General features: G+C 47.8%; 3 protein-coding genes and 2 long non-coding RNA genes across 6 annotated transcripts; 3 read left to right on the forward strand and 2 right to left on the reverse strand.

The window, feature by feature from the left end:
• Positions 1-4,968: 4,968 nt before the first annotated feature.
• Positions 4,969-73,479, reverse strand: LOC140216193 (uncharacterized). Of its 2 annotated transcripts, none has more exons than XR_011892880.1 (3): positions 73,245-73,479; positions 6,324-6,492; positions 4,969-5,357 (listed from the first exon to the last, which is right to left on the reverse strand). It is a non-coding gene; the product is annotated as an uncharacterized lncRNA (long non-coding RNA). The 2 variants fall into 2 exon arrangements; XR_011892879.1 differs by lacking the exon at positions 73,245-73,479 and adding an exon at positions 7,039-7,816.
• LOC126540823 (uncharacterized) lies at positions 67,579-199,021 on the forward strand. The gene is made up of 9 exons (XM_055075970.2): positions 67,579-67,831; positions 108,431-108,596; positions 115,767-115,918; positions 139,573-139,828; positions 169,838-170,013; positions 174,734-174,825; positions 180,518-180,676; positions 183,275-183,344; positions 198,706-199,021. Exons 1-9 carry the CDS (start codon positions 67,825-67,827, stop codon positions 198,771-198,773), a joined length of 1,146 nt encoding a protein of 381 aa, XP_054931945.2. The 5' UTR covers positions 67,579-67,824; the 3' UTR covers positions 198,774-199,021.
• LOC140216156 (uncharacterized) lies at positions 101,827-103,538 on the forward strand. Its single transcript, XM_072286552.1, has 2 exons — positions 101,827-101,868; positions 101,925-103,538. The coding sequence occupies exons 1-2, from the start codon at positions 101,827-101,829 to the stop codon at positions 103,536-103,538; spliced, it is 1,656 nt and encodes a 551-aa protein (XP_072142653.1).
• Positions 199,022-228,620: 29,599 nt separating the features above from the next.
• Positions 228,621-230,248, forward strand: LOC126540822 (uncharacterized). Its single transcript, XM_050187654.2, has 2 exons — positions 228,621-228,795; positions 229,598-230,248. Exons 1-2 carry the CDS (start codon positions 228,706-228,708, stop codon positions 230,150-230,152), a joined length of 645 nt encoding a protein of 214 aa, XP_050043611.2. The 5' UTR covers positions 228,621-228,705; the 3' UTR covers positions 230,153-230,248.
• Positions 230,249-275,818: 45,570 nt separating this feature from the next.
• On the reverse strand, positions 275,819-280,477 carry LOC126519727 (uncharacterized). The gene is made up of 3 exons (XR_011892615.1): positions 280,089-280,477; positions 278,895-278,996; positions 275,819-275,907 (listed from the first exon to the last, which is right to left on the reverse strand). It is a non-coding gene; the product is annotated as an uncharacterized lncRNA (long non-coding RNA).
• Positions 280,478-288,358: the final 7,881 nt, after the last annotated feature.

The following is a 288,358-nucleotide window of genomic DNA, read 5'->3' on the forward strand; positions in this document are numbered from 1 at the left end:
AGCCTTATAAAACTTAGATCTCACTGCTTCTCCAGATTATAAGCACATGACATTTCGCTGGCGTAGCGAATCCTGTAACACAAAGGTGCTTGAGGTCTCTCTCACCCAATTACGTTGCAGCATTCCCTCCCTGAATTTCTGCTTACACATGTTGGGTTTGATTTCCTCCGCCCTCAGTTCGTTTTGTAATGAGGAGGAGACGACATATCACTTTCTTCTATCTTGTCGCCGCTTTACTACGGGAAGGAAAAGATTGTTGGAAATACCTTTTCGAAGAATTGGCCTGTACTTGTCAGAACCTGCTGTTCTTTCGTTCGGGGGGTCCACTTTGGGATTCAACCACGGGGATGCTTGCTTCGCTGTCCGGACATTCTTTACAGAATACAAACAAATGCCCTGCTAAATTGTATTTTCTTGGTACTTTTAAATTACTTATTACTCATTCCGTATGACTTTCCTGATTTTATTTTAGCAGGTAATTCTATGCTATTCAATGCTAATTCCATAGATATTCGGAAATTTATGCCCCATTTTATTTTGGAATTATCCACTCATTTCTTGCTCAAACCCCGATCGTGAATAGGAGCCACACGAGTGATAGGCAACAACAAGAACAACCCTTGCGCACCAAAGGTGACGAGTTTGAAGCGTTTCTTTGCACACTTAACTTTCGTGTCAACATCATAAGGGTCAAAGAAGCCTGGTACCAAAATAGATATGAAGCATTACAGTTGCCAAACTATAACGCGTATGTGCGAAATCGCCCTGATAAACGAGGCGGGGGTGTTATGTAAGCGACAGAAAAAAGTCATAAATGCTGTCTTCTCACTGATTTCACTCTACCTCATGATGACTGCGAAATACTCTCCCTAGAAAGTGGTAGAAATATCTTCTCTGTTATCCACCGGCCTTCTAAAAGCAACTTTTCCAATGTCCTTGCTTTCTCGACGAATATCTGCAATGGATCACAGAAAACAACCTGCATCTCGTCTTAGGTGGTGACATTACCATTGATTTTCTTTCATGTTCTACTAACAAACTAGCGATTGAGTCCATATTTCAATGAAATGGCTTCATTTCCGTCAGAAATGAGCCCACATGATTACAGGCAGCGACGGCAATAGATGTCTTTTTACCAATTTCCCAGCAGATTGTCTTAATTCTGGAGAAATCAATGTCCATATATGTGACCGTCTTCCAATATACCTGATTGTTGCATTAGTAAACTTCAAAAATAATGCACATATCCTACAATCGTGTACCGGCGCATTAATGACACCTTGAAATTATTTTCTGGCAAGACTTGCAAATGTTGACTGGAATGTTGCGCACAACAAAAATAATCCAGATGATGCTTAAAATTCTTTTATTGCCATATTTAAATCTGTATATGAACAAAGCCTTTCTCTTATAACACTCAAAAAGCCCCGCAAAGCTCCAAAACCATGTATAACTGCAGAATGCCATAGAATGATTAAATATAAAACAGACCTTTAAAACCACTTTACCCAAACCAGGGCACCGGATGATCTTGTAAAATTTAAAACGTGCCGCAACCAAGTAACGTCGTTTCTTCGTCACTAGAACAAACAAGAATATATGGAAAAACTGTTCAGTCAAGACTTATTAAAAAGGACCGATATTGTGTAGTAGAATATCAACCAAATATTAAATCGAGGTACAACTGCTAATGGTGTGCTTGAACTTTTAGTGAATAATGAACCTGTGAGTGCGAAAATGCTGGCAGACAATTTCAATAATTACTTCGCGTCTCTCGTTGAGGAAAATTACGATCCCATCAATGTGAAATGTCTTGACTTACGGATTCTTTCGTGCATTCGTGTCACCAAGCGATGTGAATGAAATCAAAAATTGCCTCCTCAACTTGGTCAACGTCTCCATGCCTACATCTGTGACTTCCTGAGGGGAAGGCAAACCTCGCTACGAGTCGGCTCCCTGCAGTCGGAACCAGTCGAACTGGGTGGCACGAGCACCCCGCACCGCTCGGTGATATCCCCTGCCTTCTTCAACCTGGCAATGATAGGACTGTCCAGGCAACAGACGCGAATCGAGAACCTCCAACATACCATCTATGCAGATGACATGACCATGTGGGTGGCAAAGGCAGCGAAGTACAAATCGAGCACACTTTACAAAATGAGATCCGAACCGCTGAGGAGTACCTCAAAGCAACAGGCATGTGGTGCTCGCCGAGCAAGTATGAGCTGCTGCTATATAGACCCAAGAGACGAGGGCCCAAACCGAAGGGATGGGACACAGGCCCAAACCGAAGGGATGGGACACAGGCGCCGGCCCATGCGTACGCCTGTACACCGCTGAAGGCAACACGCTTCAGATGGTCGTACACGTCAATATCAATGCAGGGGTGCCTAAAAGTGCCATTATCGGTCCGTTATAGCTCCATCTTTACAGGAACAATTCTATAAAAAATTTAGCATTGACATTTGCTACACAGGTAACATTTTTCTGAATGCAGTTATTAACAATGAATTCTCTTCTCTATGAGTGCCACATATAAAAAAACCTTCATAATTGAGGCACTGCCAACTTACTCATCATTAACACGTAGAAAACTAAAGCTAAAGCCAGAAATACCGTATTAAAAGAAACCGCAAATCAAATTGTCCGATAATACAAGTATCCCACATGTAAGTGAGATAAAGTGTGAGTGACATTTACCGAACCTCTTACCACAGAATTCACAAGTCAGCCATAAAAATAGCAACCTTTCCAAAGCCTGCATGCTAATGAAGGTTACTCCAGCTCAGGTAATCAGGCTACTTGTTTACAACTTCCTTTTTCCAGCCACCTTGGATGCACTCATCTTGCATGGGGCACCACTGCAGCTTAACCTTAAGGCAGCTTTTGCAAAAGAAAATGGTTTGCATCATAGCCAGCATTCTTTCTGGCTAATAGTAATCCCTTGCTCCAAGAGTTTAGGATGATTTTTTTTTAATACTTACCTGTATCTGTGGTTCGCCTGACGTAAAAGGCTCAGAGAGAAATGGTGCACTACTACAGAACATTTCTAAACTAACCAAAATCCACACACATGCCACTTTTGTCGGTCTCCAGCTTGGCGCATTCTCTTTAGCAGAATCAACTATGGATGCCGAAAATTACAGTCCCAGTTACCGTCCATGACAAATATTTTGATAGCACTTAGCATTAGTCCTGACGCTGTCATACCTAAATCACAGAAAGAACACTTCATTCAAAGTATACTTTAACATAGTGCACAGTTGACTGGCTTTATTACAGCTTCCATTTTGTTTTCGCTCTCACCTCTTACGTCTCATATTCTTCACACTTTAAAGAAGTGTTCATTTGCAAATTTTTATTCTGCAATACCCAATTGCAAAGTCATTGCCGTATTAAATTATCTTTTTATGCTTGCTATATACGTATACAGAGCAGACTTTTTTCTCACTAGTTTCTACTTTATGATATTGTATTTCCATTATTTTTATGTGATTTACACGTGGCATATATTCTATTAAACTTGGCTTTAAGTTTACAGTACCCTCTGTTAGCGCCTGATAGTTGTGTTCCATATGTTGCGACAGATGCCTGGAAATGGGGCGTGGTACCCGTCAAGCCCACATAATTGCTGAATTTCTCGCTCCCTCCTCTTAAGATGCAAAGCAACGACAGATTTCAGAACACTTCCTTTAAAAAAAGAACTGCTGAAGTGTTGGAAAGCACTGAGCGCCGTGGTCTCCCTCATGTGCTGACACCATATTCAGACGAATAATTTTTCAGGAAAACGTTACATTACGTTTCTTCAGCTAGCAACCAACTATAGTCTGCAGAACCAATGCAGATACATTCTTGCACACAACACGTCAGGCTAAACTGGTGTTTTTTAGTGTTATTTTGTATTTGTTCCGTTACCATCTCAATTGTATCTTCGTTCAGGAATGTAAGGCAAAATTGACTGCACTGATCACCTTAACCGAGCAACATTATGTAATGGTACTGTCTGGTAATTTTCCTCTGTTCAAGGTTATCTGGTGGTGCACGTGACAGAGTTGGAGCAGTGCCGTATACCTATTCAGTTCACAATACAAATTTTAGCTGTGTATTCGTCCCTTTGTGCAACAAACTGTTTTATACAACGGTTCTTTTACAATTGTAATTGCCACTTGCCGAATACTTTATTTTAAATATTTTCCATTTCATTTACAGCTGCCTGGAGTGATGGAGGGACAAAGCTGCTGCTCGATTATTATGCCAAGTATGCGCCATTTGTGGGGCCAATGAAGAAGTTCAAATGCAAGAGGGCAGTATTTGAGCGAATTGCCCGCGATATTTTTGCTTTACTCAATGTTGTGCGAACTGGTATTCAGTGCGAGTCGTTTTAAGACCATTGCGAAGCGCAAACGCAATGAGGATCGCAATAATCGCACATCTGGCCATTCACGCTGTAATGTTGCATTTGAGGAAGAGTTTGCATCGATTCGAGCTATAGATGACAGCCTAGAACCAGAAGTTCTTCGGGGAGTTAAGAAAGTGATGTACAAGAGGCTGCCTTCTGCTGCACATGCCACTGCAAAGGACCCAAATCTTGAATCGTCAATACCATCAAACTCGGGTGAACATAGCCACGGCTCCGTCAACACAGCACCTCCAGAGCAGGTGGGAAATGGCAGGCTGGATTGTGATGGTACTACACCCAAAGGAAGACCTGAGCGCCCAAGAAATCAACGGCCAAGTACTGACCGCATGAAGCACATGAAGATGTTTTTTGATTAGATGTACAAAATAAATGAACAGCGCGAAGCTCCAAAGGAAGAAAGAGAAAGAAAGCGTGAGGAAGCACGTGCACGGCGACATTAAGAAATCCTCCAAGCACATGCAGATTACATGGAGGCACTGCGGGAGATCGCCAAGGAAGGGAGAGTGAGCGCAACCCAATAACTCTTGAGGCAGTGGTCACACTGTAAATAATGTTTGCAACATATATTTATTTTAACTCCGAAGCGGTGGGACATTTCTTTACGCGATTTGCATTTTTTTATTGCAGAAGGAAGTCTGCCATAAATTTGCTTTGTACAACAAAATTGTAACAACTGCTTTTGTTAATAAAAAAGAAAACGTGCTACTGCAATGTCTTGTTTTCAATGAGAAGAAGTGCTTACACATTCTTCTCACGCCATCACAAAAGAAGGAGCAAACTTATAAACGCTTTGCCAGGTTGCTCCGCTTCAGTTCCCCAAGGTGCCGCAGGGCTGACTCTCTCTGTGTCGGGGCACACTGGCTTGCTTCCCTGAGTTCTTCCTCTTGGAGAATGTGATGCTGAGCGATGTCTTGTTGTCTTTCCTGCAGGTCGTCATCTGTTAGAATGTCATCGACATTTAAATCCCCAACGTCTAGGCAAATATTGTGCAGTGTGCCGCAAGCAATGATGAATTGCGTTATCTTGTCCACAGTTGGGAATTCAATGTACCGCAGTTGGCGGAACCTCTGTTTGAGACGCCCAAATGCATTTTCGATAATGACTCGCAGTGAAGAGTGACGGTGGTTGTATACAATCTGCGCATCTGTCATGTCGCCATAATCTCTGTGTGGTGTAAGAAGGTGTTCCCTTATTGAGTAGGCAGCATCTCCAAGAATGTGGTACCGGTTGGTTTGGCAGATTGTTGGTAGGTCCTCATTCACTGTTGGCAGCCTAAGGACTCTGGCATCGTGGATCTTGCTGGGGGTGCCTGTAAAAATGTCTTCAAATCTCCCATTCCTATCGCATATGCCTTGCATGGTGATTGAAACTTGGTCATGTCTGTTTGTGTATGTTGATCTGAGTTTGTTGTTGGGGCATCTGATTGGAATGTATGTCCCATCAATACACACAAGCACGTTGGGAAATCCAGCAACCTGAGGAAAGGTATGTTTACTATGAAGTGCCCACAGCTGCTCAATAACACATGCAGAACTTTACAAGTGTTATCCACATACAAAATATGTTAAAAACAGTGAATGAACAAAGCAACATATAAGGTGCAGTAACCATAGAAAATGCTTTTCTGCTTTCCCATCCACCGAATTTATTCAGTGCTAAAGCACTATTTCCAAATATGCGAGCCAGATGCAATGAACCTAGATCAATGATGAAATTCGCAACTAGCACCTGTACTGCTCATTTTGACTAACCACATTGGCCTGAACACGTTCTCTATTTCATTGTATGATTGCGAATGCAAGTGGTCAGGAAAGTAGCTAGTGCTCGGTACGTATGCAATGGTAACCGTATCCATCACTTTTTAGGTTTGCTTTGAACGCATGCATCAAGAAAGTAACCTCACCTTTTGAAATTCTTTTGCAACAGCTTCCTTGTTGCTTGAAAAGTAGATCACCTCTGGTGCTATGCTGTACATGAAGTTGAGAACCCTATTTATAATCACTAGTTGCGTTGATTCAGCTGTGTCAAAAAGTACGGACACCTTCCTCATGGAAGCCTTGTTGGCCGCGTGCCTGGTAACATAAAAGCAATAAGCAGGTCATGAGCAATGAACTGCACTACCCCATGACGAAATGCTATAACATGTTTCGCATTGTGCCTCCATCGCAGTGCGTTCGTCATCTCTTCACGTCAGATCGCATACTTTCAAACTTGGAGTAGCTTACATATAAACATGGCCATATATGTGCTAAAATACGCATGGCCGGTAGCAAGAATTCTGTCACAGGGGCGTTATGCATACTGGAATATTATGCGGCTAGAGCACGCGTTTCATTTCCTGACCGTTAACAGTGCCCGCCAGAAACAAGGTGTGTATTATTAGGCCGGAAAATGCAGACGTATTACCCTTAAAGCGTTCACCACTGTTTTGATATTTGCTTCATTCATTGGCAGACGCTCATATTTTCTTCTTACAGCATGCGCACCGCGCGGCTACGCAGCGGTGACACATCATGCAGTTAAGTCATTGCGCACATGCTTTTCCAATCCGTGTTTCATTCCGCATCCAAAGCCACGCTTGAAACAAAGTAAAACCTTACGCATTACGGTTTCCTTACCAAAGGAAGGAAAGCAAGTGCTCCTCGGCCGTTTCGGCTGGTGAGCCACCGTGCCGTTGGTTCGAGGGGTAGAAGCTGGATTCGGAGAAATGCTCAATTAAGGCGTAGCACGATTTCCTGGGGAGCCGCAAATTCTTGCGAAACTGATGGGGAAAAAAACGTATTCAGTTTACTTACAACACATAGTTCGCTGTAACGACCCAGCTCTTTCTCTGAGTACGTCCGAACAACGTTCTTCACGTAGCCTGTGACTTTCGGTGTTCTGTTAGGCACGTCGAAGAGCTGGGCAAATTCCTGCTCACAAGTACGGTTGAAGTCGTCGTCATCGCTCTCAGAGCTCTCGCTGCTTGATTCCACGTTTGCCAGCAAAGGTGAGGGCATCAACGCGCCGCTCAAACGGATTTTTCGTAGCATTTTAAGCGAAATAACACAGGCACCAGAGGACACGGGAATACCAGACGACGACGCCGCGACGGCATGTTGTGATCACGTGACCGGAAACGCTCTCAATCTCGACGACTGCTCCGACGACAGGGCTCGGAGCGCCTCAGAGCGCTCGAAGACGGAGGAGAGTGATCGAAAAGAACCAGCCGAACGCAACCCGAGCACCCTCTTTCAACCAGCCGAACACAACGCTGCTCGCGAGAGCGCCCTAGAGCGCTCCGAAACGACCAGTCGAAGATGGCATAACTCTCTCACTGCCCTCTCCACAGGTTCTAGTGGCTTTCGCTGTATTCGGCCGCGTTGCCTTCTCTGCCGCATTCCTGAGTGCGACGCCGCTTTCGCTTAACACGCACTCTGGTGCTAGTTTTAGAGTGCGTAAGGTCATTGTGAACGTTCGCCTTGCTTAACTCATGTACGCATTCTTCTAGTTTAGTTGAAGTGCGTGCTCGCTCGTCTTCTCTGCGGTTCTCTCTGTGTTTGTGTATCTGTTGCCTTGCAACGTTGTGCTGTTGGCTAACACCCGAGCCGCTCTCTGAGAACGCCTGCTGTGGGAAGGTGGTGGGCAGACGCAGTTTGGCTAAAAAGAGAGCGACAGGGGTTCTCGCGCACTGGTTCTGGTGAGCGCCATAAATCGCGCAGAGCGCCGCTGCCGGCAACTGGAGAAGGGAGTTTTCGGGGAGCGTTTGGGCCCGCCTAGGCGGCTCGGGCGGCTCGGGTACTTCTAGTGGCGCACACCGCCACTATGAGTTATGGAGCCCCAAGACATGGACACATGGCTGTGGGTGAGGATGTGCGCGGCTGATTGGGCAGTATGGCCTGAGAGTTGAGACACAACGGTCCTACCCCATAAATTGCCCGGTCGGAGCAACAGACTGACACGAGGCCTTTGCTCAGCCGCATTCGTTAATGTGAATTTGCTTTCCTTGTGTACTAAATACTCAGTATATCCGCTAATGTCCGTCTGTAAATAAATTTAGCTTAGATTATTGACATCGATGATATTGAGCCCCGGAATACCGAACTACGAGAACAGCGAAGCGGCTTAGGAAAAGCCGACAACGAATTAAAACACCACGAAAGAAGAACCAGGCGGAGGAAGCGAGAAGAAAAACTTATTGAGTGCCTTTTCTTTGTTCCCGTTTGGGCTCCCCAGCCTGACCCTTTTCTTGAATTTCTGTCGGGCCAATCCGAAAGATATCCTCCTCCGACCTAACTACGTCTGCGGAGCAAGCTGTTTCATCCCCCTTTTTTAACTTTGTGCGTCGCCGTAGCTTTGCTGCTGAGCTGGTTCACGTGGTCTGGACCTCGTCAAAGCCATGACCAGGGCTTGAGCAAACGTAAGCCCACTTTTATTCTGTAGCGACTCTGAGCTGTTCATGAAAAGGTAAGGATAGCCTTCCGGTAGCCCATTGGAGAGTGCTGCCACTGTCTCGATATCACCGAAAGGTCCCTCAATCTGTACGTAAGCCACCGGTAGGAACGCTGAGTGTTCGCCGACGGCCAGCCTTATGAACGTGGTTTGGGACGCGCAGTCTTCACTTATCACATACTTCGGGTGGACGAAGTCCATGGTGGCCGCGGAATCCGTGAGTATCCCACGCTCTTTGTGTATTACCATTAGATCTCTCATGTATGGGTTTAGAAGATCGATGTTACCCGGCCGATTGCATATGCAAGTGAATACTGGCACAATACTGGCATACAGGCAGTTTCGGGCGAAGTGACCGTTTCATTAGACGTATAACATGCCAGTTTAATTCGCGATTCAAACTCCTCCGAATGATTTGACAATTCCTTTCTAACCCCTTCAGGTACTTTCCCTAAGCCTTCGTGCATGCTGAACAGCGACTAGTGTCGTCTTGTTCTTTTGTGTATGTGTGTGCTTTGCTGCCTTCGAGGGTAACATTTTGGCCGTGGGGAAGGCTTTAGATAGTAGGGGGCGCTACTTCTCTGTGGCCTGAAATCACGGCCTGCCACATACTCATGGGACAGCTGACCTGCACTCATTGCAGACACACCTTCCGGCGTGACCTTAACACCAAGGCACACGTTATCCGTCAGAGTCTCGTAAAACTACTCTAAGCAGATTAAATGTGACACTTTACTGACATTATCCGCCCCTGCTCCTTCCAGTGCCCAATCTGAAAAATCATCATTAAGGCTACAGGCCAACGCAGCAAAGCTTTCATTATGCTTCTTTCATTCCTGTCGAAATTGCCTCCCAAATTGATCTTTGGAAAGCCTGTATTTTGCGAGCAAGCTCGATCTGTTTACAAGTACAATTTCTACAGTGTAATGACAGGTGGCCGCATACGACAGTCTTCCCAAATGACACAGAAAAGTCTTAGTTTAGATGAAGGTGTAATTTACTTTCTCTCCTTGAACTGCGGGAAAAGGCATATCGGCCAGTAAGGTAGGTGTGTGAATGACAGACTTAGGGAGCACAAGAATCTGGTTTGAAAGATTGTCGTATCGGGCCACCTGTCATTACGCTGTAGCAATTGTACTTGTAAACCGGTCTCTGTGGAGTCTACAGTGAGTAAGAAAGACAAGGACAAGCTGACCCGTGAAGTGACCGAAGCATATGAAATCCATTTTGATAAGCATAATTGTGCAAGCACACCTTGAGTGGCGCTCTCAATACAAGGGACTTCAATATCTGGATGACGCTTCGTAGAGGGCTGAGGATGGTACGATGAGAGTCCGACTTCTATTTATTTACGGTGTTTAACTTTCTTAGTCTTCCGATTGGCTGATTCAGCCTATATATGCGTTGCTTCTTCCAATAAAGCATCCTTTGAAGTTTAGCGCTGTATCCTGTTGTTGTTCTCTCTGTCGCCATCTGTGTGCACTATTAATGCATTAAAGGGATCCTGAAACGATTTTGGCGATTTTCTACAAACGTACGGAATCATTAGAGTAGGTCCTTCTGATCCTTAATTTACGCATCTAAGTGTTCCGCGTAAAGGGTGTAATTTATTATAAGGTTTTAAAAATGTACGTCGCTGCCGATGGCAGCGCACTGCTCGGCGGAATTTTCAGCCACCTCTACGCATATGACGCAAATCACCCAATTGACCACATGTGGGTGAGCTATCTAATTGGCTGCCCAGGACGCGTCATCGATAACTTTTCCACCATTAAGGTGAACAAATGATGTTCACAATAGTTGGAATGTCAGTTAATTTGTTTCTATAAAAAGAAAGTAACAGAAAGAGAATGCACGAGAACAATTTCTCACTACACTTAAGCACTAGCGACACACAGCAAGCGTAGTCTGCTTCTGTTACAGCGTGCTCCATTTTGACGAGAGCTCCGCGGTCAGAGTCTGTCTGAGTCTTCTCGCGAGCACTATGATTCGACTTTGTTGCGTTGTGGACTGCAAACGTAGCAACAGGCAATATGTCAAGCTGCGACATCGTGTCGCAGCAGAGGAGCGGACTGACTGCAGCGCATCAAAACGCTGCTATCCTATCGCCGCCAGGATATGCGCGTTTGCGGCCGTCAATTTACAGCGGAAGATTACTAACGCAATAGCGTTTCGCGAGTCCGGTAATAGGGGAAACGCGAGCGCAAGGGGACTGCGCCTGGGCGTGTCCCTTTGCGTTTTTTTACGGGATGAGCAGAAGCGCAAATCTGAATGGTCTGCGCGGTGCCGACCTTTCCAGGTGGTACAGAGCTCAACCACACAAAGTAGCAGCAACAAAATGTATTCTTTGCCGCTGGTGTATTTTTCTTCGCAGGAGTGTAATCGATAACACCCTGTTTTTGTAAACGTTTAAAATGTTTTACACTTGGTTAGAGCAATATTAGCTCTTTGTTTGGTTGGTTAACCTCTGTGCCAAGAGGTCGCTGCACCTTGGAGACCGATCAGGCAGCTTACGTACGTGTACGCTAAAGTTCCCTCATCAGCTTGAGTTTATGACTCCACCGTTCCGTTGAAACGCCCGGCTAGCCTGTGGTTACCGGAATACCAGACACGTTCCGCGCTGCAACAGAATGCTCGCAACGCACAAAGCTTCGATAGCTCTTGCTTGGGGTCGACTGCCAAGCAGCTGGCGGGGAGTTTGGAGAGGCTTCGCGCGCTCGCTCCTAGAGAACCAGAAGTCGACGACAGGACGTGCCATCATGACACAGAGCCAGTGACGGCGGAGCTTAGCCTCAATCCCTCGGCGAACGAGTTGACAGGAAAATGCGTGACTAAGGAGGAGGGTAACTTGTAATCGTCCGTAGCTCTATTAATATGAGACGTTTCACACAGTTTGTGCTGCAAATGATGAACTTTAGCTGTAACCTACGCGTCTACAAAATTTGTCCGAACCGTTCCAGGGGCCTTTTAAGGTAACTGAGCTGTTAGAAGAATACACGAAGTATATGTTCAACACCAGGAATAAATCACGGTGGAAGTAGCAATGCAAGTCGCGCTAAAAAGACTAGGAGCCGTGCATATATTAACAAGCATAGAAGTCCATTCGGTCATCGCCCACTCTAATTACACTAGGGTAAAAATAATTTCTTATGTCGTCAGTGACATCACCGAATAAAAGAATCAAACCCTTCTGTCTTCAACGGTGCATGTGACTGATTTTTATCACTTTGGCTGTTCGACGATCGTCAAGTTTCTCTTTGAGGGTAACACTCTATCTGAACACTTCGAGGTACGCTATTTGGGACAGTCGATGCATTTGTATGTGCCCCGAACACCACAAATCCAAAACTGCCTTAAGTCATGATCTCAGCGCTGTATGAACGGGCTAGATGGCGTGACTCCCGTGTGCAGTCTTACGACTCGGCCGTGAGTAAGAACCATTTAAGTGTGACGCATGATACATGCATTGAATATTTGGAACCGGCATATCACCTGCTGGCCGCCCATCTACAACTGCAGCATGGATTTCTACAAGCTGTGGCCACTTTATTTCGTATGGCGTGGTGCATGGTTGCTGAAGTAAAGGCCTCGCCCATCTGAGGTCGCATCGAATAGAATAACCTGTCGAAAAGTTCATGTTTGGGCGCAGCAATTTCTGGAAGGCGATGGAGATCGTCCCTTTCAGCACACAAACGACGCAGAAGAGTCTGAGCTACATCGGTGTTTGAGGGAAAGGTGGCATAATGCGCCCTTCCCTCCAATACCGTGGACAGCAGTGGTCGTGTGAAGCGCTCCTGACGTCAGTCGCTCGTTGGGTTTCGAATACAGTTCCGCCTAAAGTCATCACCGCGTAGAAAAGTTACTACGTACCGGCGACAAGTCAATGACCTTCATGCCAGAAAAGACAGGAATTTGACCAGTATCTGTACGGTCAATCGAACGATAGTTGAAGTATTTTACGTGAACGGTGGCCAAATAGAGGGAAGTGTCTTCTCTTTTCGCCAGGAACCTCAACCGCCCAAGGTTACCTGGCCAGATCCACTGTTATGTCGGGGCTACATAAAAAGCCCGCAATGTATCTTTTACTCTCACACTCTCTTGTCATCGCAATCCTTCACCATGTTCTAAATAAATTTCGTAGGCTTTTACAATGATTCTTCGTTATTGCGGCTCGGTCACTTGGTGTTCTGATACCATGGCACGTTTAGCTTGGACCACTGTCATTTGCGTAACGTCGGAAGGAAAGCCACGAGGAACGAGCACCTGGCGCCGCAACAATAGGCATCCATCACATATCATGATGCAGAATGAAATATGTGAAGCACTCAAATTGTGATGGTCGAGGCCGAACTATGAGGCTTTTCTCCAACAGAAAAAAATAGGTAAAATAGTAAAGCGGATGAGCATGACCAATATGTCACACTGACAGGCGGAAGTGACAGTACATCACTTGAGGAGGTGGTCGCGCCGTCAAGGTGAGCAAGTTGTTGGTCCGAACGATATCTCCCTGTCTTTAACTTGGACAGGTTCCGCAGGAGGCGGTTGAATCAGCATCGGTGCGTCCTTCCCCAAGACAGTGATGCGTCAAGCGAGCAACACAGGCGTGGACGCGAATGCATTGCTACGCTTGTCGCCGCATACACCTGCCTCGGATTGTCATCACGGACCAAGACAATCCATCGAGACATCCGCATCGGACCTTCTCTTTAAAGCCATGGTGCGAGAAATCTTCACCCTGCAGCTGTTACTCTCGCGATTAGAACGCTAACGACGTGCGCTGCTGCAAATAGCGCATTCTAGAGCCAGACGCCGGGCTACGCTGCAGTAGCCTCAACCCCTGCGCGCGAAGATGCATGTACTGTGAAATGACAACGTACGCGTTGCGCAAAAACAGTGCTGTGCAGCTCTCATGATGAACTTCATCAGACCACCCTCATCCGTCTTAACACACCAACTCGCGTTTTCCCATAAATCCCTTCCCCAGCGTGAAGTGACCGGCCAGAGACAGGTCACTCCACCTGAGGTCTCCACCTTTCCCACAATGCAGTTTCTCTCTCTCCATCTCGACACCACAGCTCAGCTAACCATGTCTTCGGAAGACATTTGTTTTTTCAAATGGGCTTAGGCAATTTGAATTACATAGATTTTTGAAGCGTTTCATAGTGTTCATTTTTAGTTTTTGTGCTAACTTAAGATACCCCTCACTACATAGTTACTATCGGCGGATGTTAACACCTTCCCTTCTAACCACTCACAACATGTCACTTTTAATGCCACAGAATTTTCCATGATGTTTGCTTGATTCGTTGTTTCCCATGGCTTATATTTTTGTTGTTCTGTTATTTCTCATCTCAATGAACGATCTACCACATGAAACACTACTAAAGCGTTTCTCAATTCAGAAGATTGGAAACCTTACGACGTCATTGTTATCTTGTCAAGTTATTTGTGTGTGTGTTTTCTTTAGCGACCTTTGATCTACCCTTTGATTTAGCCTTTGATCTATGGTACACTGTCTTTTTATCAAAAGTAATATTTTTCACGGTAATGCTGTCGTTTGGTGCAATGTATTTTGTTCACTATCATAATATGTTAATATTTATTTCTGTGTTGCTCACTGCTGTATCGCCTGTCTTGGGGAACTGTGACCTCGTGAGGCTCTACCGTGTTTTGTCGCAGTTCCCTCTTTCATCTTTGAAGGAAAATAAACCTCAGCCTCAACCTCAATTAAAAGTTTAGAAGGCCATCTATGCTATAACAAAGCATATTGACTATGCCACAGTTGGTGCCTTGTGATCAGAGTGACAAATGAATTATAATTTCTCACAGACCATTGTTAGTTTACTCAATGATCGCACAGCTCCCTTCGCTTTGCATTATTCCTTCAATACTTCACCTATAAACGGATTACCGAACCCTGAATATCTATGTAGATGCCGCGCTCACAAGCAATTCATCGTTGTCTCACCATATTCACACGGTGGCTCTCGATGTACTAAGGAATTGGTAATTTGAAGCAATCAAGTTCAAGTCCTCAAAAAGCTATTAAACTGTATCGACTATATTTACGTCAGACTCTATGTACTATACATAGCTTTTCTGCCCCTACTTCAACATGCGTCGGTTGACTACTGTCTCTGGTACCACCTGTTTAGCATCACAGATCTCGAGGCAATGCAGAAGTCTCAAAGCTTTATATCCAGCGCATGGGACATATACTGTTCAGCGTCCTTTGCCTTCCATTCTTCAATACAGCATCACACTCTTCCCGTCGATAAATCAATTCTTTCTTAATTAGGCACAAGATCATTCGCTCTTCGCGTGGGCTTTCGGTTAATTAAATTGCTAAGAAGTTTCGTATGCGGTTCTGATAAACCTAGCCACAAACTTTTTTATGCGGACGTTAAAGAGTTCAAATACACAAGATCAATGTACTATGGACCGTTAGGAAATTTTTACTTGACGACATCCGTTCTCTTTCGCCAAATGAATTTTTCAGCTCACTATATGGCAACCTACTTCGTGACATTCTCTTTCTTGTGCGTAAATTTTGACTTTCTTCTTGGGTACATCAACCTTCGTCTTTGGCCGTACGTGCAAAAACAATTCAATTTATTAATTTATTTAAAGATACCTTACAGGCCTCAAAGGGAGGCATAGGGTAGGGGGGGGGGTCAATACACCGAAAATAGATAGAATACATGACATCTAAAAACCGTATCAGTTTACAAACTACAACCACAAGTGGAACCGAGATTAAAAAGAATTATGTACTTCACGATTCACTAGGAAAAAACGAAAACATGATATAATAACAAGGAATAAATCACACAGATTGTTTTCAGTGAAGTCGTGTAATTAACAAGACCCGTGTGTTAAACAGTATTAATGACTAAAAAGACATTAAAGTTATAACGCGACCTCTGTTGGATCCGGAGGACAATCCCAATTGCTGTCTCCCATATATTGTACCTTGCCATTGAGTGCGGGAGTTGGCCGAAGTTGAGGGGGACTTTGACATGAAGAACTGGAGGTTTATTTACATTATTTACAGTGAGAGTACAGAGAAATTAACAGTCATAAAATCATTACTGGCCAGCAGCGACTCGGACGCTGCGGCCCGTGGCAAGAAGCCCGAAAGAGATGAATGAAGGAATGCTCTTCTGATGCTTCCGGTCTCCGGCTTTTAACCCCTTCGGTGTCTCGAGGTCACGTCCTGTTCGGCCAATCATCGAGCCCGCTCAGGTGTGGTCATTTTCGGCCGATTGGCGAGCTCGCTCAGGTGGCGTCATTTTCGGCCAATGGTAGGCGCCCGTGCGAATGTAAGTCACACCCGGCGCAGAGGGTCGCTCCATTGTCTGCACCTGTCCGAGGGATTACTTGTCTACGGTATTGCCTTCCTGGTCTGCGACTGCCGTCACAAAGGCGGCTGGGGGGGGGGGGGTTGCTCCCAGGGCTGCACGGTGCATTACAGTCGTCGTTGCCTCGCGGCTTGCAAGCGCTCAGCGAGGGCAGGTGGTTTCTTCTCGAGCGACATTTCATAGCCGCAAAGCATCTTTGCTCGGGACCCAGGTTACCTGGAACCGTGCCACGCTTCCGCTACATTTTCGGGAAGAGTCAAGCAGTGGGACAACAGCTGCACATAAAGGCGCACGAGATGGGGGACCACCAATTTGTTTGGACGTGCTGCGCATCGGGAACGTGGTAGATGTGCTTCTGCGCTCCTTAATTAGGTGTGACGCGATTCGATGTGGTCTGGTGAACTCGATGGAGGCTCAGGAAAAGGTCCCGTATCTAACAGCTCCTCCTCGCCCCGGAAGTTCGAAATGGCCGGTGAAATCGATTCGCCGGCCATGAGGAATGCTGAAATAACATGCAGGGTACTGGTGACGAGCATCGTGTGACGAACTTCGGCATCCTGGGCCCTGGAGAACGTACGTCAAACAAACGAAACAACATAGCGCTGCACCGCGTGCAAGCGCAGGCTCTTCACCCCTGACTCGCCAGGCTTTTACTAGGTCAAACTGGACCCTGATCTTTTCTTTTCCCAATTTCGATAAAACAGTTCTAACCACCTTTCTAAACTGCTATCCATATCGCCCCGAAGGCCGACAAGGCCAGAGTGATATTGTTGTTGCAAAACAAAAGGTCGTTGTCGTTGCAAACAAATAGTGAAAACAGCCGAACATAACTTAAGTAGCCTAACTTCACGAAGAGCCTGTTCTTACCTTATCGCAGTGGCGTACTTATCGCACGTATTGGTGCCACTGAACAGTCTGGTCAACTCCACAAGTACGTAATCACAAGCGCGTTAGCTTTGTGGTCAGTATTCAGAACGCGTACTTGCGTCGTAGGCAAACGTTTCATTACGCTTACTCACGTTTCTTCCTTTAGTCCCTACAGGACACGTAACCTAAACAAGAACTTAATTTGCACAACTCACGCACTCCACAGAACCCTTTAAAAAATGCGTCTTCTAATAACTGGTTCCGTGCACGCTAAATAGAGATGTCAGAACGCGGCTGTCCTCAACACGCCGAGCGACCCAGTCATAAACATTCTGCTTCCTTCTGTCCGCACAGGGCACGCGCTAATGGAAACTAAGAACGCTTCTCCGTGCAAATTATGCACTTACTGAAACCCTACGCGCTTAACCTTAGAAATTTCGAAAACACTTTTAAAAATAAAGAAGGTTAACTAATATTCACGCGCGTTACCATAGGGCTCTCACCGATAACCTTGGCGCTTCAGTTTACTCACAAAAAAAAGCCAATCTACTCATTAACTCCTCGCGAAACTAAAGGTTTACATAAAACGCCTGTTTCAAATCTCGGAGCTTCTCAAAGCAAAACATAAACAAAGCTCATACTTTTCATCTTGAAAGAAATTTTATTCTTAAATCGCTAAAATTTTCAAGTGCTCAAAAATAAATCAGAACAAGTTTCACTTCTACGGAAGCTCTCTTGGTCTCCCGTTCCAAACGTTTTATGGCGGACTCATACTTTTGAGCCGTACTCGAGGTGCTCGCGGTTCGAAAGCTATTCTGGCTACCCAGGAACAACAAAATGGCTGACACACTATCAGCTCCTTCAAGACATTGCAGCCTCCTGCTAATTTGCGTCCTGGCGTCACGCTTTCAGCACGAACTCGACTTACCGCGTCGCGACTCCCTATCACCTCGTCTCGTCCTGCCACCCTGCACTTCTTCGCACTACATACTCCACTCCGAAAAGAACGACGGAACGACGAGGAACCTACCTGCCCCGTGCCCTTTGTCCACGTACGCGCAGAACCTGCTTTTCGGTCTCTTTTTGACTGGTGGCTGAAACGTTCTTGATGCGCACATGTCGTCAACGACGACCGTACCTTTCTTTTCTTCGCGCCCTGCCTTCTTGCGTCTGTCGCCGTCTTTGGCTTCACTACCTTATTCACCGCATGCCGATCTTTAAGACGCTTCTTTCTACGGCGCTTTTTCCTCGAACTCTCTTTCATGCTGCCATCTCCCGCCTCCAGCTGGCCGGTACACATATCGTCGGCCTGGATCACTCTCCTATACACATAGTCTGAGTGATTTTCCTTTAAATCAACTCTCCCTTTGCCTCGACTGGCGGACAGCTCAACCGACTCTGGAACAATGCAGCAGGCTTTACTCAAGCTATGCAACTCGCGCTCTTGCGAACTGCACTCTACTGCACTGCCCAGCTCACGCTGTGCATCGGCACTCAGCTCGTCGGTTGCTATCGCTGGCTCACGCGCGCAGTCAGAATGATTCATAACTAAATCACCCTTCTCTCGCCTACCTATACTGGCGGATAGTTGCACCGATCCCTGAACCATGCAGTTGTCATCCCTTGAGCTACGCGGCTCGCAATCCTGCGCACTGCCCTCAACTGCATCGTCCAGCTGGCACTTCCCTTCAGCACGCAGATCTGACTCGACATGGGTGCTCGCGTCTGTCGGGTCAGCAGTATTCTGAATTTCGTTAACAACCGTGTTAACATTACCTGCGACGCACACGCGCGGTGACTGTGCCAATTCATTCACAGCTGGCCTAGCTGTCTCTACAGTGCTCTGTTGGCACAGCACCTTGTCACTCTCACTACGCCCTTTAACGGCCTCTGTTGCCACTAAGGCATTGTTAGTAGCTAGCCTTTTCCCTTCACCTATGAAGGTGCCGCTAATCTCACAGGCAATACCTCTTTCGTCGGCTTTGGGCGAAAATCCGCTAGATACTTCCTGATTCTTTTGCTCTGTACTACCTACAGAATTTTGAGACAGCCCTTGTCTTCGTGCCTTTAGCTGCTGAAAATATTGAATCCGTTTTTCCAATGCTGCCTTCTCTTTCTCGTAGTTTTGCTCACACTCACGCTTACGTTCTTGATACTCACGCTCACGTTCTTGACGCTCACGCTCCCGTGATTCTTGTATCACCTCCCAAGCAATCTTAATGCTTTCATCATCATTGCCACTATCTTTAATTGACTTTGTGATAGCTGGCTTTTTCATCTGCTCGTCTGCCTCAACTCCCAAATCGTCGCACACCAGCAACAAATCTGACTGCGTCAACCTCCTAAGATCGACGGCAGCTGCCCCGACTGGTGGTTAGAACAGTTTTCCTTAATTTGTGCAAGCACACAATATGCAACAAATTCCCGATTCCTAGAACTATAAAAATAAACACGCAAAATTTGAAGTCTGGCGAATCAAAAGGAAAAAACCACACGCTCACTTACGGTTGCACCACCCTGCCATCTGGTTCATTGGTCCGCTGTTCTCGGCTCCTCAGGACTCTCTGGGTCAAACGCTCGCTCTTCTTCGCTGTTCCCAGTTCCTCGGGACTCCTTTGGACGAAGGCTCTTTCTTCTTCGCTGTCCCGGGTTCCTCAGGATTTCTCTGGACGAAGGTTCATCCCTAGCGCTGCCACCAGTTGTTGGATCTGGAGGACAATCCCAATTGCTGTCTCCTAGATATTGGACCTTGCCGTTGAGTCCGGGAGTTGGCCGAAGTTGAGGAGCACTTTGAGATGAAAAACTGGAGGTTTATTTACATTATTCACAGTGAGAGTACAAAGAAATTAACAACCATAAAGTCATTACTGGCCGGCAGCAACTCGGACGCTGCGGCCCGAGGCAAGAAGCTCGAAAGAGATGAATGAAGGAATGCTCTTCTGCTGCTCCCGGTCTGCGGCTTTTAACGCCTAAGGTGTCTCGAGGTCACGTCCTGTTCGGCCAAACGTCGAGCCCGCTCAGGTGACATTTTCGGCCAATCGGCGAGCCCGCTCAGGTGGCGTCATTTTCGGCCAATGGTAGGCGCCGTTGCGAATGTAAGTCACACCCGGCGCAGAGGGTCGCTCCATTGTCTCCACCTGTCCGAGGGGTTACTTGTCTCCGGTATTGCCTTCCTGGTCTGCAACTGCCATCACAAAGGCGGGTAGGGGGGTTGCTCCCAGGGCTTCCCGGTGCATTGTCGTCGTTGCCTCGCGGCTTGCAAGCGCTCAGCGGGGCAGGCGATTTGTTCTCGAGCGACCTTACATAGCCGCAAAGCATCTTTGCTCGGGACCCAGGTTACCTGGAACCGTGCCAGGCTTCCGCTACACTTTCGGGAACAGCCAAGCAGTGGGACAATAGCTCCACATAAAGGCGCACGAGATGGGGGATGCGAACTTGTTTGGACGTGCTGCGCATCGGGAACCTGGTAGATGTGCTTCTGCGCTCCTTAATTAGGTGTGACGCAATTCGATGTGGTCTGGTGAACTCGAAGGAGGCTCAGGAAAAGGTCCCGTATCTAACACCTTCTATCGGAACGGTAAACATAGTGACATAACGGTAATAATCCGAGAATAAGCTGTAAAAGATAATGCAAGTACAAGAAAGAATTGTAAGCACTGAAACATTTATTTAGTCATGTATTCAGTCAAGGCATCGTGGAGTGAATCGTAGTTGGACTGGCATGCGATGCTGCCCGGGGGCGAATTCCAAATTCTAATAGCACGACGAAGAGCAGAGTAATGGAATGCTTTTGTAAAACCGTAGAGGCGGGCATAGCTGAAATGATTATGAAGCCTATGTGACGTGGAGTAGGGTCGTTTCAAGCATGCCGGTGTTCGACTGGAGTGAAGAAATTTGTGGAACAGTGATAAAAGGGCAATGTCTCGGCTAGTGCTGAAGGATTGTAATGAAAGCTTAACTATTATTTGTGTCACACTAGACTGGTAGCTTTTTTCACTTATGATGACGCGGCTTGCTCTGTTATGGATCCGTTGGTGAGGGGACCAAATGGGAGATGTATACTCGAGCTTGGGACGAAAGCTATCTTGCGAACATTTGAAGGAAAATTTCTTAAGTTACGTCGCAAGTACCCCAACGATTGGGAGGCGTCAGCTGAAATGGACGTGATATGCTCTGTCCAAGAAAGATTTCATGTGAATAGAACTCCTAGATACTTATATTGTGTAGCTGTTGTAAAAGTGTAATTATTTATATGGTAGGGATACGGTGAAGTTGCCGACTTCCGGGTAAACGACATTACGTTGCATTTTGTGGTATTTAAAGTCATTCGCCATTTATTGCACCAGCTAATAATTTGTTGAAGGTCTTGCAGAAGAACGAGATGATCATCTGAATTTTTAATTGGGCGATAAATAATGCAGTCGTCTGGGAATATCCTTATGGTGGAGGACAAATTTTCAGGTAGGTTGTTAATAAAGGTGAGAAAAAGCAAGGGACCGAGGACGCTCCCCTGTGGTACACCAGAAGAAACTTCCGTTACAAAGGAAGAGTAGTTATTTGCAATAGTAAACTTCTGACGATTAGACTGAAATTTTCGGAGCCATGACAAGGTAAGACAGTCCAATTGAAGTGCGGAGAGTTTTGATATTAGGCGACAATGTGCGACACGGTCTAATGCTTTCGAAAAATCAAGAAACAAGCAATCAATTTGTAAGTTATAATTTAAGTTAGTGTGTAGGTCTGTTGTAAATTCAAATAACTGTGTCTCGCACGAGAGGCCCTTCCTAAAGTCTTGCTGATTATGAAAAAGGAATTTGCCAGTCTCAAGATGTCTAAATCTGCGAAGCGATAATATGTTCAAGCAACTTGCAGGGAATGCATGTCAAGGAAATGGGACGATAATTCTCACAGGAGTTCCTGTTGCCATGTTTAAATACAGGTATACTTTTCACCATCTTCCAATCTGCGGGAAGGTGGCCAGTCGCAAGTGACTGTCTGAATATGTGAAAGAGAATTTTCCTTGATATTTCTACCGTATTCTTTAAAATCTTTGAGTTTATACCATCTGTGCCACACGAAGAAGACATCTTAAGGTTATTTATGAGAGAAGAGAGGCCCTGCAAGGTGACTTCAATAGGTTCCATGTATTGGTAGCTTAATTCTGAAACAAAAGGTACATTTGAAGTGTTCTCCTGTGTATATACAGAGCTGAAGAATGAATTAAACACCTCCGAACATTCGCTGTCTGGAATAGGAATATTACTGCTGTTTTGTAATGACAATTCATCGGATTCGTAGTTAGGCTTCATTATTTTCCAAAACGTGGCAGGATTGTTCTTAAGCTGCTTAGGAAGATCATTAGAAAAATATTTATCTTTAGCTTCACCTAAAGCTGAGGAGTACGATTTAAGGTACGTTTTGTAATTCTGCCACGCTGCTGATGGGCGGTCTCGCTTAGCGATATTATACAAGCGTTTTTTCCTGTTCCTCATGCGCTCAATCTTTTTAGTAAACCAAGGGTGGAACTTATCGTTCGTTATACTAACGAGTGGAACATATTTGTCTTCTAATGCCCACAGTGTATTTTTAAACAGCCAGTTTTCTTCAACGGATCTATCGTAAAATGATGGCCACGATGTGTGTTCGAAGGAAGTATTAAAATCTGAGATTATTGTTTTATAATTGCCCTTATCGTAATCACGAATTTGCTTTCTCGTTTTTCCCGTAACCGGTGGCGTTGTGTTTATTGCTATTTGGAGCAAATGGTGGTCGCTGGAACCATCCAAGTATTCTATGTGATCTATTGTTTCAGGTGCAGTACTAAGAATGAGATCTAGAACATTGGCACCACGTGTGCGTTTCGTGACAGCTTGAAAGAGATTGAAACCTAATGGCAAGCTGATGAATTCGGACGATATATGACAAGGAGATGATAAATTCGTCCAATCGATTAGCGGATAAAGGAAATCCCCAAGAAGATAAATTAAAGCAACCGGGAAGAGTAACATGGTTTGTTTATTTTGACGCACAGAGCATTGATGAAATAATGGTTAGAATCTGGTGCACGGTAACCTATTAGTATCCTAGAAGATGAGATCGTGCAGGCCACCCAAACAATCTCGAGATTAGAATTAGTGTTGACCAAAAATGACGTCATGGTTTTCTTTACACCAATCAAGACACCGCCCCCTCTTTTGAGAGAGCGGTCACACCTATATATGTTGTACAAGTTTGAAGATGAAAATATTTCATCATTCTTTATTGCAGAATGCAGCCATGTCTCCGTGAAAGCGATAATGTCGGATTTACTGTCTTCCAAGAAGGAACAGATGAGATCGCGCTTTGATAATACGCTTCGTATGTTCGCATACGATAGTGATAGCGTGGGTGAAGTCGGGGTTAGTTTTATGTTGAATTCCAATGGCGGAGTCGGAGCAGCCGACGGACTCCGCGAGCGAGCACTCTACTCTGGCGCAGAGCAACGCCTCCAGATCCGCGAGTGGAACACAACCTGCGCCGCCGGAGCAGGCGGACGCGGAAGTTCTATCACCGAGTTACCCAGGATGCCTTGCGTGTTGTCATTTGCTTCCGCTGTTTGCTCCCAGCACCGCCGCACCGGTCATTTGTCTCTTCAGCGCCGTTCACCTGTTGTTTTTTTAAAGTGCGGAATGGATATCTCGCCAAGCATGCAGCAGCTTTTGCTTCCTCGCGAGTCGTGACCGGTGGCGCCTCCCAGCAGACAAACGTGGTAAAGGAAATACGTCACGCAGAGTTCCGGTCCACTCCGCCGATTTCGGCGGAGCATGTTTTTCTGCTCCACGGACTGACTCCCGCTCTGAATCCCCTCCGACTCTCTCAAAGGAATACCTTACTCCCGCCCTTACTCTGCCATTGGAACAAACTTGCTCCGAAACGAGCAGAAAAACATGCTCTGACTCCGCCATTGGAATTCAACATTAGTACTTGGTGACTCTGTGCACGTGCTCCCAACCGTAGCCATCTATTCAGTGGGACAACTGCACTTGCAGAACCATCGTAGATATAAATTCTTCAATCAATACGCAGCTTGTCCACTGAAAGCTTGAAAGCTTTATTCTGGGTTTTCGCAAATTCAATTAGCTTCTGTCTAGCACGTCGAGTTTCTGGTGAAAAATCTTCGCGAATGGAATATGACGTTCCCTTCAGTTTGTATGCCGAAGAGAGAATGCGATCTTTGTCCTTAATGACGGTCAGCTTAGGGTATGCTGGGTCTCCGTTTGTCCTCGCTATATCTTCCCAACCGATGCACCCGCTCAGATTGTTGTTCATTTATTTTGATGCCAAGCTTATCCGCACAGAAGTCGATTATTTTCTGCTCTGACTTTTTCCAGTCTTCTCAAGCGTTATCTTCCAAACCGAAGAAAAGCAGAACGCCACAGCCTCTTCTGGGGGTCGTTACAGCGTGCCTTAATAACCGCCACCTGCTCAGAAACAATGCGTACAGCGTCGGAATCTGCCCCAGCTTTAAATGTGTAATTTAACTCCATTGCTTTTTGCAAAGACACAATCTTGTCACTTAAAATTTTAATTTTGTTGTCAGCTTCCACTTGCTTCTCCCTGGCAGACTTCAGATCAGCTATCAGGGAAGCTTGACCCTGTTCAAGCCGGTGGATATCATCTATAGCCTGGGCAAAGGAATCTGCTTCACCTTCCCTGACCTTCACCTTCACCTTCACCTGACCCTGTTCAAGCCAGGAATTGTTTCAAATGCCAACGTTTCGGCCGCAGTTCACATAGTTGCCGAGGTCGCCAATGTTGTGCGAAATGCAATGCTCATGAACACGCCTCTGAATCTTGCGAGAACTCTCTCCAGTGTGTAAAACTGTGCATGCGCACGCCGCATTCTCGCGGCCGTTCCCATACTTGAAGAAAGAAAGGGAAACAGTAACAATTAATGTAAACGAAAATATAACTTTCAAGGAGGCACGCAGGCGGATATCATGCTTGCTCACGAACAGTTTTGCTGATGTGGTTCACCAGGGGGCAGCGACGCAACGGCTTCCGGCGACTGTCCGGCCCACGCGCAGTGATCCGTCAGTAACGCCGTCCACCCACATGGCGGCTGCAGCTAGCGCTTCTCCGCCGCCCCAGCAGACGCGGCCATCAACTGCTGGGCTGGTGCCCTCAAAATTCTGGTCTCCCGGAGGCGATGGAAGCAAGAAGCCTGACGGTGCCGCCAGCGCCTAAGGAGCTACGAGACTCTTGCGATCGCTCGAAAAAAGACAAATCTCGCGTCATGGCGCCTGGAAAGGGCCCGTGAGCTAATCTCTGTCTCTTAACAAACAGTCCAAGATACTTTTGTCATACTGGAGATACAAATGCTACAATGCAATGACAGAGGACTTCTTCATAAGCTCGACCATATTATAAAATTCTACACAAACATAATCCAAAGTTACTGTGTGTTCAAGAGACACATCTGAAATTTACAAATACTAACTTCCTTCGTAATCACACCGTCTTCCGCAAAGGACGTAACGATGCTAACGCCTCCGGCGGTGTAGCCATAGTTGATGACAAGTCTGTAGCTTGTCGACACATTCGGGACATTTTTTAAAATAAATTGGTCACTGTATATTCTATTTATATGCCTCCGAAACATCATAGCGAAAAAGCAGACTTTCATAATCTCATTGATCAGCTTCCCGAGCCTTACATAGCCGTGGGAGAGTTTGCTCACAACACGATGGGGGGAGACTCGATGCGAGGCGAGAGGTCAATTCATTCAAAACTTCCGTGTAAACACTGGGGCGTACGTCTTCAATAAGAAGCAACCACAATATTACAATTTTCATCATATTTCATACTCATCAGTAGACTTGTAAATTGGCTCTGGTTCGCTGTTTTGCGACTTGGAATGTAATCAAAAACGCAATCTGAAGTTACCACCTTCCATTAACTTCAAACTTCGGAACCCAGCATGACTCCCCTCCGCATGTCCCTAGGCGGAAACTAGACTTCTGTGGAGGAGAGGCTCGAACATTCAAAAACTTTAGCGTGTACCGTGTTTCGGGAGTTGGAGCCGTTTATGTAAAACTCAATCATCTACATTTGAATATAAACCTTTTCTCATCTCTTAAACGTCGCTCGGAACCTTTCTTTTTCCTGGCACCTGGCACGGCACCATCCATGGAACCTTCGTGGCCGCAAAGGACCCCCGACTTCAGCACAGCGCATAACACAGGCTTGCGAAAACGATAGCGAGGTATAGATGGCTTCGCGGTGATGCACTTTCCCTTTCTACTATTGCAGTCCCTTTTCAACCGGTCTGGCCCAACGAGGCGCGCTCGTGCCCGGCGTTCCGTCTCGATTGGTACGATTGCATGGAAAAGGCCGCATGCGGCGAGAAAATCTCACAATATCCTACTAAAGCCTAAGTATTCTTTGCCACCGGAAAGTGCATGGGTAGACGCGCATAAGCTAGGAAAAGCAAGTTAGCAAAACTAAGCGAAACCGAAGTCACAGCTGAGCCAATCAATGCTTACACATTAGTAGACAATTCTCAGAAGTTCTGTAGCTTTTACATATCAAGGCACCTGCAATCATAGGCTCGTCCTTTCTTTCCGTGGGTGCTAGGTTCGGCCTGTCGAACCTGAAATCGGGATCGCCTTTTCGACCGTCTTTAACTTCGTGAGCCCGACGCGTCACAAGTTCCTTGGCTAGTTCCGCAGCTCTGGCTACCGTGCTAACTACTGGCTTATCTTGAACCCATTACCTCACGTTATAAAGCTGCTCAAGTGCAAAGCAGTGAACACCCTTCGCGTGATTACCATACGTTTCCTTGAGCCATTCCTCCATGTTTGACATAATCGTATATGCAAATGCTGTATAGGAGTCATTCCTAGCATTTTCATTTTCGCGGAACGTCCGCTGGAACGCTTCCGCTCACAACCTATATTTCCTCAGTAAACTGTACTTTCCCTTATCGTAATCGTCAGCTTTCGCTCTGGTTAAGCCAGCGATTACGTCTGTTGCTTCAGCCGGTAACACTGTGAGCAGACGCTGTGGCCACGATTCGCAGGGGAACCCTTCCTTCTCGCACTTCCGCTGGAAGTTCACCCAGAAAAAAACCTATGTTCCCTCCGGCCTCATAGGGCCATATTAGCTGTGTCATCTTTAGGGATACGCCCTCTCCTGCACTGTTTCCTTCGGCCCTTTGTCCTGCTGCTCGAGATCATTCCATTTCAAGCTCGAGTCGCTTCAAGTGCATGTTCCTATTTCTCACGCTCTTTGTATTCGTTACGTTCCGATTGTTCAAGCTCTTCTACTTGACCTTTGCAGTCTCCCTCTCTCTTATCATCTCCAGGCATTCCGTAAGCTCATCATCCTCTGTCTCTAGAGCAAGAAAAGCCTCAATCAACTGTAATTTTCAGAGTGCGTCAGTGACATCCAGCTGGAACAGCTTCGCCAGCTCCAACAATTCCAGTTTACGCAACGACTTCAAATTCATGGCTGTTCTCAGTGTTGCTCTCTCCACTGTACATAACTATCTTGCCGCTACCTAACTAGGGGACAACAGCTCGCATTACCCGTTCTGTTCTAACACTTCAACAAAACCTGCCCAAATTCAGCAGACAAATTCCCACGCTCACCACCTTGCAGCCAAGAACCCGGCGTAGACCATCGCAAATGCTGCATTCAGTTATGACATGTTATACAAGGCTCGTAGGTCCATGTCCAACTGCTGCTTACCAGTTGTTAAGGGGAAGGGGTTTTCAGAATCTTCAACAGCGTGTGCTTGGAGTTCGAACCAGGTTGACCATCGGAGAGGTTTCCCCAGGGAACAGGAGGTGACGTAAAAACAAATAACAGTAGTTTAATACATCGTTACGACGGGCTCCACAAAGAAATATCAAAACGTTCAGCGTGCGTCCACCTGCACGCGAGGGCACAGAAAATGCGACGACTCGTAGCGGCTCGATAGGTTTCTTACATCTTCCGCGATCCGGGCATTCCGCTCCTCCACTGCATCCACTGAAGAGGGCCTCGTCAGGACACGCCGGGGAACCCAGACAGAGTGGCGCACGCGGGGAGTCTGTCCCCTGGTGGAGACGGTTTGAACGTCCGACGGACGAGAGTCAGATTTGCACATTCTGTGCATACTCCTCTGGCACACACACTGACGAGCGTGAGGGTTCGCGACGCAATGTCTCATGCGTTTGGCATTCGTTCCATTCATTGCCACGCAAAGCGAACTGTAACAATGACGAGGAACGACGTTCTGCGTGGCGTCCATCTTTAGATGCAGTCGCTGGTTTGGGGTCGGTGTAGGACTTGTGGTACGAAGTCACCGAGAAAAAGGATGTGTGCTTTCGCGAAACCGATTTGCGGGGAGCGACGGGGGCAGGGGGACCGTCGTTCTTTCATTCGTATGTTCCCTCGATCGCTCGTTCGTTCGGGCTATGAGCTTACATTGAAATTATCATCGATGATTTTTATGCAATGTTGTTTTATTGATTACTTGCGCACAGTTTCATGGATGATTGCTTTCATGTGACTGGACTTTTTGTATGCGAACGATAAACTTTGCCTTGTCATTTCGCGCATCTCACTCTGCTTAGTGCCATCAAAAATAACGTACATACCTTTTAAATGAGCTGTTCGGTTCACACGGCTCGCACTGCCTCACGCTATCTTGAAAACAGTGTACACCCTGCTAAAGGATACTTTTCAATGCTTGAAAATTGCCAACTGGCATTACATCTCATAACATCGTGCGTCAATTTATGCCAACAGTGCAGTGAAAGCAGATTCCCGTTCCACAAATACGTGTGCAATGTACATATAATGTTATGATTTTGCTTTTCAAATCTGGTTTTCCTGTAACCTTAGACAGATCCTCCTAAATACCTTTGTTCGTGTTGGTTATCTGATGCGCTTAAATGGTCGTCTACACGGGAAGCAGCGCGATCGAAAAGAATATGTGGAAGTTAGTTTGGAAAGAAGCCACGCACCTGTTTACATACTCACAAGGTCCAAAAGAAAACAATCTTCCAGAACACAGTAGCAAATCTGCAAATGCACTGCAGGTTCGATGACATCAAAGGAGCAAAACACTTATTAAAAGCACATACGTATACGCGATTATTTATGCCCATATAGAGAAATTGTAGCTTCGCTATAAGGGCGAAGCAATGAATGCGATAGCAACATGCTAGAATCGTGCACTAAGCGTAAAGTTCGTAGCTGTAGTGGCAGCGTGAATTCAAGTAAACGTAAGCAGTCTCAGTAAATAACAATGAGCTCTTGCGCTATGGGTCCCCTGTTTGAATCCTGCCACCGGACAATTTCATTTTCGTTTAACAATTAAATACATCCTCTTAGCAACTTTACCACCACTTTTCAGCATCGGGTATATCCCGCACTTAGTGCAAAGCCGGGCCAATAAAGTTTGAGCTCTGTTATTGCTTCGTACTTGTGATGTTTAAGTCTGAGATGATGTAAAATAAAAGGCACAGGCTATGAGTGGTTTCGAAGTTAGAAAAGACAACAAAAATGTTTGCCGCAACTACAGCATTTTCTTCCGGGACTATAGAAATTTATGTTGCACCACGGAAGTTCCTAACGTTCTGGTAGTTGCAACATACATTTCTGACGTTACGACAGAAATTATGACACCGCAAAACAAACATTCTGTCTCGACGACCAACAGCTCTGAATTCACAACAGCAATATTCTATCGCGATAGCAAGAGCTCTGAAGTCGTAACAAAACTTTCTATTGTGATCACAATTCTGACGTCGCAACAGAAACATCCTGTCGCGACAACATGAGTTCTGGAGAGGTATTCTGTAAGAGTGAACATGTCCATTTCGTCTGCTGCTGAAGTGCTGATTGGCTGTGTTGCCTGACTGCTGCAGACCCGCAGCGCAGACCAGCCAATCAGAACTTCAACAGCAGACGAAATGAACATGTCCACTAGGTGGACTGTTACAGAATACCTCCCGTGAAGTCGCAACAAAAACTTTCCATCGCGACAAGGATTCTGACGTCCCATTAGGAGCTCTGTCGTGACAACAGACGCTTTCTGTCGCGGTGTTAGAAATTTTTCCACTTTTCTCTCAGCTACATACGTTCTGAATGCAACGTTTTGCGCACAAGACGAGAGCAGAGCGGAGACAAAGATACTTGAGTGCTGACTTACAACAGTGTTTTATTTTGCGGAAAGGGACCAACATATACAGCAAAATCTGTGACATGTAATGTGTGCGCCGCTCGCAGAAAATTGCTGTCTTTAGGCAAGAAAGATAGCTCCTTCCTATAAAGGGCGACAGACGGTTTCGACAAACAGATGTCACCACACCTGTCAATCAATTCCGCTTCGAGGATTTGGCGAGATAACTGGTTACTACTTTTACTCACAGTCGAGCAACCACTATATACCGCTTTACACGTGTCCCTTTCTGTGGCGCTTGCCTGATTACGCATGCAATTTTTACAACGTGCATCCAAAAGCCAGCCTCTCATTTCTATCACATTGCAGCGATGGTCCCGAAGCCTGTCGTTAAGGCATTGACCGCTCTGAGCAGCATACCTATATCCACAGTTCAAAGGCAGATTGTAAATTATTCCTTCCGCACAGTCAACGAACTTTGTTTCGTGTCTCTTTTGGCATGCAAGCACTTTGAGGGCACACGCACTGCTCAATCCTGCACAAAGATTGCAGTTTATCGGGAGCGCAAAAAAACACTTTTACATTTGCCCGCTAGCCAGTCATTTTCAGTCGACCGATCCCAACTAGCGCCTGCGAATTTCTTAATTCCATCACCCCACCTAGTCTTCGGCCATCCTCGAGTGCGCTTCCCTTCTCTTGGCACCCATTCTGTAACCCTAATGGTCCACGTGTTATCTAACCCACACATTACATTACTTCCCCAGCTCCATTACTTTCTCATAATGTCATATAGAATATGGGCTATCCCCGTTTGCTCTCTGATCCACACCGCTCTCTTCCTCTCTTTACGCGCCTAACATTCTTCGTTCTATCAATCTTTGTGCGGTCCTTAACTTATTCTCGAGGTTCTTTGTCAATCTCAAAGTTTTTGCCTCATTTGTTAGCACCGGTAGAATCCACTGATTGTACATTTTACTTATTAATGATAACGGTAAGCCTCTAATGAAGATCTGACAATGTCTGACTATGCGGTGCAACCCATTTTTATCCTTCTACAAATTTCCTTCTCATGATCAGAGTCCCCAATGAGTCATCAACCTAGGTAAACGTATTCCTTCACAGACTACACGTGTACTGGCTGTCCTGAATTCCTGTTCCTTCGCCAGGCTATTGAGCATTACCTTTGTTCCCTGCATATTAATCTTCGACCCCACTCTTACACTCTCCATGTAAAAGTCCCCAATCATTTGCTGTAACTCGTCCCCAGTGTTGCTTAATAGGACATTAAAGGAGAAGAAAGGGGGTTGACCGAGGGGCCCGATTTTTATTAATCATATCATGAGAAGCCAACAAACACTGACACCCACAACCTTCGCATTTCGCGAAATGCGAAGGTTGTAGGTTGGTTCCCACCTGCGGCAAGTTGTTTTTTCATCCACTGTGATCCACTCGTCCACTCGTCGAGGGAATTCACTGGCCAATCACAAACGCCTAACCGTTCACACTCATTCCCGGCCCCAGCGTCGCACCTTGTTGCAGTACTCCAACTTTTTTGCCGAACCCCCACCCTTATGCCGGCTCTCTTGTCTGCTACGTTGTACAATACGAGACAACGACGTGGAAAACTGAAACCGCCGTTGACCTCGTTTCCCCGAGAGTCCTTGACAAAGACCCTGTCATCAAATAATCACCTCTTTGTGACAGTCCATCTGTTAGGATCGGCCTTGAAGGTAGTCTGAGGGCAAAGTTGTTCTCTTGAAGTGAGCAGTCATTTCTAGGCATTCGAAAAGCCGAAGATCTGGAATACGACTGCCTGTCCGAAAGGCTCAGGTGACGCTGATTCATTTGCCTTCAGTGAACGATGAGGCCTGATCAGCATCCGTGACAGCTGCACGCCTGTCCGTGAAGCATCCTTTGCTCCGACGGATAACCAGGCACAACAGCGCGCGTTCCTTGACCACGCAAGCCTCGTCTCCGTTCTCACTTCGCATTGGTAGGCCTAATCAAAACGCGCCAAGCGTCTCAACGCGCTTGCTTGCGCGCGACGTGTTCCTAACTCGTAGTACGCGCAGCAGCGTTTATTGGACATTGGGCCAAATCAAAATCTCAAGTTGGCCCACCCCCGAATTTACGTTGGTCAACTCTCAAATTTCAATTTGGCCCACCGGAAAATTTAACTTGGCCCGCCCACAGACTGGAAGTTGGGCCACTCCTAAATTTAATTTGACCCACCTCAAAATTTGAGTTGGCCAAACCTAAAATTGTAAGTTGGCCCATCCACCAATTTAGGCTGGCCAACCCCCAAATTTCAGTTGGCGCAGCTCCAAATTTCAAGTTGACCCATCTCTACTTTAAGTTTCTTCATGCATTTTCAAGGAGGCCTATGTATGGCCATGGGTATTCCGATTTTAGTGGAACGAGCATCGAGTGACACTTGTTTCTTGTGCAGGACTTCCGGTTAACCTCCTGTGACGACCGGGGACGAAATTCAATATAAATAACAAAAGAGAAATAATTGTAGATAGATATGATATGATATAGATGGATATATATATATATATATATATATATATATATATATATATATATATATATATATATATATATATATATGATCTTATAGATATGATATCACAGCATAAGTTCACCGACTAGTTGACTTAGTGGCTGGAACAATTACGATTATTCCAAATGACTGAAAGCCCATAATGACAAGCACATAATCCTGCACATTAGAGACCTACGCCGCGTGCACGGCTTTGGAGATTCCTAGGAACTAGTAAGTAGAAAGCGGAAGCAATGAGGTCACTCATTATGTCACATACAAGAAGGTGACATGATATTAACCGGCTAATTAATGCAAGACAGTTGCATGGCGTCGACTTAACGTATTCCTAGCAGAGTGGATGTGACGTCACTCCCTCCTCTTTCGCTTCTCCTCTCCCGGCGCTCACCTGCTCGTTCGCTTGCTCGCAAAAGCTGCGCGCAAGCGCTCCTTACGTGCTCTGACGTCAGCACCGGAGAGGGCGCGTAAGGTGCGCTTCGTGCGCCCCTCGCTAGAGGGCTACGCCATGCCAGATTGGCGCGCGCTGCGCTTCCTCCTCGCTCTACCTCGCTCCTCGCCCTCACATCGTGCCAGGGGAAGGGCATTCGCTCCCTTAACCTAAAGAACACCAACGCCGAGGTGCGTGTGCCACTAAGAGACACCTAAGTCAAAGATTAGGGTCACCTACAAATTTTTTTTTTTTTTTGCATAAAAGCTACCAGTAATCCACATTTACACGATAATAACGCTATCATGCCCTTGCAAATTACGTATTTCCGTATCGATACAGGTCATTGCACATTTAGTTTGAGAGGGCTGGGGAGCCTGTCAAAGAATGCTCACGCATTAATACTACCGTGTTGCACGGGTCCCCTGAAGTCAAGTCAGAGCAGCAAAAGAAATTGGAAACGTGGAAACCCTTTCTTTGGCACAACGGTCACAAACTAGGGCACATTGCTGCGCAATGTAACAAGGCAAAGGTAATGTTGCTATCGGTTGGTAGCAATGACGAGAACATCAAGCTCCTCGAACCATACATGCACGACCTTGCGTTAAACGTGAAACCATGTCGCGTACTGAGCGACTTAGTGACTACTATGAATGCGGTTCACATCTCTTATGTGAAACCTGAGATGTTCACGGGTGAATGCACCTGGATCAAACAAGCTGTAGACGCTCACAGTGCATGTCTTCCGGTCGCAAAGGTTTCTTAAAGGTCCTTCCGGCACACTTGAGATAGAAGCGCCCGTACCGCCTACACTTCCTCCGCAGTGCCCTTGAATGTTCTCAAATAGGCCGGATCATATTCTGCGCGAGAAAAGGCTAATGTTCCGGGAGGCTAACATGCTGGAACTAACGAGACTGAAAGCTCGTGTGTTAGCTGCAAAAGCACTCGCGCAAACGGCACTAACTCAGGTGGATGGCTGTTCGGAACCTGAGAAAATGGAGATCGGGAATGCCTACGCGTTTGAACTCGTGTGTGTTTGACGTCGTGTGTGTGCGAGGGGAGTTTGGGCGGACTGTGCAAGTCCGACTCTCCTCTTTAGGGCGCTCAACCGCTCTCCGCTAAGGGGCGGACTCCCCACGCACCACTCCGTGTGGGTTGCCCCGACGTGTCCTGAGAAGACCCTCTGCAGTGGAAGCAGCGTAGAAGGAGAATACCCGGATTGTGGAGGGTATAAGAAAGCCAGCGACTCACAGCGGTTCGTCGCTTTTTCTCTACCCTCGCTTGCAGGTGCACGCAGGCTGAACGTCTTGCATCTTTTTGAGCGCAAGGCTCAGCCGTAACGATCTATTAAACTTTAGTTATTTATTTTTACGTCACCTCGTCTTCCTTCCTGCCCGGAATAGAATAAGATGTTTTTCAGGACTCCGCTCACTTTCTAAGCCCAAAGGTGCAGCGACAAGCCCCACAAAGAGCTGCTACAGGTCCGTCCACGCTGCTTGGAAGGGTACGGCGGCGAGAGCTCACGTCATGCAACCGACCCAATAACCGCGGTGGCGGCGCGCAGAAGACTAATGCGATACAATTTTTTTTTTCCAATGACCGAACTGCGCATTGAGGCGTGCGTCTACTTGTGGTACAAAAAATCCCTCACGTGACCTGATCCTAGGTGCCTAGGGACAGCATCGTTTAGGGATTTTTGAGAAGGCGCGATGCTGGCGCCGAGCGACGCGTTGGCGTGTTCGTCCTCGGCGTGATCGTTCTCTGGACCGCGCGTTGTTCAACATTGCTCATGTGATTGTACGTGCGTTGCTTGTGTGTTGGTTGCAGGTTCTGTGTTACTTAGCGGAAAGCCGTGAGTAGTGGCGGTGCGGCAGTGCGGATTTGGCCTCGGTGAGCTCTGGCAGTAAAGAATCTGCGTTGTGTGACCTGTGCTTTCTTGAGAACCCGGCGGTGGTGACAATTGAAATATCGAAGTGGCCTAGCGCCTCGGCAGCAAAGTTCTGCGAACCGCGATGTGGCGTCGCCGTGTCTGACTTTGCTTAACGGACATCGAGGGATGTGCTGCTCGCTGCAAGTCATGTAAATGGAACTGCGTCGACCGCCCACTGTTCAGCGCTGAATGTGTGTTTGGTGTTCTGTGTTTGAAACGAGTGGTTCAGCCTTGCAGCGGAGAGCAGAGTGGCTTAGGGGCTCCGTTTGCGCGTTCACAGACATGTGCTCCCGTATTTGGTCACATTAGCGGCTGTCACGGGATTGTGGTGCGCTAGCTCCTTGCCTGGAATTAAGTTTACGACGCTAACACACAGCATGTTCACGTTGTTCCGCGCTATATGTCATTTGCATGACGGCCGAGTTGAAAACGAGACTTGTCTGTGTTCTTTGCGTTTTGTGTGTTGTAAATTACTTTCTATTGTGGAAGTTCTGGGAGTCTTATTACGCAAGGAGTGCGAACGTAAACATAAACACATGTGTCTCTGAAATTTTGAATTACCCATAATACCTTTTACGACTGATAAGTGGGCTACACGGCCTGTGTGAATCAGCTAGCGTATGTTGCGACGCTCTTCCGTGTGGTAGACTGGTGCGTGGTGCGCGCTTATTTCTGTACTGTTGTAAAAACCATTTGTTTATTCACTCAATACAAATGTACGGCTTCTTCGCCGCAGTACATCTTAGTTAGGCGGTGAAGCATACTAAATGTGGGAGGAGGCCGCTATCAGCCAGCATAGTATGTCCACTTAGGCGACCTGAGACGCGGCGGGTGCGCGAGTGTATAATTAAAGAACTCTTATTATGTCCAGTAACAGTGGCCCCTTTTCACTTTTAGTATGCTTCACCGCAGTACACTGCTTAGGCTTCACCGCGAAATATTAGTGTTTTGCGAGAAAGATAATCGTAAAAAGCCTGATTATGCAACGTCTCTTTTGTAGCTTGCTACACCGCAATACAGGGGTGTTAATAAGCATCGTGCAGTAAAGCATACTAACAGTGGAAAGGGCGCATAGGTTTACACTGTGCTCATTATTTTCGATTGTGACATAATTTGCAAGTGCATCTGTGCTCGTGGTAAGCTTCATTGACAATTCTTTGTACATTACAAATTCATATTGCAGGAAAGCTTACTAAAGCTCATTCGCCATTATGGTACATGTTATTCGCCTTCAATGCAGGAGCACAATGCGGATTCTTGCCCCTGCTTTTGGCTGGACTGCACATGCTCTTCGAGAATGGATTCATTTTATTGATTCATTCTTTGATTAAGCGGGAGACCTAGCAATGGGTAGCCCAAATATAGATTTGAGAAAACCAAAACGAATTCAGCAGTAAGAAGCTAAAGGGTTGTTTTGGCGTAGACCAATGGCCAAGTCCGGATATGAAAGAGGAGGAAGAAAAGCCGAGTCTTTCCACTTCAACACTGGGAGGCACAACTGCTACAAATAATTACCACTCTTACTTATTTGACTTTTTTAAGGAGAATACCGACTTGCATTGGCAAGTGTTTACTTCAACAAACACTGCATGAAGTAAGCTTCCTGCGCATATTTCACCAGCTACTGCATCATTGTTTCACATTATGAGAGAAACTGCAATTTTTCTTTTGCTACAACTTGCCCAATTTTGTGTTTTGCAGTAGGACGTTAGCAGTGCTATTAAGGCACTTAAATACTCATGAATAGTAGTGGAGAAAAAAAATAAAAGTAAGAAAGCAGTGGCTTTTGTGCGTACACTATGCATACACCTGGTGCTCTTATGGTCATTTTTGCCCTATCCGCTAAACCATTCTAAACAAGAAAAGTTTATACACTATTATTTTATACACAGACCACAACTAAACCACAGGTATCCTTGGTAAGCAAAGTATATTTATTCGGTGACATTTTCTGCAGCCCTGCTATTGGGCTTTCCTTCCTTCCTTTTCAGCTGTGCAGGTTCATTAAGAAGTGATGAGACAGTTTGACAATTTTAATCGTTGAAAGACTTAGCGAAACCTTTTTCAGTTTGTTTTTTCTTGTTTTCAGACTCTGCACATTGTATTTTAAGGCGTGTTTTCTGTGTTTGTTGCTTTTTCTTTATGGGTAGGGCATGTCAACATTTTTTACACCATGTCAAGTATGTGGTGCCATAGATTGTTCTTAGATGGAGTCTTGCCCTTTCATTCTGTACAATATGATGTGGTTTCTTGTGTCCAAGGCTGTTTTACATTTGAGTGTGAATGTAGCATTTTGCTGTTTTGCCTCTGTCACCCAAGCGTGAAAGATTGCTACCCACTGCTGGTGGCATTTGCAAAATATGGCCACCATAAATATAATAAATAGAAGTTAATTCAAGAATAGTGTCTTTGCATGGTGGTGCAGCCATAAATTGTGGCTATAAGGTACCTGCGGTGCAGGTAGCACTGCTTGTGCAGAATATAGTGCAACTCTACTACTTTCAAACATCATTGTTATCTGCATTTGTATAGCTCCAGTTCTTGTGAACAACACACACCTGGTGGAAGAGTAGCTTGCACCTGCAGTTGGGGCCAATAAATAGCCAAATTTCTGCCTGTTTTCATGTTATTAGCATATTAGTAAAGGCAGTCGTTATTATAGTGACCTGTTTGCCCAGTGTAGAAGCTGCTGCAGGGTGTCAGGATCTTGTACACATCTTCAGCTTTGCAGGGGACACAGCATCTGGCACATAGTTTGTCACAGGCCATGTCTTTGGGGCAAGTTGAGTTGACCTACTTGCAGAGGGAGAACCAAGCTTGTTGGATATGATGTAAACCGCCTGTAAACTGAGTGCCCTTCTTTCATTTTGTGTGACGTATGTGGTTACAGCGACCCTTGTTTTATGCACTTCTTGTCCGGCAGCAGTCTTTGCATTTGAAACACTCGGCATAGCTTTCAGCAAATTGGACAGGAATAACACTGAAAAACCAGCAGATGTTAATCATTGCACTTATCATGCGAAGCTTCGTAAAGTATGATGAGGGCGTAAATAAATGAGGGTGTTCCTCAAGGCCTTGTAGCATATGTCACGAGTTCGGAGCAACATGATGTATAGCACTTTTTTGATCGCATGCTATAGGTTTAGCAGGTGTGGCCATGGTTGAAGTGCAGTGCAAGGTCAAGAAAACAGATATCTATGAGCAGCACCCTGGTTAAGGAGACTCTGGGAAAACTGGTGGGAAGCCTGTTGAAAATATGGTTGACCCACTTGCTGGCTCCATCAGGCAAAGTATGGTAAAGAGAAGAAGTCATCAGCACATCAGAAGGTTTTTACATATAAACACTGTGCTAAGGACATAACATGCCAACAAATCTTAGAGAGCAGGCTGTGCACGACCAAATACATATGCCTTCTCTTCAGGCATTGCTTATTGCAATGCTTATCGTAACTAACCAGGATGGAGTGGACAACAAAGAACAGCAGCTCCATTAATTTGGTTTCACTGGTATCAACAGTGTTTTGTAAGTGTACATTACCATACTCCCCAATGACTTCTTGGGTGACAACAGCAAGGACCAGCTTGGGGCAAGGGGTAATAGACGTCTTTACAAGCTAAGAATGCATGCATGGAGAGCACATTGTGTCCAAAAAGTAGGGACTTCACAGGGGCACTCGAGAAGGAACAGATTATTAACAGTGGGCAAAGACAAGCTACTAAACACCCAACCCCCTTGCCATGTAATGACCTCTGAAACAATCCCTCTTAAAGAGGAAATCATCTTTGTGTATCCGTAAAGAGGGCAGATGGGCAAAGCCCGTTCAGTAATGCTGCGAGCATCAAAAGCCTATTTTGCACATCCTGAATGTTTCCTTCTTAAGACTTTGCTGGGTGCAAGCATTCTACTGTCCAAAAGCTGTCATTGAGAGCACTGTTGGTTTGGTGGCAATAAAGTTCAGAAGCAATTGCAACAAACCTCCTTTCCTAGTCGCACTGGATGCTCACGGTGCTAATGAAGCAGCACCACGAGGCAAGCAAGGTGAACGGATGCGTCCAAGCCCTTGTTCCTTTATCGCACTGTTCTGTTAGTAACAACGATGAGACTTGAACCAGCAAGCTCATGTTCGGCACTCGCGTAGTTAGCGCGGAGGATCCATCCAAAGCACAAAAACAAAACTCAAGGGAAAGGATAAAGCACCATTTAGCACTTAGTATTGCTGCAGCCCGCCCCCTTCTTTTATTTTGTCTGGTCGTGCTACATCCTGTTACTATAGATAGGCATGAACTTAGGTGATGTCCCCAATCAGTGTCCAATTTTTATATATACACAATGTGCTGGTTCAAAGAGGCTCGAAACACTGCAATGGAAGCTTCAAGTAGAAAAGGTGCCTGGAAGGAAAAAAAGATGTGCTGCAACCATCTCGGCAACATCTTGTCCCCTTAATAAAAATTGTGCTTCCATATCAACTTGAGCCCTCCAGTTTACAGTAAAGTACCAGTGCACTTATGAACAACTAATCAATTCTCAAAGAGCATGTGCAGTCGAGCCAAATCATGGGCATGAAACCACATTGTGCTGCTCCATTGCAGGTGAATAATGTTACAAAATGGTGAATGTGCTTTAGTAAGCTTCCCTGCAATATGAATTTGTAATGTACAAAGGATTGTCAATGAAGCTTACCACAAGCACAGATGCACTTGCAAATTATGTCACAATTGAAAATAATGAGCACAGTGTAAACCTATGTGTCCTTTTCACCCTTAGTATGCTTTACTGCACGATGCTGCAAGAAGACAGGGGTTATTTACACCCCTGCATTGCGGTGTAGCAAGCTACAAAAGAAACGTTGCAAAATCAGGCTTTTTACGATTCTTTTTCTCGCAAAACATTAATATTTCGTGGTAAAGCGTACTAAAAGTGAAAAGGGGCCACTGTCACTGGACATAATAAGAGTTCTTTAAATATACACTCGCGCACCCGCCGCCTCTCAGGTCGCCTAAGTGGACATACTACGCTGGCTGATAGCGGCCCCCTCCCACTTTTAGTATACTTCACCGCCTAACTAAAATGTACTGCGGCAAAGAAGCCGTACATTTGTACTGAGTGAATAAACAAATGGCTTTCACAACAGTACAGAAATAAACGCGCACCATGCACCAATCTACCACACGGAAGAGCGTCGCAACATACGGTAGCTGATTCACACAGGCCGTGTAGCCCACTTATCAGTCGTAAAAGGTATTATGGGTAATTCAAATTTCAGACACACATGTGTTTATGTTTACGTTCGCACTCCTTGCGTAATAAGACTCCCAGAGCTTCCACAATAGAAAGTAATTTACAACACACAAAACGCAAAGAACACAGACAAGTCTCGTTTTCAACTCGGCCGTCATGCAAATGACATATAGCGCGGAACAACGTGAACATGCTGTGTGTTAGCGTCGTAAACTTCATACCAGGCAAGGAGCTAGCCCACCACAATCCCGCGACAGCCGCTAATGAGACCAAGACGGGAGCACACGTCTGTGAAAGCGCAAACGGAGCCCCTAAGCCACTCAGCTCCTCCGCTGCACGGCTGCACCACTCGTTTCAAGCACAGCACACCAAACACACATTCAGCGCTGAACAGTGGGCGGTCGACGCAGTTGCATTTACATGACTTGCACCGAGCAGCACATCCATCGATGTCCGTTAAGCAAAGTCGGACACGGCGACGCCACATCGCGGTTCGCAGAACTTTGCTGCCGAGGCACTAGGCCACTTCGATATTTCAATTGTCACCACCGCCAGGTTCTCAAGAAAGGACGGCTCACACAACGCAGACTCTGTACTGCCAGAGCTCACCGAGGCCAAAGACGCACTGCCGCACCGCCACTACTCACGGCTTTCCGCCAAGTAACACAGAACCTACAACCAGCACACAAGCAACGCACGTACAATCACATGAGCAATTTTGAACAACGCGCGGTCGAGAGAACGATCACGCCGAGGTCGAACACGCCAAGGCGTCGCTCGGCGCCAGCATCGCGCCTTCTCAAAAATCCCTAAACGATGCTGTCCCTAGGCACCTAGGATCAGGTCACGTGAGGGATTTTTGTGCGACAAATAGACGCACGCATACTGCGGGCCGTTAGCGGTTGTCAGACGCTGGAGGCGAAATCAAAACTGTCAAAACCGAAACTGCAAGCTCCCACAACAGTACACAAATAAGAAGACGAGTGCTTGACGCTGCGCTGGTGTAGTTTCCCACGGACATGATACGCCACTTAATATCGTAGAACCTTGACAGTTCCTTTCCATATTAGTCTTGTTAGCGCCCTTTCATCATTGTGCGCTATGCCGTCTAATAGAATATGTTCATTTCCACAAACTCACAGTTGTCGCAACAGGCATAGAGTTTCCTACAATATCCGAAATCCCGGGTATCAAACACGCATTGTATGCGGATGATATCACTGTCTGGTGGAACTCGGGGAGTGACGCCGAGATCGAGGAGCGTCTTCAAGCAGCAGCGGGCACGGTGGACCAGTACGCCAGGGAAAGAGGCCTCCAGTGTGCGCCGGAAAAGTCCGAGTTGCTCATCCTGAAGAACCCGAGGACACCCCTGGCACAGAACATCACGGTGTATATAGACAACCACTCAGTACCGATACCCACGGAGATCAAGATCCTAGGGCTGTATATCCCGCAGGGGCGACAGAATACCACCACTATGAAGAAGCTTACAACATCCACCGAGCAAATCCTCCGGATGATGCATCGTATCAGAAATAAGCACCATGGCATGAAGGAAAGGGACGCCATCCGCTTAGTGCAGACTTTCGTGATTTCTCGGATAATGTACGGGACGGCATTCCTTAACCTCTCCAAGTCGGAAATTGAAAAGTTGGAGACACTGATCCGGAAGGCCTACAAGACGGCACTTGGGCTACCAAACTCCACGCCAACGGCAAAGCTCATGGCTCTAGGAGTGCATAATACCCTCAAAGAGATGTGGGAGGCACAATACCTCTCACAACTCAATAGGCTCGCACTCACAAAACCAGGTAGAGATCTGCTCGAAAAGATCCATATTAATCTGCCCTATACGATAGACCAAAGGGAAGAGGTACCACGTGATGTGAGGAGACGCATCAACGTGTACCCCATTCTGCGGAACATGCATCCCGCATATAACATCGAAAGGAGAAAAGCAAGAGGGGAAGCCCTGCAGAAGAAATGGGACGAGCAACCTAACACCATCTATGTGGACGCCGCAGGGCCAACGAATGGAGTGATGACTATTGTGGTCTCAACGCCTTCAGGATTGATGGTGAATGGCGCCTCGATGAAAACATCCAACCCCACTCACGCAGAGGAAGCAGCTATTTTTTTTATTTATTTATTCAATACTGCCGGCCGCCTTTTGGTAGCCAGGGCAGGAGTGGGTACATGACGCTTTCCATATTACTGGTCCATCAAGAAAACAACAGTAACAATTACGACAGAGAACCACATAGGCACACAGAAGATTACTGCGAAGCAAAGCAAACAAAACAAGATGCAAACGCGTTACATTCAACTCCAAAAAAAGAAAAAGAAAAGAAAACGAGCTCACAAAGGTTATTGGCTAGAACTGACTGCTGAAAAAAATGCATCGGGTGATGATAAGGTGGCCACATCGTAGGGCAACTTGTTCCAGTCTGCTATCGTTCTTGGAAAGAACGACAGCTTGTATGTGTGGGTTCTGCACTAAGGCATTATAATTGTTTTGTCGTGTTTGTGTCGAGTCTGTCGGGTTCTGTTGTACTGCATGTAAGTGTGGAAGTCTAATTTGGTATGATTATTAATGATTGCAAACAGCATCTTCAGACGGTGAATTTTTCGACGAGATTCCAAGGTAGGAAGACCGGAGCGGCTAAGATCAGATATCGATACCTGTCTTCCGTAGGCGTGGTGTATAAATCGCAGTGCCTTTCTCTGAACCCCCTCGATACTTTCTACATTCGTTTTAGTGTGCGGATCCCAGATCACGTCAGCATATTCCAGTAGGGGACGCACGAGCGAAGTATAAGCTACAAGTTTCGTTTTAGTGGTTGCATGTTTTAACCGGTGTCTTATTAGCCATAGTCTTTTGGATGCCACTGAAACCATGTTTTTAATGTGGGGGCTCCAACTGAGGTTCGAGCTGATCGTTACGCCAAGATACTTAAATTGCTCTACTGGTTCTAGAGGAGCGCTATTAATTTTGTACGAATACTTCAGTGGATCTTTCTTTATAGCATCTAACCCCAACGCCGATGTGCTCAGTGACTCCCAGAACGCCTGTCGCAACATCAATAATGGATTAATTCACAGGTCAGGGTTGTCATTGCTGACTAAGCATCCACCTAGCCAAGCCTCAGTCATCTGGTTTCCCGGTCACCTGGAACTACCAGGAGGAAACGAAGCCGCTCACAGGCATGCCCGAGCTCTTCTATACCGGGCGCCTCCCCCTGATGACCGTGAAGAGTGCTGGGACCCAACTGCTTTAGCAGCGTATGCTGACAATCTCGCACCATACAGAACAGCCAGGAAGGAGTACCCAACACCACATAAATCCCTCAATAAGTTGGAAGAGAACACTCTTAGGAGACTACAAACTAATACATACCCAACGCCAGCTAAGTTACACCAGTGGTACCCTACACTATACTCCCCGCAATGCCCACACTGTGGAGAGGTAGCTAACCTATACCACATGGTGTGGGCTTGCCAATTTATTCCCATAGTTGACCCCATTCCAAATCCCTCAAAAGAGCAGTGGGAGGCTATTCTGCTCAGCGATGATCCTGACCGTCAGCACTGGCTGGTGGGGAGGGCCAGCGCAGCAGCAGTAACCAGTGGGCTACCGGAATAGGCGGCCCACCCTCGCGTTCTACGAATATCCTGCAAATAAAGATGTTTTCAATCAATCAATTCCTACAATATATTAGAGGGAACGCTGGCGCTGCCGTCGTTGTCCTACCATAGTAATGATGGGAAGTACACGGATTTCTCTGATCTTTGTGCTTGTGGATTCAGACGCTCTTTTGGCTTTGTATATTGGCGGCGAGAAGTTACGGCGTCGCCATCTATCGGAAGCGCCTCGCTGGCGTAGTATGAGGGATCACGCGGCGCGCTCCTCATAGGTTTTGCTGTCAGCACTCACTGAAAACACCACGCAGGAGCTCTCCCGGAAATTTCTATAAGTACTTTCGAAACGAGAGAAGTTTTTTACTGTCTAAATAATAATCTTGGGCAAATTGAAAGCACAGAATCGTTTACAGACGCTATCTCTTTACCGAATACGTACAGGGAACGCCACTGTGCGCGGTCGCCGCGAATTAGTTTCCCGAACCGGCTTCTTGCGTGAAAGGTAGGCAAACGCCGAGACCAAACTATGTGAAATACGTTCTTATAGTGTTTGTATATCTAAATGGAGCGTAACAGAATGAAGCCTCAATGCAGCGATCGCACAGCTTCGCAGCGACCGACTGCGCATCTGCATGCTTGTCCGCGCACTGTTTCGCTTTCGCCGCGTGCGCGTTTTCGCACCGTGCCATGAGCTTTAGGCCGCAGAATATGAGCATTTGACAGTATACAAGCAACCAATGTTGTGTGGGCGCTATCAGAGCTGTTCAAAAATAATTTCACTGTGGAGACTTCGACGCCTACGGGGACTGATGTGCCGGACGTCGCGACGATTCCATCTTCTTTTTTTTTCTAAATTCTTGGACGTTTCAATATTATTTCTCGAATTGCGTCGCACTATATGTTTATCGGTGTTCTCAGCGTGCGATTTCCCGCTGCTTCTTTTTTTGTAATCCAGTGCATTGATTCATAACACAAACATGACCATATGCCATGCTTTTCTTTTTATGTGCTTCTTACCGCTCCCTATCCACTCCAGTGAACTTGCCAGTATCTATAGCATCGACAAATTCATAGACCAAACCGTCATGACATTAGTCGGGCAGCGGACTCGGGCGAGCGTCTCAGTGCGCGTTTTTCGAACATTGCAGACCCGGCGCCGAAGCAGAAATCTTCCTCGCGTCTGTGCTTGCTGCATACCCGAGTTGTAGCCGGTGACTGTTTGCCGGTTTTATGTTTCGCGAGCCAAGCTTCACGCAGCTTCTTGTCCTGCGGCTACGTATGAATAAGGCTGACACCGGGCTCCGTTGCGTACGTCCGGCACTGCGGCACCGAGCAGTAGCCTACCATGTTGCGCACCTTCAGAGGCAGCCACTACCTATTCTAGTGCTTTCAATCGTTGTAAAAGTGACACTCGAAGCGGGAAAATCTCGCCAATGAATGAGGACCGCAGTGTACGAGGGAACTTAAACTTTCCTTTTGGCTCCCGAAGCAGCCGACGCGGCCGCTATGTCCACGTGATCCCTAATAGCACGTCACGCCGACGGTGGCGCCAGCTTTTGCAGTGGTGCAGCTCGAGGCCAATATCGGTATATATATCTTATTGTCCTAAATTTCGGAGCAATCTATACTCTTTGAAGTGCAGCAGGCGCCGCGAACAAGAGCGATCGTTACTAACTGCAACGATTGAGCTTGTCTAGGTGGCCAAATCAAAACGCGCCAAGCGTCTGAAGGCACTGGCATGCCCGCGATAAACTCGTAAGAGCGTATCACACCGCTCCTCGATACACGCGTCCGTGGCTTCACTCTGCATCTGGACACGAACGCGTTCGGACGCAAGATGTCGAGCTCTGCAAGCGCGGTTTCTGCGGCCGCGTGTGGCCGTTGTAAGAGGTCTTCTGTCGCCCCCAACGGGCTATCGGTGTGTATTACCAACTTTGCCATTAGGCGAAACTATGAAGGAGCGTTTGTTCTTACACTGTGACGTTGCCGGGAGACCATACCGCTTCGAACATTTCCGTGACCCGCTGCAAGACCTCGGTGCACTGAAAGACGTGACCCGTGTAGGGCCCTTCCAAATGGCACATGTGTGGCTCATCAAGCTACGAACTCCAATAGCGATAGAAGTGTTGGTTAAAGCGGGTGACTTGAACGTAAAAGGTCACCTTTGCGCCGTCATTGACCCTGTACAGCAAGACATCACACTCAAAGTGCACTGGGTTCCATTCCACGTTACCGGTGTAGCATTAAAGAGGGCTTTTCACCACTATGGCGACAGTGGATTACGACAAGTGGATTGGAAGGTGAGGGGCTTCGAGCAAGCGCAGTCCACCAAGCGTATTGTGCGGACGACGCTCCTAGAGAACTTAACACCGGACGCTCTGCCCCATTTGTTCAAGCTCTTTCATTGCTCGGTGCTAGTCGTCATTCCCGGGAGAGCTCCAATTTGCCTTCGGTGTCGACGCAAAGGAAGGAAACGCCGAAACGATGAGGAAACGGCGGTGGGCAATGTTGAAGGCCTGTAGCCGTAGTGGATGGTGGCACGGTCGACCAAAGCCACCTAGAAAAAAAAGGAAGGCCTCCGCACGCCGGTGTGACGTCACGCTAGTCGGATGAGCCGGACAGTCGACGCCGTCGGCGTCTCCGCGCCTAGGTTCGTTGCGCTTGCAGGGTGTCTCTTTGCGCGTCGCGGATACTATGGCATGGGAAAATTAGTGCTGTCCTTAAAGTGCCAGCACCTTATAAATGCATATGCTTCGGTTCGAAAGCAAGACACGTATAGCTGACGCAAAAAATAAGGGGGAGCCGCTGGTTCACCGCAGTCAACACCACCATAGAAAGCAACATTATTTCATATCTTCCTTAGATTACTTGCCTGGCGACATTTCTTTTTTGCGTGTATCGCAACACGACCTGCCTTATTGTGCTTGTGATGTTTGGTCGGGACTAAGACAAGCAAACTGCATGCAGCTTAGTCACTTTAACCTTAGACGGAAAGAAAGAAAGAGGAAAACTGCATATTGAAGACACAGAATATACTTTATTCACAAATGATAAGAACTGCATTCAGAAACAAACATTTTAAATCTTCCATATACAATTATCATTCTCACTCTTGCATTGCGTAAAACAGTCCTCGCTGGACACACGAATATCGAGGTTAATTTTATTGTTAAAATTTTATTATTATAGGGTCACGCACAACTAATTCTCAAATAGAATAAGCTTCCGTCTTTGTTGTACCATTTCTTGTGGTTATTTTATTTCCACCTGCCTTGTTTGCAGGCCTTATTGGTCTTCATAAAATACTGAGATAATGGTGAAAAGTAAGTAAAAAACGAGAGGCCTACTCTCAGCCCTAAAGGAAAACATGCAATTAATGGATTGCGGTAGCATGGAGAGTTCGAATCATAAACAGGTAGCACAATGCACTCAGATAACATTTGAATTGGCCAAAATGCAGGGTTTAAATTTTGATAATGTAGGCAAATAAGTCCTAGCTACGCCACAGGTTTCTTTTTACAAGGGTTCTGTCAACACAAACATACGTAGATGTTTAACAAAACAGAGCTTCATGAATAAAAAATAAATAATGAGAAACATCTCAGGCCTTCAAGGTCTGCAATTTTCGGTCGTTCTAGGCGTTGCGTAATTTGTCGTTTTCTGTGCGGCACAAGTTGTTCAGCAGTGTATTCGCTGCAGCACTTACAACATGCCCCATTACTTCTGTGCAGGATGACCGAAATCGCACACATCGACATCCTCAAAGTCATGAAGGGTAGCGAACACAAGGCCGACAAGAGTATCTTTCTGCCTAGGAAGGCTGAAAAATCGTACGGCATATTCTGGTGTCCTGAGCTTGAACAATATAATTTCAGTAAAGAGTACAGCATTAACTACAACTGCTCGTGGAAACTTCAGGCCACCCCTTGTCATCTTCGTGATTAATGCATTCTCAGGGTCATCTAGATCGACGTCTTGCATCACAAGGCTTTCACTGCAAGATGCGCATGTCAGCTTTTTTAGAGCTGCATAGGCACAATAGCCGGCAACATAGGTTAGTGCCGGTAGCCTTGACGTTTTTTTCTCAATGTCGGAGTCGGTCACAGTGACTTCAAACTGGCCGTTTCCTGAATGTACACTTGTCTCCAATGTGTTCGCGCTCGGTGGTAGTAGAATGTCCAAATCTGGCAGGTCCAGAACCTTCTGCAAACGCAATTTGTTTTCAGATTCATATATCTGCCTTATAGACACGTGGTAATTGGCACCAGACAATTGCCGGTACTTTCCAAAGCGATCCTCTAAGCTATGAGTCTGAAATTTGCCCAAAAGAACATACTCGAAATGAAGCTCTTTGAGACAGTATATGGCAAGTTCGTGCAAGGCATGGGTAGTGTGGCTGAAAGCTATGTGCGTTTCACGTGTCAAGCGGCCATTGTCATGTTCGAGGCTTCTCCAGTGATCAATCTATTGAACTATTCTCTCTAAGAATTCTAGTTGAGGACATGACGATGAAACTATTGGACCTTGCAATTGATCTCGCAACCGCTGTCCTTTTCTTGGCGTCTTGACGTTAACAATGTTCCACCAAGTCAAAATGGTGTCGACATATTGAGAGGTTTCCTTTGCATGCTGGAACGTTGCAACACTGAGAGCAGCAACAGTAGATGAGTTAAAAATCTTCAAGGCCAGTTTAACGTTCTGCCGTTCCATGTTTGAGGGGTTCAGTGCCTTCAAAGTGAGCGTTGGTGCTAGCTTCAGGAGCTCATGCTTTTCAGCTTCGTGCAGCTGGCATAATACCTTGAAAGATGCTGTAAGTATCTTTGGTTCAGCCTCATCACTCTTCGGTTCAGGAAAGTACATGCATTTGCCAATGTTTCTTTGATTCAGCCAGTTATTTCTTATACACTTTAGTATGTGAACTGGGTCCACCACAAAAAACAGGGGTCGTGATGGCTCAGCAGGATGCTGGTAAACAATGCTGACACTTGCCGGCTTAGCGAAGTAGGACATGGCTTTTCTGTTGATGGAGTTATTGTCCGAGATCACTGCGATTATTCTAAAACCAGATGCCTCTAGATCAAGAACAATCTTCCGAAGGAAGTCGTGCAGCGCCTTAGCATCGATTTGTGCCACAGGAAGGATGTGTACAACATCCTTGTTTGAAGAAAGCAGGCTCTGTATCATAAATACGTGGGCAGTTTTTGCTGCAGTCGATGAATTTACCGCAGCACCAGTAACAAACCCAGCCTTGTAATCAAAAAATGATTGAGGGTGATTGAAGACGTTACAGTCTTTTCATGCTCTTTATATGTGCTTACAATACGCTTTGCATAGGAAAGAAAGCTACATTCTTGTTGCTCCGTTTCAGGGCGTACATCGTACGATGAACACAGTCTTCTGATCTTATCAGGATGTGGCATCTTAAGCTTCATCGAACTTCTCAGGAATCTATATGCATGAGGTGAAATTGCGAACAAAAGGCAAGCAAAAACCAATAAATCGGGGGGATATCGGCCAGCATCATTCAAAACAAGATCAACTTGACTCTTCAAGAATTTAAGCACTTCCAAGTGCCATTCTTGCAACTCGCATGCGAAATGTTTTCCACTTACTTCCTCTAGCAATGTCGAAACCAATGTCAGTAGATGACGGGCCTTTTCAGAACGCTCAGTGCTGATATCCTTACGTGTCTGTTCGATCATGTGTAACACACTTTTCAAATCTCTCAAGTCGCACAGCTTTTCAGGAACTAAAACATCACCACACTTCCTCACACCCGTTTCACCAAAAAATACTTCGACGCGCAGGTCTGTGGACTCGATCACCGAACTACGGACTGCAGGAGCAGATTGAAGTGACAAGTCCAAAAAGAAAACCTTGGAGCCCTTGTTCAAAACTGTCCAGAAGTCCGAACACTGAAAGCTTGGCAAGGCCTTCAGCAAGTCCGCAAAGCTACCAACCAGATTTTTGGCGTCCTCTTCTGCTTGGGTTTGCTGAAAAAGCATTATTGCTTTTTGCAAATATGTGGCTTCCAAGCGCGCTCTTTTGGCAGCCGGCGCTTCTCGAACGCACACTTGCGGACGCGATAAATAGGCAGGGCAATTGGGAAACAAGCTCGGCACTGCAGTTTTCTTCAGACGGATGTTTTTCATGGCAACTTCGACCACTTTTCCTGTCTTGACGTCCGTGTAAGATGTCGTCTTCAAGTAATCCGATGGCAAGAAATGCTTTTCACAGAGCTGAAATAAAAAAACAAGCCGTTACAGGTATGAAGCTCGACGAAAACGTTGAATTTACAAACGCGTTGACAGGTGCAGAGGCCCATCTATTGTGCACGCGTGCACGAATGCATTGCGCACTATGCTGACGAAACCTATTCGTCTGGAAACCCAGAATAACAATAGAGAGAAGAAATACTTACCACTGTGTACTTCGTTGGCGAGAAGTCCTTCCGAGGAACTGCTCTCGTCCATGCTTCCCGAGTGGCTCGGTCAGATGGGAACTTGTGCACTCGGACACTTTGTCCTCCGTCATAATTGGACTTGCAGTTTGGTGCGCAACAACAGCCAGGCATCGTTGCGCTTCCGTGTACGACGAACCACGCACAATCGAAGAAACGCAATCGCGTTTACGGTGCAGCATGCCCCACCAAAGCCACCAAGCAAATGCTCCACGCGTTGCCGCTCTAGCGTTGCAGCCACAGAGAAAATTTGTTTTCAGAACGCGCGCCGCGTTCTAGAAACGCAGCGCTCCCCCATCCACCGCTACCATCCGACTCTCGTGACGTATTGACAGGGGAGAGGAGGTGATGCGAAGGCCTTACATTTTTTTCTAGGTGGCTTTGCCTCAGTCCAGAGCCTCGCCTGCGGCATTCTTCAGTGCAGCACTGATAAACGCCGCAAGGTACCGTTGGTCGTCGGCGCTGGCTGCTTCTGTCAGCCACCAGGCATGGGGTTTAGGGGAAAGATTTGTGGGGGTAGGAAGGGAAGGTGGGGGTGGTCCACAGGACCAGAGGATATGGGATGTGTTCGGGTGTTCGCCACAGTATCGGCAGGGTGGGGGATCTTCAGGTAAGAGGCCGCGGAGGAGGTGCATTCGCGCTGGTGTAGGGAGTGTTTCAGTGTGGGTCTGACGAATCAGTACACCCTGTTCACGGGTGAGCACTTTGCTGAGCTTGGGGAACTTGCGTCTTGCCTCTTTATATGGCCGCAGAAGCAGGGGAGCCCACCTTTTTGTCTGGGCTGGTCGCGGAATGCAGGGTGCCTGGTTCAAAGTCTCGCAGGCGAGCTGATTAGCTCTTTCATTTCCTGGCAGCCCGTCATGACCAGGTATCCAGATGATTTCCAGAGGACCCTGAAGGTGCTCTTGAATAAATGTCAAATTGTGGGCCGGGAGATCGTTGTGCAACAATTCCCTGCAAGCCGCCAGGGAGTCGGTAAATATGATTCTTGGGTAGGCTGAGTTACTAAGGGGCATGTGTTTGATCGCGGTTGCGATCGCTGTCAGTTCCGCTAAGGTCGGATCTGTCTCTGGGAGTAACTCAGTATGTACAGTTTGGAGGTTGTTATTCACGAGTGCTACAGCGGAGCCCCGTGCACCAACGCTAGCATCAGCGTAGAAGTATGTGCCGTCAGGGTGTCTTGCCGTGTACCTCCTGAAGTAGGCAACTCACTGTCGTCGCCTCTCCTTGCCTCGTTCTGGATTCATGTGGCGTGGCAGTGGAGCTATGGTTAGAAGTTCGCTTTGTTTCGGGGGTAGTGGGCACGTGTTCAGAAGGGGTGCAGCTTCTGGATGATGACCGATGCTGTGGAGGATGTGCGTACCTTGACACGTGCGCTGGAAACGCAGTTCTTGGCGACGACGATAAATGCTGACTAGTTCCGCCACCGTGTTATGGCAACCGATGTCAAGGAGGAGCTTAGTGCTGGCACTAAACGGGATGCCGATGGCGAGACGGCGGCAGCGTCAGCTACGACGCCTAACGCCAAGATATAGTCCGGCCGTATAGAAAGAAATATAAGAGGGGACACTCGGCGAAAACTGGCAACAGGCAATGCGTCACGCTAAAGTATTAATAACGACCGTTTGCGAGATTAACAGAAATTGTTTCATTTGTTTATTCTTTCCCGGCAAAAGCAACAATATCTGCGTTTAAATTAAAACTTTGCGGCTTACTTCCGTTCCTCAGCGGCAGGCGAATCGGCAAATCACGGGCCAGGTGAATGCGTCATTCGTCAGGCACACCGCCGTAGCGAGGGAGACCGGCCGCGCATCTGAGCGTTGGCCAGTTCGGTCACCCGTCTGCCTGTTTTTCTATTCTTGAATTTAGCCTGGTTTGGTGCGTTCCCGGGACGCGCCGGGTAGATGCGGAAGCGTTCGGACGCATGTCACCTCGGCTCCGTCATTTTTCGACAGGAGCCACGGACCAATTCGTCGAACCCTGCTAATTTTGCATCCAACGGACGCAGCAAGTTGCCCGGCACACAGGGACATCACTTTCATCCAGGTGGGCCAAATTTTTCGCCAATTTAGAGCGGACTTTCACTCGTGCTTGGCGGCGCCGCCGCTAAGCCTAACGGCTGCACCGGCACCCGGCGTCGAAGCCGCCGCTCTCCGTACCAACATGGCGAACTCCCCACCTCAACGCGGCTACGACCCGGAGGCCATGGCCTGGTCGACTATTCCTCAAGCCAAGGAACCCAATTTGGCAACATCGGACCAGCTCCGGAACGAAAATCTCCTGCGTCTCGTTGAGAGCCGCTCTCAGCGCCGGAACGCCAAAATGACGGCAGACGCCACAACGACAACCGGCAAGTCGACCTCACCTCAGCACGGTCCCGTCTCGCGTGTGGCCAAGGACCGCCAACTTAAATCAACATGGAGGCCCAAACCTCTCCCCAAGTTCCAACCCGACGATTTCGTCGTGATCATCAAGCCCCGAGCCGCTGTGGCCATCGGGAGTGCCTTCCAATATGGTGAGCTGGGCCTGGCCTTGCGTGCCTACCTCGGCGCGCAAATGGCGGGGGAACTCAACTTCGTCTTTTCCCGCGAGCAAAATATACTCATTGCGAGCACCAAGAACGCCTACGTGGCGGACCGCCTGCTTGGTGATTTCGTGATAAAATCGGCTCAGGGAGACGTGCCACTGCGGGGCCATCTCAAGCAAAATGGCGAAGAAATTTGCTACGGCGTCATCACTGTGGCAAATCAAGAAACAGGGGAAACTCTGAAAGACGGTATCCAGTGGAGGCATGGCACCATCTTAGAAATTCGAAAATTTGGAACCTCCAATAAGGCTCGCCTGACTTTTGCCGGAAAAGTGAGGCCCCGGACAGTGAACTACAACTCGGAGATTGTCCAAGTGCAGCCCTACCTACGCACTATCCCTGCCTGTGGTGTGTGTGGCACCGTGGGCCATAGAGCAGACTCATGCCCAAATCCAATGCAAGACAAGTGCGGCCTGTGTGGACTGCAGGCTCCTTTCGTGGAAGGGTTGCGGGCCCCTCATGAGTGCAATCCGAAATGTGCTGTTTGTGGTGGCGGCCATGCCACAAACTCCAGAGACTGTACCGCGAAGTACCGCCTCGACACCAAGATGGCCGCCCAAAAGGGCGGAAAACCTGGCGCGACGAGGAAGAAGCCACGTCAGCAGCATCGCGCCACCGGCGGTGACTCAGCTCCCCGCGGTGACGTCACCAACTCCAGGAAGGAAGCGCCCCCAAGCGGGCGTGACGCTAAGGGCGACCAAGCGCCACCACCGCCCCCACACGGCGGATCGGGGAAGCAAGCCCACTACCAAGGCGAGACCGGTGCCTGGGCAACTGCGGTCAAAAAGGGAAAGCAGGTGAGCGGCTCGGGTAGGGTTGCCTCCTCCTCCCAACCACGTTCTCCTTCCCCTAGCTCGGCGACCGACGCCGAGCTTCACAACTTGGTAGCATCTCTCCGGGTCCAAAACGAGATGCTGCTTGCCAAAATTGAAGCCTTAGAAGCTAAAACCGCTGCTCCCCCCCAATCCCCACCCCTCGCAGAAGCCATGGAGAGCGACGCGGCGGCGCCGGTAACGTCGGACGCCTTTGTGGCCAATCTTGAAGCCCGTCTTAACGCCAAATTCGAGAGCCTTATCGGGACGGCAATGGAACGCATCATTGCCAAGGTCATGGAGGCCCTTCCTACCATGATTGCCCAACATGTCGCGAATCTCCCCCGCACGTCTCGCCGGGCCGGTCCTCTTAAAGATGTATCCGGCCGGCCCTCCAAATCGTCGCGTCGAGCAATTGATCTGGAAGATGATGAGGACAGTTGCCCCCTATCAGGAGCTGAATTTCAGCCCCTGGTTCCTGGCTCCGGGACACCTACCTTCCCTTCTCTAACCCCTAAATCCGAAGATGGCGGGACAACCTCGGTGTAGGCGTTCCCCCTTATCTAAATTGGCATATCCTGTCACTGTAACTCAATGGAACTGCCGAGGACTACGGTCTCGTACTAAGCGGGCCAACCTTCGGCTTTTCCTTTCAACTTTTGAGCATATGCCCGCCGTGGTGGCCCTTCAAGAGCCAGGAAGGGGCGCCACCTTAACAAACTATACGACGTTTCAGCAGGACCCCTCGTCTTGTATATGCGTTCATAAAAATTATACCGCAAATATGGTCGACTTAGACCTCCACCTTGACTTTTCCCATGTAATGGTGACTCTCCTCCCCCTCCGCAAACAGGACTCACCAATGCACATTCTAAATGTCTACTGCACACCCAAATTGCCGAATGTGTCATTCTCCGACCTTTTTAGCCGTGCGCTAAGAGTTGCGGGTCGGGACCCCCTCTTGATTGTTGGCGATTTCAACGCCCCCAGTCGAGTCTGGGGGTACCGGCGTGAAGAGAAACGGGGACGCAAGTTGGCGGAGCTTGCGTCAACGTTGGGCCTCACTCTTCACACGGACCCCGTCCACCCAACCCGTATAGGCAATTCCGTGACACGGGATACGTGTCCGGATTTGACCTTTACCCGCAACATTCAGTATGCAGACTGGGTCAACACAGAGGAAACCCTCGGTAGCGACCACTGCATCCTAAACACTACAATTCGGACCAAGCCATTAGCAAAACCCACAACACAGGCCCGACTCCCAGATTGGTCCAAGTTTAGGCAAAATTACAACACAGCGACATCTATACTCGAGCAAGGCTACCAGTCATGGTCCCAACAATTGGTTTCTAGCCTTCGCTCCACCGAAACCAAAATTCAGCTTTCCGAGGCGGTATCGGACGTGGATAACCACCTCCTCCACCTCTGGGAAGCGCGGCATTGCCTCGTTCGCCGGTGGCGCCGACAAAAGCATAACCGCAAGCTTAAGGCTTGCAGACGCCAACTTCGACTCGCAGACGCCAACTGGGTGGATCGTTGCAACACGGTGGCGCGGCAGATGTCCAGCAGGAATACCTGGCGGCTCTTCCGCGCCCTTATCGACCCAACGCAGACACGCACAGAAACTCATAAACATCTACAACGTGCCATACACAGTTTTCACGGCAACACAACTCAGCTAGCGCACAAGTTACGGGACCAATACTTGTGCACTACCCAGGACCCCTGCGGATCGGCGTACTCTTATGCAGGTTCGGAGAACGCTGAGCTGGATCAGCCGTTCCAGCTCCACGATTTGCGGGCAGCCCTGGCGAAAATGAAACGTGGCACAGCCCCGGGTCGGGACAAAATTACAGTCAAATTACTCGCTAACTTACCCGACCCGGCCTACCAGTCATTATCGGATTACATAAATTCAATCTGGCTCGGGGACGCGCCACTCCCCAACGATTGGAAAACCGCTCTGGTCACTTTCATTCCCAAACCTGGCAAGGCCATCAACACGGACAACCTTCGCCCCATCTCTCTCACCTCGTGTGTGGGCAAGCTAATGGAGACGATGGTACGTGACAGGTTGTCCGAGTTCATGGAAAATCAACACATCTTCGCAGACTCCATGTTCGGATTTCGCCCGCACAGGTCCGCACAGGATATTCTGCTACAACTCAATCGGGACATCCTTGACCCGGTCGAATGCCCCCACAACGATAAGGTCGTACTCGCCTTAGACTTGAAGGGGGCCTTCGACAACGTTACTCACGAGGTAATACTCACCCATCTTTCACAAACCGGCTGCGGACGCAACGCGTTCAGATACATTCGGCAATTTTTGACAGATCGTGACTCCTACATTAAAATCCAGGACACTGAACACGGTCCCTTCCGACTTGGAACCAGAGGAACACCACAGGGTGCAGTGCTGTCTCCTCTCCTATTCAATCTGGCTATGATGCACCTGCCGGCCCAATTGGGTGCTGTCGCTGGTGTGCAGCATGCGCTGTATGCCGACGACATCACCCTGTGGGCCACGCAGGGCTCACTCGGAGACATTGAGGCCAACCTGCAACAAGCGGCGACCATAGTGGACCGTTATGCTCGCCACTGTGGCCTGCAATGCTCCCCTCAAAAGTCTGAATTTGTACACATACGCCCCTCACCAAAGTGTACAGCCAAAATTGAGCTCTTTCTGGAGACAGGACCAATTCCTGAACACACAGAAGTCCGGGTACTGGGGCTTTTCATTGATCAACATAGACGGTCAAACACTACCCTGGCCCAGCTCCGTAAGGTGGGGGACCAGGTGGGCCGCATGGTCCGCCGGGTTTCCAACAAACGCGGGGGGTTGCGGTGCAAAGACGCCTTGCGGCTGGCGCATGCATTCGTGACCAGTCGAATATTATATTCGACTCCTTACCTCCACCTTCGGAAGCAAGACGAGGATGTACTCGAAGTCATCCTCCGCAAAATTATTAAGCGAGCCCTCGATCTCCCCGTGAACACCTCCAACCAGCGACTCCTGGGTCTAGGCATGGTGAACACGTTCCGGGAGCTCCGAGAGGCTCACTTAACTAACCAATACACACGCCTCTCTAAGACACTGTCGGGTCGCCGCCTCCTTGCCCGACTCCACATCCAACACACCACCCTTATGGAAGAGCGTGTGCGACTCCCTTTCGAGTGGAGATGCGCCCTCCACGTACGCCCTCTTCCTAATAACATGACACGTGAGGACCATAATGGTCGGCGCCTGGCGCGGGCGGAAGCCCTGGGCCGCCATTATGGGTCGAAACCCGGCACTTATTACGTGGACGCCTCTGGCCCTCACCATGGGGGATGGTACACGGCCGCAGTCGTCCACCAGTCCAAAACAGTTAACGGGCTTACATTTCGCGCCCGCGACATAACTCATGCGGAGGAGGTCGCCATTTCACTGGCTGCTACCCACTCTGATTCCAAAACAATTATCTCCGACTCGCGAGGGGCCTGTCGGAACGTCGAGCAAGGCTGGGCTCCATACTTAGCCTACCGACTACTTCAAAGTTGCACCTACACCGGGAACCCCGCTCACCGGAACATAGTATGGGCTCCTGCTCATATGGGTCTCGAGGGGAATGAGGCAGCCGATGCCGCCGCCCGCGCGCTCTCTCTCCGGGCTTCCTTTCTCGACCCCCTAGATCAGGATCTCGAATTCAATCCCGCGTATTCTTTTAAAGACATTGTCCTGCATTATCAATCTGGCCATAGCCTTTACCCTCGCCCGAGTAAAGGGCTATCTAAAACGGAGGAGCGGCTTCTACTCCGTCTCTATACGAACACTCTGCTGTGCCCGGCAGCACTCAAACATTTTGATAGTTCTTTCACGGGCAGTTGTCCGCACTGTGCGGAGAAGTCTTCGGACATCTACCACATGGTGTGGGCCTGCCCATCTAACCCAGCTATTGCCCCTCACCCCAACCCCACTCGGGAGGACTGGGAGGCGACCCTACTCGGCTGCTATGACCTGCAGGCCCAAAGGGCCTTGGTCGAGCGCGCCCGGGCAGCGGCCGACGCCACTGGGGTCCCGTACTAGGGATTCCACCCAGTATTTTAAGGGCCGGGCCCTTAAGGACCGGTCCATGTGCGTGCCTCCATGTGGTTCTCGTCTGAGAGCAATAAATGTTTTTCACCACCACCACCACTGCACTATTGGACTACGGCAAGGTGAGAAATTTTGACAGTCTGCGACGCATTTCAAGCAATTAACTAACGGAACAGTACCTATGCTGGACTTCTGACGCAATTACCAAAAACAGTGCGGCCGTCGTGGCGCAGTTAATTAGAATTAATTAATCGTACTAGGAGATCTTTGAGACGCTTTCTATGAGCCCCAATATTAACATATTTCGGTAGTTTTTGGGAACGGTAGTCTCACAAGGTGCTGTGACGCAGTTTCGCGTGTACTGAATCTTACTGCGACAAGTTTTGGCGCTTTCTCCGACCACCAACATGATTGTGACTAATTTCGTCACTTTTTCGGATACTTTTCAAGCGCAGTCGGCACGCCTGGAGCTGTGACGCGGTTAGCGAAAAGCAGCTCGGCCGTGGTGCGCACTTAAGTTTCGCGCTTTAATGCATTGACAAGACAAGTTCGTCGCGCTTTCTCTGACGCCCAACATTACTAACTAATTTCGTTACTTTTTGGGGTACTTGCAAACCCAGTCGCCGCGCCTGGCCTTGTGACGCAGTTAGCCAAACGCCGCTCTGCTGTGTGATGCGGTTGTTTCGCGTGTACTAAATCTTACTGCGACAAGTTTGTGACAATTTTTATGGTTCCGCAAACACTTCAACCTTCTCTCGGTGCTCACGCTTGTCGAAAACGCAAGAGCGATTGCTAAGAGTGATAACACGGGAGTGTGTTGCTTGCGCCGGCAGAACGTTCCAGAGATAACGCCAAGGAGCTCAAACGCCGCGAACTATACTCCGTTTCATAAATCAGCTTCAACGCTGTGGAGGCTAGAGATACTTTTTGCACTGGCTGCTTTCGTACTTAGAAACAGTTCGGTGTATTTTGGCGTATTTCTGTGAAAATCTTCTTTATATAAGGTCAGTTCTGAATGAAAATAAGAATTTACCCTTAGAAGCAGGCAAACCATGCACTCATTCGGCTGCTGACACGTCGTTTCATATCAATTTTCGTTGTTTTTATTTGTATCCAGGTCGCGGAAGCTTCACATGCATGCTCGTACGAGCAAACGCCGCTGGCGCCCAGCGAAGCATAGGCGCAACGCGCGGAGTGATAAAATTTGGAGAGCGCACTACTTCCGTAGCTTCCACAGCGTTGTACCTTATGTATGAAACGGAGTCTAGCAGCTCGAAAATTCTGTCTTCTGAAGGGCGCGCCCACGCATTTGTCATGAGTGCGAGTAGAAGAAACTCTGCGAGCGTCCAGCATGGTCTGGTTGAGAGTCTGTGTTGTGGCCACCTCTATGTATTCGTAGCGTACTATCGCGTCGGTTGTAGCCAAGTTCTGGAACGCGCAGTGGCCCGTGTATTCAAGATAGAAAAGTGCAGGAAATAAGGTCCGGTAAGAGGGGAATGCTTGGAAGTAGAACATTTCCGTGGTATGTACGGTATTGTTTGGGATGAGTCGGGTATTTTCTACGCTGTGTGTGTAAAAGCGAACTGCTTTTGTTTGTAATGCCGCCCATTCACCACTTTCGCACGCTTCGCCTCTATACGCATTATTCTTGCATGTTATTACCAAAATAACACTTGCTTGTAATTTAATTATTTCAGCTGACGTCGTCTGGTGGAGCTTCCTACGGGAACTTCTGCTGCTTCGTTTTCCAGCGCTCGTTCCGTTCGGACGTGTTTTTCCGATGGCACCGGATTTTTCCCCGTTTACTAGTTTTTTCCTCGCTACTGGAACTCTGTTGTCTATGGACCGCTTTGGCGGTTCATAATTACTAATGGCGCCTATCTACAAGGTCCGTCGGCATCTACACCCTCCTGCTGCGTCGTCCAGCTCGAGTTCTTGTGCGGCTTCGCGAGTGCGAGTGCCTCCGCGGCACTCGCCGCGTCGGCTCGGAGCATCGAAGCTGTTGTCCGCTGCGTCGTGGGAGCGGAACATTACCGCTGCAACTGCCATCCAAGTCAGGAGCGTCTCCATCGTGGGGACAAGTGCAACGTGCGAAGGCGGTACCCTGAGGATGGATACCACCAACATGGAGCAGAACAGCCCTGCTGTCATGGCGCACACCTCGGCCAAGAGAACGAAGGAAGGTACTGGCCTTCGATCGGATGAAAATGTAGCTGCTGGAGCCCCCAAAGAACCTCGCTCATCACAAGGCCTGCCCGCACGACTGACACGTACGTCTCCGGAGTCGCCAACGACATCGTGGTACAAAGTGGTTATCAAGCCTCGTGCTAGATATGACATGTCTACTCTGCACAACCGTATCCTTCAAGCGGCCATGGACGCCTACCTCGAGACTTCCCGATTTCAAGGTTTCGCTCTACACAAACCTACTTATGCGGTCTCAGTATGGGTGTCTGCTATAGCACTCTTTTATAAACTCGAAGAACTGCAACAAATACAAGTCTCCGAAGAATGTGTCTTTCCAGTCCAGGCGTACCTCGCCAGGGGTACCGATTTAAGACGCTACGTGGTTAATGGCGTTGACCTTCACGAAGAACCCGAGAGGCTCCTGCAGGAACTATCGTGTCCCACACACAAGGTCGTGGCTGCTCGCTACCTAGGCAGCGGTCGTACGTGCCTAATCACGCTTCAACGTCCTAATTCCCCACCTGAACGTATTCTGTATTACGGCTGCGTATTGCGCCAGCGTCCGTTCAAGCCTTCCGTTGTGTACTGCTAATCTTGCTTTAGACAAGGACACTTTGAAATCATCCTGCCCCTACCCACCCAAGGACGACACTATGGAGCCCGAACCGTCATCATCGTTTCCATGCAGCCTATGCCAAACAAAAGATCATGACATCACTTCCACGACGTGTCCTACGAAGTTGAAGGCCACTAAGAAGGCTCGACAACGCCATTCTCTACAGCCAGCAAGGACCCCTCGAGATCCATCAATCAAACAAGTCCCTGTGTACAACCGTTACGCCGTTCTGGCCACGCTGGAAGAGGACGCTAGCCAGGTGACAATAGCAAGTACAGCGACAAGTGATGCTGCCATTCCTCCATATAGCGCAGCTGTTAGGTCGTCGACTTCAAGACCACAACGGGCATCACAATCGATAGAAGACACGCCGCTTCCTTTGGCAAACGAAGAGTTCGAGATCGACGCTCGCATGGCCACCCTTGAAAAGGAAATCCAGCGTCTCAAGGAACGCCGTATAGTGCTCCGGCGTCGTCATGACGGAGCGCGGTCGTCGCATTCGTCGTCGACGTCTAGTCCTGCTCATATGGCTCACCCGGCATCTGTGTCGAAACCTCTTTCACCGCAAGAACTCTTGCGCTTCGTTGCGCAACAGCTCCAGCTTCTCACCTCGGTTGTAATGGCCAATCTTAATCTACGATGGCTGCTACTTCTTCAAGTGTGCCACAAGGCATCTTACAGTGGAACTGTCGCGGCATCGCGGGGAAGGTCGGAGAGCTGCGTCAGCGTCTCAGATATGGGAAGCTACGTGTTTGGGCTCTACTGCTTCAAGAATCCAACGGCCTGCCACCCAGTTCAGGATTTGTGGCATACTCATCGCCTTTAATGTTAGATCGTAGGAGTGCTACGCCCGATGTCGCTCCAGGAAAGGCTACAGGTTATGTAAGATGCACTCTTCATGAGACCCGCGTTGATCTTTCACGATGAAGTACTTCATGGCAAGAAGTCATGGCCGTATTGGTTCGTCTCCAACGCACGGACGTTATCATTGTTTCGTACTATTCCCGACTCTACAGCGGTCGTGCGGCTCGGTTGTGTCTCGACTGGTTGGCGCACCTACGACAGAAACATCCTGGTTGCCACATTATGGTAGCAGGAGATTTTAACGCGCCCCACATCACATGGGGATACGCTATTTCCAGTGCGCGTGGTACGTCTGTGCTGGACACATTTATGGACGCCCAATTCACTCTGCTTAATAATGTGTCACTGCCTACTCGTCGGCGTGACCACCCTCGCTCGCCGCCACAATCACCGGACTTACCTTGGTGGCTAGGAAGGACGACCGTCTCGTCGTCATGTGAACCCGACTGCTGGGGTAGCGAACATCATCCGATTCACCTTGGCTTATCCTCAGGTGGAACACGCCGCCTCCGCCGACTATGTCGAGTGGTGGACTGGGTTCGATACAGGGCGGTTTCAGAAAGTACTGTATCCAACTCCATGCTGGACCCGTCCCATTGTCTTAAGGCGGCGTTAGTTGAGGTAACACGTACGTCGTGGGTTGATGAATCGCGAACTGCTCTTGATTTGCAACTTTTGCGTCCCTGGGTGTCGCGCCGCCAAGAAGAACTAGCATCAGAGCGTGACCCTGCATCAATTACCCTTCGGTTAGAGGCCCAACGCCTTAGTGCAGTAGCTCGGCGCCATGAACACCTCTTAGAACGTGGCCGCTGGATGGTCTGGTGCTCTTCTCTCGGACCTTCGTCGTCCAGTGCCTCTGTTAGGCGCACCTTCCGAGTAATGGAACGTGGTCGGCGCCTTCCAGAACCCGCAGCCTGCGCCCTGTTAGCATCGGGCCAGACACCAGCAGTATTCGCAGAAACTGTCGCCCGCACCTTTTTTCCGGCTTTGGACACAGCACCGCCTCCTTTCGTTGTTGAAAACTGACTTCACGCGGACGCAGGCACGCTGCCTACGCTCTCTGACATCGAGGGTATACAAGCTGTCTTCACTATGGCGGAATTTTTAGCGGCAATAGACCTGTCGAAGGCATGCAAGGCACCACGACCGGATGGCATACAGTATGAACTTTATAAAACACGGAAGGCAAGGTTCTCGAAGTGCTGTTGGGGGCCATAAACGAAGCTTGGGCTACAGGAGTCATCCCCGGTTCTTGGCGGCATGCAGAAATGGTTCCAATTCCCAAAGCCGGAAAACCCCACAATAATATCGCTCATATGCGCCCAATAGCACTAACCTCAACGTTAGGCAAGCAGATGGAGCGTATGCTCGCGACACGTATTGCATGGTGGCTCAAGCGGTACTCGTGGTATCATGCTGGCGAAATCGGTTTCCGTGCTCATCTAGGCGCAGAGGATGACCTTGCGTACCTATCTTATATGGTTCTCATCGGAGGCCGCTTCCGAAGAATTCGCACCATTCTGGCAATGGATGTTCGTAGAGCGTATGACCATGTGAGTCACGAAGCAATTGTCGGAATTCGCCATTGGCTTCAGTTCCCTAGCCATGTCTGCACATGCGTCGAAGCCTTCCTGCGCGATCGCACCTTCTCCATTCCATTCGCGTGGCTTCCCAAGCAGCGGGTCAGTTCGTCGCACATCGGGGTGTCCCACAAGGATCTGTGCTCGCACCAGTCCTTTTCAGCATTGCTCTCCTTCCACTAGCTTGGAAGCTAGCGACGATACATAACGCACAGTACATATTGTACGCAGATGACATCACGGTCTGGTCAGTTGAACCAAGAACAAGCGCTCCAAGAGGCCCTAAACGTGACGCACAACTGGTGCGCTCAGACAGGGCTTGAAATTTCCAAGGACAAGACGACCTACAGTCGCGATCTTTTTGACGGTGAACACGGGAGCGCGCGGCTTTCCGTACTGCAAGCGCAGTTTAGCGGCGACACCGAGAAGTAGTGCGCATGCGCAGTGCGTCTGGCGTGTGAGAATTCTACCTTCGCGCGCATTGCGTTACGCAAGCACGCGCGTGTCGTCTGCTACACGCGCACCGCGACAAGGGAGCCCTGCACTGCAAGAGCGGCAACAATGTTGAAGTTGAAAGTACATTCCACACGATGCATGAATAAACTTGAAACTGTTATCTTTTGCCGACGTTCCTATACTTGTAGGCGTAACAGTGACCACCCCTGTGTTCGAGGAAGGTATGTATTTGATCCCATTACCACGTTTATCAGAGCAGCTGCCTAACCTCAGCATGTCCCGTGTTCCTGAAGACGAGAGGTCGAAAATAGTAAAACTTTCGCTGAAGGAAAATTTTCAGCGCTTCATCGGCGCACTGGTGCACAAGCCCGTGAAGACTATCAATAGGATCATCCAAGCATTCAGGAAGGAAGGCCGCATTTCTGACTCCCCACATAGGCGTCGGGAAATGGTAGCGACAGATGAAGGAGACGCGCTTATGGTAGCTTCAGTAGTGGAGAATCCCTTTCAGTCCGCGAGGGAAGTGCGGGAGCTGCTCGATGTGGCCGCTTCAGTTCTTACCCTACGGCGACCGCTCAGGTGCGCTGGATTGCGAAGTTATGCGGCTGCATAAAAGCCCGTTCTCAGCGCTTCTAACAAGGTGTCACGACTGCAATTTGCCGAAGCTCACGCCTTGTGGACTTCCGATGACTGGGGCCGAGTAATCTTCTCGGAGGAGTCGACTTTTTCAATACGTCAAAACCACTGCGCGCGGCTGTGGCGCTCAAGAGGGACACGGTAAGAAAATTTTCTCTACGGATTTGATTTTGTGTGAAGAACTAAATTTAATATACTTTCGATGCTGTTACGAGCCAGCCAATCTGCAGGGAGTCGCGGCGAGCGGACGCACCTGCGTGAACGTGTGGGGCGCGCTGTCAAGACTTGCTGTCGGGCTTCTACACCGCATCGAGCGCCCTCTTACTTCGCAGCGCTACTGCAGCGAAATCTTGGACAACGTGCTCCTTCCTTAGGCCCACGCCGCTTTACCAGATGCCGATTTTGTGTTTCAGCATGACCTTGCGCCGGTGCACACTGCGCAAATTGTGAAAGAGCACCTAGAAACTAGTAGGGTCCATCTGGTCTCCTGGCCGGCCAAGGGCGCCTACATGAACATGTGCGAAAATGTATGGGGCCGCATAAAAGCAGCCATGGTGCGGCACCCTATTGATTTGGCAACTGAGGACGAGCTGTGGGAAGCTGTTTGCCAAGAGTGGGAGCATCTTAGAGCAAGTAACTTTGCGCCTGCCCTGTGCTCTTCCCTACCGTGTAGAATGACAGCAGTTTTTGCTGCAAACGGGAATATGACAAAATAGTAAAGAAAATGAAACAGCAATTAATTCAAGTTTACAGCTATTACTTTTCTAAGTCTTTCATTATCTTGTGAAAAATGCACAAAATGAAAGTTCAGACGTTTGCGTATTTAGCTTGTTTTCTGCATTGTGTGACTAAAGAAACCCGGGAGAAAAGAAATAAAAAAATTAGTTCACGATTCCCAGGTATTTAGCGTAACGCTAACAATCAGGAACAAACCATTTACATTGGAAACATCTCGATTATGCTTACAGTGATAATTCGGTTACTGCCGAGGAAACAAAAAACAGCTAGCAGACGACAAGCGAGCGCTCCGACGACGTGGTGCGCGCGAAGGAAAGCTACTCTCGCCGCGCATGCGCACAGAGATTGTAAGGCGCCGCTTAACTGCGGTGGTAGTATCGAAGCCACGCGCTTCCGTGTTCACGCTCAAAAAGATTGCGACTGTACAGTACATGTGAGTAGCGAACAAGTATGGGTGCCGTCTACTGGCACTCCGGCCTCTCAGTTAACTCTGGATCAGCAAACCACTACACGAGGCTTCAACTCTCCGCATAGTCGGCCTTGAAATGGATTCCTTCGGATCTGGGGGACCATGGGTCAAGAATTCAAAGCAACAGGCCGCAGAAACGATACAGTTGATACGTCGGATTGCGAAGAAATCTGGCGGAGCGAGCACCAACATGGCTCGCCTTCTTGTTCGTTCTGTATTGCAACCAGGACTCGTCTACAGAGCCCAGTTTCATCATCTCACGAAGGCAAAATGGGCTCGCCTTGAGGCCAATAATAAAGAAGCCATGCGTGCCATAACGGGACTACCACGTCTCACTCAGCTGCCAGCCCTACAGGCCGAGTCCCAACTCAACACTATCGAGGAACTCGTACACCAACGTCGATGCGTGCGCGCCCTAAAGCGATCAAATTTCTGCTCGGCCGCTTCACTGGCCCGGTACATGGGACACGAAATAGACAATCCAGCATCTCCGAGACCCGATGTAGCTCCGTGGAAAGGGGTACAGTTAAGTGACAATAAGCGTCTTGGTCGTCTGTATAGCCCGGTTCATCGTCAGGCGAATGTCCAAGTTTCCCGCTTTCGTCGCGCCGATGATAATCAAGATGATGCGACTCTTGTAGCATACACTGATGCCAGTGTTAATGGCACCATGATTCACACAGCCCTCGTGTGTCCATTGATACCAGAGGCAGGCCAGACGTGCTCGTATGTTGCCCATCCCGCTCCACCGGCCTACCTTGCCGAGATTGCTGCCATACGAGACGGCTTGGCCGCGTTGCTACCTGCTGTTCAAGCTGCTCGATACTCTCAACTCATTCGCACAGACTCTACTCAAGCCATCCACGACATACGTAGGGTATCTCGGTCCACTCTATTCTCAGATAACATTCACCGTCTTGCTGCCACTACGAACATCCTCATACGCGTCCAGTGGGTGCCTCGAGCAGCCCTGCCGGGTCTCCTTGAAGCAGATACGGCTACCCACCCACAGATTATAACATACCCACTTCCACATTTTCCAGAAGACGCCTGTGGACGACTGATCCGGGCAAAGGAAAACCTCCGACGTACCACACGAGCTCTCATACCTCCGTGTGGGTGAGACCTCCCTAGTGGATTAACCCGCCGAGAGGAGGTTACCTTAAGGAGATTACGTGTCGGGGTCGCGCTCACCCCGTCTGTGACCGCTCTCTGGCCACAACAGTACCATGGCCCTTACGGCTCATCGTACCCATTTTGTAACACAGAAATCCAAAATGTTACAGTGACACACCTAGTATGGACGTGCCCAGGACTTCATCTAAGCCGTCTCCGCCACCTCCGGGTAACAGGCCGTCCGCCTGGCCGCCCACCCGACCTTGAACGCTGGATTCATGGACCACATCATCATTCACTCCTAGATTTTTTGCACGAGTCGAATCTGTTCGTGTACTTTTAACATCCGTTGTATTATGCCTTAGGGCAAGCTTCCGAATTAAAAAAAAAAAACAGCTACCGCTGCTTACCTGGTGCCACAACGCTGGATGAATGCACGAAAAGCCCGCAACGAGCATATTTATATAATAAAATAAACATTTCCTCATTCCAGAAGGCGTCTTGCGTCTTTATGAAATTGCACGTTGGACATATTCGATGGAGGCTTGTAAAGATCATTGCCGATCAATTTAATAAAACTATATCGCGGTTGAGCTGTAGAAGCAACAAACAAAAAAAGACAGCGCAGCCAGCGTCCGGGAGCGCTGTCTCTGCGTCCGGGAGCGCAACATCACCGCCGCGGTGAACAGCTGTTTCCACAGCGCATGCGCGTCTTACATATTGGGGGCGAGCTCCAACCATGGAAAAGCTGTCGCCACCGTCGGCCTGACGTGCCATGATGAATCATGTCATTATTAATGTGCATACAACTGCCGCGTCGGCTGCTTTGGAAGCGCCGAAGCGAGCTGAAAGCGAAAGTTTAATATCCCACCTGCGCTGCGGTTCTGATTAAGTGATGAGGCCTTCCCGCCTTGGGGGGGGGGGGGGGGGGGGGGGCATTTGTAGTCACTATAATAGGTAGTGGCTGCCTTTGGAGGCGTGCTGCATGGTAAGCTACTGCTCAGTGCCGCAGTGCCGGACGTACGCAACGGAGCCCAGTGTCCCCTTTATTCACACGTAGCCGCAGGACAAGAAGCTGCGTGAAGCTTGGCTTACCAAACTTGGGACCGGCAAACAGCCATCAGCTACAACTCGGGAATGCAGCAACGACAGACGCGAGGGATATTTCTGCTACGGCGCCGGGACTGCGATGTTCGGTGAGTAGCAGAAAACGTGCACTAGGAGATTCGCCCGCGCCCGCTGTCCGCCTATTGTCACGACCGTTTGGTTTATGAACTTGTTGATGCTAGACACTGGCAAGTTTACTGCAATGGAAAGGGAGTGGTATGAAGCACATTAAACAAAGGCATGGCATACGGTCATGTTTGTGTTATGAATTACCGCACTCGATTGCGAAAAAGCAGCAGCGCGAAATCGCCAGCTTAGTGCATACAGTGCGACGCAACTTTAGAAATAATATTGAAACGTCCGAGAATATACAACAAAAAAGATATTGAATCGTCGCGACGGCACATCACAGTCGCCGTAGGCGTCGCAGTAACATGTTAAAACGAAATTGTTTCTGAACAGCTCTGATAACATCCACGCAACAATGGTTGCTTGTGGACTGTCAAATGCACATGTTCTGCGGCCTAAAGCTCACAGCACGGTGCGAAAATGCTCTCAGTGAAAGCGAAACATTGTGCGCGGACATGCGTGCAGACGCGCAGTCGGTCGCCGCGAGCCCGTGCGATCGCTGCATGCATTGAGGCTTCGCTCGGTTATGCGTAGTTCGGTTATGCAGACCGCCCACTTTAAGAACATATTTCACATAGTTTGCCCTCATCGATTGCCGACCTTTCGCGCAAACCGGTTCGGGAGACTCCATCGCGGCGACCGCGCGCAGTGGCTTTCACTGTACATATTCGGTAAACAGATGGCGTCTGCAAACGATTCTGTGCTTTCAGTTTGCCCAAGATTATTATTTCGACAGTAATAAAGTTCCCTTGTTTTGAGAGTACTTACAGAAATGTACAGGAGGGCTGCCGCGTGGTGTTTTTATTAAGCGCCGTAAGCCAAACCTATGAGGAGCGCGCCGCGTGATCCCTCATACTACTCAAGGGTGGCGCTTCCGACAGATGGCGACTCCGTAAGTCCTCGCCCCCAATACCCGCGCCGTTCGGGTAGCGCGTGCGCTTTTTCTGTTCGTGCGCCTAAAACGAAAACTTTTTCGGCATGACGTTAAGTTGTCCTGACAGCCAGAACATCGCACTCGTATTGCTAGTAAGTCGGCTACGTCAGAAACGGAAGCGGACCATGTACATACGAGAGCTATCCGACAAGCGCCCTCAACTCGCTGGCTGCCACCAGCAAATACAAAGAGCTGCGCCAAGTGGACCCTGAGTACCACTTTATTTCAGGTAAGGGATAATGCTGTTCCTTTTATATCTAACTATGCATTATTCGCAATAGGCTTTTCTTCGTGACCTGTGTTTATGTTAAAAAGCGCCATTATTAAAACAAGGGAATGCTAAAATATTCGTGTTAGCCGGTTTGCAGATCACTCAGTTGCGTTCTGCTCCCGGTCGTGGTGGCCGCATTTCGGTGGAGGCGAATTAAAAGAAAAGGAAACGCACGTGTGCCTGCGTTTTAATGCAGGTATTATAATTTAAGTGGTGGAAATTAATGCGGCGCCCTCCACTACGGCTACGTTTATATTCCGCAGTGGAAGTTTGTGGACGATAAATGTAATCAAGCATCGTCTCACACAGAACACTCTTGTTTTCGCAGAATGACAAAGGCGAAGTTCGATCACCTGTTGAGCCTCGTGCACGAGAGAATGCTTCATGCACCTAACCACAGGAGACCGATACGCCCTGCCGAAAGGCTGGCAATGACGTTAAAGTGAGTTCATTCTTCTGACGCCCCATTAGCATAGCAATTCTGATCTGGCATTTTCTTTATTGCGCACTGTTCCCTTTTATTGCAGTTTTATAAATATTAGTGTTTAACGCGCGGAAATGGGTATTTTAAGTTGACATTCGATAAATATTGCATCACATGTCATGTGAACTTATTTTAATATTGATGATTTTCCAGGTTTCTGGCAACAGGTGCCTCAACGCAAGACATCGCAATGAACTACTGCATGCACGCAACAACAGCTGCTGGGATTTTACAAGAAACGCTCCCGGCGATATGGGACTGTCTATGACCGCTCGTCCTTTAGCCCCGAGCAGCTGCTGACTGGGATGAAATTCACAAAGGATATAGCTCAATGTGGAATTTTCCAGATGTAGTCGGAAGCATAGACGGCAAGCATATTGCGATTCAGTGCCCACACAAGAGCGGCTCAGATTATTATAACTATAAAGGTTTCTATTCTATCATTCTGCATGCCGTGGCTGATGCCGACTACCGGTTTACTCTTGTCGAGGTCGGCGCCCAAGGAAGGATTTCAGATGGTGCTTTCTTTAGCGAAAGCTCCATTAGAGAGATTTTTGAGCGTGGAGGTATGGAGCTGCCCACAACAGCAGTCAATGGGTGGCCTCTTTTGTGGTAGGCGACGTAGCACTACCGTTGCGCACATATTTAATGCGTCCGTACCAAGGAAGGCAGTTCGACGACAGCAAAAAAATATTAAGTTATCGTCTAGCAAGGGCTAGAAAATGTGTGAAGAACGCATTTGGAATTCTCGTTTCGAGGTGGAGGGCTTTTCTAGGCACTGTCAGGGGACAGCCCGAGCTGCTCACTGACAGGGTGAAGGCAGAAGTGTGCCTGCACAACTTCTTAACGGTCGATTCGGCGTACTGACCTGCAGGCTATGGTGACGCTGTGTGTGGCGGGGAAATACAGGATGGGTATTTTTAGGCATGCGATAACACAGGTTGGAGCAATTGCAGTGTCTAGCAGTAATCGATCTGCTCCTGCAGCCATGGCACTCAGAGACGAAATTTCCAAATACTTCTTGTCTACAGCAGGCTTCGTGCCATGGCATGTTAACGTAATAGGGCGCAGCTGAGTAACCCCGCAAACTTTCAAGATTTTGTACAGCGCTTTTATAAAGTGCATCTTACGAATTTTAATTTTCATGAAATTGACTTCTGCACGTGCACTGATTCTCTTGCCTCTTGTTGGTATAAATGTCGCACTAGGCTGTCAGCAGTTAGAATAATAGTATGTGACAGTGTTAAATTGTATTTGTACTGTGTGCTTTTTGTCATTTTTCCTTCTTCAGTTTCAGCACTGCTTAATCACTATAATAATTTGGCTGATATTATGTTCCTTTGTTTTAGTACACACTGCTGCTGTGTAAACATTTGTACGATGTAACTCTGCATTCTTCTGTAACACCAGCTGCTTGGTTTAGTTCCGAAAATACATAAAGCATCTTCACAATAAATAAGCTTTCAAGTCTGTAAGCATCATCTTTATTGATTTTTAGATGTTACAACATTGGAATGAGACTGACGGCGTGCGCAGCACATGACAAGGTTTAGTTGCCACGTATAGCACTATCGCAGGACTGGTAGCTAGTTTCCCAACAGGTTGGTAATCATAAAGCAATGGCTAATAAAACAAAGTGCGAGCGCAAACGTAATCTAAATTGTGCTCACGCTCCACAACACCTTTAACACAAATGAACAAAGCAACCAGACTAGTGGCCTCTTCACTCCAAGGCCGAAAGAGCAACATACTGTCCGCATTGAAGAAAAAGATCAGGCGTGCAGACGCAGACACAAGAGAAAACGACAGGTTAATCGCCGTGTAAAGACATCTACGGCGTTCTGTCGTTTTATCTTCTCTTCTGTACGTGTCTGCATGCCTTACCTTTTGCTACGATACATCTCTACTAACTTGCTCAACGGTAACGTTAACGAACCGTTAACGTTACCGAGCATCTTAGGTCCAATGCCCGGCCCTTCAAAACAGCGACGGGTTTTGGATTTATTGTTCAAACACCTATCAGAAATTAGTCTAATAGGAAAGCTTTAAAAATTGCACCCTTTATACACGAAAGCCTAAATTTACCCGCCATGTCACCTGTAAATATTAGTATGGGGTCCACTCGGACATTTCATATTTATTTTTATCCTCTTTTTCCCCCATTCTCTTCTGGAATCTTTCAATCCCATTCCCCATCCCTATACACAGTAGCCTGCCAGCGGTTATATACGCGCCGGCAAAATTCTCTGTTTTTCTAATAAAGAGCCCCCTCTCTCTCTCTCTCTCTCTCTCTCTAAGCATACTGTTATCTTTCAAATCCAACATGACACTGCACTGTTGCATATAACAAATAGAAAACGCTAGCAAACTGCGCACATGAGTATATAAACAATCTCCATCATGTTCCTTCCGTAGAACATATGTGAAAATGAAATCTATTAAAACCGTGGCTAGAATAACTTTGTCATTTCAAGACACAAAGAGTCATATACCTATTGCACTCTTTGGAACAGAACATGAGGCTGCATGCAGCCTTATATAGAAAGATGCAAGGGAACGAATATACACTTACGTATATGGAAAATGAATCTAAATCGCGTTAGTTCACTTCAAAGTATATGTAAATGAAATGTATAAAAAGACACATGTTTGTCACTTCAAGGCACAATGAGAAACGCAATGGATTGCAGTCATTCAAATACAGCATGAGGTTGCAGCGAAATGCAAAGTAGAAACTACACCTGCAGATACGAGTGTGTAAATTTAATGTGAATTACCCTAGCAGGTACACATCAGTACAAATATATTTAAATATTGTTAAAAAGTTTATTGCGGTGCCGTGACCAATGTTGCCTACTGAGCCTGGCGGGCCAACGAAGATTATGCCCGAGGGGGCGTCACATGCTTGTTAGAACCGAAGTTATCGGCAAGTAAACAGCATAAGAAACATCTGAATGTCTAAACGTCACATATCAACACAATTTCATTGCTCTAAAGGTCTTATCCAGAGAGAATAAAATTAAAACTTACTTCAGCCACACACGGCGCCTAGATGAAACTATGCAACTGCTCATCAACAGCCGTCAAACTTTGACGCGTTGTAGCGCAAGCAACAAAACAGCGCGTAACAATGTTCTAATGAACACTGGAATTCAGCTCTCATTATCACCTCAGCCGTCTATATTATGTCGAAAGACACGTACAGAGATGTCCGTCGCGCTTCAGCAGTGTTTTGGGCGACCGAACCAGCTATATACCTTGTCCAAAACTCTGGCCCAGAACCCGCAGATATGCTACCAACAGGGTTCGGTGTTTTCTGCATCGGAAAGCTGGAACCCCCCTCCTCGACACACCGACACATACAAAAAAAGAAAACATATTGAAAGACGAAGTCGAGGGTGCCTTGGTTTGAAATGCGCGACCATTCATCACACAAAAAGTAAACTCCGAATATGGGATCATTGGAAAAAATGACAGCCGGTAAACAACTAATTTTTGTAAGTAAAAAAACAAAACATGTTCCGGTGAATCTTGTCGAAAATAACCACCGAAAACGTTTCAGTCTAGTTATAAGGCTGCGAAAGCGGTGAGGAACTCTTGATCGTACGCAACGTCCGCGCAGCGAAGGAGAAACGCGCCTGAAGTACATACTGCAACTAAATATGAATACGAAATGCAGCTTACCTGTGGCGAGACCAGACTGCTTTCTTATAGCTTCCCACGCGTTGTTCTTCCTCTCTGTGTCGCGGTAGTCCACGCGTTTCACATCGTATACAGATGGACGGTTGCGAACCGCTTCGAGCCGGCGCTCAAGTGCATCCCCACTTGCGCTGTCATCACACACTGATGTTGAAAAAAACCACAGCCGCACTTTCAGTACGAGCACCTCACGCCGTCATTTCGCCTTCTGCCCGCTGCCGCTGCCGCTACAGCGCGCAGTGCATTCTGGTCTAGCGGCAGCCGCGTGCAATAGAACATGCTCTATCTCCGCGCCGGCGGCGTTGAGCTCGCCAAACGCAGCTGGGCACGCCGGCGACGCCGTGACGCCGGACTGTAGACTACGCGCTTTCCACCGACGTTGCTTAACCGCGCCGAGCGTGGCCGCGCGCGCGCTTTGCGCCGCATTGTATGTTGCCCTGTAATGTTGGAAGAATATTTAGATATCTTGGCGATTCAAGAGACTGAAATAGAGAGTGAGACTGACGGTACGGTTGTACCGTTTAGTGGCAGCTATATTGTATGCGTTAGCCATGCTGTTGGAACAAAGATCAGTTGCTGTATGTTTATTAAGAATGGTTTGGGTATAGTCGAAGAAACCGTTCGTGCCCTGCATTTTTGGTTATTACAACATGAAAGTCCGAATATTATGTGTGTACGCACTAACGAAAGTGAATGACCGGCTAAGTGTCTTACAAGAAATATCGCAGTATTTTAAAACAGACAGATGTTTGATAGTGTTAGGAGATTTCAATTGCGTTTTGAGCTCGGATGATCGTTTGAGTGATGGATACCGGGCTGAGGAGAGCGTTGTCTTTCTGAGGGGGCCATTGGAAGAGCTCTGTTGGAGGACATTGTACATTACGTGAATGGAGGCAATAATTCGCATTATACTCATTTTCAAGCCAATAGCCATGCAGGGTTAGACAGAGCTTATCTTTCGCAAGAAATCGCCACACTGTGTTATGATTACAAGGTGCTCAACATAGCATAAGCGACCATTGTTTAGTAGCCTTCACAATAGGGAAAAGGTATAACCGAAAAACCTGGAATGAAATGGCAAACATGGAAATTAAATGCGAAACTCTTAAAGGACGATCAATTTCTAGAAAGTGCACGAACACAAATTGCTAAAGCAAATAATGACTGTCACAAAGGAAGGGGTGAGTGATGGAAGAGATTTAAAGAAGTCGTAAAAATGAACACCATAGAGCGCTCGGTAGAAATGTGTCTTAAAGAGCGCCAAGAAGAAAGACCTTCATAGAATGCTTAAGGAATTGCGACTGCAGGAAACTTTATGGAAGAAGTGAGGGAAACAAAGAATAATATTGAGGCTATAGACACGGAAAAATACCGTGGTGCACTTGTTCGCGCATGAACGAAAAAGATCTTGGCGGATGAGATGCCAACAAAGTGGGCTTCGGGAACTGAGAAAAAGTATGCGAGGAGAAACGAAGTAGTTGAGATTGAATACAAAGGCAAAAAATCTAGAGATGCTGAAGAAATCAATTATGCCTTTAGGGAATATAGCAGAGAGCGCCTCAAGTGTAGAATACCCAACAAGCCTTCGTATGAAAGCCATTTTCTGACCACTTTAGTTAGGTTAGACGCTGAAGGAACAGAAAGATTATCAGCAGATATCACTGCAAAGGCCATTGAAAAGGCCATTAAAGACCTTAACCCTAGAAAATCGCCAGGACCTGACGGCTTAACAGCAGCTTTTTAGAAATTCCTCTGCACGCTGTTAGCCACCGTATTAGAACGTGTTTTTAAGGAGGGATATCAAGAACGCCGTCTACCGCCGTCTTTTAAAAGCGCTGATGCAGTCTTAATACCAAAAAGCGATGAGGCGAATAAACTTAACAAAGTCACAGGCTACAAGCCGATTAACAGGACACACGTAGATCATAAACCTAAATTTGAAATATTCGCGCGGAGACTACAAGGGGTTATTGGTGCTTTAGTCGGACCGCATCACACCTGCGGGATAAGAGGGAGGTCTATAATTACTAATATTCATGTGGCTCGCAGCATTCTTGAAACTTCTGATGCAGGTTTTAGGAAAGTCGCTATGTTACAAATTGATCTAGAAAAGCCTTTCTTTCTTCCCTTCTCTCTCTCTCTCTCTGATCTAGAAAAGGCATTCGACAAAGTGTGTTATAATCTCCAGTTTTCAATTCTTGGTTATGTCGGAGTCGGATCAAAGATAACAGAAGGAGTTAAAATGGCATAAAATAGATAGAAAATGGCATTGTGCATACAGCACAATGCATATGATCAGGCACATAGCATTTTATTGCACTTTCTTAATTCATGCATATTTTTAACTGCAGAAAAGCTTGTGCACTGGAATATTATACTAGTGCATACTTAATAAGCACGATTTTATACTACAATAATAATCAATCAATCAAATGTTTATTATAGTGCCCAGAACAGCACCATTACCAAGGGCACAAGTACGAAGGCTCTCTAGCCTTCGTACTGGTGTCCTTAAAAAGCAATATATGACACAAAATGTACAGAAAACATGAATGTGGTAGATAAACCAATGCGAGACAGAGAAACAAACGCGGAACAAGAAAAAGAGGAAGGGTAAAAGGGAGTTAATCATACATTATTATCTACAAATACACAAAACACAGGAAATTAACTCTGAAGTATGTCATTACAGGCACAATTCTTAATACATTTTTCTTTGGAATCAAGTCATTTATAGCACAGTCTTTAATGCAACAAGGCCAGACAAAGCATTCGGAATGCTGTCTGGTAAACTGTTGCGGGATGAACACTTGCTTATGATCAAGAAGCTTTGGGGAATGTATATTGCTATGGACTGCCTTATACAGAAACAAAAGGTCTGATTAATTAAGTCTTGAGTCTAGAGCTGCAAGTTGAGCTGGTGCTTCAAGATAGATATCAATTTATTCTGGGCGCTTTCAGTGAGGTCTAAATTAGATTTGCACGTTGCACCCCAATCTACAGAGGCATGCTCTAGTAGTGAAAGGCAGACAACAGAATACAATTTCAGAAACAGAACAGGTAAGTGGAAATCACGCAATATACGACATACAATTCCAAGAGCGTGAATGGTACGATGTGTGATTATTTCTGTGAAGAGAAGCTTGGCATTTTGTAGAAGTGCCCACCAAGATCTCTCATTTCATCGACCCTGGAAAGTGGAGCATACCGAAGGGCGCATGAAGATTGCACATGGTGTGTTAACCGGATACACCTTAATGCCATAGTATTGGAAGCATTTAAGAGCAACTTATTTTTTCTGCACAACTTGGAGAGTGAAAAACTATCTGTTTGGAGGTGGATGCAGTTGTGAACACTGTTGACAGTCTGAAATAGCTTTAAGTTATCGGCACAGAATGCCATGCTGTTCGTTTATTAAAGTGTTCTTAGCACTAACAGAAAGCAAACAATGCAATACCGATTCAAATAGTTTTGACGCACTGCATAGGATAGATATAGGCCGGCAGTTAGTAAGTGCATGTCAATCACCCTATTTGTGCATGGGCAGTGTTCATGCTACCTTCTGAGTGTAGAAAGCGTACCAGACTTTAGGGAACTATTGAAGGTGCTTGTGAGAACAGGGAACACGTATGCTTCGATACATCTTAACCCTTTCAGACACCACTTTATCCCGTTGATTGTAAACTTGCTTTCGCCACATCTCTTGCATCTTCAGAATCATAGAATGTGTACCGCTGCAGAAAAGATTAAGAATTTTCAAACGTTTAGTGAGTTATGTCAAGTTAACAGAGTTTCGACTCCATGCGCAAACTCGCTACAAGAACATCAAATATGAGAACATGAAATGTTTTATGTTTTGAGAAGCTTGAAAAGCACGTATCCAGCCACTTGAAAATTATGCCTGGTGCATGACATTGTGAAAAACAATGAAAGAAGTGAACCCGCTGCATAAGACTTACTGAACCAGAGTAAATACACCCAATTGTCTACCTTCCCACTCATTTTGCCAAAACGTTCTCCACGTAATTCAATATTGCAGCGCCGTTCCAACAATGCTTTCGCTGGAGATGCACTATCTTGCAGTACACAACTGTGTAGACAGTGTCTGAAAGGGTTAAGCACTGTGGAATGAATACCATCAGCGCCACAGGAAAGCGAAGGTTTGAGGCGCTTCATACGCTTGAAAACAAGGTCTTCATTGACTGATAGCGTACACACCGTGCCAGACTGAGAAGGAAGGTTATTCGAAGCATCTTTTACACCATATACAGTAGATAAATGTTCTGCAAAGCTATCAGCAGTGTTCGAGATATCACCACCATTTTCATCAAAAAGGCATGCATCATTGGCGCTCTCTATAAAAGAGTGAGAGCGCGCGAAGCTCCAGAAATCTTTTTAATTACGTGTCACGCTGGCTTCAACGCATTCAACGTGGTCGTGGTGATTATTATTATTATTATTATTATTATTATTATTATTATTGTTATTATTATTATTATTATTATTTTATTACCTTAGCGGTAACGTGGCACTCTAGACAGCTCGCAAAACTTAAAGAAATGCTGATGCCTGTACGCTAGAGCGTCGGAAAACCAGCCATCTAGAGCAGGAATTTGCAGGGTGCAGTAGACATCCCTTCCTCCACGTGCACGCGCACACACGCAGGCACTTGCTCAGTTGCAGAGCACTGCACACGCGCACACAACCGACGGGTGCACAACACGCAGGAGCGCCAATTCGGTCGCGTCGCAAGGAAGGGGAGTACGAATGGCTGGGGGGCGCGGGGGGGAGGGGGGAGATCGTATATAAGCATGGGCTTGCGCTTTCGGTCTGTACAGGCGTTATGAGGCTCAGGCTGTGCTGACCGCTTGTTGAGACGGACTGAAGAAGATCAATGCTATCCAGGGAGCCGTCAACCACCCTGCATAATCTGCGAATACGCATTAGGAACTTCGTTTTGAGCTGATCTTTTCCCTGACTACAGTTTATAATATCGCAGGGAGAAACATTTTAGTGGAAGCTGAAGAGATATGGGCAGTTTAAGCATACCGACTGCACAAAGCACTGATGACACTTTTTCACCTTCGCCGCATTGCACTCGCACCATCTGCTCTCCCCATAAACAAAAAGAAAGAGTTCAAAAGTCAATTACGGTTTTATTGATTCGGTATGTGCTGCTTCTCAAGCAGGCATCGAAGCTATCCTGGTATACGCGGCTGCATGCATAGGTCTTGCATGATGCAGCTCCTCCTATGCACTGCACACCGTGCACATATTGCAAACAGATCAATTCTTTTTGCAGTGCTCAAGTATAAGGGCACACTGACTCAAACATGACTATGTTGTGTCATGTTTCCTTCAGCGCGTAAACGTTCTTGAGTGCTACACAAGCGATTTATTCTCAATAGCCTATGCACTTGAAGAAAGTGAGTCAGGAGCACTGTGAACTTGTACTGAACTGGATTCACATGCCGAATAGAATAGCACACTGTTCAATAAAACAGACGGCATGGCTGATGACGTACGGACTTCCCATCGTTCGGCTGCTAGCCTCTTTCGCCTTCGAAAGTTATCTTTGCCGCTGGAAACAGCGCAGAGCTCGCCCGTGAAACTTGAGTCACCTGAGACGACACGAAACACGCCGCGGTTCACCACCCAAAGTTGCACGCGGTCCTTTCACCACATCACACACCACACGAAGTCAGGAGTGCCAGGTTTTAAATCGTTGCAGCGCCAAACGGAACTGAAAATTCCTTTACTTCAATAAAGTTATTCAGCTGGAGTCGTTCACTCGTCAGTTACCAGCTCGATGGACGCGCTATAGGACTACGCGTGACCTAAACAACATCGGCGGTAGGCGAGTGCTGATTATTCAGACTGCGGAAATCTGGAGCTTGTTTCCATTCGTTTCGAGCACGACAAATACATATACGCCAAGCACAGACGTTCCGGCAATCGTGAATTGGTTGGGTGTTTCAGCAGACAATCGCACTGAGACCGGCGGAACCCAGTGGCAGGTTGGATTTGTCGGCGTCGTTCGAAGACGGTTTGGATCAACGCCACACTGCGACAACCCACGGTCGTCGGTCGTGTCCCGTTTGGCCTGCTATCTCGACACTGTCTTTCAGGAACACTGTCGCGTGTGTCGTGTGTCTAAAAACTCGAACGATCGTTGGTCTCGGCATCCTCGCATTAGCTGCCATCATAGGCATAGCAGCCGGAGGCGTCGCAGCCTCCGATTGGTTGACGCCACCGACGCATCGTAGTCTGTGATTGGCGCACGCTGGCGAAGCGTCGCCGCGCAGTCGGCGAACTTCTAGCATCGGCAGTAGACAAAATCTCTGCGCGTCACCACGCTTCGCCCTGTTCCCGACCGACGCTCTGGACGCTTTTCACGCATTGGCGCGTGCCGAAGCTTGCCGACGTGTTCCAGTGGTTGGGCCTTTACTCCATCACCAAGCACGTGTAGCTCTGTTTTTACGGCATCATTTCCAAAAGTTCTTGCGGTTGCATGTTCGTTGTAGACGCGTATGCAACTACCACTATATAAGAACTTTCCGGCCTCTGTAAAGTTTACGGGCCCCTTGAAGGATATACGTTCCCGATGGTGGAATCGAACTTCGGTCTCTGAGCACACGAGTTTGGTGTTCTAACTATTAGGCTACAACTACACGTATACTCACACGCGGCTGCCATTGCTTTCTCGCGAGATGTAATAGATGTAATATGTCAGACACGAGCGCATTGCCCCGTGAAGATCCACGATTTTCATGTCCTGTGACATGAAGGTCGTGCCTTCATGTCAGCGCCACGCCCAGTAAAAAGCTGCCACATTTGTGTAAGCTTAAAACCATTAAAATTATTTCGAACACAACTGTCATTGCAGAGGTTGCACATTGGGGATAGGAGTTATGATAAGCGGAAGGTACAACGTAGTCTCCGATGGTCGAGGATTGAGGCACTTCACTGATGAAGCGAAAAATGCAGACAGGTAGAAATCGCAAGAGTTGCGATGGAGGTGATGCGGCTCGCTGTATCTTGAGAAACATCCTGGAAGTGATTTCACGAACGCAAGATTAAAAAGAAACGAAGAACCATTCACTGAGCTGCCAATTATTAGTGGCACGAGCATCGAGTGACACTGTTGTTTCTTGAGCAGCACTTGAGGTTCCCCTCCTGAGACGACCGGGGTGGAAATTCAATATAAATAAGCAAAAATCGAAAACAAATTAAAACAGTACAAAATTCATCGGTTTGATGATAGATATGACATCAGAGTATAAGTTTAGTTAAAAGCTGAGCTACTAAAGTGTATGGAATAGTTCTAATTAATCTTAAATCACTGAGACGACCGGGAACGAAATTCAGATCAGAAGATTAGAAAAAATACTACAGTACAAAATTCACGGTTTCATTATATGTATGATATCAGAGCATAAGTTCACATGGTAGTTGAGTTGAAGGGCATGGAATAATTAGAATTAATTAGAAATCACTGATTACCGCACACTAAAGCACAGAATCATAGACTTTAGAGACCCGCCACGTGAGCACGACTTTGGCGAAATTACTGGAACACCGGAAGTAGGAAGCGGAAGTAATGGCGTCCCTAATAAAGTCACACACAAGAATGTGCCGTGATATTCAGCTGGGTAATAGATAGAAAACGGTTGCCTCTGAGTTCGGTTCTTTCATTGCGTTCCCCTAAATTCACCTAAAGAACACCAACGCCGAAGTGGGAGTGCCACTACGAGACACCTGAGTCAAATATTAGAGTCGCCTACCAATTTTTTTCTCATATTTGTGCTGAAACATCGAGTAAGTTCATAATAACCTTTCATATCCTCCAGAATCAACCAAATACTGCAGGCCGCTCAAAAAAAAGTATTGTGGCAGAATATTCTCCTATTCCAGAAATATTAAAAAATACTGTTTTTGAGGCAAAGTATTTGCGCCTCTGCTCCGGCAACAAGTTTGCAGTCATCGAGTGCCCCTGATTTACTATGAGTGTACAATGCTCACTTGGATGATTCCCTGAAAGATGTTCAGCCGCCTAAATATACAATTTTCTTTGGAACTCCCGGGTAGGCAAATCACGGCGATATATACAGCGTCAGCACTGCGGTTTCACGATAAAACTACAGACTCAAATTTTCTGGTACAGAGCATTTTCTGGTACAGCAATTTTAGCATGTACTGCAATTCGCGTTAAGTGAAAGATGATCAAATCTACAGCGCGATAACGGACTGAAACATAAAGTATGATTAGAGCTTAAGCTCAGTATAACGTGAGCATGAAAGATAATTGAACAATTTTCTCTAAGAGATGTGTACCCTAATCAATTTTCAAGATGTCGCTCCTAAATCAGAATAGTAAGTAAATAAAACATATCGCTACAACTTATCCTTTTAAATGTACAAAGAATCAAGTGCAAAAGACCTGTGGGAGAAACGTCATAGCGGGAATGACGTGGAAATGTCAGTTCTGGAGGCTAGTCACATTTACACGTGGCCTTAGTCGTTCGTTATTTGCCAATTTTTAGTGGCACGAGCATCGAGTGACACTGTTGTTTCTTGAGCAGCACTTGAGGTTCCCCTCCTGAGACGACCGGGGTGGAAATTCAATATAAATAAGCAAAAATCGAAAACAAATTAAAACAGTACAAAATTCATCGGTTTGATGATAGATATGACATCAGAGTATAAGTTTAGTTAAAAGCTGAGCTACTAAAGTGTATGGAATAGTTCTAATTAATCTTAAATCACTGAGACGACCGGGAACGAAATTCAGATCAGAAGATTAGAAAAAATACTACAGTACAAAATTCACGGTTTCATTATATGTATGATATCAGAGCATAAGTTCACATGCTAGTTGAGTTGAAGGGCATGGAATAATTAGAACTAATTAGAAATCACTGATTACCGCACACTAAAGCACAGAATCATAGACTTTAGAGACCCGCCACGTGAGCACGACTTTGGCGAAATTACTGGAACACCGGAAGTAGGAAGCGGAAGTAATGGCGTCCCTAATAAAGTCACACACAAGAATGTGCCGTGATATTCAGCTGGGTAATAGATAGAAAACGGTTGCCTCTGAGTTCGGTTCTTTCATTGCGTTCCCCTAAATTCACCTAAAGAACACCAACGCCGAAGTGGGAGTGCCACTACGAGACACCTGAGTCAAATATTAGAGTCGCCTACCAATTTTTTTCTCATATTTGTGCTGAAACATCGAGTAAGTTCATAATAACCTTTCATATTGTCACGTGGTCGTGACGTCAAAGAACACAGTAGCAATACTGTGGAACACAAAACTAACTTTTATTGGGCGAACCTGTGCCCACAAAAGAGGCTACACTTATAGCACAACGATAGCGGCGAACACGGTCGGCGATCGTCGGAAATCTGATCAGCGGGTCAAGCGCGTCGGCTTTTATACAGAATCGTCGAATGTTCCAGACTAATCGTTGGGACCCGCGTGCCTTCCACAAAGTTCTACAACATTCGAGTCATGCGATGAAATCAGATAACACAAGGTTCGGCGACAACAGACAGCCGGGTAGAAGCATCGATAACCTTCCAGAAACGTCGGATACATGCAGGCGCGTCCCTCGCTGTGCGATTACAGTTGTTATGCGGCGAAACGTGGTCGGCCGATAAAGATAAGCATACGTGTCAATACCCCCCTCTTAAAAAGCATCGACCCGATGCTGCAAACAAACGAAGTTAATAAACAAAAGCACTCGTAGCAAAGAAAAGAACAAAAATAACGAAGTTCGTCAGCGTCCGTAAAAGGGTTTAAGGCGCACCACGTGGACCACTTCAGATCGTGCGCGGCGCCGCTGTGAATGCGAAATGCCGTCTGGCACGACCTCATAGTCCAGAGCGCCAATACGTCGGATGACCTTGTAGGGTCCGAAATAGCGTCGGAGTAGTTTCTCACTGAGTCCTCGTCGGCGTATCGGGGTCCAGACCCAAACACGGTCGCCAGGCTGGTACTCGACGAAGCGTCGTCGAAGGTTGTAGTGTCGGCTGTCGGTCCTCTGCTGGCTCTTGATTCGCAGGCGGGCGAGCTGTCGGGCTTCTTCGGCGCGCTGGAGATAGCTAGCGACGTCAAGATTTTCCTCGTCAGTGACGTGCGGCAGCATGGCGTCGAGCGTCGTCGTCGGATTCCTGCCGTAAACCAGCTTAAACGGCGTGATCTGTGTTGTTTCTTGCACCGCCGTGTTGTAAGCGAATGTTACGTACGGCAGGACTGCATCCCAGGTCTTGTGTTCGACGTCGACGTACATTGCTAGCATGTCGGCGAGGGTCTTGTTCAGGCGTTCCGTGAGACCATTCGTCTGCGGGTGGTAGGCAGTTGTCCTCCTGTGGCTTGTCTGGCTGTATTGCAGAATGGCTTGGGTGAGCTCTGCTGTAAAAGCCGTTCCTCTGTCGGTGATGAGGACTTCTGGGGCACCATGTCGCAGCAGGATGTGCTCGACGAAAAATTTCGCCACTTCGGCTGCGCTGCCTTTTGGTAGAGCTTTAGTTTCAGCGAAGCGGGTGAGGTAGTCCGTCGCCACGACGATCCACTTATTCCCGGATGTTGACGTCGGAAACGGCCCCAACAAATCCATCCCAATCTGCTGGAATGGTCGACGAGGAGGTTCGATCGGCTGTAGTAACCCTGCTGGCCTTGTCGGTGGTGTCTTGCGCCGCTGACAGTCTCGGCATGTCTTGACGTAACGGGCGACGTCGGCGGTCAGACGCGGCCAGTAATACCTTTCCTGTATCCTCGACAGCGTCCGGGAGAATCCAAGGTGCCCAGCGGTTGGATCGTCGTGTAGGGCGTGCAGTACTTCTGGACGCAGCGCTGACGGTACAACAAGAAGGTAGCTGGCGCGGACTGGTGAGAAGTTCTTCTTCACGAGCAGGTTGTTTTGTAGCGTGAACGAAGACAACCCGCGCTTAAATGCCCTAGGGACAACGTCGGTGTTCCCTTCCAAGTACTCGACGAGGCCTTTTAGCTCCGGGTCTGCTCGCTGCTGTTTAGTGAAGTCTTCCGCGCTTATTATTCCAAGGAAGGCGTCGTCGTCCTCGTCGTCTTGCGGCGGGGGATCGATGGGGGCGCGTGATAAGCAGTCGGCGTCAGAGTGTTTTCTTCCGGACTTGTATATTACGGTGACGTCATATTCTTGCAATCTGAGGCTCCACCGCGCCAGCCGTCCTGAAGGGTCCTTTAAGTTAGCTAGCCAACACAACGCGTGATGGTCGCTGACGACTTTGAATGGCCTGCCATAGAGGTAAGGGCGGAATTTTGCTGTAGCCCAAATGATGGCGAGGCATTCCTTTTCAGTCGTAGAATAATTGCCTTCCGCTTTTGACAGCGACCGGCTAGCATAAGATATCACCCGTTCAAGTCCGTCTTTCCTCTGGACTAGGACGGCACCGAGGCCTAGGCTACTGGCGTCAGTGTGGATTTCAGTATCGGCGTCCTCGTCGAAGTGTGCAAGTACCGGCGGCGACTGCATGCGTCGTTTGAGTTCTTGAAATGCGTCGGCCTGCGGCGTTTCCCACTTGAACTCGACATCACATTTCGTTAGATGTGTTAGCGGCTCCGCGATGCGTGAAAAGTCCTTGACAAAGCGCCTATAGTAGGCACACATGCCAAGGAATCTGCGCACTGCCTTCTTGTCGATTGGCTGCGGGAACTTTGCGATGGCAGCTGTCTTCTGCGGGTCGGGGCGTACTCCCGATTTGCTGATGACGTGGCCTAGGAATAGAAGCTCATCGTAAGCGAAGCGACACTTTTCCGGCTTCAGGGTGAGCCCTGATGACTTGATGGCCTCTAATACTGTCGCAAGCCGCTTAAGGTGATCGTCGAAATTTCCGGCGAAGACGACGACGTCATCCAAGTAAACAAGACAGGTCTGCCACTTCAATCCCGCTAAAACCGTGTCCATCACGCGCTGGAACGTTGCAGGCGCCGAGCACAGTCCAAATGGCATAACCTTGAATTCATAGAGGCCGTCTGGCGTGATGAAGGCGGTCTTTTCGCGATCCCTTTCGTCGACTTCTATTTGCCAGTAGCCAGACTTGAGGTCCATCGATGAGAAGTATTTAGCATTGCAGAGCCGATCCAATGCGTCGTCTATCCGTGGGAGGGGGTATACGTCTTTCTTCGTGATTTTGTTCAGTCGACGATAATCGACGCAGAAACGTAGGGTTCCGTCCTTTTTCTTCACTAAAACAACTGGAGACGCCCACGGGCTTTTCGACGGCTGGATGATGTCGTCGCGCAGCATTTCGTCGACTTGTTGTCTTATAGCTTCGCGTTCTCGCGTCGAAACTCGGTAAGGGCTCTGGCGTAGTGGTCGAGCGCACTCTTCGATTATTATGCGATGCTTTGCGACTGGTGTTTGTCGAATCCTCGATGACGTCGAAAAGCAGTCTTTGTATCGTCTAAGCAGACTTCTGAGCTGTTGCTGCTTAATCACGGGGAGACTTGGATTTATGTCGAAGTCTGGCTCGGGAACTACGGTCGTCGGGGTAGATGCAACAGAATCCGAGAGGACAAAGGCATCGCTGGTTTCCTGAATTTCCTCGATGTATGCGATCGTCGTGCCCTTGTTGATGTGCTTGAACTCCTGGCTGAAGTTTGTCAGCAACACTTTCGTGTTTCCTCCGTGCAGTCGAGCGATCCCTCTTGCGACGCAAATTTCACGGTCGAGCAATAAACGTTGGTCGCCTTCGATGACGCCTTCTACGTCAGCGGGTGTTTCGGTGCCGACCAAAATAAAAATGCTGGAGCGAGGCGGGATGCTCACTTGATCTTCGAGCACACTCAAGGCGCGGTGACTACGACAGCTCTCCGGCGGTATCGCTTGATCTTCCGACAGCGTTATTGACTTCGACTTCAGGTCGATGATTGCGCCGTGTTGGTTCAGGAAGTCCATGCCGAGAATGACGTCTCGTGAACACTGTTGCAGGATAACGAAGGTGGCAGGGTAAGTCCGGTCATGAATGGTAATTCTTGCCGTGCAGATACCACTCGGCGTGATTAGGTGTCCTCCAGCGGTCCGAATTAACGGGCCTCCCCATGCAGTCTTAACTTTCTTCAATTGGGCTGCGATGGGTCCACTCATGACAGAGTAATCGGCTCCGGTGTCTACTAAGGCGGTGACTGCGTGGCCGTCGAGAAGCACGTCGAGGTCGGTGGTTCTTTGTCTTGCGTTGCAGTTACGCCTCGGCGTCGGATCACGGCTGCGTCGCGTTGACCTGTGGTTGGTACGTGGCGTCGTTAGGTGGTCTTTCGTCAGCGTGTTCTTTCCTGCCAGACTTCGTCGGGACGGCGGTGTGTCGTCGTTGTTATGTCGTCGAGATAGGCTTTTCGGGGTCTTCGTCGGCGGCGGAGGATCTTCGTCAGTTCGACGAACAGCAACCGCACCTCCATCGGTTGCTGCTTTTAGTTTTCCGGATATGGGCTGACGGACCGGCCCCGGGCTGGGCCAGTGTATGGTCGGCGCTGTGGCGACAAGTAGCGGCCTGGTGACGGCGAACGGGACGGTCGTCGAGGGCTCCACTGAGTAGCGGCGAGGTAGTCGGCGATGTCACGAGGGCGTTCACCTTCCCTCGGGCGCTGTGCGTTGACGGCGAAGCCTCGCAATCCCAGCTCGCGGTATGGGCATCGGCGGTAAACATGGCCGGCTTCGCCGCAGTGGTAGCAGAGCGGGCGGTGGTCGGGGGCGCGCCAAATGTCCGTCTTCCTCGCGTAGGTGCGCTGGGCGACGGGTGGTCGTACTGGCGGCGGCGGCGGACGACGGAATTGGGGCGTTGCAGGGCCCTGGCGCGGTCGCGGAGGGGGACCTTGACGGCGTGCGACGGCGGCGTAAGTCATCGCTTCTGGCTGAGGCTGCGGTACTTGTGGTTGCACCTCAGGAACTCCAAGCGATCGGTGCACCTCTTCTTTCACGATGTCGGCGATCGAGGCCACTTGAGGCTGCGACGATGGCAAGACCTTGCGCAGTTCTTCGCGCACAATGGCCCTGATGGTCTCGCACAGATCGTCCGTGGCCAGTGATTGAATTCCGGCGTAGCTTGTTGGCTTGGTGCGGCGGTCGAATTGCCGGTTCCGCAATTCCAGTGTCTTCTCGATGCTCGTCGCCTCACGAAGAAACTCGTCGACGGTCTTCGGTGGGCTTCTTACCATTCCGGCGAAAAGTTCCTCCTTTACGCCTCGCATCAAGAAACGCACTTTTTTCTCTTCGGACATTTCCGGGTCGGCGTGCCGGAAAAGGCGGGTCATCTCTTCTGTGAAGATGGCGATGGTCTCATTGGGTAGTTGGCCTCGGGTTTCCAGTAGAACTTCAGCCCTTTCTTTTCGGACAACGCTCGTGAACGTCCTCAGGAAGTTACTGCGGAATAGGTCCCATGTTGCTAGGGTGGACTCCCGGTTTTCGAACCAAGTCCTCGCGGCATCTTCCAAGGAGAAGTACACGTGTCGTAGCTTATCCTCAGAGGTCCAGTTATTGAAGGTCGAGATCCTTTCGAAGGTTTCGAGCCAGGTTTCAGGATCCTCTGACGTAGCTCCACGGAAGGTAGGGGGCTCCCTGGGTTGTTGAAGTACGATGGGTGACACTGGGGCAGCCATCGTGGTTGTCTTGGCCACAATCTTCTTGGGCTTCTCAGGTAGAAGTCCGTGCTCCGGGGGCAGCTGTTGTAGACGACGGCTTGCTCGCTGGTCCAGGACTACGTTGGTGCTCTCTTTGCGGTCCGGGCTTGGATCACGGCTTGTCGGGGGCGTCCGGTACATGGACGACCAGCACCTCCACCAGATGTCACGTGGTCGTGACGTCAAAGAACACAGTAGCAATACTGTGGAACACAAAACTAACTTTTATTGGGCGAACCTGTGCCCACAAAAGAGGCTACACTTATAGCACAACGATAGCGGCGAACACGGTCGGCGATCGTCGGAAATCTGATCAGCGGGTCAAGCGCGTCGGCTTTTATACAGAATCGTCGAATGTTCCAGACTAATCGTTGGGACCCGCGTGCCTTCCACAAAGTTCTACAACATTCGAGTCATGCGATGAAATCAGATAACACAAGGTTCGGCGACAACAGACAGCCGGGTAGAAGCATCGATAACCTTCCAGAAACGTCGGATACATGCAGGCGCGTCCCTCGCTGTGCGATTACAGTTGTTATGCGGCGAAACGTGGTCGGCCGATAAAGATAAGCATACGTGTCAATATCCTCCAGAATCAACCAAATACTGCAGGCTGCTCAAAAAAAAGTATTGTGGCAGAATATTCTCCTATTCCAGAAATATTAAAAAATACTGTTTTTGAGGCAAAGTATTTGCGCCTCTGCTCCAGCAACAAGTTTGCAGTCATCGAGTGCCCCTGATTTACTATGAGTGTACAATGCTCACTTGGATGATTCCCTGAAAGATGTTCAGCCGCCTAAATATACAATTTTCTTTGGAACTCCCGGGTAGGCAAATCACGGCGATATATACAGCGTCAGCACTGCGGTTTCACGATAAAACTACAGACTCAAATTTTCTGGTACAGAGCATTTTCTGGTACAGCAATTTTAGCATGTACTGCAATTCGCGTTAAGTGAAAGATGATCAAATCTACAGCGCGATAACGGACTGAAACATAAAGTATGATTAGAGCTTAAGCTCAGTATAACGTGAGCATGAAAGATAATTGAACAATTTTCTCTAAGAGATGTGTACCCTAATCAATTTTCAAGATGTCGCTCCTAAATCAGAATAGTAAGTAAATAAAACATATCGCTACAACTTATCCTTTTAAATGTACAAAGAATCAAGTGCAAAAGACCTGTGGGAGAAACGTCATAGCGGGAATGACGTGGAAATGTCAGTTCTGGAGGCTAGTCACATTTACACGTGGCCTTAGTCGTTCGTTATTTGTATCAGGAACGTATTCGCGTGTAAAGGTAAGCCATCTGAAAGAAGAAAAGAATACCGCCTTGCCCATACCGCCTTTAAAGAGCTGAGCGAGCCAAACATTTTCTAGCGCACTCTTCCGCTTATAGAAGCGCCAGTATATCCTCCCCCAAGTAGAGAACACTGTAACGTGTGCTTTTTAATCAGTAGCTTATAGCTTCCCTAAATGAATCTGGCGCTTTTGCAGTTATCTGCTCTTGGTGTTCTCGCACTTACTTCTCCATCGTCGCCGCTTAGAGGTGAGTTGCAACTTCCCACTTGCTTATTACTTCAGAAAGCGTGCACGTACGAGGGTGAATCAGAAGGTCTTTTCCCCTCATTTTTAGCCAAATTACTGCTCTAAATGCTAACTCAGCATATGCATTCCGAGCGGTGGATCTTTCGTGTACCGGCGCCACATTATCGGCTGGTAGCTCCGCGGCACGGCACTGCTGTTAGTTGTTGAAGATGGCAGTTGTGCTTCACACGTCCACGGCGTACGAGTGCCGGAGTCTGATCCTGTTTTTTAATGGAGCAAGGGACGAACGCCCATCGAAATCCACGGGGAAACGCAGTTCACGTATGGGGCAAGGTGTCTCGCTTTGGGCAGTGTCAGTGGGGGTGTTCTGAGTTCACAAAAGGTCGCGAAGGCTTGCATGAAGATGTACATCTGATGTACATCTGAAGATGTACGAGGGCATCTCAAATTTACTGCTGCAATTGGACAAATATCTGTACCTGTGTGGGGACTATGTGGAAAAATAGTATAATGTACGTGGAACAAACAGCACGTATGCTTATAATTACCTGTATGCAGCTTATTTTGGCTAATAAAAAAATAGGAGCCAAGGCATTCTGATTCGCCCTTCTATTTCAGGAAACTATAGCGTCAAGCCTAAGCTCAAGTATACCTTGTGAACACTGCTCTGCGATTCTATTGCAGTATTATAGGATGTGTAGCAAACGCTAGTGTTAAATGTAACACTTGAAACTTTTGTAAGCCATGCTTGGTAAACGGTAAATTGTACCACATAAAATAAAGTTCGGCAGAGACACTTAGAACTGCTTAAATGCTGGAATGCGAACGCATTGCAGCCCTTTTGGGGAAATTTTTTCGCTTAGGTGTTCAACCATATGTCATCGTGCACGTTCTAAACTTGCACGGCTTTCCTTTTTGGGTTCCCTTGTTTCATCTTATGCAGCTTGCTTACGTGGGCGACAACGTTTCACAGATGCCGCTGAGGCAGACGCTTCGGAGTGCATTCCAGTAGATATAGCAGCGATAAAATCCGAACAGCAGGTCATACGTCGGAGGCAGCGATGTGACGTCTGCAATCACGCACGCACTAGGTACAACTTTAGTCAACCATAACCGTGGAGCCCCCGTTGCGTCGAGGAAGCGTGCTCCTCTCGCACCCGGGAGGCCCGGTCTCGATTCCCACCGAGACCGAAATCTACCAAGTTTTCTTTCCAATTCCATTAAGTGACTTTGTTTACAGAAGCCTACCGGACAAATCTGACGTCAATCCGAGCATTACTGACGTGATTTTACTCGTCGAGCCGTGGGCCATTTTTGGTACCATCTTTCGGTCACGCGTACGGAGGCACATAACGCTTTCGCATTAAAATATACAGCATTCACGGTAAAACTGGTGATGTTTTATATTCTAAGAGCTGTTACCATGCACAAGTCAGCATATTCTTGGTTTGTAGCGCGAAGCGACCCCGAATAATATATATATAAATAAATAAATATATATATATATATATATATATATGTGTGTGTGTGTGTGTGGAGCGCATTGCATTATAGAGAAACTTTTCTAAGGTTCAATGAACGTGCAGATCGGCAGCCCTTGAACCGCAAAGGTTCATCGACTCATACTTACAATAGCTCATTTAGCATAGCTGAACTTGAGGTATCTCTCTCGCATGAAACAATGAGGAACCTATATCCCGAAGCACTCAAAACACTCCCCTCTCTTTTCATGCTATGTGAGCGGCTGGGTATATTGCGTCCTCGTGGGTAGAAGGCGTAGTTATCCCTGTAATTAAACAAGGCGTAGATCCGTCCTTAGCCAGCTCTACAGGCCAGTAGCACTGACAAACAGTCTGCGCAAACTGTATGAAAAAATGACAAGCGAGCGCTTAATCTATTTCCTAGAAAATAGCAACATAATAGGTCCCTTCCCGGATGGGTTCCGAGAAGGCAGGTCGACAATAGACCACCTTGTTCGCATCGAGGCAAAGATCAGAGATGCGTCTATATATAAGGAGCTTTTAGTTTGGGTATTTCTAGATCTATAGAAAGCATACGACATGACATAGCGCTTCGGGATCCTGCGAGATATTTCCGCGATGGGGATCTGTGGAAATATGCTGAACACAGTAGAAAGGCTACTTGTCCAACCGCACGTTTCGTGTAAGAGTGGGCAGTGCTTTATATAGAACATTCACCCAGGAGAATGGCGTGCCGCAAGGGGTATGCTTAGCTGCACACTCTTTATTGTAAAAATGAGCTCCCTGTATGTAGTCATTCCACGCACCATGTTTTAGCGTATGTCAGTGATCTGTAGATTGGTTTCAAATGATGTAACATTGCTATCTGCGAACGACAGGTGCAGCTTGCATGGAAAAATCTTCTAAATAAGTGGATGTAAATGGGTTTAAAATACACGCCCATAAAAATACGTCCTGGTGTTAACAGCGCAAAACGTAGATGAGAGACAAGACGAGAAGACGATACCAAGCTTTTCTTGGCGACACCAAGAAAAGTACGCGTTTGCCCTTTTCAAACAAAAGAGTCGATCAATCGAGAGGAACTATCTGTCAGCAGTGAAGACATATTTCTGTGAATAAGTCTAGGCTAAGCTTACCTTCACCCCCAACTTAAATATCTCAAGTCAAAATGTCTGAAGGCGATGAACATTTCAAAAGTTCTGTCACGCACAACATTAAATAGTAACCGTAAATGTCTCCTGAACTTGTACAGGAGTCTTGTCCGCTCTCACCTTGACTATGGTGCTATAATCTATCATTCTGCAATGCGAAGCGCGCTAAAAATCCTAGACCCTGTGCACCACCTAGGGATCCGCCTGGCGACAGGTGCTTTCAGGAAAAGCCCTGTAGAAAGCCTCTGTGCAGAATCAAACAAGTGGTCACTTCGTCTACGGAGGTCATATTCCAGCTTCACATATTATGTGAAAGTAAACTCGAATCCTGAACACCCTTGTTACACAACTGTAAACAATCTGTCCTGTGCCATACATTTTAATAGCCGGCTCACAACGAGGGAGCCCTTCTCACTCCGTGTAAGGAATCTCAGTGAAGAAATGTGTGTTCCGCTTCTGGAGCACCATCTATTGCTTCCAGCGAAGATGTCATCACCGTGGCAGTGGCAGCTCGTAGAATGTGATATGTCATTTGTTGAAGTCAGCGTGCTCCTGAGATGCACATTCGATTGCACTTCCTTGAACTTCGGTCGAAGTACTGTTTCCCATAGTTTTACACCGATGCATCTAAGCCTCAAGCCGGGTTTCTTACGCAGCAGCCGGTTCGTCCTATTCGGACTCTGGCATTCTGCATGCGCAAACCAAAATCTTTACGGTTGAAGCCTATGCACTATTAACGGCTGTGAAACACATCGAACAAATAAAAGCAGAAAAGTCAATTATATATACCGACTCTCTAAGCGTTGTAAAGGCTTTAGTATAGTTAAAAAAAAGCACGAAAATCCTGTAATTATTAATCTTTATACACTCTTGTGCGCTGTTTATGCACGCCATCAATGTGTCATAATATGCCGGGTGCCCGGGCGCAGAGACATCGAGGGTAACGTGTTCGCTGACAAAATCGCCACCATCCACAGCAACAAAAGATTTAAACTCTTCCATAGCTGTCCCCACCATAGATTTGAACGCTTTCATTCGGAAAAAATTAAGAGACTATTGGCAACGCATGTGGGACGCCCAAACTTCGAATAAACTTTGTTTAATTAAGACACAAGCACCTCCCCATCAATAATCAAATCACAAGAAACCGATGCCGTGTTCTGTCGACTTGGAATAGGGCACGCATATGGTACACACAACTTCTTGCTCACTGGTAATGAGCCTCCTACATGAACCTCCTCCTGCAAGATGTGGCAAAAGACTGACGGTCATCCACGTTCTTGTGCAGTGTTTGGAAACAGAAATCGAGATGAAAAACCACTTTCCTTCAGCATATCGACAGCATATCCCATTATTTCGAGCACAGTTTCTTGGCACGAACCTATTATTCGACACCAAATCTGTTTAAAAATTTTAAATAGCATTACATTGCACATTATCAGACCAAAAGTTCTGTAGTACGGCCTCTTACCAGAAGCTGCTGCTTCGTTTCCAGGCGCTTGCATTCAAGGGCCCTGTTGAGGCACCAGTGCTACGTCCACCTACACGCTCTATATATTACATCATCCCTGCGTGACAGAACATTTACTGTCATAGTTCACATCTCTCGTCATTGTCATTGTTTTATACTTCTATTTTTTTACGCAATTTACAGCGACTGATTTTAGGCATATTTACAGTCGTGCCACATCCGCCATTCAAAATACATTTCTCTATTTCATAACGAATTCAGTGAAAACCCATCACCACATGTATGGCGTTCTTTGGCCATATCTTGCCCTTGCGCCATAAAACCTCATACGCCATGAAGACACGCATAAGATGTTGGTTACAGGCGTCATTGAACCATCTTCCAGTGGGTCGCCATCTCTCGTTGTACATTTCAAGGACTGCAGCTGCAGCTTTTGCGTGTACTATCGACAACTGAAAAAAATTCAGCACCCATTCCACTCCGTCGAGGTGGATGACTGGCGAAGCCGTAAAGGTGGTATATCTGAATGTACTACACAGATATATATATATATATTTGCGCCTCGTGGTCGTTGGTACCTTGGTATCGGTGTAGCACTGTAGCCCGAACCGTTAGAGCATAAACGATGACAGCCTATTGCCATCTCTCACGTAAAAAGCCTAATGTGCGCGTGTCTGCTGCGGCGGACCGCCAGTGAATCTATAAGAAGAGAAAGAATAGTGGCATTTGGCGCGAGCTCGCAGGACGCGGCACATAGGCCAACAGCCAATCACGAAGGCACGCGAGTTCTGGAAGAGAGAAGATAAGAAGAGAAGAAAGAGAAAGTTGTTTTTTTTTTTTTTTTTTTTGTCGAAGAGAACCCCTGTGTGCCGCGTGGGAGAAGCGAGGCTGTCGGGCTGCGGGTTCGAATCTCAAGACGTCAGGATCGCCGGGCAGAGAAACGAAGCTGGCGGGCTGAGGACCCGAGTTTCAAGACTTCAGCGACGGCCCCGCCTCAGTCGTACCTCCAGCCTATAGTGTACGCGGATCCTGGTGACAAGGTGCGGAACGCAAGAACTTTCTACCATTCCCCTCTTGTGTGGCCTTGGCCAAGCTGCAGCTGATCCTAAACAAGCAAACTGCGACTGATGCTCACGCGACCGACGCTCTGCAGCTGGACCGCGCCGCATGTCAAGTAATTGTGACCGGTCACGGACCTTACTGTTGTAAATAGTTGCTAGTTATGGGAGAACATTTAAGTTGCATCAACGTTTTTGCTAGTTATGGCATCCCGTTTAGTTGGTTTGTCTGTGGTATGCTTTGTTTTAATTACATACATGTTTCGTTAAAAATCGACTTCGTTGTTTCTCCTCCACACTGTGGATTTGTCTCAGTGGTGGCCAGAACAATTCGAATTGTAGAAGTGTGAATACACTACTGGGCAAGCAACCCCGCATTTACCTAAGCAAACCAAAATCATAACACCATCTGGCCGGGGCAAGTCCACGTAGAAGTCACGAAAGACGATGACTGGAGTTTGATCGTCATTGGCCAGACCTACCAGCCACCCAAAGTGGTCGATCATAAAGTGATATACGTCACGTTTGGAAGAGGCAGGTTGAACGTACATGGTGGCAACAACGATCCCGTCGGTGGTCTTAACAGTACACCCGTCGGCAGAAAACACCGCGCTGTCTAGTTCTCGAGTAGGGGACGGCACGTCGTACGGCCCTACGCCAGTGGCTACGTCGTTCCCCACGTATATGGCAACTCCACCAGCTCGCCAGTCGCCTCGATGGGCCCACGCGATGCCGGTGTAGCCGTCGACTTCAACAAAGGAAACGGACTACGTCAGAAGGAGATACCCATAACAGTAGGGCGTCGTTGACCACGTCCTTCACATGCAAACGCGGCCAGCTGACGCTCAGAGCCGCCAGCGAAAAGGTATATTGCAGGTCGGCGAGTCTAGGCGCATACGCTTCGGTGACGGTGGGAATGTGGTGGTATTCTTACAGTTGGCGTTGTTAAAAGGAAGCTGAAACACTTTTCGGAAAAAATGAGTTCTCTGCGGCATTCTACAGTTTTGAGTCCCCTGAACACGAATATCTCGTTCAAAAAGGGCGGAAACAAGCGCAAGCGGCTGTTTTTTCATGAAAACGCGCACCAGCGCCTCAGGGTATCGCGCGAACGCCGCTGTTGCCCGTGATTGGTCGGAGCCGCTGTGACGTCAATGGCGGCAGTCGCCGGTTGGCGCCGCCGCATGCCGCCGTTTCAGAGCGTAGCACGCTGTTCTGTTCTGGCTTCATAGCTGAGTTATAAGCATTATGGAACGTTCTCGCTGTCTCGGACAGCTTGTATTTTCGCCGTACATGTTCGAACCGACAGCCGATACGGAAAACGATGGCGGCAACGGCGGCAACGACGATGTTGAGTGTGCCAAAAGCGAGAGCGATGTGTGCACCTTCTCGCGCGTTGGAAATCTTAGCTGTTACGTCTGCCTTTTTTTTTTTTTTTTCATGTAGCTGCACGTTCCAACGACGGGAGAAAAAATGCGCTAAAGTGTCACTGGGAACTTGCTGCTGGAAGAATGCCGAAGCACTAACTTCTCATTAGATTGTAAACACGGGTACAATTCCGCGATGTCACGCACCTTGCCGCTGCTTGTCTAAAGTCCCGTGGTTTTCTGAGCGTTGATACACGATCGCGAACATAAGTGCCGCATTTCAAAGCGCGCACATGCAGTGCTGCGAGGTACAGTCATGGAAGTTGCTTATCATACACATCCAGATCGAGATGGTCAGGGGGATTATATGCGCAATTTTCAGAATATGGTTCGACGACTTTGCGATTGTGGCTCGATCAAGAATCGGTATGCGCGCTCCATGCTAGTGTTGACATAAATATATTAGGCAGTTTTAGCACCGCCGTGTGGTAAACATGATAACTGCAACCGTACGTCGAATGTCACTAGGCAAGCCTATACTCCATTTCATACCTCAGGTGCAACTCTGTGGAAGCTACGCACGAAGTCCGGTTACCAAAATTTATTACTGCGCGCGTTTCCGTCTATGGTTCGCAGCGTGCCAGCGGCGTTTGCTCGCGCGAGCATGCACATGAAGCTGCCGCGACGGGCTGCAATTAAAGAATGCCGAAAAGAAAATTGATTTAAAAGAACGTGTTAGCAGCCGTATAAGTACACGGATTGTTTCTATGGGTAAATTCCCTTTTTTTCATTCAGAACTGAGCTTATATATGAAAAGCTTTCTCAAAAATCGGGTCAAGAAACACCGAACTTTTTCTAAGTGCGAACGCAGCCACTGCAAGAAGTATCTCAAGCCTCCACAGCGTTGCACCTGATGTATGAAACGGAGTATAGCAACGCTAGCAACAACGCGTTTCCGCATTTGTCGTAAGGCTATCCGGCCATCGCGGAAATGGTCCGAGCACAGCACAGTTGATTTCGTCGGCACGAACTTATCTATCCTCACCGCAATGCGCTGCAAGCTTCTTGTCCTTCGGGAACCTGTGAAACACCACATCATCTCGCCCGCGTGTGTTCGCGCAGCCGAATGCTGCACAGAACGAGGGCATGTTGGGCGCCCTTGGCTGTAGGCACTCATGCAGCACAGAAGGAAAGAACAGTTTACGAAAATCGCAAAACAAACGTGAGCGGCGGCGGCGGCAAATCTCTCGTAGCGTCGTTCAGTAAAGCGCAGGACGGAAAGAGGCATGCCAGCGCATGCCAGCACGCCGGTCCGGCAGCTCCGTCCCCGCCAGTGACGTCACTCTCGCCGGTTCTCTCCTCTGGCAAACACCTCACCCGGCGCTCCGGGAAGCGATGGGGGCGTGTCCGCGGGGGTGATTTAAAAAGCGATTTCCGCCCCTTATATTAACAAAATGAAGAAAAAAATTTCGGAACCGTAAATTATTAGGTCTGTTCTTCCCAATCCCAGCAATTCATGGAAATTGAAAACCATTTCAGCTTCCCTTTAAGAACTGCCTGCTGAGGTGCAAGTTTTGCCAGCCAGGTGCGAGAGCGGCGTCGACTTTTCCTGGACAGCCACCGTCACCCTCTAGCCAAACGGCGTCACTAAGTATACTGTGTGCGCCGGACAATGCGCTGCGTCCGCCACTCTGCGTCGCGGGATTGCCGAGATGAGTTCGATGAACCAGGCTTTATGACTGAACACGCCACTGCCGAGCTGGTCTGCCACGAGCGGGGAAGTTCCCGAGGGAGCGTATTTGGCGGCAACGTCCCACGCGCATTTCAAGACGCAAGACAATGGAGAACCGGCGGCCACGTTGCGGGGGTCAGCTCGGGGAAGAAGATGCGCCTTTCCTGACGTAAGCCCCCGAGTTCTGCGAAGACCGTCTGACCTCGGTAGGAACCGTGAACCTGTGCGGAAGTGTGTGTGTGTAGGCCCTCCCGCAGAGAGGCGGCTCGTCTACGATGCCTGGTCGAACGTTTCCCTCACCTAGAGGTCGAGGGAGGACCGAGTATTTATAAACCGCTATTGTGCGGCTGCTCAGTGTACTTTCTCTCGCAGTCATGCTAGACTGATAAACTGCAACGTCCTTATGTAGATACTGTAAATAAACCCATATTCCTCCTTCTCGATGAGAAGCAGTCCTTCCCTTCAACAACGTCCTCAGCATGGATAAGTTGGATGACGGCATGGGCGAGCTACCATCTAATTCATGCCCGACTCCAATCATGACAACGGGTTACGAGCGGTGGGATTGACCTCCCAATCCTTACAAGCGTTTAACCCCCCGTGCAAAAAGGATGATCGAACGACCATGCCTAATCGAAACGGAGGATGGATCCCTACTTTGCTAAGGGCGTCTCGAGTGGTTGCCGGTCTGGCGGGCGCCCCGAAGTGATTTCGGGCCCCTTTGTGTGTGTGCGTGACCGGAGGGAGGGCCGCCTACCGCGCACTGTGTGACACTAGGGGAGACTCCTTTCCGCGAACCAGACTGGACCCACCTGTTGCCGCCAGCGGAGGGAAGCACGTGCAAGGTCGCCTAGGAGAGAGGGAGCAGGCGCCCATCATCGACGAGACTCAGTACATGTCACGTGACGTTGACGTCAGCAAAATCCCGCCTACGATTTTAGCGGGCTGCTTAAGCGGGCCCGCAATGTATTTTTTTTATTATTCTTCTCTTCTTTTTTATCCTACACTAAACATGGAATAAACAGTGCAAGTTTTGCACTACAAATCGTGTAGCGCCTACCTGGTCGCTATGGTCTACACGCCTGCAGCCCGCCGACAACGCCACGCTACCCAGTAGTAACGCCGGTCGAGGTTCGAGTAACCGGCGTCGCAACATTATCTAGTCACCGAAACTCGTCCAGCAGATCGCTGTCTAGGTTCCCTCGGGCGTGGTGGAACGTGTGATCTGGCTTGGCGTTGGTGAAGTATAGCCAGTTGACGTCCGCGCACCTACTGCGGCCAATGTAAACCAGCTTCTGCTGGTGCTTACGGCCGTACTCGTACACCAAGTCCGAGTAGGCAACCCTTTGCGGCTTGTGAACAGTAACGTCACTGGCCTGAACCACGAGAAACTGCTTGCGCCGACAGGCAAGCCCCGTCCGTCTGTCCAGAGTGACGGTGACGGTAGGCAACTCTACGGGCACGTCCTTCTCGTAAAGGCGAGTCGATGGCGCGACGCCGACGGTCGCGTTTCCGCCGCTGCTCTAGGCGTCATTCCTCGTAAATTCGTCGTTTCTCGGGCGTACGAAGCACTTGTGGCCCTTCCATTCTACGCTGAAATGATGAGAGGCCACAGAGCCAGATGTGAAAGGAGACGACGACAACGAACACGCGAGCAGTGGCACGAGCGCGCTCGCGTGGTTGTGCCGGGTTGGGGGAGGGGCGGGGCAACGAGCCAGTTCGCGGGTTGTTCGCAGGTGACGAATTTGCCCTAGGCATATACAGCTTCGCTGTAAAACTGCGGCAGAATCCATCTCACGATGACTGTACAGATAATGCGCGGGCATCGAATTAATATTGCGACACAACATATTGCCACTGTGGAAACGAGGTATGCACGAGACGTGTACTGCAGCGGGCCCTTCATTCGTGCTTCCCCAAGAGCACTCGGTGCCGTCTAGCGCCGCCACCGCGAAGGCTGCGGATAGCCTCCGAAATGCATGGCCTGAGAAACGAGTCATGTAGCAACCGGGCTCCTCTTTCGCGCTTCAGTCTGGACATGCTGCGCCATCTAGTGGCACTGCCGCGAAGTCCATGCGTGACCACCTTGATATTAGAACTGTGGCGCGCCGATCGCTGCGAACGCTGAGAATTGTTCCCTCACTTGGCGCACACTTAGTGGCGCATACTCAGAAACCCCAGCAAGCGACAGCTCCATTGAAAAGCGGCACATACCTACTGGATTAATGGTGCAGCTTGCTAAAGCGCTGGCGTGAAAGGCATTCGTTGAGAAGCAGCACTTACCCAGTACATTTTTGGTTGCTGTCCTTGAGGAGCCCGTGTGACTTTGGTTTTATTCCACTCACTGTCGGGGAAATTTAAGGGATCGTATTCGTCATTGTAGAACGGCACATTCCTAGTGGCACATAGCTTGTTACCCAAGCTGGCATCAAGGACATTCATTGAAGAGCGGCACACGCCTGCTGGCACATACCCAGTAATCCTAATTTGTTTCAGAGTTTCATTGGAGACTAGCACAGACCGAGTGGCACATATCCATTACTCCAAATCCGCGTCAAAAAGTTTCTTCGAGCAGTGCTACCTACCCACCCCCGTGTCTACACTGCCGATTGTTGGCGTGGAAGGGGTTCGTTGAAGAGCGGCACGTATGTACACATTGGCACATACTCAGTGGTCCAAGTTTTTCCGGTGGTTGGTTTCGAACCCGGTTGCCTGAGCACAGCTGCCCTGTGTGTTACCCATTCCACTACTGACTACCGAGTGTCCCAGGAAGACGGGCCGGAAAGCGGTCATACACAAACATGCATTGAAGAATACACAGATACATAGATACGAACATATTGTTACACACGAGGTGTTTAATGCAGACCCAGATGAATATGGTTGATAGGAGCGGTCTCGCGGCAGCTTGGCTAACGTCGTTGTCTTCTTTCTTTCATCTGGTTGTCTGCGTGGCAGGCGTGGTTCATGACAGCTTGTGACATTTCCCCGCTGGCAGACGAAGCCCGCCGGGCGAGTCAATCATCTCGTGGGTTGTAACGCCTCAGACGCGCGACGTGTGTCACTTCAGCCTTGGCCGAGCGTCGTCCACTGCTCGTGAGACGCGCAATGCGGTAGTTTACTTCGCTGAGGCGCTCCAGAATAACGTAAGGGCCGACGTAGTGGGCGAAAAACTTCTGGCACAAGCCACGCTTCCGCAACGGCGTCCAGAGCCACACAATGTCACCAGGATCGAAGTAAACGTGGCGGTGACGCCCCTCATAGAGTATCTTGGACGGGTCCTGCGATGCTAGGTTGCGTAGCCTAGCGAGGCGTCGCGCTTCTTCTGCTCGACATAGGATCTCATCAATTGATTCGTTGTCATGAGCGAAGTAGGAAAATATGGTGTCGAGCGTGTAGCGTGGCGGACGAGCATACAGAAGGAAAAATGGTGAGTAACCAGTGGTCTCGTGTCTCGCGGTATTGAAGGCATAGGTAATGAAAGGAAAGGTACTGTCCCAATTCTTGTTTGCTGAATCGACGTACATGGACAGCATGTTGGCAAGTGTTCTGTTTGTGCGCTCGACCAGACCATTAGTTTGTGGATGGTAGGGCGTAAAATGGCGGAAGCTACATGAACACAGACGAAGGGTTTCTTCAACCACGTCCGCGGTAAACTGTCGCCCACGATCGCTGATCACTATGCCAGGAGGTCCATGTCGGAGTACAACGTTAGCCAGCAAGAAGATAGAAACTTCTGTAGCTGTGGCCGATGGCAATGCGGCGGTCTCACAATAGCGGGTAAGGTGATCTACGCAAACGATAACCCAACGATTACCCTTGGAGGATCGCGGGAAAGGGCCCACAAGATCTATACCAACTTGCTCAAAGGGGACGCTAGAAGGGGGAATAGGTTGAAGCAGGCCATGTGGCGCTTGTGGCGGACGCTTGTAGCGCTGGCATTGAGAACAGCTGGCGACAGTCACCATTTTAAGTTTATGACATAGCGTTAGGTGTGTTGCAGAGAAGCCAACTTTACAGGGGCGTTTTGCGGTGAAGCCCAACTTACAGGGGCACTAGGCAGGGAAGCTAGCTTTACAGGGGCTTTTTTTCATTTCAGACCATGTCTGATGCAAAGAGGAGACATGAGGAGGACCACGACGAGGTACCTCTACATTTTCTTTTGGAAGTGTTTTTTGGTGACGATGCGTATATCTCCAGGGACCAGCTGCAGACGTTGTTGATGCAAGCGACCAAAATTATTCCCGCCAGTTTAATGAGACCGTGGCGGAGTTTGCGGCAATTAATCGAGGCGTGGACGAGCTTTCAGGAGCAGATGCTGGGGAACCAGGAACATCACGACGAGGAGCTGCAAAAGATATACAATCCCCTCCGGTGTGGGCACTGCAGCTACAAGACATTCCTAAACGCCGAAGAATTGTGCATGACGTCTTTCCCGCCCGAAACGATGGAGAAGCTGAGAACATTTGTGGTGAGATTATTAGACGGTTCGAACTTGGAGCAACCCAATATGCAGTCGCCACCGTCGCTACTCACACACGAGACACTAGCCTCCCCCACGTGCATGTCATCCACGACTGCTCCTGGAGCAATGGCAGCTGCAGATGTGTGGCATTCGCTGGCTTTGTGCGAAGACCAAACCGCTCGTCTGTTTGGTCTACAAACGCCACAGCCTGGGACTTCTTCCATCTCATCAAGTATCTGTATAGCGACCCCAGAGTTTTGGAATACTTTAAGGTGGGAGGAAGCGACTGGGGTCGTGACTGTAGAACTCAAGTTGTGGGACAACTCGAAAATTCAGGACACGAGTCCTCAAGAGTTTTGGAAATACTGCACCCGCAATTTGCGTGTGCAGCTTCATGCCACGTCGAGTCCGGAAGTTCACCAAGCCATTCAGACGATTATTCGTTACGCACACGAGAGGGTGGGCAAACAAAGTCCCGAAAACGTGCAAAGAGACAAGCGGAGGAATCCATCTATGACTGGCTCAGGGAAAACCCCGTATCGCCGCTAACGAATATTGTGCGAACTCCCAAGTGGCTTGCAGACCCCACCTTTCGGTTTATCCGACTGGACGACAAGCACTTGCAGAGGCCCATTCAAGTTTTTAACGACGAGATGTGCAGTTACACTACCCTCGACTTTATCGAGCTGTACCAACACACACAGCCCCTGTTTGACGCTCCACACGGCGACTTGGATGCTCACTATATGAGTGTGCAAGACTCGTTTGATGCTGTCTTGGAACTGCTAAACTTTCAGTTTGACGACAACCAGCTCGAACTGTCTGACTTTGTAAACAACCTCTATATGCTTGTCGAGAAGCTGGTGCCCAAGAAGAATTGTATGGAAGTGGTGTCTCCCCCGAGTGCTGGCAAGAACTTTTTTTTTGACGCTGTGCTTTCTTTTTATATAAACAGGGGCACTATACGCAACTTTAACCGCTTTTCAAACTTTCCGCTACAAGGCACTGTAGGCCGCCGCATACTGGTGTGGAACGAGCCAAACTGTGAGTCTTCTGCATTTGACACGGTCAAGGAAATCTTTGGCGGCGACGTGGACTCTGTGGCAGTCAAGTACTCACCCGACCAGACCATCTCGAGAATGCCTGTCATTGTCCTCTCTAACAATGAAGTCTTTCCTGCTGACGATGCCTTTAACCACCGCATGTTTCGCTACAAGTGGAAGGCCTGCCCATTGCTCAAGCGTCATGCAAAGAAGGTGCACCCCATGTCCCTGGTGCTGTTGTATGACAAGTTTGTACTCGATGCTGATTATATGATTGCCCGTCAAGAAATAAACCTTTCATCCTGAGTACTTGGTCAATGCTTTGCATTTTTCGTCTACAACTGCAACGGTTAGGTTAGGTTAGGTTAGGTTAGGTTAGGTTAGGTTAGGTTGGGTTAGGTTAGGTTAGGTTAGGTTAGGTTAGGTTAGGTTAGGTCTTAGGCCAGTAAAAACGTTCTTGAGCCCGGTAGAGTGTACGTGTGGAGCCAAGATGACCGGAAGTTGGGTCATCGTGCATGGCGTGTAATACTTGGTGGCCAAGGTTCTTGGAGACAACTAAAAGGTAGCGTGGTCGAGTAGCTCTTATACAGCGCGCCACCATCACGTAGGCTAAAGCGACTGCCTGCAGGTGACTCCTGTGCTGCCGCGAAGAGCGGTTGTAAGCTCTCGTCCTTGTGCTGCTCGGATATGACGGTACCCATATCCGGAAATTCCGGGGACACAAAAGCGATGTTATTCATCAAGATTGTCCGCATCACATTGAGTTGTTTGAAATGGCATCCCAGAGAGACAATCAGCGTCAGCATGTCGCCGGCCACTTTTGTAGCAAATAACGAAATCGTATTCCTGTAGACGGAGGGCCCAGCGCGCTAGTCGTCCTGAGGGATCCCGCAGATTCACAAGCCAGCATAGTAAATCATGATCTGTTATCACAGTGAAGGGGTGCCCATAGAGATACGAACGAAACCTTTGCACGGCGAAGATGACCGCCAGACACTCTTGTTCGGTGACTGTGTAGTTGCGCTCGGAGCGGCTCAAGGACCGGCTAGCGTAAGAGATCACGTGCTCACGGTCGCCAACATGCTGAACTAGCACAGCACCGATGCCTACGCCGCTGGCATCGGTGTGAATCTCAGTTGGTGATGAGGGATCAAAGTGGCGAAGAATTGGTTGGGATGTCAACAGGAACTTGAGCTGGCGAAACGATGAGTCGCAATCTGCAGTCCACTCAAAGCGAACGCCTTTTTGGAGAAGGCGTGTAAGGGGATGAGCCATGTCAGCAAACCGGGGAATGAATCGGCGAAAATAGGAGCACAAGACCAAGAAACTTCTGTACCCAACTCTGCTTGACAGAGTTGGGTACTCTAAATGCTTCTACGGCCGCAGTCTTTTGTGGATCTGGTCGGATGCCTTCTTTAGTGACCAGATGGCCTAGCACAAGAGTTTGTCGTTGCCCAAAACGGCATTTTTTTTTAGCACAAGACCCGCTTTCTCCAAGCAGTTCAAGACCAAATCCAAACGTTTGTTTTGCTCACTAAACGTTCTTCCGAAGATCACAACGTCGTCTAAGTAGCACATGCAAACTTCCCATTTTAAGCCGCGTAATATCGTGTCCATGAACCTTTCGAACGTTGCGGGTGCGTTACACAACCCGAAAGGCATCATGTTAAACTCGAATAGTCCGTCGGGTGTTACAAATGCTGTCTTTTCTCTGTCGTCCTTGTGTATAGGAATTTGCCAGTAACCTGACCGTAAATCGATTGAGGAAAAGTAAGATGCCACAAAGAGACAGTCGATGGCGTCGTCAATTCGTGGGAGCGGATATACATCTTTCTTAGTAACGGCGTTTAGGCGACGGTAATCAACACAGAACCGCCACGTGCCGTCTTTCTTCTTCACCAATATCACGGGGCTGCCCAAGGACTAGATGATTCTCGAATGACGCCTTTGCATAGCATTTCTTGGACCTGATCGCCGATTATCTTGCGTTCTGACGGGGATACACGATAGGGGTTTTGTCGGATTGGCTGGGCGGCTCCTGTGTTGATGCGGTGACGAGTTCTGGACGCAGGAATTGATGGCGGGTGATCGTGCTGCGCAAAGTCGAATACCGAGGTATGTTTCGTAAGCAGGGCCATCAAAACTCGACGCTCGTGATCGCTGAGTGACTTATCAATCATGGAAAGTATCTTCGAGCTCCCGGGGATCGAGACACTGGTTGCTCCTCCATCGGGGAGCTCTGTAAGTACTGCCACCAATACGGGCGAGTCTTCCTTAAACGTGGCAATCTTTAGGCCTTGAGGTAGCACTGCCGCTTCAGTGGAACAGTTTAGCGCCCACAGCCCCGGTCACTTAGACCAAGCAGTGCGGAACTAACACGTTTTTCTTGAGGCAGTTCCGATGTACAGGTTCCACTGCAGCATCGAACGAGATAGGAGCCGGAGATGAACAGGCGACGGCAACACGCATCGCGGATAAGGCGGGCACAACTGTATCCTCAGACACGCACAACACACTCTCCGGGCAAGCTTCACCTTCAAAGACCACAGGTGAAACACTAGTGTCGACACTGAGTTCTCCCGTCCGGCAGTCAACATTCGCACCACACAATTGCAAAAAGTCAATCCCCAGAATCACGTCATGCGAGGAGCGAGGAAGAACAGTAAACTCTGCATTAAAAGCTTTCCCACCCAAAGACACATTCACGTACACACACCAATCGGGTATAATGATTCACCACTGACTCCACGGAAACTTGTGCACTGGTCCCAACGAAACATAACCTTGCGTCCCAGAAAGTCTTTAAACCCCACACTCATGACCGAGACACTTGCTCCCGTGTCGACTAAAGCCATTGTAGAGACCCCATCAATCAGTACATGAACCTTATTCTTTAGCGTGAAAATAGTTGGAGGCAGTTGAGTCGGCAGCACACATTTTCCAGCGACCTCACCTCCATCGGCCGCGCTGGCTAGTTTCCCGGCGGGGGCGACACGAAACGGCGCCGAGGTGATGGTGACGTGAATCGCGGCCGAGGGGATGGTGATCGGGAGGCTCGGAAGGCTGGTGGTGGCGTCAGAGTACGGTCGGAGGCAGGGGAGCGGTAGCGGTTCCGGGTTCTTTCTTCTCCAAAGTAGGTCTCCTGGGCGGTGCATCGGTCCTCTCGAAAGTTGCTTCCTGAAGTGGAGTCTCCCAGCCACTGAGTGCGCAGTGTACGACCGCTAGACCGCATAGTCGGCGCTGACGATCCGTAGTTTGATGCTCGGCGTCGGCTACAGTACCTAGCTATATGGCCAGGCATGCCGCAGCAGTAACACGCTGGCGAAGGGCGAACTTCAGAATTCGGATTGAAGTATTCTGCCGAAGACATCGGTTGAGAGTAATGAGGCTCTTCCCCTTGAAAGTCGTAGGTAGCGGCGAGTCTACGTGGACGAAAGTTGCGTGGGCGTGGATCAAAGAGATCAAAGAGATGCGTGGGATGTACGTAAAGAGATAACCCCTTGACAGTGCGTGAAGTACCGTAAGAATGCTAACGCATTAATAAGATCACGCGCGAGGATGCCTAACCCTATCGGCGCATTTTGATGATGCCTTGGAAACATCATACCCTAGCCAAGTTGTTATAGCTAGCATAGCTATCCTACCTTATAGCCAGTACCGAGACGTCATATAGCTAGCGCAGAGGAGGCGCCTTTAGAGTCGGGGGTGATGCTACGAAGCAACGAAGAATGGCGCCAAAGACATAGATAATCCTCAACAAAGACGATTTGACGGCACGACCTGGGATCATTACTGGCGGCTGTTTTGCTTTGTGTATTCTTGTTTGATTTTTACTTGTGATTCTTTCATTATTTATGCAACGTGACAGTCTAAACCTAACCCTGAGGTCTTTCTTCGCGTTCGAAATATGACAATTCCCGCTTGCGCACTAATGACAGATGGCCGGCTGGTACGCGTGTCGTACTCTTTACCTTTGGCGAACCGCAAGGCTGTGATGATTCCCTTTGTTAGTTGATGAATGCGATTGCAATACATAGTCGTTCCTCGATATAGTGCTAAGCAACGATGCCTGGGACCATGTCGTTATATGCGCCAAAGATCACTGTTGTATAGCTCCCTTCTGTATTAGAACAATCTTGTATTAGCACATTAAACTGCTTGTCCAACGATGGGGGTGAACATCTATAAAATTGGGGAATCCTGCCACTTACCAAAATAAATATACTGCACCTCCCATTAATGACTATTACGCAGGCACGTATTTTATAACAACCTGTGATCTCGCTTGGCTCACACTCTCTACCAATCTGTTGCCCACAGCCTATACCACTATCAGACGATTCCAGCTGGTTACATTATTGATATTATCTTTTATTTTTTGCGCCTACGCAATTCACCGTTTTTCAGTGTGCTGTGTCTTACGCCTATTGACAACTCAGCTAACGAACATCTGTGTATGTACATCTATATAACGCAAGCACGTGTTACCTTGCTTTTTGCAGCTTAACAACCTTTCTGTACAAAGCGTTGAGTTCCTTTTCTTCGGTAACATGAAAATGTTATGCTGTCTCTTGCTTTTTTTTCATATCCCAGAACCGCACTTAGGCAATGACTTCTCAGATGTTGTACCAGTCATCCAGCAGACACAACCTGGCTTAGTCATTAAAACACTGAAATGTTGTAATGTAGTCACGCTTTCTAACAGAGAAGATTGCTGCAACGCAATACCCATCAAAGCGCGTTTTCCTACTGTCGTCGCTTGTCCCTATTTGATGATACTTTATTGTCTCCAAACCATATTGCTCAAAAAACAACAGCAATAATCCACGCATGCCACGTGTGTCAGCGAGCCTCACACCTGCAGCTTGTCATCTTTCGAAGCCCATTGCAGAAGGTGGTAGGGTTTCTATTACGCAGGCAAATGTTTTTATGGCTTATTAGTTGGGATAAACAATCTTATAAACCATTTTTTAATAAAACGTAATTGCGAGCGGGGCCATACATTACGGGTAATCGTTGCTTCATGTGTGTATTTTTTCTCCATGCAGGACTATTTATATTCCTGCTCTGACCTTTCTTCACCCCTACCCCAACTACGGCAAACTGAATTCCCGTTGTGAACCTCGTCGCTCCTGGTGTTATCTATGCTTGTAGGGACTTTGCTCCAAGCTAAAGCAGCCATTTCCTCTTTTTTACAGACGAATGTGCCGCAAGCGATGCAAATTGCGATAACGAGACTATAATCACTGTGGATGATCTCAGGCGATGTGGTGTGCCCAAGCTAAACAAGACGGTGCGCGACTACTACGAGAGTGGTGCTGACCAAGAGCAGACACTGCGAGAAAACGTAGAAGCCTTCAAGAGGTCTGTTTCAAAGCACTTGTGTTAGCCGATTATTGAATGTTACTTACCACAAATATTACCATGCAGTATCCGCATTGCGCCTTTCATTACGAGATAAACACTTTGATAAGGCCCGTAATTGCACTGACAGTCAATTTCTTCCGAAAATGCCACGTATCAGCCTATCGCACATTATCGGCCACGCTTTCCGGGTTATTTATAGCATCTTGGGAACTGTCTTACAATATGCTTTTGTTTGTGCCCGTTTAGCAGCTACGACTTATAATTTGCTTGGTTTTGTTCTCGCAGTTTGGTAGCAACTATTGTATGGTATGCTCCCCGCAAGTCAATATACAGGGTGTCCCAGCTAACTTTCATCATCATCATCATCAGCCTAGTTACGCCCACTGCAGGGCAAAGGCCTCTCCCATACTTCTCCAACTACCCCGGTCATGTACTAATTGTGGCCATGTTGTCCCTGCAAACGTCTTAATGTCATCCGCCCACCTAACTTTCTGCCATCCCCTACTACGCTTCCCTTCCCTTGGAATCCAGTCCGTAACACTTAATGACCATCGGTTGTCTTCCCTCCTCATTACATGTCCGGCCCATGCCCATTTCTTTTTCTTGATTTCAACTAAGATGTCATTTACCCGCGTTTGTTCCCTCACCCAATCTGCTCTTTTCTTATCCCTTAACGTTACACCTATCATTCTTCTTTCCATGGCTGGTTGCGTCGTCCTCAATTTCAGCAGAACCCTTTACGTAAGCCTCCAGGTTTCTGCCCCGTAGGTGAGTACCGGTAAGACACAGCTGTTATACACTTTCCTCTTGAGGGATAGTGGCAACCTGCTGTTCATGATTTCAGAATGCCTGCCAAACGTACCCCAGCCCATTCTTATTCTTCTGGTTATTTCAGTCTCATGATCCGGATCCGTGGTCACTACCTGCCCTAAGTAGATGTATTCCCTTACCACTTCCAGTGCCTCGCTGCCTATCGTAAACTGCTGTTCTCTTCCGAGACTATTAAACATTACTTTAGTTTTCTGTAGATTAATTTTCAGACCCACCCTTCTGCTTTGCCTCTCCAGGTCAGTGAGCATGCATTGCAATTGGTCTCCTGAGTTACTAAGCAAGGCAATATCATCAGCGAATCGCAAGCTGCTAAGGTATTCTCCATCAACTTTTATCCCCAATTCTTCCCACTCCAGGTCTCTGAATACCTCCTGTAAACATGATGTGAATAGCATTGGAGATATCGTATCTCCCTGTCTGACGCCTTTCTTTATTGGGATTTTGTTGCTTTCTTTGTGGAGGATTACGGTGGCTGTGGAACCGCTATAGATAGCTTCCAGTATCTTTACATATGGCTCATCTACACTCTGATTCCGTAGTGCCTTCATGACTGCTGAGGTTTCGACTGAATCAAATGCTTTTTCGTAATCAATGAAGGCTATATATAAGGGTTGGTTATATTCCGCACATTTCTCTATCACCTGATTGATAGTGTGAATATGGTCAATTGTTGAGTAGCCTTTACGGAATCCTGCCTGGTCCTTTGGTTGACAGAAGTCTAAGGTATTCCTTATTCTATTTGCGATTACCTTAGTAAATACTTTGTAGGCGACGGACAGTAAGCTGATCGGTCTATAATTTTTCAAGTCTTTGGCGTCCCCTTTCTTATTGATTAGGATTATGTTAGCGTTCTTCCAAGATTCCGGTACGTTCGAGGTCATGAGGCATTGTGTATATAGGGCGGCCAACCTTTCTATGACAGTGTTCCCACCATCCTTCAACAAATCTGCTGTTACCTGATCCTCCCCAGCTGCCTTCCCCCTTTGCATAGCTCCCAAGGCGTTCTTTACCTCCTCCGGTGTTACTTGTGGGATTTCAAGTTCCTCTAGACTATTCTCTCTCACCTTATCGTCGTGGGTGTTACTGGTACTGTATAAATCTCTATAAAACTCTTCAGCCACTTGAACTATCTCATCCATATTAGTAACGATATTGCCGGCTTTGTCTCTTAACGCACACATCTGATTCTTGCCTATTCCTAGTTTCTTCTTTACTGCTTTTAGGCTTCCTCCGTTCCTGAGAGGCTGTTCAATTCTATCCATATTATAGTTCCTTATGTCCGCTGTCTTACGCTTGTTGATTAACTTAGAAAGTTCTGCCAGTTCTATTCTAGCTGTAGGGTTAGAGGCTTTCATACATTGGCGTTTCTTGATCAGATATTTCGTCTCCTGCGATAGCTTACTGGTTTCCTGTTTAACGGCGTTACCACCGACTTCTATTGCGCACTCCTTAATGATGCCCATAAGATTGTCGTTCAACTTTAGCCAGAGTTTCAATATATGCGGATGCCACGTAGCTGGACAGAACCAAGGTAATGTTGTTCGTAGTTGCTTGGGGATACTAAATTTTTTGGGGTACCTCCTAGTTAGATAACTAGTCTAAATGAGTTATTCAACCTAGATATTATAAATACATTGAAAGTCCGAACGAGAAAATTCTAGGGCGACATGAAATACTCCTGATACAGCTCGCTGTTGCTCCATACGTGCCACATAAAAGTGTTTTTCCGAGCATCAAATGAGCCCGCAAATCCACGGCGAGTTGCCGCGCAACTGGCCACTCGAGGCTCTTTGCGTGTTCCCGCGGCCTTTTTTCTAGCATGCGGCAGTGGGCTGATCAATGAGGTCAGGGGAAAACCTTTCATGCAGACGAGGCCCCTGATAGCGCAATCAACCTCAAGGCAGCCGGAAGTCTGCTAGCATAGGGCACTTTTAGGGAGCACATTTCTTGCATGTCGTACTCGGCTTGCTCGGACTATAAAGGACGCCATATGGATGGGCATCGGATCCAAGGACAGTTCTAGATCGAGGTTCGTGAGCACCTGGCAGAAGTGTTGGAGGGTTCTGCCTACACAGGAGTACCACCTGGAGGGGAGCCTGGCCAGGATTGCTATATTATTAGAGACGCTGCAGGACTTTGTCGTTTGGGCATATATGGCATCGTAACGTTCGAGAAAGCCATCCACATACTGAAGTGCTCGCCACCACCCGAGGACGCCCCCTTTGACCAGCCGCTCTGCCTGTTCGAGGTGAAAACTGCGGCCGCTGCATGGACGGAGCGAGACAAGATTTTCCATTTCTCCGATTACTTTAAAGGTGAGGCCTTCCGATGCTACCTTACCCAGGTTTTTGACACTGACCCATCTTGGGTGAGCTTCAATACATGCTTTACGCAACGCTTTATAAGCGCCGTAGGGGATCCTTTCCATCAATTCACTCAAAGTCGGCTAAAATTGGGCCATAGCCTGAAAGACTACTACAATGAAAAACATGTATCTGGTATGCCTCACCGGCCTTAAGGATGCACTCCTCTTTTCAGGGCACATCGATGGGCTTCCCGCCGATATGAAGATGGCTCTTGCTGGGCTTAACCAGTCTACACCAGCGACCTGGATCTCAGTGGCGCTGGTGCAACGAGGTAATCACAGCGCGTCCTACCAGATCAACGCAGCAAGCGGCAGTGCCCATCCACGTCCACTTAATGCGCCCATACAAGCACGCGCGTCCGAATGCAGATATTGCACAATGGATGGCTTACCCCGACAAAGGCACACGCGCAATGAATGTTCACGCAGTCATTAGCGTCTACACTGTCAGCACTACTCTTGATACGGGAGCGAATATTACCTGTATCAGCGAAGCAGTGCTCGCGGCTCTTCACCTAAATATAATAAGAGATTCATGCATCAATGTTCAACAAGTTACATCATCAATCAAAACTTTGAGCCACGTCAATCTAAAGATACACATCGAAACAATCACAAGAGAAATTCAGGCACTTGTTCAGCAACCTACATCTTGGCTTAGACAGTGCCTGTCTGTTTAACTTGTCTCCGGATCTTGATACGCTAACTCTACGCCAAGAGAATGACATCTTACACCTTCGCCCACAACACCATTCCACGGCTACCTTCTTTGCAGGAAGCTGAAGTTTGTGATTTGCTGCATCTAAATGTGACTCAGAGGTTAACATTGAAGCAGCCTGTCCACAAGTGCGAGGCCATTTTTTTTCCAAATCAGACTGACATGGGGTGCATCACTAGCGAAACGCATCATATTCGTCTCACCATCAATGTTCCCATCCTCAGCGCTCCCTATCGATGCTCAGAAGCTGATAGCATCGAAATGGACAGGCAAATCAATGACCTTCTCACAACAGGCGTAGTACGACTGTCTACGTCACAGTACGCTGCGCCGGCGCTTCTGGCAGAGCAAAAAGGGGAAGGAGGCGCGCCTTTCTGCACAATTACCACACACTAAACGCAGTGACGGTGCCAGACTATGAACCGATTCCTCGCATCGACGACGTTCTTGACTCTCTCGGAAAATATACGCACTTCTCGACGTTAGACATCACGTAAGGTTACTGAGGAGGCACGTGAGGATACATCCAGAAGTCATTCCGAGAACGACCTTTGATACACATACCGGTCACTACGAACGGGTTGTCATGTCTATTGGTCCCCGGAACGCTCCAGCTACTTTCGAACGGGTTGTCAAATCCATCTTGACAAAACCACTTGACGGACGTCACTAACTACTTTGATGACATTGTTGTGTATTCTGACACGTTTCCCTACAATCCGAAGCATCTAGATGCGTTTCGAAACGCTTTTAGAAGCGAATGCCTTACGCTGAAGTTGAAGATATGTCAGTTTGCACAAACTTCCATTGGGTACTTGGGACACAGGGTTTCAAATGGCACAGCCACTCCGAAACAAAGAAACGTGGAGGCAATCCTGCGGTTTCGCACGCCATCACGCCCTCAAGAGTGACGTTGTTTTCTCGGCAGCGTCAATGTCCACCGTCGGTGCATCGTCCGCTTGCGTGAAATTGCTCCCTCACTGACACGCGTACTTAACGAAGACACCACCTGCAACTGGGAGCCTGACTGCCAACCGGCTTTCAGTCAGCTTAAGAAATGTGCAAAGGAAAACTCTATTCTTGCCATCTGTGATGCCGCTAAACCTTGCCTGCTTTACTGCGATGCGTTCAACAAAGGTATTGGCGCCGTCTTGAAGCAGGCTGATGATGAAGGTCAAGAGCGTCCAGTTGCATAGCATTCACGCAAGCTGCTGAAACATAATATCAGTTACGCCATCACAGAAGATGAATATTTAGAATTTATTGATGCCGTCGATAAATGGCATTGTCTTCATGGAAAACCTTTCACTGGGATCACCGATCACGCGGCATTGCAGTGGCTTAAAAACATTAAAAACCCTCGAGGCCATCTATTCCGATGGTCCGTGAAGCTCTCCATGTACCACGCAAGCATCAAGCGCGAGAAGGGCATTAACAACATCGGAGCCGATTCACTGTCTAGAAACCGTATTATTCAGCTGATATTTACTGAAAAACTGCGACAGCAGCCCCACGATAAACTGCATTACAAGCATACCATTGAGAAGGCAATGACCACAGTGAGGCGCAGAGGGATACGAAAAGTCTACATTCCTTTTGCTTTCCGGTCTTCTCTTCTTTGGAAGGCTCATGATGCTTTCGGTTATGTCGGAATTGGGAAGACATTGCGACTTCTTTCTCCAAAATATTATTGGCCTGAAATCGTCATTGATGTTTCCGAATACGTTCGACACTACGATACTTGCCAGCGCTCCAAGAAGACGAAAACCAAAGGTTTTGGTTCCTTGGAATGGTTAACAACAGCGGAAAAACCATTGAACACCATGGGAGGTTTTGCCAACTACGGCTCCTCCAAAAGATTCATTCACTTGGCCGTTCACGGCGCCACCGATTCTGTGTGGGCTTTTGCATAGTCACGAAATTTGCGATGCCTACCTTCCCAGCCTAAAGAGTTGCTTCATTGTTGGAAAGCCTCGGAAGTTCCTCTCTGACACAATAACATTCATCAGCTTTGTACGAGCTCAGAACGACCACAGTCCAATGGCTTGAATCAGCGGACTAATCAGTCCATAGGCACTCGCCTCCACTGCAAGTTCAACGACGAGCCCCCAAAACCACGGACGCGTCGCCGCTTTTACTTTGTCGGAGGTCACGGGCTGCCTTCCCTATTTCTTTATGTACGGCGCACCACCTTAACTCTGACGTTGCGGAGAACCTGCAGGAAGGTGGTGAAACGCGGCGCGCTATTCCCTGACATATTGCCAGAAAAACGACCTAATGTATGGCAAGAAATTTCTTCCGTCAGAACTTCAAGTGGGGGAATGCGTTCTATACGAGACACCGTGGCACCCCAGCAGCTGTAAGCTCAGCGCAATAATCGAAGGAATGTATACCAGCATACGCAATATCTCTGCAGTAAACTACCAGATCGACCGCACCGTGTCCCTCTCGGTCACCAGACTGACATCGTTCATGTGGGGAGATTTAGACTATGCACCCGCCCCTGCACCTACGATTCTCTTGGGGAGAGGGGGAAGCGTGCGACGAACCGCTCGAGGACAGTGGGGTGGGTGCGATAGTGGTGTAAGTGGAAGACGAGGTTCCCAATAAACATAGAGCTTCGCACAAATGCGAAGTATCTTGCATTATATATATATATATATATATGTGTGTGTGTGTGTGTATATGTGTGTGTGTGTGTGTGTGCGTGTGTGCGTGTGTGTGTGCGTGTGTGTGTGTGTGTGTGTGTGTGTGTGTGTGTGTGTGTGTGTGTGTGTGTGTGTGTGTGTGTGTGTGTGTGTGTGTGTGTGTGTGTGTGTGTGTGTGTGTGTGTGTGTGTGTGTGTGTGTGTGTGTAATCAGCGGCTTCATCAGCGGCTTCTGCAAGTGATATTTTCATACGATACAGGACCTCGGCCTATGTCGTGATTAGTCGACTAGGAGGAATCTCTTCCAAGTTTAGTATCCTAAATAGAATGGCATTTGATGATCTCTGCGTCGCGCTGTTTGATCCCCAGTTTTCAAAAGTGCAGTAAGACGAGCCCCGAACTTAATTTTTTCTTAATGTACAGGGTTGCTTTATAACGTGTAAAGCTTCGCACAGAATTCCTACCGTAGCGCAGCCAACATGATCGAAATTTGAACCCGTTATCTAATATTGAGGCGTATAGGGAATGTATTGTTGTCAACAGGGCCACTGACCATCCTTCAACAAGCGATTTCCATATGCCCATTTCTTTCCTCTGCGCTAATAGGTGGCGGATGCTGTACCGCGTCCTTGTGGACGTGACCAAAAGGCAGCTGAACACAACTCTCCTGGGAAAATCGGTGAGCATGCCCTTCGGCATCGCGCCATCGGCCATGCAAAAGATGGCACACCCTGACGGGGAGAACGGCACTGCTGAGGGTGAGTAAGCTGGAATATGCCCATTTTTACTAGCGCAGCACGCAGCAGGGTCACCAAAATAATGTTTTTTTTAAATATGATTTCATAAAGTGGCCTCGCCTACCTCTTATCTAAAATCGAAATTGAAAGAACAAAGAGCAAAAATAAACCTAGAATGCAGCCTATAAGAAAACGAACACCTGAAAGCGTTCTGCCGCACAAGTCCTGGAAGGATACGGCTAGTATTTTTGCCAGCAAGAATGGTCGACGAACTCTGCCTTCCGTGCTTGCGTCGCAGCATCGTGTTTTCGGCACCCAAGAAGAGAGTGGCGCCCATGCTCGTCTGCGGTCCGCGAGCGCACTGTGAAACTGTTTCCGCACTACACCATAAACAAAATGTGTGGCGTATTCTATGACCAGACGCTTAAGATGCAGTAACATAACATAATTTTGTTGAAACACAACTTTTTCATCCGCCCAAAGGACCGCGAAGCCGCACAAGAAAAACGCATTCTTCAATGAGCCTCTAGAGTCCGTGAAACAGTACGTTTATCAAGGACAGTTATTCACAAGAACACTGATTGCCTCTGCCAAAACGAACTCCCAAGTGGTGACCCTGGACATCTATGTTTTTTTCCGAACACTAGCAATGGACGAGGCTACTCCTACTCCTGCTGACAGAGACTACCCCTCGATTACGTGTACTGTCATCGCGCCAGAGCTTCAGCTTCCCAGCTTTTGGCCCAAGAATTCTAGAGGCCCATTTTCAACTCGGGCGCATCAATTCGCAGACTGCGAAATACCTGCATGTCCTCGCCGCGCTACCCTCCGACTTCGCCGATGCCATAGACGACTTGCTAGTGGGTACGCCTTCAGCCACAGCATGCGACGACCTGAACCGCACGGTGCTGTACTGCCTCGAGTCATCGCAGCCGAGTAGGCTCCAACAACTCCTCTTCGACGAACTCGGCGTCGAACGGCCGTCACAACTCCTGCACCGGTTGCGCCAGTTACTGGGTGAGCACTCCGAAAGCGACAGCCAGCTTCCAATTTCGCGCGAGCTGTTCCTGCAACGCCTCCCACAGTAGGCACGCATGGTACTGGCGGGCTCCCATGAGACGAGTCTCGATCGGCTAGCTGCACTGGATGACCGCATATGCGACTGCTCGTCTGCGGCACAGCTATCTATCGCTGTTGGAAGAGCTGCAGAGCCCGGCAACGAACTCTCCACCTGGAGGAAACAGTCGACCGCCTTACCAGTGCATTGGAGAATCGGACGACGGGTGGAATGAACGACGGGTGGTGACACTGGCGACTAACTTCGGCTCAACCATTCGCCTTCACAGTCTCGCAACACACCTAGAGACTTGCCGAGGCAGTTCTGCTGGTACCACCGTCGATTTCGCGAGCAAGCCCTGTTCGTGGAAGGGAAACGCACCGGCCAGTCACTAACGGCGGTATGCGACAACGGCCCTCGGGCAAGCCGCCTACTCTTCGTAGTCGACCGCATCATCGTACCTGTTTCATCATCGACAACGGAGCCGAGCTGCCTATCATTCCCGCCACGGACGCAGATCGCGGATGTGGCAAGTCCCCACCGACGCTCCATGCAGTGAACAACACAGACATCGCGTCGTGTGGGCGCCGGTCAATAACGCTAGGCATCGGCCTCCGGCGCTTGCACAGATGACTGTTTGTCATCGCCTACGCCAGCTTTGCCATACTGGGAGCGCATTTCCTCAGCCATTTCAACGAAAATGTGAGCCTTCGCGACCGGCGCCTAAAGAATAACGTCACACCCATTGATGTACTTGGCCTGCAGTCAAACCTCACCTCATCTCGCATCCGTACGTTTCTGCCGGTCTTGCCGCACGCGCAACTCACGAAGCCTCGAAACGATGCGCTGCCCGTGAGACACAAGGTGACGCACCATATCATCACCACAGGGCTACCTGTCACCCGCCGGCCATGGAGACTCGCTTCACAGAGGTTGGAAGTCGCCCGCCGTGAGGACGAACGCATGCTTCAGCTCGGCGTTATTCGTCCATCCTCCAGCAATTGATCGTCACCTCTCCATTTCCTATGGGCTGTCCAGAGGGCCCACGATGCGGCGTTCGGGCAAGGCCTGACTGTCCTTACGTGGGAGCGGCCCGCAGCGCGCTGAGTCGCGTACCTCCGGACCTTATTAAAGTTTTGCATCCATCCATCCACCCATCTCCATTTCCTTCCAAAGCAGGACAGTAGCGAATGGCGGCCTTGTGGTGATTACCGAACTGCGAATATCGTTACTACTCCGAATCAATATCCGCTTCCCCACACACATGACTTCAGCGTTCATCTCGCAGGAACCAAAATATTGACACGTGTACTTCTTTATCTTTATCGGGCGGCCACATCTCACCACCTAACAAATGTTATCGCACAGCCCAGGATGCGCCTAGATGTAAAAGAAGCTTCTGGAATGTTATCGATGATTCCATCCGCTGTCTTTCTCCGCAACTTGTGTAATCTGATTGCATGTATGCGCGACGCAAATAGTCTAGAACATTGTGGAATACACGCGGGTCCCAGCGGTTACTCTGGAACATTCGACGACTGATCTATTAAAGCCGACGCGCTTGACCCGCGGATCAGCTTTCCGACGATCGCCGACTGTGTTCGCCGCTATCGTTGTGCTTTAATGTAGCCTGTCTTTGTGGGCACAGGTTCGCCCAATAAAAGGTATTTTTGTCTTTCACAGTATAGCTACTGTGTTCTTTAATGTCACTACCACGTGACATCTGGTGAGATGATTTTTCACTCATGTACCGGATGCCCCCGACAAGCCGTGATCCAAGCCCGTACCGCAAAAAGAGCACCAACGTAGTCCCGGACCATCGAGCAAGCCGTCGTCTACAACGGCTGCCCCTGGAGCACGGGCTTCTACCTGAGAAGACCAAAAAGGTTGTGAGCAAGACAACCACAATGGCAGCCCCAGTGTCACCCGTCGTACTTCAACAACCCAGAGAGCCCCCTAGCTTCCGTGGAGCTACGTCGGAGGATCCGAAAACCTGGCTCAAAACCTTCGAAAGGATCTCGACCTTTAACAACTGGACATCTGAGGATAAGCTACGACATGTGTACTTCTCCTTGGAAGATGCCGCGAGGACTTGGTTCGAGAACCGGGACTCCACCCTTGCAACAAGGGACCTGTTCCACAGTAACTTCCTGAGGACGTTCACTAGCGTTGTCCGAAAAGAAAGGGCCGAAGTTCTGCTGGAAACTCGAGGCCAACTACCCATTGAGACCATCGCCATCTTCACAGAAGAAATGACCCGTCTTTTCCGGCACGCCGAACCGGAAATGTCCGAAGAGAAAAAAGTACGTTTCTTGATGCGAGGTGTAAAGCAAGAACTTTTCGCCGGACTAATCCGAAACCCACCGAAGACCGTAGCTGAGTTCCTGACAGAGGCTACGACGATTGAGAAAACTTTAGAAATGCGCACTAGGCAATATAACCGCCAACTGCTCACGCCTCAGTGCGCCATCCAAGCGTTGGGCGCAGTTGATCTCCAAGAGACCATCGGGGCCATTGTGCGCGAACAACCGCGCAAGGTCTTGCCTTCGTCGCAGCCTCAAGTTGCTTCGATCGCTGACATTGTGAAAGATGAGGTTCAGCGATCGCTGGGAGTTCCTGAGGTGCAACCTCAATTACTTCATCCCCAGCCAGAAGCGATGACGTGCGCCGCCGTGGCACACCGTCAAGGTCACCCTCCGCGACCGCGCCAGGGCCCGGTAACGCCGCAATTCCGTCGTGCGCCGCCGCCGCCAGCACGGCCACCCGTCACCCAGCGCACCTACGTGAGGAAGACGGACATTTGGCGCGCCCCCGACCACCGTCCGCTCTGCTACCACTGCGGCGAAGACGGCCATGTGTACCGCCGAAGCCGATACCGCGACCGGAGATTCCGAGGCTTCGCCGTCAACGCACCGCGCCCGAGGGAAGGTGAACGCCCTCGTGACATCGCCGACTACCTCGCCGCTACTCAGTGGAGCCCTCGACGACCGTCCCGTTCGCCGTCACCAGGCCGCTACCTGTCACCGCAGCGCCGTCCATACACTGACCCAGCCCGGGGCCGGTCAGCGAGCCCATATCCGGAAAACTAAAAACAAGGCAGCACACACATGCACGAACAGGCGCGCACACGCACGCATGCATATCTAAACTCACGTGCACGTACAAGCACTCACGCATGTCAACAGGTACACACACACGTACGTCTACGCATACACACACATGCGCCACTCCCGAACACGCACGTATGCACGCAAACAATCGCACACATGCATATGCCCACGAAGCGAGTCGAAAATATGCTTAATAAAGGTGTTCGGCAAGCAGTAACAGCTGTACACCACCGGGCCGTGACATTACAATTACTGGTAAGTGCAGCGGGAGAGGAATTTCCGAAGGCGTTGGACGTTTGTGCGCATGCGCGTATAAGAGCAGCTGCGAGAGAGAGAAGGTTGGGCTTCTGCTCCTTCAATATTTGACTCTGCCTAGGCACTACGGAGAAGTTTCTTTGCTCGTGTTCTATGGGTTTGTCCCGAGGCGTGCCGGCATTGCGGAGTAGAGTCGAATTTGCTTACGGTGGGACGCTGGCTGCCGGTGTGGTGAAACAGGTGAAGCAATGGGAACTGAAGCCCCCGTTGCGGCCCCCTCGGTTTCTTGCACAGCATCAAAAAAAAAGAAAAAGAACCGGAAAGCTCGTGTTCCTGCATAGCCTTCGACGCCAGAATTTCCCGGTAAAAATAGCGGTTGCATAAGCTGCAGTTGCCGGGAAGGGTGAGAAGCACTCAGGGATCTTTGAATGCTATCGCGTTCCACTCTCAAACGCGAAACTTAAGCGTCCTGCAAATTTGTTTAAAGCGACGCTTTCTTTTCGAACCTTTTCGGGATTTCCTGACCATGGCTGCTAGGGGATGCGCTTGTCTTGCGAATATCCCCTGCAAAAGAAATGAATCACCTGCCCGACGTTGCGATCGAGCATCGGTCCCCCAGCACAGCAAGCAGCGTGATGCTGTAACCATCAGGCCACAATCGCTTCTTCATTCATTTCTTGTATAAAGTCAGAGTCGCACGTATACTTGTGTCGTGCCATCGCCAACTAGATTTTTGAGATTACGGCCGTGCGTGTGTCATCGCGTAGCACGTGTGCGCAAGACCACATGCGCCCAAGCGCCAGTTTCATTTGGGTCAAGACGCAGGAATGAAATGGTTCAATGCGTTGCATTCAATTAATCATTGAAATTAAAATTAAATTGTAGGGTTTCACATGCCAAAACCACTTTCTAATTATGAGGCACGTCGTAGTGTAGAGCTCCGGAAATTTTGACCACCTCGGATTTCTTAACGTGCACCTAAATCGAAGCACAAGGGTGCTTGCGCATTCATCGAAATGCGGCCGCCGTGACCGGGATTTGATCCCGCGACCTCGTGCTCAGCAGCCCAACACCATAGCCACTGAGCTACCACGTCGGGTTCAATTAATCGTTTCGCGGAAGCGTTGCTTCACATAGATTCGAAGATGTGCCTTGGATCTGCTTATATTGTTTACCAGAAAGTTTCGCAATAAAACTGTTAGAAAGCCTGGCGCTGCGATCGGTCGTAGTAGCTTGGTAATCATGATTCATGCATTTATTTGTCTTATTTTCATCCTTGTTGCTCCAGAGGTTCTTATGGCTTTATTCGCTGAGATGTATCAACCTTTACTTGGTACATTTTGAAGCACTACTAATTTTTTAAACGCAGGACGCAAAATGGACTCCTCGCATATGCATAACAATTGCGAACTCTTGCTTTTATAACGCAGTACTTTGTCGAAAATGATCACTTTGCGGAGTCACAAAGCCGTTTGGAGCGAGAAGGATGAAGTTTTGGCAAATCCATGTACAATAACCATCATCCCTACACGAGACGTTCATTTGATGGATCGCCAGCCGTTTGTGTGCACGTGCGACTAAGAGCAGGCGCGAGAGAGCAAATGTGGGGACTTTTGCTTTTTGAATATATGATTATGGCTAGGCACTACGGAGGAGGTTTCTTAGGCCGTATTGTTTATGCGTTTTTCCCTTAGACATGCCGGCATTGCGGAGTGCAGTCGAGTTTGTTTACGCTCCGCCGCTGGCTGCCCGCGCGGTGAGGCGACGAGAAACAAGTGAATCTCGCACTGTTAATGTTATGTCGCACAAGGCAGCGTCTTATCGCCGCTTCTCTTCAACAATGTACTTGCTGGACTTCCAAGCCAATTGCCTCAAGAATGTCACTTTCCAATAGACATAGCAATCTATGCTGATGACATCGCACTGTAGTTCAGAAGTCCTTCGCACCAGGTTTCACGTCTTCGAGGAATCTTGCAGCGAGCTCTGAATGTCACATAAGAGTACATGGAAGAAGTTGGTCCGTCGATTTCACCCGCTAAGTAAGCCGCACTTGCGTATCTTAGACAACGCGCTCGTCGAATCACGAGCCGGTTGTACCTCGGAGGTACACCCATAGATTGGGCACAGCAACACCGCTACCTGGGCGTAATTATCGATAATCGCCTATCATGGCGCTCAGCCGGCACCTCTGTGCGGCAAAAATCGCAGTCCCCTTTCAGATATGTGGCCGACACCTGTGACGAGATGACAGCAGTACACGTACATCGATCATCTGTATTTTCTGGCCTGATGTATGCCTCGCCACTGTTGAACGTGCCGCCTAGTTTGATGTCTCAATTGGAACGGGGTAATCGTGTTGCATTCCGAGTCATTCTTGGCTTACCTCGTGAGCACGGTCTCTTCCATTACTGAAGCGTGCCAGCTGCCCCTGAGGCTGCAAGCAGACCAGATAGCGTTGTATCACGTAGAGCGTCTGCACCGAGCATCAGATCGACAAACATTTATGAACCAGCTGATTCAACGACCGTACTCACGCATGAAGAAAATGGCGGCATTGTTAGTGGCCATTGCTAGCAATTCAGAAGCTACTACCTCACTGACAACTCCGAAGGAACGCAGCAAGAAATGCCCCTTCTCTATTAATCTCTCGATTCCCCAGATACGCAAAATGTCTGACCAGCCTGTTTCGGCACTATTCCAGTTGGCACAGCTGCACTTATTTGAAAAATATGGAGACCATCTTAATTAAGCAGCGACGCTCAAGGCGCTGCAGCACCTTCCTTCTGCCCTTCGACTGGCATAAGAATGGCGTTTCGAATACCTCATCCATTCTAATCAACAACTGCAGAGCTCGCAGTGATTGATGTTGCTCTGAAGTACGTACAGGAAGACAAAAAGCACATCGAAGGTCGTCATACTTACAGATTGTCGTGCTGCCCTTAGCCGGCTGTTGAGAGAGTATGCCAATAGCCCAATTCTACGCAGTATTTACTACAGCCCGCCGACAAAATGACTTCTCGTGGGGTGTCCCTCACTGCGCAGTGGATACCTTCGCGCGTGGGTAACTTTCACGCAGAAAACCTATTTGGCCTCCCGTTTATAGACATTGCTTTCGGTGTTGCTAGTACTTTCTTTTGTCAGTGTCCCTGTGATCTATTTATTTCCTATTTTCTTTCACTATTTCTTTGTTTTCTATTTTTTCTTCGCCTCTTTTCATTCCCTTCTCCCAAAAGAGTAAGCAGGCGTCGGGCCCCTCTCGGTGGCAGTTATCAGCTTGCTCCCTCCATGTTTCCTTTGTCTGCTTGCATGTTTCCATATCTAAAAATAATAATAATTGGCCCGGCCTTGGATCGTCTTTGAAACTTTGATGTCCTTCTTTGAACCCTTTGTTCCAACGCTTCACAGTGGCCAATGAATTGCACTGTTCAACGTAAACGCCAGCCATACGGTGACTAATTTCTTATTGGGAAACACGTTCAGTTGTCAAAGACCTCACGACAACACTCTGTTCAACTTTTACAGCATCCCTTATGTCACGCAACCACGTTGAACCCAATGTATGAAAGCATTAAAGAAGATTTATCCTCATACCTGCGTGTCACTTTCGTAAATGAGAGATGCCTGTGTGCTACGCGCATGCCTCGTAGATGGTGAACCGAACCATTATTGCGCGGGGTGGATTGGCTCGCTTTCACTTGACTCGCCCTCGTAAATTAGAAATGTGAAGATACATAGGAATATACAAATGCGAAGATACACCTTGATAAAGGGCAATGAAGTGGCACAAAGTTCGCTGCACGTATACACAAAACCTCGCAACAAAATATTTTAATATACGTAGAAGTCTCCAATACATCTACGTATCTAAGAAAAAGTCGAAATATATAACGCGTCAAACAATGCAAATAAACATGTTGCGCAATCACATATTCGCAAGTCACAGAAACCTAAGCCCCCTCCCCCTCTCCACCCCCCCTCCACCCCCACACACAGACACACACACCTGCCTCCGCACCCCTGATATTTCGCGCGCGACAGAAGGCGGTGCCCTTTCTCCGAGCTTTTCTCCCTTGCGCACACAAGACTAAGCCACCATTGTAGACTCAACCATGCCACTACCCCTCCCCCCCCCCTACGCTTTCACTCACACATACTGCATCCGGCGTACGGTCACCATGTTATCGCCCTTGGACTTTATACGCAACATGAGGGCGACACCGACGGCAGGACTGCGCCTGGACATTCCATATAATTGCTATCGCAATAATATATTAAGAGTATCCGGCAACTGAAGCCTCCCGTGGCCCATTACATTCCGCAAAAAAAAGTAACAAAATGGAACTTTCACCATACAACAATACCCTGCGCCGTAACAATGCCCTTTCTTGCGCGGCGGGGGCACCGAAATGACAAAAAAAAACGCAAGATAATGCACGTCGCCCACAATCGAATGCCTACTTTGAGTACCGAAGGAATCTCGAAGAAAACGTGAGACGCTTGGCCATACGCACACTGCTCAGGATCCTACACCGGCGAGACAAGACTTTCCGGAGAGGTTACGCTCAAGCGAACTCGTCACAATCCGTCGAGTCCCCACTGCGATGGCGGTGAGCGACCATTGTTCCTTTTTCTAGTCTGCTAGCCAGCAAGCGGCCAAAACTCTGCTAGGCGAAAATCCACTTAGCCAGCGAAAAACGAACGCACACCGAAGTGTGCCGCGCGGTTGTCTGGGCAACACGAGAAAAACGCATGCGCTCTGGCTGGCTCTGGCAGCCCGTGGGTAGCGGGAACAAGAAAATTCAAGAGACTCTATGTGTGCTCGCGAATAAAAGTCAAAGTAGCAAAATAAAAAAGAACGTAGTTACCTTCTATGCTGGCATTAGTGTCTTGACATGGATGCTTTGGCGGAGGTGGAAAAAAAATGTTGATATTCTTTTCTGTGACATGACGGCACAAATGAACCACCACAACGCTCCGTCTCATCGTACTTCGCTGCGTGCTTTCTCAACTTGTCTGATAGTGCGTTGATTTGGATTGTCTCGTTGTATGGTCCAATGAACAAATTAAGAAATGTCAGTACACCTTCGGCGTCAAATGTTTATAAGAACATTAGACCCACAATGTCTCGAAGCTGAAAATGTAAACCACGACTTTAAATATGTCAATGCACCTTTCGCGTCAAAAGTTTATGGAAACTTAAGATCCATAAAGTTTCAGAATTGAAATCCATGCGCTCCATAGATTCCGCGGGCCTCCACCAGATGCGGCGACAAGCCCGCTCGCCATCAAAACGCTCTTGAAACTTTGTGCTGGGATGTGCCGATCCCGAAGATAGTGAAATGCAGGGCCGACCCGCGGCGCGGCTGAAAGCAGGCGTTAAGCACTCCCCTTACCTGCACCGATCCCGAAGATAGTGCAATACCTGGTCGACCCGCGGCGGAGCTGAAAGCAGGCGTTAAGCGCTCCCCTTACCTGCACCAATCCCGAAGATAGTGCAATACTGGGCCGACCCACTGTTTAGGTTACGCAGGCGTTAAGCACTCCCCTTACCTGCACCGATCGCGAAGATAGTGCAGTGCCAGGCCGACCCGCGGCAGACCTGAAAGCAGGCGTTAAGCACACCCCATACGTGGTACGATCTCGAAGATAGTGCAATACAGGGTCGACCCGCGCGCGGCGGAAAGGACGCAGGCGTTTCCACGTCTCAGTAATTTCTCTCGTCGTATTCGAGTGCTGATTGCCGTGTTATAGTTTGTTAACGAAGCTTTCCCTCAAGTCTAAATATTTTAAGGCAGTTTGTCGTGTGCGTATCATGGCCACGCACGCTTATATCGCCTTCCGTTTCTCTACCACGGTTGCGCTTTAAAACCACGACGCTGCAAGTTTGCTTCAGAGACTATCCTTTCCTTCCCACTTCTCCGCCCTTAAACTGGCTCTCTCAACTACTACACGCAGAGACAAAGCAACAGCGCGCGCATTAGATCCCATAGATGAGATGAATATTTACAATTATTATTAGGGTTATAATTATATTCGAGTGCTGATTGCCGTGCTATCGTTTGCTAACGAAATTTTCCCTCGAGTCTAAATATTTTAAGGCAGTTTGTCGTGTGCGTATCATGGCCACGCACGCTTATATCGCCTTCCGTTTCTCTACCACGGTTGCGCTTTAAAACCACGACGCTGCAAGTTTGCTTCAGAGACTATCCTTTCCTTCCCACTTCTCCGCCCTTAAACTGGCTCTCTCAACTACTACACGCAGAGACAAAGCAACAGCGCGCGCATTAGATCCCATAGATGAGATGAATATTTACAATTATTATTAGGGTTATAATTATATTCGAGTGCTGATTGCCGTGCTATCGTTTGCTAGCGAAGCTTTCCCTCAAGTCTAAATATTTTAAGGCAGTTTGTCGTGTGCGTATCATGGCCACGCACGCTTATATCGCCTTCCGTTTCTCTACCACGGGATGCGCTTTAAAACCACGGCGCTGTAATTTTGCTTCAGAGACTTTCCTTCCCTCCCTTCTTCTCCGCCCTTAAACTGGCTCTCTTAACTACTACACACAGAACAAAGCAACAGCGCGCGCATTAGATCCCATAGATGAGATGAATATTTACAATAAGTATTAGGGTTATAATTATATTCGAGTGCTGATTGCTGTGCTATCGTTTGTTACCGAAGCTTTCCCTCAAGTCTAAATATTTTAAGGTAGTTTGTCGTGTGCGTATCATGGCTACGCACGCTTATATCGCATTCCGTTTCTCTACCACGGGTGCGCTTTAAAACCACGGCGCTGCAGTTTTTGCTTTTCTTTTCTTTCTTCTTCTCCGCCCTTAAACTGGCTCTCTTAACTATACTACACGCAGAGACAAAGCAACAGCGCGCGCATGCGATCCCATAGATGAGATGAATACATATATATATATATATATATATATGTATTCATCAAAAAAAGGAAACGGCCCAGAGGGCTATACTACGAGAGCTATGACTGATAGTTTTCTATATATATATATATATATATATATATATATATATAGAAAACTATCAGTCATAGCTCTCGTAGTATAGCCCTCTGGGCCGTTTCCTTTTTTTTTTTCGAAAGTAGTCCTATTAGGGTTATTATAATTACACGAAGGTATTTCGCCCTCATCAGCAGCAGTCCTTGGTATAGTTATTCTGGCGGCTAGCTTCCCACGCTATACGTGCCGCCATCGCACCTGGTTCAGCTTTTCCTAGACGCTAGAGTTATGCTTTGTGCGCGCAACCTTGAGCGATCGGAAAGCGCGTTTCCCCCTCTTGGCCGGCGGAGAGGGGAGGCTTCGTTCCGGCCGCGAAGCTCTCCACATCTCTGTAAGGTGCCTTGTGGATGTCTCGTGCTGACGATGCCCTCTCGGTGAGCGCATATTCCCCCCCCTCATCTTTTAAGAGGTTCAGTACATACAAGCATTTGTCTCGCAAACCAGATTTTTTTTCAAGGGAATTTTCCACGTCTCAGTAATTTCTCTCGTAATATTCGAGTGCTGATTGCCGTGTTATAGTTTGTTAACGAAGCTTCACCTCAAGTCTAAATATTTTAAGGCAGTTTTCCTAGCCTCTAAAGCCGCTCGAGTTCGCTCTTCTCCTCGAGCGGCCATTTTTCCTAGAAAGTATGCCTTCCAACTATCGCGGACAACATGAGTCTCTTTCCACGTAAGTGTGAGGCTCGGAGCAGGAGCTGTGGCGCTTGAAAGTAGCCTGGGGCCTGACGAACCAACCGACTGAGCTATCTCTCCGGGCAACATCGAAGGGGCACGAGTTCAAGTCACCTGTTATGTTCCTTTTTTTTTTCGCCCCTTTTTCTTTTTTCTTTCTTTCTTTTAATGTCTTTTCCTTTATTTTATCACTGTACTAGAACCCTCCTAAAAAAAAGAAAGATATATATCTTCAAATATGTATGGCCTCACACTCACATGTGCAGGTCATAAATACCAGGTTCTGTAGCCGAGTGCCATCCATGCGGTATAACCGAGCTCAGATTGGTCCACCTTGACTGACCAAATAGGGCACCACTGTAGGTTAAAATGAGGCGTACGGGACCCGCCGTGGTTGCTCAGTGGTTATGGTGTTAGACTGCTGAGCACGAGGTCGCGGGATCGGACCCCGACCACGGCGGCCGCATTTCGATGGGGGCGAAATGCGAAAACACCCGTGTACTTAGAATTAGGTGCACGTTAAAGAACCCCAGGTGGTCGAAATTTTCGGAGTCCTCCACTACGGCGTGCATAATCAGAAAGTGGTTTTGTCACGTACAACCCCATAAATTAATTTTTAATTTAACTCCTACGGGGACGGTAGAGTATCCGTCTCCAGTGCAAGAGGACCGTGATTCAAATCCCGGTGCCGCGCTATTCTCCACCGGAAAATACAAAAAAAAAACCGTGTGTTGAGAAAATTGCACAAACAGGCCTGGAGTGCGGCCTGATCCCGGTGACCAGAACCGGTAACGCACTCTCTCACCAGAGCAGGATTGGCCACCCTGGTGCAGTACTTGGCCACAACCTCCTATATGAATACAACAATCGAACCCCGGCCCTCAGTCCCCAGCAGCCGCGAAGCAACTGACCACGGCGGCGGTCAGATCTGTGACGCTGCAGAGGGTGCTAAGAATACCTGGCTCCGGACAGGCCGCCATTGGAATCTGAACCTGGCAACGTTTAACGTTAGAACGCTATCTAGTGAGGCGAGTCTAGCAGTGTTATTGGAGGAATTAGAGGGTAGTAAATGGGATATAATAGGGCTCAGTGAGGTTAGGAGGACAAAAGAAGCATATACAGTGCTAAAAAGCGGGCATGTACTGTGTTACCGGGGCTTAGCGGAGAGACGAGAACTAGGAGTCGGATTCCTGATTAATAAGGAAATAGCTGGTAACATACAGGAATTCTATAGCATTAACGAGAGGGTGGCATGTCTTGTTGTGAAACTTAATAAGAGGTACAAAATGAAGGTTGTACAGGTCTACGCTCCTACATCTAGTCATGATGACCAGGAAGTCGAAAGCTTTTATGAAGACGTAGAATCGGCGATGAGTAAAGTCAAAACAAAATACACTATACTGATGGGCGACTTCAATGCCAGGGTAGGCAAGAAGCAGGCTGGAGACAAGTCAGTGGGGAAATATGGCATAGGCTCTAGGAATAGCAGAGGAGAATTATTAGTAGAGTTTGCAGAACAGAATAATATGCGGATAATGAATACCTTTTTCCGCAAGCGGGTTAGCCGAAAGTGGACGTGCAGGAGCCCGAATGGTGAGACTAGAAATGAAATCGACTTCATACTCTGCGCGAACCCTGGCATCATTCAAGATGTAGACGTGCTCGGCAAGGTACGCTGCAGTGACCACAGGATGTTAAGAACTCGAATTAGCCTAGACTTGAGGAGGGAACGAAAGAAACTGGTACACAAGAAGCCAATCAATGAGTTAGCGGTAAGAGGGAAACTAGAGGAATTCCGGATCAAACTACAGAACAGGTATTCGGCTTTAACTCAGGAAGAGGACCTTAGTGTTGAAGCAATGAACGACAACCTCATGGGCATCATTAAGGAGTGCGCAATAGAAGTCGGTGGTAACGCCGTTAGACAGGAAACCAGTAAGCTATCGCAGGAGACGAAAGATCTGATCAAGAAACGCCAATGTATGAAAGCCTCTAATCCTACAGCTAGAATAGAACTGGCAGAACTTTCTAAGTTAATCAACAAGCGTAAGACAGCGGACATCAGGAACTATAATATGGATAGAATTGAACAGGCTCTCAGGAACGGAGGAAGCCTAAAAACAGTGAAGGAGAAACTAGGAATAGGCAAGAATCAGATGTGTGCGTTAAGAGACAAAGCCGGCAATATCGTTACTAATATGGATGAGATAGTTCAAGTGGCTGAGGAGTTCTATAGAGATTTATACAGTACCAGTGACACCCACGACGATAGTGGAAGAGAGAATAGCCTAGAGGAATTAGAAATCCCACAGGTAACGCCAGAAGAAGTAAAGAAAGCCTTAGGAGCTATGCAAAGGGGGAAGGCAGCTGGGGAGGATCAGGTAACAGCAGATTTGTTGAAGGATGGTGGTCAGATTGTTCTAGAGAAACTGGCCACCCTGTATACGCAATGCCTCATAACCTCGAGCGTACCGGAATCTTGGAAGAACGCTAACATAATCCTAATCCATAAGAAAGGGGACGCCAAAGACTTGAAAAATTATAGACCGATCAGCTTACTGTCCGTTGCCTACAAAGTATTTACTAAGGTAATCGCAAATAGAATCAGGAACACCTTAGACTTCTGTCAACCAAAGGACCAGGCAGGATTCCGTAAAGGCTACTCAACAATAGACCATATTCACACTATCAATCAAGTGATAGAGAAATGTGCAGAATATAACCACCCTTATATATAGCTTTCATTGATTACGAGAAAGCGTTTGATTCAGTCGAAACCTCAGCAGTCATGGAGGCATTACGGAATCAGGGTGTAGATGAGCCATATGTAAAAATACTGGAAGATATCTATAGCGGCTCCACAGCCACCGTATTCCTCCACAAAGAAAGCAACAAAATCCCTATAAAGAAAGGCGTCAGACAGAGAGATACGATATCTCCAATGCTATTCACAGCATGTTTAGAGGAGGTATTCAGAGGCCTGGAGTGGGAAGAATTGGGGATAAAAGTTGATGGAGAATACCTTAGCAACTTGCGATTCGCTGATGATATTGCCTTGCTTAGTAACTCAGGAGACCAATTGCAATGCATGCTCACTGACCTGGAGAGGCAAAGCAGAAGGGTGGGTCTGAAAATTAATCTGCAGAAAACTAAAGTACTGTTTAACAGTCTCGGAAGAGAACAGCAGTTTACGATAGGTAGCGAAACACTGGAAGTGGTAAGGGAATACATCTACTTAGGGCAGGTAGTGACCACGGATCCGGATCATGAGACTGAAATAGCCAGAAGAATAAGAATGGGTTGGGGTGCGTTTGGCAGGCATTCTCAAATCATGAACAGTAGGTTGCCACTATCCCTCAAAAGGAAAGTGTACAACAGCTGTGTGTTACCAGTACTCACATATGGGGCAGAAACCTGGAGGCTTACGAAAAGGGTTCTGTTGAAATTGAGGACGACGCAACGAGCTATGGAAAGAAGAATGATGGGTGTAACGCTAAGGGATAAGAAAAGAGCAGATTGGGTGAGGCAACAAACGCGGGTAAACGACATCTTAGTTGAAATCAAGAAAAAGAAATGGGCATGGGCCGGACATGTAATGAGGAGGGAAGATAACCGATGGTCACTAAGAGCTACGGACTGGATTTCAAGGGAAGGGAAGCGTAGCAGGGGGCGGCAGAAAGTTAGGTGGGCAGATGACATTAAGACGTTTGCAGGGACAACATGGCCACAATTAGTACATGACCGGGGTAGTTGGAGAAGTATGGGAGAGGCCTTTGCCCTGCAGTGGGCGTAACTAGGCTGATGATGATGATGATACGTCGGCCGATCCCGAAGATAGTGCAATGCCAGGCCGACCGACGGCGGAGGTGAAAGCAGGTGTTAAGCACTTCCCTTACGTGGGCCGACCTCGGAAATAGTGCGAATGCGCGCCGACCAACGACGGAGGTGACGCAACCGTTCAGCAATCCCCATACGTGGGCCAATCACGAAGCTAGTACAATGCCGGGCCGACCCGCGGCGGAGGTGAATGCAGGCGTTAAGCACTCCCCATACGTGTGTCGATCCCGAAGATAGTGCGATATCGGGCCTACCAGCCGTGGAGGTGACGCAAGCGTTAAGCAATCCCCATACGTGGGCCGATCAGGAAGTTGTGCAATGCCGGGCCGACCCGCGGCGGAGGTGAAGCAAGCGTTAAACACTCCCCATACGTAGGCCGATCCTGAGGATAGTGCAATGTTGGGCCGACCCGCGGCGGAGGTGAAAGCAGGCGTTAAGCACTCCCCATACGTAGGCCGATCCCGAAGATAGTGCGATAGTGGGCCGACCAATAGTGGAGGTGACGCAAGCGTTAAGCAATCCCCATACGTGCCCCCATCACGAAGATAGTGGAATGCCGCCCCGACCCGCGGCGGAGGTGAAGCAAGCGTTAAGCACTCCCCATACGTGGGCCGATACCGAGTATAGTGCAATACAGGGTCGACCCGCTGTGGAGGTGAAGCAGGCATTATGTACTCCCCTTACCTGCACCGATCCCGAAGACAGTGCAATACCGGGCCGACCCGAGGCGGAGCTGAAAGCAGGCGTTAAGCACTCCCCATACGTGGGACGATCCCGAAGATGGTGCAATACCGACTCGACCCGCTGTGGAGGTGAAGGAGGCGTTAAGCACTCCCTATACGTGGGCCGATCCCGAAGATAGTACGATAGCGGGCCGATCAACGGCGGAGGAGACGCAAGCGTTAAGCAATCCCCACACGTGGGCCGATCACGAAAATAGTGCAATGCCGGGTCGCGTATTTCCAACTGCTTATAGGTACAGCGGGGCGTGGCATTTGCGGAGAGGACGGACGTTTGCGCGCATGCGCGAGTAAGAGCGGGTGCGAGAGAGGAAATCTGGGGAGTTTTGCTCCTTGAAAATACGACTGCCTAGGTACTACGAAGGAGTTTCTTGGCGCGCCTTGTACGCGCTTGTCCCTAGGCGTGCCAGGGGGTGTTCGCATAAAAACTTGGCTATCCGCGATAGTGGACAGCCGATCTTATACTCCCCTGGCACGCTTCGGCCTCTGCGAGCCCCAACTCACGGACCAATCCCGCTTCTAGCTATTGATCCCCCCGCTACCACTTGGGTTCCCCGGAGATCCTGCGCCCCCTGCTTTAATATAATCTCAGGGGCTCTCCTGAGGCCTCCGTTTGCCGGTTACATGTGCCCTCCTGGAGCAGTGCTTGTAAAAAATCCGATCTATAGTCGCGACGAAAAAAGCGACCCGCGACTTATACAACACCAGTCAGAACATTGTCCCTTCAGACACAGCGATCACCAAGCGGCGTCTGGCGCCCACTGCCTCACCGCGCGGCCAGCCAGCGGCGGAGTGTATAAACCAACCCGACCGCACTCCGCAATGCGGGCATGTCTGGGGGACAAAAGAATAAAACGCGCTCTAAGAAACCTCCTCCATAGTGCCTAAGCTGAGTCATATATTCAAGGAGCAAAAGCCCCCAGATTTTCTCTCTCGCGCCCGCTCTTACTCGCGCCTGCGAAAGAAACGTCGAGCTCCGTCAAAAGTGCCACGCCCCGCTGTACATACTAGCAATCCTAAAAACGCTGCCGGGCCGACCGACGGCGGAGGTGAAAGCAGCCGTTAAGCACTCCCCTTACGTGGGCCGATCCCGAAGATGGTGATATAGCGGGCCGACCAACGGCGGAGGTGACGCAAGCGTTCAGCAATCCCCATACGTGGGCCCATCACGAAGTTGGTACAATGCCGGGCCGACCCGCGACGGAGGTGAATGCAGGCGTTAAGCACTCCCCATACGTGGGTCGATCCCGAAGATAGTGGGATAGCGGGCCGACCAACGGCAGAGGTGACGCAAACGTTAAGCAATCCCCGTAAGTGGGCCGATCACGAAGTTGTGCAATGCCGGGCCGAATCGCGGTAGAGGTGAAGCAAGTGTTAAGCACTCCCCATACGTGGGCCGATCCCGAGGATAGTGCGATAGCGGGACGACCAACGGTGGAGGTGACGCAGGCGTTAAGTACTCCCAAGACGTGCGCCCATCACGAAGATAGTGGAATGCCGCCCCGACCCGCGGCGAAGGTGAAGCAAGCGTTAAGCACTCCCCATACGTGGGCCGATCGCAAGGATAGTGCAATACAGGGTTGACCCGCTGTGGAGGTGAAGCAGGCATTATGTACTCCCCTTACCTGTACCGATCCCGAAGGCAGTGCAATACCGGGCCGACCCGTGGCGGAGGTGAAAGCAGGCGTTAAGCACTCTCCACAGGTGGGCCGATCTCGCAGATAGTGCTATAGCGGGCAGACCAATGGTGGAGGTGACGCAAGCGTTAAGCAATCCTCATACGTGGGCCGATCACGAAGATAGTGCAATGCCGGGCCGAATCGCGGTGGAGGTGAAGCAAGCGTTAAGCACTCCCCATATGTGGGCCGATCCCGAGGATAGTACGATAGCGGGACGACCAACGGTGGAGGTGACGCAGGCGTTAAGCACTCCCAAGACGTGCGCCGTACCAGAAGATAGTGCAATGCCGGGCCGACCCGCGGGGGAGGTGAAAGCAGGCGTTAAGCACTCTCCATACGTGGGCCCATCCCGAAGACAATGCAATGCCGGGCCGACCCGCGGCGGAGGTGAAAGCAGGCATTAAGCGCTCTGCATACGTGGGTCGATCCCGAACATAGCGCGATAGCGGCCCGACCAACGGCGGAAGTGGAGTTTGCCAATAAGGGGCCCACAGACACAGCTTCGCTGAGTATCATTCTTCACAGAGTGGAACGGCGCTGAATTTTTTGTAGGAGAGTCTATGTTCTTTACAATGCCCAGCTAAATGAATAACGCACCGATTCTTGACGTTATTGCTGTGCTGACCTGCTCAGTTATTAATTATCTGCTTTGTTTGGGCTATACATACTTTACCGCGGCGTAGGGGTATCAAGTGAACCACTTTGCTCCTGCATTCTGTGAACCTAGTTTGATTATTGGCACTGTACCATAGCGGATAGTTCTAGATCCTGTGACTGCACAACCTATATAGCCAACAAGAGTCTGCGAAAAGGAAATTCGCGTTAGCTTAGTTGTAACGGGTTTCATGTGTTCTTAGGCACGTTGATGGTATTCTTGAATAGAGTGCATCTATATGTTTTCATGACAAATTCAACCATATCTTAAGCACTTTTACTAACTAGCCAATAAAAAAACACACTACATTTCACGATATAGTCTATTTCCTCGGAGGCGCATGGGTATTGGGCATGTCACCCCAAATTCAAGTCAGGCGAGCTGTCCTATGACATCACTCACGCACTCATTGACTAAAATGTTCATCTAATCCCATGCGTAAAGGTTGGATGAATGAAGTCATGCCAGCCCGAGATTAATAGAAGTTTATGCGAACAGACGACGTGGTTAAGGGAAGCGGGGTATCCTCACTGCGTAAACACACCATATTGTGAATACATGCTGCAGAAAGTAAATGAAACCAGCCGCAGCTTAATGCACAGGAGTAAATACCTGTTCTACATTATCAGCCTATTTTATGTCCACTGCAAGACGGAGGATTCTCCCTGCGATGTCCAACTAACCTGTCCTGCACCAACCGATTCCAACTAGCGCCTGAGAATGTCTTAATTTCAACACCCCACCTTCTGCCGGCCTCAACTGTAGTTTCCTTCTCTTGGCACCCACTCTGTATCAATAATAGTCCACCGGTTATCTAGCCTACGCATTAGATGGCCTTCCCAGCTCCATTTATTTCTCTTAATGTCAATTGGAATGTCGTCTATCCCTGTTTGCTCTCTTATCCACACCGCTCTCTCCCGGTCTCTTAACGATGTACCTAACATTTTTCGTTCCATTGCTCTTTGCGCAGTCCTTATCTTGTTCTCCAGCTCCTTTGACCGCCTCCAAGTTCCTGCCCCATGTGTTAGCACCGATTGAATGTACTCATTGTACACCTGTCTTTTTTATGATATTGGTAAACTTCCAGTCAAGATGTGACAATATCTGCCGAATGCGCTGCAACCGATTTTTATTCTGCAAATTTCCTTCTCATGATCAGGGTCCCCTGTGAGTAATTGACGAAGGTAAATATACTCTTTCACATGCTCTAGAGCCTGATTGGCCATGCTGAACTCTTGTTTCCTTGCCCGGCTATTGATGATTATCTTTGTCTTCAGCATAATAATCATCAGCCCCACTCTTACACACTCTCTCTTAAGGTCCTCAATTATTTGTTGTAGCTCGTCCCTACTGTTTCTGAACGGGACAGTGTCATTTGCAAATCGAAGGTTGGAGAGATATTCGCCGTTGGCCCTCACTGATAAGCCTTCCCATCTTAATTCCTGGTGTACTTCTTCCAAGCACGCAATGAATAGCATTGGAGAGATTGTGTCTCCTTGACTTACCCCTCTTCTTAAAGGTATCTTCCTACTTTTCTTCTGAAGAATTAGGAAAGCTGTGAAATCTCTGTAGATATTTTCAAAGATATGTACGTAAGCGTCCTGTGCTCCTTGATTACGGAATGCCTTTATGGCGTCTGGAATCTCTAATGAATCAAATGCCTTTTCGTAATCTATGAAAGTCATATAGAGAGGCTGGTTGTATCCTGCGGATTTCTCGATTAACTTATTGATGATATGGGCGTGATCCATTGTAGAGTATTCCTTCCTGAAACCAACCTGTTGCCTTGCTTGACTGAAGTCCAATGCTGCCCTTATTCTATTCCTAATATTCTAAATATTCTTGGGGAATATTTTTATATGATACTGAAAGTAAGCTAATTGGCCCATAATTTTTCCATTTTTTACGTCTCTCTTTTTGTGGATCATTACACTCTAAAAACAGTTGCACCCTTATGGGTGTATATTTGCCACATAACAATAATCGTCGTCTGTCTTGACCGCATTTCCTTTGTTTAACGCGGCGAGCCAGGTACTTTCCAGTAACGAACGGCATGCGCGTTATCAGCATCACATAGCATTCGCGACAGGAAAGTAACGAGAGCAGCGATTTCAAGAAAGGAAATGCGGGCAAGACAGATGAAGATTACTGTTGTGCGGCAAATATACACTCCAAAGGGTGTAAACTTTTCTTAAAGCGCATAATATTCGAATTTTTCCTATTCTCAGGGGCTCTTGAAGTCCTAAGACAGTTCGTATAAAGGGCAGCCAGTTGTTGATGCATTATGTCTCCTCCATCTTTGATTAAATCGACTGTTATTCCATCTTCCCCTGCCGCTTTACCCCGTTTCCTGTTTTGCAAGGGCCTTTTAAGTTTATCGCTAATTAAAGAAGGAAGCTCTGTAACCTGTTCATTACTGCGAACGGAGGTATCGTGGCTGTTCTAGGTACTATACAGGTCAGTATAGAATTCTTCCGCTGCTTTTACTATATCTTTGAGATCGCTGATGAAATTACCCTACTTATTTTTCACTGCATACATCTTGGTTTGTCCTATGTCAAGTTTCACTCTCGCCGAGTTCATAGTGCGTTCATTTTCTACTGCTTCCTCAGTCTTTCTCACGTTTTAATTTCGAGTATCCCGTACCTTCTCGTTGTAGATCAGATTTGACAGTCCCACGAATTCGGTCTGTTTTGATTTGGACACTTTCATTCTTTGTTGTTTCTTTATTATATACTTTGTTACCTGGGAAAGCTTAAGTATTGGTGGCCTTGGTGCCTTACCTCCCACTTCAATTGCTGCTTCTGAAGCCAGCCTAGTTACGGTTTCATTCATTACCTGTATATCATCTTCATGTCTGTGTTCTAAGGCTTTATATTTTTTGCAAGTAGCATCCTTAATTGGTCTCCTTTTACCTTTACTGCCTCTAGGTTGGCCTGTTTCTTCTTGACCACTTTTACTTTTTCTCTCTTCCAATTGAGGTGAATCCTAGCCCTCACTTACCTATGATCATTGCGCTTTACCATACCTAACACTTCTACATTCCGCACTATGCTGGGATCGGTCGAAAGTATGAAGTAAATTTCATTTGTGGTTTCACCACTAGGCTTTCACCACGCCCGATTTTTGCTCCTACGCTTCCTGAATAAAGTGCTCATTATTCGCCGCTTATTAATTTCTGCGGCTTTTACCAGCATCTCTGCTCTAGTGATACTAGAATCGACGCCGTAGTTGCCAATTGCTTGTTCACCAGCTGGCTGTTTCCCAACTTTTTCATTAAAGTCGCCCATCCCTACGGTATACTGAGTTTGTGCTATTGTCATCCCTAATTCAACATCTTCATGAAAGTGATCTATTTCATCATCACCATGAATGGAGGTAGGAGCGTAGGCTTGTACTACTTTTATTCTAACATCTTATTAAGCTTTATTACGACTACTGCTATCCTCTCACTAATGCTTTAGAATTCGTCAATGTTTCCCGCTATCTCCATATAGATTATGAATCCCACTCTGTACTGCTTCTTATCTGGAAGTTCTCTATAGATGAGCACGTGGGCATTTGTCAGCACTGTATATGCCTCATCACTTCTTTTAACCTCACTAAGACCAATGATATCCCAAAGAATGCCTGTTAGGTTTAGCTTCACTCGAGAGAGTACGGGTGTTAAACGTTGCCTGGGTCAGTATCCATTGGCGGCCTCTCCAGGTCCTGAGATTCTTAGCAACCTCTGCTGCGTTACAGGATTGACCACCGCCTTGGCAAGGTACTCTGCAGCTGCTGGGGACTGAGGTCAGACATCTGGTACTTGTGATTCATTATTTTTCTCAACTTTGATTCGTCTGGTGGAGCAACAGATTACACAAATAACAGATGTTGCCTCGAATAATTCTCGAAGCCACGTGTCACTACGAGCTACGTCACAGCAGTACGATGTCCATAGGCGCACTTGTGCGATATGCGTCGAATATCCGGCTGGGAGCGCGGCGCCCGCGAGGTGAAGGGCAAACTGCGTTCGGTTTGAAAGTTCAGCTCTCTTCGCCGGTACGTAGTTATGTAATACTTAGAAAACACGATCGTTACCGCGCATAGTAGCACGGTGCTTGTCAGCTCAAAATGGCCAGACCTGGTAAGGGGCGCTATAAGAACGTAGCCAACCAACATGATTCCCATTTGGTTTTCCCCGCCCTTTGTAAGCTAGCCCACTGGAAGAATCCTTTGAAAAATTATAATGTGCTGGAAATTAAATGATATGGTGTTTAAGTAATTAATCACTTCAACAGGCAGTTCTTTTCGATAAACCTTTCCTTCAAAATGTGTCGGTTGTGAAGTCGCCACAACGCATGGATGCGAATTTCTTTTTTGATCTCACTTTCTTTACAACAAGCTACCGTATTTGCGTTCAATAACAATTACGTTACACCCTGGGTTGCCTATTATATCAGCTTCTTCAAGTCCAGTCGCCGAACTCCCCGGCCATGGCCCCACGATAGCACAGAGTGTCATTTTAAACAGCCAATTATACCACAGGAACAACTGCCTTACTAGCACATTTACATTCGAGCGCAAACATGTGGAGATTGATGTTATCAGTTTTCTCGATTAACAATTACTGTCTCACGTAATGTGTTGTATCAAACGCAGCCTCCCAAGCAGCCGGTACTGTGATGATCTTGAGCACCCTGAGCTCCACATCCCTAGAACAAGTCAGATCAGCCGCGCCAAACGCCACGCTCTGGTTGCAGCTTTACGTCTTCAAGAACCGGACCGTCACGAAGGAACTCTTACGGCGAGCCGAGTGCGCGAACTTCACGGCAGTCGTGTTAACGGTGGACGCCCCTACATGGGGACAAAGGATCGTAGACGTCCGCAACGCCTTTACGATACCCGAGGGGATCACGTAAGTTTACGCATAATTTCTCCGATTAAAACACTGCGAATGGTGTTCTATTCGGTGTTATTATCCGTTCGTTTCAGTCTCCTATGCATAAACAAAACTAAAGAAACATTTGCAAGATTGTTTAGGCATGAATGAATACTGACGCCTATAATAAAACTGGTTCGCAAGATTCCTCCTTATGGCGCCACAGGCACTGGCAGCCGTGGTTTCGCAGGTGTACTGACACGCAGACAACGACAACTGAAGACACCCGAGCGATATTTACTTACAACCAGCATGCGAGAAGTGCCACGATCCCTTAACAGTGATGCACGTTTTAACCACGTGTACACAGATTAGAACGGAGAGACGGAAACCTTTGCACAAGTTAAATCAAGTAAACATACTTTTATACCCCCCTTTAATCTTAGGAGACGATACACTAGTGTCATTGACTGACTTGGTTTAGTATTTTTAGAAATAACAGCCTTTTTTTACTTAAATTGTACAGCAATGCAGCTTTTGTCGCTTTTAGAACAAATTTTCCAACACCTTCCGGCTGACGCAGCATAGCCTAAGTCGCTTTCGGGCCATTAAATATATTTTAACTAACAATAGCCTAGCGGCTATAGTATATCGTCACACAAATAATGCAAACGAAAAGGCAACATCCCCATGGCGCATCATCATCATCATCATCATCAGCCTGGTTACGCCCACTGCAGGGCAAAGACCTCTCCCATACTTCAACAACCACGGTCATGTACTAATTGTGGCCATGTCGTACCTGCAAACTTCTTAATCTCATCCGCCCACCTAACTTTCTGCTGCCCCCTGCTACGCTTCCCTTCCCTTGGAATCCAGTCCGTTACCCTTAATGACCATCGGTTATCATCCCTCTTCATTACACGTCCTGCCCATGCCCATTTCTTTTTCTTGATTTCAACTAAGATGTAATTAACTCGCGTTTGTTCCCTCACCCAATCTGCTCTTTTTTTATCCCTTAACGTCACACCCATCATTCTTCTATCCGTAGGTCGTTGCGTCGTCCTCAATTTAAGTAGAACCCTTTTCGTAAGCCTCCAGGTTTCTGCCCCGTAGGTGAGTATGGGTAAGACACAGCTATTATACACTTTTTTCTTGAGGGATAATGGCAACCTGCTGTTCATGATCTGAGAATGCCTGCCAAACGCACCCCAGCCCATTCTTATTCTTCTGATTATTTCCGTCTCATGATCCGGATCCGCCGTCACTACCTGCCCTAAGTAGATGTATTCCCTTACCACTTCCAGTGCCTCGCTACCTATTGTAAATTGCTGTTCTCTACCGAGACTGTTAAACATTACTTCAGTTTTGTGCAGATTGATTTTTAGACCCACCCTTCTGCTTTCCCTCTCTAGGTCAGTGAGCATGCATTGCAATTGGTCCCCTGATTTACTAAGCAAGGCAATATCATCAGCGAATCGCAAGTTACTACGGTATTCTCCATTAACTCTTATCCCCAATTCTTCCCAATCCAGGTCTCTGAATATCTCCTGCAAACACGCTGTGAATAGCATCGGAGAGATTGTATCTCCCTGCCTGACGCCTTTCTTTATTGGGATTTTGTTGCTTTCTTTATGAAGGACTACGGTGGCTGTGGAGCCGCTATAGATATCTTTCAGTATTTTCACATACGGCTCGTCTACACGCTGATTTCGTAATGCCTTCATGACTGCTGAGGTTTCGACAGAATCAAACGCTTTTTCGTAATCAGTGAGAGCTGTATATATGGGTTGGTTATATTTCGTACATTTCTCTATCACCTGATTGATAGTGTGAATATGGTCTATTTTTGAGTAGCCTTTACGGAATCCTGCCTGGTCCTTTGCTTGACAGAAGTCTAAGGCGTTCCTGATTCTATTTGCGATTACCTTAGTAAAAAGTTTGTAGGCAACTGACTGTAAGCTGATCGGTCTATAATTTTTCAAGTCTTTGGCGTCCCCTTTCCTATGGATTAGGATTATGATAGCGTTCCTCCAGGATTCCGGTACGCTCGAGGTGATGAGGCATTGCGTATACAGGGTGGCCAGTTTCTCTAGAACAATCTGCCCACCATCCTTCAACAAATCTGCTGTTACCTGATCCTCCCCAGCTGCTTTCCCCCTTTGCATAGCTCCCAAGGCTTTCTTTACTTCTTCCGACGTTACCTGTGGGATGGCGCATAGCTTACTACAAATGAACGGAACTATTTAGGCAAGCGCTTCCTTATTACTGCGGCACAAGTTAAATTCTATACAATTTTCGTTGTTAAATCTGGCGTAATTTACTACGCAAGCACCATCATATATCAGCAAATGAGGATGTGAACACAAGTACAATGCCAGACGTGCATGAGTTTAGCGACAGTAGGGCCGTAGGCTTTAAATTACGGAGTTCTACATACGGAAACCTGATCTCATTATAAGGCACACCGTGTGGGGGATCGCGGAATAACTTTTACCATCTGGGTTTCTTTAACGTCCACCTAAATCTAAGCACACGGGTGCTATCGCATTTCGTCCCCATCCAATGCGGCCGCCGTGGCCGCGGTTTGATACCCCGACCTCTTGCTTAGTAGCGCAATACCAAAGCCACTAAGCAACCACGGCGAGTGTGCTGTAAGCTTTCACCTACGGGATGACCATTTTTAATGTTTCTCGGAATTTTCAAAAATTGCTTATGGCTATAGCATACATAATCCTTGTCCTTGAGCTGGATTATTCTCAAAGGCCGACATTACTACCACAAGAAATCAAAACACATATTTTACTAGTTCGCGAGAATTCACTAATTACCCTCTTAATTAATCTACGGCACATTGCAATTTACGAATTGTAGCAGGTTAGTGTGCAAGACATACGAAACGAACCTACAGGAAAGCACCAGTTGCGAGATATCAGTTCCCTAAGTGTTAGACGAAATATATGGGCGATCTAGTTACTTCTATGCTTCAATACACAAAATAGCGTTTTTTTTTATAAAACGAAGTGGAACAGCAGTGCATCCTTACCGCGATGGCGCATATCTGCAAATTCGTGTTCTGTAAATTCATTTCGAGTAGATACGCCTTACAAACTCATCAGCCAGAATTACTATATTGCAGTATATGGTACAATGTAATGAATAATTAGTAAATTTTAGGTATTCAGTTTTTAGTAATTAGTTTAATTAGGTAATTACGAAATTTTAGGTAAAAGTCGAGTGTTGCCCTTATTCTATTGGAAATTATCTTGGTGAATACTTTATGTAATACTGGGAGTAAGCTAATGGCCCTATATTTTATTCTATTCTTTGATGTCTCCCTTTTTGCGGATTAGTATACTGTTAGCATTCGTTCAGTTCTCTGTGACCCTTGAAGTCTACAGACAGCTTGTATAGAGAGCCGCCAGTTTTTCAAGCAATATGTCACCTCCATCTTTGATTAAATCGACTATAATTCCATCTTCTGCCTCTTTTCCCCATTTCATGTTTTTCATGGCCCTTCTAACCTCATCGCTAGTTATAGAACGAGTCTCTGCAACCTGTTCATTAGTGCTTCGAATGGAAGTATCGTAGCTCCTCTGGGTGCTTCGCAGGTCGGTATAGAATTCTTCCGCTGCTTTTACTATACCTTCGTGATTGCTGATGATATTACCCTGCTTATCTTTCAGTGCATACATCTTGGTTTGTTCTATGCCAAGTATTCTTCTCAATGATCTCATGGTGCGTCTATTTTTTACTGCTTTGTCAGCCTTTCTCATGTCATAATTTCGAATGTTCCTTATTTTCTCCTTGATCAGTTTTGACAGTTCCGCGAATTCTATCTATTGAATTGGACACTTTCATTCCTTGTCGTTTTTCTATTAGGCCCTTTGTTACATGGGAGAGCTTACTTATTGGTTGTCTTAGTGCCTTACCTCCCACATCAAATGCTGCTTCTGAAGCAAGCCTTGTTAGGGTTTCATTTATTACTTCTATGTCATCGTCATCTCTCAGTTGTAAGGCCGCATATTTGTTTGCAAGTAGCAACCTAAATTGTTCTGATTTTAACCTTAGTGCGTCTAGGTTGGCCTGTTTCTTCCTAACTAATTTCACACTTTCTCTCTTCAAATTGAGGTGAATCCTAAATTTCACTAACCTATGATCACTGCACTTTACCTAATACTTCAAAATCGTTCCCTATGCTGATATCGGCAGCAAGCATGAAATCTATTTCATTTCTTGTTTCACAATTAAGGCTTCTACGGGTCCACTTTCTGTTGCTACGCTTCCTGAAGAAGATGTTCGTTATTCGCAGCTTATTCCTTTCCACGAATTCCACCAGCATCTCTCCTTTGGCTTTCATAGACTCGACGCCGCTTTTGCCAATTGCTTGTTCACCAGCCTGCCTTTTCCCCACTTTTGCACTGAAGTTGCCCATCGCTACAGTATACTGAGTTTGCACTTTTCTCATTGCTAATTCAGCATCTTGATAAAACTGATCTACTTCACCATCATCATGCCTGGATATTGGAGCGTAGAATTGTAGTACCTCAACTATATACCTCTTAGTAAATTTGATTAGTACTGCTATCCTCTAATTAATACTCTGGAATTTGTTAATGTTACCCTCTCCTTCCTTATGGATTGGGAATCCTACGCCGTATTGCTTCTTGTCCGGGAGACCTCTATAGCAGAAAACGTGGCCGTTGGTCAGCACTGTAAAAGCCTCACCAGTTCTTCTAATCTCACTAAGACCAATGATATCCCAAACAATTTCCGGTGCAGAGATTCTCAGCACCCTGTGCTGCGGTAAAGTTCCGACCGCCGCCTTGGTCAGGTGCTCCGCAGCTGCTTTGACTTATCGAATGAGTCATTTTGGCAGGCCTGGCCGATTGCTGCACCAGAGAGGCTAATTCCTGTTCTGATGAGGAAGTGTATGTTGTTGAAGCTCAGTGGCTCTTCCTAATTTGGTTGTATCTAGTTTTGTATAGCCCCACTGGCTCTCGGCATCTTTTGCCATTGTCAGCCACACTCTAAGGCTGGAGATGTAGTGCACCAGAGGAGGTGAAATTTGGGCTTACCATCCTGAGTTTAAAAACAAAACTTTTGGTTATCTGAGGATTCGAGCTTTTGACTATGGCTCGAACTTCTGACTATGGCCTTTTTTTGAAAAAAAGCGGCGGGGGAGGGGGGGTGGGCGAGTTCTCACTAGAACTTTAGTGCAAGGTATGTCGGTAGTGAAAGTCTAAGGCTATTTCGTAAATGCCCCATGCCTGAAAACAAGCTTGAATTATCCGCGATAGACGGGTTTTGTCTAGCTGCACGTGTTCCGATCCAACCGGGACGGTGGCGCACTTCAGAGAACTGCGGATAACCGGCAGCCACGTGGCGTGGGGTCAGCTCAAGGGAGTTCTCGAGGGGAGGTAATTGGCGGAACCTCCCCATGCGCTTTTCGAGTCACCAGACAATGTGCTACCTGGACGCGCCACCCGCGTCGGCTCCATGTTCGACGAAGCAGGCTTTGTGCGCAACACGACAACGCCGCGCTGTTCTGCAAAGGTCGTCGGCCCTCGAGATAGCACTGAAACCTGTGCGGCACTGAAACCTGTGCAACACGTGTATGTGAGCCCGCCTCCTCCAAAAGGGCGGGTCATCTACAATGACGTCGAACTATGACTTCGAGCGGAGTACGGAGTACCCTCTAGCAGCGATTGTCGGCTGCTAGAGGGTGCTCGTTGTCGTACTCGTTGTCGTGGTAGAAATGTACTCGTGAGCTGTGTGCTCGTAAGCTGTTTGCTGTATGCTCGTCTTGCGGGCGCCATTTGGGAGTCACGCTAGACTATCGATGTATCTCATGTTCAACTGTAAATAACATGTAAATAAATCCTGCTCGCCTAGTCCTGTCGCCCCAAGGTCCTCCCTACAACTACGACCGTTCCAATCCCGACAACTGAATGGCAGCGGTGAGATCGGCCTACGGCTCCTAGATCGGCCTACGACTCGGAGACAGCAACGGCAGCTGACGGACGTTGGCACATGGTGACCGACCGGTATCCTGATCAAGTTGGAGGCGACTTGGGATTGAGCACCTCTTGCAACTGACTGGGTACGGCGGAGAAGCACTGGTGATATGGTGCTGCTTCAGTGGGTAAGCGTTTGGTTTTGGCTGTAAGATTTACAAGGCTTCAATTTCGCTGTGTTTGTTGATTTGATTCACTGGGGGATCTTTTACTTGTATCTTGATTTGCGTGGGTATCGCAGCAAGTATTGTGTGACAACAGAGCCAAAGCTTAAAGTAGCGACCATGGTCCTGATGTGTTTGACGAGAGCTGACCTGTTGTGGTTGTGTGAGGAGATCGACGTGGACGTAGAGGAGGACTTGAAGGAATCAGAGATTCGTAAAGCCATTCTAGAAAGTAACAATGATTTGAAATTCATCGAACAAATGGGTAACCGAATTCTAGGCAAAAAACGGGAACAGGAAGCAATTAGGCAAGAACAGGAAGAATTTAAGCAAGAACAGGAAAAAGCTAGGCAGACTGAAAAGAATTTCTCAGGAAGAAGGCCTAACAGAAGTAACGAGGCAGTACATTGATGCATCGAACGGAGAGATTCAAGGTTTAGAGCAGGCAATCGAACTAAGTCAACAGCGGCTGGGGAAATCTGTAGGCTGGACGCAGCGAAAGTGGGAGGAAGTAGACAGCAGATTTCAGTCGAAAGCCAAGAGGAGTAGTACCTGTGAAATTAGCAGCACGTTCATAAGTGAACGCGAAGTGTTAGCAGTTAACCATGCCTTAGTGGCAACAGAGGCCGTTAAAGGCCAGAGTGAGAGCGACGAGGTGCTGTGCCAACAGAGAACTGTAGAGACAGCTAGGCCAGCTCCGAACAAATTGGCACAGTCACCGCGCGTGTGCGTCGCATCTCATGGTAGCGAGGCCGTTAGCGAGGTACAGAATACTGCGGACTTGACAGACGCGGGCACCCATGTCGAGTCAGATCTGCGTGCCGAAGTGAAGTGCCAGCTGGACGATGCAGTTGAGGGTAATTGTCAGGATTGCGAGCTGCGTAGCTCAAGAGAACAACTGCATTGTTCAGGGATCGGTGCGGCTCTCCGCCAGTCTAGGTAGCCAAGAGAGGTATGCTTTAGTTAAGGATCATTCAGACTGTGCGGGTAAGAGACCGATCCGGGCCGACGAGCTGTGTAACGGCCAGCACGAGGCGCGAGATGACGGCATGAAAGAGGGTTCGAGGAGAAAGCGCCGCAGAAAGAAGCGCCGAAAAGATCGGAATGCGGTGGCTAATGTAGCGAAGCCAAAGGCGGCGACAGGCGTGAAAAGGCAGGGCGCGGAGAAAAGAAAGGTGCGTTCGTCATTGACGACGTGTGCGCATCAAGCACTTTCGAGCGACCGGTCGAAAAGAGACCGAGAAGCATGTTCTGCACGGACGCAGACAAAGGGCACGGGACAGTTAAATTCCTCGTCGTTCCGTGGTTCTTTTCGAAGCCCAGCGTGTAGTACAAAGAAGCGCAAGGTGGCAAGACGAAACCAGGTGGGGAGTAGCGACGCGGTCAATCGAGGTCGTGATGAAAGCGGGGCGCCAGGACGCAAGTTGGCAGGGGACTGTAACGTCTTGGGGGAGCTGATAGTGACTCAGCCCTTTTGTTGTTCCTCGGTAGCCAGAGTAGCTTTCGGACCGCGACCACCTCGGGTACGGCTCATAAGCATGAGTCAGTCCTAAGCGTTTGGAACGGCAGGCCAAGAGAGCTTCCGTAGAAGTAAAAAGTGCTGTTTTGTTTTATTTTTTAGCACTTGAAAATTTTCGCGGTTTGAGTTTGTTTCTTTCAATAAGTAAGGTATGAGCTTTCTTTATGTTTTCGTTCGAGAAGCTCCGAGAGTTCACAGACGCGTTTTAAGTAAACCTGTAGTCTCGCGAGATGTTCAATAATGAGTACATATGCTTTCTTTTTTTGTGTGTGCGAGTAACCTGAGTAAAGGTTCTCGTTGAGAGGCCTATGGTAACGCGCGTGTGTCTTAGTTAACGTTCTTTTTTATGTATTTTTTATTTTCTAAGGTTAAGCGCGTAGATTTTCAGTTAGTGCATCATTTGCACTGAGAAGAGCTCTTAGGTCCATTAGCGCGTGTCCTGTGCGGACGGAAGGAAGCAGAAGGTTAATGACTGGGTTGCTCGTGTGTGTTAAGGGCAGCTGTGTTCTGACTTCACTAGTAAGTGTGCGTGGAACTAGTCATTAGAAGACACATTTGTTCGAAGGTTCCTCTGTGTTGCGTAAGTTACGCAAGTTTGGTTGATCGTTTAAGGAACGTGTCCTGTATGGACTAAAGGAACACATGCGAGTAAGCGTGATGAAAACTTTGTGTATGACGCAAGCACGTGTTCGGAATAGGGACCACAAAGCAAGCGCGATTGTATTTACGTACCTGTGGAGTTGGCCAGACTGTTCAATGGCAACAGTATGTGAGATAAGTAGACCACTGCGATAAGGTAAGAACAGGCTGTTCGTGAAGTTAGGCTGCTTAAGTTATGGTCGGGTATTGGTAGTTGAGAGCCTTCGGTTCAGTTCTGCGTAAACCTTTACTCTTGTGCAGCGCGACGGTCGGGTTTGGCCGAACTCAAAAGGAACGTGAACGCTCGCTTTGGCGGCACGAAATTTTGGGGCAAAATTTGGGGATTCCCAGTTGAGCAGCTTGCATGGAAATATTGATAGGAAGCCTGGTGGGTTAACAGCTAATTCCGGGCGTTTGAACGCTCAGCCATATTGTGTTGCCGGGTCGACTCTTCTGTGCCAGTTGTGAGATGGTTGAGGGCATTCCAAGTGCGCAGGGGTTGCAGAGACCAAAGCCATCGTCTTGCTCGCCAGCCATTCTCTTCCTGCCCAGCGGTTGCCAGCACTGGCCAGGCGAGATTTTCCGGGCCATGGAGGAGCTGTTAAGATCGGCCTGCAGCTATTTCGGCCAGCTGCACGTGTTCCGATCCAACCGGGACGGTGGCGCACTTCAGAGAACTGCGGATAACCGGCAGCCACGTGGCGTGGGGTCATCTCAAGGGAGTTCTCGAGGGGAGGTAATTGGCGGAACCTCTCCATGCGCTTTTCGAGACACCAGACAATGTGCTACCTGGACGCGCCACCCGGGTCGGCTCCGTGTTCGACGAAGCAGGCTTTGTGCGCAACACGACAACGCCGCGCTGTTCTGCAAAGGTCGTCGGCCCTCGAGATAGCACTGAAACCTGTGCGGCACTGAAACCTGTGCAACATGTGTATGTGAGCCCACCTCCTCCAAAAGGGCGGGTCATCTACAATGACGTCGAACTATGACGTCGAGCGGAGTACTTATAAGCAGCGATTGTCGGCTGCTAGAGGGTGCTCGTTGTCGGGCTCGCTGTCGTGCTAGAAATGTACTCGTGAGCTGTGTGTTCGTAAGCTGTTTGCTGTATGCTCGTCTTGCGGGCGCCATTTGGGAGTCACGCTAGACTTTCGATGTATCTCATGTTCAACTGTAAATACCATGTAAATAAATCCTGCTCTCCTAAGTCCCGACGAAGAGTCAAGCTCCTTCCTACAGCTACGACTGCCAAATCTTACATCTGAATGGCAGCGGTGAGATCGGCCTACAGCTCGTAGATCGTCCGACAACTCTAACAAATGGTGGCAGCGGCGAGATCGTCCGACGAATCTTACACCCGCAGTATCAAAAGTTTTCTCTCAGTTCAGTCAAAATGAAACTGAGTCCAGCGTGTAAAAGTCGTTGGTGTTCCTTCTTGACCAACAACTTTGTGAATGTGTCTGATGCAGGAAGCAGAGTGGGGTGCTTGGAACTTTCCCGGAGGTTGTTGAACTGAAGACCACCTCCCAAGAGAAGAATCCCTGATTTGTCGTGATATGGTCTGAACCGCTGGAGTCTTGTGTCCAGTCTGTTGACATCCGGTCCAAATACTTTATCTTGTGTTCGACGTATCCAATAAATTTCGTCCTCTTGTACTTCAGTTGCGCCTAAAGGTCCCTTCTTGCTGGTGTCTGTGTACCTGTAATTTCTAGCAAATCATTGTATCCACACGGTTATACGTATCAGATGGTTATAAGAGCTGTAGTCGTTGATGTTTACAATTGTAAGCACTGGTCCAGCAGCTGCTTTCAAACACGTAGTTTCCTCTCCTAGGCCGACTGTATCCTGAATTGCTGCTACTGTACAGGTAGTTTCTTCTATTTCGACTGTATCCTCGGTGTAGCAAGGCTCGTCCATTGTCGTCTCAGTGTAGAGAAAGTTTGGTCCTTTCCACCAAATTGAACTTTGTAAGTGTTGCTCCGCAGTGGATCCTCTTGACAGTAAATCGGCTGGATTTTGATCAGTCGGACATTGTCTCCACATGTTCAAATCAGTTAGGGAGGGTATCTCTGTAACTCGGTTTGCTACGAACTGTTCCCAACGTTTCGCTGAACCGCGCAGCCAATGAATCACGATAATAGAATCTGTCCACGTAACTGTTTCAATGCCCTCTAGATTTAGGGCACGTTTCACTGTTGCAGCTAGTCGAGCTGCAACTAGGGCTCACATCTGTTCTAATGGTGGCACAGTTATCTTTTGTATAGGCGCGACTCTTGACTTGGCTAGCAGTAGCTGAACTGTTGTGGCTCCCTTGAAGTCTCGTATCTGAAGGTAAAGCACGGCGCCGTACGCAACTGGGCTAGCGTCACTAAAAGCGTGTATTGTAACCTGCGCAGTCTTTCCCAGGAGGGTTTCACCAAAATATATCTTAACTTCTGGCTTATTAAAAGTTCTGACGCCTGTATTTCTCTAACCAGAGTGTTTGTATAAATAACTTGACTACCAGCACGAACGTCGCTAAGAATCCAAAGGTATCGTACATGAGTGAGGCGAAGCTTAAGATCTGTTTCTTCGTAACCCTTTGTTCGCTCAATGATTCAAGGTTAGCGATGGCTTTAAAATGCCTTTGTCGGTATCCCAAACGAGGCCATGAATCTTCTTTTCTTTTTCTACATCGAACTGTACCTTTAAGTCTCTACTATTGTAAAAGTTTCGTAAGTGTCCATCATTTGTCGTTCGCTTTGTTAGATGCATTCCTGCCTCTTTCAAGATACTGAAACAATCGCTAACGACTTGCTGCGCTTCTTCTTTGTTCTGTGCCCCGATAACCAAGTCACCTACGCAGAAATTATGTTTCAATAGTTTGGCAGTAGAAGGGTATTTGTCTTTTACCAGTTGGAAGTGGTGTCGCAGAGGAGGAGTAGATTTTAATGAAGAGAAAGGAGGAGAGGTCGGCCTGGAGAGCGTGTCTCTAGCCTGCTACTCCTCACTGGAGAATGCGGAAGTGGGAAATACAGGGAAAGGTAGGTGGCGGGTGATTATGATATGGTACAATGAGATACTATATACACGTTGTGCAATATGCGGATGCGCACTGGAGACGCAATACACCAAGAGTAATCTTGTCCATACAAAAAGTAATCTTGCCACAAAAAGTTATTGCGCAAACACATTTCGCACTGACTACACGTCTCACAGCTTCTAGAGGTGATCGTCTAAACCAGTCTCGCTTATAAGTTCAAAAGTGCTTTTATGGCACGTTGGGCACAGTCAACACTCCTCCACGCGCCCAAAAGCTTTTCTTCTGAAAAGGGGCGGGAGTCCAAGCTGTCATTTGAGTTTTCTTCGTTCGGCCGCATATTGAGGGCACACGCAAAGTACGTGAGCTATTGTCTCGAGAGTGTGACAAACGCTACATTCAGGGTCCCGTGCTTGTTCAATCTTGTGAAGGTATCGGTGGGTGTATGCCACACCCAGCCGTAATCGATGAATGAGTGTTTCCTGGCTTCTCCGCAACCGAAGTGGAAGCCGGAATTGTAATCCAGCGTCAAGTTTATATAGGCGCTCTTGTCGATGTTCGGGTTTGTCCCAATGTCGCGCCGTAGAAGTTTTAATGGTGGTATGGAGCAAGGTGTTAATGTCATACCGGGAAAACTGAATTTTTATAATGGTTCCGTCAGTGTGCGCCTTTTTTGCTTCCGCGTCAGCCTGTTCGTTTCCAGCTATTCCACAATGACCAGGAATCCACTGCAGCACGATGGTGTGCCCGGAATGAGACGCCTCAGCAAGTAGAGACATGATGTCATAAACCAGAGGACTATATGCGGTTCTGTCATTGATACAATCGCTGATGAGTTGCAGTGCTGGTTTTGAATCACAGAACAGTGTCCACTTCTCGAGACTCTGTTGCAGTATGCAGCGAACTGCTTCTCGAATTCCGGTCAACTCAGCTGCTGTAGACGACGTCTTGTATCCTATCTTGAACCGTTGTGCGATCCCCATTCCTGGCACCGTGTAGGCCGCCGCGGAAGAGGTCTGTGTCACGGAACCATCTGTAAAAACATGTTCGTAATGTACATACATGTAAGCAATGTATGATAGCGCGAAATGCTTGAGACCAGCAAGCGGCATTTTCGACTTCTGCGTTATTCCAGAGATTGAGAGTCTCACCGTTGGCTTTGCCATCGTCCAGAGTGGAACTTTGGGTATGTCATACGATTCGCAGTCCGACGGCAATAAGTCTTGCTGCGACAACACGGCTTTTGAGTAAGCGGACACAGTCCGTACGCTTGTGATGTTCGCGAGTGGATGATTCCTGTGTCTAGTCAGTAGCCTTAGATGCACTCGCAATGGCTCATGTTGCAGATAAACTCGAGCTGGGCACGCAGGTGCCTCTGCAATAGTGCCACAAGTAGACGCACATCGTGGTAGACCTAGGCAAATTCTCAGTGCGCGAGCCTGAGCACTTTCAAGCGTGCGTACAGCAGTTGTACTAAGCCGAGAAAGTACAGGCGCACTGTAGCGGAAGTAGCCAACAAAAAGTGCCTGGTAGAGCTGCAGAAGAGATGACTTGGATGGCCCCCATGATTTTCCAGACATATGTCGAATGATCTGAGTAAAGCTGTCCAGCTTTCTTCTTAAGCCAGAGAGGTGCTTCGACCAAGATAAGTCACGGTCGATGGTGACTCCGAGAAACTTGTAGTGGGTTACTGAAGGTATAATCTTCCCATTAATCATGACGGGGTAGCAGGCCATTGACTTCCGTGTAAATGCCATGGTTACACTTTTTTCCGGTGAGAGCTGCAGTCCGCGACTGCTTAGGTACGTCGACGTTATTGACACCGCGCGCTACACCTTCGTTTGCACTTGCAAGCGCGTTAAGCTCGTGGTCCATATACAGATGTCGTCTGCGTACACGGAGACCGAGAGTGTGCTTGCGTGTTCTTTGACCAGTCCAATGAGAACGATATTAAATAAAGTTGGGCTCAATACACCTCATTGAGGCACTCCACGATAGACGGGGTTGTTCATTGTTTCACCGTCTGGAGTTGTCATGAATATTGTTCTCCCTTGAAGATAGCTGGCTATCCACTGATGCATACGTCGCCCAACGCCACATTCTTCTAGGGCATTTAAAATTGCATCATGTAGAACGTTGTCGAAAGCACCCTTGATATCTAGAAAGACAGCAGCCGTTAATCGACGGCGACGTTTCTGATGTTGAACAGTTGTTACTAGGTCAATGACGCTGTCGATTGACGACCTACCCTTTCGGAAACCTGTCATTGCGTCTGGATATATATTACGCGTCTCCAAAAACCACTCCAGGCGCGTCAAAACCATGCGTTCCATGGTTTTACCTATGCAACTGGAAAGCGCCACAGGTCTGTAGGAAAGCACAGCATGGGGTGTCTTGCCTGGTTTCAATAATGCCACGATTTTGCTTGCCTTCCAGTGTGCAGGCACAGTTCCGGAGGACCAGCAGAGATTGTATAAAGCCAGAAGCTTTTCAGTTGCTCGAGGGCCTAGATGGCGCAAGGTAGAATAGGTGATGCCATCAGGACCAGGCGCACTTCAGTGTCTTGAAGAGGAAATTGCTGCACGTAGCTCTTGCAGCGTGAATGGAAGGTCGAGACGATCGTCCATTGTAGGAGGAGCACACCTGAGCACTGAAGCTACCGATGTTGTAGATCCAGAAAGGTGTATACAGAAATCTTCCTCGATTTCCTTCTCATTGCGCGTCTGGATGATAGCCAAAGCTCGGAAGGGACGTAGCTGTTGTGGAGAAGATAGTAGTGCTCGTACAACATGCCATATTGTGGACAACGGTTTTCTTGAGTCCAGGCTGGTGCAAAAGGACCTCCAACGTTGTCTGTCGAGCTTGTCTAAGTATCTTTGAATTTTCTTTTGCACACGGCGTGAAGTCCTCAAGTCGGATATCAATTTAGTTCGCCTGTATTTCCTCTCAGCGCGACGACGAACAGCCTGCAGCTCTTCATATATAACGTCAACGGATGTTCTTGAATTTGATGTTTGGATGATGCATGTTGTTGCGTGCATTGCTGCTGTAATGCGCTCTTCAATCTCTTTCGATGAAACTATAGAGTTGCAGGATTCTTCTAGCTTGTTCTGAAAGGCATCCCAGTTGCAGCAAGGAGAAAGGGACTGCTGCAGGCGCCAAAACGAACCCGTGTCATGCGCAATTCTTCAATATTGGAAGATCATTCTTCAAACCAGAAATAACGGAACGCGTCTTGGTCTTATTCAGCCAGCGATATTTGATGAAACGCTTTTTCGATGTCGGCGGAAATTCCAATCTTGAAGCAGCGAAGCTTCAGCAGTAAGTCGATGATGTTGGGGTTCGAATTCGGCCCTACCCACAAGACGTCGTTGAGTGAAGGTGAGTCCGAAGCACGAGAAGAGGCGTCGAAGACGACCGGCACTTTAGTCGTAGTTCTGTCGAGTCGCACTACTGCTCGGTGTAGCATATAGTACGTGATATGTTCACTCGTACTGTCCATTGTGATCTTCTCAGCGAAGTCTTTGTTATAGTAGCTCCTAATGGCAGTGTCATATTCCTTCTGAAACTCTGGTTCTCGATGTAGCGTTCTCTGCAAGGACTTCAGCCGCTTTAACGCGACATCCCGGTTATTTTTAAGCTGGGAACAATTGCTGCGCCACAGAAGTTCAATTTCATAGCGACCATTGTTTCTAATAGTTGATTCCACAAAGTTCTTCAGGACGTGTTCGTCATCTTTCGAAAGTCTCTCTTCGTTAGTCAGTCCCAGATGTGCTACTTCCTCGACCATCCCTTAAAAGTGCGTCCCATGTTTGCGCGTATGAATCTCCTTCGACAATCACCGCTCTTTCTTGCTATTTATCACTGGAACAAGCTGCCAAAAGAAATTGCTTCTATACATGATCATGACTCATTTGTAAGTAATTTGAAGCGCAGTTTTACGCATGTTGAGTAAAAACAGAATTTTGTGCCTTTGACGCATTGTAAGTGCATCTACATGCTTTGTACCGAGTACTTTTTTTATCGTGTATGCATTTCTTTCTTTCCTTTTTTCATATTTTCTTGTTATATTCGGTTATCTTTACCACGGTGTTCTATATTGCCTTTCCCCCATAATTGTATTTCAAATATCCTGTTGTTAACCCCCTTCCCCCTATGTAATGCGCGTAAGGGCCTTTAGGGTATCTGAATAAAAACAAAGTTGCTGGGAAAAAATTGGCTTCCGTTAGGCATATATTGAAGTTCCTTACGGTTTCCGGCTTGTAGAACTTAGGTGGGCTTCTGGTATCTCCATGAAGTGTCCATCCTATGATAGTTTCGATGGTGGTCAAGGAGTCGTCCAGTCGAATTCTTCCGCTGACTAGCTGCCCGTAATAGTCTGCACCTATAAGGAGGCTTATTCCAGACTCAGGCGAGACCTGAACCGCGTTGACGTCAGCCAAACGTAAGTTCTTGTTTTTCAACTTTGCAAGTACATTTGTCTCTGTCAATGCTGATAAGTCATTGCATATTTCGGGAACTTCTATAGCCTCTACTTCAAGTCAGTTTGAGTCGTACAGGCTATGCAGCGTGACTCGTACTCTCCGATAATATTTCCGTGGTATTGAAACGTTTCCAAATCCTCAGATGGTGAGCTGCTCTTCGGCTAACACAGTGGCTTTCAGCTTCCTAGACAATTCTTCCGTGATGAAGATGCGCAGACTGCCACCATCAATCAACATTCTTACAAAGCATTTGCTTCCAGTGCCCAGAGCCCAAACTTGGGCGGTCTGCAGAAGAACTCTGTACTTTAGCGAGTTCGTTGACGAGCTGGAAACAGTTGTCTGCGTTTCTGTATTCTTCTGCTTCCATTTTGGGTCACACATCGTGGTGATATGTCGCCCCTTGCTTCTCGTACAGCTTAGTCTCTTCCAGCTTCGGCATTCCTTAGCTTTGTGAAATCTTCTAGCGCAGCGGAAACAGCATCCTTATTTGCGTATTTTATCTTTTTTCTCGTCTATTGTTCCGTTGCGCAGACATCCACCGGGTTATCTTTGTCTCCGCAGAATATGCAACTCTCTGGAGTCAGTTTCACGGTTAGCACAGATGCAGAACCTTGGAAATGCTCATTAGATTGTCGTTTTGCGGTTGAGGCCTCTTCTCTCTTGTCAGAAGTCATCATTATAGTCTCTTCCCGGCTTCTTACTTCAAGGCTCAAGAAGTCTAGAAGAACAGACATATCATTTAGCCTGTCACTAGCAACGCCTGTATTTGTCGAAGACAAGATGCGCCGAGTATAACGGAGTACCATTTCTTGCGGAAGATTTTGTATTATAGCAGTTTTCAGAAGCACTCCATATTCTTTTTCATCGACGCCAAGGTTGTGCAGGGATCTCACGCGCGTCTGCACTTCTTCATGCAACCTTTGAAGCCCTTCGAAATCTTCGCAAGAACGAACTTTACGTAGGTTTAGAAGACGACGCATGTGGTCGTTAACAATCAGTGACTTCAGACCGAATCTCTCTTTGAGAAGTCCTATAGCTCTGCTATAACTCTTGTTAGGTGTCGACAGGCCGCTGATGACACGTTCCGCTTTACCCATCAAGTAGCTCCGAAGATACTTCAATTTGTCTACGTCTGTGATATATCGGTTCTGGTGAACAGTAGACTCAAACTGATCCCAAAATTCTGGCCATTTAATGGGGTCACCATGAAACTTCGGCACATCGAGCTTCGGTAGCTTAACGTGTGCGCGTGCTTGATGAGAGTCATCGTGAGATGCGTGCGTAGTCGTTGTTTGCTGATCGGATACAATGCGTTCAGCGCGGGATTTCGTGAGGACGATAGACGACAGATTCTTGATACTGTCTGACGCTTTGGAGCTTATCCTCAAGGTTATCATCGGTAACATGCTCTTCTACTTGGTTATCAAGGTCCGTAAGCATAGTTTCCTTTATCTTGAATATGTTAAGAAGGTCGGTCAGCTCACCAGATGGAGTTGGTTCCGTCTGCATAAGAGTTGTCATGTAGTTGATGATCCTGGTGACCGCCGCTCGAACGGTAGCCCGCTTCCGTCGTAGTTTTTCCATGTCATCACGTCGGGAATCGGAGGCCTCGTGATGACGTGGATCGTTCTTCGACTCTGTCGCAGCGTCGTTGCGTTGATCGCGTCGGTCGGTCGTCCTCTTCAAGTAGCTCGCTTCATCGTCAGGGGTCTTCAAAGGTAGGTCTGATATCCTGGTCACGGCACCATATGTTGAAAACCAAGAAGCGCAGGCGAAGTAGAGAACGTCTGTATTCGACGCTTGCAACAACTAAAAAAAAAAATATGCAGGCGCGCGTTCGGCTCCACTCTCACTTCTAACTTCGGCTTCTTCTTTTTCGGAGCATATTTAACATATACATATACCGAAAAATATACCGAAAATTTTGCTCACGGGCAAATCCTGAGTGGCGAGACGGGCCGTCAGAACAATATGCTTCTGAGCCGCGCGTAAACCAGGCCACCTTAGAAGCGTCCTTTCTATAAGCTTGGACAGCTACATCAAACGCGTCTGCGATCAGTTGTGTATCGTTTGTACAAGTCGCGCGGGAAAGCAATTGGCGTCCCTCTTGCCACCGCCCTTGCAGTACTTACAATACAGCAGTTGCGAATACACGCTCGTGATCTACGGGAGCACAAACAGAAACACCTGAAGACTAATATAAGTGCAAATGTAGAAGAAGGAAATTGGACGCCAACTACGGCCTTTTTGACGTGATGAAAATCTCTACGGGAACTTTACAACTGCTGTCGCTACGTTATCTTTCCTTTTTTGTTTGCGTAGTACTGCAAACCTTCTCGTCACTTTTATCTCTTCCTTCTGAGCTACAATTTTCTTTGTTTTTGCCTCGCCTAAGCAAGCACGTGTGGCAGCGCGCTTCGGAAGTTGCGGCGGATAAATTCTTATACCTTTATTATGTTATAAGGTGAACAGCGCTAACATGTCTTCATGCATCAAGTTCCATGAATACATTTGCGAGATAGGTATAAGCAAACTCTTTGTACATAGGCTTACTATGGAGAAATCTTTTTAATGACCAACGCCGTCTTGGCTTGTATATCCGGTGGATGAATACGAAGACAGATGTTAGTAATTTGCCCAATTTATATTATTCATCACTATCATCACCATCGGCCTATTTTATGTCCACTGCAGGACGAAGGCCTCTCCCTGCAATCTCCAATTACCGCTGTCCTGCACCAGTCGATTCCAACTAGTGCCCGCGAATTTCCTAATTTTATCGCCTCACTTAGTCATCTGCCGTACTCGACTGCAGTTCCCTTCTCTTGGGGCCCATTCGGTAACCCTAATGGTCCATCGGTTATTTACCCTACGCATTACATGATTTGCTAGCCCCATTTTTTTCTCTTAATGTCAATTAGAATATCGGCTATCGACGTTTGCTCTCTGATCCAAACGGCTCTCTTTCCGTCTCTTAACATTAACCCTACCATTCTTTGTTCCATCGCTCTTTGCGCGGTCGTTAACATGTTCTCAAGCTTCTTTTTCAGTCTCCAAGTTTCTGCCCCACATGTCAGTACCGGTAAAATGCGCTGATTGTACACCTTTCTTTTCAATGATATTGGAAAGTTCCAGTCGGCAGCGGAAAATGCCTGCCGTATGCGCACCAACCCATTCTTATTCTACCGTAACTTTCCTTCTTAGGATCAGGATTCCCCGTGACTAATTCACCTACGTAGACGTACTTCTTCACAGACTCTACAAGCTGACTGGCGATCCTGACTAAACTGCGTGCCCGCGCGGGCCTAATCTACAAAGCGATCTGCGATGTTCGCAGAGTGCGCATAGAGCCGGTAGCTTGGTATGCGCTCTGCTTTCGACGTTTAGTTCGCGTTGAAGCGACAGATACGCGGAGGTCAATTGGCTCGCGACTACTGCCGTGATTCCTAACTCCAGCGTTTTTGCAGACAGTTTCCGCTGTCATCGAGCGAGATGTGTTCATATTGACCTGTGCTTGCGTGACACCGTGCTGGTTAATTTAGTTAAAACACGTTCACGGGCTAGTAGGTATGAATTCATGATAGAAACTGCAAGCCCGACTGAACAACGACGTAGAAAGAAAGAGACACACTAAGACAGCGCTCTCTCTGTGTGTCTGTTTCTTTCTTCGTCCCCATTGAGTCACCCTTACACATTCTATCAATTTTACCTTAATTAGTAAGCGACTGTTTACAAATCTATACGGCTGATAAAACTACTGTCTTTCGTACAGCTATCTACTAATTTGCTATTGCAATCGGCGCTTCGCCTTTCTGGCGGAACTGCGAGTTCTTTATATATGCTCACTTTTAAATGAAACAAGTCTTAATCCTTTGAAACAAACACACTGTGGTATACAGTGCGTTGTTTTAGATCAGTTTTATTTTTCATTTTTTTGTTCTTTTCGGGTCTTCTTATTAGCAACCCGTCGCGAGGAGCCTCGTGTTCATGCTTGGGCAAGCGAGCGCTGTTGCTACGCAGCGAAGCACGGACGGAACGCACAAAGTGAAAACGTTTCGTGACCAAACTTTTTGCGTAGCTTCTACAGCGTTGACAGCTATGTACGGAACGGAAAGGTGTGTTACTCTCTGTGTTACCACACGGTATCAGTAACTCAAGCCACGGCCGCTTAGTAAAAAAAGAACAAAATTGGCAGTGGCTTAGCTCGGCTATGACAGGATAAACGTAGAGAAATCTAAGGCATAGCATGGTTAGCCTTGGTTAATCTTGATTGCAAGTCCAGGGTAGTCTGGTTGTCTAGCTGTGTTGTGGCGTTTAGCCAGTCGTTCGGCGCGCTGTTCCTCTGTTTCCTCTTCATCTTGTTCCGATGTCGATTCCAGGCCTCCTCCTGCTTATCAGAATCCGCCTCTTTCATTTTCCTGTGCTGCCCTCTACCGCACGCCACTGAAAACATTCTGGAAGGATCCCGGGGCTTTCGCCGGTAGATTTGTTTACATGCCCACATTGAGTGCGCGTCGGTTGTGCGTTTCGTGGATCACGAATCATTATTAATGACTTCTTCGGGACAGCATGTCGTTCGTGAAGCCATGTGGCACTCAATGACTACTGGGTGAGCTGGCCTGAGTGCGCTGTTCTGCAAACAGTGCGGCCGATAAAGGCACGCTGAGTTCCGTTTGGCGGCACGGCTGCCTTGGAATTTGTCACTGATTTCTGCACTTGGACATCACTTTTTGTATTCTTTTTACACATTATTTAGACGTTTCGCATATTCAAAAAGCCTTCGAGCGCAGCCTTCTGTGTCGGATTTATTAAAGCGGTGCACTTGTTTACATCAACATCTACAGTCGCAGGTCGTTGTTATCGTCAAATATTGTGGAAAAGGTCCATCCCTGATATGATATAGTGTCGAAATGTAGCAAAACAGGCATATCTGCGCATATGTGCCGTGTTGTTACACCCTGAGACGAGTAAATGTGAGCGGCCGAACCACTTAAGCAATGACAACTGTGATCCAGACACATATATTACGGGCTGTTAATTAACTAATTCTCGCTTTTCCTTAACCCCATCATACTTACAGTTTTAGCGTACCATAGAGCATTATTAGACAAAACTGTGCTCGCATAAGTGCTCATTTGTAGGTCATGTTGTTCTCTCACTAAAACGCGAGGATGCCATCGCTCACACGGCGTTAATATAAATGAGCGAGGCGGTTGTTTATGCTGCTGTATACCGAATACATTGTCTCTTGTTTGCTGCAGAGGCAAACAGTGCATCCCTGAAATTGAGAAATGTGTCGGCAAAGCAACACGTACAGGCCCACCCATATGCGTAGCGAATGCTGCCGACAGCCTACCGGTACGGTGACGTACCGATGTTGGCACAGCGCTGTGTTGCCGCTTACCGCTTATTGTGTACGCCCCGTGCGAAGTGAAGTGTAGCTGAATTCAAAGCGCTAAGGCCAGAATTGAACTATAAAAGCAGTTTCGTTCGACCTAACTGGTTACATTTCAGGTCAGGTCCGCTGGTAGCGAGTGCACGAACTCGACGGCGCCAGGTTAACCTTCGCTGACGGCGGCCGCGTTTCGATGGGGGCAAAATGTGAAAACACCCGTGTACTTAGATTTAGATGCACGTTAAACAACCCCAGCTGGTCTAAATTTCCGGAGTCCTCCACTAAGGCGTGCCTCATAATCATAAAGTGGTTTTGGCACGTAAAAACCTATATTTTAATTTAATTAACCTGAACAGGATCGACATTGGCTCAAACTTCGTGGGCACGGCTTGAGAGGGTTAAAGCTTGTGCATTTCAACTTGGTAGGCGTGCTTGACTCATTTTGAGCGCGATTAATTATATATACAAGCGAAGACACTGTCGTTATTGTGTTGTCAGTTCGACGGCCGATCGCGCGGGGTTCGGTCGAACGATGGTCCGCACGCCGGTTTTGCCGGTGCCTTCGACAAGAAAGCCTGTCGCAGTACAACTCGCGCTCGTCGGTTGTGTCCTACTCGACCTGGTATGATGAAAAGGTTTCAGTGACGCACAATAGTCGGTCAATCATTGGAGTGAGCGTGTTGTCGGTCTCGTAGCGACCTAGTGTTGCCGCGCCTTACGAGTACGTGCAGTCAGGAACACTCTGCCACCACCAGCAAGTGAGGACCGACGCTGCAAAAAGACTTCGTCAGCAACATTGTGTACTTAAGTGCCTCCCAAGTGTAACGCATGAGTTTTTTGTTAAATTAGCGAGCCATTCATGAAAGGCGCCAACTACCTGGCTCACGGTGCAGTCCGGACAACTCGGACGATGCCCTGGCCGCTTTCTCTTCTAACGTGGAGTTGCGGTCTTACGCTACGCACGTTTTCGGCACCGCGCCGACGTCGAGCTACCAGCAGAGTTTCAACGCGGTACACGGCACGAGTGTTTGCAGCAGCGCGCGTCCGAGAGTAAAACATCTTTATTAATAATACTTGAATGGCGAGAGCAGTGTCGGAGGAACCATCAGTCCAGGGTCCCTAAGATGATTCCGGCGATGTTTCGAGCCCGTTGTATCACAGCTCGGAGGACCTCGGGAGGTCCGTCGCGGAAAGCATCGTCCCACAGCTCTTTGTTGCGTAGGGGGTAAAGGAGAGTTGGCAAGGGATGAAAGAGGTTTGCAGTGCACTCAATCGTGACGTGGAAGATTGTGGGCGAGCTGCCACAGCCAGGGCAACGATCTGCATAACAGTGTGAGTAGAATTTATTGAGAGAGACGAGATTTGGAAAAGTTGCGGTTTGTAACTGGCGTAATGCCACTGCTTCCTCCCGCGAGAAGGACGGCGGTGGTGCGGCGTGGGTGCGGCGTGGGTGCGGCGTGGGTGCGGCGTGGGTGCGAAGAATGCGTGTATAATGACGGAGTATGTCTTTGTAACGGAGCAAGGGATCCCCCCACTCTGAACTAGTCGCCTCACCACGCCGAGTCGCCCGGAGGAAAATTTCTCGGGCAACCGCATTTGCGCGTTCGTTACCCGGCAGCGAGGTATGACCAGGGGTCCAGAGTAAGTGGATGCGGGGAGATGTGGTTGGTGTATATTGTGGGATCTGTTTGAGAATTTGGTGCGCCGCTCTCGGGATGCCATGTCCTGATAGGAACGCCCGGCATGCCTGTTGCGAGTCCGTCAATATATACACTTGCTCAGGAACACGGATGGCGTATCGAATTGCCAGAGCAACACCGAGAATTTCTCCGTAAGTGGCATTTGTTCCGCGCATTGCAGCAGAGTCTCTCAGTGATTCGGTGCCATTCAAAACTACCGAGGTATGGCCCTCTTGAGTGCGTGATGTGTCCGTGTATAAAGTATGTGTTTCCGGGATGTTTGCAAGCATGCGGCCAATGTATTGTACACGGGCTTTGCGCCCCCCTTTGTCATGCTTGGGGTGCATACTACGTGGCAATGGATGAATACTTAGTGCTTGGCGTATCGCTGACGACAAGATCATTGGACGGGTTTCAGACTCAAGGGGTGGGACAGAGTATCCTAGCCGTCTGAGAAGATGGCGGCCAGTGGGAGTGAGTAGGAGGCGCTGGCGATGGCTGACCCAATGTGCTTCTAGGAGCTCGCCTAGTGTGTTATGTGTCCCTAAGTTAAGGAGACGGCGTGTGGAAGTATAATTCGGGAGGCCATGGGCCAGCTTCGTCGCTTTGCGAATCATTGCGTTTATGCGAAGTTGTTGCGCTTGGGTCAACCGCTGATATGGGAGATGGTATGTAAGGCGGCTGATCACGCATGCCTCCACCAAGCGCAGCAGGTCCTCTTCTCGAAGGCCCGAACGCCTGTTGGAGACCCTCCGGTTCATGGCCAGAATTTGCTCAATCTGTCTGGATAGAAGGGAAACAGTGTAGTTTGACCTGCCATCCGCTTGGACGTGTAGGCCGAGGATACGAGCACGATTAACCTGTGGTATCGGTGTGCCATCCACGTGCACAGTGATAGGGGGAGTAGAGGAACGGCTCCGGGGACGAATGATTATGAGCTGCGACTTTTCCGGAGCACATCTTAAGCCGCATTTTCTCGCGTACTCGGAAACTGTATCGACTGCTTGCTGCAGTCGGTGCTAGATGGCTCCGTCGGAACCCCGTGTCGACCAGATAGTAATGTCGTCTGCATAAATAGCGTGGGCGACATCAGGGATCTGGTCGAGTAGCCAGGGCAGTAGCCCTGCGAGCGCGATATTGAATAGAGTAGGGGAAAGAACTGAGCCCTGGGGTGTCCCACGTCCTACAAGGCGAATCGTACCGGATCGATGCGGTCCCATTCCTACGGTGGCTGTGCGATCTCGAAGAAATGCGCGGATATAGTTGTACATACGAATTCCACAGTGTGAATGTGCAACATTGCGAAGGATGAGGTCATGTTCAACATTATCGAATGCCCCTTTTAGGTCTAAGGCGATGAGTGCTCTCGTTTTGGCGGACGACGGAGGTCCTATGACTTCCTCCCGCAACTGTAAAAGCACATCTTTGGCAGACAGATGAGCCCGATATCCGAATTGACAGAAAAGAATGATTTTTCTTCAAGGAAGGGCTGCAGACGCCGCAAGAGTACATGCTCCATGAGCTTACCAATGCAGGATGTTAGGGAGATGGGTCGTAAGTTTTCAACCTTAACAGACTTGCCCGGTTTGGGCATAAGTGTGATGTCGGCGTGTCGCCATGCTTGGGGAAGCATGCCCTTGTGCCAGCAATCATTGAAGATATGGGTGAGGTGGTTAATATCCGCGTCACTGAGGTTACGAAGGGTGGCGAAACGGATGTGGTCGGCTCCCGGTGCCGTGTTGCGGCGTAGGTCTTGTAGGTCCACCCGCACCTCGTCAGATGTGATGTCTGCATCGAGCAATTCGTTCGTCTCGCCTACATAAGGATAGTCAGGGTACTGCGGCGGCGGGCCTGTGGGTATGAAATGCTTCTCTAGCTCTCTCAGGAGTGTCGAGGCATCGTCCCTGTAATCGTGCATTAGGATGTGCAGCTGTTGAAATGTTTTTCCCTTTGTTGTGGTGGGATCTGCGAGTGAGCGAAGAATCGACCACGTTTTTGCTGTGCTCAATGTGCCTGAGAGGCGATCGCAAAATCTTCGCCAGTTATTCCTCGTAAGGATCTCTGCATACTCCTGAGATTCCCGTGTAATCTGATCTATACGTTTCCTAAGTTTTCGGTTGAGGCGTTGTCGTTTCCATCGTCGTGTCAACCCTCTGCGGGCGTTCCAAAGATGAAGTAAATGCGGGTCTATGTCTGGTGTCTCGGTTGTGGTGCGCAGTGTGCTCGTGGTGGCCTCTAGATCTTGTGCGAGAGACTCAAGCCAGCGTTCGTACCCTTGGCGCTCAGGTGGGTCCTGGCGACGTTCCCTGAACTTCGCCCAATCCGTTATACGCACATTTCGTTCGGGCATGCGCGCACCCCGTAATGACAAGGTGGTCGCGACAATGTAGTGGTCACTGCCAAGGTGCTCCTCTAAAGGCCCGTGCGCAACGACTGGGCCAGTATTGCGCACGAAGGTAAGGTCAGGGCAGGTGTCACGAGATACGCTGTTGCCTATCCGAGTGGGGTGCTCTGGGTCGGTAAGCAGTGTATATCTCATGTTACAGATGGCATTCCATAAGCGGGTCCCTTTAGCCTGCGATTTAACGTAACCCCATGCAGTATGCTCCGGAGCGTTAAAGTCGCCGGCCACCACATAAACCCGTCCAAACCTGCCAAATTCTGTTAGTAGGGGCTGAAAACAGTGCGTTCGCGAACGGCGGGAACTGTATGCATTGAGTATAAACAGACTCTCGCTGCGTTTACCTTTCGTAATTATTTCCGATATTTGGTGAGGAATGTCAATGTTAGTGGTATGCATGCGACATGTAACATGTTTCGAAACTAAGGCTCCCACGAGAGGAGAGACACCCGAGAGCGTGCTGTAGCCGGATAAAGAAGGAGTGCAATTGACTTCCTGTAAGAGGATAACATCGGGATGGTTCGTGGATGTGGCGATATACTGCTGTAGGGAACGTCGTTTATGGCGGAATCCCCTATAATTTCACTGCCAGACAACTAGTTGCTCTGCGTTACGCGGCGCCATCATCATCGCGAGAGGAAGCAGGCGGTCGTGCATAGGGATGCGGGCGCTGGGTGCCCACATTTGAAGGTTGCGGCCGAGAGCCTTGGTCAGAAAGCGCGCTTTCGTTGTTACCGCTAAGCTCAGGAACTTACATGCGTGCGAAAGTGGTCTCTATACATGATTTTACTTGCTCCGTGATCCCTATTTGAAGGACCTCCATTTGGCGTTCTATCCTGTCCAGAGCCGCCTGCATACTAGTGCTCATGTCTGCCACCAGCGCGTCCATTTGTTTTTGCAGGCGCTCACAGCGCGCCTCCATGTCACGACGTAGGCGGGCTATTTCTATTAGAGGATCGGGATTTGATGACGAATTGGTAACAGGGGAAGGGGTAGGGAGAGATTTACGGGGCGGAGTGAGCTGTGGGGGACCCTCCACCCGACCTACCTCTCGAGGCGCCTCCATTGCTGTTTTCTTCTCAGGGGTCCGCTGCACCCCTGAAGGGACCAGGGTCACCTTGGCCGGGGCGTTGGTCTGCAGGGCCTTCTTGTAGGGTTGTTGGGAAGGTGGGGAAGGAGGGCGCTTCTATGGGAGGCGCTCCGATGCCTCGCGGGATCGGAACCGAGACTTGGAGCGGGTCCGGAACTTGCGACGGGATCTTGAACGGGTCTCCGACCGGTCTTGTCTGCTCTCCTTCGTTGGGGCGCGCGACATTCGGGTCTCCGCCGTATCTGTGGTAGTGGTCGGGTCGCTAGAGGGTTGGAGTTCACGCTGCTCTTTCTCGAGAGCTTTCCGCACCCAAGGTTTATTCAGTGTCTGCCTAGCACGCCGCGGGCAGTTTGGATCCGCTGTAGGGTGGGTCTCGTCACAGGATCTGCAGTGTGGGGTGCACGGATGTGACGGGGTGGGGTTGTCAGTCCCACACGTCGCGCAAATGACCACGTGCGGCGTAGGACAGTAATCAGCCCAATGGCCGAGCTTGTGACATATCTTGCAGACTAGTTGGCGGGGTCGATGGGGGTAGCAGCGGAGTTCTGCACCATAGAAACGCACGTAGCGAGGCACTTTAAGTCATTCAAATGTTACCAACGCAACGTTGGTTTGACCCATCATTCGTGCTTGAAGTATTTGAGTTCCAGGAGCCAAATGCTCATCCACTAGCTTGCAAGACGGTGTACCGGGCAAAAGACCAGGAATAATTCCCTTGCATGAGTTGTCTGGGGCCGCAAAATATGTTGTGATGGGATAGACCCGCTGACCAAGGTTCAGCTCCCTCACCTTGTACAATGCGTCGGCTACGTGTGACTGGGGTGTGCTGATGATTGCCAAGTTCTGCTGAGGTCGCAGTCGGAATATGATGTCCTGACGATCGTCGGTGCTCAAGCCGGCTGCACTCCATAGAGCACTGGCGAGCTCTGGGCGCGTCCACTTATCGAGGCGAAGTCATCCGTGAGGCCGCAGAATTATCTTTTCGTCGTGCAAAGGAAGTTGAGGCAGGTTCTGATTCCGACAGCGCTTGCGTACGGTAGGCTGTGAGGCGTCCGGAATGCCCGAGATGTTCTCGAAGGGTTGCGTCTTAGCGCGCGTTTGACGGATGCGTCGCTTATGTATGACTGTCTTCCAACAGCCACCTGTGTCGTCGTCAGTTTTGTCGTCGTAAATGTTCGGGGTAGCATCCTCCTCCATCCTTTCCCCGGTCGGAGTGTCTACCTCTCGTTGTTGGGAGGGAAAATTGGCGACGATGGGATCGGCGGCCACTCCCGCGGTATCTACCTCGGGCGTCTTCGTTGTTGTCGAGGAACGCGCGGCGGCGTTCTCCGTCGCCGATTGTGTCTTCTGCTCGTTAGAAAATGACGTTGCGGTAGATAAATGCTCCATCGAAACAGAGCGCTGATATGGCCGAAGGCCCTTTGCACACCCCTTTAGAACATGGGCCTCGGCTGGTGTAGAAAACACGCCAAGGCAGCTATGGCCCCGGCAGGGGTCGCCGCGTTGGAACTGCTTCAGAGCTGTAGAGGCGCGGGGAGCGGCAACAAAGTCCCGGGAAGAAAAGACGGTCGGTGGGAAACGGCGAGAAAGCCGTTTCCCATATGACTCCCGGCGAAAGCGGCCCGGGCAAGGGGGGTCAAGGGCGGTCGGTGAAGGTCGCGTAGTCTCGGTGGTTGCGGAGCGCGCCGACGACACCTCCGTTCACTTCGGCCGACTGATTGGAACCCACGCGTCCGAACCTTTTTTTTTTTTTTCGAGGGAGTTCCCGTCGCGCGGCCACGCGCGCGACCCTTTCAAAACGTTTCGCGACTAATCCGCTAAGGCAGGGCGCATGCGCCGTCGCGCCATGAAAGAGGCGCATTGTCGCCGTCCATACTGCCGCCTCAACTGTGGTTGCGGCGCGCGCGAGCTCTCCTTTTCAATCCTCCGACATGTTATCAGGCATGCGACGCAGTTGGCGAGGTGAGCGGAGGCGAGCACAGCGACGAGGAACGCGGTGTGACGTCATACGAAACGTCTGCTGCGGAAACGCGCGGCGCTGCGCAGCGGCGGAACGCCTGTGGCTCGGTGCTACTAGTGGCGCATGCGCATTAGTGACTAGGGAGCAAGAGAGAGAGAGAGAGAAATATCCGAAGTGAGTCGCGCGTTGTCACGTAATATGTGCCTCCTCGAAGCACCGCCACGGCGAAATCGCAAGTTTGCGGCCAGTCACGGAGGAAGGAAACTAAGGAGAGGCCTTGACGTCACTCTTTGTGAAGCGAAAGTGAAGCCGGAAGTTGGCGTTGCTCATGGCGTTGCTCCGCCTATCGGGCCAGCTCTCCTCTCTTGTTTACATTTCTCGCGAAACCACGCCGCGCTGCGCGCAACCGTGCTGCTCGGACCCGCGCGCACCGCAGTAATACTAAGCAATTGTTAGCACGTTAGCATGATTCCGCGAAAGAGGGCAACATTTCCCGCGGATATTCCTTCGTCCGTAGCCATTGCCGTGGCGCGGTACATTGCGTACAGCGTTGCATGCGCGTTCATTTCACGAACTTTAGTTCCTCGTGTCCCACCAGGCCACAGCAACATCCGGTAGAGCACGGTCCAGATTACACAGCGCAACAAGACACGGAGACCAACGCAAACCTGCCCGCACGGCGCCTTTGCCACGGTACGAAACCTACGGAGCAACACGTGTGAGCGCACAGAACCATAACAAAGCCGCCATTGTGGCCCGAAAGGCGTGGCCGCTACAGCAAAGAAATAAAAAAAAACAGCAAGAAAGAGGCGAACCTGCTACGTCATTTCCTCCACACTTTCCTCCTAGCGCGCGGAGGGCGTAGGGCCTCTCCTCAGTTTCCTTCCTCCATGCGGCCAGTAAAGCTTTTGCTTGACAAAATATAGGTGCGGCCTGCCGCGTGCATCGAAAACGCTCTTATCTGCCGCAGCGCCTGCGGTCGACGGCTGCTGTCAGGGATCAGCATAGAAAATGTGCGAGGAACGCTCTTGGAACGCCGTCGCCCGAGGAAACCGACGCGTTTCGTCCCAGACCGCTAGCGCCGTTCGGCCCAGCCCAGCGGCGGAGAATGAAACTGTGGCTGAGGCATTCGCTCCCATTGCGGTCCGCCTGACGTGCGGGCCACACCCTCTTTCTTTATTCAGTATTCGTGCTCAAGCAACACCACCTACACAGCACAAGGCCTGTTCACTCCGATCCATGACGTCATGCCACTGGCCCAAAATTCCCATAGCCGAGGCTGGCGTGACGAAAACGGTGACGTCAAAATCACCGCGACTTATTCGGAAGCATACCGATTACATTCTATGGCAGTCGGGCCAGCAGCATTACGTCATGGATGGGTGTGAACAGATCTTCTGCTATCTCGGTGGTGTTGGCTCAATCACACCGCTAAAACTGCGATCGCTTTCAATGTCTTGCCTTCGGCTGAAACAGCCTCTTTTCCGATTTCTTTTTGCAGCGATCCTTCGCAATAGTTAAACGTCAGCTGCAGCTGTCGCAGCATATGAAAAAAGTGAAAGTACCGCCGTGTGCACAAAAAAAAAAACGCTTTCAAGATTTTTTCTAGAGAGCAAAAATTACGCAGCAAGTTCGAGTTTTCTTGTGCAGTCTCATTTGTAATTTTTTTTTTTTGCTTCAGGTTAGGTAATTTCGACCAGTCCATTTACGCCAACTTCAATATGACGAATGCCACCAGCGGCTCCGGTCTCACCAAGTACACGAACGACTTCTTCGACCAGACACTTACGTGGCAGGATGTTTGTTGGCTCCAAAATTTCACGTCGCTGCCCATAGTACTCAAAGGAATCATAACCGGTAAGACACGATTGTTCAAGTTTGTAAATACTAAGCAGAGAGCGCACGGATGGTCGAGGAGGATGTATACAGTACAGGCAAATGAAATGGGTACCTTATACACAGATAATTGCAAAATGTACACATTCGTATACATTGCAACAAATCGGTTATTAAAAAAAATCCGTGACGAAACAGTCGACGATAATTATCAATGTCATCGAATAGCCGAAAGCTTTATTAACGGAATTGTGCGCTTGAAGACATAAATTTGTTGCAAGGAAGATATTTACTAGCGTTTTCTTTTTCCTTCATTGTGTAATTCTGCATAAAATGGATCGTTATCCAGGACATCTATATCGGTTGTATAAGCAGACAGGACGTCCGTTTCTAAGAAGCTATAGACTTCTCGCATAAAACCGACTACACTATGCGCATATTGGTTTCCCACCGCCATCATGGAGGTTAAACATACGAGCGAGCGCACGACGTGCGTGGAAAGTTTGTGGGGCCACGCACACTCTGCTACAGGTCTTATTTAGCTTACGGGGTGTTCTGACATAGAAACGCACCGAGAGACTCTCTCTCTCTTCTCTCTCTCTCTCACGCGCACATACACGGCATGTTCGTCGCATACCGTCGTCTTGCGATCGTAAGAGCGCGGTGTTGTCGTCTAGCTTCGTCCTTTTAACGCGACAGCTTTAAGGAGCTCGTGTCGCAGAAAAGCCGGTGTCGTCGGCGTCGGTGGCGTTGGCCGTGAGCGATAAATCCCGGGAAGCACTTCATGAATAAAAAACAACTTGAAGGATGGGCTGGGTGGGAATCGAACCAGGGGCCTCCGGAGTGTGAGACGGAGACTCTACCACTCAGCCATGAGTTTATTTTTTATTATTTATTGACTCAGCCAAGAGTTCGATGCTTCAAAGTGGTACAAAAGCGCCTCTAGTGAATGCGGTGTTGCCTTAGAAACGAGCCGTAGAAAGTTATACTGCGGTGTATATCGGTAATTATGAACATGTAACTTACAGAAGTCGCAGTTACCCAAGTAGCGAAGTGCGTTTCCGCTACATTTCTTCTGCGCTTTCCGCACACGCAGAGCCATCTTGCGGCAAACACAGAAGACTCCCTCCTCTCAATGTACGGCGCTGCCCCGACAGGTGGCGCGCCACGCGCGCATTGGGGCTGTGGGGGGACCGGTGCGAGGCGCGTCGCGACCCGGACTCCCTCTCCCCTGACGACGCTTCGCCGTGCTCCCCACGGGTTGCAGAATCAAGCGTCCTTCCTTTCTTTAGATCACTATCTGTCTATCTCTCTGCCCATGCCGATCACGACGTTTGGCTGGCGTACATCGTTTCCCCCTCCGAGACCCCGAGTTCTTTGGTTCGTTCCGCTTGCTCAGGCGCACGTTTCGTTGCCGCGCCGAAGACTGCGCTGCTCGACGCTCACCGCGTGATTGGTGGGTGCAAAGTCCGATGCGGGGCCCCTCGTAAGTGATCGCTGCGCCGTAGCGCATTGTCTTACACCCCTTGGCGGGTCAACGGGAACGCTGTCGCGTTCCACTCTTGAAGGCGAAGCTCAATTGCGTCCTCCAATTTTTTCTTGCGCTGCCCCTAATCACGAGCAATATCCTGGCCTACTCCAGCATTTTCGCCCCGAAGGCGCGGTTAACTGCTATACGACGTGAAAGCATTGAAGTGGAGAAGCTCTGACTGCGGGAGCTACAACTTTTGCCAAGTCTTATGTGATTCTAGATTACATCAGAGAAAATTACGTGAGAAAATTATATGGCTTATTATATTCCTATAACACATAAAGCGAAAGCCTCCTGCATACTTAGTTATGCATTAAGTTATAAGTTATAGGATCAGAGGGGTCAGACATATTGTAAGAAATAACGAGCTGCAGTGTGAAGTACGCGCATAGCGGTCTAGGTCGATGTCCTCAACGACACATGCGAGCACTTAATGTACTACTCAAAGGTGCAGCATGCTTGCCGCCAGTAAATGTTACAAATGTATAGTGAAAGCCCCACAAAATTACGTTGCATCCTCTCAGCAGGGGAAAGCAGAACTCGCCGTCCCACGCCTTCTTCCCACCACTTCGCACGTCGCACCTCGTTTCTGGTTTGGCGAGCATCCCTGGCCGTACCATACTCCAAGGACTCCTGCGCAATCCGCTAGGTGCCTAGCGAGCGTCCTTCACCACAGTCTCTCTCGCTTCGCAGTCGACTGTGCCACTACCACCCGCGCCGCCACGTGACGTCAGCGACGCAACAGCTATTTTTTCTGTCTGCGCGCGCCGCCTCTCCACCCGCCGTTCGCTTGGAGACGGTCCCGTGAGGTCCTTTTAACGCGACAGCGTTAAGGATCTCGTGTCGCAAAAAAGCCGGTGCTGTCGGCGTCGGCGGCGTTGGCAGTGCGCGATAAATCCCGGGAGGCACTTCATGAATAAAAAACAACTTGCGAGATGGGCTGGGTGGGAATCGAGCCAGGGCCTCCGGAGTGTGAGACGGAGACGCCACCACTCAGCCACGAGTTCGATGCTTCAAAGCGGTACAAAAGCGCCTCTAGTGAATGCGATGTTGCCTTAGAAACGAGCCGTAGAGAATTATACTGCGGTGTATATCGGTAATTATGAACATGTAACTTACAGAAGTCGCAGTTACACGAGTAGCGAAGTGCGTTTCCCCTACATTTCTTCTGCGCTTTCCGCACACGCAGAGCCATCTTGCGGCAAACTCAGAAGACCCCCTCTTCTCAATGTACGGTGCTGCCCCGATAGGTGGCGCGCATCGGGGCTGTGCGGGGACCGGTGCGAGGCGCGTCGCGGCCCGGACTCCCTCTCCCCTGACGACGCTTCGCCGTGCTCCCCCACGGGTCGCAGAATCAAGCGTCCTTCCTTTCTTTAGATCACTATCTGTCTATCTCTCTGCCCGTGCCAATCACGACGTTTGGCTGGCGTACATCGTTTCCCCCTCCGAGACACCGAGTTCTTTGGTTCGTTCCGCTTGCTCAGGCGCACGTTTCGTTGCCGCGCCGAACGCTGCGTTGCTCGACGCTCACCGCGTGATTGGTGGGTGCAAAGTCCGATGCGGGGCGCCTCGTAAGTGATCGCTGCGCCGTAGCGCATTGTGTTACACCCCTTGGCGGGTCGACAGGAACGCTCTCGCGTTCCACTCTTGAAGGCGAAGCTCAAGCTTCCTCCAACTTTTTTTTTTGTGCTAGTCGACTAGAAGTCGCGTTTGTTTCAAAGTCATCGCGCAACGAGCCAGTTAAAGCTTTCGCCTTAATACTGAAGCAAATCAAGACGCACGGCATGCTGCAATATCTTGTGCACTGATGTCTAGTAACGCCATGAGATCATAATCTAACGCCATCGAACTGACCTCATCAACGCAAAGGTATTCGGCCACATCATCAGGCCTTCTTGTTGCGGGCACCGTACCGACATACCATCCTTTGCTCAAGAAATGCGTCTGCTTTCGCCCACAGGGTTTCATAGGCGGCTAACGTAGCTCCTCACGACGGTGCCCTGTATATCGCAATAGTGTGAATTCCGCTGTAGGCGTTCTTCTCAATATACTTTGTGACTACTGAACTAAAGCTGCTGGACTTAACTGTTACAATTAGAGTGAAAAAAATTCCGAGCCCTTCCACTATGTGAGGATGGAAGACCACCGAAGCTGTATTCCTCAATAGCTATATTAAGTTCTAAATGGTTCTTATGGTATATTGCTTGAATAGATGCACAAACACACAACTCTGCGGTTTGTTTAGTCTTCTATATATTTGTTTTATTTTTATTCCTTTCTTTATTTATTACTTTTTTTATTTTTTGCATTTATTTTAGTTTTACATATACCCTAACATTTCGACACGTATCGTCAACTCGCCATTTCGGCAAACAGCATTGATCGCTCCGCCAAAGAAAGAAAAACATTAACAAACCACATAACTTAGCAATGAAAGGAACTCTAGTCTGAAATCGCGAAACTCCTCAAACACTCAACAAAGAAACAAATCGTTTGTTTCTACGGAACCTTTATTTAGTCCATCGTTCCGATAGTGTTACGACGGGTTCATACTTTTCAGCCGTACTCGAGGTGGTCGCGGTTTGAAAGCTATTCTGGCTAGCCAGGAACAGCAAAAGGCCTGACATTCTATCAGCTCTTTCACGCCGTTACAGGCTCTTGCCAATGTGCGTTGTAATAATCGCAATGTCACCTCGCAATAATGCCGCCATGGCCATGATCGACTTAAATTTCCTCCTACTTATATCATCACACACATCGCTTCATTCAACTGGTGCTGAAATGAATTCTCTCAGATTCAATTTTGCTTGACTGTTATATGTAATTTCTAGGGCTGAGAAGATTTCACGACAGGGGATATTTATACTTTAAGCAATGGTTGTCACCGTACTGGTTTCAGTTCGGGTCCCACCCTCGTCGCCACTTGTTGTAGCATGCATACAGACGCTACTCAGATAGCAGGAATAGGAATGGCTTTATTCCCAAATGCGCGCTGTTTATCTAGGTACGAACAGGGGCGTGGCCGTGACGTCATTCTGTCACAACACCAACTGTTAAGTATATCACACTGAGTGAGTATGACCGCAAAATTTGAGCAGCGCATACATCGCGGAAGCGCTAACATCATTCGTGGTATAAGATGAGTGTTATACTTTTGGCCTTACTGTAGCTCAAGAAATGCTGATATGGTGGTTTCCGGCAAATTCGCAGCAGAGGACGCCAAGCGTGCGGTGGAGTATGGCGCCAGAGCCATCCTTGTGTCCAACCATGGAGGTCGACAGCTGGACGGAGCACCGGCCACTGTGAGCATATATACGGCATGCATCAGACATGCGCAACCATTGAAATTCTCTTAATTTTAGTGAGCCGAACTAACAACAGTAGCAAGCATTAGTTAAACGGCGTTAGAAGTACTTGACAGGTAAGCTACGAGGTTACTAATTACGACCATTGCGTTGGATGCTATTAGTCAGACGAATGGCTCGTCGAATAATTGTCTGCAACTGAATCTCTCATGATGTCGCTTTTCTGGATAATGATTACCTCGTGAGTGACGGATCATAACGTTGTTTCTGCAATAAAACGACATGACTAATTAAGCATAATGATCGCGAATAAATCTCTAAAACATAAAGCCACAGCTTCCTTTCTTGGGGGTGGTGCTCGCCTCCTGATCGGCTGAAAGAATAGGAGCAGGTAAGAGTGCCCATAACTCGCCTGTTAGCTGTCCCTACAGATTATCTTATGGCTCTGGAGGCAATCGTACTGATTGCCTCCAGAGCTATGATTCCGCGATGTAATATTGTTTAGAAAGTACAGTACCAAATTCATCTCTAGCCATGATCCCACGACCTAAGATTGTTTAGAAATTACAGTACCAAATTATACAGTTAACTTCAAAGTTCTAGGTAAGCATACCAAACAACTTTACTGGACAATAAAACGCGTCTAAAATTTATTGCGTGGCTCTTAAATGACCTATTTATTATGAAAGTGAATAGTTCACAGGAACATTCCATCGACGTCTCACAAATATTACGAAAGACGAGTGCCGAAGCCCCCTTGAAGTACCCGCACCAGCTCGACGTGACGGCTTGGAATTTGATGGCATCTTCTAGGGCTTACTTAATTATTTAGCGGTACAGATTTACTGCGTTGTGCTCTACAGGAACCAAATATTGGACACGTCAAGTTACAGCAACCTTTACTGAGCCAACGTAGTCCAAATATGAAAAAACACTTTGGAACCCCTGACGTCACACTGACGTACCGTCGTCGGGGCTTTGGCGCGTAATTCAAATACTGATACATTGGTCTTCATCTTCTCATTTTTAAGAACGGCCAGCTGCAGTGCAAGTTTTGCCGGCCAGTTGCGACAGTGGCGGCAACTTTCCTGGAGCGTCACCGCAAACATCTAGCCACGGCGTGACTAAGTCGACTGTGTGTGAACAACAATACGTGCGTCCTCGACTCTCCGTTGCTGGAGCCGCGTTTGACGAAGTCGACATTGTGACTAAACGGGCTCGGCGGACCAACTATTGTTACTGAGCCCACGGGAACGTCTACTGAGACCCCTTCCCACGCGTCGACCAAGACGCCAGACAATGGGCAGCCTGCGGGCGCGCTGCAGCTCGGGGAATAAATGCCCCTACGGTGCCGGGTCGTCTGCCCTACGGTGCCTCGTCTCCCCTACGGTGCCTCGTCAACTCGCCTACGGTGCCTTGTCGTCTCTCCTACGGTGCCTCGTCTCCCCTACGGTGCCTGGTCAACTCGCCTACGGTGCTTGGACGGCCGTTTCCGTCACCTGGGTATCGGGGGAGGACCGAGTGTTTTTAAACCGCTGTTGTGCGGCTGCTCAGGTCACTCTCTCAAGCAGTCATGTTACGCTGATATACTTTTCTAAGCAGTCATGCTAGACTGATGTAGATACTGTAAATAAACCCATATTCCTCGTTCTCGATGAGAAGCAGTCCTTCCCTTCATCAACATCTAGAGCGTGGATAAGTTGGACGACGGCATGGGCCAGCTACCTTCTAATTCATGCCCGACTCCAATCTTGACAACGGATCACGAGCGATGGGATTGAGCCCCCAATCATAACATCATGTAATAATCGACCTATTATTTTGAAATGATCACCTGCAGTGTTCTCAAACAACGTTTCCTCACTCTAAGCTGATTTAGAATTTTGCTTTAAAAACTAAATTATGCGGTTTTGCGTGCTAAAACCACGATCTGATTATGAGGCACGCCGTAGTGGGCGACTCCGGAAAATTATGACTGCATGGGGTTCATTAACATGCTCCTAAATCAAAGTACACCGGTGCTGTCGCATTTCGCACCCATCGAAATGCGGCCACAAGCGTAGACTGTTGGTCCAGTAGGTCCATCAAGTGGCGTCGTTGAGCGGGAAAACTGGCGGGAAGAAACAAAGTAGACAGGACAGACGCTCACTTACAAATGAAGTTTAATGAAAGGCTTTCCAGGAAGCGGAAGGCCGCACATCTGCAGTCAAAAGGCAGATGTAAAGCTCATGCATAATCACACACAAAAAATGTGAGGACGCTTGAGCTTCGCCTTCAAGAGTGGAACGCGATAGTGTTCCCGTCGACCCTCCAAGGGGTGTAAGACAATGCGCTACGGCGCAGCGATCACTTACGAGGAGCCGCGCATCGGACTTTGCACCCACCAATCACGCGGTAAGCGTCGAGCAACGCAGCCTTCGGCGCGGCAACGAAACGTGCGCCTGAGCAAGCGAAACGAACCAAAGAACTCGGTGTCTCGGAGGGGGAACGATGTACGCCAGCCAAACGTCCTGATCGGCACGGGCAGAGAGATAGACAGATAGTTATCTAAAGAAAGAAAGGACGCTTGATTCTGCAACCCGTGGAGGAGCACGGCGAAGCGTCGTCAGGGAAAGGGAGTCCGGGTCGCGACGCGCCTCGCACCGGTCCCCCCACCGCCCCAATGCGCGCGTGGCGCGCCACCTGTCGGGGCAGCGCCGTACATTGAGACGAGGGGGTCTTCTGTGTTTGCCGCAAGATGGCTTTGCGTGTGCGGAAAGCGCAGAAGAAATGTAGCGGAAACGCACTTCGCTACTTGGGTAACTGCGACTTCTGTAAGTTACATGTGCATAATTACCGACATACACCACAGTATAACTTTCTACGGCTAGTTTCTAAGGCAACACCGCATTCACTAGAGGCGCTTTTGTACCGCTTTGAAGCATCGAACTCGTGGCTGAGTGGTAGCGTCTCCGTCTCGCACTCCGGAGGCCCTGGTTCGATTCCCACCCAGCCCACCTTGCAAGTTGTTTTTTATTCATGAAGTGCATCCCGGGATTTATCGCCAGCTGCCGACGCCGATGACACCGGCTTTTCTGCGACACGAGCTCCTTACGCTGTCGTGTTAAAAATGTTAAAAGAATGCAATCACCACCCAAGGGAATACTAATTTCTTTATCCGTCAAGGCAGCTGACGGGACACTGACAAACGTGTGACAGATTGTGCGTATATCTGGCTAACCTCAACTATTTCTTTCGCCAGTCTCTCAATAGACTTGTTTAAAATGGTTGCATTTCTAAATAGCGGGGTGCAACCGCAATATTTGACGTGTGCAGGTAGGTGCATACCACCCGCAACAGCCTTTCAAGACGCCGAGTGCTCCCTGTGTCGGTCGTTTATACATCGACCCGTTTGGCCAATGTTAACTTTACCGCAGCGCAGCGGAATCTGGTAAACGACCTCAGTGGGGCAAGTCACAAGGGGTTTTACATGTCTCTTCTCACGTGTATTTTTTTCACTTTTCTTTTCGCTCCAATTACATATTAGATAGCACAAATTCGCGAGCTCACACGGGGCTGTGAAAACTACGTCCACCTCATGCTTGCGTCCTACTTTCTTCAGGTTGTGCGAAACTGCATGTATGTATCGCATCACCGCGACCCTTCGTGGTTTGCGCTTTTCCTGTGTGGTTGAGCCATTTTGAGCTTCTTTAAAAGCGAACCTCCCACGGCCACCAAAAGACTAAACCCGAGCTTTCGAGACGTGACACCTGCAAACTGAAGCTGTGCTTGACCTTGTGGTTACGGGACTTTACAGGAGTTCACGCACGACAAAGCAATCCCTCGTTTGACGAGCTCAGAGTATGATGAGTCATAATGTAGGCTTTTCTTAGAGCGTGTTCAATATTCCCAACAAACATGGTCGTCCCATTTAAAATACAAAGCGAGGTCTAAAAACGGCAACCCGCCATTGGCGGGAAGTTCAAGGTTAAAAGACAAAGAACATGAAGCACTATTAAAAAATTTAACACGCTATTAGCTGATGATAGGGACGTCTGGTCACTCGGTACACTTAAAAAAACAAGAAAGTCATCAACGTATCTGTACACTTTTAAAACATGCCTTTCAACAAGTTCAGGTTGCAACTGGCGGTCCAACTTGGTTGGCAAAATCTCACAAAGCACAGGCGCAACACAAGCGCCGATACATATGCCCCTCTTTTGCACATACGTATTGATGTCATAGCTTACAATCGTGGAGCACAAATAACACTTCAACAACTCCAAGAAATTGCTCACATTGACTAAAGAGGAGTTTTGAAAGGTCACAACTCCATGAAATCACGGACTGCTAAAAACAACTCATCGTACGGCACAGAGTAAAAAAGTTCCTCGACGTCGATAGAGACACTATAGTTTGGTACAGGTAAATCCTTCCGCTAGGTCCTGCACGAGCAATTCCGAGTTCTTTAACTTGAAGGGGTCTACAGGTGTCAACGTGTGGTGGCGTTGCAAGAAAGAACGGACATGTGCTGCCAGCAGCGCTCTTCCGTCACGGTGGCATGGAACGGACACAAATGTTCGGGTGTTTTTGCGGTGAAGATTACTTCAAAGACATCACCTTTGTAGGATTTGACTGCTTTTCTGAGGCCTCCCAATTCCATTCATGCCATGCCAACTACATCCAGCATGCAACTGCTATAGGCAACTGCAACATGTCAGGACACCTAGTGGAATATAACGGAAGTGCAATACAAAGCTTGTACTTATCGACACCACGCGGTGCGCATGTCAAATGGCATGATAGGATGGTAATGATGATGGTGATGATTTAATGGCATTCTCTCTGAAATGGGACTGGGAAAAACAGTCACCTAGCGTGCTTTAATTAATCAGGTATACAATACGTGTTTTTCGTTACATCAATGTCTATACATAAGCACAATCTTCTTTTTCTTACTGAGGTCTTCTACCCTGTACCGTTGCCTATGCAACTGCTACATGGCGTGCCATCTGGCGTAATAATATGCAGCCGCAATGCAAATGGCGCACATCAAGACGCTACGCGGCGCGTGTCTCACATTGCCAGGCAAGTGGCACAGTACGATGCTAATGATGTTGATGATTTATTGACGATTTATTCGCATCTCCTTTGAAATGTGGCGGTGACATACTCACCTCGCTAGCTTTATTTAATCAGGTACACAATGTATATTTTTCTAGCATTCTTGTATACATGTCCCTAAACTTCTTTTTCTTCCTCATTCTCCAACTGCCTTGTACCCCCTTCCTGTGCATCTGGTATGTGGGGTCCTGCCTGATGTAATAATATGCAACTGCGATTCGAAACGTGCACGTGTCGACGCTACGCGGTGCGCCTGCCAGATCGCGTGTGTTCTTGCGCGCTAGGACGCGTTTATAGAGCATTTTCCTGCTGCGTGCTTGCAGGCGCTGCCGTGGCTCAGTGGTAGAGTAGCTGCCTCCAACGCAGCGGGCCCGGGTTTTATCCCGGCGGGAACTAGTTACTTTTTTTTTCTCTCATTCCCGGCGATAACTGCTACGGATACCGGCGGTGAAGGCCGCGGCGGCAGCGGACACCATCACCACCCGAAGCAGCTGTTCGAATAAGTGCATCACTTATGCTGTAAAATGAAAACAGTCCGGCAGCTCCGATCACAAGTTCCTATCATAGACACCTGCGTCACGCGCAGATCGAGGCCTTGCCGGCGATCGTGGAAGCCGTAGGGAACTGCACAGAGGTCTACCTGGACGGCGGCGTGCGGACGGGAACTGACGTCCTCAAGGCGCTTGCCCTGGGTGCCAGAGCTGTATTCGTCGGCAGGCCTGCGCTCTGGGGACTGGCCTACAACGTAAGAGTGTACTTACTGTATATTTTACACGCTTGAAGGGGCTGGTTTTTGCGGTAAATAATACCCTTACCCTTAAGGTGATCAAAATATTATTGTACACGGCAGCGAACTAGAACTACACCTACACAAGCTGTGATTTAATACTGTAATTATTCTGTCCACTTCTGCCTGCAGTCACAAAAATTTCTTACGCTATAATTGTTCGAGAGAGGAAATTCCAGCCAATCCTGAATCTAGACATATTATTAGCGAAGACGGGCTGCCATTGGTAAGCACCACATACGAACAAACAACTTCGTGATTTCATCCCCTGGTGCCTACCGAATAACTGAGACGAGAGTTTGATAGCGCTTGAAGTAGTACAGTTTATTTCATCCAGATTAAGGGTCGTCTATCGCACCTATGATAATGCTTACTTGCCACAAAAAGAAAAGTCTATTTGTCCAAAGCATTGAATCGACCTAATTCCTTAACCCCTTCAGGCACTGTGTGTACTATTGTCCAAAGCACGATATTGCTTGAAAAGCACAACCACCGATGCAAATAATGATATTTAAGATCGCGAACATCTTGCAACACTTCTGATCTTACCTGTGCTACAAAAATTGAATATGATGAGCAAAACGTGAACAAGGTGAACGCAGGAGCCAACGTTTCGACAAGTGGACTTGTCTTCTTCAAGGCGACATATGCCTTCCTCGCCACAGTATATATAGGTGGGGTTCTTCTAAAGGGGAGAGGGTGTGAGGCGGGAGGACGCGGAAACGAGGAGAAATGTGTTAGCGTGTCGAATTGAGGGTAAAGGAACGCTGTGTACAAGGTCAAAGCCAGGGCACCCCCCCCCCCCCCCCCACCCCGGTCTGTCAACACACGCGCGTTAGCCGGCATGTGTCAAGGGCGTCACACGCCTGCTGACAAAAAAAAGGGAAAGGGGAAAAAAAGGGGGGGGATACGCCAAGAAATCAAACTAAGTGTTGTCACCTATAGGTTGAAGTTTAGCATAGCGAATAGATTCTAAAGCTCCGTTTGAAACTTTTATGCCTATTGGTTGCAATGTCTTGAACTTATGGATAAGGTATGATTCTCTGTATTTTCTTTCTCGTTCAGAAGGGAAATTTGACTGTAATATGTAGAGTTTAAGTTCATCAAAGTTATGACCTGGTTGGTTGAAATGCTCGGCGACGCCTTTGGGAAGCTCTTTAGCTGTGTCCGTGCGATGTCCGTTTAATCTGACGTTCATTGATTGTCCTGTTTCACCGATATATTGTTTTATAGGAACAAGGTGAGCGCCCTCTGCTGAGGAAAGCATATGTCGCCTTGAAGAAGACAAGTCCACTTGTCGAAACGTTGGCCCCTGCGTTCACCTTGTTCACGTTTTGCTCATCGTCTTGAATTTCCATCTCCCGCATTCCCCGTCTTTTCTCCAAAAATTGAATATGTATGTTTTGGCAAAACGATTTAAAATGTACACATCTGCGTGTTCTCTCTCGATATCACTATGGTATTGTGTCGCCGGTTCACCTCTGTCATTGTTTTTCAGTGTTTTACATGCAGTTGATGTTTCAAATGGCTGGATGAGTGCTTCCAAAGTACGCTAGACATGACAGTGTTGTTTTTCTCATAACTGACTATTCTATAGAGAGTTATCACATGGAGACCACATTCAACAAATTTGACAAAACACACTGAAGAATTAAACACTCTTAAGCCATTCAGCAGCAGTACGCTTTCATGATTCTTAAAATGCGAAAAATATCTCGAAGCAAAATTTTCTATGAGCAGAATCAACTGGCCTGTGAAAGGGTTCAAAGTAAAGCGAAGCATCAGTCGACCGAATGGGGCTAAGGCGAAGGAATAACAAGTAGCGGCGTCTTGAAATGTTTATTGGGCATAGACGAGCATAGAAGACAAGTGTTGGATGCCGCTTATTTCTGCATGCCTATCAGGAACTAACAGGTGAGGTGAAATAGAGCCGGCAGTCCACACGTTGCCTGCTCCCAAAACACAGCTGCCATTTTTGGGCCACGTGTCGTTTCTGAACAGAACAACTCCAAAGCTCTTTCAGTGATAAATTAGGTTACTGAAAAGTAGAAAGCAATTGCTTCATGTAAAACACCTGTTCTTACTTATCAGGCAGCTTTTCTTTAGATGGGCCATTCACACGTTTCCCCAGCCCCTACATAAACTATGAACTACGAGATACATATGTATGTTCTCTACAACATGTAGGCAGGCGTCCTCGTCGAAACAATGGCTCCGGCGATGTCCCGTCTTCGGCCAGTATTGATCACTAAAGCATGAAAAAAAAATGGAACTGAGTCGATTTCCTACTAGTCACTGCTCCCTAAAATAAACTTGCTTCGCCGTGTTCGAAGTTTCAAAACATCAAACCAATAACCACGCATCATAGATCCTGCCGCAGGAGATCACCGTATGGAACGGCGCTGAACCCAATTATATGCTTTTGGTGAAAATCCGCGGAGGTTATCAACAGGGGAGGTCGTGCTTGGTACCGCGAAGACAGGAACTGCAGCATTTTGTTAAATTTCTATTTAAGAAATACATCAAGCATACCTTGACCGCAACTTCTTATTTTAGGGAACCGTTGGTGTCAAGAAAATGCTGGACATCTTCAGGACGGAACTTGACAGGGCTCTCACATTAATGGGTAAGCATAACAGAACATACTGCCGTAACCTGTACATAACATGACCTTGTGCTAAAAAGAGCAGGTGAAAAATTATCTGCAGCCTCAACTGTTGTGTTGACATTCTGAACGTAGCCTGACGCAGCCGCAATCGGGAGTCAAGGAAATATAAAAGCAGGGCATATGTGCAAAAGTCTGTTACTCTCCGACAGAAACACAGCCAAATACAAATGCACTTTCAACGCACCATTAAGAAGGATTGAACGCTCAGTGTTGTGGTGCACCTGAAAAGTAACGAATCAGACATACAGATTTGCTAGCTTCAAAACAGTGAATTCAAATTAAATAGTAGTGATTGGCCCAGCGCACAAAAGCAAAATAGTCCAGTTTCGGTTCCTTCTATGTGAAGTGTTTTCCAAGCGGTTTCTCATGTGCGCTAAGCAAATTAAAATTAAATTATGGGGTTTTACGTGCTAAAACCACTTTCTGATTATGAGGAACGCCGTAGTGGAGGACTCCGGAAATTTCGACCACCTGGGGTTCTTTAACGTGCACCTAAATCTAAGCACACGGGTGTTTTCGCATTTCGCCCCCATCGAAATGCGGCCGCCGATGCCGGGATTCGAGCCTGCGACCTCGTGCTCAGCATGTGCGCTAAGCAGTTTCTGGTGTTAAGAATGGCGAGCTGCAAGAAAAAATTGCCACCCTATTACGACTGGGGGACAAGGCGCGCATCCCCCACTCTCCGTCGCTGCAGCTAGACTGCGTTCGAAGAAGCGGGCTTTGTGCTGAAAACCGCCTCCATCCACGAGCCCCATCTCCATTGTGACGAAACGGGTTCGACGGACCAACTATTGTGCCCGAGGTCCCCAGCGCGAACCTGATTTTGCTACGCATGAGCAAGCCGCGGCGGGACAACGAGCTACCCAGAATGTCTCCGAGCTTCCCGGAACGACTCCCCTCTGTCGTCGGCTCCAGTCCTTCGCACCTGTGTGTATGCGTGTGTGTAGGCGTAAACGATACTGCGGAACGACTCCCCTCTGTCGTCGGCTCCAGTCCTTCGCACCTGTGTGTTTGCGTGTGTGTGTGCGTAAACCGGTCGCGGGAGGCGGCTAGTTTTGCGATGACGAAACGAACATTCGCTGCTTTGTATCGCCGGAGGACCGAGTCTTTAAAAAACGGCTGTTGGGCGGAGGCTCGACACACTTCTCTCGTGCAGTCAGGTTGGACTGACACACTTTCTCTTGAGCAGTCATGTTGGACTGACACTCTTTTTCTTAAGCAGTCATGTTAGACTGATTTAATTTCCGTAAATAAACCCATTTTCCTCGTTCTCAATGAGAAGCAGTTCTTCCCTTCATCAACGTCCTCAGCGTGTTTAAGTTGGACGGCGGCATGGGCCAGCTACCTTCGAATTCATGCCGGACTCCAATCTTGGCAACGGATCTCGAGCGATGGGATTGAGCCCCCAATCCTGACAACTGGCTGACAGCGGTGAGATGGACTTTGCGACATGGTGCTGTATCTGCGGTGAGGGCTTGATTCTTGCTTTGACTCTCTAGGCTTCATTTTGTGGTTGTTCTGTTTAGAACTGTAGGGAAGCTAGATTGTTGTGTGTTAGCTAGGTTGTGTTTTCCTAGCTAGATTTAGAGAGCAGAATCAAGGCAGTAAAGCAGCAGTCATGGGGTTAAGGACACTGCTGAGAGACGAGTTGTTGATTGTTGGTGAGGAACTGGGCCTAGATGTACGCGAGGAAATGCTAAGATCAGAATTATTGCATATCATTTCCGAACAGGCCAGTGAGGAAGATATTGAAATGGGATTGGAACATCTCAAAAAGAGAGAGAAACGGGTAAGAGAAAGAGCAGAACGGGAAAGAGAAAGAGAAGAACGGGAAAAAGAAAGAGAAGAACGGGAAAGAGAAAGAAAAGAACGCGAGTTAAGAAAAATGCAACTTGAACTTGAAAACAAACGTTTGGAGTTGTCTCAAGGAAGTGAAGGCGCTCTGGGACGATCAAGTGAAGCAGAATCGTACCGCATGGACAGGCTATTAAAGCCATTTGAGGTCGGGAGCGACATAGGCTTGTTCCTAAGCAATATTGAAAGGACTTGCGAAAAGATGAACTTCGGCCCGAATACATGGCCACAGCGGTTGCTGTCTATGTTGCCGTGCGAGGCGGCGGAAGTAATCGCCAGACTGAGTGCACAGGATGCATATGATTATGCAAAAGTTAAGGCTTGTCTCTTGAAGAAATACCGCCTTTCAGCTGAAGCTTTTCGGCAAAGGTTTAGGAGCACAGGCAAGAAAGATAGCGAGGGATATCCGGAGTTTGCATATAGCTTAAAGGCCAACCTAGTCGAGTGGCTTAAAAGCGCGGAAGCGTACGACAACAAAGACATGATCATTGAATGCATGTGTCTAGAACAGTTTTACAAAACCATCCCCCAAGCTGTGAAACTGTGGGTGCAAGACAGAGGTAATGTAAACACTGTGGAAAGGGCGGCTGAATTAGCCGAAGAGTACGCAACCTGTAGAAAGTTGAACGCCGAGGAGGGAAACTGGGACGGTCGAAATAGACCGCGGAAACCATTTCCGTTCAAAAAGGGTGCGCAGACTAGACGATCGGAGCCCGTAGACATGGCGAAAAAGCCCGCAGAAAAGAGCGAGGAGAAACTTAACGGAGAAACCGCACAAAAAGCACAGAAAAGAAAGTTCGAATCTTTTATACCAATGCGCTGTTACAAATGCCACAAACTGGGACATATAGCTGTAAACTGCGAGAAGTCTAGCGTAGTTTTCTCCTACGTGGAGGAAAAAGATGAGAATATGGAACTTTTAAGTCCATATCTTCACGACCTGCAAGTTAATGGAAAACCATGCCGAGTGCTAAGAGACAGTGCCGCCACGATGGACATTGTCCATCCGTCTTACGTGACGGTAGATGACTTCACCGGAGAAGTAGCATGGATAAAACAGGTTGTAGAAGAACACAGCGTGTGTCTGCCCATGGCCAAAGTCAAAATCAATGGACCATTCGGGGAGCTAGAGACTGAGGCTGCAGTTTCCAAATTTTTGTCACTGCAGTATCCTTACATCTTTTCGAATCGTTCGAATCAGTTACTGTGTGACAAAGGGCTCAAACTGGGAGAGGGCATAGTACAAGCATTGACCCGAGGCCAAGCCCGTAAGATCGCGGCGCTTTCGGTGGAAAATGCACAAGCTCCTCCAGCGGAAGCAGAAAAAGGGATAACTTCAATACCCGAATCCGAGCTAGGCCCGAGGGACAAAAGAACAGTTGAGGAGAGCCTGCCAGCTGACCAGCTCAATGAGAGCGTAGCACTTGAGTGTCAAAGTTCTAGCCTGCAGGAAGAGCAAGCTGACGCACTCACAAGCGAGACAGGGTCGTTATTATCACCGGCCTCAAAGAACTTTGATCAGCTCTTACGTGTGGATAAAGAGTCACTGGCAGCTGAGCAAAAGAATGATGAGAGCTTAGCTAAATTACATGACACAGCTAAAGAAGGCATTGCTAGGCGCAACGCGACGATACATGAGAGAGGAGGTTTGTTGTATCGGCACTACAGAGATCGAAAGGGTAGGATTTTAGATCAGTTAGTCGTACCTACTAAGTATAGGGAGGACCTTTTGAGTCTCTGTCATGGAAATGGGTGGGCCGGCCACCTAGGCATAAACAAATCAAAGGAAAGATTGCTTATGGAATACTACTGGCCTGGCTGTTTCAAAGACGTAGAAAACTTTGTAAGATCATGCGACGCCTGCCAGCGTTCGGGTAAACCAGGAGAGACATGGAAAGCTCCACTGAAGGTAGTGCCCTTAATAACAGAGCCTTTCAGACGACTTGTAATAGACATGGTAGGGCCTCTTCCAAAAACAAAATCGGGCTACAGGTACTTGTTTACCATGCTGTGTCCGGCTACCAAGTTTCCAGAAGCAATCCCTTTGAGAGAGCTCAGTTCCACCGAAGTAGTAGACGCGCTTTTAACAGTGTTTGCACGAGTTGGGTTTCCAGCCGAAATGCAGGCAGATGAAGGGTCAGTATTCACGAGCGCACTGACTTCCACATTCTTGCAAAAGTGCGGGGTAAAGTTAATACACAGTTCTGTCTATCACCCTCAGTCAAACAGTGTAGAGAGGTGGCATTCGGTGCTTAAGCGAGTTTTGCGTGCGCTCTGTTACGAGCATAAGGAGGACTCGGAGAACTGTCTGCCGGCAACTTTGTTTGCTTTGCGAACGGTTCCACATGAAGCGACAGGGTTCTCACCAGCACAACTAGTGTATGGGAGGACACTCCGTTCTCCACTGAGAATGTTAAGAGAGATGTGGGAGGAAAGAGGTGAGAGTCCAACAGTGGTTGAATACGTGCTAAATTTACTGGAACGGCTAAGCGCAACCCAAGAACTAGTCGGAAAGAACATGGGAGTAGCTCAAAAGAACGCCAAATTCTATTACGACAAGAATGCGAGGCTTCGTACGTTTAACGCCGGAGACCAGGTAATGATCCTCAAACCTTCAAGAAAGAACAAGCTTGAAGTTCACTGGGACGGGCCCGTTAAAGTGTTGCACAAACTTTCAGACACTAACTATGCTTTGAGAATGCCCGGTCGCAGGAAGGAAGTGAGGATATATCACTGTAATTTGATGAAGCCGTATGTAGAGCGGAGCGGAGTCGTTAGCTATACCATCAAAGAGCCGGATGGCATTAGTACCAAGTTTAAGGAGTATAGGGCGACCTCCAACTCTGAAATCGCTCTAGAAGAAGTAGTCGAGCACTCGGTAAGCTCGCACGCTCTAAGACCCGAGCAGCTAGATGAGCTAAAAGAGGTGTTAGGGGAATATCTCGACAGATTCAGCGATCGGCCTTGTAGAACCGAACTGATAACGCATGAAATTGAGCTGACATCAACCGAACCAGTAAGATCAAAGCCTTACAGGGTGTCTCCAAGACAGAGAGAGATTATGGAGGCAGAGATACAGCGCATGCTAGAGTTAGGAGTTATTGAGCCCGCAGAGAGTGACTACACGTCACCGCTAATACTGGTAGAAACCCCTAACAAGGACCCTCGTCCGTGTGTTGACTACAGGAAGTTAAATGCCATCACTAGGGATCAGCTGTACCCGATACCCAACATTGAGGAACGAATTGAAAGAGTTAGCGCTGCTAAATACATTTCAACTATAGATCTCGTGCGGGGGTACTGGCAAGTTCCCCTTTCAGAAAGTGCCAGCCGCTATGCCGCATTCATCTCGCCTGTAGGCACTTTTCGCCCTCTCGCGCTCAGCTTCGGGCTGAAGAACGCGCCGTTTAGCTTCTCTAAGTTAATGGATATTGTCCTAAAAGACTTGCAGGAGTTCGCCTTGCCCTATCTTGATGATGTGGCAATTTTTTCGGACAGCTGGGAACAACACGTATTGCACCTCAAACAGGTGTTCTCACGGTTGAGGGAAGCCGGCTTGACGATGAAAGCGAAAAAGTGTAGGTTTGGTTGTTCGCAGGTTACTTATCTGGGCCATGTTGTCGGTCAGGGCATGAGACGGCCGGCGGAGCTGAAAATAGCTACGATTGGAGGATTTTCTCAGCCGCGCACGAAAACGGACCTTCGTTCATTTTTGGGACTTGTGGGGTACTATCAACGGTACATTCCGAATTACTCGCAAATGGCAAGTCCATTAACAGACGCCCTCCGAAAGGGAGCACCGAGTAACGTACACTGGGATAAGGACAAAGAGAACGCTTTCCAAAGTTTGAAAACGCTATTGGTTTCTCGCCCTGTGCTTCGCGCGCCAGACTACACAAAGGAATTCATAGTTCAATGCGACGCAAGTGACAGAGGTATGGGCGTGGTACTTAGTCAGGTCGGCGACGATAACGAGGAGCATCCTATCCTCTATGCCAGCCGTAAACTAAATGTAAGAGAGGAAGCCTACAGCGCTTCAGAGAAGGAATGTGCTTGTTTAGTTTGGGCCGCACAGAAGTTGTCGTGTTACTTGTACGGAGCGAAGTTCATCTTCGAGACCGACCACTGTCCTCTGACGTGGCTCAATCAAATGTCACACAAAAATGGCCGCTTGCTCCGATGGAGCCTCACTCTCCAAGGCTACACCTTCTCCGTTAGATATAAGAAGGGAAAGTTGCATAGCAATGCGGATGGTTTGAGCAGGCTAATTTGAATTCTGCGTTTGAGGGTCCCGCCTAAATTTTAGGGTTACTAGTGCTAATTTTATTAAGCGAAGAAGATCCCCTCTCATTTAGCAGGATTCCCTCCATGATTGCTGAATTCGTCAGCAGGAATTTGCTTCAGAAATTGGCATAGCGAAATGCAGCATTTTTTGTTTCTGCACTTCTGTTGTTTTTTTTTTTTTTTTGAAGCCTAGCGAGTATAAAGTGAGGGCCAATGCACGTCATCTCGGCGCAGAGCCGTGTTGTGGGGTTCATTTTGCAGTTGCCTGTCCTTGTTGGAGGCTTTGGGGCGGTGACATCAATACACAAGTGGTCGCTGCGAGCCAAGACATCAATCCCCCCCCCTGACCACCTGCCGTTCTCTTCCTGCCTAGCGGTTGTCAGCGCTAGACAGTCGAGATTTTTCGGGCCATGGAGGCGCTGTTAAGAATGGCGAGCTGCAAGGAAAAATTGCCACCCAATTACGACTGGGGGACAAGGCGCGCATCCCCCACTCTCCGTCGCTGCAGCTAGACTGCGTTCGAAGAAGCGGGCTTTGTGCTGAAAACCGCCTGCATCCACGAGCCCCATCTCCGTTGTGACGAAACGGGTTCGACGGACGAACTATTGTGCCTGAGGTCCCCAGCGCGAACCTGATTTTGCTACGCATGAGCAAGCCGCGGCGGGACAACGAGCTACCCAGAATGTCTCCGAGCTTCCCGGAACGACTCCCCTCTGTCGTCGGCTCCAGTCCTTCGCACCTGTGTGTTTGCGTGTGTGTAGGCGTAAACGATACTGCGGAACGACTCCCCTCTGTCGTCGGCTCCAGTCCTTCGCACCTGTGTGTTTGCGTGTGTGTGTGCGTAAACCGGTCGCGGGAGGCGGCTAGTTTTGCGATGACGAAACGAACATTCGCTGCTTTGTATCGCCGGAGGACCGAGTGTTTAAAAAACGGCTGTTGGGCGGAGGCTCGACACACTTCTCTCGTGCAGTCAGGTTGGACTGACACACTTTCTCTTGAGCAGTCATGTTGGACTGACACTCTTTTTCTTAAGCAGTCATGTTAGACTGATTTAATTTCCGTAAATAAACCCATTTTCCTCGTTCTCAATGAGAAGCAGTTCTTCCCTTCATCAACGTCCTCAGCGTGTTTAAGTTGGACGGCGGCATGGGCCAGCTACCTTCGAATTCATGCCGGACTCCAATCTTGGCAACGGATCTCGAGCGATGGGATTGAGCTCCCAATCCTGACACTGGCCATTATTGTTTATGGTTGTCGGTATAGCTGGTGGCAGGTGATACAGCAACTGTTGTCGCAGCAATATAGTTCCGTGCCTAAGGAACCCAAGAAGTCTGATTACTGTTTTTCCTGGCACGCATAGATATATTCATAACTCCGAAGCAGATACCAAATTTTAGACTCAAGACATGTGGTACCTCACTTTAGGCACATTGTTGGCCTAAATAGGCACTGTAAATCGTTCGCAAACCGCGACCTGATGTATGTATTGAATGTGAGTAGCTCATTTTCATGGTAAGAAAACTTCGAAGCTTTCAGTTGTGAATCTGAAAGGTAGCAATCATATTGCGCTTGCCGTCGCTTTACATCGATTTGAACCCGCCGCGGTTGCTCAGTGGTTATGGTGTTAGGCTGCTGAGCACGAGGTCGCGGGATCGAATCCCGGCCACGGCGGCCGCATTTCGATGGGGGCGAAATGTGAAAACACCCGTGTACTTAGATTTAGGTGCACGTTAAAGAACCCCAGGTGGTCGAAATTTCCGGAGTCCTCCACTACGGCGTGCCTCATAATCAGAAAGTGGTTTTGGCACGTAAAACCCCATAATTATTACATCGATTTGCTAAGCACGCGAGAGGCCACTTTTTTTTTCAGTCCACATACTGCATCCAACACACTTAACGCAATTGTTCTGACACAATGAGCGGGTATTATACTGTATATTTACAGTACAAAACATTACAATAGTGCGTCAAGTGTAACAAATCGGAAAACCCAATATAGGCAATGAAAGCTAACAAGCAGTCAATGAGAAAACTCGAATGCACGCCTAACGAATCGAACTAAGTCAATTTTCCAATAAGGAAAGACGCGTGTTGCTTAAAATTCTTTGTATAACTTTACATATCAGTAACACACAATTATTGTTTGAATGTTTTGCAATTCAAGAGAGCACCTTTTGTCATTCAGAATGAGCTCGTAGGCTGTAAACGAGCGTAAAACACCGACAGCGGCGAATGGAGCGCTTTCTTAACTTCCGCATACTTGACAGCTTAACGCCCTCTGATGTACTAGGGTAAACGCTTGCAAGAACCTCCGATACTTTCTTTAAGCAGAAAACAAATCCACATTTCTTGCCCAAGATTGACTGCAACTGTACACGAACTTTTTCGACAGCACTGCCACACACGTTGGATGCATTAAACTTGCGTTATGGTGCGGTAGGTGTGTCATGTGAACTGATCACAAGAACTCCTCATTATGCGCTTTTTGTATATCGCCATGACTTTATTCTTCGCAAAGTGCTTCTGTATTGATCACACGTTTGAGTACAGTAGCATTTATCTTTTTAGATACACCCGTTTAACAGAGGAAGAGCGGGTTGAGCAGCAGAGTTCATCGCAGAGTGGCGACAACGCGATCGGCTTGTGTGTCTAGGCAATGAAACACAAGGCGCGCATGCACCGAAGGGTAGCGCTTTACTACAGTCGTTATTACTTCCAGCAGATTTTAGCTGTTCTGCTTGACACACACGAAGCGCAATCTACATTCAACGCCCTTTCCAGTGTATAGTCTACAATAGACTTTTCCCAAAATGCTGCAACTTTCTCCTTGAAGTGCCCGTCCGCAGTGTAACATGAAGTTGTGTGCCCACTGCCACTTCCTTGATACGGAGTATCAGACAGGCGAGCAGAGGCCTTCGATAGCTGAACTAATGTTGAAAGCGCAAGCCCTTCTTTACTAGGACGCGTTGTCAGGTGCGCAGCCATTATCAGCAGCGTCTGTCAATTCTACCAGATGTTATAGAAAGAATTAGGTGAATGCGCTTTCGAAACAAGAGAACGGCTCAGAAAAACATTCTTATGCGAACCATGGATTAAACACTGAAGACTATTTAAAATATTTATTTACAAAAACAACTACAGTGCTGGCCTGTTCAGCCGACGGCTCAAAAGTAAGGAGCAGTTCGTCTTCGTCGGGGCGCCCGCGCGCATTGTGGAAAAGAAACGCGCAATATGCATTTAGCATTATCTCAGGCGGAAGAAGCATCGTACCGGTGCATCTAAATATCGGTGTTGACAAGAGAGTAATAGGGTTTGAAACATGAGACATGCGCAATATCAGTGCCATGCAAGGCAGATGAGGTACTGGCATCGACTGGAGCGATTTCATATGTAACTGGAGTCAGGGCACGCAGCACTCGGTATGGGCCTGTGTACCGATACATTTTTCTGGCAGCCCAACACGACGGGTCGTGCAGTAAAAGCGATCCAAGCGAAAAGTGCACGTCTCTCCGTTGTCGATCGTAAAAACTTCGTTGGTTCTCTTGGGAAGTCTGGAGCGGAGCGGCAGTTATTTCGCGTTTTTGCGCTGCCCTGGTGATGGCGGCGAGTGCATATTTGCTGGCCGCTGCTATGGCGGATGGAAGGGTTGTGTGCAGTGGCAATGTTGGTTCTCGGCTGAACAACAGATGAAACGGGAAATAACCGGCAGTGTCGTGGCGCGACGAATTACGTGCAAATGTGACATGGTGGAGCAAGGTCCCAATCAGTATGGTCAGACGAGACATATTTGCAAGCATGTCTCTGAGAATTCAATTCAGACGCTCCATGAGACCATTAGTTTGCGGATAGTAAGATGTAGTCAGGTTGTGCCTGGTTGAGCAGGACTGCTGGATGTTGGCGATGACTTTTGAAATGAATTACCGGCCATGGTCAGTGAGCAGCAGGCTTTGAACTGCGTAAGAGAAAATCAGCGACATCTGTACCGCAGTTTGTTGAAAGCGCTCAGATGATTGCGTAACGCGCGGCCTAATCTGTCGCCACAGGGACCCACTTGCTGCCCGATGTTGATAGAGGGAAAGCGCCAAATAAATTCAAACCAACGCGAAAGAACGGCTCCGACGAGACGTCGAGCGGTTCAAGGCAACCGGTAGGGAGCGTCGATGGTGTTTTTCGGCGCTGGCATTTCTCACAAGCCGCAACGCATTTTCAGACACAGTCCCGGAGGACAAAGAAGTGAAGGGATGAATCGGAAGGCAAAGATTCCAAGTGATCAGTGAAGGCGTGCAAGGTGGTATCACGGCGTCGCTGGTCGGTGACATGGAGCAGTTGAGAAAGGGATAAAACGCAAGCGTCGGTGTCGGTGCCAGTGATGGCGGCTGGTTCGTCCACTGGATAGCGTGATAAACAGTCTGCATCATCATGTAGGCGGCCCGACTTGTACACTACTATATAGGAAAAATCTTGTAGCCGCAGAGCACAGCGACGAAGCCTACATGTAGGATTCTTAGCTGCCGAAAGCCAACAGAGCGCGTGGTGGTCCGGGGTTACCAACAAGTGCGTGTCTTACAAATACGGGTGGAAAATACGGTGGAAAAAAACCGCCCAGCCGAGAAGCACGCATGCGCGCACTGTAGTCGAATAGTTGCGCTCCGCTGCTGCGAAGAGGCGGATATAGAGTAGGCGATTGAACGAGCTTGGCCCCGTTGGCGTTGGGCTAAGATGGCTCCGATGGCGTGACCATTGTCGTCGGTACGAAGCTCTGTAAAAAAGGACGGGTCAATGTGGGCCAGATAGGTGGCGTGGTGAGAATCGTGGTGATGTTTGCAGAAGCGGCAGCTTCAGCTGCACCCCGAGTAAATGGCACATCCTTCTTCAGAATATCAGTCAATGGTCGGGCAATTGCTGCGAAATCTTTCACGAACCATGAGAAGTAGCAGCATAGTCCTACGAACTTCCGGACGTTTTTGACAGGCTGGTGTACAGGAAATGACGTGACAGCACGGCGTTTATCCGGGTGTGGTTATATACCAGAAGCGTCGACGAGCTGGCCCAGCACTTTTATCTACCAGCGACCGAAGTGACGCCTTGATGAATTCAGTTAGTCTAGCCTTCCGAAACACGTGTAGAATACCTGAAAAGCGCTCAAGGTGTGTCTCAAAAGTCGGCGAATATACAAAAACATCGTCTAGGTAGCGAAGGGGTGTGACCATTTGAACCCTTGAAGCAGAGTCCATCGTACCTTAGAATCTTGCCAGGGCGTTACATAGACCGAATGGCATAACTTTGAATTGATATAGGCCACCAGGGGGAACGAATGCAGTCTCCTCATGGGCCCTTTTATGCACAGAAATATGCCAATACCCAAACCGATGATCTATTGATTAAATGTAATTGGCAACATGCGGACGATGCAGGGCGTCGTCTATTCGAGGCAAGGGACAGACGTCCTTTTTGGTAAGTCGGTTGCGATAGCGATAATCTACGCAAAAACGTCAAGTGCCATCTTCCTTGTTAACAGGCACAACGGGCGATGCCAAAGGCCTCAGCGAGAGTCGAACAATGGATTTGGCAAGCATCTTCTTCACTTCATCTTGAATATAACCTTACGCTCTGGTACAGAAACTCGATATGGCTGACGATGAATGGCGCTAGCGTCACCAGTATTTATGTGATCCTGAACAAGTGAAGTCTGACCAAAGATGTCGCGGTAGAAAACCAAAAGTAGGCGTAGAGCTGCAGCTTGTTCAGGCAATAGGTCTGCAGGAATCATGGGACTGCTGAAGTAACATTGGACGAAGAGGACACAGACCTCAAGACAAAATTGACGACGGGAAGGCATGCCCGGTTATTGGCGACAGTTCCGATGCACTGCGGTATAGAGATATTGCGCATCAAATGCGCATCAGGAACGGGTGTGACGACGTAATCACCATCGGGCACGGGAAAAGATTATCGCAAATCGCCGAAGGTCAACGCTTTGCACGGCAGCCCGACGAACGCGATCGTACTAATGTTGTTCAAGAGTTGGGCACGAGCATGTGGGATAAGAAGTTCGCGGTAAAAGGGTACCAGCAGGATAGTCTATCAGCGCGGGATGCGCCCTAAGAAAGTCTAGTTAAACGATAAGATCGTGGGGGCAATTGATCAGGGGCTCTATAACGTAAAACTATTCCAAACTTTTCTATTCCATTTCTGCTATCAGCCCTCCACGATTGGTCAAAAACTTTCTTCGACCACGCCCACTTCACCTGTCTGTCACGCGACGTCACGAAAACCGCGATACCTCCCCATCTCATATGATGTGTACACACTGATTATGCATGATTTGACAGAAAAAAGAAAAAACAGTTATTTCTGATTCGATCCCTTTTCGCCATTCGCCCTCGGCTATTGGTAAAATGTTTTCGGGCTGCACCCACTTCATCTGCCTGTCACACGACATCACAAAACCGCACAAACTCACCCTGTCAAAGTGACGTGTACGCGGTAAAGATGCAATTATATGCGGAACAAAACTGAATTTCCTTCGGAATAGCCGCAAGCTGCCCCGTTCCGAAAGGAATAAAAGATGGCTGCCGCCTATCGCTGAGACGCTGGCTGCTCGCACCTGCCGGAGAGCATGGGTGTATTTGCGTATAATAAAACTTCTTGCGTGGCCGTGTAACGTCTTCGAGCTCTTTCGGCACGTTTACCACCTCATTCTGCCAACTCTTCTTTGCTGAGGGTCAGGTTTAGCGTCATTCTTAAGCTTCCGTTGCATGCCGCCGTGATTTTCGACCAGCCACCACAAGCTAAGTAAGGGAAAGCCGACCAATCGCAGACGCCGGCACCACCATCTTCATCCGGTTATCGATTTTCAGTGCACTGGCTCTGCCCTAGTGAATCCCTCTCCACTTGAGCGTTCTCCTCGCCTTTTGTCAGCCAATTAGATACGACAAGCCGCTCAGTGTAGGCAATGTTATTCGTTTTTCATGCAAACAAAAGAGACCGCCTATGAACGAGGAGAGCGTTTGATTGGTCTGTTCAGACAACCCTGCGGGTGACCGCCCGGTGCTTGCGTCGGTGGTTACACAAATTTGACGTCAGGAGATTGGGATAGAAACATATTGGAATAGCTTTACGTTATAGGGCCCCGGCACTGTAAAAACAAGTGGTACGTGGCGGCCAGTGATGCTTACACATTCCAGTACACATTACACAGTACGGGCAGTACACATTCAAGTGACGGGAACAGTTGTACGCCTTTTGTAGTAGCAGGCGTAAGAACCTTTTTTAGTCGACCACGGAGGTTAGCACTCATTATGGGCACCTGGGCTCCAATATCAATTAAGGCCGTCGAATGGACACCGTCGACGTGAACAACAAGTAAGTTCTGGTTAGTTGGGAACGTTTATAGAGGATTTAGGCATGATGAAAATAATACAGCGCTACCACCATATCCAGCTTTTCCGGACACGTACCAACTAGCGCCCCAAGCAGGCCCGGCACGAAGCTAGCGCGTTTTCAATGGAACGAGAGGGTTTTTCGCGAATAACAAAAGCTGCAGGACGATTATTGAAAAAGGCAGGTTACAAACGTGCTCTGGAAGACAATCCACGCGAGCCAAGTGCAGTGATCACTCTATGGCACATAAGAATTTTGTTCCCACAGCGGTTAAACTTTTAGCAATGGAAGCCTATGGAAACGACGAAAACTTGTGCTCGATTTTTGAGGCAAGAACGATGACTGTAATAAAACTATCCCGTCTATCGTAATACCCAGTGCAGCGTATGTAGTCCGGAGACTCGGCTTTCGATTGATGCCCATCTCGACTCTCTACATATGGCGTAAGACTGTTCCCGAAAGCGATTTTTGTAACACTGTCGTGAAAATTCACGTGGTATCTATAAAAACATGAGCGTACCGCTTGGCTCAAAATTGGATCAAAATGGCGCAAGATTGGCGGAGACGTGAGTAGGAGACGAAGAGACGTAAAGGCATCATCAGAGGCTTCCGACCAAGCAGAAAGTTCATTGTCGCCTTGGAGAAGTTGGTTTAGTGGTGCGATCACAGTAGCGAAATTGCGAACGAAACGTCGAAAATAGGAGCATAGGCCAATGAAGCTGCGCAGTGCTTTCAAGTTAACGGGCTTCGGAAATTCGGATACGGCGCGAAGTTTAGCAGGATCAGGATGAATGCCTTCTTTGGAGACAACGTGGCCTAATATAGGCAGTTTTCGAGCTGAAAATCGGCACTTTCTTAAGTTAAGCTGGAGACCAGCATTCCGGAGTCAGGTCAAAAGTTGATGTAAATCCCGAAGATGGGTCGGAAAATCACGGGAAAAGACGACAACGTCGTCGAGGCAGCAGAGACGAGTATGCCACTTCAGGCCGCGTAGGATGCCGTCCATCATGCGTTCAAAGGTGGCGGGCGCATTGCACAGACCGAACGGCATTACAGTGAATTCATACATGCCGTCTGGTGTTACAAACGCGGTTTCAGAAGAGTCAGCGTCAGCCATGGGCACCTGCCAGTAGCCAGAGTGGAGATCTAAGGAGGAAAAAAACTCAGCTCCTTGCAAACAGTCAAGTGCGTCGTCAATACGTGGCAACGGGTATACATCCTTTCGGGTAATCTTGTTAAGCCTTCGATAACCGAGGCTGGCCTGGAATCAGCCTGGCTACGCCAACTGCAGGGCAAAGGCCTCTCCCATACTTCTCCAACTACCCCGGTCATGTGCTAATTGTGGCCATGTTGTCTCTGCAAACTTCTTAATCTCATCCGTCCACCTGACTTTCTGCCGCCCCTTGCTACGCTTCCCTTGTCTTGGAATCCATTCCGTAACCCTTAATAACCATCGGTTATCTTCCCTCCTCATGACATGCCCTGCCCATGCGCATTTCTTCTTCTTTATTTCAATTAAGATGTCACTAACTCGCGTTTGTTCCCTCACCCAATCTGCTATCTTCTTATCCCTTAACGTTACACCCACCATTCTTCTTTCCATAGCTCGTTGCGTCGTCCTCAATTTCAGTAGAACCCTTTTCATAAGCCTCCAGGTTTCTGCCCCGTAGGTGCGTGCTGGTAAGACACAGTTGTTATACACTTTTCTCTGGAGGGATAATGGCAACCTGCTGGTCATGATCTGCAACAGCAATGAGTGTTTAATGACGCGCCCTCACTTCTTATTTTGTCGTTGCAGGTCACTCGTCTGTGGACACTCTTCGGCCCCAAGACTTGATTCGGCAGGAGCGCTATGGCCTTCTATAAAACAGGATGCTGAGAGTGTGAACTCACCTAGGAAATGTATTATAGTTTATGCAATAAGCATAAAATACTGCACAATATCAGCACAAAAGGAACCAAAAGGCATAAAACAACCCAATGTCGTGTCGCTAATGCCCCTATCTTCATTTTGATTTAGCACGGCATTTGAACTTATCAGCTAAAACGAATCACAGTCCACCAAACGGTATACAAATGCAATAATTTATTACGATCTGCAATAAATTTATTCCAGCTAATACAGTTTTTACGCGATGTTCTTGTGCAGCGCTGTATTAATTAATGTGTTTTGTTCATGACGTACACTTGGCACTTTGCAGAAATTCCCACTCCTGAAGTTTGCATCTCACTTGCATACAGAAATCCTAATTAGCGCTAAGAAGACAAAGATGGTCAGACATGATAAGTCCTAGTGCTGTTCTCTGTCCTTGTCATTTTAGCCCTACTAAGGATTCCGGCCTGGCAGACCAACTAGCCTCATTTACCGCCTTGACGTCAGTGACCTTCTATTCCTACGTGAACACTGTTTTTAGAGCTCAGCCCTTAGGCGCCTGTTCCTGCAGCGAGCGTCGGCGTCGTACATTGTAACCGAGTGAACGAGCACAGTGAAGGATGACAGCGAACGCGGAGCGTAGCAGAATATGAAAGACGGCGATAGCGAAGAGAGCACGAAGAGGAAAGCGGAGGAGGAGGATGCAGCGGAACCATGAGGCGGAATGCGACAGAGGAGGGTACTTGAAAAGCGTGAGAATAAAAAGTGCAGCACAAGACGGACTATGTGCCCACGATGGCTACGAAGTGGCGCCAGAGTAGCAGACGTCGTCCATTCACCAAAGCACTACATCAGCGGAGGTCGGCCTCCGGCGGCTGCTGCGAATCGCGCCCACGCCTCACCCACACGCTGCATCTCGCGATCTCAGGATTATCGAGGCAGTCGCGCCACACTTCGCTCCGCTTGAAATGTGGCACACGATAAAGATTGTCCGCGCCAGCCATTATATCGCATTATGAAGTGTCGTAATCGTCGATGAATTTTTTGTATACAGCATATTTTTTCTTCGAAATTTACCTTAATTACGCCACTACATATGAATTATCTGCACGGGCGGGCATCATTTCCCAGAAAAACAGAAAGCAATCTATTCACAAATGGATTGATTAAACTGACTAACATTTGACAAAGAAGCTTTACTGCGCCTGTTTATACAATACAAAGTTAATTACCGTCGTCGTAATAGTTGTATATATCAAGATGGCCACGTAGATCAAAATAATTGTCGTCAAAGTAATCGTTCAATTTACCTGATTACGCTCACAGCACCCCGAAGCGCGGCTGGCCGTCCAACCCACTATGTTACGTATAAGGGTGGGGAAAAATGAAGCAGCCGTCGTGCTTCCCTCTCTCAACTATCTGGAGCCAATTAACGTTTCGTGCTGCTTCCAATCCAACCCATAGTCATTTTAGCAACAGGGACGAGACGGACGTACTGCGCTATCGCGCGATACGGGACATCAAAGCTTTAAATTGCGCCGCCACAATATGTCTGACAGGGGGCGCACAAAAAGCCGCGCTTCGCAGTTCAGCGTGTATAATCAGGTAAATTAGCGGTAAGAGGGAATATAGAGGAATTCCAGATCAAGCTACAGAACAGGTATTCGGCTTTGACTCAGGAACAGGACCTTAGTGTTGAAGCAATGAACGACAATCTTGTGGGCATCATTAAGGAGTGTGCAATAGAAGTCGGTGGTAACTCCGTTAGACAGGATACCAGTAAGCTATCGCAGTAGATGAAAGATCTGATCAAGAAACGTCAATGTATGAAAGCCTCTAACCCTACAGCTAGAATAGAACTGGCAGAACTTTCGAAGTTAATCAACAAGCGTAAGACAGCTGACATCAGGAAGTATAATATGGGTAGAATTGAACATGCTCTCAGGAACGGAGGAAGCCTAAAAGCAGTGAAGAAGAAACTAGGAATGGGCAAGAATCAGATGTATGCGTTAAGAGACAAAGCCGGCAATATCATTACTAATATGCATGAGATAGTTCAAGTGGCTGAGGAGTTCTATAGAGATTTATACAGTACCACTGGCACCCACGACGATAATGGAAGAGAGAATAGTCTAGAGGAATTCGAAATCCCACAGGTAACACCGGAAGAAGTAAAGAAAGCCTTGGGAGCTATGCAAAGGGGGAAGGCCGCTGGGGAGGATCAGGTAACAGCAGATTTGTTGAAGGATGGTGGGCAGATTGTTCTATAGAAACTGGCCACCCTGTATACGCAATGCCTCATGACTTCGAGCGTACCGGAATCGTGGAAAAACGCTAACATAATCCTAATCCATAAGAAAGGGGACGCCAAAGACTTGAAAAATTATAGACCGATCAGTTTACTGTCCTTGCCTACAAAGTGTTTACTAAGGTAATTGCAAATAGAATCAGGAACACGTTAGACTTCCGTCAACCAAAGGACCAGGCAGGATTCCGTAAAGGCTACTCAACAATAGACCATATTCACACTATCAATCAGGTGATAGAAAAATGTGCGGAACATAACCAACCTTTATATATAGCTTTCATTGATTACGAGAAAGCGTTTGATTCAGTCGAAACCTCAGCAGTCATGGAGGCATTGCGGAATCAGCGTGTAGACGAGCCGTATGTAAAAATACTGAAAGATATCTATAGCGGCTCCACAGCCACCGTAGTCCTCCATAAAGAAAGCAACAAAATCCCAATAAAGAAAGGCGTCAGGCAGAGAGATACGATCTCTCCGATGCTATTCACAGCGTGTTTACAGGAGGTATTCAGAGACCTGGATTGGGAAGAATTGGGGATAAGAGTTAATGGAGAATACCTTAGTAACTTGCGATTCGCTGATGATATTGCCTTGCTTAGTAACTCAGGGGACCAACTGCAATGCATGCTCACTGACCTGGAGAGGCAAAGCCGAAGGGTGGGTCTAAAAATTAATCTGCAGAAAACTAAAGTAATGTTTAACAGTCTCGGAAGGGAACAGCAGTTTACAATAGGTAGTGATGCGCTGGAAGTGGTAAGGGAATACATCTACTTAGGACAGGTACTGACTGCGGATCGGGATCATGAGACTGAAATAATCAGAAGAATAAGAATGGGCTGGGGTGCGTTTGGCAGGCATTCTCAGATCATGAACAGCAGGTTGCCATTATCCCTCAAGAGAAAAGTTTATAACAGCTGTGTCTTGCCAGTACTCACGTACGGGCCAGAAACCTGGGGGCTTACGAAAAGGGTTCTATTTAAATTGAGGACGACGCAACGAGCTATGGAAAGAAGAATGATAGGTGTAACGTTAAGGGATAAGAAAAGAGCAGATTGGGTGAGGGAACAAACGCGAGTTAATGATATTTTAGTTGAAATCAAGAAAAAGAAATGGGCATGGGCAGGACACGTAATGAGGAGGGAAGATAACCGATGGTCATTAAAAGTACGGAATGGATTCCAAGGGAAGGAAAGCGTAGCAGAGGGCGGCAGAAAGTTAGGTGGGTGGATGAGATTAAAAAGTTTGCAGGGACAACATGGCCACAATTAGTACATGACCGGGATAGTTGGAGAAGTATGGGAGAGGCCTTTGCCCTGCAGTGGGCATAACCAGGCTGATGATGATGATGATGATGATGATGATGATGATGATGATGATGATGACGAATCAGGTAAATTGAACGAACAATTTGACGCCGATTATTTAAGTCTATTTGGTCATTTTGAAACCTATACATACGGAACTACACTTGTTATGACGATTCCGCTCCCTTCAACGTGTCTATATAAATATGCTCTGTAAATTTCTTACGAAAGGTATATTTTTTATTGTACTCAACGAATTGCTTTGGATTTTCTTGCAAATGACGTCCGCCTAGGCAGGTTACCTATATGCAGTGACGTAATTCTGGTAAATTTCGTAGGCCTTTGTTAAAACGCGTGTTCGAAATAATAAATATGCTGTATTTGAAGGTTACCCAGCTTGCCCAAAAGCTGAGTATCCATTGTAGACGACTCATAACTTGAATATTTATGGACACATTACAACGAGAAACAGTTCCTTCTTGACAAGTGGAATGGGGAATTTCTTTCCATGCACAGAATAGAAAAATAAAGAAACACGGTTCGTCGTTTCCCGCAAACCACATGTCACTAAACAAAAACAAACGCGCTCACATAAGGCTGACTTTCGAATCCGATCACTTTAGCCCTTCTGACTAGTGCTGCGCGTTGATTGGTCAATACGACCGATGTGACTGTTTCAAAAAGAATTCATCTCAACGAACTATGGGCATCCGATGCAGTTCAGGCTCTGGCCGCAGGTTGCTGCACGACAAGGGAAAGAGCCGCGCTGAATCAAAATTGAAATTGTCAGTAATAAGATAGCCAACGCATGCTCTCTTCATTTCAATGGAAAATTCCGCGTTCGATACTTGTGCGAAATTTCTTACTCTTTTCATATGGGCAAATAAAACACGTCAAGAAAAGCGTTTTTTTTTTTTCATAGGTCAATGAGCAACGACGCTGATGTTGTAGAAAGCCTAGTGTACCATATCACCAAACCCATGGTGCCGAACTCCTTCCTGTGTCTCGTAAACCCGCTATTGTGATTAAGTGTCTAGATGGTTGCTGGCTTGATGGAACATGGTCATACTGGCGCGCTTTGAGGACGGGACACAGAAAGAACGCACAGATCACAGACGCCGAACTTCAACTTCAACGGCGTTGGTCCTCTGTGTATTCTTTCTGTGTCCCGTCGTCAAAGCGCGTCGTTATAACCATGATCCATCAAGCCATTATTGTGGTTGCCGTGCGTTAAATTCTGTTCCCTGCAGAGAAAAAAAGGACTTTCATAAGCCTCTGCCATTACACTTGCCATCAGTCAGTAGGGCCATCCCAATACACGTGAAACGCCTACGTTAGGCACCTAAATCTGTTTATCTGCCCCTACTTGCGTTTTAATGCGAAGCGTTCTTTTTCTCATTCTTGGCGGTTTGCGGTAGGTAGGTAGGCTGCTGACTAGCTTCGCTTTGAGAAAAATAAAATAATGCGTAGTCGATGAGGAATGCGAACCTCTGACGTCGAGCCCGGCAACCGTCTCCTCTAACCCCGGCTGCCTGTGCCAACTCATTATTGTGTACTATTCTTTGGCAGCTACCCCAGAAATATTGGTATGAAAATCGTATTTCAAACGCAAAAAGCGTGACATATTTACTGTAGGAATGCACAGGGCTCCATAGAAAATACATTGGGTTGGGGTGGGCCAACTTGAATTTGGAAGTGGGCCAACCTAAATTTGGGGATGGATGAAAAACTTTATTTGGTCCTGCAAGTAGTAATAATTAACCTCTAATCGGGCCGCTCCCACGTCGGGACCGGAAGGCCAAGCCTCACGGCCACGTCATGAGCCTGCTAGACAGCCCAGAATTGTTCATCCAGGTCCGGGCTGCGAAGTGCAGCCTCCCATCGGGACGCGTCCTTGATCGCCGAGTCTTCAATTCTTTCGCAAGACCAGAGCATGTATTCGAGCGTGGCTAAATCACCACAATCCTGGCAATAAGGCTTTGTATACGTCTCAGGATAAAACATGTTCAGCCTCCGCCGGCAAGTATAAGTACCAGTCTGTTTAGTTTAGGATGCGGCAAATCGTAAACGCTGCGATTAAAAAGGTAATACTTCGTGATCTCATTGTATGTGGAAGGGGAGTCTCTTCTTGGGGAGTACCGCCACGTCGTGGCGTGGTGCAGAGCGGAGGGTAGGATCTGCCGCTGCCTCATGAGCGGACTCATTGAGATTCGGAGGGGCTCCGTCAATCATCCCAAGGTGAGCAGGGAACCAACATAAGTAGCGTTGAGAGATCTCACAGGTCTGCATAATTTGAAAAGCAACCTTAGCCACCGAGCCCTTCTCAAAGGCCCTAACGGCCGACTTTGAATCACTTTATACAAAAGGCCTGCGCCTGTCGACCAGGGCGAGCGCAATAGTCACTTGCTCCGCGACCTCTAGTCTATGAGTCCGAATGGTAGCAGCGTTAACTACACTGCTCTCATTGTCCACGACAACTACCGTAAACACCTCCCTCTCCTCGTTAAAAGAAGCATCGACGAAGCGAACCTTCGGATTCTCATCACGAATAAGTTTCAGCAGGCAAGCCCCCCTGGCCTTTCTTCTACCCACATTTCGCTCCGGATGCATGTTCCTGGGAACCGGCTTGACGTGATGCCGCTTACGGACCTTCAAGGGAATACCGACGTGAAACGGCGATGTCTTTTCCTGAGGAACCCCTAACTCAGAATTTGCCGAACCGCGCTAGTCGTAGAGAGACGCACCATCTGCGTCCTCTCCTGAGCCTCAGCTATCTCATCCAATGTATTATGAATGCCCAGCTGGAGAAGTCGGTCGTTGCTGGTGCACATTTGCACTCCCAACACTTTCTTGGTAATCTTCCTAATCTGCGTGTCAAGCTTCTCCTTCTCTGATGGTTTTCATTATTACATTGCCGCCACATAAATAAAGTGACACAATACAAATGTGTGCATATGCCTAATCAGAATATCCTCCTTCGACCCCGTCTGCCTGTTGGCCACCCTCTTCAATAGGCATGCCGGATTTTCTGTCTTGGCAATGATCTTCTGAATCGTCACCATGTTGGCGCCGTTCGACTCAATCAGCATCCCCGAAACCCTGATCTTATCTACCCAAGGCATGACATCGCCATTTCTTGTGCGAAGCTGAATGCTCAGCTTGTCCACGGGTATCAATCCCCTTGGCTTGGGTCTCCTTCTAGTGGAACTGTACAGCAACAGCTCCAACTTGGAGGGGGAATGCCTTAACCTTAGCCCCGTCGGATCCAAATAAGTCTCGATTACATATACGGCATCCTGCAGAACACTCTCGATATAGCCCTCACTACCCCCGGGATACCATATGGTCACGTCATCTGCATACTTGGTGTGCTTAATCCCCTCAATCTCCAAGAGCTTCTTGGCCAATGCGACCATGGCTAGATTGAACAATGTGGGCAAGTTGACGGCCCCCTGTGGAGTGCCCTAGTCTCCAACATTTAATGTATTTGACTCCAGCTCCGCAACCCTCAGGGTAGGCTTCTTGTCTGACAGGAAGGACCTGACATAGTCATGAAAGCGCCCGCCGAGGCTAAGATCCAAAATGTACTTAAGAATATAAGAGTGCCGAACGTTGTCAAAAGCCTGTCTAGCCCTAGGATGGCATTAACGCCCCTTCCATCTCCGTAAATGACCTGATGCTTGATGAGCTTCATTGCGTATTGAGTCGACAGCCCGGCCCGAAAACTAATCATAGTGTGGTGGTAGACCTCGTTCTCCTCAAGGTACCTTGTAAGCCGACTAAGCACCGCATGCTCGGCCACCTTGCCCACACGCGAAGTGAGTGAAATAGGCCTTGAGTTATCAATGCTCGGGACTTTGCCAGCCTTGAGAATCAGCACCGTGAGAGTTGTCTTCCCCTGCTCCGGAACCACCCCATCTCTCCACATAGCGTTAACCTCCCCGGTAAGGTACTTGATCGACCTATCGTTCAGGTTCTTCAAAAGCGTGTTCGAAATTCTGTCCGCTCCGGGAGCCGAGTTGCTGTTAAGGTTATGAAAAACCATGCGTATCTCTTCCACAGAAAAGTCCTCATCTAGGGAAAAGTCGTGCTCTCCCGTGTAGGCCTGCCCCGTCAGAAGAGCATCCGGGTCCGTAACAGGAAGGTATTTGTTGGCCAGCTTCTCAACCAGCTCTTCCTCCGAGGCAGGCACCGCGGCTTCGTGTACATATCTAGCAAGGACGTGCCCCTGACTAACTCTCGTATTGGAATTGTTCAGCAAATGCTTAAGCAAGCCCCACGACCTCCCGTTGCGCACCCGCTCATCTACCGAGTTGCATACCTCATCCCACTGTTGCCTAGACAAAAGCTTACAGTGCTCCTCAATCAGCTTATTCAGCTCGGAAATCTTTTTACGCAGCCTGCGATTACGCCGCTGCCCCTTCCACCTAGCCAGCAAAGACCGCTTGGCTTCAATCAGATGGGCCAGCCTGATATCAACACTATCCACCTACGAATCCGTAGCGATCTCCTCCGTAGCCTCCTTTATATCCTCCCTCACCTTGGTGACCCAATCCTCCAGGGACGGCCGGCGCAGGCCTTTGAATGCCTTCCTCCTTTTTCCTCTCTCCTCCCGGATCATCCGAAACTTATCCCAGTCTATAAACTTTGACGCCCTAGGGCTCCTACGCTCAACCTCAAAAACGACTTGGTTAATATAATGATCATTACCTAGGTCTTCAGGAAGATTGCACCAACTAGGCTTGGCCGCGTTCCTTACAAAGCAGAGGTCAGGGGTAGTATCCCTACACGTCAACGTCCCTATACGTGTCGAAAAGGCAGGGTCACTTACCAGCGTAACGTCAAACTCCGCAGCGTTCTGGCAGAGGTCTCTCCCTTTAACTGTATCAAGCTTGTACCCCCACACGTGACACGGAGCATTGAAATCCCCGGCCACGATCAACGGATGGTCCCTGGCAAGCTTGGAAGCCTTCTGCAGAAGCAGCTTCAATCTCTGCACCCTGTCCCTCAGGGCACTGTACACGTTCAGAATAAACACGCTTGTCTTGTTCACACGGTTAGGAATCACCTCAATCATGACATATTCCAGGGAACTGAAAGGTATCTTAAGATCATGGACCACCTGCGTCAGTTTGCTATCCAACAGAATGCAGGTACTGTGAGCTTTGGATCCCCCGAAGACGGTAGCCCGTCAGAGAAACTTCTTCCGTCACTGTCTCCTGCAGTAGAATAGCCTGCGGCCTACTCTCACACCCGCGAATATACTGCTGTAGAGGCGCCCGTTTACGAGCATACCCCCTACAGTTCCATCGCCACGCACAAAAAGTCTCATGCTGTCGCGCCATGTTGAAGCAGTTGCTGCGAGCCATCCTGCTGAACCTGAGACTTCCCCGTCGAGGAACCAGCCTACTGAGATCCCGACCTAAGAAGGGGAGAGGCACTCAGACTGGACTTGTTTTCTAATGCCTCTATTCTACATTGCAGCTCCTTGAGCCTCCCATCGATGGAACCCAGCGACTCTGTGGGACGCGTATTCAGCTGCGCCAGACCATCGTTGACCTGCTTAAGACTATCCGCAACACTCGACAATATCTCCTTCACCTCAGATCTCAGCTTCCTCGACGCGAGCTCCGCCTCATGGGTCATTGCCTTCCTCTTTGAGGAACGCGACCCACTAGCCTCACCTACATCAGCAAAATCCATGCACTCTATGGGCTCAGGCATTTCCCTCTCGGCCGGTGCAGGGCCTGCCGCACCCTTAAGGGCCGAGATTTCTGCCCTAAGCAACCTCACCATTTCTCTCAACTCTGTGTTTTCCTGCTCTAGCCTCTTGAATCTCGCCTCATTCTTGCTGTGCTCTGGCCTTACCAAGCTAGACATCTCCATTCGAGCACTTGCGCGCTCCACCCAGGTAGTACCACTGGCCGCTCACCCGAGGCCCTTGCCTTCTAGACCCTGCAACACACCACGCTTGCGCACACGCTGTCCCTCAGTCCCATTGGGGCCACGCGAAGTCTCAGTTCCCAACTGTCCGTCCAGTCCGAAGCGCACCTTAGACGCCTATCTGCTCCCAGACCGGCCACCGGAGCGGCTGCGAGATGCTCTTCCTTGTCTCCTTTATCTTGGAAGTCGACGCCCACGATCATGACCTTGCCCAGCCTGCAGCGTCTTCCCCAACGTCGAGAACTGGCTTTCGGCGTATCTCAAGCCTCCCTTCTGATCTTTCTCAGCCTTGATATCCGCCATAGCCCGATCAAAACAACGGCGCCGGACCACATATGGGGTACGGAACCGCTGCTGGCACTCCTTGGCAGCCGTGATATGCTCTCCTCCACACAGTTCACACTTGGGCGTACACCGGTGGGCCTCACCGGGATTGGTTGAACCGCAGCCCTTGCAAACCACTTCTTCCGACTAGGGGCAGACGTCAGCGCGATGACCCAGCTTTCCCCAAGTATAACAAACATCAAACTGCTTGCGGTAAAGCGTGCACCTAACTTGCGCGTTACCATATCAACGTAGTTGGGCACCTTGTACCCATCGAAGGCGATGATGACCGTAACCGACTCCTTGATGCTTTTTGCCACCAGGGCCAGGGGATTACGCGGGTTAACAATATTGCGATTGAGCCCTTCGGGTCCCTCGCTGAGAGGAACATTTCTTATGATTTCCTTGCACGTTCCATGCGGCGCCGGGCGATATGCCGCAGCTTCATGCATGTGCCCAGCAATGCATAAATCCCTCATCCTCACGTACTTCGTAGCATTTTCTTCTTCCGGCGTGCTAACCACCACAATATTCTGCTAATAATTGGGGCAGATCCTGTCCGCTTCTCGCTTCACCTTGTCTATGCAAGCAGCAGCCGTGATTGCATCAGCCACCCCGGGCACACCAACTTTAGCAATATTCAGACCTCCCCTGATCCTGACGATAATCTTGATATCATTTTTCGCAGCGGAGACGTTTTACAGCGCCGAATGATACCCTTCTTGACGCTAGTAGGCGAGTTTGTACTCACTTTGCCGTTCTTGGGTTAGGGCTAACACTGTTGCCGCCGTATGATAGCCTTGCCTTGTTGGTTGAATTCCTCTGGTTGGTAATTTTCCAGCCAGCATCCTCCGAAACGTCTTCCGGAGCAATATCTTCGCCTTCCACAGCGTATTCCATCATGACAAAAGCGTCAGGTAGCCGGGGAGCCGGCGCGGCCCACGAGTACGGCAGGTTCGGTGATAAGGGTTAACACCTCCGGTGTCGTAGTCTAGACGAGAAAGGCCGTAAAATAACGTACAGTCCACTCACTGAAAAAGTCCTATATCCCGCTGTAGCGTGTAACTTAGCGGATCTGTTTAGCACAGAATTATGCACAAAATAGAGAAGAATCTCGTCAAAACTGCCCATAAAGCGGGAGCCGACGCGGACACGTCTGACTACTTGTAGTGGGGCCTAAATTTGGAGAGCCAACCTGAATTTGCGGGTGATAAGGGGGCGGCCAAACTTAAAATTTGGGCTGGGCCAACAGGGGAAGAAAATCACAAGCTAGGCTAATCACAGGGAAATGAAAGTACGCGCTGAGCCACAGAATGCTACACATTAGGAGATAATTCTCTGAATTTCTGTAGCTTTCGTTTTCTTTATTGCCTTGTTTATCATTACACAGGCACACCACGACCGCACGCATGCTTCCCGCTTCCCTCTTCCCAAAGTCAGACAACCATCTGAAACACTTGGCGCGTGCACGCCGCGCTTTGAGGAGTCGTGTTAGACTGCAGTTTCTCCGCGAGCGGCACACCTTGCCCAGTACTTTCCTCATAAGAGCTTATCCTACGTAGAAACTGCTAGACATTATACAGACTCTATGGTCGCCGAAGTTAATAAGGCTTTAAATTTATTCGCCGAGAGAGAGAGAGAAACAACTTTATTCGGTCCACTGTAGACGTAAGCAAGCTCCACGTCACCTGGCTAGGCCCACACGGGGACCATCAGGTGAAACCTGACGGCCTTCTCTCGAGCCCTCTGGACTGCCAGGATTTGAGAGGTCTGATCCTGGGCCTTAATTAGCTTCATCATTTCCTCTTGAGTGAAAGGGGACCGGCAGAGGCGCAGCCCCACAAGACATGTTCGAAGTCTGCATAATCACCACACAGAGGGCAGTCCGGGCTTGGGAACCGTTCGAGGTACATTGTGTGCAGCGCCGCGGGGCTCGGGTAAGTGCTTGTTTGCAGAAGTCTGAGAGTGACTGCCTCCGCCCTGCACAGCGAGGAGTGCGGCGAAGGTAGGAGTCTTCTTGACAGATAATTATATTTGCAGATTTCGTTGCACGAGCAGAGAGGCTCGGGTCGCCCAGGAGAGGACGCGTTGCCCAGCGCACGGTCAGTCAAACCTCGTGCAGCCGAGTGCGCCTCCTCGTTGGGGTTGATCGAGGCACTCTCAATGGTTCCAAGGTGCGCAGGGAACCATTCGCCGAAGTACAAATATCATCGTCGTTTTAGCCTACACCATAAAATATTACATACTGTTGTAACGTAGTCGCTGATGAGGTCACACTCCGCGTTTTCCTCACTTACGCTCATCCGCTAACTACCACTACCGATCCAACAATTCCGATGTCGCAGACTCGCATGGAACGGCCGGCGCAGAATTTATGCCATTGTCGTGATACATTCCTCCACGACGTGGGTGTCCCCCTGCTGTTGTCGTCACATGCATGCACGCTTGCGACCTACGCACACAACTACTCAAGTTACGGAAGCACCTTGATCCACATAATATAGTTTTTCCGAACCCCAAACAATGTTCGATAGCCTGGCGCCTGCAAGATGCTTCGCATAACACATATTTCTACGGTGCGTGGGATCTGCACATTTTTCATCTTTTGTTTCTTTATTAAGGCATTATAGAACAATTCAGATGCAAAATTAGGCACCCTGAGGAATATATAATCATCTGCACCTTCCACGTATTAAATTGTTGTCGTTGCCACCTCCGTCGTAGCGCAATCCTAGCCTTGCTGTACTTGTTTCAGTCGTGGCTGTGCTATCGTCGTCAATATAGTTCTCGCCTCTATCTTAGATGGCGTGTCCGTCGTTATCTTCGTAATCACACTGTTCTGCTTATGTCGTATCCTCGGGTCAGCTACCGGTGTTTTATGTTGCACTGGACTTCCTTTGTATAATTATCAAGTGGTCTCCGCTGGATGCATCAAAGAAGATGAAGTAGGCTAGGGGAGAAGCGAGGAGGAATAAGTTAGAATAAAATGGCGGACAACACCCGTCTCGCTGAAATTATGTCTTTTATACTGCCGTTCTAGTTAGGAACGCTACGATTTGGCGCAGCCGACAGGATTCGAAGACCACTCATGCGGGGGACGTTTTTCGTCGACCAGGCGTTATCGGAGTCTGTTGTTTTCACCGGTAACCAAGTGCACGCTGAGCCAGCGACGGACGTTCTCTCGAAGGTAATTCTACCGCGCTTATCAACGTGGTGCTGCAACAAGCTGCAATCAGCCGCCAAGCCCCTGGTGAAAACAGGACCGGTGGCGGTGAATCTATAGTTCCAGACACTGAGCGAACTCGTTCTGGAACCCATACGACGTGGTACCCTCACAGAGGAAACGCCTGCCGGGAAGGTGAGCCTAGACTTGACTGTTATAGAAGAGCTGCAAAGGCACATTATGCAAACGAATGAAATACTGAGAACTATAGTCCAAGCGCTGAATCGAGAGAAATCAGCCTGAGGCAATGTTGAACCGGATGTTTTTGAAGGAAACTCGCAAAGTGCGCACTACTGGCTGTGGTTTTTCGAATACGCCTGTGACAAGAGTATGTGGCAATCCCACGAGACAAAGATTCTGAATATGCGCCGCTCTTTGGGCTCTATAGCCAGAAAATGGTATGATGTGCAGCTAATGGATCATGGACCAACACCTTGGGAGCTGTGGGAAAGCAACTTTTTAGCTGCCTTCGAAGGCAATGCAGTAGAATGATGGGATTCTGCACTACGGTTCATATATTGACGTAATAGTTCTGCGAAAACCCGCAAGGTGGAAATAAGTAATTAATAAGGGAAATTCAGACATCCACCCGTTCGTAGCAATTGCTACAACGGCGGCTCCCCGGAAAGGCGGTAGTTCCAGGTTCGAGTCCCGGACCAGGACGAATTTTCTTCAACTGTGAGGTTTTTTTTTTTCGACGAACCGTATGGGTTTCCTTTGTAGCAATTGCTACGAAGGGGTAGATGTCTGATCTTCCCGTATTAATACGGTTCAGATATAGATGTGGCTCTCTGCTTGAGTACTGTATTGAGAAGCGTCGCCTGCTGTATTCTGCAGAACCGAAGATATGGTCTCCAGCTGTTGTAGACTTGATAACGCATAGGTTGCGTATCGAGATCCGTAGTCATGTCCAGTTTTTGATCAGTCCAGAAGGCAGCCAGGTGGTAGAACAGAGCAACTTGATTCTCGTAAGCTGAGTGTACATCTTGAGTCGCTGCCGCCACCTGAATGTGAAGATAGCTTCATAAACAAACCCCTATGAAGCATCAATCATGACTGAGCGGATGATTAAGAACTGATTACCGCAGTTCACTGCAAACTTGTTCCACATCATCTGAGTACCATGGATCACAAGCCACAGGAAAAGAGCTTCAGTGACACTGTGTATCTTGGTGTCTTCAAACTTACTGTATGTCCCAATTAAGGTAGATGGCATTCAAGTGAAGGCTCTCGTTCACAGTGGGGCTTCGGTATCCATTATCAACAAGACTCCAGGGGGTTCCGGTCATCTGCACGCTGGTAGGACATCGCGGGTCCAAGCCCAGGATGGGTCAGTGACCATACATAGCGAATGGGCACCCCTGGCTATTGAATTCCAGGGGCATTCCATTACCACTGACGTATTGGCAATTCCCAATGTCACCTATGATTTTCATTTGTCCCGCCCAGACATGAAAAAACTTAAGATAAACCTCTACTGGGACGACAAAGTAATGGCAGAAGACACCATAAGAACAGAAGATCCTGGTCAAGAGCCTAGATTATCAAGGCTGATTTTTCACCAAGAAGGCATCAAGACAAAGTACCCTGAGCTTACATGCATGGGTAGCTATCGTCCAGCGATGAAATCACATGTCGTTCCTTTCGAGCTCGCAGATAAAACTGGTTCGTAGAGCCCCCTATAATACGTCGAGAGATAAAAGGATGTGGCTGAAAAACGAGTTGCAAGAAATGTTGACCGCAGGTATCATTCGACCTTCTGTATTCCCATTTGCTTCTCCTATAACTATTGCATCAAAAGAAGACAGGACATTCCGCCTCTGCACAGACAACCGGGCTCTCAATTGTCAAATTGAATTGTTACCTTATCCAATGCCGAGAATCAACGACATCATTGACAAAACCGGTGGTTGCCATTGTATCTCACAAACAGATCTCTGCAATAGGTTTTGGCAGGTTCCACTAAGTGAAGAAACGAAAAAGTACACCGCGTACATAAAAAATCGACTTGTTTGAGTACAACCGCCTACCATTTGGTTGGAAAAACTCCCCTGCGTGGTTTCAGAAGATTATAACCGACATTCTGAAACCTTACTTGGGCACATTCGACGACATCATCATGTACTCAAAGACAAAGGAAGAACACCGTAGTCGTCTTTCAAAAGTTCTTCACGCTATCAGTCTTGCCCAGCTCAAAGTCCACTTCAAGAAAAGCGCGTTCTGTCAAGATACAGTGGTATTTCTTGGCAGGGTGTTTGATGGACACTCTAGAAGCACTACGCAAGAATTGGTAGAGAGAATCTCCAAGCTGATAAAGCCTTATGACGTGACTCCCTGCGCGTTTTTCTTGGCTTAGCAGGGCATTTCAGTGCGTTTACCAAAGGCCATGCACTGCGAACAAGGTACCTCACACGCTTAACTCGGAAAGACGTGCCTTTTCAATGGAACGAGGAGTGCGAAGCTGTCTATTGTGAGCTTGTAAAACTAATATCGTCGGACCCCATCTTGCGAATACCGAATTTTTCTCTGCCTTTCGTGCTGAGCACGGACGCATCACATTATGCTACCGGTGCAATTCTATACCAGAAACCCCCAAAACAAACCGATCAAACGAACCACTATGTTGTGGGGTATTATAGCTATACCCTGAAACCCGCTGAAATCAATTACTCTACCACAGGAAAGGAAGGTCTGGCCGTCTTAAAAGCTGTGCAGTCCTTTCTCTACTTACCTGGAAGGTGCCAAATTCAAGCTTTTCACTGGTCATGAAGCACCGATTCAACTTCTTAGCATAGCCCAGACTAGAGGCCGCACTGCTAGATGGGTGAACTATCTGCGATAATTTCATTTTCTAATTTCGGACCGTCCTGCCCCACTCCTCACTGATGCTGACGCATTATCAAGATTACTTCTACACGAATCAAGCAAGAATCCAGATGTAATTAATCGTATGAAACTGTCGGAAAGTACACAAGAGCTCTAGTTTATCTACGGAAAGTATCACGTACCACCAAATACGGCTCCAAAGATTGTTCATCTGTACCACGACACTCCTGGATCCGGTGGACATGATGGGTTTTGGGCTTCTGGCGCACTTATAAGGAATTGCTGATGAGATTCACGTGGCCGGCCGTGAAAAAATGACATTAGCCATTACATCCGCACATGCCACCTCTGCCAGGTGAACAAAGTTAAATTCAAGCAATCGACAGACGTTATGGCAAACCTCCAATATTCAAGCGTCCCGTTCGAAGTAATTGATTTGAACTTCGCGGAGCTCAAAAAAAGGGCGAAGGAGTCAAGCGAACGCAAGCTTTCTTGCTCTCCATAGATGAGTGCACGTGGGTCATTGCGGCTAAAGCTGGCAAAGAAAACGGCGTAATACATCTCAAGGCTGAATTTTTTAAACACACAAAGACGCTTGTCTGCGATAATGGCCCGGCTTTCCGGAGTGCCAAAATATCAAATCGGGCACAGGAGCATGGCATAATGATCAAGTATTCTACATACCATCCGGAAACAAACGGCCTAGCGGAACGTGCCATGCGAGACGTGAAGCAGCATCTGAAGATGTCTCCAGATTTTGCCGGCGGCTGGAAATGCTGTCTCGAGGCTGCTGTGAACCATCGCAGCAGATCGTACAGGTATAGGCTGCAGCCCTCATTTTGACACTTCGGGTACAGCGCCCATACTTCCTGCATATCGTGAGCTAGGTGTACTAGAAAACCTCGAACACGCTGAAGTAAGGAAAACTGTCAAAGAACAGGAGGTCTAGTAGAGCCGCATGAAGACAAACTCTGATAAAAGGTACAGTAGTGAGATGCCGGACATGCAACCTGGGCACTGCGTCCTTGTAAAGAAAGGAGCTGTACCTTCAAATTATAAATTTTACGGACCATTTCAAGTGATTAAGACTGCATCCCAGCATGGAATATTTAAGAACGTCTGGTACACCGGAGCGTCGCGTGAAACGGAGGCCGCCTCTATTGGAAACATACTCAAGTATTACCCCAGTAGGTGTAATCAAAAGAAGTCCGGAATAGTGGAGCGGTCTGCGCTGGATGCATGAAAGAAGATGAAGTGGGCTAGGGGAGAAGCGAGGAGGAAGTAGTTATAATAGAATGGCGGACGGCACCCGTCTGAGATTATGTATTTTCTACTGACGTTCTAGTTAGAAACGCTACAAACTATACAGGCAGGTTTTTTTTTAAATTTCGCCCTACCTTAACCGGATTGCCGAACGTATACTTTTCATCGCGTTTTGACTCCATAAGGAATTAGCTTGAACGGTGAATTTTGAAATGCTCCGTAATTACCTCAAACATTTCCCCTGCCTGAATGAGCGTCCACGCTTACTTTATTAGCGTCATCCATTGTAATAAAAACTTAGAGCGCTAAAAGCACAAAGGACGTAGAAGAAGTCAGGTGTCCTGTAAGAAAGGATCAGCTACGCCGACCGAGCAGAATTTGTAGCCGAAAGCTTCGAGCTAATAGTGTACTGTTTTTCTAGGCTCCGACTGCCCTGAGGTGTCCTCAGCATTGGGTTTGACGCCGTCGGCTGACTCGTCTTGGGTCCTGCGGATTGCCGTCCAACGCGACACGTGCCCTACTACCTCGTGCCGGGGTTTGCAATCGTCATCTCATCCGGTACAATCAGCAGTCCACCGGTATTGTTACTGCTCGTCGCTTGCAGCCCCCTCAAGTCAGCTGTCCTGTAAAAAAGGATCACATACGCCGACCGAGCGGTATTTGCAGCCCAAAGCTTCCAACTAGTAGTGTGCTGCTTTTCTGGGTGAGTGTGTAGCAATGTCCCTCTTTAAGTCTTTTGAATCGCTAGGTGGCTACAATTCCCCGTTGTGTCCACTGTCATTTATTGACTAGTTATAGGTATTGATTTGTGTACTTACCGCACCCGCATCGGCTGTTTCGTTCAACCGAGAAAAATTGCGGAGCCATGTAGCCTTGTGTGGCTCCGGTTGTGTTTGTTTGGTAGGCGTCTTCGTGGGTGGACGCCTACTAGTACTTTTTTCTCTTGCTCATTTACTTATTTGTGCGAGAGACGTTCAGGTTAATCCGGGCCCGGATAAGGTTGACCAACTTGCGACAGTAATGAAGGAACTTGCAATGTCGAACGAGCGATTTCACAAGGAAGTGATAAATTAACTTAAGGATATCCACACTACTGTCACAGACGTCAAAAGGCGACTCTCGAAAATTGAAGAACGACTTGAGAGTGTTGACAACTTGTCTGAAAGCGTTACGGCTGTCGGCTTTGTTCTTCAAGAATCTCAAGTGCAGTTGAAGAACATAGAGCAGAGACAGACTCAACAAGCAAACATTGCCGTGGATGTCCTGAATAATCGAATGAGGCAAAATAATTTCGTATTCAAGGGTATTCCTGAACAAGCTCCTGAAATGTGGAGCGATACGGAAAAATTTATTTCTGAATTTGTTACGGCAAACCTGAGTATTGAACCCGGTGAAGTAGAGCGAGCCCATCGAGTCGGTCAACGTTAACCCGATCACACGCGGCCCATTGTGGTTAAATTTCGGAACTTCAAAGACAAAAGCAATATCTTGAAAAACTCTTTCAAACTAAAAGACCTCGCAACCCCTCGCGTCTGAATCGAGGAAGATTTTTCACCGTGAATGCAACTAATCAGAAAAACGCTCAGTGCTTTCGCACACGCGAAACGCCAGCAGAACGAGCAATATAAATTGCAGTTTGGTAAGCTAATATTGGGCAACGAAACTTTCACAGTCGACCCTTCAAGCAATGAAGTGGTAGCCATCACTGGACACGAGGCTTCTGCGAATGGCAATTGAAGTTTAATGGAGATGACAAAAAACTGTCTATTATTGTGGCAAATTTTAGAAGTATTTTCAGAAAACAGGATCACGTTTGTGCGTTTGTCGAGTCCTGCACAGCTGATATAATACTGGGAAGAAATCGCTGTCGTGGGATGTGTGCGACAATGAATTATCTCTTTCTAAAAACTTTATTTTGTTTCGAAAAGACAGGGTACAAACACGAGGCGGCGGTGTTTTATTTGCAGTAAAGAAAAATTCCAAGCACGCCTACTTGACACGGGTCCCTGTATTGAAATTGTGTGGGTCATGCTTCAGCATTCATGTGTAACTTGTGGCATTGGTGTTTCTTACCGTCCTCCAGCCTCAAAAGGCACGTTCGTTAAATGCCTAAACGAATCGCTAACCTTTGTATGCAACAAATTTCCCGGCTCACCCATTTTCTTGCTGGTGACTTCAATTACCCTGGAATTAACTGGCGGACGGTTACAGCTGAAGGCGGCCCAAGGAAAGCTGTATGTAAGGATTTTCTTGACGTCATTTCTTCTTACGGATTAAGCCAAATAGTTTCCTTATCAACACAGGGTGATACTACCTTGGATCTTGTGCTGACCACTGAACCTGCCAACGTTTCTGCTCATGTGTTGGATTGCATGAGTGACCACAACGTCCTTCATTGTGAATACGATATAACGCGCAAAACAAGTGTACAGGAAAAGAAAAACAATTTATGATTATGCGCGAGCAAATGTTGAAATGATCACCAGCGACCTCTCGGCTTTTTGTGTAGAATTCTTGAGCGGCCTGTATGATGATGATATCAGTGATAACTGGATGATTGTTTGTAACAAGCTGACGGAAGTTAAAGGAAAATACATACCAAAAGTACAAATAACTCTGGCTACTGGAAGTGCGTGGTTCACCGTTTACGTAAGGCGCTGTATCAATAAAAAAGCGCGCTTATTCCAAAGCTACAATTTCGACATCTGATGATGCCTGGAAGTGCTGATTTGTTATAGGCATCACTGTGCGCTTTTTTCTTATTTTACTTTTTTGCTCGCCATATTTTGATGTTCCTCGCGCAAATGGTTTTGTTCTATGTTAGCAAAGAGTTCCTTGTACTGCATAAAGCTTTCTGTGGTTGTGCTTTTCATTGTTTCATGCGGTATCTGCTGGTATGTGTACCTTTCTAGCAAGCATTTTCCTTGTATGAAGTGACCAAGTTACGTTGCTTTTGCGTAACACCCATTTTAATACAATAGGTATTTTCAACGTTTAGGACGTGTCGTTGTATCGCTCTTACTGTATTTTCTTTCCTGTATTTCCGCTTGTGTTATTTTTGTTTTAGCATGCATATTATCTGTTTAAATGTGTATACTGTATCTATCACTAATTTATTGTAACACCCCTATGTAATGCGCGCATTCAGAGTACTTAAGAGTAATTTAGAGTACTGGAATAAAAAAATGAAAAATATATAAGAAATAAAAACACCACACGCGCTCACTCGCAACTGATGTTTATTGCACGTATCGAAAATATATATATATACAGAATATAAACGCTTCGCGCATGTCAAGACGAGGTACAAAAAAAACAGCATACATCTAAGGCACGTGTGAACATCGAATAATAAAATTGTATTCTTTATCATGTATAACTCAACATGGTTGGTGTACACACAGCGCGGGGTTATTGGTGATATGATAGGCTTCCGAGATTTCTCGTGTGGCTTTCTTAGGATGACGGAACTAAACGAGTGAGTTTTCTAAGATGGGTTTACAAGGACATGATTTGCAATGTAAGGTGAGATGAGAGGACGGCGCCCCGTTTAATGAATTCTGTGCTCTCTGAGGCGTATATTGACACATCTGCCTGTTTGGCCAATGTACATGTACATATGACCACAGCTTAGGGGAATTTTTTCTATTACTCTTAAAACACAATCGACAAAACGATCAACATGTTTCTGAATGCACCTTCTGTCACCCAATGACGGGGCCTCTGCGCTTCTGTGCATAATGGGGCAAATGCGATTAAGCCTGTGTAGCGCAGAAAACGCGTCTGCCAAGCACATAAACCACCTGTGCGTAGGTAGCTTAACCTGTAATTAAAATACGGTTTGTGTAAGTTCGATTACCCATTATAATAAAACAGTGAATACAGTATTCTACGTGAACCTGAACGAGTATGTTTATTTAGGCCAATTACTCACAGGGGACCGTGGTCATGAGAAGGAAATTTACAGAAGAATAAAAATGGGTTCTAGTGCGTACGGCCGGCATTGCCAGACCCTGACTGGAAGATTTCCCCTATCATTGAATCCCCGATCCAAACATATGGGGCAGAAGCTTGGAGGTTGACAAAGCAGCTCGAGAACAAGCTAAGGACCACGCAAAGAGCGGTGGAACGAAAAATGTTAGGAGTAACGTTGAGAGACAGGAAGAGAGTGGTGTGGATCAGAGCAAACGGGGATAGCCAATATTATAATTGGCGTTAAGAGAAACACATTCGCAGTTCCGCCCGAAAGGCGAAGCACCGATTGCGATAGCAAATTGGTAGACAGCTGCACGGAGTAATGGTAGCAGCTTTATCGACCGTATAAACTTGTAAACATTCACTTGCTAACTAAATTAGCAATGATAGAATACGTAATCGTGACTCAATGAGGACGTAGAAAGAAACAGACACACAGAGACAGTGCTGTCTTTGCGTGTCTGCTTCTTTCTACGTCCTTGTTCAGTCACGCTTACCCATTCTACCCATACTAAATTACTACCCATACTAAAATACTTACCCATACTAAATTAACCAGCACGGTGTCACGCGCGCAGGTAAACATGAACACATCTCGCTCAATGACAGCGGAAACTGTCCGAAACCGGTGGAGTTAGCAATCGCGGCAGGAGCCGCTAGCCAATTGACCTCCGTGCACCTGTCGCTTCAACGTGAACGAAAGGTCGGAAGCATAGCGCATATGAAGCTACCAGCTCTACGCGCACTCTGCAAACATCGCACATTGTTTTGAAGATGAGGCCTGCGCGGGCGCGCGCTTTCGCCACGTCCCAGACCGCTTTCAAGGCACACGAGCGCCGGCAACGCGTCTACTACGGCGTCCGCGATTCGCGTAGCCGACGCCGTAGTAGACGCCGTGGTTGTGTCCACTCTGTACGGAGCGGCGGGCGAGGAGGACATCGAGGCACCGCAACAGACGCCGGGGAAGAACGCCCCTCCTCCTTCGCCTCACCCCCCTGCTTCGCGCGCCACAGGATAGGGCACGCATCCGGGCCACGCTCCTCGCTCGCGCAAGCAAGATTGAACCACGTTCGCACGCTTTCCCTCAAACGGAACCTCACACGCTTTCCCTCAAACGGAACATCACGGTGACGGCGACGGCGACGGCCGAAATCCGCCTGTAGTGCCAATATAATTGCTATCGCAATAAAAATTCGCTTGCATTTTTTCAAGTCTCTGCTCTAGGGCGGTTTCTATGTGAGGAAAAAAATAGAAACAGCGTGCGTAAAGCGAAGTTTGTTAGGTGAAAGGCAGTGTTCGAGTCGCCGCGCATACCAGATGCCAATAGAGACACGTCATCGCCTGCTCGTCTGCATAAATGTCACGAATGGCGCAAGGCATTGCATTTCTAGCGCATCGCTTCTATGTAAACTGCGGTAACGCGCTTACAAAGGGAATCACATTGTTGTGACTTGTTCGAGGCAGGTAAGTCGTCTCACGCAGAACGTGTAAGCTGGGGTATCAGGGAGCGAGAAGTGAGAGAGCTGCTGCCAGAATTCACTCCACGCACATCTTCTTTAACAGATTCTGCGCTTCGGACCAAAGGAGGAGTGGGGGGGAGGGGGGGCACGCTATAAGTAAACGTTGTCTCGTAAATACTAGCGCGGGCTCGGGCTTTCCCGGAGTTGTTGGGCTTAAGCAATAGCTTATTCAGGCCTAGGGGCATCGTGCGCGGGCTATGCCGGGGCCTCAGTCAGGCCGCTAATAGGCACGCCCCCCCCCCCCCCCATTATACTTGCAACTGCGCAAAGCCGAACACTATAAAGAAGGTATACCTAACAAAGTTTCAGGTCAGTGATGTCTGTCTGTTTCTGGGAAACTCGGGGTAGGCAAGCCATGGCACAGTAGCGATACGGTGCACAGATTTGTGTATATTAGCGGCTTTCTTCGGTCACTGGGAAAACGGTACCAATGATCGCCGGAGCCGACTATGCGCCCCGACGTATTACGATTAGAATGCTTATCCTACTTTAGGAACTGTTTATTATGTCCTGTCATCGGGGTCGTGATCCGGTCATATCCATCATCGTCATACAGTCATGGTCATCCTGTTGTAGTCATGCAGTGTTCCGTAACACTGTTGTACCATTGCCATTCCAGAAACGATATCGAATAGCCATCATGCTGTTGTCATCATACCACGTTCTTTTTTCATCGACGACATTCCTGGTCTCATCATAAAGATGCGGTCGTCATTCAATCCTGATTACGCCGCCATTGTCATGTGCGCCATCGTCGTGGTCACCTGACAGCCATTGTCACGTCACTGTCATCCATTGTCATTGTCATCCGATCCTCGCCGTACTACCGTGGTGACGTCACTGTCGTGACACTGTCGCCGTCATGCTGTTGTCGTCACGCCATCGTCGTCATACAGTCGTTGTCATTCCATTGCCGTGATGGCGTCGCCGCCATACCGCCTTCGTTTTTCCTTCGTAGCCATTCCTTCTTCATCAATCTATCGTAATTGCGCGGTCGTTGGCATGCAGTTGTTGTTATCCTGCCATCAAATTCATGACCGTTCCTGACGAGCGATGGTCCTCACGAAGACAGTATATGTCGCATATAGCCGAAGCAATGGAAATCTCAAAACAACCACTACGTATTCTAAAATAAAGGTGCTTTCGATCATACTGTGTGTCGCATGAGTGCTAATCCCACTAGCTTCAGTGGTAACGTTGAGATGGGTTTTACAGGAATGTTTTCGTCTTCGCCACGACAGAAAACTCTGGTCAACATTGCTTCCAGGTTATTAAGGCCTCACATTGATCACTCAAGTATTCGTACTGCAATGGCGTTGAAGTGATTGTAAACTGTTTTTACATTGAGAGACTCGCTGTAGAACGATTCCCTAGACGGCCTTCAGTTGCCCAAAGTATCCTTCTTATAGAATACGTTGTCACGAGAGGAATCAATGAAGCAGATTTGAAAATGGCTCCACTTTTCAAGAGCAAAACACGCGTCAAAAGGCAGTGTCGTTAACGATATCCCCTTCTGCAGAAGAATATGGAGATTTCAGGGGTAAATAATGTGTCACTTTGTATTTTCTTGTACGTATTCATTTCAATCAAAAAGAAAATGCAACAGATTTTGAGCACGTTTTTACAGTAATGAAATGAACAGGGAGCAAATAAATTCCTAAATATTTATCCGCAAACCTATTGTCTGTTAAGGAATAGTGCAACTTACTCCTGGTTCCCATTAATTTCTTCATTATTTGTTTAAGCAAAATGAATTCTCTGCCACAGTTTATCGCATTAGTAGTCCATTATTAAGTTTGAACTTTCAAGTTTCTATGCTTGATATATAAAGTGTTTAGGCCAACATGTATGCTGCAAATTTTGCAACCTCGGTGAAAGAGACGTGGAAACGAAAACGGAACGAAGAAAATTTTAATCTCGGATCTCAGTGCATATTTTAATGATATTTTCACTTGTACAGTTGCTCAATCCTGCTGTTCCCTACCTTGTATATGTACATGTATTAGTTGCTCTGTGCGGGTTCCTTGTGAATTTACGTGAACAAAGCAACACCATATCGGGAAAAAACTATGGTTCCTACAGTTTACATGTACTGTGCTTACATACATGTTGAAACAGAACTAGATAGTCAGATTTGTTCTATTACTCACATTATGAAACACGGATGATCATATTGTCGACTGAAAAACTGACACCGTTAAAAAGAAGTGGAATAAATCAGTAAAGAATGGCATGTTCCGTGTGACCATATTAATGCGTGCCATGGTTTTCAATTTAATGAAAGCTCCTAGTAGTAATGTATTGTGATATGCTTGAAAGACATTAGACCATCGTGCTTAAATTTACATTTGCGAGAAGTTTATTGGATCTTGTCACACCAGTGTACCTTGCAATGATTAATGGAGATTCACAAGTGTGTTGAATTGGCTGGCGGTGGATTATGAAAGGGTTCACCTATGGCTTCGCCATATATTTCCGCACAGCTATTTGGAAAGCGTAGTATGGTCGCCCATGTCAAACTTAATAGGATGAGCACGGTGAGCAGACGATGTAATTTTTTTTGCCTTGTACCTGCTCATTCCTCTAAAGCAGAAACTCAAGCACAAAACTTGGCGCAGTGAAATGTCTCTATTCTAAATAATAGTCAACTTCTTCTATATCCTTCTTCCTAAAAATTAGGCAGGCGGTGAACCCATCTCGGTGGTAGTTTCCTCCCTGTTCCTTCAATCTTTGCCTCTCTGTCTATTGTATATGTGTGTTTTCAAATCGAATAATTGAATAATCGCAGAATATCCTGTCTGTTTTCGACCAGCATATTCAAAACAATTGAGAACTCCACTATGCTTCATTTAGGCTCAGCAGTTGATAGGTCGAACCAAACCGCAATAGGCGGGCCTGGCCGGCTGGCGCCGGGTATGGATCCTTCGGGCCGGAGCCGGGTACAGGCCTCATTTGAAATCACTGGACCGGGTTAGGCGGGTAAACCTATGGTGAACGTATGGCACTTCCGAGCTCGGGCAGGGTGCAAGTCTGAATAAGAAAGAACGGTCCGTGAAGCACTCTGAGGTGCACTAACAAATTCGGCACCCTACTTTCACGTTCATGTAGACGTGACTAGTGCCTCGCAAATGGCACAGGGGTGCTTGCTGTTTATTTTAGCCTTGCACTCGACTGTGAGACTGAACCTCACGTCTCCAGCGGTAAAAACGCGCAATAGACAAGTGCTCATTGCACCTCTGCTGTAGGCATTTTCATTACTAGAAGCTCCGCCAAAGTACATGTGTGCATACTGTGAACTTTTCTTGTTTCCTTGTTATCGTCTCACACTTTGCCTTTTCAGCTGCCTGCTTTAAACGGCGCCATTTACGCTGCCCGAAATTTGTTGTCAGAAAAATTGAACACAAGTAACGTTTCAGCTTTTACGTGGTCCTCTGATTGATTGTTTTGATGCAATCTGCGAACGCCTGTAAAAGGCCTCTAATCTGGGGCACCTATAAGGTAAACCTATTCCAAACTTTTCTCTTCCAGTTCTGCAATCAGCCCTCCGCGATTGGTCAAAAACTTTTTCGGACCACCCCTACTTCGCCTGTCTTTCACGCGACGTCACGAAAACCATGATAGCTCCTCATCTGATATGACGTGAACACACTAATTACGCATAATTGGACCGAACAAAAGAAAATTAGTTATTTCTCATTCGACGTCTTTTCGCAATTAGCCCTCGACCATTGGTCAAAAGTTTTCGGGCTGCACCCACTTCACCTGTCTGTCACGCGACGTCACAAAACCGCGAAAACTCACCGCGTCAATGTGACGTGTACGCATTAAAGATGCATTAATATGCCGAACAAAAGTAAATTTTTTTCTCAATAGTCGCAGGCTGCCCCGTTCCCAAAGGAATAAAAGATGGCTCCCGCCGATCGCTGAGGCACTGGCTACTCGCACCTGGCGGTGAGCATGGGTTTATATTTGTACAATAAAACTTTCTGCGTGGACGTGTAACGTTTTCGAGCACTTTCCGCACGTTTACGACCTAGCTCTGCCAACTCTTCCATGCTGGGCATCCGCTTTAGCGGCATTCTTTTCCTTCCGTTGCCCGCCACCGCGATTTTCCACCAGCCACCGCAAGCTAAGTAAGGGAAAGCGGGCCAATCGTAGAGGCCTGCTCCAACCTCTTCATCCGGTTATCTATCTTCAGTGCGCTGGCTAGGCCCCATCGGTACCCTCTCCACTTGAGCGTGCTCTTCGCCTCCTGCCAGCCAATTACAAACAAAAAACCGCGCAATCTAGGCAATGTTATTCGTTTTGAAAGCAACGAAAATTGGCCTCCTATAAACTAAGAGGGCGTTGGATTGGGCTGTTGAGGCAACGCTGCGGGTCACCGCCCGATGCGTGCGTCGGCGGTTACGCAAAGTTGACGTAAGGAGATTGGAATTAAAACACATTGGAATAGTTTTATGTTATAGGGCCCCTCAAACCGTATGGAAAACCATCTGCAAAACCGTTTCTGACCCCCGTTTTCCAAGTCAGAATGCCGGTCCCCCCAGTTGCGCATGCTTGTTTTTAATAAAATGAGGCTACTTAAAAGATATCCGTCTTTCCTCCGTACAGTTGCCACCAGGTTTTAGGTTACCCCACCAGTAAGTATTGATATGAAATGTATCACTTTTGTGCGCAGAGGTAAGTGACCTTATGTATTTTATGGCAACTTGGTACCTATCAACTCATACTCCTCGTTCTTTGCTACATAGCTGTAACGGTATTAGTACTTGCCCTAAAGTGGGCCTTATGTTTCCTGAAAAGAAAAAGTAAGCGTTAATGTATAAGCGTATTGTCCAGTCAGTAGCCTCTTTTTGCAATGTTATCTTAACGCATGTCTCGTGCAACTTGATGTTCGCTTTGCCTACTCTGGACTTTCGTCAAAGTGAGCTTGCATCAATAATAAAACTGAAATTTATTTTTTCCCTCCCTTATGGAGAAAGAAAAATAAGCTACAATGGAAACAAAGTGTGCACACAACCCGTCCTGCTGAAGAAAAACACTCGCAAAAAGCAGTAAGGAATTAAAGGAGTCGAGTCCAGACTGGCAACGCGCATTTGCACGCATTAAGACTTTATGTCAGCAGCGTCGCCTACAACCTCTACATTGCGAAATGCGTGCTCTATTCTTTGTGCCTTGCGTGAGCAACAAGGTCCTCGCCGTGGTCACGCTTTCAGTAAAGCGCGCTACTTACCCGCTGACCGGGCATCACGCAAGGTCGTGCGCTACAACGCTGTTTTGCAAACGGTGCTTTTGTCACGTGGGCACTAGTGTCAGGCAGATGTCGTCGACGGGAGTATAAATGCCTCACGCTAGAAACCCCGCACACAACGCTTCACTGCTTCGATAGCGCGGTAGCTACCACAGTACGCTGAAGCACTCCGTACTAGAACAGGCAAGAGCCAAGATGTTCTTGAAGGTGAGGTTGTGGCATTTCCTGTCCCTTTATTTTAATTCATCAAATATATCTTGTCAGCCACGAACAGCACGAAGCCCAGAAATTGACAACGCCGCCATTTGAATCTTTCGTGCTCCTGGGTAACAAAGCACTGCTGCGATGGCAAACATCCTGCGCGTTATGAACTCTTTTGCAACACATCGAGAGACCGACGCTGCATTAATGGGGCACAGTCTGGCAAAGAAAAATGCGAGTGGATATTTCCCGAGGGTAGTGACAGTACTTCCTAATCGGTGTACGTACATCCAACTCACGGCAGGAATCTGAGGAAGGCCATCGGCAGCAGTTGCACCGACACATGCTACTATAGAAACCGATGGCAGTAAATTAATTGCCGTAAACTGATGCTAAGCTACAAAAGAATTCAAAACCTTACTTCAAATCACTGCTAATCTCGCCAAAACTTACAAGCGTGATACTTTTCTAATGGTACACATTAGACTGCACCACCGTAACGCGTATTGCGAGAAAAAGTGACTTTTCAGAATATTGTTGTTGAAATTGTCAAGCTTCATAATTTCCGTTTCTTTGGAAAGAGCACCATATGTGAACTGACCGATATAACAGGCGGTCGTATAGGCCACAGGCTGGTCTAATTTATAGCAGACAACAGACGCATCTGCGTCAAACCAGACGCTATGAAAGCCATTCTCCCCTACTTTGATTGTACCAGGCGCCGTGGTTCTACTTGGTTCCCGTGTTCCAACTTTTCCGAATTGGGCGGCCATGTTGCGCAAGTCTCCCACCCTTTTCAATTTGGCGCATCAAGTTGAACATTCGCGATAACAATGCGAGCTAAACAAATATTCACTTCAGTATCTCTAGAATATGATTAGTCGCCACGTTTGGCAGGGTTACTTGCTCGTAATACTTTTTTTTGCTTGTCGTGTGTGCAAAAAAGTTTGCCATCCTGTCAGGATCACCTTCTGTGAGGGATAGTCCTCATGCTGTATTCTTCGCAGCGGTGCAGCTTGATTAGTCTCGTCGCTGCTTCAATGAGATTGATACAACAGCAGACAGGGAGCTGCAGCTTATTTTACCGTAAGAATAGCCCGACGTTAATTTAATCACTCGCTCCTTCGTCCCGACTATCAGGCCAGGGAACGCTTCATCCAAAACGTACATATTCTAAATATTCTATTCCCAATCGGCTTTCTTGGCCAGGGCGCGAAAATTGTGCGGGCCACAGCGAGAAAAGGTAACTGTCCGAGATAAGTCTCACGAAATCGTTTCTTGACTCTCCCGTTACTGTTGAAGTTTTCTACTTTTCCATTTTAAAACAGCGTGTACTTGCTGAAGTTCTCCTCGTCGTTTTGATTGTTAGAAACTCAAGGCATCATATACAACGAAATACGCCAGACATCTGTGCTGTTCAGGTTGGAGCGAACGCAAAACATACACTTTGTCGCAAGAAAATTCGAATTCTCACAGCGGATTTCAGAGGTCCAACTAAAGTGGAGACAGGAAAGAATTGTTGCGTAGCACACAACAGTTAGATGTTCGTATTTGCGTTCACAGAACTCTGAAAGACGTTCTGAAAAACGAGGACTGTTTTCGCTCTCTCAGCACTGAAGTGAATACCTCGAAAATCGATGAAATGACAGTTTTCCCCAGCCTCGCACTTATTCTGGAGGGGGATAAGAGATGGTACATCCCTAGAAGGAAGACATTGCTTCCCACTCCAGTTGCAGCTGTTCCTGGCTTGCATTGTGTGGCGAGCCAACGCGCTGCACCACCACCAAATGGGGGCGGGGTACCAAGGTCCCGGATACGGAGCCTACTTTGGCCCTGCTGCAGGAAGTCCTTACAGAGGATATTCTGGCTACGCCGCAGTAAGTGATGACATCCTTCCGCTACCACCGCTTCCGCGAATGTGAACGTATCTCGCATGCGACCACCAGGTCCATGCCTCGAGCGCAGAAGAAAACTGCGCACCTTGCAACATTTTTAAATGATCTCATTAAACGAGGCACTGATTTCTTTTTTTTCATTTTCATTATTGCAATAAGGAGAACCGACAGTTGGAGCTCTCCAGGACCTTGAAATTTTACCCCGCGTTTCATAAACAGAATGCTGCTCAACTGTAGCATAGTTATTGCCCAACGAGATAGCATTTACGAACACTGGTGTCCGTGGATGCGAAGTTCCTTCTTTCTTCCGATGGTAGCGCTGTAGGTATTTGCCCCGATCCCCATCACTTTCAGCCCTGGTGAGCAAATGTAAGCTAAAATATATTTTGGTGTAACCAGAGTCACTAGGGCACCATTGTACTGACATTTCAAGTAGTTGCTAGATAACTATTCTTCAAGCATGTGTGCACCTAATCGGCGAATTTGCAAACACAAAATACGATTTATGTAAGTCACTTCCATGTCGGAAGTGCTGCTAGCAACAACAGCGGTTTATTCGTAATAGCGTAATAGCAACCGAAGTGACAAGCCAGACATTGTCTAGTAACAAACACTTGGCACCAATCGGAAGCGTTTTCTGCGTTCAACCACTGATATTGAACTTTCATTGCTCTGCGGCGAGGCATTTAACTAACGTGCATGAAGTCGTCGAAGTTGGCAGTTATGTTATGCCCATTCAGACATTTCCATCCATTCCAAATCCTGATGGCGCCCTTCCTTCTAGCCACCCCAGCCATACAATTCAGGCTACGACACGGTGGATGAGTTCGGCAACCGGCAGTACCGCAGCGAGCAGGGCGACGCCAACAACGTGAAGACCGGTTCCTACGGATACATGGACGTGTACGGCCTGTACCGGCGCGTCAACTACGTCGCCGACGCCAACGGATTCCGTGCCACAGTAGACACCAACGAGCCGGGCACAGCGCCCGGAGCCAGTGCCGACGTCGTGTTCAACGCCGCGCCGATTGTCCCACCGGTTCCCTCTGCAGCTGCAGCTACTGCAGGATACGGTGCTAGGGCGGCAGCGCCTGGCTACACGGACGGTTACGGCGGATACCGTGCATACGGACACGGCCAGAATGCTGCGGCTGGTGCCTACGGGTATGGTGGATACGGACGTTCCGGATACGCTCCGTATGGACAGGGGCTCGGAGGCTCGGGCTACGCTGGATATGGACGCCCCAACGGTTATGGTGCTGGCTATGGTGCTGGTCGATATGGTGCAGCTAACTACGGCGGATGGGCCGCCGGTCACCATGATTACCGCCGCCGTTAATACTTATTTCCACTACGTGAGAGTAACGGCCCTCCTACTTAAATAATATCACCTCAATGTAAGATGGCCACTCCCGGCAAATAAATAAAATGTGTTTCAAATGGGAGTGTCGTGACACACAAATAGTAAAGAAGGAAGGGCCTGAGAGCTCCTCCAAGTCACGTTAAGGCGCTGTGGGAACTAACAAACGCTGTCGTTTTCTAGCGCATATTACCTGATTTGCTAACTTTTTTTTTATCTGATCTACACGCGGTTGACTGCTGGTGGCTCTCAATGTGCGCGTCGGCCTCACCTATAGTACTGTTCATTCTTTTCCAGGTAGTCATTTAAAGCCTGCTTATCTAATATCTTTTTTATAAAACAAAACCAACTTCCTTTTTCTGGGACACATTTTCCCAGAGATGTAGTAGCACGTAAACGCAAAAACGAAAAATATTCATTAAACGCTTAATTTAGCCAATGTGTTCCCCTAAAGAAGAACACATTCACATCTACATCTACATTCACTTCTAACACATCTACTTCAAGCGGTTACAAACTGCTCACTAGAGCTAGTTAGGGACCCACCGTTTCCCGCGCGCATCGGTAATTCAGTGTCGCGGTAGACCACACCGGATCTGGCCTTCGTTAAGAAGACGACCTGTGTTAATTGGCACAGTAAGCAAGAAAATCTGGGAAGTGACCACTTTGTTGTGGAAATTTCACTGGAAGTTAGCGCAGCTCCCCTTAGGCCGTTCAGCGGAGTAGACTGGGACGCCTTCCGTAAACGCCGGGGAGAAGACTCGGAGGAGCACGAGTGCTTCGAATACCTCTTAAAGAGACTCAAAGAGGACGTAAAGGCTGTTACTAAAACACTCGAAATAGACTTAAAAGTCAACAGGATGGATGCGCACGTGGCGCACCTGGTAGAGGCGAAAAACTCGTTACTCGCCAGATGGCAAACACACAGGCGCAGTCGGAGGCAGCGCAAAAAAGTAGCGATGTTAAATCGTGAAAGGAAGCGTATTGCCAAGAATTGAGCAAGCAGCAATGGAACGGGGTTGGTTCGGCAGTCGACGGACAGACGCGCACGGGAGGCAAATGGAACCTCCTGAAGTAGCTGTTAGATGACTCACAATCGGAAAACAATCAGTGCCTAGCTATTGTTCGGATAATCCACGATCTTAAATGAGAGGGGCTAACAGACGTAGACAAACTTCCGAGCCTAGCAGACAGGTATCCCCCTGTAGGCCCCTTGGGACACGAGGACTACCCAGAGTATACAGGTGAAGCTATAGAGGAGCTCGACGTCCCCGTCACTAAAGCGGATGTCAGAAAGGTGCTACACGAGCTAAAGGGACGCTCGGCACCCGGACCGGATGGCATCTTCAACAGACTCCTGCGTAACCTCGATGAGAAATCAATCGAGAAGCTTACGGAGCCGGTCAACCGCACGTGGGAAACTGGCTGGGTCCCGGAGGACTGGAAAACTGCCTCTGTGGTTCTTATCCCGAAATGAGGTAAACAACTCCCGCCCGAGAACCTCAGACCAATCTCACTCATGCCCTGCGTGGGCAAGGTGGCTCAGCACCTCTTCTATGACAGAATAACGACATACATCGAGGAACAACAATTGTTCCCGTATAACATGGTAGGCTTCAGGCCCTCTCTTTCCGCGAAGAACGTCATGCTTCTCATCAAAAGGCATATCATCGACGTGAACACCAGGGATGTCAGGGGTATTTTGGCGTTATATCTCGCCAAAACCTTTGACTCCATCACACACAGATTCATTCTGAAATCCAGTGCAATAATTCGTAACATAAACATGACCATATCCCATGCCTTTTTTTAATGTGCGTCGTACCGCTCCCTTTCCGTTCCAGTGAACTTGCCAGTATCTAGCATCAAGTTCATAGACCAAACCGTCATGGCATTAACCGGGCAGCGGGCGCGGGCGAGCGTCTGAGTACGCGTTTTCTGCTACTCACCGAACATCGCAGTCCCGGCGCAGTAGTAGAAATCTTTCACGCCTCTGTGCTTGCTGCATATCCGAGTTGCAGCCGATGGCTGTCTGCCGGTTCTAAAGTTTCGCGAGCCAAGCTTCACGCAGCTCCTGGCCCTGCGGCTACGTGTGAATAAGGCTGACACCGGGCTTCGTTGCGTACGTCAGGCACTGCGGCCCTGAGCAGTAGCCTACCATGCTGCACGCCTCCAAAGGCAGCCACTACCTATTACAGTACTTTCAGATGTTGTCGAGCAGACACCCAAGGCGGTAAAGCCTAACCACTTAATCAGAACCGCAGCGCAGCTGGGACTTTAAGCGTTCGTTTTCAGCTCGCTTCGGCGCCTCCGAAGCAGCCGACGCGGCCGCTGTGTTCACGTGATCCCTCATGCCACGTCACGCCGACGGTGGCGCCAGCTCTTCCAGTGGTGGAGCTCGAGGCCAATAGGGGCCAATTTAAACCGTAAAATGATTTAGTATGCCTGGGGTTGTAACGGTAATGGAAGAGCGAGTCTCATTCATTAAATGTTCAACGTACTATTTTTCAAGCCTTATGGACAAAGTGTTGCGAGGACAGGAAGAGTTCGCCTTGAATTACTTAGATGATGTCGCGACATATTTTGCATCCTGGTCGGAGCATATGCAACCTCTGAGGGCAGTGTTCGCTCGCTTGCATGATGCAGACTTAACCTTCAAGCCTGCACTAGCTAGCATTCTAACTGATGCTCTTCGAAAAACTGAGCCACGGAGTGTTCTCTCAGACGAAAAAAAGGAATCCTCCTTCAACGCCCTGAAGAGCGCTCTGACGAGTCAACCCGTGCTAAGATCGCCAGTCTACGCAAAGGGATTTGTGGTTCAATGCGATGCAAGTGAGCTCTCAGCCTGAAGGCTGAGAGCGATGAGGAACACCCCTTTCTTACTCAAGTATGAAACTCACTAGCCGAGAACAAGCGTACAGCGCTACTGAGAAAGGGTGCGCATGTCTTCTATGGGCTGTTCAAAAATTGTCTTGCTATCTAGCGGGCTCGAGGTCTGTCATCGGAACGGATCGCTGTCCTCTGAAATGCTTGCAGACAACGTCATCCAAAAATGGCCGTCTCCTGCGCTGGAGTCTCGCTTTGCAGCAATATTCTTTTCAGATAGGCTATAAAAGGAGAATTCTCAATAGCAATTCCGATGGCTTAAATCAAAGCTCCTAGATCGAGAATCAGCCCCAAACGTTTCACAAAACTCGTGCTTTTCTTTCTGACGTAGGGATTGGAAGGGTCTTATCTTGGTTTATGCAGCTGGATTGACCCATGTTTTGTGAAGCATATAACAAGTTTGTGTGTGTATTTAGTGCTGCTGTCAGTTCTGTATAGCTGTCACTATTAAGTGGGAAGTAAGCTTGGCGGAGCTCAGCGATAATTTGTCTTGTGCTTGTTGACTGAGCGGCTGAGTCTTCGTATAGGAAAGGGAAACTGTTTCAGACCCTTCTGAGGCATCTAAACTCGGACCGAGACCTTCAGCGACATTGGAAAACGCCCACAGTGTTTCGTGACGACGACCGCAAGCGCCGACCTGCATCACCCCTCTGGTCAGTGGATGTCGTCCCATACCCATCTGGATCTCCTTAGGCCGCGGGGGTTCACTTCGTGCGGTAATGAATGGAACAGATGCCAAACGCCTGGGACATGGCGTGCCTAATCGTCACGCTCGTCAACATGACTTGTCCGTCGGGTGTGCGCGACGGGATTTTGCGCAGAATGTGCAAATCTTACTCCCCTCTATCCTACGTTTACGCCCTCTGCGCCAAGGAGTGTTTTCCCTCCCATGACTGTCTGTGTGGGTTGGCCCGACGTGGCCTGCGCTCAACCACTCTACTTTCTTTCTCTATCTCTCTTTCCCTCTCACTATTCCGCTCCCCATTCCCCGCCCCACGTGTAAGGTAGCAAACTGGACTCAGTCTGGTTAACCTCCCTGCCTTTCCTTCTCCCCTTCTGTCTCTCTCTCTTTCTCTCTACGTGAAGGAGTGGTTTCCCTCCCGCGCCCCTCTGTGTAGGTTGACCCGACATGTCCTGACAAGGCCCTCTACAAGGGAGCAAGAGAGAATGAGGTTGCCCAGATTGTGCAAGGTATAAGAAAGCGAGCGAGCCACCACGTGGGGACACATCTTCTCTTCTCTGCACACGCACGATGAACGTTTCTTTATTTTTTTGCCTGGAGCGCGCCGCTCATTCGTAATGATCTATTCATCATCATCATCATCATCATCATCATCATCAGCCTGGTTACGCCCACTGCAGGGCAAAGACCTCTCCCATACTTCTCCAACTACCCCGATCATGTACTAATTGTGGCCATGTTGTCCCTGCAAACGTGTTAATCTCATCCGCCCACCTAACTTTCTGCCGCCCCCTGCTACGCTTCCCTTCCCTTGGAATCTAGTCCGTAACCCTTAAGGACCATCGGTTATCTTCCCTCCTAATTACATCTCCTGCTCATGCCCATTTCTTTTTCATGATTTCAACTAGGTTGTCATTAACTCGGGTTTGTTCTATTATTATCTATTATCATTAATGATATAATTAATTATATTAGTGAGCTATTAAACATCTCTTATTTGTTTTCACATCACGTCGTCTTCCCTACCGAACCCTCTTCGATGGTCAACCTCGTTAGAGCTCCAAGCAGATGCTGTTGAAGGTCACAAGACCCCGCCCCCTTCACATCATGCACAGATACGCATGCGGACAAACACACAGTACGCCCGCGCAGATACGCTCGCAGACACACGCACACCCATGTTCACGCCCATGCATACAGGCACGCGAGCGTACGTATAGCTGACGCACGCACGCATACAAACATCCCCCCACACACAAGCGCGCGCATGCTTATACATGCATACGCACACTCGCGGGCACGCTATAGTGCAAATGCGGAGGCACTTGCGCGCACACGTGCACACAAGTATGCGCACGCACGCTCCACACGTGTACGCCCATAATCACTCTCTTTCTCTCTCCCTGGTGTCTCTTAAATGGCTGCGCGGGCAAAAATATTGAATAACACTCACTCTGCCATTACCGTTTCAACGCCAGCTGTAATACATCGATTTACGGTTTAAATGTAGCGCCTTTTCTTCAAGGCGATGTGTCCTCTGCCGGGAGGTTGTAAAACAATTTCCTCCTCGCATGTGACCAGTGGCGTAGCTAGGTCGTCTGGCATCCGGGGCCCATATGTGTACCGTCACGCCCCCCCCCCGCCCCAGATGTAGACGAGGAAGGCGAGGATATCGCCAATTTCCGTGTTTCAGCACCAGTACAGCCCCCTTGGATACCGTGCACGTCCCCCGGGTCCCCCTCTCCTTCGCTTTCTTTCCCAGAGATCGCGAATGCAGCAGGTATAGTCGCTGTGTTTTTTTTTTTTTTTTGCGCCAATTAAGACAAAGTGCTGCACTGATAACTTGTGATAAGCCCGTGTGCACATCTTCTGTCAGACTGTAACGCTTGGCAGCCAATACAAATGCGGCATCGTGGAAAATATGGCTGACGTCACAAGTAACAAAAAATGTCTTTGTAAAGTTTTAATTACCAATTTTAGCGGCAATATTGCATTTGCAAAATTGAAGCCCGGCATTCACATCTTGCCCAACAACAACTTCACAAATGTCGTCGTAGGTACTATGGCGCGCAGTATTTTGGCTGTGGGCAGCCTTGAACGAAAATTAAATTGTGTGTCAGTGACGCTGATCTCCCCACCGTATTAGAAAACACCACCTGCCTCCCTGCTGCGCGGGCGCCAATGCTATGACAATTACGAGTTCTCTCCATTCTGATCAATAAAGCCTTGTTTTTATTTGCTGCTATACGGACAAACGTGATCATCCGAGCTGCGGTACCACCACAAGATTGGGAACAGAATAGAGCACGCTTCGCGTCGATTCTTGCCGTCACCATAAAATAAACAAAAGGCCGCGATGAAGCCCACGCCAGCGAAAGCTTGCTCTACTGTTGGTCTGCACTTGCAATGGAGAGGATTGAGGGATCAACGTCACCGGTCCACTATTTCATGTCTTTTGCTGCTGCCATACTGGGCGCCGCCCGCAGTGCCAAAGTACTGTAGGCTGTAGCACCCAAAACGATATTGTTTAAGAAGGTGTTGTTGAGTTAATAATATGACTTTTAATCCTCGATTCTCGAATTGAAGTACTTCCTCTATAAGCACTAATTAAGGGATTATTCAGGATATGGTTGTTACTTATCTGCCATAGTTCTCACGCTACCGAGTTCCTAGTAATAACAGACACTTAACTTCATAGAATATCGGGAAATATACTTACAAAATTCACCTTTTTTTAAATAAAATTTTGTGCAGCTGACACAGACACAGTACTTGTGACATGAAGTCACACAACAACAAAATGATAAAGAAACCGTTAGCTTGGACTAGGAGAAAGACATTTTATTCGACACCGCGAAACTGATAAAAAACTAATACAACGATCAAAATTGATAAATAGAACATTGTATGCATTTTGCCGATGCACAAACCATGGTGGGACATCGAGCCTATTGCACTGAAGTAATGACCGGTAAGGACACATTTCCTTCAGAAGTTCTTTTTCCGACACTTCGCTTCTGCAAACTCATCAATTACAGTAGTAAAGTTTATATTTTTACTTGTTCTTGTTCTATGGTGAGTATCGCCAAGTTTGAAAGCCTTTCATCACTCATGGTGGAGCGCAGAGACGTTTTGACACCCCATGAAACGTTCCGCTAAGGCAAGTAGTTTAGCGACCATTTTGCGAATTAAATTTTTTAGCCCGCGCATTCGTGCAATTATTTCGTGGGGTGCTGGCAGAGCTGCAGCCGGCAATTCTGCGGCGCAACGCATCGGGTACATGAGCTCGGGCTACTGGATACCGGAGCATTCTTTTTTATTTGCGCCCAGTCAAGCCGGCGGAAAGAGATGTGCCTTCAGACGTATATGACAACCCCCCCCCCTCCCCTTCGCTGGCCCCCTGCTCCCGGGGCCGACGGCGCACCCCCCCCCCCCCCCCCCCCCCGTCCCCGTTGCTACGGCATTGCATGTGACTGCACCGCTCAGCGCTGGCCAATACATGGCTTCAAAGCCGCATGAAAGTTACTACTAAGTGCCATAAATGCATACTTCGTTGAAAAGAGGTACCCTCGCGGAGTTGTTAGCTGAACCTGTGATATTCGTCCGATGTGCTGCAAAATAATTTCCTGAATATTGTGCCCTTTCAGTTGCACTTGTGCATTGTCGTAAAGTTCCACAGAATAACGAAAGGGTAATGTCCGAAATTCTTACGTATGAGTAATCGTCAAGTCGGCCTAACGCGTAACGGGTCAAGGGCAGCTCTTCGCAATAATGTGCCATCAGCTCCTTCAGAACAATGAAATATTTGCCAGAGAAGGCCATGATTATATGCTTGATACTTAGCAGCATTTCATACCGAAAAGAAAAAATGGGGAGGATAGACATTACTGACATAGCCACCTATCATCAAGGTAGCAAGAAGAACTTATAGTACAATCCAAAGGCACTGCGTAAAGATTTGTAAACGCAGTCGGGCTTTCAGAGATCCCGCTTTTGATATTAACGCATTCTCGTGGATTGATCGAGTCATCTGGTGGCGCCTGTCAGAAACACCCTATCGATAGGTAGCACTTCCCCAAACAGATGACGCTAGTGACTCGCTCGTGCTGAACAGGGCTTGCACCAATATCCTTAAGGCATTTTTAAGAGACCCACTAACCCAATTGACTTCAAATCAAATCAAGTTTGGTATTTTCCGGGGCGTGGAAGGGGGGGAGGCGAATATATATATATATATATATATTGTGTGTGTGTGTGTGTGTGTGTGTGTGTGTGTGTGTGTGTGTGTGTGTGTGTGTGTGTGTGTGTGTGTGTGTGTGCGTGTATACGAGAAGGAAGGTGACCGCGGAAACCGATATTGGTTAGTCATATCATAAACAGCCAAGGTAATATATATATATATATATATAGGCCTCTCACATACTTCTCCAACTACCCTGGTCACGTAGTAGAAGATGTGGCCCTGTTGTCCCTGCAAATTTCCTAATCTCATCCGCCCACCTAACTTTCTGCCGCCCCCTGCTATGCTTCCCTTCCCTTGGAATCCATTCCGTAACCCTTAATGACCATCGGTTATCTTCCCTTCTCATTACATGTCCTGCCCATGCCCATTTCTTTTTCTTGATTTCAACTAAGGTGCCATTAACTCGTGTTTGTTCCCTCACCCAATCTGCTCTTTTCTTATCCCTTAACGTTACACCCATCATTCTTCTTTCCATAGCTCGTTGCATCGTCCTCAATTTAAGTAGAACCCTCTTCGTAAGCCTCCAGGTTTCTGCCCCGTACGTGAGTACTGGTAAGCCACAGCTGATATATACACGTTTCTCTTGGCATATAATGGCAACCTGCTGTTCATGATCTGAGAATGCCTGCCAAACGCACTCCACCCCATTCTTTTTCTTCTGATTATTTCAGACTCATGATCCGGATCCGCGGTCACTACCTGTCCTAACTAGATGTATTCCCTCACAACTTCTAGTGCCTCGCTACCTATCGTAAGCTGCTGTTCTCTTCCGAGGCTGTTCAACATTATTTTAGTTTTCTGCAGATTAATTTTTAGACCCACCCTTCTACATTGCTTCTCCAGGTCAGTGAGCATGCATTGCAATTGGTCCCCTGAGTTACTAAGCAAGGCAATATCATCAGCGAATCGCAAGTTACTAAGGTATTCACCATTAACTCTTATCCCCAATTCTTCCCAATCCAGGTCTCTGAATACCTCCTGTAAACACGCTGTGAATAGCATTGGAGAGATCGTATGTCCCTGCATGACGCCTTTCTTTATTGGGATTTTGTTGCTTTCTTTATGGAGGACTACGGTTGCTGTGGAGCCGCTATAGATATCTTTCAGTATTTTTACATGCGGTTCGTCTACACCCTGATTCCGTAATGCATCCATGAGTGCTGAGGTTTCGACTGAATCAAACGCTTTCTCGTAATCAATGAAAGCTATTATAAGGGTTCGCTATATTCCGCACATTTCTCTATCACCTGATTGACAGTGTGAATATCGTCTATTGTTGAGTAGCCTTTACGGAATCCTGCCTGGTCCTCTGGTTGACAGAAGTCTAAGGTGTTCCTGTTTCTATTTGCGAATACCTTAGTAAATACTTTGTAGGCAACGGGCAGTAAACTGATCGGTCTATAATTTTTCAAGTCTTTGGCGTCCCTTTCTTATGGATTAGGATTATGTTAGCGTTCTTCCTAGATTCCGTTACGCTCGAGGTCATGAGGCATTGCGTATACAGGGTGGCCAGTTTTTCTAGAACAATCCGTCCACCATCCTTTAACAAATCTGCTGTTACCTGATCCTCCCCAGCGGCCTTCCCCCTTTGCATAGCTCCCAAGGCTTTCTTTACTTCTTCCGGTGTTACTTGTGGGATTTCAAATTCTTCTAGACTATTCTCTCTTCGATTATCGTCGTGGGTGCCACTGGTACTGTATAAATTTGTATAGAACTCCTCAGCCGCTTGAACTATCTCATCCATATTAGTAATGATATTGCCGGCTTTGTCTCTTAACGCATACATACGATTCTTGCCTATTCCTAGTTTCTTCTTCACTGCTTTTAGGCTTCCTCCGTTCCTGAGAGCATGTTCAATTCTATTCATATTGTTACGGGGTTAAAAACAGCCAGACGTATATTTACAGGATATTTACAATAATCGTAGCGGCTGGCAAGATGGTAGACAGCGCGCAAAGTCTTGTCTTGTCTTGTCTTGTCTTGTGTCCCAGACAGTGGCGCGTACCAACTATGGAGGATTGGCCAAGAAGCAGGCGGTTTTCCGTAAGGTTAGAAGTATAGAGAAACTAGATTTGAATAGTGGAGCGTGGGACGATAGAACTGTAATTTAGACTTGCAATGAAAATATTGTTAAGAATTTTGATAAAATAATTTAACGTAAAGCAATGAAATAATATAAATTATGGATAATTGTAGAAAATCAGCAAGGTACTCTTTTTTGTATCTCTAATAAAATTGTAAACTACAAGAAAAGCATCCCTGTGGCTGGATCCCAGTGAAGTCGCCCCAAAAGAAAGAATGCTTGGCGAGATTAGCGATAGGCCAAGTTTGGTAAATGAGTATTCTAATATTTTTCTTTGTCTTAGAAAGCGGCGGCATGAGATAAAATAATGTTTGATAGTTTCAGGTGCACTGCAAAAAGAACATAGAGGGGACATGGTGAGACCAGACCTGTGTAAGTAAAGCTTTAGAGGAGGTAAACGACATCTCAATTTTGTAAAAGATACTTCCAATTGCCTTGAAGGACACCAATTAATATGCCATGGGAAGCCAAGATTGTAGAATTCAGAACACGGTGTTAGCATGGATATTGCAGAATTTTGAGATACAGCGAAATTTCTGTACCTAGCCCTGGTGACATAAGCTGATGTCGGCAAAACAGATATGCAGGAGGGCAGCGGATTGGGCGAGTTGGTGTTCCATGGTAACAATAAAATTGAAACAGCGCAAGACGACAGGACCAGAAAGAGGAAGAAAGAAGAGCGCCGTGTTTGTCTCCTCCTCTTTCTGGTCCTGTCGTCTTGCGCTGTTTGAATTTTATTGTTACCATAAAACAGATATGATAGGGTCGTTCAGGGATGCTCGTGCGAGTGAATCGGCCATTTCATTCAAGTGCAACCCATGATGTCCCTGTACCCAAACCAAACATACTTTTCGTAAGTACGGAGGTACCATCGAACGAAATGTTCTCTGAATTGCTGAATTTAAAGATGCAGTTAGTGCTGTGCATACAGATAGCGAGACGGTCACGATAACAGCTAATGGGTCTTTTTGGGAGAGTTTTCGTAATGCTAATATAATCGCTAATAATTCTGCCTGAAATATAGGTGTGAAGTCGTGAAGGCGAAGGGAGTAGGACCATTGAAGAGATTAAGAGAAGATCCCCACGCCTGCCTTCTCATTGCAAACAGAAGCGTCAGTAGCTATTACGTTGTCAGTGGTTAGCTGGTGTAGGTGGCCGTGTAAGATATTATATAAATCTCGCCTTGGTAATAGTTTAGCATGATTAGGAAATATGTCCTCGAACTCAATTTTGAGGTCTGTAAAGGCATCATTTGAATGGTAAACTTGGCGCATGGACACATCCAATTTTTGTAACTGTGCTTGTACGAATACTATCTGAGGACTTCGGAATATCGACCACGATACTTGGAAAAACTCAGCAGGTTCAGTGATAAAGCATATTGCGTACGTCTTTTTAAATAGTCATAAATTTTTTTAAATGTTTGAACCGTAAGTATGCGGAATCTGCAATCTAGGGTGGGTATATGAGCTTCCTGATATAAAACAGCGTTGGCAACAAATCTAAATAACCCAAGGCATAACCGTAGAGCTTCTATTTCTAAAGGTATGAGAGGTTTAATTTTGTAGGTGGGGCCACCGGAAAATATCACGCAGCCGAATTCTGGTATGGGCCGCACATACATTTTATAGATCATCAGTAAGGTATCCCTGCGTAGTCCAGAGCGACGGTGGCTGAGCCGGCGCAGCATAGCTACGGCTCGTTCGGCCTTTGTTTTAATATGTTCAAGGTGACTGCGCCAGGTGAGTTTGCCATCGTAAATGACACCAGGGTACTTGTCTTCGTCAATTTGAGGAATGATTTCCTGTCGGTATCGTAAAGATATATGCACCTTTGCAGTTAATGGGAATACTAATACCGCACTTTTGCTAATATTTAACGACATGCATAACCCCTCTAGCCATGTCTCCAGCATTCCTAAGTAATTCTGCGACGACTGTTGTAGTGAATTTATATTATTTGCCGACGTAAGAAATGCGATATCGTCCGCGTAAACATAAACATGTACTTCCGGACACAAAGAAATTGTGCTTAGCAAAATGTTAAATAATATAGGGGAAAGAACGGAACCCTGTGGTACACCTCTTGTCTGCTTGTGTTTGGACGTCGAAATACCGTGTTGGTAACAATAAAACTCTCTATCTCTGATAAATTCTTAGATCCAAGCGGTTATATATTTTGGGAAATTCGTAGACTGAAGTTTATCGAATAGAATACAATGTTCTACAGAGTCGTATGCTTTTGATACATCTAGCGTCGCCAAAGCTGCGTATTCTCGTTTGCGGCGAGCAAGTTTAACGCGGCTCTCTATATTTACATGGGCGCCCCATATGGAGTGGTCGGGACGAACTCCAATCTGGCAAGGACTGAGAAGGGTGTCATCCTGCATAAAATTTGTTATACGGCCGTGAAGAACTCTTTCTATTAATTTGACGACATTGGAAGTAAGAGAAATTGGTCTTATGTCGTCTAAGTCAAGTACAGCTTCTTTCTTCAGTTTTCTTTAATAGTGGAATAATTTTAGCTACTCTCCACTCTCTTGGAACCCATGCATTCTTGAGAGAGAAATGTATTATGTTTAGGAGGTCCTGAGGCGCATAATCAAATAATTTTTTTTAGAATTCTTGTTGTAATTCCATCTAGACCGGGGGCTCACGCTGGCAACAAACTAATAATGCGTTCAATCTCTGTCGCTGTTACTGTTTGAAGGTCGTCTGCCAGGGGAGGTTTCTTTAGTCCTAAGGGCAATTTATGTTTGAAACGTCGCGCAAGTCCTTGAGCACTTTTCTCAAGTGACTCCGATTCTTGTTTTGTTGATAGAACGACAGAATCGACATTCACGGGCGCCGGTATAACTTTACGAGATCTAAGAAATTTAAACAGGGCCTTTTTAATGCAAGACTTCGAAAGGTATGTGTAGTGCTTGGAATCATAATCCTCCTTAGCTTTTGACACTGTTCGTTTAAATGTAGTAGCTACATATGTATAATCAGCCCAATTAACAGGACTTTGGTTGAATAAAAGTTTCTTCCACGCTGCTTTTCTATATCTAAAATCTCGCTCGCAGTCGGAATTCCAGAGGGGACAATATGATCCACCCTTAGTAGATTGCACAACAAACTGAGCTTTTTTCGATGACTGTTTTAGAATGCAACATAGGCTCATTGCTTTAATATCCCTCTCCATGCCCTCCTGAGCGTGTAAACCTGATCTTAATGCATTTTTACATTTTTCGTAATTACCAAAAGTGCGCACATTACTACCTAACTAGTTAACAGGGTAAGCAATTCAACAATTACAGGGAGGTGATCACTGTTAGTTCCGGAGTCTACAGTCTTCCAGGAGATGACAGACATGCTCGAGGTAGCAAACGTAAGATCTAGGGCAGATTGCCACTGACCCCGTACGAAAGTATGTGCTCTCGAATTTAAGCAAGAGAACTGATTCGTTAAGACCTAATCCCACGAGCGTTTGCCACAAGTGTCCGTTCGGGAACCCCACGATACATGATGAGAATTAGAATCTCCCACCTGTAGGATGTTTTTTCGACTGCGTGCAATAGAGGTATCCAGATAGCGGGTATCTTGCACTCCAGCGGGGAAGTACGTGTTAATTATATAAAAAGGTGTGTAACCAGGGAGTATTATATCTAGTGCTAAGATTTCACAGTCTGGGGACATTATCTGGTATGTTATAGTAGCTTTATGACAGCTTTTTGATGAGACAAACAAAACTAAACCACCGCCTCGGGATAGACGATCCAATCGAAAACATAGGAAATTTTTGAGATGAAAAGCCTGACCAGCAACAAGCCAAGTTTCCTGTAAAATAATAATATCTGGAGAATATTTAGAAATAGGATATAATAAATCTGTTGCAGCGGAAAGTATGGAACGACAGTTCCACTGAATTACTGTTAATTCCTATGGTGAATAAATCCGAGCAGTAGAAACTGCTTCTTCTAAAACGCTCTCTTTTAAGAAGTCCTTCTTAATAGGAATCTCTCTAACGTACTTTTTTGCCTTGGACTTGGTGGGAGGGCTAGGTTTTTTCTCTGTCGGTGACCTTGTTCGTTTAAGAGATCGGGGGTCCATATCTACATCTTGATTTTCCATCCCATCTGTGTCGGAAAGACAGATTTGGTCGATTTTCACAGAAGTTGATGGCTTTGATGACTCGTTATTTGTGAATGTCTGCGCGGCCGATATTTCAATTGGTGGACCCCGTGGTAGATCCGACACCGGATCCTCAATATTGGCTTTATTAGTTAGTTGAAGCCACGGAGTTAGTTGTGAGGACAGCACCTGAACAAGGGAGTCGGTGAAATTTGTCATGATGCGCTCCATTGCTTTCTCCAGCGCCTTTTTACGGAAGCTGCCACAGCCTCAGAGATTGAGTTTTCCATACACATTGTTTGATGGGCCGTTATACCAGCATACCCCTGAGTCCTACTCTGAATTCCTCCAATGGCCTCACGACGAGAGCATCGACGTCTATCAAGTATTTCAAGGATTTGAACTTCTTTTGACCTTGCAGGGCAATTAGGCTCATCTGCGGAGTGGGGACCACTGCAAAGGCACCAGGACTCATTTCGGGAAGAACAGTCATTTGAGTGATGGCCTTCACCACAAATTCGGCACCGTGTGTTGGATCTGCAGCTTTTTATGGAGTGCCCGACCCGCCAGCACTTTATACACTGAAGGATGCGAGGAGATAGAGGCTCAACTCGGTGCATCAGTGGCCATGCCTTGATTTCCGATGGGCGGTTCATTCCAGCGAAAGAAGCAATGATTGTTTCAGTGGGCATGCGCTTATTATCAACTACACGGCTGCAACGATACACGGCAATCACGCCTGCCGCTGAAAACATTTCCAAAATTTCTGCCGGACAAAGACTTATGTCGACACCGCTGACTAGGCCTTTGGTACATGCAAGGTGGTGAGGAATGAAACTGCTCACCGGATGTGCCGCGAAAACATCGCACTTCAGTAAATCTTGAGCACAAGCCTGGTCTGACGAGCAGCAAAGAATCCCCCCTCGGCCGAATGGCCGAACCTCGGTGATTTGTTGAAAATTGGCAGAGGCCATCCGGAGTTCAGTTTGAATTGCTTTGGGACTCTTCATGCGAATCACTCCGCCATCGCTCGGAACCAAATCCACAGGTACACTGCCCGTCCCACTGCGTAAGAAAAGCTCCACCGGCAAATCAGAGTTAAGAACAGAAGCCGACCAGGAGGAAGCCTCCTGGCCTGGCGATGAGAGTGACATTGCAAAGAAACAGGCAATTACTTTGGAAGGTTAGCAGATGTTGAAAGAAAAGGTCAAAAACAAATACGTAAAAGACACAGATTAAAAGAAAACCGCCAGCTACTTGACCAGAACCAGTGTTCGGGAGCTCAGGAACCAGGCCACGTCAGCGCGCAAAGTCCAGAGCGTCGTCTTCTTCCGACCATGCTGACATCTTCTTCGTCAGCGTGTCACATGACCCCCGGCGGCGGAAGCACCGGCTCGGTGCCGGTTAGGAGGCGGGCGAGTGATACAACTTAAGACGCGCAACATGGACCACGTCGGAGCGATGCTGAGCCACGGTTGGCTCAATAGGGGTGATTTCGTACGTGACGTCAGTTACTTTACGCAAGACACGGTAAGGACCAGAGTAGCATGAAAGTAACCTCTCCGAGAGGCCAACGCGTCGCGACGGCAACCAAAGGAGAACCAGGGTGCCCGGTGTGTAATGGACGTCACGATGGCGGGCGTCACGTAAGGGCCCCTGATTGTCCTGCGAATCCACAAGTCGACGTCGGGCAATATGGCGTGCTTCTTGAGCTTTGAGTGTGGCTTCACGGGCGTACTCGGACGGGGAATTCAGGCTAGCAGGCAGAATGGTGTCGAAAAGTAGCGTAGGGTAGCGGCCAAACAAGAGGAAGAACGGAGACAAGGGGGCGGTATCATGGCGAGACGAATTATAGGCGAAAGTAAGGAACGGCAGCGCAACGTCCCAGTCGCGATGGTCAGCGGAGACATACATGGACAGCATGTCAGTAAGGGTGCGGTGAAGGCGCTCGGTTAGACTGTTCGTTTCTGGATGGTGAGCAGTAGCAAGTTTGTATTTAGTCGTGCACGAGTGTAGAATGTCGTTGACAACTTTAGAAAGAAAGTAGCGGCCTCGGTCGGTGAAGAACTGTCCAGGGGCGCCGTGGTGAAGGATGACGTTCTCTAGGAGGAAGTCGGCGACATCGGTTGCACAGCTTGTCAGAAGAGCCCGTGTGATTGCATATCAGGTGGCGTAGTCTGTTGCTACAGCAATCCACTTGTTTCCCGAATCAGATGGAGGAAAAGGGCCCAAAAGATCAACATCTACACGGACTAATGGTTCTGATAGTACGTCAAACGGTTGAAGGCGACCAGCAGGGAGTTTGGTCGGCTTTTTGCGTCGTTGACAAAGGTCACACACAGCGACGTAACGGCAGACGTCACGGTATAGACCAGGCCAATAGAAGCGCCGACGAACGCAGTCGTAGGTCCGTGACACGCCAAGATGACCGTCAGTCGGGACATCATGAAGCTGGGCGAGAACAATCTGACGCAGATGCTCAGGCACAACAAAGAGTCGGGCAGGGCCGTCCGGGCTCATGTTAGAGCGGTACAATATACCATCTTGCAGTTCAAACATGCGAAGGGAAGGATCGGGCGTCGTTGAAGTGAGCCGTTGAATAAGGTCTTGTAAGGAGGCGTCCCGACGTTGTTCGGCTCCAATATCGCGAAAAGCAGCCAGAGCGAGAACGGTGACAGGTATGCAGGCCGCAGAAACGTCAGGAGGGTCGACAGGATGGCGCGACAAGCAGTCCGCATCTTGATGTAACCGGTTGGTCTTGTGTGCAACTGAATAGTTGTATTCTTGAAGGCGCAGAGCCCAGCGGTCAAGGCGCCCTGAAGGATCTTTGAGGGACGAAAGCCAACACAGAGCGTGGTGATCAGTGATGACTGTGAATTGGCGGCCGTACAAATAGGGGCGGAATTCACCCACTGGCCAAACGAGAGCCAGACACTCGCGTTCGGTGATGGAATAATTGCGCTCAGCAGAGGAAAGAAGGCGGCCGGTGTAGGCAATAACACGTTCTCGCCCTTGTTGTTTCTGCGCCAAGATAGCGCCAATACCTTGGCCACTGGCATAGGTACGGACTTCTGTTGGAACTGACGCATCAAAGTGAGCGAGAATGGGCGGGGACGTAAGCAGCCCAATCAGCTCGGTGAAAGCATCATCTTGTTCAGGGCCCCAAATGAATGCGGCGTCTTTCTCGAGGAACAGAGTGAGAGGGCGCGCAACGTTCGCAAAATTTCGGACAAACTGACGGAAGTAGGAGCAAAGGCCCACGAACCTGCGAACATCCTTGGCACATGTTGGCACGGAAAGTCTTTAACTGCCCGTATTTTATCGGGATCAGGGCGTACACCACAAGAATAAACGAGATGCCCAAGCACAGAAATTTCACGACGACCGAAGTGGCACTTGGACGAATTTAGTTGTAGCGCCGCCTGACGGAAAACAGATAGGATCGTCAACAGGCGCTCGAGGTGTGTCGCAAAAGTCGGAGAAAAAACGATCACGTCGTCCAGGTAACAGAGGCAGATGGACCACTTGAAACCATGTAGGAGGGCGTCGATCATTCGTTCAAATGTGGCCGGGGCATTACATAAAACGAAAGGCATCACTTTGAACAGATACAGGCCATCGGGAGTAATAAAAGCTGTCTTCTCGCGGTCCATGTCGTCGACGGCAATTTGCCAGTAGCCGGAGCGAAGGTCGATGGACGAAAAATATTGTGCTCCATGCAGGCAACCCAGGGCATCGTCAATGCGTGGTAGCGGATAGACGTCCCTCTTGGTTACCTTGTTGAGGTGTCGATAATCCACGCAAAATCGCCAACTGTTGTCCTTCTTTTTAACTAGTACAACAGGGGATACCCATGGGCTGCAAGAAGGTTCGATGATGTCTCGAGAAAGCATCTTGTCAACTTCACGCTGGATGATTTGTCGCTCAGTAGGTGAGACGCGGTGGGGCCGCCGATGGATCGGGCTTGCATCACCGGTGTTTATTCGATGTTTTACGACAGACGTTGGTCCTAGAGGGCGCTCTCCAACGTCGAATATCTTCCAGTATGAGGCAAGGAGGCAACATAGTTCATTAGCACGCTAGGCGGAAGGTCGGGAGCAATAATTTTTGTTAGGGCATTCAAGTGTGAAGGGACAGGGGGCGAAGCAAGAGTTGAACACGAGGAGCTGTTACAAGTTAAAACCGAAATGTTGTAGTCTCTGGCCGGCGTTATTTGTGCCAGGGATATTCCGCGCGGGAGTACTTGTGTACAAAGTCCAAAGTTCACAAGTGGAAGGCAGGACGCGTTGTCCGAAATGGTAATGACGGTGTGAGGAAAAGCGACGTCATGCGAGAGCAGGACATGCGGATTAGGGGGTACGATGTAGTCACCGTCTGGTATAGGTGGAACGGTGGAGACACCTATGTAGGTAACGGCAGGGTGCGGGAGGCGAATATGCTCTGTGAAACATAGCCTTATTGGAGCACTATCGGGAGGGCCAATAGCAGCAGGTAGAGCGAGTTGCACTACATCAGCAGAACAGTCTATCAAAGCTGAATCTGTAGACAGAAAGTCAAGGCCCAGAATGAGGTCGTGAGGGCAGTGCTATAGAACATAAAATAAAACAGAAGTATGATGTCCGGCGACACTCACGCGAGCCGGACACATGCGAATACCGGCTGGTGTTCCACCGTCGGCGACTTGGACCACAGGCGACGGGGCAGGAGTAAGGACTTTCTTGAGACGATTCCGAAGCTGAGCATTCATCACAGATATGTGCGCGCCAGTGTCAATCAGAGCCGTAACAGGTACACCATCCACGTTCACTTTAATGAGGTTCCGATGTGTGAGCAACGTCAGAAGAGGATGCAGCATAACCTCCAGGTGCTGCTCCCGTTAGTTTTCCGGAAGGGTGCCCCGAAAGGAGCTAGGGGACGGTGATCGGCGAGATGGGGGCGGGGCGGTGGGGAGAAGCGGCGACGTGGCGAAGGAGAGCGGCTAGAGCGGGTAGGCAGAGAAGTGTCGCCAGAATGTACTGGCTGCGTTTGCGGGGGGATCCGAGGAGCAGCAAGAGGGCCGTGGGATCAGAGGTAGGGCCAGGGGGTCGAAATCCACGAAGACCGGCAGTGACGTGAAATATGGCCGATACGGCCACAAGTGAAGCATATAGGCTTGTCGTCTGGAGTGCGCCATTCGGCCGGATTGCGATACCGCGTTGGGGCATTCAAGCTGCGGTTGCGCATGACAGTGCTGGACGGAGTGTAGTCAGGTCGATTAACTTAGCAGACGTTGGCCAAGCCAATGTTGGCCAATTCCTGGCGCACGGCGGACTGTATCAGTGAGACGGTCGCCTGGCAATTGTCGGGGCCATGAGTGGGGGTTGCGATAGGAGATGCGGCTTCTATTTCACGTCGGATGATATGTAGGACGACATCAGAGCGATCGGGCGTAGGCGGACTGCGGAAGTCTTCGCAGGTGGACGTAGCAGCCGTGTTGGGAAGGCGGGGAAATGGCTGGGCAATGCGGCGACTCTTGGCTTCTTCAAACCGCCGGCATTCGGTAATAATGGCTTGCACAGTGGAAGAATTCTTGAAAACAAGAAGGTGGAAGGCATCATCTGCTATGCCCTTAATGACGTGTGCAACTTTATCTAGTTCGGACATCTTCGGATCCACTTTGCGGCACAGAGCGAGCACGTACTGGATGTACGTGAGGTAGGATTCAGTGCACGTCTGGACACGCGAAGCGAGGTCTTTTTGGGCGGCGCGCTGACGTCCAACAGGCTGGCCAAACAAATCTCTCAGCTTCTGTTTACAAATGTCCCAGCTGGTAAGTTCCTCCTCGTGGGTCTGAAACCGGACGCGTGCAGTGCCCGCGAGGTAAAATATCAAATTAGCGAGCATGATGGTCTGATCCCAGTGGTTGCTGGAGCTCACCCGCTCATATAGTTGAAGCCAGTCTTCAACATCAGTGTCGTCGGTGCCAGCAAAGGTTCCTGGGCCGCGGGGTTGTGCTAGAATGACGGTGGGCGTGGGTACCGACGGGCCCGAAGCATCCTCGCTTTGTGCTGGCATTTTAGATGCAGCCAAGGAGCGCCCGCTGCGTAAATCCGTCTTGATAATGATCCCGCACCTCCACCAAAAATGTTACGGGGTTAAAAACAGTCACACGTATATTTACAGGATATTTACAATAATCGTAGCGGCTGACAAGATGGTAGACAGCGCGCGACGTCCAGAGCGTCGTCTTCTTCCGACCAAGCTGACAACATCTTTTTCGTCAGCGTGTCACAATATTATACTTCCTTATGTCAGCTGTCTTACGCTTGTTGATTAACTTCGAAAGTTCTCCCAGTTCTATTCTAGTTGTAGGGATAGAGGCTTTCATACATTGGCGTTTCTTGGTCAGATCGTTCGTCTCCTGCTATAGCTTACTGGCATCCTGTCTAACGGAGTTACCCCCGACTTCTATTGCACACTCCCTAATGATGCCCATAAGATCGTCGTTCATATCTTCAAGACTAAGGACCTCTTCCTGAGTTAAGGCCGAATACCTGATGTGTACCTTGATCTGGAATTCTAGTTTCCCTCTTACCGGTAACTCATTGATCGGCTTCTTATGTGCCAGTTTCCTCCGTTCCCTCCTCAAGTAGAGGTTAATTCGAGCTCTTACCATCCTATGGTCACTACAGCGCACCTTGCCGAGCACGTCCACATCTTGTATGATGCCAGGGTTATCACCGAGTATAAAGTATATTTCATTTCTAGTCTCGCCATTCGGCCTCCTCCACGTCCACTTTTGGCTATCCAGCTTGCGGAAGAAGTTATTCATTATCCGCTTATTATTGTGTTCTGCCAACTCTACCAATAACGCTCCCCTGCTATTCCTACAGCCTATGCCATATTCCCCCACTGACTATTCTCCAGCCTGCTTCTTGCCTACCGTGGCATTGAAGTCGCCCATCAATATAGTGTATTTTGGTTTGACTTTACCCATCGCCGATTCCACGTCTTCATAGAAGCTTTCGACTTCCTGGTCATCATGACTGGATGTAGGGGCGTAGACCTGTGCGACCTTCAATTTGTACCTCTTATTAAATTTCAAAACAACACCTGCCACCCTCTCGTTAATGCCATAGAATTCCAATATGTTACCAGCTATATCCTTATTAATCAGGAATACGACTCCTAGTTCTCGACTCTCCGCTAAGCCCCGGTAGCACAGGAAGTACCCGCTTTTTAGCATTGTATATGCTTCTTTTGTCCTCCTAACTTCACTGAGCCCTATTATATCCCATTTACTGCCCTCTAATTCCTCCTATAGCACTGCTAGACTCGCTTCACAGGATAACGTTCTAGCGTTAAACGTTGCCAGGCGCAGATTCCAATGGCGGCCTGACCGGAACCAGGGATTCTTAGCACCCTCTGCGGCGTCACAGGTCTGACCGCCGCCGTGGTCAGTTGCTTCGCAGCTGCTGGGTACTGAGGGCCGGGGTTTGATTGTTGTATTCATATAGGAGGTTGTGGCCAAGTACTGCACCAGGGTGGCCAATCCTGCTCTGGTGAGGGAGTGCCTTACCGGCTCTGGTCACCGGGATCAGGCCGAACTCCGGGCCTGTTTATGGACTTTATCAACACGCGGATTTTTTTTTAATCCGGAGGAAAATTGCGTGGCACCGGGATTCGAGCCATGGTCCTCTTGCACGTGAGGTGGATGCTCTACCTCTACGCCACCGCTGCACCCTATATGTATATATATATATATATATATATATATATATATACTATCTTTAATAACAGTTGTACTAGAAACTTTATGTGACCTCGAAGAATTGTACACAGAAGAGACGGCCTTATATGAGTACTTACAAGACCTAATAGTAGGAGACAGTTCCCCTCACAGCCTGAGTCCCCTCGAACCACCAAGAATCTGGCGCTTCCCAGTGGTGCAATCTTCCTTCGTGTAAATGACTTATTTGCCTTTCCAGCGAAACTGCAGGGTCTTTCCCTTCTTTCCCTTTTTTTACTGCGTGTACGTGTGTGAGGGCTTTTGCACGTGACTACTATTGATTCTGATTTCAAGTGAATCTGGCTTGTCCTCATTTCGGTTACTTAGTGAATTATCACAGCGAAACTGCTAGCCTCTACTTCGTCTGGATTGCTTGTGTCCGCGCGCGCGGTGCTCCCACAAAAACAAACGGCAGCTGGAAGGCTTTGTTTGAGCTTCCGCGTAACAGAATTCCGTTTTTTCGTATGTCCGAATTACAGACGCAACATTTTAGAGCGCAGCTCTTAGGCGCCCATTCGTGGAGCAAGCATCGACTTTGTCCCTCGTAACCGAGCGAACGAGCACAGCAAAAGATGAAAGCGAACTCGGACCGCGGCGGGAGATGAAAGAAAGGAGCGAGAGGACGTAAGTGGAGGAGGAGGCTACAGTGAAAGCATGAGGCGGAATTTGAAGGAGGAGAGTATGGCGAAAGGGTGAGGACAAAAGCTAACTGCCGCACGAAACTACGAGATGGCGCCATAGTATTTTTAATCTGATTGTATGCGGGATGCAAATTGTGTGGTATTTTCTGGAAGCCACGCGGGCATCAGCCATTGCACTGGAACCTTCGACAAGTCATGTATAAAAGCCGACGAGCTTGACCCGCTGATCACATTTTCGACGATTGCCGAATCTCCTCGCCGCTTTCGTTGTGCTTGAGTGTTACTTGTTTTGCAACGCATCGCTTCCTTTTCAACGTGCCGCTCGAGACAGTGAACGCGCCAGCCAATGTATCGCGAAATTAAAAAACGTATAGAGCTGCGCTCAAATTTCGTATTGGGAAGTATCGTACTCATCGGCGAATTTTCTTTTCGTAAATATTTTCGGTGGTACTTGCCTTTATTGAACTACAATACTCGCGTGTACTGATTTAGGCTATTCGCAATTCCCGTAGCGCGTCACCTCCTGGCTGGAATAAATGGTGACGCCCCACAGACCAGCGACGGCAGCGTCTCGAAGGCTGTCGCTAAATCTTGGAGGCTCTACTTTTGCTACCTGGAGGCACCGAAAACTCCCCGTGGCTACCCTTTTTTTGCCACCGATATAAAAAACAGCTTCGTAATTCTCGCCCCACAACACAATTCTCGCACGCAACAGATAACACTGCCAACCTTCTCAAAAATCAAGAGTGCGGCTTATGCACGGGCGTTGTTTAAATATATTTTTCGGAATTTTTTTACAAAGTTCCGGGTGAAGCTTCTACATGGGTGCGGCCATTACACTACTATATACGGTAATTCGCGAATAATGTACAGCCTTCTGATCATATTAGGAGGAGCGTGGAAGAGAAGGAAAGAGCGGCGCGTGGGTTTTGGAGTGATCGCCTATTTCGGAACGTCCTATGTCTTTTGTACCCTCTTCATGGTAAATAAATCACCTCTACATTCGTAACAGGTGGTGGAAGTGCTGGGTACCGGACGCCCTCGACAAACAAGTCCTACAAGATCTTCGAAGAAGCGGCCGCCTGCCTGGACTAGCACCAGAGCCAACAAGCATGGTGTTGCGTTCTCCAGGGTAGCGTACCTCACCGCTGCCGATCAGTTGTTGCGACGCCTGTTTCTCGGATCTCGACCGACGTCACTATTGGGCAGCGTGGCGTTGTCGGCGGGCTGCAGGCGTCCGGTAGACCATGGCGATCAGGCAGGGACGAGACGATTTCAAGTGCGAAACTTGAACTGTTTATTCAACGGTTGGTGAAAGATAAGAAGAGAATGAAGTGAAAAAGTACATTTCGGGGCCCTTTAAATAGGCCCAATAAAATCGTAGGCGGGATCTTGCTCACGTCAACGTCACGTGACATGCACTGTGTCCCACGCTGCTTGGCGGTGGCATCCACCTTCCCAGGACAATGTTTTCCCGCGCTTGCCTCCGCTGGTGCCAACCCGCTGATCCTGGGAGTCGTAGGCAGCTGGAAAAGGGCGTCTCGTTGTGGATGGGCGGCTGATCCATTCTCCCAGTCGACGTCTTCACTAGCGTGCCTCCGCTGGCGGCAGCCCGGGTGCCGTGTCTGATTCGCGGAAAGGGTGTTCACGCACACACACTAAGGGGCATGTGAACACTGCGGGGCGTCCGCCAGACCAGCATCCACTCGAGACAACCATAGCAAATTAGGAATCTACCCTCCCTTTCGATGAGGCATGGTGGGTGAGCATCCTTTTTGCCCGGAGTGTTACACGCCTACCGTAACAACATCTCCGGCGGGGGAGGAAGATCCCGACGCGTAGGGGCCAGCAGCCACTGGGCGAGGGATCGGCATTTCAGCAGCAGAATTCCCCTCAGGGGTGACGAACCCTTGGTTCGTAGCTGGTAGATTCCTGGGCTTCGTTCATGAGTACTTGTGGCGCTCTTGTCCCATTTCTCCCTTGTCCGGTCCGGCGAACTGGACTTGCAAACCGGTCTCGCAACTTTTCGTCTCCTGTTTGGGCAAGTGATCACCCCAAAACAGTGCCGCATCCACAACCACAAAGCGGTGAGCACAAGGCCACCCTCCCCCAAGATACACCAGGCTTTACAACAAAAAAAGAAAACCCGCTACTGCTTTCCCATCCCTGTCACACGTCCTTCCCCGCTGAACACTAAAAACAACCATTTCTTGCAAGCGTTAAGACGTGGTTACTAAAATTAGCTAACAATAACTACAACTTCGCGATATAGAGGCTCTCAAAAAGTTAAAGAATGGAGAGATGAGTCATGAGGCAGGGAATTACAGTCGGATATTGTTTTCGGGAAAAATGTATATTTGAAGAAATTTGTGCGGGCAATTATTGGCTTGATGATATGACTATGTTTATGTCGTGAGGGTCTGGTTGTGTCCCTTTCAAGGTAGTCCTGTGGCTGAATGCCTAGTTTTTTGAAAATACAAGGAGTGAAAAATATAGCAGCCGGGCAGCCTTTCTTCTTCCAGCCAATGGCTCAAGGGCTGCCTGATGTAACATGGCGGACGGAGAGTCCCTTCGCTTATACTGGTTATATATGAACCTTACTGCTAACCTCTGGATTTTTTCTAATTTATCTATGTTGGTTGTGGTGTGTGGGTCCCATACTATGCTGGCGTATTCAAGAGAAGGGCTAACACATTAGTTGTACGCTTGAAGTCTAAGTACGCTTGAAGAATTGTCTAATTTACGTTTTAAGAAACCTAGGTTTTTCCTTGCACAGGAGCAGATGTTGGAGATATGGGATGACCATTTAAGATCAGATGTTAAAGTCAGGCCGACGTATCTGTATTCTTCCACTTGACTAATTATGTTGTCACCAATGTCATACGTAAACTTCATTTTGTTGATCTTATTCGTAGCACATAAATAAACGGTTTTGTCATAATTAATTGTCATATCCCACTTGTTACACCAGCCTGAAAGAAGCTGCAAGTTCGAATTTAGGACAAGTTGATCGGATACAGAATGAATGCCGTGGGGTGTGCCGTTGCGAACATGCACTACACCCATATTCAGGTTGTCGATAGTATCAACTACAACCAATCTGCTTTGCCGGTTAACATTTCCTACTTAAATATACTCTAGATTACGGGAAATCCAGCAGTTTGTTTATGACTAGGCTTTTAGACTGCCACGTCACCCTCCCTCCTTAACTTCTTCCTTCCTCCATGGCCTCCACACACCCCATCTACTTTGTTTCGAAACAGGATCTTTTGCGTCGTGGCTCAAATATGTCCTATGCATTTTCACTGACTTGCAACTGATGCCCGCCGAAGCAAAATCATAAACTACTCGCCCCGTTATTGTTCTCATTGTGATAGCACACTGCGATCGTTAAGCGGTAATAAGAGACACTTTGAAACTGTGCCTTGTATCGACGCACCGCATTTAACACGCGTATAGCGCATGTTAGCGGGAGCCCTGGAAGGCTTACCTCCTAACATACATCTTACCTAATTTCATTTTCGCCATTGGTACGCCATAATAGAATGCCTATCTATGCATTCATAGAAGCGTATGGGTCGCCTGTACATTCGCGTACAAAAAGTATTCTACCGTGTCTGCAAGGCGGGAGGGCAAGTCCGTGGGTGTGTGAGCGAAAAGATATCATACCTGGATATCATACGAGCTTACACCAACTGGTCCTGGTAACTTCCTACGTACTACCATCCCGTTACTAACGTTTGGTAGATTGGAACCCTGATTAAGCCCGATGAGGAGTGATCACCTCTGTGGAAAGGGGACAAGCAGAGCATCTGGCACTTCGTGTGCACGAAGCATAAGCAAACATTCAAGCCCAAAGAAAATGCACGCAAAATGTTGTGTCGCGTTCAAAGGCTTCTAAAGTTAAAAGCTCCTAATAATTACACGCACAGCTACCGATTTTAGTCAAAGTGCAGGCTGCTTCGCGTTTATATCATAAAGTCGGATATGATGTCAGGATTATGTTTCTCATTCTGCGAATGATTCCACACCTGCAGGGCCCATTCCCCACCCTACCTCTCCCACCTTCTCAATCAACCTCCGCATATTTCACGCCCTTCTTCTTGCCGCTCTCTTAGCAACCTAGGCGACTGAGCCATTCTGTCTACACATCAAGCTCCGTTTACAATCAAGCCCTCTCTTCTTCACGATTTGATGGTGTCCCATAGATCTATTCACTGCCTCTAATTCCTGAATGCCTTGCCGGCCTTTGTGGACTCGTTCCTATCTTTCTCAGTGAAGTGAAGGGTTTCCTATCTTAAATAATAGCGACACTTCATTCTTATCACAATCGTTCACAGCCATCATCACTTTCATTCTCTCCCTCTAAATCTGCTCATGCAACGCCCTCCTCTCGACATATTTCGTTGCAGCGCAAAAAGGCGCTCTCATAAAGAACACGAAACAAGCGATTACTTATAACGAAAGAATACATTGGAGATGTATATGAATGTACATAAGCGACGGCAACGTAAATTACAAGAATCCGAGGAGTCCATGATTAGCAACGTAAAATAGACATCAAGACGAGCAATATCCTCGTTGTCATGTAAGGTGCGAGCACGCGCGATGGACGATTCTTATTTTTTGCGTAATAACGAAACAGAAGCCTGACTGCGTCCCATATTCTCTTAATGCGGAAAGCTTTGATAATTTCGAGGGTTGATCGATTCATATACTTTGAAAGAACCTCTTGAGGGACAAAGAATGTGAATATTTGCTTACCACGTGCTTACAACGCACATGAGATGGAGCGTGTTTGTTGCTCATTTTATTCTATTTTACACTGCTAATCATGCGTGTTTCGGATCCTTGCACCATTGTTTATATTGCGATCGCTCGAATGTATATTCTTTTCTGATAAATTCCTCAGTTGGAAGTCAGCGCTCGTCTTCCGACTCCTGTCTACGTCTGCATCTCTTCTTGCCTAAACGAAAAATTTAAGCCTACCAACTCACTGAGCTATCGATTCAGTTAAGTGTAAACCCCATGCAAGCGATCTTGCACGCGACAGCGACAAGCGACGCGATGGAGATGGCTGCCGCGTTCGCTCGTCGTCTACAAGTCGTACCCCATGCGAGCGACGTCTCCCTAGTGTTGCCGGTATGAGGGCAGCAATATAGGCGCCGAAACTAGCGTGACGCGTGCTTTATTAACTTAAGTTGATGCGTTTTACTGTAAAAAGCAGCATAAAATACTTCTGAAAGTCTTGCAGTAGGTTCTTATCCTTGCACGTATAAAAATTATATCGTTTGCTCGTTCCGTGCGACAATCAGAAGTACTTGAGTTATGTACATCCAGTTCCGGCTTCGCGCTATTGGCTAGTCGCTCATAGCACTTCCGGGCGACGAGCGACGAATTGTACATTTGCAGAACCGAGCGATCGCGCGACAAGACCGAGCAATCTGTTCACGCGACGGCCCGATCCGTCGCTCGAAGCCGTCGCTCGTCGCTGTCGCGCACAAAATCGCGCTCATGGGGTTTAGCCTTTACGTTCTGTCAACCATCGCTTGGCCTATTGGCCTCGAGCTCCACCGCTAGAAAAGCTGGCGCCACCGTCGGCGTGACGTGCTGTTAGGGATCACGTGGGCATAGCGGCCGCGTCGGCTGCTTCGGGAGCGCAAAAGCGAGCTGAAAACGAGAGTTTAAATTCCCTCGTACGCTGCGGTCCTCATTTAGTGGCGAGATTTTCCCGCTTCGAGTGTCTCCTCCACAACGCTTGAAAGCACTACAATAGGTAGTGGCTGCTTTGAAGGCGCGCAACGTGGTAGGCTACTGCTCGGTGCCGCAGTGCCGGACGTACGCAACGGAGCCCGGTGTCAGCCTTATTCACACGTAGCTACACGACAAGAAGCTGCGTGAACCTTGGCTCGTGAAACTAAAAACCGGCAAACAGTCATCAGCTACAACTCGGGTATGCAGCAAGCACAGACGCGAGGAAGATTTCTGCTACGGCGCCGGGTCTGCGATGTTCGGAAAACACGCAGTGAGACGCTCGCCCGAGTCCGCTGCCCGTTTAATGTCATGGCGGCTTGGTCTATGAACCTGTCGATGCTATAGATACTGGCAAGTTCACTCGAGTGGAAAGGGAGCGGTAAGAAGCGCATTAAAAACAAGCATGTCATATGGTCATGTTTGTGTTATGAATTAATGCACTAGATTACAAAAAGGAAGCAGCGGGAAATCGCACGCTGAGAACACCGATAAACATACAGTGCGACGCAACTCGAGAAATAATATTGAAACGTACAATAATTTAGAAGAATAAAAAAGATTAAATCGTCGCTATATAGGGCACATTAAAGTCCCCAGCGTAGGCGTCGAAGCCTCTACAATGAAATTACTTTTGAACAGCTCTGATAGCGCCCACGCAACAATGGTTTTGTATACTGTCAAATGCTCATATTCTGCGGCCTAAAGCTCATGGCACGGTGCGAAAACGCGCACGCGGCGAAAGCGAAACAGTGCGCGGACAAGCATGCAGACGCGCAGTCTGTCGCTGCGAATCTGTGCGATCGCTGCACTGAGGCTTCATTCTGTTACGTTCCATTTAGTTATACAAACACTATAAGAACATATATATCTCGCATAGTTTGCTCTTAGCGTTTACCTACCTTTCACGCAAGAAGCCGGTTCGGTAGACTCCATCGCGGCGACCGCGCGCAGTGGCGTTCACTGTACGTATTCGGTAAAGAGATAGCGTCTGTAAATGATTCTGTGCTTTCAGTTTGCCCAATATTATTATTTAGACAGTAAAGAACTTCTCTCGTTTCGAAAGTACTTACAGAAATGTCCGGGAGAGCTCGCGCGTGGTGTTTTCAGTGAGCGCTGACAGCAACACCTATGAGGAGCGCGCAGCGTGATCCCTCATACTACGCCAGCGAGGCGCTTCCGATAGATGGCGACTCCGTAACTCCTCGCCGCCAATACACCAGAACACCGCGAATTCAAAGCGCGCCGCCATATTGATGGGCGCTGGTCGCGCCATCTATCCCAAACGCCGCGAAGTATCAGGCCTGGGCTGCCACGCCGGGAGATGCGACCCGGCGCAAAAGCGAAACTTGCGCTTTTTAGCTGGGCGGAAGGCGTGTTTCCCGTTTTTTCCAACCTGTCATTTTCGCTGTCTCGATTCAATCAAACTTCAAGACCTCATGCAAGTCCGCAATGGTCACACTGAGTGCTGTGCAGACTGCAGAAGCGAATACATCGGGTAAATACGCTATTACGTTTCTACAAACCGCGCGCTATATGCTAGAACACGTGTGAGCTGTAACATCTCCGCATTTTTGGCACGTAACCTGTGAAGGAATATACGGCACTGTGTTGCTGCCATATATTATTAAAGGTTGCACGATAAGGCTTTATGAAAAGTCTACTTTTCAACATGCATCCCGCGGCAAAATTTTGCCTGTGCGTACGCTTTCCGACATCAGTTTCTCGCGCCTGCGGCGCTCGTGCTGTATCAGTCATGCCGGATTATGCCATTCTCGCGCTTTCCAGCGCTCTACCTCCAAAACAGCATCACTGATTTTCCCGAGGAAGCAGCAGGGGCCGTTGTAGAGACAGGGCCTGCTCCCTTGGAACAGTATCTTTCCTCGTGCCGGTCTTTTCGTTTTGTGCAATCCGTGACTTTTCAAAAGCCTTTTTTAATGGTCCACTTTGAGTTAAAATGTTTTGAAAGCATGCAGTTGCCGAGCATCACCTGCGATTTAGAGTTCCAATAAAAGTGTATCGTTCATCCATAGCTTTCAGAAGCTGCCTGTGACATCCTGATCCTGTGACGGCAATGCCTTAAAATTTAAATTGCGCTACTGTTAGCCAATCTGGTGCTGCTAATGTGCAGAATCCCACCGTTCCTCATGATTACAGGTGTGCTATGCGAGCATAGACTAATAATTTAGCCATTGTTAGAACTAGCGCTTTAAGATTTTATAACTGCGTCTGCGAGCTAAAGGACATTGGCTTGAGTACTGTTTATTTATGTGTCAATCTTTTGTATTCTGTGCAGGTGCCTTGTATCCGCCTGAATTTCATGAAATCAAAGACTGGATCGAAGACATGAAGCTCTGGCCTCCTGTGCAGGAACACAATATCATTTACTACCTTTTGAAGACAAAAGCTTGTGACCTTGAAGAAGTGAATGCCATCAAAAGCACTGAAGCCTACAACTATGTTGAAAGTGGCAAGGTAGGCTGCTTGCTTGTGCACAAGGACATGGCCACAAACTCCATTTTTGTCAAAGGATAAGTCGAAAGGTCTCGGGCGTTAAGTGCGCCCCCGCATAAAGCTTGGGTCTGCCTTCAGCCCAGTGGAAGTGTCATCACAGCGGACTGCTCTTGCATGGCAGGTGCAGCGCATGCTTGCAGCCACATTGGTATGCTAATTATTTTACATGCTACCAACCTATGCATTACAAAGCTATGCAGTTTTGCTGCGTGAATTATGCACTTAAATGCGACCATCTACCATTTGCCTAAATGCAAAGTGAACTAAAAGTGAGAGAGAGAGAGACTATTAGAAAAACAGATTTTTGCCGGCGCGTATACAACCGCTGGCATGCTACTTTGTATAGGGAAGGGGAATGGGATTAAAATATTCCAGAGGAGGGTGGGAAAAAAAAGAGAATAAAGATTAATATGAAATGCGCAAGTGGACCTGATACTAATATTTACAGGTGAAGTGGCGGGTAAATGTAGGCTTTTCTATGTGAAATGGTGATTCTTTAAAGCTTTCCTATTAAACCAATTTCTGACAGGTATTTGAGCAATAAATCCAAAACCCGCTGCTGCTTTGAAGGGCTGGGCATTGGACCTAAGATGCTGGGTAATGTTAGCGGTTCATGGCAAATCATGTTCATTTGTTGCTCAAAAAATTGTCTCTCGTCGTGTTACGCAGGGCATTCAAGTAATATGTGCTCCATTGTCTCTAAGTTGCCACAGTTATCACTGTAGGGGTTAGTGGTACGGCCTATGCGGTACTGATAATCGTTCGTGTATGCCACGTCCAGTCGAAGATGATGGTACAATGTCTCTAATAACTAAAAGTAACCTATATTTTGATAAGTCTCAGTAGCGCAAAAGTTTTAAAGGGGTGTCTCTTATGAAGTATGAATTGGAACAAATTTTTTTCAGGAGCTCTACTCTGGAAGATGGAGTTTGCCGTCAGACTTGGTTTGACTGGCACGGCATGTACAGACAAGAGTGCTGAATGGAACCGTGGCACAAAGAAGAATGTAGTTCCAGGAGAAATACAAGACAGACTTCAGGTTAGGAAGGCGAATACAGACTGGGAAACCTGCCCCGAGGCGACATGATCCTCAGTTTCAGAAGTTTAAGGACCATAATTCACTTGTGAAAAGCTTTGATACAGTTCCTTTGAAAGGTCTTGCATCAGTACCGGGCACAATTTTAAGCTTAACGCTAAATGTACCAGCTGTAGAAACTACAGATGAAATACTTGCACCCCGAAGTGCCCGTCTCATGGCTTTCATAGTGGTGCTGGACCTGACAACTGCCAGTGCTGTACTGATTTCTATAAAACGTATGTAGACATACCTCTAGATGCACAGGTCAGACTGGCCAAAGGAACAGTGGAGCAACGTGGCAGTGTGTGGGAAGGCAGTAGAAGGGTCAGAATAACAGCCTCAGTCACGTCAAAGACACCTAAGCGCAAGCAAACTTTGCCAGATAAAGCACTTGCTTCCCTACTGAGGCCTAGCTTCAGAGGTAACAAGGCAACTATACATGGTACACAGTGTGAAACTCTAGCCAGGGAGGCGTTTGAGCAAGAAACTGGCCTGAAAGTGGCAAGACTAGGAACTGTGGTGCCGCAAACTGAACCGTACCTATCTGCAAGCCCAGATGGACTTGTTGGCACAGACTCCATTCTTGAAATTAAGTGCCCTTACACAGAAGACTGCTCCTCTTTGTTGGACAGCGGAAAATATGATGTAAGGAAGGGAGATGATGGATATTTTCTTTCTAAATCAGGCAGGGGGGCTGCTACAGTCAAGTAAAATTCACTATGTACTGTTGCCAAAGGAAACATTGCTTTTTTTATGTGTGGACAAGCAGGCGAACTGTCCTGGTTAATGTGAACTATGACCCAGCATACTTAAGCTCCAGCCTTGCAAGAGTGCGCAACTTTTATTTTTCTTTGTACCTTCCAGCCTTGGTAGACGACTCTCTCACTCAAAGGTCGACAGCACTTGAAGCATACAACATGTTTCTACGTACTGCTACTTAATGACAGTATGGCAAAAGTGGTTAATTTGCAGCATATTGTTTTTTTATTGTAAATATTTTATAAGCTAGAGTTCTACAGCTCAGAAAAACACCAGCAGGACATATTGTGTAATCGTTCGTTTATTTTAATTTGGAACTTTGCCCTGAGGCATAAAATAAGTGACGCATCTTACATGTGCACACAAAGTTTGTTGTTTACAAAGTCCAGCAAGGATTGATTGTGGGGACCATATATCCGTGCTACTGGTGTTGCAGCTGTTGCCAATGCATTCAAAGCAGAAGGTGTAACAACATATATGCAGAATTTCTGGAGACAAAAATAAACATGTCCACAGATGTCACCTTTGGAACACAAATACCCATCATTTATGTTGATGAGTCAATAAAAAATGGTTTCCAGCGTTTACTTTTCAAGACAGTGAGATGCACTATCCAAACTACTGCTACAATTTCCTTTCATAGAAAACAAGAAGCTACACAGTGGTAACTCGCCTTGGTTTCTCTTTGTGAACATATATGAGAACGTCATGCAATAGCCTTCCAAATCACATGAGCGCTTGTGCGATATGACCTTAAATGTACACTAGAAAATTGTACTGATTACAACAAAGGTCTAATCATATATATTAAAAATGCTACTACACATTAAGGACAACTGGCAAATACATCTTGCATGCTTTCCTCCTGGCATACTTCTCACTGAATCTACCAGAGTAAATCTTGGACTTCAGAGTGAAATCACTCGCAACAAGAAAAAAAAAGGTTATCAGGCTCTTCATTGTGAACATCTATAAGAACATAATAGAATGATCTTCCAAATCCCATGAGCACTTGTGTGAGATGACCTTACGTGTACACTGGCAAATTGCACTTAGTACCACAACACAACTATAAAAATAAGCACAAACATAATGTCAATACACATGATGGACAACTGGTAAAAAAAATAGTATCATGCAGGTTTTTTTCTCGCATATTTAGAATAAATCTCGGAGCTCACGTGAAATCTCTCGCAAGTCTACCAGGCTCTCCATGAACATTAATAAAAACGTATTGCAAGTCTCAGATTTTGAAGTGAAATCACTCGCAAAAATAAGAAAGCTTACCATACACAATAACACAAAATTAATACAGCCTTCTTTTAGAGCAAGTGTTGCAAGACCAATCCTGCACCTACAACTAAGTCATTGCTAGCAAGTAATGCACTTGACACACGTACTCCTCTGAGCAGAAGTACCACAGATTCTGCGATTAAGCTGATTTTTTTCACCTATGCATATAACTCCAAATAGAGGACTGCAGTACAAACATGACATTCCAAGCTTTCCCGGCCACTTGTCAGTTTGTATGTCTGAATTACGAATAAATTCAATGTTTTTCAGCGAGCCTATGGCCATTTACTTTTGCTCACCGGGCACCTTCTTGAACTATGACATCACTGCGAATCAGGGGTGACTTCAAATTGCAAAGTCCTGCACAAACTACAATAATCTCATTTACAAGTTTCTTGTGATGAATTGGGACACTGTGCTTTAGTATTCTAAATGTCTTAATATGATTAATTGCTCTTTCGACATGTATTCTTAACGAAGCAATTCGCCTTGTCCTCGTCCCCTCCACTTCTTCAAGCCTGTTCCTTCCTTGTGTAAAAGCGGGCATATTTAGGCGAACACATTTTGCTTTCATCTCTTCATTCAAGGTGAAGCCTCGATCTGCCATTACTTCATCACAGTTTTCGAGGTAGTCACAAAATCCTGAATCCTGCACGATAAACCGATCAGAAGCCCGCCCACCATATACTTTAGATACAAACATAATGAAGCCTGTGGGTGCTATGGCTGCTAGAAATTTTGCAGTGTTTCCACCTTTGTACTGGCTGTATGTCTGGGCACGAGGATACAGCTTCTTAGGGCGCTGCATATGCACCTCTGTGCAGTCTATTATGCATCTAGTGCTCTTGTACATGCTATCTTTGAATGTTTTTGGAAGTGACTTTTGTATGGTCTCCTGAGGTAGCCAGATGATCAAATGTCGTCTGGAAATTTCAGCTAGTGCTCGAAGAACTGTGCGAAATATTTTACCAACAAGAGATACTGATATAGCAAACCGAAACGCCAAATCAGCACAGAGCACACCCAGTCTAAGCCGCATCAAAGTTAGCAGAACAGCATCACTAATGCTTAATTTGAATTGAGTGCTGACCTTACTCTCCACAAGTTTGACCTATTCACAGAAGGTGCAATAGCTCAATCCAGTGTAAAACTGGTACTGACTAGGCGGTAATGAAACTGTAGTGTAAAAAGATGTTTGGGTTCCTGCATCAACATTTTTCACACTGCAAGAAAAGTAGCAGTGTTCGTGCAAAATTCTTTGCGCACACTCAGGTGAAACGTCCATTGGTACTATTGCTTGCTCGGGCTCTGAAAGTGGTGACACTGTGGACAGCTCAACAGTATGGAGATTCTCTGCATCATAATATGTCTCAAAATAAAAATCTGGGGCTGCCTGTACCTCTTCAGTGCTTTCAACCACTACCTCGTATGTAGCAGGGACAATACCAAGCCGTTCGGATGTCGACTGCTGCAGTTTGCTGTTATGCAGTTCTACTGTGCTTGTAGCTTCTACACGCTTGCTTTAGTGTGACCTGGTGTCTCCATTTGCGCTGTTTCACTCAGGGCATCCACTGCAGGTATGTGAACAGACGCTACCTGCTGTGATGTGTGCCCTTGCTGCTGAACGATCTGTTGCTCTTGTTCTGGACAGGCAGCAGCTAGTGCTTGGGTATCAGCATGCAACAACGTTCCTAGGTTTCCACCAGCACGCATAACATTGTCCTCTGCACTTTCAGTTTGGTCTGGTTTGTCATGGTCACTACTGGGTTGGCCGCGTTTGGCAACCAACTGGCGAGGTCGTTTCACTGGGCTTACAGCCTGCCTGATTAGCAGACCCCTGTCCTTCACCAGCTGCACATTGAAAACAAAATACATGTTATAGTAAGAAGGGCTGTAGTTCTTTCATGTCATCATTGTTGCGAAGATATAAAGTATTCTCAAAATGAAATAGAAAATACAACAGGCCAATTGTATCGAGCAACCACTTAAGAGTACAACATTCAGAAAACAAGCCTACAGAACTCGAAGAAGCAGCATATGATGCTAAACCTGCACTCATTGGAAAATGAGGAACTACAGTAGTTATAATGTTCAACTACATGGGCCGTCAAAGCCCGTATAACAGGGTGAGCATGACAGATGCAGGTGTACAGTTGTTGTACAAACCATGACAGGGCACATAAAATCACCATCCCTACTTAAAGCTGCATCATCAGGGACCCCTTTGGTACAAGACAACAACCGCACCTGCATCCCAAGAAATTAGCCTCATCAAATGCAGCTACCTGGTATCAGATCTGTTTCGCTTGTGCGAGGCCATATCGTATTGTTGGCGCTCCCTTAGAAAAGAAAACAGTAAAAAAAAAAAACCGGTGAGAACGAGCAAAATTTTGTTACAGAATACAACAATAATTAACCACCTTATTTCCCTCGCTATATGAACGGAAAAATTTTGCGCTTTGCCCCGCATAACAGCCCGCACGCAGTTTAGAGCTCAGGAGGCTCAAATGAATTCATTACGAATGACACCTGCAACACCAGCTCGTAAAGACAGGCGCGCTGCAAGAACACCTTCGGCGACGTGCAGTCGTCGTTTACGTTTTTGTGGAGGCATGCTACGTGACGAGCAGACTTCGGTTTACTTTCATTAGCAATAACGCTCACCAGCAGGGCAACATTCTATTGCCTACAACTTGTCGTTCACGCTTAATGGTCATGAAGTGCACCAGCTGCAAGTATCGCTAACCGCAAACTCAACTGTTCCGCTTAACCATCAGGAGCTCTGCATGAATGAAAACACGAAAAGGCTTGCTTTTTTGTTATAGCCAAGGCGAAGCATCGGCACGGGATTCTGCTCGGTAGGCTGGTCGTCCAGAAAGTGCTCGGAGCAAACCTGCGTGTTACACATATTACGTTCGTAGGGCGCAAAGTTGAACGTGGCACCAAATTATACACAGATCGAATACTCACTCGTGCATTTTCACTGGGTTGGTAGTTCTTCCTGTTTACTGCAGCTATCCACCGGTGGCGCAGCTTGGCATTCTTTGTTGCAGACGGAAATCGGTGCAGGCTGAAAACACCGCACCGGCACGATTCCCTACGTGTGTTGTGATCTTTGCAAACAGTGCTAAGCAATCTGCTCCTTTTGCGCTGGTTGTTTTGGCATCCAAACACGACGCAATGATGCCCAGATGACTTCTTGTACCTTGGATCCGCGTGAAAGGGCACATTTCCGCACATTGGAGTCCTGGAGCTGGCGCTTGCCATGTCTACCGGTCGCCGGCGAAGACACTTTGGCAGCCCAGTACAAAATGGCGCTGGTCGACCGGGCAACCCGGGTGCGAGAGTATGCGCTCGGTTAGTCTGGATGCGAGGCTAGCGTGTTCTGGTCTATAGTATTTACTGCTTCAAGTTCAAATCATTTCAACCACCTTTTGTACTGACTTCCGCTTGGCAACTGCTCAAGAGGCTGATTCGCCAAAGAACGTGGTCGCACTCCAATGAATTCATTAGTAAGCTCCTGAATTTTCCTGTCTCTGCCACGCTCCCTGGCTACGCCCTCAACACGTGAAATCATGCAGGGCTATTTACTATTAGTTTAATAGCAGCAACATGGCGTAGCAATACGAATATTCCCTCCTGCTGAAATGGAGACGAATATTGGCCGGTTATTTTGCTAAAACATCGAGAGATGGCGCTAGGAGTCCTGCTTGCGTGTAAAAGCAATGCGCCCGGCCTTTCGCTTTGGGAATCGGTAGGTTGGCATTCGAGAACCAGTGTGCGTGCGTCCTCGCAGTCGCAAGTGCCTGATGGTCACAAGTCAAAAGTGCGTTGTATCAACGCAGCAGATACCGATAGGCTCGGAATCCATCCAAGCGCTGGGAACATTCTCACTGTCTCGACGTTCTCCTCATACTTTTGTTTGACCAACCTGTTCAGCATGCTATTTTAATCGCCCTTTTACTCATGGAGCTAGTTCATGAAACGACCAGGATTCCACAAACGTGCCCTACTAGTTTAGTCTTTGTTTAAAGTGGTTCTGAGCAAACAACAATACAAATTTCCGAAATGCGAAGCATTTCTTGGCAAACATTTGCAACTTTCACATCACCTATCTAGCGGCCTATGTCTTGGTGTTTTCACGGTTGTTTCGTTACTTTGGTGTGCACCAAAATTGGCATAGCATGACAATTGTGTATGACGAACATAAATTACCCGTCATGACAGAATATCATGATATCTGTATCATGTATGCCGTGAAACAGCCGCCTACGTCTTGGTGTTCTCACGGTCCTTTAGTTAACTTGGTAAACTCCCCGCACACTGCTACGCATATCAACGATTCTCACGGAGCATGGGATCTGCAGGCTTTTTAAATGAAGCGTTACTTTTCATGTACACGATTGGCCAGGCGATCTAACTCACTTCATTCACGTTGTCATGCACCGATGCCGGCTGAGTTCAATTCAGTCAATTCAAATATGCTTTATTTTTCCTTGATTACAAGCAGGGAGCGGCGGCATAAATGCTACTGTACTAAACAGCTTGACGGAGGCAGCAGTTCTTGGTCAACCATGGACAGCATGGCATCAAAACATGCTACTGACAGGCACCTTATAACCAGCAAAAAGGCGAGATATATTACCTTGCACGCATATATTAATACAGAAAAATTTGTACATAGACAGTCGCGTTATAAATTACTTAGAGAAGGCAATGACAGGATACATGTTTTAAGAAAATCGGATCGCTTAGACACACTACCTATACTTAGAAAAGAAAGTAGAACCGGTTAAATATTCAGTCAGACGCAGGTAAATAAAAAAGAAAACAGGAAGTATGGAAAAAAAGCGGGAGTATCGCCCAAAAGGCGAAGCCTCGGTTGCGCTATCAATTAGTGGACAGCTATACGAAGTAAGGATAGTAGCTTTATCGGCTGTATAAACTCCTGAACATTCTCTTACTGCTTAAATCAACAAGCTTGTATCACGCGCACACACGAAAACATGAACACATCTCACTCAATGAGCGCGGACACTTGCTGCCAAAACGCTCGCCTCAGGAAGAGCGGCAGCAGCAGCGAGCGAATTGACCTTTGTGCTGCCTCTCACTTCTACGCGAACTAAGCGGCGAGAGCACACTGCACGCAAAGCTATGAGCCCCCGGCACACCTAATCTCTGTACTCATCGCAGATCGCTTTCAAGATAGGACCCGTGCAGCTGCGCCATACGCAGCAGCCGCCGAAGTGAAACGCCACCCCCCTCCTTCACCTTCTCCTGATGCATTGCACGCGACGGAAGACGGCGCACTTGCTCGCCGCTTTACTCCGTTGGGCGCACGAGATTGAGCCGCCATTGTCGGCGCACCCTCGCACTCTTTCCCTTGCACATACAGCATATGGCGCCCGGCGACGATGTTATCGCCCTTGGGCTTTATACGGAACATCACGGCAACGGCGATGGTAGAAATGCGCCAGAAGTGTGCATATGAATGATATAGCAATAATAAACACGAAGCATGACAATATACTAGCATCAAACGGAAGACACATTATAATAAGCAGTGCAAGAACAAACAAGGGCTGAAACAAGGAGCAAGGACTGAAATTGTCAATCACAAGAATATATCGTTTAAAGGGGTCCTTAAAAACTTTTTATCGAAGTGGCGAAATGGACTTGAAGTGAAAATACTGCATTTCAGAAATATTTTGCCGCAAGAAGTACTACACTGCGTCCAGCAGAAGCGAGGCTATGGGCTATCAAACGCGGCCTCCATGGTACTCCCGTTCCTTCTTCAATGCCTTGCACTGCGAAGGCTACGGCGCAGTGGGGCGTGCCCGCAACGCTCCGCCATCTAAATGTCACCGTAGCGCGCCGTTCAACTTTCAGTTTAGATGTTAACATAGACGCCACGACTTCCGCCTTTGGTGCCTACGACGCGCTGAACGTAAGCCAAACGCTGTTGTACACAGCGAGCCGCAATGCGCTCAGCCAGTGGACTCGTAGCGGCACCCCACGGCGACCGCAGTATCTACGCCATGTAGCCGACCGCAACTTGATGTCAGCTAACGGCCAATGGCAGCAGTCTGACGGAATGACGGAGTAAAGCATTCAGAAGAGAGTGAGGACAGGGTCTTCTGTTCAAAAGTGAGCGTTTGAGAAAAAGGTGACATCGCCATCCGTATGTGAGCCCCACGCACCGCGTACGACAGCAAAACTTGGTTGAGATGGTGACAGCGGCAGACCCGCGGACTGTGTTATTTCACAAAGCCCGAGGGGTGGTTCAGAGCCCTTTTAAATGTTTAAAAAGAAGGCAGCAATATTCATGTCCCGGTTGCATAAGAATTCATTTAACAATGTGGGAAGCTGGAGCCGAAGCATTTGTTTCCCATAGTTTGTTCGGCAAGAGTGTATATTCCTACGCTCAGGATTGCTAGAGTTGCAAGCACTCGTAAGCGTAAGCGAAATAGCAATGTATCGTTTTTTATTGTTCCTAATCTACAAAGGTGGCAAAGCCTGAAATTATACAGTGAAGCCACACTGAAAATGTGGAGTTTCTGAAGCAGGGATTGTGTTTGTTAAAAGTAACGGACTTTTGAAAATAGCCTGACTATTCGTTTTTGCAACAATAACAGTATGTAAAGAATACATGCGGGTTTGGTCGCCCAAATTAGTGTTGCAGGAGTCAATGCACAGGAAGAAAGTTCCTTTTGTAAAGGATCGTTTACTGATAACGGAAATACTGTGGAATGATGAGGCAGAAAGCCGATTGTGCGGGACAGTTTGTCAGAGAACAAATGCGTTCCTCCGGTGACCGACGTTCGGAAAAGTATGCACCTAGAGTTCTAAAGAACTGAACTGCTTCGTTTTCTGTATTGTTCGATAGTAGAGGGGCCACCTGAAAGTGTTTAGCTCTAGGGCAAAACAGTATTCCTTCGGTTTTGCTACCATTCTGTTTTAAATTGTTTTTAGTTGACCAGCCTTCAATTAGCGCCAGTGTGTTATTTGCGTGGTATGATATATCAATGCCACATAGGGCGGGAATGTGCAAGCTCGCGTCGTGCGGGAGAATTTGGTAATATCAGGCGTTGTCAGTGTAAGTGATATCATTTATGTATAGAATAAAGAGAAATGGACACGGAAGTCAGCGGTTTTGTTCCGGGTGAATAGCCATTGCTCTCGACAGACTGCGTTCTATTTTGTAAATACCATTATACCAATGAGTGGGCTCTGCCGCGATCGCCGTAACAATGACTTTGTTTTAGTAGAACTTCATGGTTCATGGAATCGAAAGCTTTCCTGAAATCTAAGAAGATACCCAGCACTACGTTCTCGTTTTCATAGTTGTCTCAAATATACTCGTTTTGTGCTAACAGCGCTATCTTTATAGACTTGCTCCTTTTGAATCCATATTGTGGCAGAGTAATATTTTCATATGTCTCTAGGCTACACTTCTGAATAAAGGTACGCATATATATTTGTACTGGCAAATTTGGTTCTTTTCATTGGACAGGAAAGCACGACCTCATTAAGGCGAACTGTGTACCCGTTGCTCAAGGAAAAATAAAAAACAATAAATTATTAACCTAGGGTTCAAACACGACTGGGCGCTGACGCGTCCGCCCTGTCTCCAGCGCATCCGCAATATGACGAAGTTTAATTACCATCGAGGCATTGGGTTTAGAATTCTAACGCTTCTTTGACTATATCTTGGAGATTGCTATGATATTGCCCTGCTTATCTTTCAGTGCATACATCTTGGTTTGTCCTATGCCAAATGCTATGCTTGTCCTATGCTCACTGATTTCAGACTGCGACCATTTCTTACGGCTTCGTCAGTATTTCTGACGTTATAATTTTGAATTCCATTTATTTTCGCCTTGTTGATCAGTTTTGACAGTTCCGCGATTTGTATCTTATCTCTTGAGTTGGACACTTTCACTCTTTGTCGTTTCTCTATTAGGCCCTTTGTTACTTGGGAGAGTTTGCCTACCGGTTGCCTTGGTGCCTTGCCTCCCACTTCGATGGCTGCCTCTGAAGCCAGCCTAGTTACGATTCCATTCCTTACCTCCATGTCATCTTCATCTCTCTGTTCTAAGGCTGCATATTTCTTTGCAAGTACCACGCTCAATTTGTCTGCTTTTACCCTTACTGCCTCCAGGTAGGCCTGTTTCTTCTTGACCAATTTTACCCTTTCTCTCTTCAAATTGAGGTGAATCCTAGCTCTCACTAACCTATGATCACTCCCCTTTACCCTACCTAACACTTCTACATCCTGCACTATGCGGGGATCGGCAGAAAGTGTGAAATCAATTTCATTTCTCGTTTCCCCATTAGGACTTTTCCAGGTCCCCTTTCTTTTGCTAAGCTTCCTGAAAAAGGTGTTCATTATTCGCAGCTTATTCCTTTCTGCGAATTCTACCAGCATCTCTCCACTAGCGTTCCTAGAACCGAGGCCGTAGTTGCCAATTGCTTGTTCACCAGCCTGTTTTTCCCCAATTTTTCATTGAAGTCCCCATTACACTTTTCCCATTGCTAATTCAACATCTTCGTAAAACTGACCTACTTCATCATCATCGTGACTGGATGTTGGAGCGTAGGCTTGTACTACCTTTTACCTATACATGTTATTAAGTTTGATTACGACTACTGCTACACTCTCATTAATGCTGTAGAATTCGTCAATGTTGCCCGCTATGTCCTTATGAATTAGGAATCCTACCCCGTATTGTTTCTAATCTGGGAAACCTCTATAGCAGAGGACATAGCCATTAGTCAGCACTGTATAGGGATCACGAGTTCTTCTAATCTCACTTAGGCTAATGATATCCCAAATAATGTCTGTAGTTCCTCAAAGAGTCCTGCTAAGCTAGCCTCACTGGACATAGTTCGGGTGTTAAAGGTTGCCAGGATCAGTTTCCATAGGCGGCCTGTCCGGGTCTAGAGATTCTTAGCACCCTCTGCTGCGTTACAGGTCTGACCGCCGCCTTGGTCAGGTGCTCCGCAGCTGCTGGGGACTGAGGGCCATGGGTAAAGTGTAGGAATCATGATGGAGGGAGTGGCCGAATACTGCACCAGGCAGGTCAATTCCTGCTCATGTGAGGGAGTCTCTTTGTTGAAGCTTAGTGGGCCTTCTTAATTTAGTTGTACCTGGATTAGTATAGCCCCACTCGCTCTCGACATCTTTTGCTAGTGTCAGGCGTCACTCCAAGCCTGCAGATATATTGCACTGGAGCAGGTGAAATTAAATCTCACCATCGTCAGATAAAAAAAAAGAAAAAGAAATAAACAATAATTTGCATACAAGGATTCCAACTTCCGACTATGGCAACTGAGCATCCGACATAGCTCAGCTAGATAATCCCGTAGGTGCCGAGGCTACCACATCGCCGAAAAGTCCAGCCCAGAGGGCCTTACATGCCTAAGAGATCCATTGATTTATTCGCCATAGGTTGCAAAATATATTGTCAATTCTCAGTGCTCCTAACATCGTGGTTCTGTAATCTCACGTATGCATGCGGCCATGAACGCGCCTAGGTACTCGATATATATTCGGCGAATTTGAACAGCACTTAAGAGAAATGTGTGTGAAATAAACCAAGTAAGAAAAAGGGAAAAGGTGTCAGTGCTTACCGAGAGGCTCCAAGTCGCGATTCGTCCGGTTTTTGTCGTGTTAAGTTTTGTTCTCTAAAGAAACAAGGAACTGAAGATGGCAAGCTTCGAGAATATTACTTATCCACAACGACCCAAATATAAAAAAATAGACAACTTTAAAATAGCGTTTGTCGCAATACGTACGTGAAGCGCAAGTATCTTTCCCGGACGTTACGGTGCACCTCGCTTCAAGACATCTAGTTTAACATGCGGGAACGCAAACGTAAGAAGAAAGAAAGCGTGGCGCCGTTTGGTGCCTTGAGCCAAACGTATCCAGACCAAAGCAATCGATTAGCAACATCCTGGTGTTCCTATGCGTGCGCGCTTCGTTTAGGCGCACGGACGGCGCATTCGCGGAAAGATGTCAGAAATTGGACGCCCTATGCACTGATAACTAACGTTTCAGGTGAGTTTGAAGGAAGCGAAAACTCATTTCAGTAGTTACTGGTGATCAACGAGAGCGAGAGCGTACCCATGACGAGAGAGAGACAGAGAGAGAAAATGATAAATGAAAGGTAGGGAGGTTAACCAGGACTGAGCCCGGTTGGCTACCCTACACTGGGGAAAGGGAAAGGGGGACGGAAGGATTTAAAAAGAAAGAGAGAGAAAGTCCACTGAAGATATCAGTCGGTCACTCAGTCCGGATCACAGACGCTGACTCAATCCGGTCGCTTTCAAATATCGCAGCAGCGCTTTTGTGGCCTTTTGTAGCTGTGATATGCGAGGCCATGATCCCAAGCTCTTGTTCAAGGTGAACGGCTTTCCATCTAGCTGATTGAGAGCTGTGCAGAGGTCTTGCCTTTCATTTTCATAAGATGGGCAGTAGCACAGTAGGTGTTCTATGGTTTCCTCAACACCGCAGGCATTGCACTCGGCGCTATCAGCCATTCCAATCAGAAATGCATAAGCATTTGTGAATGCGACGCCCAAACGTAAGCGGCACAGCACTGTTTCCTCATTTCGCGGAAGACCTGGTAACAGCCGCAGTTGCATAGAGGGATCGAGGGAATGCAAGCGATGGTGAGTGAATTCAGGTGTGTGCCACTTCTCCAATGTCAAAGAGTGCGCTAGCTTGCCAAGTGTTGGGCTGCGTCGGTCCGCGATAAAGGTATTGAAACAAGGGTTGCTCCCTCGTGAGCTTTTCTAGCAGCTTCGTCAGCGAGGTCGTTGCCGGAGATACCGCAATGACCAGGCAGCCACTGAAACACGACGTCGTGTCCTTTCGCGATCATGTGATGGTGCATTTCTCGTATCTCCGACACGAGTTGTTCACATGACCCGCGACGAAGAGATGCCAGAAGACATTGTAAGGCCGCCTTCGAATCGCAGAATATAGCCCACCGATTAGCCGGTTGGTTATTAATATAATCAACGGCACCTCGGAGGGCAACAAGCTCCGAACTAGTCGATGTTGTCAAGTGAGAAATCTTGTATTGGATGCTTAGTGAACGGGATGGTATAACCACTGCGCTGGTGGAGCTGGTCTGAGTGGAACCCTTATGAAAATGGTTATGTCCTTTATGTTTACTGTATGTTTCCTTGAGGTCACATGAGGAAACGTCCTTTATGTTTCCTCCATGTTGAAATTTGGCCACTGCTTTTATGTTTCCTTCATGTGTCCTCCCTTTATGTATCCTTTATGTTACCGTACTTTATGTTTCCTCCATGTTGAAATCTGGCCACTGCTTTTATGTTTCCTTCATGTGTCTTTCCTTTGTGTATCCTTTATGTTACCGTCCTTTATGTTTCCTCCATGTTGAAATTTGGCCACTGCTTTTATGTTTCCTTCGTGTGTTCCACCTTTATGCATCCTTTATGTGGCCCCAGTGATTAAATCCTGTATTTTATGTAGACATGCATAGATGAAGATTGCAAGGTTACTGTTCCCTACAAGATGCAGCATACAGATTAGAACACTGCTATGGCACAGAAATTCATGCTAACTTGTTCTAAAATTACAAACTAGTTAGACTTCATAGAATATTTCAGTATAACACTTGGAATACCATTGTACGTTCCTCACCGCAGTGCTGCTCCTGTTCTAGTTATGCATGTCTTTCTTACTAATATAAAATGTAATGTTTGGATGGAAAGATCACGCTGTATTGGTGTTTCTACTTTTAAAAGAAAGTTTTCACTGTACATTGTAAAGGTTTGTCTGAAATTATGAGTATTTTATTGGACTATCTGTATGTTACTTCAATTTGCCACGTCTGCTCACAGCAGACCTCTGCAATGCGGTGCTTGGATGAGAGCTCACAGGGCACCTGAAAAACAAAACAGAAAGAAATCTTTTTCACTTATTCAAAAATATTCATATAAGCAAGAACAGCTTGGCCTGTATGCACACAGCTAAGAAACTTGCAGCAGTCAGAAATAGCACATATAAATATCATGGCAACGAACAAGCTTTTAACTAATTATTGTTTGAGCGCTGTTATCTGCCATTCCACTCAGGTATGAAACTGCTCACAAATTATTTTAAACATTATTGCAGCAGCTGCTAAGTATTACATGAACTTTAGGACTAGGCAACTGGCCAATAAACCTTTGTGTGCTAGCTACCTCAAGCATCGAGGTTCCCAAAGTTGAGGCCCTCCCTATGCCGTGAGCAAGAACTTGCCAATATTTACCAGGAAATCTTGCTAATATCACAGGCCTCCCATCGAGCAACACTACTGTCTATGCCATAAGGTGCTGTGGTTAAAAGTTAGTTGCGCACACATTCTAATGCCAAATTGAAAGGCATTACAATATCCTGTGCATTTTTCACATTTTCACAGTTTTTGTAGTTCTTGCCCATCTTTATTGTCAGTTACAGGCTGCAGGTGTGCATTCTACTGAACGTTTAGCACAACACTTTACTGACTTCAGCATGCCACAGAAGGTGGCGGGCAAACATGCTGTGTATGTGTACCTACAGCAAACTGAATGGTAGCAGCATCTGCTTCACAAGCATGAAAAGGTGTTATTCGCGTGGCGAGTTGTTTAGGCTTTATCAAAATGGGCACACTATCAATAAACTTCATGTGAATACATTATTGCAATCTTATGCTTTCTGAACAGAAAAATGATGAGTTAACTGGTGTTTAATCTAAGACGAACTGCATTATACTTCATCACGTGCTCGTCATAGAGCAAAATGTGGGAGGCGATCGACATTTGTATTAAGCAATACCTTCCATCAATGCTGTATCCTTTAAGAGTTTTCAGTTGCGTTGATATCCTGCAACTGCATGCTGCTATTAGATTCAGCGGCGGTGTTTAACAGGCGGGCGAGATGCTGGCACGCAAGGGAGGCGGGCTAGCTTAGTATGTAATCAATGCTTTGCAAACTTCCACTACCAGCAAATAGCATACTCTAGTATCTGCATTGCAAGCGCAGGAACTGGAAGCCTAGATGTCATTGTTGCTACCTTAATCTGATAACACCACAGCGGTGCAAGCGAAAAGCGTTACCATGCCATGCCATCATTGGTGTGCTTTCCCTAGTGTGCTACATAGCGCCAGCCCACATGCCTCAGCATGCCTGACAATATTATTGTGTATATCTTGTGTTGCTAATAAGCACAATGGCATGATTGCCTAGCCCAGCATACAGCTTTGTATTCATAAGAATACGGCCAACAGCTCAACAAATCAGACAGCAGTCCAAGACAAACTAAGATACAGGATGCCAGCACTGTGCAGTGCAGAACACGCCATGAGCTCTCATTTCATCTCTAACCCACCACAATCAAAACCAGTACAAGTTGAAACCCAAACTGCCAAGTCACACGTACAACAATCATCAAATGAAACAACCACTGTGTCCATGCTTTCAACTGAGGCTGGGAGATCTAGTTGGCCTTGAAGCCGCCACCATTACAGCAACAGTCAAGAATCCATTCGAATTAACCAGACATAGTAAGACCGATTGGAGCGCTTATTTTAAACAGACAAAAGTCTGTCACTACAAGAATAGTGGTTAAAAAGCAAGATGTTTGTTGCACACACAATTGTGTTGAAAAGCTAGGGCTTGAAAGCCAGAAATTTAGTTATGTATGGATCTTGTGGCGTAGCGCATTGTTATACAACTTTTGTGTGACAGCATTACTTAGGACACTTTCTGCCTAAACCATGTCTTTAGGTGGTTAAAACCTTTTCGTACAATCACCGCGAGCACATTATTCACAGTAGAAAATATAAATTCAGTGAGAGTGCAAGAAATAATTACACTATGTCAAAAAGTGGCTGTTTCAAAATTGCACCAAGTGCAGTGTAGCTCGAGCGTGAAGCAAGCCTCCATATAACATAACGAAAATCTAAGGTGGTGAGCGTATGGTACCACAAACTACAGATGAATGCGTAAGTTCTAGGCAGTACTCCGCATTGTTTGCATGTCCCTGGAAGCGTGTGTATTAGGCAGATAAGTAATAAAGATGAGAAGGTAAAAAAAGGTTCTCCACATTTGAGATAGATGATGGCATAGGACCAGCTTTGTCTTATCAAATGAACAAGTGCAGCGAAACAGAGAAAAAAATGCAATGCAACAGAGAATGCTCCGCTTTCAGCTGTGCTACCATGTGGGCTTGCAACTACTTTACTGGGCTGACTTTTATGATTCAGCAGCATTCTATACCACATTATCAACGAGTGAAATTTCTGTTACGTATAAAAGAGACCGGCTTCCACCCTGAAGCCGACGAGCTCTTGGGACACACATTGAACTTGCCACATTAAAAGGTTAATGGCTTGTTGTTTGCTTGGAAAATTGAGCACTCATACTGTGACTAGGAATTTGGCAGCTACCTAATAGAGCAGCAAACTTTATTGTCTTGATGGGGGTATTTTTAGGCGATGAATTATGGTATGCAATGCATATTTGTGACCGAGAAAAGGGAAGAATTTAGGTGTGCAGGTACTAGTGAGAGTAGTGACTACATAATAATTCAGGTAACCACAGCCTTCTGTTTCTCTCGGGTGGCTCATAGACACCCTCATGCTCCTCAATGATGTTTCTAAAAAAGCAACCTGGCTCGAATAATATAGTCTGTATAGAGAATATATTGCATAGTCACTCCAGCTTTGTTTATATTTGTCTCAGAAGGACCAAATTTAGTTACAGTGCTTCAACTGAGGGCTCCCCGGATAAATACAAGATATTGTGCAAGTGATCTGCTACTAGAAATCCTGGAAATGGCACACACAAAAAATGATTCCATATTGCACAAGCATATCCTACAACTAAGTGCAGTGACAGTTTTTTACGCACCTTGTAAAAGCATGCAGGTCAAGTGCATCGTTGTGCGATCCAATATGTAGCAGTGCAGCAGGTTCCTACAGGTCGTAGGCTTGACTCCAGAATCCGCATAACCTTCAACAGTAAGAAAGGTTTAATTTATTGTGATGTGAAGCTTCAAACGTGTGATTTACAGTGTCATGTGGCATTGAAAGAAAGAGACTCACACATAAATCTGTGCCTGTTTTACAGATGTCTCGTAGTTATATCTCATGTGCTTACATTGTTATATTGTAATATTCAGGCGGGAATAAAACCAGCAGCTAACACCAGACTACCTGGGAAATTATCACCAAAACCTAAATACGTAGTGAATCAAAAGAATCGATTATGAGCGGTCTAAAACCTAGGCCGCGATTTTGTAGCGATGCCTTTTCCGATGCTACTCCTTTTCCTCAGTGGTCGGACTGACATTCCGCCATCGTTATTGACTAGTACAGCCAGCCGTGGACGGTGGGTTACAAGAGAGGCAAACATCGAGCGGAAAGCATCGCAACAATATCGCAGCCCTTATTTACGCAGTGCTACAACCCACATATTATGACAACAATCGCAGGAGCTGACATCATGTTCTTCAGATGAAAATATTAATGAAAACGAGCGCCTTATTGACATGCATCGATTAAAAAGAAATTTCGCTGTTGTAATATCGGTCTATATTTGCCGTGCAATATAGAAGAGAAATACGCGAACACGACGAAGAACAGAAACAATGCAGACAGGTTCTCGCGAAGCTGGGCTTCAAACTGAACTGTATCAATAAAATAATCTTCACACATGCAAATGTCTGCTCCACTGTCAAAACACCGCAGTCGCGTTCCAACTCGCGATGCCCACGACACACCTACATGCATTACACACGTAATTTGCAGAAATGATATCCACGGAAGAATTTCTTGCCGGGAAACTACCGAGGAAACAGGAACTTTCAGCGTTTACGTAAATATTTGCCTATTTAGTCTCAACAATCAGCGGTGGTAGCACATCACTGCAGAAAGCAAGCGGTAAGAAATAATAATTTTCACGGAAACTCCCATCGTGAAACGGTTTGCTAAATGGGCACAACAACATGGGCAACATACTCTCCGAAAGTGCTCTGTTGTTGCACAAAGTTTACTGCATGAACCATAAGCTGCGAGAATGCGCGCAAGCGTCAGACCTGCTTACCTTCAAGATGTGAACAGCAAGCGCTCCTTCGTCTCGCAGGCACCACGCGACGACGCTCTTTCCAGCGCGGACACTGTCGAATTGCCTATGAACACCACCGCACAAAAGCACAACTTTCAACAAACTCTTCCACGCACTATAATTCGAAGCCACAGTACCAGGTATTTCACGAGCGAACGCGGACAGGCGAGAACAAAGGCAGCTCGGACGGGCGCTGTAGTACAAGTAAGACACCGGCGTATCACAGGAAACATAAGGCGAACTAATGGCGTTACACGAGTCCAGAGGTTTCCTGATGGTTAATGCACACGATACGGATCACAGTTTGTTTAGGCACTTCCAAAATATGATTCAATTACCGTGTAACTGCAACGAGCACTCTCACCGCTCACACATTTTACCGGGCATAACCGTCACTAGGGTGCCTAGATGCGCGCGCACCCGCTCTCCGTTTAGGGCAGTTTTCTTCCTCCGTGGTTTAGGGTGAGGACAACCACGTTGTCTGCTAGCGCGGCCGCCATTTTCTTGTGCGCCCGCGGAGAGCGGGCGCACATCGAGGCAACCGAGGCAACCTAACCTTCACACTGCCGCAGTGCTGTACTGCGGTTAACAAGTCAATTTAGCCTCCGAGATCTGCATTTGCTTTCAGGGCGTGCAGTTTGCAAAAGCACGGCCTTCAAGATTTATTTTCTTACTCAGGGAAAGTCGTAGCTGGATGGAAGGCTGCTATTTAAACACAACTTATCGATGTTTGAAGTGCCGTGGTGTGCTGCCTTGTTTTTTTAAAGCATATACAGAGATATCAGACGAACTATGTGCGAACTTTTGCCGGCGAACACGAGACAATCAGCGCGCAGCATGTGCAGCTCCGTCTTCTTGGGATAGCGGACGGTGTACGGGAAGCCGCGATAGCTGCGAGACCCACCGATCAAAAATTCCGAATCACCACACATATACACGCTTCTTATGGCGCCCAGTGGCGTGTTTTTGAGAATGTTAGGCCTTATCTTGAATAGCTGGAACCACATTTCCTCGTGGCGTAAGGAATAAAGGCGAAAAAACGTGGCGATGGCTGGCTTGCAGCGGCAGCGGAACTTCGCCCAAAGTGAAACAGCCGTACTGCTTGCACGCTCGTGTAATCAAACAAATACGGCCATACTCCGCATACAACTTTCATACTCAGCCAGCTGACAATTATAAATTATTCAGTTGTACGCCCAAGCAAGCTTTACGGGATCCGCGCTGCCCTACTTCTACCCCTGCTAATTAAAACAAAGCAATGACTCGTACTTGTGGTCAGCGCGAAAGCGACAAGGACAAAAAGGAAGAAACACAGCAACACGGCGCTGCTTCTTCGGAGTGATTGTTCCTTGTTTCCACGTTGCTATTGCGCTGTTGCTAAAAGCACGATGAATCGTAACGAACTCGCCCACTTTGCTATCTTCTACAGCAAGCGCATGCAGTTTTGAAAAGAAAGGCACTTATAGCATTGACCGCAGGTTCCGCATTGGTTAGTGAGCGAACGTTTGTGTATAATTTGCGTGAGTAGTAGAGAAAACGTATCATGACAAGGCCGACGGCTGAAAACAGAAATAGCGTAGAAAAAGCAACATGTTACAAAGTGCTTCGAAGACCACGGTTTTGAGGTGGAGCCGTGGCAGCGTCTCCCAATGGTCAAGTATCTTTTTTTTTCAGTTTAGAGTATCAGAAATGTTACAGATATTCAATTTCACTAGATTCTTTCGAACTAGGCGTTCTGAAAGTGAGCGGCAGCTCCAGTTCAGCTTTGGAGGTGGCAGCGCTGGCATTTCCCGCTGACGACTGCAAAGAAATTTTACGAGCGTAATATAGAGACAATCGTAACGTACTTATTAGATATTTACTTGTAATGAGGCTGTCATGAAACCAATATAACACCGCCAGCAGCTAATTAAATGGTAGGTTGTATATTCATGTACGCTCGCAGCAAAACGGCGGATTGGCCCCGGAGGGCCCCGCTCTTTTTCGGTTCATGTAGCGCAAACTATCCAACACTGCGCGTCGTGCCACCGCGTCTCCAGCCGCCGCGCAATTGTTATTTGTCGTGATAGATAATTCGCTGCATGAGGCTTTGATGTGCGTATGTTCTGTTGATGGCGCGTCGCCATCAATGCGGCCAATATAGATCGGGCGGGCACCCCCCCCCCTCTCATTTTTTTTTATTTTGATACGCCAGTAGCTAATACATCTTTCAGATAGATGAGCTATCTGTAGCATGTGTTAAAAGATATTTACTGGGTGCACTCTGTTTCCTGGATGTGCACTCGAGAGAGTACACAGCCAGGTAATGTAGAGTGCACACACAGGTAACATCCTGCTGGTAACACAGGTAACATAGTGCTCATATTTCTGTGATAATATTAATTACAACTAGAAGCCATAATGCTCACTTTCTTGTACTGAAAAAGGTGATTTCATGAAGGGTACAAGGAAAAGAATTTTACAAACTGCATAAGCCAAAGTGCGCTCACTGCCAGATGTTCTAGTGCCTAGCTGTGTGGTAAAAGTCGCACTGCACTGTGCTAGCAGCAAAATCAATCATTCTCTTGTACCAGCAAGCACATCATAAACTTCAAATCATCCCCAGTGACAAAAGCCCTGATGTCTGCACTTTTGCAGAAGCCAGATATATAAAATAAGTAGATTATTTCACAAACTGCAGGCGAAGCGGAGCATCCAGGCGATCTCCTGCGATGAACATGAAGGACGCTTGCTACGAGAACCGTCTTAAACATTCAATCAACTTTATTTCATAGCCTAGCTGTCACAAAACTTTCATGCAATTCTTGCATATTAGGTTAAATACTTCAGATTTTTGCATCTGACTTGCTACTGGAGAATAGTAGGTTGAAAAACTATTAAATACTTTATATATAACGAGAATGCATGGCATAAGGCACTATACACCATCCTATTTCATGGCATGTTCGATTTTCCGCACAATATAGCCACAATTAGTGCCGGTCGGCATGCCTCTAGTGTGAGGGGGCAAGCAGTGCCTCTTCCCTGAATCCACCAGTGACTAACACACAGTACAGATAGATCTGACTGTACAATTTGCAAAAGATGCTCACTGCGCACATTGTTACCTACGTGTGCACTCAAGTGCACATGTAGGTAACATAGAGTGCACCATATAGAATAATGCTCTATGTTACCTACGTGTGCACTGAAGTGCACACCTAGGTAACATCCCGCCGTAAACACAAAGGGCACATCCTACAATAATTATAATAAGGGTTGTTTTCTTGGGGCAAAGGAAAGGATAAGTCAAGATTTAGTACTTACAATGACTCTGCAGAGTGTATCAATGGCTGTCACACAGTACAGATATATCTGCCTGTATTATATGTACAGACAGTTGTTATGTGCACTCTATGTCACTTACATGTGCACTCAAGTGTACACGCAGGTAACACATAGTACACACCCAGTTAACATCCTGCCGTAAACATAAAGGACACATCCTAGAGGCATAAAAAAGGTCACTTCCTCGAGGTATACGTTAGGATGAGTAAACATGTGGTACACACAAAGGTGGCGTCCCGGAGGTCACACAAAGGACAAGGAATCATAAGGGTCACATAGGGCACAAGAAGGAAACATAAAGGAAACATAAAGGCAATGACCATTTTCATAGGGGAGAGCCATCCGTATATATATGTACTCGATCAAAGTAGAAAGTGTGCAAACAATCCAGAGCTGCTTGCTTCAAGGCCAAGGTAGGCAGGTCGGTCTTCTTTCTTATCCCTGGAATCGTAAGACGCACTTGAGGTTGATTTAAACACCACAACGCTGAGGTTGAACGTGCAGAGGGTGTGAAACCCGATGGTAAGGAGGCACGATGGATGTTGACCTTGTTGGAGAAGGACGCCTGTGGTCGTCGTTCTGGCAGGCACGCAAGAGAGCTTGACTGCATCCGTGAAACATGACGAACGTGGGCTCTAAGCGTTTCGGTGCTAATGTAAGTCGTGATCGGATGTTCTTGAGCCAATATAATGGTTCCAGCTGTCGAGGCGCTGCGCGGAAGGCCTAGGCAAACACGTAGTGCCTGCGCCTGCACGCTCTGAAGTTCTCGAAGATTTGACTTGCATGTTTTAGCAAGCACGGGGGAGCTATAGCGTAGGAATCCGATGAACAGTGCTCGATATAACTGTAGCATGGAGCCCACTGACGATTCCCATGTTTTGCCGGCGATGAACTTGAAGACGTGAACAATAGATGTGAGCTTCTTCTTTAAGTGGGCAACATGAGGGCTCCAAGTGAGGTCCCGGTCTACAATGACGCCCAAAAACCGGTGATTTCTCTTGTAGGAGATAGGCTGACCATTGATGCATACTGGATAAGGAGTCATCGTTTATCGCGTAAAAGCGACTAATGCACATTTTTCTGTTGAGATGGTAAGGCCTTGTGTGTGAAGGTAGTCAGATGCCTGTGTTGCTGCTTTCTGTAGCCGTGCGCGAACCTGCAGGCGAGTGACCGCTGATGTCCAGATGCAGATGTCGTCGGCGTAGATTGAAACACTCACTGTTTCCGGTAGGGATTCGGCCAGCCCAAGAAGCGCGAGGTTGAAAAGAATAGGGCTTAGAACACCGCCTTGGGGAACGCCTCGGCATGTGTAGTGGTCGGTAGTCGGACCATCTTCCGTTCGTACGAACAAGGACCTTTGTGTCAAGTAATTACTGACCCATCGATATACTCGCCCTCCTAGTTCAATTGTCAGAAGTGCGTCTAGAATGGTTTGATGGGAAACGTTGTCGTAAGCGCCTTTCACGTCAAGAAAGAGCGCTACTGACAATCGCTTCCGAGATTTTTGTTGTTCCACAGATAATACTAGATCGATGACACTGTCAATCGATGAACGACCGCGTCGAAATCCCGCCATAGAGTCAGGGTAAATTTTATAGTGTTCAAGGTACCATTCGAGACGCATGAGGATCATACGTTCCATGAGCTTCCCGACGCAGCTGGCAAGAGCTATAGGCCGATAGGATGTCAGTTCGAGCGGTGACTTTCCTGCTTTTAGAAGCGGTACCAGGCGGCTGCGTTTCCATTCCTGTGGGACGACACCATCTTGCCATGAACTATTAAAAAGGCTGAGGAGTTCTCTTCGTGCTTCTCTGCCTATGTGGCGCAAAGCAGTATATGTTATGCCATCGGGTCCTGGTGAAGACGAACACCTACATAGCGCCATAGCAGCTTCTAACTCTTCCATAGAGAATGGAGCGTCCATACTTGCATCTCGTGGGCTGGGCATGTTGCCTAGAGCCATGTCAGGGACTAAAACTGTGCCGCCGGCGACGTTCGCACAAAATTCCTCTGCGACGTCTATCTCGCGGCGGTTTTGATAGAGAGCAAGGGCGTTGAATGGGTGTCGTTGCTGGGGACTTGAGCAAAGACCCCGTAGGGTACGCCACACACAGGACAATGGCTTGCGGGGGTCTAGTGAGTCGCAATAACATTTCCATTTTTGATCCGCTAGCTTATCCATTCGGCGTTTGATCTTCTTTTGCTTTTACTTCAGCGTGACGAGAATTCACGCTGAAGTAAGAGCCATGATTGTCTCTGTGTTGGACAACACTATTTCTTAGTGAGCATAAACATTACGAACCTTAGTCTCGCCAAATAACGTGCGCTATCGTGGCGCACGTAAACCGCAGAAACACAATGACGTTCAGATCATGCACAGTGAGGACAACGCGATTTCTTTACATACGTAATGTGTTTATATTTGGTTGGAGGTGCTTTTCCAAAACCGCCTGATGCTTTGAAATTTGTGACATCACAAGAATGTACCGGCTTCCAAGTCGCGGCGCGATATTTCAAAAGAAATGAAACGTTGGCCTTCATTTCCTCTTCTGGTAGCTAACCTATTATTGCGAAATTAATGGAAATAGAATTTTCAAATAACACTTTATCATTCTACACTGGTTTAGTATTTCGTCGTTAGTGTCCATTTCAGATAATAAAGGCCAAAGTAACGAGAGGCTGATAACACCGCTTTGTGTCTGAAGTTTAGAAAAAACACGTGTGATCAAGGCACTCTATACGTTGTTTTCACTCTTTTCTTCAGACTACTGCCCGCACGGAAGCATATGTGGGACTCAACTGTGTCTTTTGGGTGTTTTGTTTGCTAATCAAGTGTGCCTTACCTGCCTTTTTGGTCAACCTTAAACGAATTGATTATAATCATAGACGTTCTGAAATCGATTTTCGTTTAGAAACAAGTATACAGTTGACGAAACAACTTTTTTGATATTTAAGAAGCCTTTTGGGATTAGCTTGTTCGTGTGAGAAACAAAAGGGAATTTCACCGCTAAAAAAGGCAAAGGAAACAAAGCCTTGCTCCGAGAGGCACAGAAATAGACGCGGCTGTTTAGCAACATTGCGTGTGGTCTGTAGTGGGCACACGTTATGTATCGCCATAGCCAGTGATCAAGCAGTTTGCTTTCCATTTTGGTGATGGAACACTTCGGGGGACCGAGCCGAAAAGCGCTCCTGTGGTAAAAATTCTAGTTCGCTTAATTCCGCCTCATCCACAGTGCACCACTGACCCGGTCTCGGCTGAACTCTTCGTTCCAAGGTTCCAGATTTCTGTGCCTCCTGAGGGAGAATGAAATGTATATCGCTTTCATCTACACAACACGATAGTGTACGGTTGACAGCGAGATGCAAAAATGCATGAATGAGTAAATAACGAAATTTTCTAAGTAATCACTTCTTGAGCACATGTTACAATTTAGGCATTCAAGCAAGCGAGTTCACAAGGCACGTCCACTTAGCGCAGATTTTAAAACTTTGAACCAGTATTGAAATAGGCGCCGTCAAACTTAAGGCAAAATGCAGTTGTTCCCCTTACCTTTTTTATCGCAGCGCTTTCTGAAGCAGTGAAGAAGAAGTTTGACTGCAACGCCAAAGGGGCATTTGAGTAAGACATAATTAAATGTCCATAAGATAAGGCACACGAGATCGCAGACACGAAAGAAAGCAATTACTACGACTGGGACGGGCATTTCGTCACACAATTCGGGAACGAATACATCAAAACTAATGCCAGGCTCGGAATCCTCGCAATTCTCGGTAAGAGGATATTCCTTGTGAACTCACCGACTTCAATTCGTAAGTTTTCATGCGTGCCATATATAGTGATTAGCTCATAAAGTAATTACAACTTGACCAATCAGTCAATTAAGCATTTCGAATTCTCATGTGCGGATACTGCTCGCCGCTTAGAGTAATACCGCTCAATAGATATTTGCTTTTATTTAGAAGGCTGCCTTTAGGCACAGTATGATTAACGACATGATATAACAATGGGCATCGCAGGTATACGAACACTTTGTGTCAGGACCGGTGGAACGCAAGGACTTTGAAATTACCGCTGCAACGGCCCGTGTACCCAGTGTTGCAATGTCAGGAGAGTGGGACTTTGACCGGTTGCTCTGAGGTGCTGCAGGCGTGTTTGCCGTAGCTCTGAGCTCTCAGTAAGTGTGTCACGTTCACTGCATTAATAGAGATAGCACATTCAGATGGCAGCGGCGCGGTACTGCTGTGCACAATTGTGCTGTAGGCCATAAATTATTTAAAGAGCTGGTTCCGATTAAAGAAAAAGACCCGTTTATTGCATAGCTTCGTCGGCTTGAGTAAAAATAAAGCGGACGATATTCCCATTACACTAGGAAAAACAAGAGTGTATGGAAAGCAGTGCGCGCAACGTGCTTGATACGCGGTGCGTTTCGTACTATGGCTTCTTTTTTCTTTTTTCCATTTCAGATCGGGCGGAAGCTCTCCACTGGAAAAACAGGCTGTACGGCGCGGCCGTACAGCCTCTTTTTCCAGCGTGTTCTATACTTTTCTTGAGAATGCTTCCGACCGTGTCTAATGAACGCCTTCCACAGATTTCCCCCGCTTTCCCCGCTCTGCCGGCACATCGAGAAAGCCAGCGGGAACGGGGTCGTAAACGGTGCAGGTTCCCATTTGCGAAGGTATCCTTCTAATTGCCCCTTTAATTGCGCGCCTGGCCATCCCTCGGCAGCTTGCAAGCAGTTCGCAGATATTTGTACATCATGTTGTCCTTCCTTTCTACCACGTCGTCATTCCTCCCCCCCCCCCCCCCCCCCCCCCGCTGAATGATGTTTTCTTTTCTTCTTTTCTATAGCCTGCCTGTGCTGTAGAAGCCAAGGCGTTGTCTTTGGAACCCTTTGCGCAAAGTTCGGAGCGCTGAATGCTTA

This window comes from Dermacentor andersoni, chromosome 2, assembly GCF_023375885.2.
Source record: "Dermacentor andersoni chromosome 2, qqDerAnde1_hic_scaffold, whole genome shotgun sequence".
NCBI classification, from domain to species: Eukaryota; Metazoa; Arthropoda; class Arachnida; order Ixodida; family Ixodidae; genus Dermacentor; species Dermacentor andersoni.

Coding starts and splice junctions, on each gene's coding strand:
- LOC126540823 (XM_055075970.2), top strand. Junction 115,919..139,572: donor GGAGAACGGCACTGCTGAGG/GTGAGTAAGCTG, acceptor TATCAAACGCAG/CCTCCCAAGCAGCCGGTACT. Junction 183,345..198,705: donor CAGGGCTCTCACATTAATGG/GTAAGCATAACA, acceptor TTGTCGTTGCAG/GTCACTCGTCTGTGGACACT.
- LOC140216156 (XM_072286552.1), top strand. CDS start 101,827: ATGTCTGATGCAAAGAGGAGACATGAGGAGGACCACGACGAG. Junction 101,869..101,924: donor ATGAGGAGGACCACGACGAG/GTACCTCTACAT, acceptor GTATATCTCCAG/GGACCAGCTGCAGACGTTGT.
- LOC126540822 (XM_050187654.2), top strand. CDS start 228,706: ATGGGGGCGGGGTACCAAGGTCCCGGATACGGAGCCTACTTTGGCCCT. Junction 228,796..229,597: donor GATATTCTGGCTACGCCGCA/GTAAGTGATGAC, acceptor CCTTCCTTCTAG/CCACCCCAGCCATACAATTC.